The 276,388-nt window shown below is 48.6% G+C and overlaps 19 protein-coding genes and 5 long non-coding RNA genes across 39 annotated transcripts in view; 18 read left to right on the forward strand and 6 right to left on the reverse strand.

The window, feature by feature from the left end:
• Positions 1 to 14,076: 14,076 nt before the first annotated feature.
• LOC130519457 (uncharacterized) lies at positions 14,077 to 64,749 on the forward strand. Of its 2 annotated transcripts, none has more exons than XR_008948323.1 (3): positions 14,077 to 14,333; positions 64,274 to 64,446; positions 64,612 to 64,749. It is a non-coding gene; the product is annotated as an uncharacterized LOC130519457 (long non-coding RNA). The 2 variants fall into 2 exon arrangements; XR_008948322.1 differs by lacking the exon at positions 14,077 to 14,333 and adding an exon at positions 62,733 to 62,759.
• A 7,231-nt stretch (positions 64,750 to 71,980) lies between these two features.
• On the forward strand, positions 71,981 to 81,496 carry gpr37b (G protein-coupled receptor 37b). The gene is made up of 2 exons (XM_057022556.1): positions 71,981 to 73,848; positions 78,640 to 81,496. The coding sequence occupies exons 1-2, from the start codon at positions 72,844 to 72,846 to the stop codon at positions 79,459 to 79,461; spliced, it is 1,827 nt and encodes a 608-aa protein (XP_056878536.1). The 5' UTR covers positions 71,981 to 72,843; the 3' UTR covers positions 79,462 to 81,496.
• LOC130519287 (uncharacterized) lies at positions 74,503 to 78,540 on the reverse strand. The gene is made up of 2 exons (XR_008948277.1): positions 77,487 to 78,540; positions 74,503 to 76,066 (listed from the first exon to the last, which is right to left on the reverse strand). It is a non-coding gene; the product is annotated as an uncharacterized LOC130519287 (long non-coding RNA).
• Positions 81,497 to 82,221: 725 nt separating the features above from the next.
• tmem229a (transmembrane protein 229A) lies at positions 82,222 to 108,718 on the forward strand. Of its 2 annotated transcripts, XM_057022565.1 has the most exons (3): positions 82,222 to 82,937; positions 83,078 to 83,197; positions 107,176 to 108,718. In XM_057022565.1, exons 2-3 carry the CDS (start codon positions 83,195 to 83,197, stop codon positions 108,022 to 108,024), a joined length of 852 nt encoding a protein of 283 aa, XP_056878545.1. In that variant the 5' UTR covers positions 82,222 to 82,937; positions 83,078 to 83,194; the 3' UTR covers positions 108,025 to 108,718. The 2 variants fall into 2 exon arrangements, with proteins under 2 accessions (XP_056878545.1, XP_056878544.1); XM_057022564.1 differs by lacking the exons at positions 82,222 to 82,937; positions 83,078 to 83,197 and having other exon boundaries at positions 105,018 to 108,718.
• Positions 84,093 to 84,765, reverse strand: LOC130519286 (uncharacterized). Its single transcript, XR_008948276.1, has 2 exons — positions 84,648 to 84,765; positions 84,093 to 84,362 (listed from the first exon to the last, which is right to left on the reverse strand). It is a non-coding gene; the product is annotated as an uncharacterized LOC130519286 (long non-coding RNA).
• A 3,874-nt stretch (positions 108,719 to 112,592) lies between the features above and the next one.
• Positions 112,593 to 121,239, forward strand: LOC130519281 (actin nucleation-promoting factor WASL-like). 2 transcript variants are annotated; one of them, XM_057022561.1, is made up of 11 exons: positions 112,595 to 113,031; positions 115,936 to 116,070; positions 116,179 to 116,265; positions 116,407 to 116,503; positions 117,445 to 117,468; positions 118,843 to 119,023; positions 119,274 to 119,316; positions 119,804 to 119,957; positions 120,037 to 120,584; positions 120,846 to 120,954; positions 121,035 to 121,239. In XM_057022561.1, exons 1-11 carry the CDS (start codon positions 112,927 to 112,929, stop codon positions 121,094 to 121,096), a joined length of 1,545 nt encoding a protein of 514 aa, XP_056878541.1. In that variant the 5' UTR covers positions 112,595 to 112,926; the 3' UTR covers positions 121,097 to 121,239. The 2 variants fall into 2 exon arrangements, with proteins under 2 accessions (XP_056878542.1, XP_056878541.1); XM_057022562.1 differs by lacking the exon at positions 117,445 to 117,468 and having other exon boundaries at positions 112,593 to 113,031.
• An 81-nt stretch (positions 121,240 to 121,320) lies between these two features.
• Positions 121,321 to 124,017, forward strand: LOC130519560 (actin nucleation-promoting factor WASL-like). Its single transcript, XM_057023101.1, has 3 exons — positions 121,321 to 121,899; positions 122,163 to 122,271; positions 122,352 to 124,017. The coding sequence occupies exons 1-3, from the start codon at positions 121,321 to 121,323 to the stop codon at positions 122,411 to 122,413; spliced, it is 750 nt and encodes a 249-aa protein (XP_056879081.1). The 3' UTR covers positions 122,414 to 124,017.
• A 326-nt stretch (positions 124,018 to 124,343) lies between these two features.
• LOC130519284 (uncharacterized) lies at positions 124,344 to 137,824 on the forward strand. Of its 4 annotated transcripts, none has more exons than XM_057022568.1 (7): positions 124,344 to 124,900; positions 134,553 to 134,660; positions 134,748 to 134,804; positions 134,881 to 135,039; positions 135,153 to 135,312; positions 135,670 to 135,770; positions 136,397 to 137,824. In XM_057022568.1, exons 2-7 carry the CDS (start codon positions 134,619 to 134,621, stop codon positions 136,559 to 136,561), a joined length of 684 nt encoding a protein of 227 aa, XP_056878548.1. In that variant the 5' UTR covers positions 124,344 to 124,900; positions 134,553 to 134,618; the 3' UTR covers positions 136,562 to 137,824. The 4 variants fall into 4 exon arrangements, with proteins under 4 accessions (XP_056878548.1, XP_056878550.1, XP_056878546.1 ...); XM_057022570.1 differs by lacking the exon at positions 124,344 to 124,900 and adding an exon at positions 132,331 to 132,453; XM_057022566.1 differs by lacking the exon at positions 124,344 to 124,900 and adding an exon at positions 133,802 to 134,090.
• Positions 124,841 to 129,181, reverse strand: lmod2b (leiomodin 2 (cardiac) b). Its single transcript, XM_057022557.1, has 6 exons — positions 128,053 to 129,181; positions 127,185 to 127,631; positions 126,831 to 127,091; positions 126,554 to 126,757; positions 125,971 to 126,420; positions 124,841 to 125,054 (listed from the first exon to the last, which is right to left on the reverse strand). Exons 1-6 carry the CDS (start codon positions 128,326 to 128,328, stop codon positions 125,028 to 125,030), a joined length of 1,665 nt encoding a protein of 554 aa, XP_056878537.1. The 5' UTR covers positions 128,329 to 129,181; the 3' UTR covers positions 124,841 to 125,027.
• On the reverse strand, positions 129,402 to 133,642 carry asb15b (ankyrin repeat and SOCS box containing 15b). The gene is made up of 14 exons (XM_057022558.1): positions 133,472 to 133,642; positions 133,251 to 133,396; positions 132,776 to 132,828; positions 132,579 to 132,710; positions 132,343 to 132,507; positions 131,766 to 131,872; positions 131,554 to 131,692; positions 131,303 to 131,474; positions 130,840 to 131,000; positions 130,463 to 130,607; positions 130,245 to 130,400; positions 130,057 to 130,159; positions 129,844 to 129,997; positions 129,402 to 129,760 (listed from the first exon to the last, which is right to left on the reverse strand). The coding sequence occupies exons 2-14, from the start codon at positions 133,346 to 133,348 to the stop codon at positions 129,594 to 129,596; spliced, it is 1,752 nt and encodes a 583-aa protein (XP_056878538.1). The 5' UTR covers positions 133,349 to 133,396; positions 133,472 to 133,642; the 3' UTR covers positions 129,402 to 129,593.
• On the forward strand, positions 136,598 to 142,342 carry si:dkey-14d8.1 (endothelial zinc finger protein induced by tumor necrosis factor alpha). Its single transcript, XM_057022551.1, has 8 exons — positions 136,598 to 137,337; positions 137,479 to 138,491; positions 139,005 to 139,204; positions 139,280 to 139,369; positions 139,448 to 139,540; positions 139,658 to 139,768; positions 139,902 to 140,025; positions 140,112 to 142,342. The coding sequence occupies exons 2-8, from the start codon at positions 138,467 to 138,469 to the stop codon at positions 141,776 to 141,778; spliced, it is 2,310 nt and encodes a 769-aa protein (XP_056878531.1). The 5' UTR covers positions 136,598 to 137,337; positions 137,479 to 138,466; the 3' UTR covers positions 141,779 to 142,342.
• A 1,924-nt stretch (positions 142,343 to 144,266) lies between these two features.
• On the reverse strand, positions 144,267 to 149,986 carry ints13 (integrator complex subunit 13). 3 transcript variants are annotated; one of them, XM_057022553.1, is made up of 18 exons: positions 149,839 to 149,986; positions 148,404 to 148,654; positions 148,248 to 148,322; positions 147,965 to 148,167; positions 147,814 to 147,894; positions 147,625 to 147,715; positions 147,406 to 147,534; positions 147,132 to 147,155; positions 146,431 to 146,515; positions 146,265 to 146,357; positions 146,096 to 146,185; positions 145,844 to 146,022; positions 145,619 to 145,783; positions 145,301 to 145,455; positions 144,988 to 145,218; positions 144,781 to 144,911; positions 144,572 to 144,707; positions 144,267 to 144,503 (listed from the first exon to the last, which is right to left on the reverse strand). In XM_057022553.1, exons 1-18 carry the CDS (start codon positions 149,864 to 149,866, stop codon positions 144,467 to 144,469), a joined length of 2,184 nt encoding a protein of 727 aa, XP_056878533.1. In that variant the 5' UTR covers positions 149,867 to 149,986; the 3' UTR covers positions 144,267 to 144,466. The 3 variants fall into 3 exon arrangements, with proteins under 3 accessions (XP_056878533.1, XP_056878535.1, XP_056878534.1); XM_057022555.1 differs by lacking the exon at positions 149,839 to 149,986 and adding an exon at positions 148,972 to 149,144; XM_057022554.1 differs by lacking the exon at positions 147,132 to 147,155.
• A 67-nt stretch (positions 149,987 to 150,053) lies between these two features.
• ano6 (anoctamin 6) lies at positions 150,054 to 160,695 on the forward strand. Its single transcript, XM_057022550.1, has 20 exons — positions 150,054 to 150,330; positions 151,800 to 151,870; positions 152,521 to 152,649; positions 153,664 to 153,729; positions 153,804 to 154,091; positions 154,157 to 154,270; positions 154,351 to 154,466; positions 154,552 to 154,686; positions 155,016 to 155,121; positions 155,771 to 155,831; positions 155,971 to 156,116; positions 156,269 to 156,346; positions 156,725 to 156,953; positions 157,026 to 157,195; positions 157,263 to 157,360; positions 157,439 to 157,566; positions 158,284 to 158,489; positions 158,564 to 158,760; positions 158,827 to 158,932; positions 159,011 to 160,695. The coding sequence occupies exons 1-20, from the start codon at positions 150,195 to 150,197 to the stop codon at positions 159,230 to 159,232; spliced, it is 2,802 nt and encodes a 933-aa protein (XP_056878530.1). The 5' UTR covers positions 150,054 to 150,194; the 3' UTR covers positions 159,233 to 160,695.
• Positions 160,696 to 160,849: 154 nt separating this feature from the next.
• Positions 160,850 to 166,244, forward strand: LOC130519280 (high affinity choline transporter 1-like). Its single transcript, XM_057022559.1, has 9 exons — positions 160,850 to 161,128; positions 162,031 to 162,111; positions 163,063 to 163,362; positions 163,568 to 163,723; positions 164,300 to 164,448; positions 164,661 to 164,804; positions 164,896 to 165,049; positions 165,132 to 165,349; positions 165,437 to 166,244. Exons 3-9 carry the CDS (start codon positions 163,065 to 163,067, stop codon positions 165,932 to 165,934), a joined length of 1,617 nt encoding a protein of 538 aa, XP_056878539.1. The 5' UTR covers positions 160,850 to 161,128; positions 162,031 to 162,111; positions 163,063 to 163,064; the 3' UTR covers positions 165,935 to 166,244.
• A 542-nt stretch (positions 166,245 to 166,786) lies between these two features.
• On the forward strand, positions 166,787 to 171,754 carry pwp1 (PWP1 homolog, endonuclein). The gene is made up of 15 exons (XM_057022563.1): positions 166,787 to 166,984; positions 167,164 to 167,222; positions 167,330 to 167,514; positions 167,630 to 167,715; positions 167,845 to 167,941; positions 168,045 to 168,155; positions 168,246 to 168,376; positions 169,914 to 169,987; positions 170,134 to 170,230; positions 170,304 to 170,365; positions 170,436 to 170,547; positions 170,737 to 170,827; positions 170,969 to 171,090; positions 171,176 to 171,281; positions 171,371 to 171,754. The coding sequence occupies exons 1-15, from the start codon at positions 166,919 to 166,921 to the stop codon at positions 171,466 to 171,468; spliced, it is 1,497 nt and encodes a 498-aa protein (XP_056878543.1). The 5' UTR covers positions 166,787 to 166,918; the 3' UTR covers positions 171,469 to 171,754.
• A 442-nt stretch (positions 171,755 to 172,196) lies between these two features.
• On the forward strand, positions 172,197 to 173,349 carry mrpl42 (mitochondrial ribosomal protein L42). Its single transcript, XM_057022571.1, has 5 exons — positions 172,197 to 172,354; positions 172,580 to 172,643; positions 172,737 to 172,821; positions 172,972 to 173,135; positions 173,228 to 173,349. The coding sequence occupies exons 1-5, from the start codon at positions 172,276 to 172,278 to the stop codon at positions 173,271 to 173,273; spliced, it is 438 nt and encodes a 145-aa protein (XP_056878551.1). The 5' UTR covers positions 172,197 to 172,275; the 3' UTR covers positions 173,274 to 173,349.
• Positions 173,350 to 174,393: 1,044 nt separating this feature from the next.
• Positions 174,394 to 178,435, forward strand: ube2nb (ubiquitin-conjugating enzyme E2Nb). Its single transcript, XM_057022114.1, has 4 exons — positions 174,394 to 174,550; positions 176,113 to 176,359; positions 176,431 to 176,571; positions 177,091 to 178,435. Exons 1-4 carry the CDS (start codon positions 174,521 to 174,523, stop codon positions 177,132 to 177,134), a joined length of 462 nt encoding a protein of 153 aa, XP_056878094.1. The 5' UTR covers positions 174,394 to 174,520; the 3' UTR covers positions 177,135 to 178,435.
• A 6,663-nt stretch (positions 178,436 to 185,098) lies between these two features.
• nudt4b (nudix (nucleoside diphosphate linked moiety X)-type motif 4b) lies at positions 185,099 to 192,782 on the forward strand. The gene is made up of 5 exons (XM_057022113.1): positions 185,099 to 185,580; positions 189,481 to 189,591; positions 190,282 to 190,326; positions 190,487 to 190,574; positions 190,857 to 192,782. Exons 1-5 carry the CDS (start codon positions 185,464 to 185,466, stop codon positions 191,075 to 191,077), a joined length of 582 nt encoding a protein of 193 aa, XP_056878093.1. The 5' UTR covers positions 185,099 to 185,463; the 3' UTR covers positions 191,078 to 192,782.
• Positions 192,783 to 193,306: 524 nt separating this feature from the next.
• On the forward strand, positions 193,307 to 198,428 carry pkp2 (plakophilin 2). Its single transcript, XM_057022112.1, has 13 exons — positions 193,307 to 193,573; positions 193,835 to 193,905; positions 194,425 to 194,990; positions 195,069 to 195,207; positions 195,436 to 195,643; positions 195,710 to 195,887; positions 196,290 to 196,407; positions 196,502 to 196,663; positions 196,821 to 196,997; positions 197,077 to 197,230; positions 197,306 to 197,489; positions 197,559 to 197,646; positions 197,905 to 198,428. Exons 1-13 carry the CDS (start codon positions 193,405 to 193,407, stop codon positions 197,962 to 197,964), a joined length of 2,274 nt encoding a protein of 757 aa, XP_056878092.1. The 5' UTR covers positions 193,307 to 193,404; the 3' UTR covers positions 197,965 to 198,428.
• A 3,510-nt stretch (positions 198,429 to 201,938) lies between these two features.
• rassf8b (Ras association domain family member 8b) lies at positions 201,939 to 211,828 on the forward strand. The gene is given in 10 exon segments (XM_057022791.1): positions 201,939 to 202,313; positions 206,141 to 206,326; positions 207,332 to 207,682; positions 207,766 to 207,971; positions 208,073 to 208,175; positions 208,178 to 208,275; positions 208,358 to 208,432; positions 208,521 to 208,643; positions 209,225 to 209,348; positions 209,699 to 211,828. Coding segments are annotated over 9 exon segments (1,293 nt in total). The 5' UTR covers positions 201,939 to 202,313; positions 206,141 to 206,214; the 3' UTR covers positions 209,800 to 211,828.
• A 313-nt stretch (positions 211,829 to 212,141) lies between these two features.
• Positions 212,142 to 248,742, forward strand: LOC130519439 (uncharacterized). Its single transcript, XR_008948316.1, has 6 exons — positions 212,142 to 212,295; positions 215,499 to 215,683; positions 215,931 to 215,996; positions 224,232 to 224,297; positions 224,949 to 224,998; positions 248,572 to 248,742. It is a non-coding gene; the product is annotated as an uncharacterized LOC130519439 (long non-coding RNA).
• An 8,825-nt stretch (positions 248,743 to 257,567) lies between these two features.
• zgc:113263 (uncharacterized protein LOC503753 homolog) lies at positions 257,568 to 266,869 on the forward strand. 7 transcript variants are annotated; one of them, XM_057022498.1, is made up of 24 exons: positions 257,571 to 258,612; positions 259,455 to 259,657; positions 259,771 to 259,875; positions 260,084 to 260,179; positions 260,303 to 260,413; positions 260,794 to 260,917; positions 260,998 to 261,436; positions 261,702 to 261,769; positions 261,955 to 262,201; positions 262,284 to 262,462; positions 262,558 to 262,780; positions 262,861 to 263,006; positions 263,075 to 263,187; positions 263,257 to 263,414; positions 263,488 to 263,636; positions 263,964 to 264,216; positions 264,290 to 264,405; positions 264,476 to 264,710; positions 264,773 to 264,909; positions 264,982 to 265,228; positions 265,305 to 265,435; positions 265,519 to 265,771; positions 265,901 to 266,007; positions 266,161 to 266,869. In XM_057022498.1, the coding sequence occupies exons 1-24, from the start codon at positions 258,573 to 258,575 to the stop codon at positions 266,178 to 266,180; spliced, it is 3,900 nt and encodes a 1,299-aa protein (XP_056878478.1). In that variant the 5' UTR covers positions 257,571 to 258,572; the 3' UTR covers positions 266,181 to 266,869. The 7 variants fall into 7 exon arrangements, with proteins under 7 accessions (XP_056878480.1, XP_056878474.1, XP_056878477.1 ...); XM_057022499.1 differs by having other exon boundaries at positions 257,572 to 258,612; positions 263,099 to 263,187; XM_057022494.1 differs by having other exon boundaries at positions 257,570 to 258,612; positions 263,075 to 263,414.
• An 832-nt stretch (positions 266,870 to 267,701) lies between these two features.
• LOC130518984 (protein PHTF2-like) overlaps positions 267,702 to 276,388 on the reverse strand; it is a 17,254-nt gene continuing 8,567 nt past the window's right edge. The window contains exons 4-21 of one of the 2 annotated variants that reach the window (XM_057021990.1): positions 275,495 to 275,551; positions 272,953 to 273,022; positions 272,722 to 272,880; positions 272,473 to 272,638; positions 271,840 to 272,001; positions 271,179 to 271,395; positions 270,969 to 271,112; positions 270,731 to 270,887; positions 270,588 to 270,658; positions 270,389 to 270,517; positions 270,217 to 270,302; positions 269,950 to 270,142; positions 269,719 to 269,850; positions 269,446 to 269,532; positions 269,217 to 269,372; positions 269,054 to 269,149; positions 268,855 to 268,980; positions 267,702 to 268,782 (exon numbers count right to left, since the gene is read on the reverse strand). In XM_057021990.1, the coding sequence (XP_056877970.1) occupies positions 268,762 to 268,782; positions 268,855 to 268,980; positions 269,054 to 269,149; positions 269,217 to 269,372; positions 269,446 to 269,532; positions 269,719 to 269,850; positions 269,950 to 270,142; positions 270,217 to 270,302; positions 270,389 to 270,517; positions 270,588 to 270,658; positions 270,731 to 270,887; positions 270,969 to 271,112; positions 271,179 to 271,395; positions 271,840 to 272,001; positions 272,473 to 272,638; positions 272,722 to 272,880; positions 272,953 to 273,022; positions 275,495 to 275,551 (2,229 nt within the window). In that variant the 3' untranslated portion in view covers positions 267,702 to 268,761. The remainder of the gene's footprint in view (positions 268,783 to 268,854; positions 268,981 to 269,053; positions 269,150 to 269,216; positions 269,373 to 269,445; positions 269,533 to 269,718; positions 269,851 to 269,949; positions 270,143 to 270,216; positions 270,303 to 270,388; positions 270,518 to 270,587; positions 270,659 to 270,730; positions 270,888 to 270,968; positions 271,113 to 271,178; positions 271,396 to 271,839; positions 272,002 to 272,472; positions 272,639 to 272,721; positions 272,881 to 272,952; positions 273,023 to 275,494; positions 275,552 to 276,388) is intronic. The other variant, XM_057021991.1, reaches the window with a different exon arrangement.
• The window catches only part of LOC130518986 (uncharacterized), a 1,281-nt gene continuing 869 nt past the window's right edge, over positions 275,977 to 276,388 (forward strand). The window contains exons 1-2 of the long non-coding RNA XR_008948192.1: positions 275,977 to 276,083; positions 276,118 to 276,388. The exon at positions 276,118 to 276,388 is cut by the window's right edge and continues 869 nt beyond it. This is a non-coding gene — a long non-coding RNA (uncharacterized LOC130518986). The remainder of the gene's footprint in view (positions 276,084 to 276,117) is intronic.

Below are 276,388 nucleotides of genomic sequence, written 5' to 3' on the forward strand. Positions count from 1 at the left end.
AAATTCCGATTTCCCTCCAGTTTCCGAGCTTTTTCCTGTCTTTTGTCTCACAAACGGAGGCTGAAGAAGTGTGGCGGTACTCCCACCGAGGGGGCTCTTCGTTCTGCTGAGTCATTAAACCCCCTCAAATCGATGCGGCTCGGAATACCACCGACCGCGAGCAGCGGGGCCCCCGTTCCTAGCTGGGGAGCGCCGGAGGACTTTTTCTCTCCTTTGAAAATTTTTAAAAAGCCAAATCTAATCTCGTCCCCTGCTATCAAATTTGCAATTAAAATTCCAAACAATGGCGCAGCTGATTTCACTGTTGTCTGGGGGCCCCCGGGGCCGCCGGGCCCTCGCCTCTGCAAAGATGTTTAAATGTCACAGTCATATATGTTGAAAAGGACTATTACCAGTGACATTTTAGTGTGTGTGTGTGTGTGGTGTGTGTGTGTGTGTGTGTGTGTGTGTGTGTGTGTGTGTGCGCGCCATTAGGACAACAAAAGATGCATTTAGGAATTTTCATGAGGCTAAAATCACAAAGCATCGATTAAAGCGTGCGTTAGCTTTAGCGTAAGTGGCTAGGCTCCGAAAATTAGTTAATTATCCTGTTCAGTTTTAATCCGTGTTGTAGCTCATCGAAGAAGGTTTTAGACAAGAAAACCAACAAAGTAAAGTAAGGAAAATAAACTGAGGAACTGTGGCTAGCTAGTCCGGCTGCATATGTTATGCTCAACAATCAAATGACAAACATTGTCCGATTTCCACGTGCTAACCGCGCTATCAGTGTCTCCCCATGTGTGAGTCTGTACTGGTTACCAGGAAGTGCTTGTGGGAATTAAAATATCAAGAAACCATCCTTGTTGATGCGTGTCACGATGATTAGCATTACTTTTCACTCAATGGTTCCTCCTACAACCCATCCTCCTCTGCATGAATATGCTAGCAGCTGCAACGGCTAATGAAAGGCACTTGAAACAAATGACACCGTTACCGCTAACATATGTAATAAACTGGCCTGATAATCCCCGACGGTAGCTGCTAGCCATAGCGCCTGTGGCTGAAACATACCATGCTGTTGCTTGTGCTAAACTGTGTGAATAATATCGGCAGCAGGGTTTTTTCCTGCCATTTTGTCCTTTCTCCCCCTTCTCCCACCACCATAAAGTTGAAGTTTGATTAGAGGGAGCGATACTGTCCCACAGGCGCTGCGAGGAATTATAGGGACCCTTCACACGATGTGACTCCAGACACATTAAACAACTCTATCAATCTCCGACTTTATGGGCCCCCCCCTCCGGCGCTCAAGGCTGCATCACTCATTACCGCTACTCACTGCACTTTCTTTATGTGTTGCCTTCAACCAACTAGAGCCCATTAGCTAGCATATTGCTGGGGCTGAGCTGTTGTCATTGGCGTATTGCGGTACCGGGCGATTAGATTCAGACATTTTTGACGAATCGATGCTACGATTCGCCGATAGTGCCGAAGATTTTTAGCGGGATATTCAGGGAGAGATCCTGACTTATCCTCTCGTTAGTTCTGTGTCTTTGAAAAAGCTAGCATGTCCTCGCGCCAACCACATTAAGGGGCTTTGAAAGTGCCGCTTCAGTCTTCGCTAAAATGGCGCTACGGCTGCCGAAAGTGCTCGATGTTCAGCGGAAGCAAAAGTGCTAGCATGACTCGTCTAAAATGCTGTAACTCCAGCTGAATGAATATTTAGCTCTTTAGCCACAGAAAAGCAACATTTAGCCAAATGTCTTCCAAATCTTGTTTGGTTTAACAGCTGCAGCTCCAGGCTGAAGGTGAGGAATGAAACCTTGATTTGAGCCGCGTCCCCGAGGCTAAAGCGAGAGTTTCCTGGCTGATCTTAACCGGGTCCTTGGCTACTCAATCTGAAGCATCGCTCTCCGTGATTACCGCACATCTTGTGCTTTGACCTCCCCGATTCCTTTGATGTGGTTCTTCTCTCATGGTTCTGAAATACAGAATAATTTCAGCTCTTCAAATGCACCATTGTGGAAAAATAAAATAGGTAAAACACTGGTAGCGTTAGCATATAAAGCTAAACGAGTGCTGTAGAGAAAAGCACCAGGTTCGGATTATAGTACACGGAGCTCCTACCAGGGCCGTATGCTACATTTAGCATCGTCTTATAGACACACTCCTGGAGGTACTCGTGCTAAAGGGAGTTAGCGATTAGCGTGTTTTGGGTTTTTTTGCCAGATATAAGAGGAATCGTTCAAACCACATGGTTTTTCCTCTCTTTGATTGACAGCTGCAGCCTGTGAACGGGCCTCTGTAGCCTGTGTAAACTCTGCTGAAGGCTCCTCTCATGTCAATCATCCTGAGGATTTATGCTACCGCTGCTAATAAGCCCCCTGACCCACAGGAAATATGTCAGCGCCCGGTAATAAACCTGGAAGCCACCAATCACGAGCCCAGAATAACAGCAACGCTCAGCTGTAAATCAGCGTAGCAACTCGGACCGGACCAAGATCCACGACGGGGGTGTAAATTTTGCTAATGACCGAGTGTTTCGGGGGGGTCTTGGTGCTCCTGGGGGGTGGGGTCACATGACCGGTCTCACCATAGAGGGTTTAAACAATCCATTCCATGGGAATTGTACCATGTCATCAGTATAAGGCAAATTTGGGGCGTTTCAACGAAGAATCGCACGGTTTAACTCACCAACCCCATGACCTTTGACCTTCCAGCTTTGTGCCCTCACGTTCTGTGTCTGCAGCCCGCGGTCACATGTTATGGTTGAAATAATTAGACGAACCTTTAACCCATAAAGGTCGTCGGCAAATGCTGAGGACCGTCGATCCCTCAGGACCCCAAATGATTCCAGATAATTGAGCTGACGAGACGTTAGCAACCGGTGGTCAGAAGGAAACGTGAAGCAAAGCGCAACAATTGGCTCATTAGAAGTCACATTTGATTCGTTAGCTTCCCTTTCCCAAAGAAATGGACTCCAGATAGCAACATTAGCGGCCTATCGGGAGGTTTGCTGCTAAAGATGCTAAAAACTGTCGCCATGAATCACCTTTACTTCGATCATAATGTAGCATCAGCGACACCCCTGCTGCCTTAAGATGGTCCAGGTTTAGCCGTCGAGCGCTAGCACTGTGGGGAGGGAGGGGGGCTCAAGTTGATGCTGCCGCTAATCCTCCTCCTACAATCACTCAGCGCTTTAGAGCCCGGGGAGTCCCCTCACGGGGGCAATAATGTCACCCGGAGGCTTCACGTTGGGCCTCCGGGCTGATGTCAGAGCCAGGAACCTAAACGGTACCGTGTTAGCATCAAACAGTGGTCTGCACAGCTCCCCAGCTAACAAAACATTAGCCACATCACATAAATCAGGCTAGCCTGCTGCCATCCTAGCTCGTCTGTTGATCGATATGATCGATAAAAATATGGATTTGGTTTCGATTTGATGGCGTCTCTGGACGCTTCCTCGGTTTAATCTAAGCAGGTGTCTTCAGAAAAACACGGAACTGTGGCTTTATCGCACCGGTTTAGCATCTGAGCCATGCTAATCCTGAAGAAGCTAAATTGGTAACAAGTTAGTTGGACTAAGCTAACCCTGATGCTAACTTCACCTTCCCGCAGTACGAAGGTGAAGGTAAACGAAACTATTCAGGAGATTTTAATGGCGAAAACTCGTCACGCTTCGCTGAACCTTAACGGCTAACCGTGCTAATATCCGCCAAAATCCCGGAAACAGGAGACAGGACAGGAGACCTGCGAGGCCTTCAGGTTCCGACAGCCTGCTCCCAAACAGACGCTGAAACCGCAGCATCTGAAGCTCTCGTCTGTGTCCGAACAGGGGCGGCGATGTTTTTCCTCCCGCCGCCGGTTGCTAAGTGGAGTGGTCTTCAGAAGCTAACTCTCTGTAATTAACTGTCACAGCGCTTCAAAACTAACAAATGGACTTGGTGTCAAAGAGCGCCCATTAATTTACCAACCTCCAGTCGTGGATCCAGAGCCTATTATCTCCATTACGGAGAGCTTTTATTCCCGCGCGTTCCCTCCCTCCCGCCTGGGTTGCTCAGTTAGCGCACATTAGCATGCGGCTATCGAGAAGCCCTTTTAGCTCTGCAGCACGTCGGGTGGCCCCGCCCACAGATAACAGCGGCCACTGGACACGAGGACGCTCGTCTCTCACAACCAGGCCAGAGAGCCGGGGCGAAGAGCGTGCACGTAGGCCTCACACGTGCGCACACAGACCGCTGCAGTCAAATATATTTAGACTCTCCAACCGCTTTCATATCGCCGTGACAACCTGAGGGGAGAATCTTCCATATGTGACACTAATAAGTGCCGCTCCGGAGGAACGCGCGGCTGTTTTTTCTGTCCTCCACGAGGCGTAAATAAGGAAATAACGAGGAGACGGAGCTGTGGCGGCCGCCGGAGCTGTGGCGGCCGCTCGCTCGCCCGCGTTTATCGTCTCACAAAAGGGGAAATATTGGCAGCGTTGCAGCTCCGGAACGTCGTTCCTGTCCGTGTGAGGTTTGGTGACCTCTGGTGGTGAGAACCGAGTATTGTCCTCCACCCTCTGGTCCAGGAGCACCTGGGATTGATTTGGCGGACCAGTGTGGTCCAGCACCAAGGTCTTGGGCTTGAATCCCTCTTTGCTGTGTGAGGTTTTCCTGTTCTGCCCATGTCTGGGTGGGTTCTCCAGGTACTCCAGGTTCTCCAGGTTCTCCAACCAAAAGACTTGTGGATGTTCTTGGGTACGATGGTGGGGTTTTGTTGTGTGTTAGCCCTGCAGGTGGCCTTCATCTGACCAGGGTGACCCCCCCCCCCACAGCAAAAAGGCAGCTGGGAGAGGCTGCAGCCCCACCTCGAACCCACGAAGGAATAAAGGAAGGATGGAGGAAGGAGGGATGAAGGACGGATGATGGAGGGATGATGGACGGATGAGGTCTTGTATCCAAACCCAAACAAACTCGGCTCTGTTTGATCAGTTGAAAACAAACACTTTCAGTGGCTGATTGACTTTGGACCACTTCTCCCCGGCATGCTGATGAGGTTCCGGAGAGTTCCCTCACATCCCTGCTGATGAGGTTCCGGAGAGTTCCCTCACATCCCTGCTGATGAGGTTCCGGAGAGTTCCCTCACATCCCTGCTGATGAGGTTCCGGAGAGTTCCCTCACATCCCTGCTGATGAGGTTCCGGAGAGTTCCCGCACATCCCTGCTGATGAGGTTCCGGAGAGTTCCCTCACATCCCTGCTGATGAGGTTCCGGAGAGTTCCCTCACATCCCTGCTGATGAGGTTCCGGAGAGTTCCCTCACATTCCTGCTGATGAGGTTCCGGAGAGTTCCCTCACATCCCTGCTGATGAGGTTCCGGAGAGTTCCCTCACATCCCTGCTGATGAGGTTCCGGAGAGTTCCCTCACATCCCTGCTGATGAGGTTCCGGAGAGTTCCCTCACATCCCTGCTGATGAGGTTCCGGACAGTTCCCTCACATCCCTGCTGATGAGGTTCCGGAGAGTTCCCTCACATCCCTGCTGATGAGGTTCCGGAGAGTTCCCTCACATCCCTGCTGATGAGGTTCCGGAGAGTTCCCTCACATCCCTGCTGATGAGGTTCCGGAGAGTTCCCGCACATCCCTGCTGATGAGGTTCCGGAGAGTTCCCTCACATCCCTGCTGATGAGGTTCCGGAGAGTTCCCTCACATACAGATACTTTGGCAACTTCCAGGGAAGTTTGAGGACTTGGGAAGTGCACAGTTTTCCTGCCTCTGTTTCAGCTCCGAGCTTGTTTGGATGTTGGTGTGTTTGCCGTGACAACACTTCCATGATGGGTTCTGGGTGGGTGGATCAGGGCATTATACTGAAGCATCCGCGCTGGTGCACGATGCCGTGCGAGCTCCTGCACACGTTCCACACTCGTGAATATGCATGAGCGCTCGTGCGCTCGCTCAGAGTGTGTCTGGGTCGGAACAGGATGCAGATCACTCACGCTCGCCTCAGAACGCTCTCAGAACGCTCCCCCTCAGGCCAGGAAGCTGCAAGCTGCTTAGTGGTTGTTTACCTGAGCTCCAGGCACACACACACACACACACACACACACACACCGAGGGGTTTTGTTCTTTTCCAACAGCTAAAGCAGGAACAAACCTTCTCACTCTCAACCAGATAAAGATGCTCCGGTGCCGCCTCGGGGATCCCAAAGTGGATCCTTCCAACCAGGTTGGGGGGGGGGGGGGGGGGGGGGTTTAATTGGACATCCCATCACACGCGTGTCGGCTTGGGTCGCCGTTACATTCTTGTTGGAAGTTCTTCCCGCTCTTGGGACCGGGGCTTTCAGGAAGCAGCACGCCAGCCTCTGGCGCTGGGGAAGCAGAGCGGTTTTCCGTGGGAAGCGGAGCGGTTTTCCGTGCTCCCGCTTCAATCCCGCGGCTGCCAGTTTTACGGGTGAAATTGCATTTCCAGAAGAACAAAAGTGCAGAAGAGGTGACGGGATGGAGCGAATCCCACCCTGGAATTTGAGCCTGTGCTTATTGGCGTGTGGCGGCTGCGGAGGATCCCAGATGATCCCAGATGCTTCCTGCTTTCCAAACGCCACCAGATTGATCCCGACTGCCGAGTTGCCGCCACTTGCTTGTAAAAATTGAGCTTGAGCGCATCAGCGCCGAACACCCGGGATGTGCTACGAGTTAGCGTGTCAATGATTTGAAAAGGCTGGAACGCCGATACGAGAGGTGTCAAGAATCGGGAGGAGGGAGCAGAAGCGACTGGAAGAGCAGGAAAACCAGAACCTTTCAAAATAAAAGCTAAAGATAAGAGTGATAAACGGAGGCTAACCCAGCTGCTAGCCTCGACGTTATAGCCATATTGTTGTCGGTTTTTAACGCAACCGGATCGATGAGGGAAGCAGCAAACATCCTCAGTGCCAACGACGGCACGGATTTATCCCATTTTCCCTTTCCACTTGTCGGCATTTATCAGTTTCAGTTGTGATTTTCAGGTCGGCGTCTGGCAGCAGCCTCGCGATGAGCGTTAAATGCAGCTATTGCGCCACTCTGTCGCCTGCACGCGCTTCCGTGACGGCGTCCCACGGCTTCGGCTTCTTCCCAACGCGTTGGCAACGTGGAAAACAGCGCCTCCTTTGTTGTAGCTGTCAGGTTCGCAGGGAATTCTGTCCAAATGCAAATCGGTTTTCCGAGGTTCTCCCGTGCTCACACACCAGATCCTGGAGGCGAAGGACGGATGGAAGAGGAGCTGGAAGATCCAGGTGGATCCCAGGAACACACAACGCGCTGCGGCAGTTCAGGCTGGGATTGTCTGGATCAGATACGGAAGGCGGGAAAAAAGATAATCTGATGAACTCAACATCAAAGCAGGCTGAACCGCCTGGTTTCCTTTGTTTTAGCTCTTTGTGGAGCAACAAACGGGCTGATCTCACGCTTGATAGCGGAGATTTGAACTCGGAACCACGTTAATGAGTCTCCGGGTTGTTGTTGTGCTTCCTGATGACACGTTTGAAGCTCCGGGCTGGTGGCTCGTCTGCCCGCCTGTCTCACAGCCCGACGACCCGCCGGACACCTTTCCCACCCGAAGAAGCAGGAAACGAGCGCCGGTTCCCTACGTGTCGGACTCGTCTCGTCCGCCTCCGTCTGGCTCCATCCAGGCGTTCCGGGTCTGTTGGAACACCAGAACACCTGAACCCCGTTGTTACCCAGGACCCCGTCACACAGCGGGGCGGGGGCAGCCCAGGCGAGTGCACGCAGGGCCTGCAGAAAACACCCTTGTGCACGTGGGCCCGTGCACGTGGGCCCGTGCTCTGCTGCTCCGGCTCCTATTATCCCTCATCCATTTGCACTTGAGAAGGTCCCATATTCCCCGACGGTGCTCCTTTTTCCTTTTATGCTTCCAAGACATCGGTGGCCGCAGGCTTTGTGTCCATGGCTGTCTGTCCATCTCCCGAGACGCCCCCCCCCTTCAGTCGGCTCTCCCCAGCACATGAAAGCGACCTCAACGGCCCGCCTTGAGAAAATTCCTCAAAGTCCCAGCGGGATCAACGACGACCTTTTGACCCTGCGTGGATGATGGAGCTCTGGCTTCTGCACCACGACGAAGGTTCTCGCTAAATAGCGACGTAAGCTAGGCGGGAGTGTATTCTTCCACCGGGTGTGTAGCTCCGCCCACATCGCACCACCGAGGACACGGTTCCATACGGTCCGGTTGTTTGGGAACGGCACCTGCAGAGCCGAACATCTGGCTGCAAATCCTTAGCATTATTGTTCATTCCATCTTCCTCTTCATGCAGCCACGAAGCTCTCGAGGCCGTCGTCTCACACGAGCCTCTATTTTCTTAGGATTTAAGTGAAGATTGTCCGTAATAACATCCCATCAGCGCATGAAGGAAAACTCAATAACCTCTCTTCTCCGGAGCGGCACAGGCAGCCGAGCAATTCCAACCTGGAGGCAGAGGAAGGGAGGACGATGGGCACCAGATGACAAATACTGATATAATAATTCCACAAAAGTTGGCGGAAAATAACGTGCAGGAGATAGAATCCCAATAAAAATCCCTGGGATCTGCTCAGCTGCTATATTAGCATGAATCGGAATAACACGGACTTCAACTTTAAAGCCTCGGCAGCAGTCAGTCACCTCGGGCTGTTTGGTCAGTGAGCCAACACACGGTCTTTATATTAAACAGGTTATTCTCATCATGTTGCTTCCATATAGAGATGATCTGTCGGAAAATTCTCTTTTTTCCTCAAACCGTTGGCTGCGATGAAGGAAAAGCATCAAATCCGGCCATAAACAGAGGAAGCAGCAAACTTCGCTAACCCGCAGGTGGGAAAACCTCATAACAGAAGCTGTAGTAAGAAATTCCGTTGAGATCCTCACGGCTGACGACCATCAAGCCGACAGAACCACGTTTTAAGGACACTGGCTTCGGAATGGCGGCCCGCGCGAGAGGGTCGACGCTAGCTGAGCGCTAATGATGCTGCTCAGGTTAAGTAGGGTCGTCAAAAGCCAAACCGTACTTATCGGGAATTACTGCCTTAAAACGTTACAATCCGCTTTCCTCCGCTGGGTCAAACTCAGCAGGTCGAACCATTGTCGAGTTCTTTGATCCGTAATTGCATTCCTGCGTCGACGTTCACGTTCCGCACGCTTCTCGGAGCAGCGCGGCCGCTAAAAACATCCGCCGTCACAACGGATCGCCGTCTCCCAGGACCGTTATCAAGGCTAAAGAGAACGGACGGGGCGGGGAAGCGCACGCCCGGTTCTATCCGCTGTCTCGGCGCCTGGAAGCAAAGTCGACGGCGTCTCGGCAGCAGGTCCGGTCCTCACCCCTCCTCTGGTTGCTGCGTTGCTATGCTAAAGTTTTAGCGTCAGCCTTTTCCATGGGTCACATGTGACACAGTCAGAACCATTTAGCAGCGAGGGTGGGAACGCCGGGCCTCCGTTATTGAGGGTCGTCTTTTCCAGATGCATCCGGCTAACGAACACGTCAGTGCTAAAAGAAACGATTTTTACAGCCCATTAACAGCAGCCGCGACGGCGAATTAACTTCAGAGGAATTCATTTGGGGGGGGGCTGGGACCGACCCGTTAGTTTCTCCTGAACTCAAGCCACTGCTTCCTGCGGCCGTCGTCACGGTTGCGTCGGCGCCGCCTCATTACAAACAAACGCGGGTAAACACGGTCTGACGGGCGCTGACAGGCGCTGCGTCGTCAGCGCTCCGGCGGCGGCGGATTTAATGAACATTATTAGTCCGGACCGCGGCTGCATCCCATGTGTCATAAATACTGTGGACACGCAGATAAAAGAGTAAACAAACGGGTTCTTCCTGCGTCCCGCTTCCCTTTCGGCTCCAAAGGGCCGTTTTTTTTTTAGCGCTGCTGGGTAATAAATCTGCCCCCTGAAAGGTTAGCGTCGGTGTCGGCTCCTGTGGTTCTTCTCCTCCACTTCCTCCGCCTGAGAAATCCGCGGCACAACATCCTTTTTTTACATCCCTCCCGACGCTCCGGGGCTCCATTAGCATTCTGTGAGGTGCCTGAATTAAATGTCACCTAACTGGAGAAAAAGAGGAAAAGCTGTCAGTTCATCTCAGTTCGCCGGGCCGATGCGGCGCCTTATTGACATCAACCCCACGGCCAAACGCCCACGTGCGCGTATTTGGCCTCCGTGCAAATATTGAAGCATCGTCATCAGACGGATTGTTGTTGAAACCCACAGTTGAGAGCGAAGATTATAGGTCCTGACAGCCGCAGCGATGCTAACGGAGGGAAAGCGACCTTTCAGCTAACGGAGGTACAAACTGTACTTTGACCTCGTGCACTGTTGTCGCGCACGTTTCCGATCATGTCGTCTGTGGCCAGTGTGGAGTTTGAAGCCCGGAATCGTTTGAATGCAAAAAAAAAATCCCGACTTTTTGCCGATGACGATGTGTTTTACGTTAAGTATTGTGTACGTCCACGCTGCTTCTTCAGTGGGAGTCAGACTTTGGGAAGCAAAATAGTCCAAAGATCTTTTTATTTTCGTAGACGCTGGAGGTGGGAAACGATGCTTAGCTGCGTTTATCGTTGGGAAAACACCCGAATCACAAATGGCATCTGTCTCCACCACATTATTCATTCAAAAATCAATCAGCGAAAACCCCAGTTATCGTAAATTGAACTGGGATGCGCCGATAATGGAATTTGTTCCTTCGGTGATTTTCCCGGTTGTGTTTGGGCCGTGCGAGCGCACGCCAATAACCTCAAGGCGCGCTAGCGTTCGACACCGCGAGGCTACGGCGGCAGCCATTATAGAAATGTCAGCGCTTCAATCACGGACGTTTTTTATTACTCGCAACCTTCATTTGTCAACACATGCAGTTCTCCATTTTCTCTCTTTCTCTGACGCTACTTTGTCTTTTTATCATCTCCAACATTTTTTACTCATTCCAGAAATATTATATATGTGTGTGTGTGTGTGTGTGTGTGTGTGTGTGTGTGTGTGTGTCCTTCCTCACATTTGTTCCTGAATACATTCCAAAGATTCCTATTCTTACAGCACAGTAGGGCCATTTTCCTGGGACCCATAAAGGACTGTTCGAGTGTTCAGGTTTGGTTAAGGTTGAGGTCAGAATTGGGTTTAGTTCAGTTTAGAGTCTGGTAATGTGTTGTGTCCCGCAGAGGCAGGAAGACAAGGACGTGTGTGTGTGTGTGTGTGTGTCAGTAAAAGTGTCGCATCATCAACATTCCTTTGAGTTACATTCCTTTGAGCTCCTCGCTGCTCTGCTCCTCGCTGCTCTGCTGCTCGCTGCTCTGCTCCTCGCTGCTCTGCTCCTCGCTGCTCTGCTCCTCGATGTTCTGCTCCTCGCTGCTCTGCTCTTCGCTGCTCTGCTCTTCGCTGCTCTGCTCCTCGATGCTCTGCTCTTCGCTGCTCTGCTCTTCGCTGCTCTGCTCCGTCTACCGCTCAGCTCTTGCTAAGAGGAGGCAGATTTCCCGCTCCCGAGGACGCTTCACCCCATCACAGACGCACCTTATAATATGGAGGCGCCAGCGTCTCGGCAGCAGGTCCTGGAAGACCATAAAGATAGAGGAACCTCGACGTCACGAAAGCCTTTAACTTGTGGCGTAATTGGAAAACATTCCCCATCCAACCCTCTGTGAGCCTGTCCTTCCTCTCCCGTCTGTGCCTGCTTGAATAGATTCCGGCTGTTTGCCGATGGGATGCTGTAAAATATGGTCGGGCAGCAGCTCTTCATCATCCAGCAGTGAGACTCCAGTCAGGGAAGTGATGAATGAGGCGACGCGGCGCTGAAATGTCAGAGTGTTGCTTTAGTCATTGTCTGCTCTTCCTTCTTTTTATAAATGCTCGGCTGTTGTCTGTTTCTATACTTAGCAGCAGCGGATTAAAATAGTGGCGCGCCTCTTTCATTCAGCTGTTGTCATGGTGAATCGTGTGTGCGAGGTGATCTACTCAGTGTGGATCCTGCCAGATTCTTCCTCAGAGGATGGAAACAAGGTTGGATCGGGTCCATTGGTGGTGCGGAGAGCCTTTGACTCAGCGACGGCGAGCTAGCGAGGCTACAGAAATAGCCTCCACCCCAGATGTAGCTCCGCCCTAATGAAACCTGGTGATTTAGTGTGTGTGTGTGTGTGTGTGAGCGAGAACACACCTGTGTCTGCACCAGGAGGCCCACCTGGTGGCACAGGAAGCCCTCCTGGGGTGCGTGCTGCATTCAATTGCAAATGTTTCCGCATCATTGGGAGAAAACGTGAAGGAGTCCAGCGGAAGACGTCCCCTCGCGGGGATTACCCCAGCCGGCTCTGCCCCCGTTGCCGTGGCAACGGCAACCCCCGTCGGGCGGCAACGAGCGCAGGAAGTGGCAGGTGTGCTGCGTGGAGCAGGGGAAGGCCGAGCGAGTGGTGAGGACGGAGGGGGTGAGGACGGAGGGGGAGAGGACAGAGGAGGTGAGGACAGAGGGGGAGAGGACGGAGGGGGAGAGGACGGAGGAGGTGAGGACAGGGGGTGAGGACGGAGGGGGAGAGGACGGAGGGGGTGAGGACAGAGGGGGAGAGGACAGAGGGGGAGAGGACAGAGGGGGTGAGGACAGAGGGGGTGAGGACGGAGGGGGAGAGGAGGAGGGTGGACGGAGGACAGACCATAAACACAGAATCTGACAAAATTCCACAAATGTTTTATTCACTTTTTTTACAGCACCTTCATTTTTGGTGCTGGTTCCAGTCCCATAAACCTCTTTTAGCCCATAAACACCCGTCAATGTCCAGCTCCTGCCTGCAGGGGGCGCTGCAGCAGCTCAGCACCGGCCAGAACTTCTGTCATCGTCTCGTCCCGCTCCCGTCCCGCTTCCTGTCCTCTGTAAACACGGCTCACCGCGAGAGGTGGGAAGGACGTGATGATGGACGGGAAGATTGGGGGAGGAGGCGCGAGGTGAACGGGAATGACGCCGTGGCCAAAGGAGGAAGCGCGGCGGAACGGCGCCGAGGCGACAGCCGCCCTCTCAGCGCGAGCGTGGACGTCCAGATGAGCCGCCTCGCTCTCGGAACCAATTTACATGCATCTGTGCCACCTACGAGTGGGGGGGGGGAGAAGGGGGGGGGGTGACAGGGATAATCACAGGTGTTGGGAAAATCGGCGAAAATCGGACACTGAAATGGCGCCACCAAGGCCAATCTGCCCCCTGGTGGTCAGCTGCAGGAACCTGCCCCCGGACAGCTCATTTCTGCCCCCGTCTGGGATCACAGCGCTATCGGGGGGGGGGGTCAGGTGGAGCCCTCTGCCCCCCCCTCGCTGTCCTTATCATAATGGGGGGATTAAATATCGTATTACGCTGAGCTGCTGGTGTCAGACGGGCTCAGACGTGGCGTGCTGCACCTGAGGATTTGATCCTGGAGCTGAGGGAGGAGGTGGAGGGGGGGCATCTGTTTAGAGGGTTCAGAACCAGAACCAGAACCAGAACCCAGGTGACCCACAGAGTTCTGGAGACTCTGAGCTTTCAGGAGAATTTCACCATCTTAGATGGTCGATGGGGGACAGTGTGTCCCCCATCAGGGGCGGAAGAGGGGACGGAGGGACAGGAGGGAGGGAGAGGACGGGGGGGGGACAGAGGGGGGGAGAGGACAGAGGGGGGACAGAGGGGGGGTGGAGGGACAGAGGGAGGGAGAGGACAGGGGGGGACGGGGGGGGAGAGGACGGGGGGACAGAGGGGGGGGCGGAGGGAGAGGACAGAGGGGGGACAGAAGGGGGGGCAGAGGGAGGGAGAGGACAGAGGGGGGACAGAAGGGGGGCCGAGGGAGAGGACAGAGGGGGGACAGGGGGGGGCAGAGGGAGGAGAGGACAGGGGGGGACAGAGGGGGGACAGGGGGGGGCAGAGGGGGGGAGAGGACAGGGGGGGCGGAGGGACAGGAGGGAGGGAGAGGTCAAGAAAGATCAGTCATGTGACCCTCTGAGATCGTCCTGGACTTGATTGAGTGTTTTAATTATGGATTTTATGGGAATTAACTTGTTTCCTGTCGGGATCCGATCAGATGAAATAATTGTCCTCTTAACGCAATTTTAATTGTCGTAAGTGCGGGAATAAATCAGGAGACGTGTGCGAACACACACTGTTCGTCTGATGAGCTACTTTATGCTAATTTGGCCGCATTAAATCCCTGCGGTGGCGCTCCAGGTGCTGTAGCAGCTGATCAACCAATCAGCCAATCAGAGCGCACCGTTGCCTTCATAGCAGGTGTTTGGACCAGGAAGTTCTGGGTCTGTCAGGTCCTGTTCCAGGGTTCTCCCTGTTCAACAAAATGGGGTAAAACCTTTTGTTAGCATCAGCCTGTTTATGCTACCGCCGTCAACTCGCCGAGCAAGAACGTCCCGGTGAGTCACGAATCCGACCGCGGCGTCGGTGACTCCTCCAACCGGGGTTCGGAATGTGGTGCTAAATTGGCGTTTTTAGCCGCGGCGCGAGCGTCTCGCGGGGGCCCGACGTTAATATTTGATATGCTAATATTTGTTTTGCTGTCAGCGGATGAATAATGCAGCGGAGGACCGCTGCACTGTTGTTTTCATCGCTGTAATGATTGTCCCCCCAGGAATTTTGTTGCCCTTTGATTTTATTTATTTCTTTATTTTGTCCTGGGGGGGGGTTAGCCTAGGCCATGGTTAGCCACGGTTAGCTAGCCACACATCCAGAAACCAGATGATGGTCACTTTCATGCACGTCTGCTCTCTAAAGTGCTTCAGTCATTATCGTAGCCGGTGTAATACTGGTAGCTACGGCTAGCGCTAACCATTAGCCATCGCCTCAGATGGATCTTTGTTCAAATTAGTGAGTTTCACTAATTTGTCAAAACTTTGGAGCAGGAATTAAGCCGGAGCCCAACTTTTATGAGCCACTTGGTTGCCTCGCAGATTAATACGCAGCAGCAAACGGTTTAATTATAAATCGGCAATTTCCATTAATTATAGATCGGTGATAATTTCCATAATTGCTGCTAAACCAACATGTTGCTAATTCTGTATGTTTTGGCCTCAATGCTGGAAATCATGATTAGCGTAATCACGTTTGGACTCTTTTCTTTCAGAGGGTCCGGTCTTGGACTGTTGGGTCCCTCTATTGGCGTCCTGCGGACCGACAGAGGTCAGAGGTCAACCGTGCACGTCGTGCGCACACCCTGTAAGAATCAGCACGTCTGGCTGAACGTGCGCTGATAAAGAGTCGCTGCATGTTTGAGCCGCGTTAGCTGATGCGCTGTTTTCTAAATATGGCAACATTTCCTGTGGGCCTCGTTACGTGGAGCCGTGCACGCCTGACGTGCACGCGTGACGTGCCCCCCCGATGCTGCCATACATTAACGGTCATGAAACTTTAATGGGACGTTTTATGAATTAATAATGGGGCCGATAAACGAGATTAAACCGAACACGTCTAGCTCACACACACTAGCTGGAGCCGATCCGAAGTTTCACTCATTAATGTTGACGTTGTTCTAGAAGAGTCTGGATTTGTGGTGTTTCTATGTCGTCATCACATGACGACGCACACAGAAACGAATGCTAACATGCTACTCGACCACTAGGTGTCGCTGCATCACACAAACCTAATGAAAATGCTGCTAATTTGTTCGCTAATGTTGCCGCGCAGAGGAAAATGACTACAAAGTCTAAAATAAACGCACAGATTTAAGATTTCCTTAATTCCAGTTGTTCCAGGCTGAATGTGAGGAAGTTCGAGTGGATATTAATAAAAACACAATTATGTGTTTTACACCACAAGCTTGGCGGTACTTTCCCCCAAATTGAATCTTACGTTACGACGCCCCGGATCGATTCACGAGACGTATCGATAAATACGAAACGGCAGCTTTGTGGTGACACCTGAGTGTGTGAGTCAATTTCAGATTAATTTGAACTAATGAGTCTATTTTTGACCCCGGAACGCTGCAGTCGAACGCCGTAAATAACATTTGCTAGCACGCTTGCTTTTAATTAACCGACTCGAAGCGATAATTAGCATAGCGTGTATATTAGCATGGAAATGGGACAGGGGCTGCCTCTTTGCTGTTTGATTCTGGTCCACAGAAATAAAACGGTGAACAAACCATAGAAATCTACTCTTTTGTTAGCATTCCATTGTGTAGAAGCTACGTTGTAACTGCGGCTACGTTGTAACTGCGGCCTGTTTCTTACCAATTTACTAAAGATCAACAGAATTCCGCTGGATAATTTATGGAACAACATCTGTGGGTCAGCGATCCAACAGAATAAATCAAACAAACCTAAAAGTCTTTGTGCTAGCATCGATCAGGCTAACTTCTAGGCTAACAGTCTAAACTAGAAACATGGATGGCATAGAAGCTAGCTAATGTGTGGAGGATTTTCCCTTTCCACACCCACAGGCCGGTGTGCATGCCGTCGACCAATCAGCAGGCTGTATTTAGTCTAGCCCCGCCCCCTCTGTCTTATAGCACCAGTCATGACTCAGCACAATTATCCAGATTTTCTTGCGTATTTATCATTCAGTTCTCTCTATTTCCTTTTGGTGTGTTCAAAGTCTGAATTTCAGTAAAATATGAGCATAAATAGCTTAATTTTTCCCGCAGGAACTTTAAATTTCACCTTTTTTTGAGGTTTTTGGGGAAACCTCAGCCTGTTTCCACGGCAGTTATCCAGGAAAAATACTTCCTTTTCTATATTATAAAAGATTTTATACCTCATAAGTCAGAGATCCGCCTAAAGAAATAAAGAAATTCCCGGTAATAAACATTCCAGACGATGCTGATACAGTTAATTCATGTTTTGTAATTAAGAAAAACAATAAAAATAAAGAGCAGGAGGAGAAAAGGAGCCGGACTTATTGTGTCTGTTTGTGTAACTGAATAATGTGATTGTGGTCCAACAGCCTCATATTAAAGCCGCCTGAACACCTCTGGAATATCATCACCTCCGGCTCCACTTCCTGACATTTAATTAGCAACCATGAAACTGAGAATCGGTTGGAAAAAAAGGGAAAAATAAAAAAAATTGGGAACGTGTGCACGCACGTCGGCGCCGAGGTCGAGGGGCCATTATGGAAAACCGACACTCGGACAGCCTCCACTCGACACGTGCACTAAAGGTCTCGGCGAGCGCGCTTTCATTAGCGGATCGTCATTCATTTGAGCTCTTCAGCCGCTGAGTGCTTTTGACCCGCCTGTTGTTTTTTTATTATTATTATTTAATTTTTTTGTCCTGTTTTGTTCATTTTCCTGTTTGAGGTTTGGACGCCGACTCTGACACGAGCGCGGCCAAATGACAATAAATGACCTCGTTATTATAAACGCAGTTTGAGATAAATCTGCCGCAACCATCAGAATAAAACGTCCCGTGTTTTCCTGCTGTGCTAACACCTAAGATTAGCAATTAGCGCCTGCTCCAGCCATGGAACCGTAAGGTGCTAGCGTTTGGCGGCTAGCTTGTTGCACTTGCAGCCCTTTAATTGTGTGATTGTGGCCCCGACTCTCGGGCTGTGGAACGCCAGGGTCTGGACGCCACGTTAGCGCCCACGGAAGCAGATCACTGAGCATATTTTCCTCCGTGCGATATTTATCCAGCACAACGAAGCGCGCGCACGTGGCGTTTTTAAAGACTTGTGGTGATGAAAACGCCGCCGACTGAGGGTCGCGCCACGGTTCTGTCACTCATACAGTAACAAAGCTCTTGATGGCTCTCTTTCACCGTTGCCATGGAGATTCTGAATAATCCATTTAGATTGATCCTCCGTTTGCATGCGCGCGTCGGCGCGGCGCCGTAGCGGCGCCCACATTGCGTGGGCGGTCTGGCGCCGTCAGCTTTTTTAATTTCCCGCTAATACGCGGCTGGGGAGCATGCGCAAGGTGCCCGAATCCCCGTATTAGCACATGCACGCAAGTGTCTGTGCTCCCCAGATAAGAGGACGGAATAAAAGCCTCCGTGGGGGAAAGTGGACACAGCGAAGAGACCCGACAAGGTTTCGGCGTTTGGTTATTATATTTAATAAAAGAAGCCCTGAACAACATTATCTGCCTCGTTTCATCCCCCTTTTTTTTTTTCCTCGTCCAATTCCATTAGCGGCATTTGAAGCCGTCGTCGTGAACAATGTTTGAATTTACTGGGATGCTTGTATGCTAAGCACATTAGCACCCACTGATATTTTGGGGGTGTGGTTGTGGGGGTGGGGGGGGTGCAGTAGTAACATTCTCCCCTTTATGGAATGTTTAAGGTGGCGCTGTTGGGATCCGCGAGCTAACAATGCTACTGCGGCTGTAAGACAAAGAGAGCACCGCTAAATCGCGGCTACTTGTCAGTAGGAAATGGGAAATGGAGCCATTTTGGGGTGGTGACAGCGTCACGTGCGCACCCGTTATTGTTGCTCACGCTGATATTTTGGCCTCCACACGTATTAAGGAAGTGGGGCGTGGACAAGAAAGAAGCTAACAAACGCGCTAGTTTAACCGCTGATGAACATCCTTCTGCCGTCGAGGAGGAAGTAGCGGTCGTTCCGAGTTTGTTAGCTTCGGGAAACGTAGTTATGAGTTGTTTGGTTTTCATTCTTCTTCTTTTATGAGAAATCGGTGTGAATAAATCTGCCTGGCCTGGAGTCGGCGGGATGAGCGATGAAAACGGCGTCCCGTCGCTAAGCAGTCACGACGACCGCAGCGATTCCTCACCGGAGCCCCTGGCGGCGGCGCCGGTCCGGAGGTTCGGGCAGTTTGTGCTTGTAGAACAGGAGCGTGGCTGAAGGGTTCACTTTGGATGCTAAAATGACTGTTGGGGGGGGGGTGGGGGGACGCGCTGAGCGCCGCGTCCTGGCTCTGACGCTAAAGGGCTGTTTGTGTTTAGCCTAAACGCCCTTTTCCCGGCGACATTCCGGTTGGTTGGTCGGTAAACATGAGTCTTAGCAGCAGGATTACAGGTTTGTTTCGGCCTGTTTCTGTGGGACCGTGATGACGGTGACCGACGCGAAGCTACGGCGGCTAAACTGAGCAAAATAAATTGGCTTTCAGGTGAATATGTGCTAATTCAACATAGCAGCAGCAGATTCTTCTCCTCTTTAAAGCATAATGTGCTCAAATCCCTCAAAACTGCCTGGAGCATCTGAATTACCGTGATATTAAATATGCTATCTGGAATCTACCATTCCCAGTAAAGCCGGGGGGGGCTTTATGTTCCCGAGTCGCTGGGTTTCCTTTGCACAGTCCTGGCAGCAGGAACACTTATCACCTCCTGCAGCCCTGATAACAGATCTGGGGATGTTCCACTTTTCCACCCACATCCTCACAAGTATGAGCCAGGTCCCGTCTATTAGCATGTGTTAGCTGGAAGTATCCACGACTGGTGTGAATTTGTCGCAAGTCTACGATTTCTTCAATCGCTGTTGACGTGAAATCATTGATCACGGCTCCATCTGCGCGTCGGATTAAACCTCGAGGTTAGCATCGCTAGTAAAATTCACCTTTTAGCATCTCGGGTTAAGCAAAGGTGCGAAGATTAGCATCACCGTGGCCTCGTTTCACTCCGATTCTGTGTGAGATTGGAAGAAACGTACGACCGTTAGCCCAAGCAGAGCTAACGGGCTGTTGGGTCGTGATCTTACGTCAATTGTTAAATCATTTCCTTTTTTTCCCCCTATTTTCTTTTTCTTGATCCATTTTTTTTCTTGATCCCCCCCCCCACCACTTCCTCCCAATTCCAGTCCCAGTTTCTTCCCCCGGGGGAACAAACACAACAACAATGTGGACGTGTAACAACCCCGAGCCTCTGAGATACGGTGGAAAATATGCGGCTAATTACTGGAGGACAAAGGCAGGTAATGGGGGAGGGGGGGGGGCTGAGATGGCGCCCTCCAGTGGTTCACGTCAGGAGGTTATTGGCTCCAATGTTCTTGCATCCGTTTCCGATTAAAATTCCTGTCATTCATCGTAACCACTCCCTTCCTCTCCCCTCCCCCCATTCTCCTGTCGGGGTGTCACTCTTTCCAATAAAGACGGGCGCCCTAAACGGCGAATAAATCACATCCTTCGCTCGCCGCTCCTCTCCGAGCGACTCGCTCGCCGCGGCGCGGTGACAGATTCCTCGGCAGAGTCAATTAGACCCGCGAGGCGGCCGAGGTTGCTTGAATCTGTCAGCCGCCCGCCGATCTCGCCATCGCGCTGTTGACGGGAGGTGTCACAATTGTCAGGCAGAACAGGAAGTGAAGCCACGGTGGGTGTGGTCACGGCCCAACCAGAGTCACGATGGTACCCCCCCCCCCCCCCCCCCCCGCGCGTTGAACAAGCGTTGAACAAGCCGTTCCAGAGCTAGCATTAGCCTTCAGACGGGGGTGAAGGCTAATACTAGCTCTGGAACGGCTTGTTCAACGCTTGAGGGCCTAAAACGTAACGTAAAGGGATTTGGTTGGTGAGGGAGGGGAGAAGAAGCTCAAATGATGTCACGGTGGAGGGATGGTAGCTAACGGCGGAAGGTGGGGGGGGGACCAGGGAGTCTCTTGGTGGGGGGGGGGGGGGGGGGTGCATTTCTGGCCCGGTTTCACTCAGAAGCGCGTTTTCGTCTCGTTTGCTAGCCTGCAGCAACCTCAAAGAGACGGGGCAGGAGTTAAACGACGGATCCCTGCTAACGCCACTTTCGGTTCCCTTTTCCCAGCGAAATCTCTCGCGCACGTGACAACCTGTCTTGCTAGGCGAGCACCTGCGTTGTGCGAAATCCTGCACGCAACAAGCTAAAGTTAAAGAGGAGTGAGCGGACTGGTCATGTTAGCAAACCCAAACCCCAAATAAGGCCCCTTTCAGCTAGTTTAGCTGTGCCTTGTACGCTAAACACGTACAAATCTGCGTGTGCACGTGTAGCGAGCGTCTCTTTGATCAGACAGATGGTCCCGGATCCATCAGCGGGCAGATGGCGTGTAAATGTTCATCACTGGAGCGATCGAAACCGCCCGTGGACACAAAAAGTCCATCTGGGTTCACGTCGGCCATTTTCCATTGACTGTCGACCCTTGAATGCTGCGTTCAGGAACAGGACGAACATCCGGTAGAGTGACGTCTGAACCCAGTCCAAAAAAAAGCGGCTCATCTTGATGTTTACGGCCAAGTTCTGTAGCGAGTCGCCGCGTGGAGGCTGCTGGAAGTGGGGAACATCCAGTCGTACGCTGCTAAATTCCCATGAATAAACACCGAAGCCCCTCACTGTTCCGGAAGCTTCCGGCTCCGGGCTGCTCTGCTCCATCAGGTGGCAAATTCAGCTCCTGAACACACAAACATGGCAACTTACAGCCAAAACGGTCCTATTTTCATGCTGTTTTGGCTACATTTGCTAAGCTAGGTCCCCTTGGGAGCTGTTTGAAGACCCTCCTGCCTTGATGGATGTTTGTTTGAGTTGGACAATCAGCGCCGGTCCAACATGAGTCCTGATCCTTAGGTTTGGGCTGTTTGGCCAGAATTAGAGCAGCGATCCCCTCTTCTGGAGAGTGTTAGCTTAGCACAGACGTACAGGTTGATGTGAGAACTTATAGCAAAGTGTCGTCTGTAAAGAGAGCCAAGTAACGCAGCAGATCTCTGTGGGGAGCGCTTGAACGCACCACTTGTGGTGTTAGCTGTTGGCGGTAGCATCAGACGCTCCACAGGCCTGGCTAACAACCTCAGTGTCTTTTTTCCTCACTCTGGATCAGGATTTAGAAAAAAACCACCTGTTGTTTTTTTGTTGTTTTTTTTATTTTTAGCTCCATCTGGGTATCGTCTGCGTCCAGGCTTCATGCTACGCTAACGGCAGATGCGGACTGATTTGGGAATGGCGCTGATCTCCTCACTGAGGAGCTGGAAAGTTGCGAATAAACAGCGAGACCCCGAGGACGGAAAAAAAGTTGTTCTTCCAAGGAAAAAAACATATGGCTGCTGCAGTCTGACTTTGGCTTCACGCCATCAGCGCACGTTTAAATTTGATCTGACACAGTCCTCGGTGTCCAGGTCCGATGCTAACACGCCAATTACCGACGCTAAATTGAATTCCAACAGCAAACGGTCCCCAGTGTGCTGGTTGTTATGAGCGTTCATTCCTAAAAATAATATTTTAATGAAAAAACCAGATTACCGAGACACCGCTGGCATCTCGTCACCTGGGGGGCCGTTATTTCAAACTCTTGTCTTAAGTTATTCTCTCACTCATTTTCTACCGCTTGTTCCTCCACTGAGGGTCGCGGGGGGGCTGGAGCCTATCCCAGCTCAATGGGCGGAGGCAGGGTACACCCTGGATTGGTCGCCAGTCAATCGCAGGGCTAACACATACAGACACACAACCATTCACTCTCACACTCACACCTACGGGCAATTTAGAGTTTCCAATTAGCCTAATCCCCAATCATGCATGTCTTTGGACTGTGGGAGGAAGCCGGAGTACCCGGAGAGAACCCACGCAGGCACAGGGAGAACATGCAAACTCCACACAGAAAGTCCCCAATCAGTCCCAACCGGGGATCGAACCCGGGGCCTTCTTGCTGTGAGGCAACAGTGCTAACCACCACACCACCGTGCCGCCTTGTCTTAAGTTATTCATTTTTTTTATTATTTTAGATTTGCCCGACAACTCGTGTTCCTCTTAAACTTCGCTTCAACCTCCATCGTAACAGGAAGAGAACCTGGAAGGTCGGGTTAGCGGCTGATACCCAGGCAGGGCCGGGACCGTGCCCGACAGTCGTGTTATTAAACTCCAGGGGGCGCCGTCACGATTTATCTTTGTAATCAGGAACAAGAGTCGAGACGAAACACTCGTGATCACAGAGCGAGAGAAAAGAGGCTGGAGCCGGTGTAAAACCCCCCGGGTACCTCATCACGGCGACGCCATGACACTCGCTCGCATCCCATAATAAGTCCTCGTGATGAGAGTCGGCGTCTCCTCCCGGATGAGGAGCGAAGTGCCTCTCCTGGGATGGAACCCAGGCCAGCAAACACTAAATCAGTGCCGAGCTCCTCGATGACTGCCAACGCTCATAATTACGACCGTGCTTAAACGCAACACTCAGGACTCGCTCAGCCGGGATCGTTGGGATCTGTGCGCACGCTTCCGCTCACCACGCGCACGTGAACGCGCGGCGATGTGATTCAAAAGCGCGTGTGTGGCCGTTTAACTTCCGCGAGCTCTCGACAGTTCATGTTTAATACATGTGACGGATGCAGGATGTCGTTCTGTTGCTGTTCATTTAGCCCGTCCGGGGGGGGGGGGGGGGGGGGGGTAAACATGACGGGGTAAACACATCACGTGTAACCAGGTGTGACGGAACCAAACACGGAATAAATCCCTCCCCCCAGGCCGACTGCTGTGGAGGAAAAGCCCTTAATGGAGCCCTCAAACAAACAGGAATTAAAGGCCTTATTTGTTTTTTCCTGGAGCCGGAACAATATTCCAACATGAATAGTTTGTTCCTTTCCCGCTCTGAAATGGGAGGATGTGTAATTACAGTGTAATTGCAGCTTGATTTGATCACAGCTCGATTCTGCCGACATGATGATGCATTGTGGGATACCTAGCCATCCAGGTCCACACATACTGATGCCAACTCGATAAAATGGGCGGAGCTTCAGGGCACTTGGAGCCTATTCGGAAGTTTGTGTACCTGAATCGGAACTACGCCGGTCCAACACGCCTGTTGAGGATCGGCTCGACTGTCTCAGATTTACGCCACTTTTTTCCCTCTACGCTTTCAAACGCTGGTTATTTGGTCAAAAGACGGGTTTTGATTAAGCATTGTGGTTAGCGCGCGGCTAATTAGCTGGTCGTAGGGAAGTAATGTAAACAAAACTGTTCTTTCGTCTTAGCTTTGATGCTGAAGAGCTTGTTTATGATTTATTTGACCAAGTGAGCTGAGGCCAACATGGCGTTTTCCTAAAGGGGAAACACGGCGTGAGTGCCACCACAGACGGGCGCCGGCGTGGACCGGGTTCAGATTCCAGCAGATCCAATCGGGTCTTTAAATTCATGAAAGAATATATTAGCCAACAATACATTATGCATTCGCCGCCGCCTGAAGGTTAGTTGTACAATAAGGAGCGGATCACTTCGCCAAGACTCATTTTCTCTCCTTTTTTGTTTCTATTAGCGGGGAAAGGAGAAAAAAGCCAGAGTTCGTCTCCATTCAAGGTCAAGCAAATACAAATTACACACAGAAGAGAGAACAATTTCAGCTCGGCCCGGAGGAGGTGCCCTCGGTCTCGGGCTGCAGATGTGCAAACCACAATCTTAAAGATTAAAATCGACACTCGAGGGCAAAGCAGGCGGACGCTAAAGCTAAACACAACGGCTAACGTCCGGTGCGCGCTCGTCGTTTGACCCAAGTCGATACTCCCAATCCAGTGATCCGAACCGGGTTTTAGCGGTGACTCGGCCCTTTGACCCGCGTTTTATTATCCTCCTGCTGGATATTTAGCGCTAACGTTTAGCCATCGACCGGCGCCTCCATCTTGGCAACGGCGGACGAGCGGAACGTCGGCACGCAGCCGATCATCTAATAGGCTAATTAACACTCCTGAACGAGGGTCTCCGACGCAGCGGCGGCCGACCCGCCCCCCCCGCCGACCGTGAAATGCCACATTACTGCCACATCAAAAGGACGGCTCAAGTCTGCGACGCTGGAGTTTCCTCCTCTGAATGTCAGCGGAAGACTTTAATCTGCGGCCTCCTCAGATTGAACATCAGTCCGGCTCCGTGTTCCCGACATCACAGCGGCGGAACGTCCCCACGGGCCGCGTTCCGCCGCGCACCCTTTGTTCCCGTGGATTTACGCTGATGTGAGATCAGTGGAAGGTCGGCGCCGCCGGCTCTTCCCATCGTCCTCGTTTGCTTTTGCGCGTTCCTGCTGTTTCCAGATCAGTTTCAGCTCAGGTTAGCCGTGAATGTTCCGGCCGAAATGGGCTCCGTCTCGGGATTTCCGGAAAAGAAAGCGAATAAATGTTTACAACCTCTTTTATTTCAAGCATAAAACGTATAGATGTAAACATAATAGTGCTGCATCTTAATGGATAATCGTGCAAATTAACGCATCCTGGTCAAGTTTTATCGACTCTCTGGGACGGCGGCGCGGTTCGAGTCCGTAAATTTCGATTTTTCTGACTCAAAACTGTTGGTGAATAAATAAGGAGGGGAAATAAATATGAAAAATATAAAGGTGCCTCAGTAAAAGGGAAGGTTTCAAATAAACACTTCAACCTCCTTTCTGTAAAACGCTCTTTGTTTGTGGCGTAAAAGCGCTATGCTAGGTCAAACGCTGCGATGAGGTCCCTCCTGGCCTTGTTTTCCAGCACCCTGAGGGCAATCAGACGTTGAGGGCTTGATGAAGTGCAGCCTGTTGTGAGGAACAATGGCCTATTCCATCTTGGTCTCCTGCATCTTGACATCTGGGCTCCTCGGGGACTTCCACGTCCGTGGCGATTGTTCGCTGCTCGCCGGTGTGCTGCTCTGGGGAAGGCTTCGGCGCTGCAATTAGAGCCCCAGGCGGTAAATGATCAAATAGGTGGCTCGTTATTATCAAACGGAAAACACCATAGTGGAATATGAGAGCCAATCAAGTGTATTCATGAAAAATGCCACTTTTCCAGCTGTAAATGTGTCTTTTTTTTCTGGTTAAAACACTGAAATCCTTCACTAGAGCCCAGAAACTAGAACACACCGAAGATAAACGTCGGGGTAAAGCGACTCCCGTTAACCCCAGACAGCTAAATCATCACTTTAAATCATTAAATCTTCTATATGTTGCTCCTAGAACTGATTAACTTAATTATGTTTACAGTAAAGGTACCTGCAATGATGAAGCAGAGCGACATGCAGCCAATCGCTAACAGGCTAACGGACGGGCGTCGCCGTCGTCATCGCCATCAGCTCAGGGAGGCTTTGGCGTCCCTCAGAACGCCTGACTGGCCTCGTTAGGAGGCGCTCCTCATTTGAAACATCGATGGGAGGGTCTGTTAATACCAGAGACGCCACGCTTCATAAAGATTTTTATCTCCGTGTTGTTAATTCTGGCTCCCGGGAGATTGTGCCTTTTTTTTAAACTTAAAAAAGCCATTACAATCCCCCTTATCTTTGATTTATTGGCTCACTGAGTCCTGCCCGCCGTTGTGATCGCCGCCGTTGCCGCGGGCAGCCGTAGGTGTCCCGCGGCCTTTGACGGAGACGCTTAAATCCTTGCTGGGCCTAATAGACGGCGCCGCTGCGGCTGAAACCCGCCTGGCTCAGGTGCATTAGCGGCGATTCGTGGACGTCTGCTTCTGTCGGAGGTAACAAATGGCGGCGGGGAGACGGGGATAATTCCTGAGGTACGCCTCCAGGACCTCCTGCTTCACAAAGTGGCTGATTGAGTCCATTTTAACAGAGCTATGCCAGGGCACTATTAGCAACTCCATATGGGTCCGGGGCTGAAACTCCTGAGTCAGGACTTAACAGGGAACAAGGTTTCCCCCCCCCCCCCCTTCCCAGCTGCTTTGCTGACAAGAATCTGCTTCATCGTTCAACAGCCAATCAGAAATCTGCTCCCATTAGCTCAAAAGGAACATGTGCAGCTGCTGGGCGTTAGCAGAAATGAGCCACCGCCGCTACCTGCAGCATCAGCACCACCAAGGTCTCATTTTGAAGAGCTGATCACCCAATTCTGCGTCAGAAAATGAACATATGGATCTAATTTTAGGTTGTTTTTTTTTGTTTTTTTTTTCTTAAACTGTCAGAACTTCTATTAAGTGATGAATATATCATGTGTAACAACTGTACAATTAGAGCCTTTTCTACATTAGCGCCCCTAGTGGCTACAGTTGGGACCACTGCGGCTAGCTCCCAGCCCCAGCTTCTCATTACCTCTTCCATCCTAGATGGGGCCTGATCTCAAAGCGTTGTTTCCTGGACTCACACTCGCAACCTCAGTCTGTCCTGACAAGAAACGACCTTCGTCTGCGTTTGGCAGGGCGTCGCTGCCGCTGCAGCCAAACCTGCCAGCTGTGCAGAAACGGCCACAAGCTGCATAAATTGGTGATTTTCTGCTCTATGGCGTCATTATTCTTGTCAGTTTAACTCGGGGTTTCAGACCCACCTCATGATATCACGCACTTCCTGCCCTTCCTACCTCGGTCGCCCTTAAAGGGGCTCCTGCAGGAGTAGCTCATCCCTGAGGACGTCCCTCCGCGTGACCTAAATTAGCTGTGGCGGAAAACTCAAAAGCCTGAAAGTTTTAATAGTAGGTAGTTTAAATGTTAACCAAATTCAGAACATGAATCGCAGCTTCCTGGATAAAACGTCTGCATATTCATTGAGGAGAATTCCCCACAGAGGTTCCTGTAGCTCAGTAAATCCAGATTTCCTCCACCTTCCTTTTCCAGGCTGTTGGGAGAGTTTAGAATTCAAGCTAACAAGCTTTCCTGCAGAAGCGCAGCAGAAAATAAACGTGATGTCGTCGGACTTTGCGCATTTAATTGGGATAATTGCAGTGCGGCGGATCCTGGACACATCTGGGCAGAGACGGAACCTCTGTCCACCGTAATCGGGCCGCGGGAGCCGCTCCACCGGGGCTCCCGCTGCTCTCTAAAGGGCCGGTGATCCCGAGTGGACGCCGTTTACTTCCTGCGCTGGACGGGGGGGCAGGAGTAATCGGAGTAATTCTGCACGCCGGGTGGGGGGTGGGGGGGGGGGGGGGGGGGGGGGGGTACGCACATGCATTTATGTAAGACCCCATGAAGACGAGCAGGCATGTAACACCTGTGCCTGTGGCTGTGGTTAGGCTTGTTTTCCTTATTTCCAAAATCCAATCTCGGCTCATCAGCTCGGAGTCATGAGGTGAATCTAAATGCTTCTTCACCCACCGGCCCAGAGGAGGCCTTTTTTTCCCACTTAAACTGCGGAAAAAGACACAACAACTTTGCCGACTCGCCCTCCAGAGCTGCGGCGGGACCACGCTAATCCTGGTTTAGCATGTTTTTAGCATAGCCAGTGTCGACGTCCTCTCCAGATAGGCACTAAAGAGCTCATAATTAGCTACAGGACCAACTTTCATGCTAACTGTTCCGAGCGTTACCTGGTGAAAAGGTTTCAGCGAGGCTTTCCCCACACGCTGCTAATCTGTGGGATTCTCTACAGATTTGAGACTTCTATCAAATTGTGGTGATTCTGGCTGTGATGAACCAAGTGTGCACGGTTATTAATCGCCGCCCGCCCGTGTGGTTGAATTAGGCTGATATTCATGTCTCAAAGCTGCTATCAAATTAACCCCCTTTTTTATCCTTTCTTTGACTCAAAACAATGATTAAATACCAAATATTAATGAGATACATTGTCATAAATTTTTTTGGAAGATTAATAACAGTAATAACAGCGGTTTCAGTGTGATTTGTAATCTGTCAGTCAGAGAACGCCTCAGGAGCCGCAGGAAGGTCTGAGCAGATGCACAGCAAAGTGGAATCTAGGCTAAACAGCAGTGAAAGTGAGATAGGAGTTAATCTGAGGATGCTAATTTAATAAACTATCTGCAGGGCCTGATAGTGACGGCACAGCGACTGGGGGCGATTCGCCTCCTGATGCCTGAGAACCAACACAATTCTGCACCAATGAAGACAACCTGGTCACAGTTGCAGAAATGCTGCTCAAATTTAATTTATGCTGCATCGGAGGCAGAAATTACAGCTTTTGAGGCCGTTATTTGGCCAAGAAATAATGTTTGCAGTTTGTGACAGCAGAGTGGGATTTAGTACCGCTGGGGTGGTCGGGAGTAGCTGAACTAGCTTAAGTTAGCACCAGGTAAACAACATGGAAGCCTTTGCATCATCGAATGAGAGTATTGTCCAACCTTTGTGGCTATTTGAGCGCGTCAGTAAACACGACTCTGACATGTCATCAGCTCTAAGGGGATAACGGTGGCTAATGTGTTAGCAAACACCGGACTGTTTACACACCGGAAACAAATCCTTCAAGATAGTAACTTTGTCCACCACTGAGAGGACTCGGTCCACACCGAATACACCGACGGTGTCGAGATGAAAAGATAATTCTGATGAGAGAAGCCGTGAATCCCACGTGACAAAAGCCTTTCCTTCAAAGCAATTGCTTCCCTCGTCTCCTTATTTTTATTCCTCACTTCTCCGTTGTCGACTGGCGCTGGCGCTAATATTCAGGTGTTCGGGATGACGGATGAGAGGAAGGCCCGGGCTGTCAGAAGCCTTTCTCCGCACACATCTGTCAGCTAAGCGGTCTTCAAAGGCAGAGAGTCGGAGAAAGATAAAACCGGCCAGAAATGAAATGCTTTTACCTCTCGGATGGAGCAAAATGTGAAATCTGAAGACGGCCAACAGGAGAGAACCGAATTGTTCTAACCTGGAAAGCATTTAGAACAGGATTTAATGGAGTTTCACCAAACATCTGGCCCAGGCGTTTCACCCAGAACCAGTTTGTGGTCTTGAAACAGGAAGTCCAACTGAAAACCTTCCATTTTAAAAGTTCCATCTTGAATCCAAGACAGTCTTGTGAGACTGTTGCTGCATCTAGAACCACTGAAACGTTTGAGAGTTGGATCTAGAATCCACCAGTGGGTCCTTTAAAAGAGAACCTTCCCATGGAGATCTGTCAGAACCCTCTCAAACCAGAACCTTCCCATGGAGATCTGTCAGAACCCTCTCAAACCAGAAGTCCCAATCGGAAAACTGTCCTGGACGCTTCCCCTCGGCAAATTTTAATCCCAAACCCAATGAAGTGGTTCTTGCTAAATCAGGAACCACTTGATCCATAGAAATGCACAACGGATGCTGAGTGGAACCTTCATGGAGACCCGAGTCTCCAAGAGCAACACCGACATCTTCACAAGAGCGTGATGGGAGCCGTTTGGTTTCCACGGCAGATATGAAGTTTGTTGACGTTTTTCAGCCGGAGCTGTTCCTTATAACGATGTCTGTTATACGGAACGTCGCTGAGAACAACGGAACAGTGCGATAACAAGATGCCGGAATAATAAAGCAGGGCGATGATGGCCTATTCCCAGGACGTGGAGCGTGATCTTCCAGTGGCGGATGATCGGCTCTTATCACCTGTCACATTCCTTTAGTCTTTCTGCTAGCTGCTCCGTCACACGCACGCCTCAGCCTGGAAACACGGATTGATTCCATTTTTCATCACAGCTCGGAGTTGGACGTGTAAAAAAAATAAATAAAATAGCAGTCTGTTCACGCTAATATTGGCTGGCTAACATGGAGGTATTAAACGTAGCCGCGCCACCGCCGTTGTCGAAAATTGAGTCAAAGTAGGATGATGAACGGGCCGGAGGATTTGGAATGGAGACAAATGGCAATCGACAGGTGAGCAGCCTGCGATGAAGAGGCGTTTGACATTTGGGGAATGGATTTTCTTCGCTTCCTCCCAGGTGCGATGAGCTGGTCAATAACTGCCGAGCGACAACACAGAAAAGAGCAGTGGAGAAACGGAGAAGTTGGCTGGATCAACAGCTCAGGACAGATGAGCGTGGAAACAATGGACAGGACCTCGGCGCTGCCCAGGATAATTTCATGCTGATGTCACCCAGAAGGATAATGAGGTTTCCTCTTCTGTACGTACTGTCGAACTTGTGCCGTTATTCCCCCAAGTGGAGGAGTCGAGGAATCGCAGGGTCTTGTGGGGTGAAAAGCACAGCTCCCAAATTACCCGTCCATCTACATTCCTTCCCCCACCTATGGTCTCGACCTGTGGGGGCTGACCTCAAGAAAGACATTCCTCCCCGAGGGTGCTGGACTCTTTAGAGATGGCGTAAGAAGGAAAGATACTGGCAGATACAGAGGCTCAGGGATCTGGTCCGGGTCTAACCCTAACCCTCCTGTAACATTTTCCAAGGACATCCCTTCAAAAGGAGGCCACAGAGAAGATCCAAGACATGATGGAGGGGCTCTCAAGTGGCTTTAGGATCCCCCTGGAAGAGATGGATGGAGTGGACAAGGAGAGGGAAGTCTGGGCCTCTCCGCGACCCGGCTCCAGATAAGGGGGGATGGATGGATGGGTGGATGGATGGATGGGTGGATGGATGGGTGGATGGCATCTGAGGGATATGAAATGAGTAGAGGCCCTGATGTGGGCGGAGAAGGTGCCAGGGTAAAATGAGTTAAACTCAAGAGGAATGGCTAAAGACAAATCCAGCGACGTCTGGCCTCGATTAAGTCATTTTCACAACGTTCCTGTCCCACATCGTTTCACCTGGTGGACTCGTGCCGTAATATTGAGGCGGTAAGCAGGTTTCAGCGACGGGAGGTGAGGAGATCAGCAGAATTGCATCTTACCCGTGGCCTTGTGCCGCCAGGCGAGCTCCACGGAGACCAAACGCACCACCCTGTAATAAATTTAAAAAGAAGCCAAACCCCCTCAACATCTCTGTCGGCCTTATGAATCGATTTCCCTCGGCGACACGTTGGCTTGGAATCAGATAACTGCCACAAAGTGTGGAAAATCTAATGCATATCCAGCAAAGAGACTCCCCAGCGACGGGAACAGCCTATGTGGTGAACACGGGAGCGTGACGGACACACAGGGAATCAAGCTTGCAACAAAAAATCTGACAACTGGAGCTGCTTATTTCTTGGCTTACCGGGGAAAACCGGATATCGGGCACTGTTGCCATTCATAAAGTGTTGACGTGTTCCAATAATGGGATGAACCATTTCCTGGCGATCCTGAAAGGCCTTTTTATGGGACTGTTGTAGCTCGTTCTTCAGGGTGCTTAAACGGCCACACGAGGCAGTATTATTGAGGCTATGAGCAGCTAGAAAGGAAATCATCATATATCGTATTTAAAACGCGTCCCGAGCTCTCGACCGCTGCCGTCGAGTCCAACTGGTTCAAATGCAACTGGTCCTCTGGGGATGGCAGCTGAGGTGGCCTTCATCCGCCATCCCACGATCTCCAGAGGAACCATGAATAATACATTAATATATAGCTTGTGTTAATGTGGTTGGTGGTCTGGGGTCGCGGGGGTCATCTGGCGTTCATACCCAGAACCTCCAGTGTGATGAGAACAGTTCTTCAGCCTTCATGGTCTCAATGTTCTCCTCAGTGGGATGTATCAACACCAGCACTAATGCCTCCGGGGGTTCATTTATTCCAGTGGGTCAGATGCCCCCCCCCCTCCCTCCCGCCCCATTCTAAGCTTCCGAAAAGTCCCAATGAATAAATGAAGGAAGTTAATCACTTGTAACTCCTCTTCTTCTAATAAACGCGGCGTGTGTTGTCTGTGGCTTTTACACCACCTAGCCTTAATCCTTATTACCGTGGAAAAAAGAGAATTTAATTAAACTGTGTCAACCTTTGCTAAGCTGAATTTGAACCCATTAAAGAACTTTTTAAACAGGCGGCGTGACATTTATTGTCGGGCGTTCCCGAGGTCTGAGCACAAACGATGATAGCGACACAAAGGTCCCGCTGGCGGAATTAGGGGGAGTTTGTGAGCTGCTCCGGCCTGAAAGTGACGCACGTCGAAAAGAAATAAACGGGAAATACTGAAGGAAAAATCGGCATGACGGAGGGAGGGCGCGAAAGAGAGCAGGAGGCTAGCTATTACTTGTAATCCTAATTGTTGCTGCTTATAAATGGGTGTGTGTGTGTGTGCGGCCTTCTGCTTATCACAACCAGACACACACCGTTATTAACCTGCCACACGTTTCAGACATTTTCCCACTTATTTGTGCAGGTTCCTGTTTTCCTAAAACACTCTGCATTTTTAGAGAAGAGAAGCTTTTATTTGTTTTTGCTTCCAGCGAAGTTCAGAAACTCACAACTTCCTATTCTAACTGTTATAAACCCCTAAAAAGCAGTAAACTCAATGTTGATTCTAGTATGAGGAGGAAATTTTAACATGTTATTGCGACTGGACCTCGGAGGGGCTCAGAGCTCTTCTTACATTGTAAACTGGTTATTTTTGTCATTTCATGACAGACAAATCAATCATTAATTAAAGATAAGCTAGCAGAGCTAGGTTCTGTTTCATGTTCTAGTGTTCTGTAGGCGCTCCGGTCAGATAACGCTGTCACACAGCCATCGGCCTTTTCTGAAGTTGCATCAGTCACAACCCAAATTCCCACCGTGCCCGAATCGATACAGATTTACCTTCACGTTAAGGATAGCGCCATATTACTCGTTGCTAACAAATATATGGTTTTCCATTAAAGAATTGCATTTCTCTTAATAAACCCCCTCAAAAAAAAATCAATGTTTCCCTCCAGAATGTCAGCCGACATTGATTTCCTTCTAATTTCTCTTGACTGCCAACTGTTCCTGGTGGAATGTGCACGAACTCACTTTTAGCGAAATGTCAGCGTGTGACGCTAACCCTCCAGAGGGTGCAAGAAACACCGATTCCACACAAATACTGACAGCAGAGCTGCTTATTCCAGCGAAGAAAGAATCCGGTTCAACACTTGATGTTGGAGATCTCATCAGTTTTGACAGAAACCCGGTGACACGTAATGTTAAAGGAAAAAACGACTCCGCTTCTCACCTGTTCCGAGTCCCCCGAACGTTTATTCCTCTGCATAAATTGTCTTTCTGGCATTGGCTCGTGTCACCGGGTTGGAAGGTGAACTGTTAACACTATCGGTAGTTTTCATCTGTGTGTTTCCGAGCGAGGGAATGAGAGTGAAACTCCCTTCGCCCTCGAGGTTGATCTGGCATTAAATCCGGACAGGTGGACCTCTCCGGCTTTGAGAGCGAGCGGCCCGATTCGCTGACATTTGCATGATAGTGCGTGAAATCCATTTGACCTCCCAGCACGGCAGCGTGCACTGTTCCCTGGTGAGAGCCGTCAGTAGGATGAGTGGATGTGCACAAGCAGCTAGTTATCCCCCTCCTGCCCGCGTCAACATGTAGCTTCTCCCACTTCCTGTTAGCATAAATGCTTTCACAGACGTTAATGTAGCCCTGGACGCTCACAGCTTGTCCTCGGCGCTTCATCTGGACAGAATTCGCTTCTCGTCTCGTGTCCCGAGAGCTGTTGTGGAATAAGCGTGGCTAATGCAGAACAACGGGGATGTTGTCTGTTCCGCTAGCGTGATAATTGAAAAGTAACGACAAAGAGCTGCCCACGGCAGTAAAACCCTCAGGAATTTGCCCACCGTATTGTATAAGACAGATAAAGGGGCCGAGCGTTGGAATTCTGCTTTTAGAGCACCTGACCAACGATCCTGCTTCGGTCGCCATTAGCATGCTAATGGTCCACAGCAGCGATGTCTTTAAGCTCTAAATGCAGCCATTTCAGAATTCAAGAGACGAAACGGCTTCAGGACCCTTAACCGAGTCCAGTTGCTCGCTGAGATCAAGCTTTGGAGAACCATGACCAGGCTGCATATAGATGTCCTGAAGACGTGTGTCTTGCGTACCGTCTCATAGCTCATCCAAATTATTATTTTAGAAATCTGGGAACTTTCAGGACTTTTCAGGTCCAGGAGGTGCAGTTGAGGTGATTCCATGAAGCTTGGCGAGGTTCGGACAAGGAGAACACGCCTGGATACAAGCAAAAGAAGTGTCTGTCCAACAGACCAACCAAGTCCGATTTAACCAACCGAGTTAAAGGAGGCGGCGTTCCCTCCACATCCGCCTCCGTTTTAGCCCGTCCTTTCTGATTTTAATTTCAGGAACCTGTGATTGTCCACCGTCCCTCCCATCTCTGATCGTCCATCAGAGTGTCCTCCTGATTCTGGCAAACTCTTTTTCCTTCAAAAATTCCGATAAGGACGTGACATTGAGCTTTTTTTGCAAATTCGAAGGTAATACGAGACTAAAATCTAATATCCAGCTCCATGATAACCTTTACAGTTCTGCTGCTGAGGGCATCAGTTTTACTTTTAAACTGGGAATTGACTTCTTTTTTTTTTTGTTTTACTTTTATACACTTTTACACTCTCCTGATTAAAAATTAGCTCTTTGCCTCATAAATCCGGATGAATCGGCAACTTTGACAGTTAACTTTCCAGATACAAAGCTGCGTCGTCCCTCCCGACGACGAAGATGATGGTGAGGATAGTGAGGAAGATCAGGAGAGGAGTCAGGCGTGACCGGCTTCAGCCTGGTTGGGATGGAAACTCTGGGGAGAGCTCAGGCCGGATTAGACTTTCAAAAGGGCCTTTTTTTTTTTTTTTTTTTTGAAAGTTGGAATGTCTCTCGCCGCCTCATGCTGCGTTCGCTGCCATTTATAAGATCACAGGCGGGAGATAAATCAAGGAAAAGGGCAATTATAGATGCGTGAAAGGGGTATTTAGTCATTTTTGAGCGTGTACGGCCCCTCCAGGTACGACAGCAGCAGCAGTCCACAGGTTGGGGGAGCCCACTGGTTCCAAAGCAGCTTTATAATAAAGTTGTTACCAACAAATGTTGCTGATCAAATCTTCTGCTACGTCGTTTCACCTTCAAATGATCCGATCCATCATGAAAGTTGTTACAGGCACCACAAGAACAGAGAAAACTGTTGATTTTCTCTCATTTTCAACGGCAAGTTGTTCCTCAAAAACCACCCACTGTTGTTCAATAATGGCCCCAACAAAAATGACATGTCTGCATTAGCCCCGCCCACTCCAGCCACTGTGCATGTTTAAGTTTGCCCTTTTAGGGCTACCGTAGAAACACGGTGGGGCGATATCCTACAGCTCATGAAAGGGGATCTACGTCGATAGTTTAGATTATCTGGAAAACCGATGCTAATTACCCATCATTCACTTCTGCTAGCGCGGATAAATGGGAGGGAAAGAACAATGGAGGGAAAGAATCCGCCATCGACATCTGAAACTCTCTGAGTGCCTCTAACTTGACGTCTGGCCTCAGCGCGCCGTATCCTTCCGCAGTTGCTTATTGGGCTTTATCGAAGACTTGTTTGCCTTTACGAGTAGAATTCGATGACAATTTCAACGGGGTTGCTCATCGGCGGCCGGCGCTGAAGGGAATCTGAGTGGCTCGGGGGAAACCCTCCCACACACACACACACACACACACACACACACACACACACACACACACACACACACACACACACACACCCTAAAGTGATTCCTCACTAATCTTAATCCTTTTCTGGTGGTTTTGCATGCAAACGCGCCGCTCGACAACACAAATGCTTATTTTTAGGATACGAATACTGTAGATTGATATTGTAAACACGAGTTGAATATTTTGCCGGCACGGGTGATAATAATAGCCGCCGCCGCGCTCCACATTCTATGTTAAATCCAGAGACATTAAAATGCAATGTGCATATATTTACACGGCGCCACTTTCACGTAGATGTTTTATCGCTCTTTGCTGTCGATCGCATACGATCGTATATGATAGACGGCTAACCAAAGAGCGCTAACCAAAGAGCTATCCTCACCCACATCAGGGGAAGGTTAAGATTTCCCAGTTTCATTTAGGGGAACATCAATGAAGATTGCAAAGCTACACTTTCTCCTACATATGCTACGCACGTATAGGTCCGCGTCTCATGTGACAGCTTGATGGTATATATTCATGATGGAAAAGCAATAACGTTTACAGTTGCGTCTGTTGAGCTGTTGCTAGCAGGAGGATAGCGTGAATCCCATCATGGTGACCACGGGGGAAATAAGATTTGACACATTTTTAGAAAAATCTGTAGGTAATAGTGTGGAACAGCTCACGACTGTTCCTGTGGGGGGGTGACATGGGAGCGGGTTCGGGTGTAAGGCTGAGAGGCAGCGGCGCGATCCAGCTACAAGAGTTAGCACAGTAGTCGCTAAGTTATATGATGGCGGATGCCCTTTTTGTGGTGATACGCCGGTGCTGATTTTGGCCGTCTGTTTAGAAGGAAGCGGCTCTTTTTTGGCCTGTTTGTCTTGAGACCAAAGCAGAACTTAAGTCCTCCCTCAGTTCTGGTGACAACTCTTGTTCCAATCAAAGGAATTCACACTAATAGACCTCTTAGCTTGTTATTAAAGGACAATTTGCAATTGCACTATTTTCTTTAAACAACCTGTTTTGTACGACCAATGAAAATATTAAAACAGAATTTCTGAGCAACAGAGCATAACGAATATGACTGTTGCTTCCAGATCTTCTGAAAATCCCCCTTTAATGTCAGCGCCGTACTCACTCCTTATCACAACACGACAAATAACACAATCTTTGTGGAAAGGGAACAAAGTCTTCACACCGCTGTGATGTATTAAAGTCCCTCCGGTTTTTATTCTTTCCAAAGTCTCCTATAGAACCTTTGGGGACGAGTCTTCCTGCTAAAACAATCAACAGGTCGTCCATGTCTGATCAAAGAAAGGGGCATTATTAAGTGCTTTTAAGGCCTTTATTACACATTTCTTGACCTTTAATAAGCAGCTAACAGCTGAGATACGTGTGCTACCTCTTAAATTCCGACTAAAATGCCTTTTCTGGCATATTATTCTTCCCTTTCTGGCGTCTTCCCCTCCCAGAGTCTTGTATTCTCTTCTCCCCCTCCTGCTCCCTCTCTTCACACTCCATTAATGCCAGATTCCCTCACTGGTGCTGTCGCTGGGCCCGAGGACCGACGCATTCGCGGTCCTGGCAGGACCTCTGACAGTCCGTCACTGCCAGGAAGGCCAGCGTGACTGGCAGCACGCGGGGTGGCCGGCTCCGGTTCCATCACTGGGGGGAGGATGCGCTGTGGGGGAGGGGGGGGGGGCAGCCGGATCCACCACATGACTGAAAAACTCACTTGGGTGTGAAGCAAATGTCATCCTCGTTCTTTTTATTCCACCGTTCTTCGCTGTTTGTTCCAGATGACTTGTGCTGTAGTTCTGGGCTTCCTGCAGGAGGCCAATTTTAGTATTTCTCAGCTACGTATCGACCCCCCCCCCCCCCCCCCCCGCTCGCTTAGAATGTTAATAATAGGAACAGCTCTGCTTTTTCTTGGAACTGCATGTCTACTTAATTTTATTTTTTTTAAACATTTGAAGTTTTAGTTAGAAGTTTTTTAAATTCACACCATAATATAGGGCGTACCGCTCCCAGCACAGCTGATGGGCAGAGGTGGTGGGATTAATGTAGCCATTTTAGCTAATTTCCCTATAGATTGTAATTATTTAAGGACACTACCTGCTTTTAAAATGTGTTTAAAACTCAATATTTTGTCCAGCTCGACGCAGCTCCAGAGCAATAGTGCAGGAACCTTAATACATAATTCACCACCATCTGTCCCGAGCACATGTCGCGTAATAAAAGCCGCCTTCTACCCTCGTCTCCACTCGTTTGTCTGTCTCTCCCACTCTTTTATTGCTGTGTACTGTTTTCTGGAGGAGTCTGTGATGCCAGAGTCCTCACATGCTGGTTCACAGTGTTTTGCCATATTCTCTTCATCTTGGCTTCCATTGCGAGCTCTCTCTCTCTCTCTGTCTCTCTCTCTCTCTCTGTGTCTCTGTGTCTCTCTCTCTCTCCCTCTCCTACGCACAATGTGATTTCTCTTTCCTCCTCGTCTGTCTGTGCTGCTCTTTCTTCCCATTGTTCTCTGTTCCCCCTCCAGATCACTCTTTGTAATAGTGTTGTCAGCGCGGCTCCATTTCAGAACAAATGCGAGTAAGAGATCCGATGTACCGAGATGTCAATTTGCATTATTCACAACTCATCCGGGACACACGGAGGGCTGTGTTTAATGTCTTTCCTTAGGCTTGTGCTAGCATGTTTGCGCTACAGTCAGATAGCCGCGTCAGGAACCGAGCCATAATCAGCACAGCTTGTTTGATGGGTCTCGGTGTCTTTAACCACGTGGCTCAAGAAATTGCTGGTCGCGATCCTTGAGGCACGTAGCCTTTAGCTACTCCCAGTTGTCACTACTTTACTCGACGCAAAGCGCCAACGTGATTAATATGCAAAGTCTGTAATTTATTTATTTATTTTTTAGCGCATCTGCCCAGGAGATCCGTTTGAATATCACAGGGATGATGAGTTCCACAGTGCACGTAATAGCGCGCCACGGCTACATGTCACACGCTTTAACAACGCTTTGGAGAAGCCCTCCATGAGGGGGTGTGTGAGGTCGGCGTTTCATCAGGTCTATTGTGCAGGTTGACAATGTGGTGGCCTTTTGAATCAGTTTCTTTTGTAGTCCTCATTGTAGAATGTGGGTGGATTACTGTGTGTGTGTGTGTGTGTGTGTGGTGTGTGTGTGTGTGGTTCCCACTATGTTTACTGTAAAGACTCTTTAAGGTAGCTCAGCCTCCTGGGGGTGCACAAAGGCAGAGGTGGAAAAGAGGCAGATTGAAGCGGATTTGGAGGTCAGCACTCGTATAAATTCGATGTTACTCTGCGATGTTACTGCTGGGTCACTATGGAGCCACCGAGGCCACTAATTCACTCAAAATCAAATAAATAAATGGAAAATGGAGGCGGTCAGCTGGAGCTGATGGCACCAGTGGCCCAACGATGGGCCTGATCCCATCCTGGTGCTTGAGAGCAGTGAGGGTACCTCCGGCAACCATGCGAAGGTCCCTGCTACCCTCCAAGGGTATACTGGGAGGGATAGTAGATTCTCCTCAGCGTCTCCGGGATCCCTCACGTCTGTCACATGTACTCAGGATGAATCTTTTCCCAGGTCGCCGGTGGCAAATCTGCCAATACCGATCAGAAGACACAAGGCCGGGCTTGGAACACGGAATGCCCTGGCAGACGTCGCACCCTCGTGCTGACCTTATGTTTCTGACAGTTTGGGCGGAACTCTGGAAGAGTGTCCTGCTGGAGGTCATGTTGCAGGGCCGGAATGGCAGCACTCATCCTGTTCCTCCTATAAAAGCGTAGGGGGTCCTGCTGCTGGGTTGGTACCCTCCTGTGCCCTTCACGTCCCTGGGGGTCCTGACCTGTCTCACAGTATCTCTGGCCACGGATGCTGCCCTACCTGAGCATCCAAATACAATCGCTAGCCGTGATGCAAGCGCTAACGACAAATGCTAAACTAGCCAAGGATCATCCAGACCCAAATGCTCATGGGGTTTTCTTGTGAATTGCTTCTGTTTTCCAACTCTGCTGTAGGGCAGCAACAGAAACTGATTCACAAGTGTTGTTGATTCCCACCTGGCCTGGCTGAGAGCTGTTCCAGGGACCTTGAGAGGTTTTCATTTGTGCCTGGCGAAAAACTTACAGGAGAAAAAGTAAAGTATGAAAGGAGGTGGGGAACAGGATGAACAGAAATGTTGGATGTCTTCCCCCCCACAAGCGGGGGCAATGGTGTGCTTAATTTCTTTTCATTTTCCTTCTGAGCTGTTGGAGATCAAAAAGCAATTGCATTTATTCTCCTTCTGCCATATCCTATGATTCCTTCGGTTTCCTCTGGAAGTCGGAATCACAAAAAGTCACCCCAGAAAGCAAGCGTGTTTTTTAGCTCAACTGTGCACAACTGTGATTCACACCAGCAGAGATTTTATAAGCTAGCCTGAGTAGATGGCCCTGTTGAGATAATCCCACTGCTCCGGATGAATTTAGCCTTGATTAGGCCTTTCAAAAATCCCGCCTGGTGGTCTGAGGTGGGCACATTTCAACAATCCTTTGGTGGGTGGTAAGTAAAAGAGCAACAGGGTTGCCAGCTGAAGACTGAAAAAGGTTAATTATAATTAATCAGTAAGAGTTTCATGAGTAGTATTGAATATATATTCTTATTTCAGGCATCAAGCAGAGAGGAAAATGGGATTTGGCAATGAACGCCTTAATTGTCGTCACCATTCACTCACTAAACTTCTCAAATTCCAGAGTAACAACATAATGCAGGATGGATATATTTGCTAAATCTCTAACATGTTAGTGAAGAGGCCAAGAAGCTGAGATCAGAGGGGATCTTTGACCTCCTGGGGTCAGCGACGGGGGGGAGGTCTCACAGAACTAGAGCAGCAGGGTTTCCTGCATCGGCGGCTAAACCGAGGTCATTAAAAGAGCGGTTTCAGCCACGCGCTCTGAAACTTGGCAGAAATGCCGACTCCTCTCTTCAACGCCCTGGGCGAAAACGGTCATTCAGAGATGAGCCTGACGTTGGGAAGTCGGTTTTCTTTTTCGCAACCGTAGCCTGTCGGGAGAGACAGCGTTAGCAGTGAACGCACCATAAAGGTGGCGAGAGAGCGGCGAGTTTGAGTTCCAGGAGTTGTCGATAGGTTGATGGGTTACTGGCACATGGTGGCGCTTTAAGGAGCTCGATAGGAACGGTCTAACTGAGCCACAGGTACAGCTGGAACAACAGCCAAGAGGGTGACTGTTGGGAACTGAATATCTGCCCAGAGCGAGGCCTCTTTTAAAAACTGCAATCAACTCGCTATATTTGGCAAATTCTTCCCTGCCTTGCACCATTTTCCAGCTCTGAATAGCACCGTTCCAGTTTCATTTACTCTCCCTAATTCCTTTAGCCCGTCTGCTCTTCCAGCCACTATTTTTAAGCAGCTCAGCGTCTCTGGCTGCCTTTGTCACAGTCCAGGGCCCCCGTAGTTTGTTTAAGCCTCCGCCTCTGATTCTGGACATCTAATATCCGTTCTGTTCCCCGTTGAAACATGAACGGCCGAGGCTGTTTTTAAAATTTAATCACCCTCGCGCAAGCTTCATTGAGCCCTGGTGACAGACTATCAGTTTAAGATGCACGGGTGTGTTCTGGTGAAAGAATCCTGAAGCTGAGAGACAAGATGATGTCGAAAATGCATTTATAACACACACACATCCATGTAATTCTATCTTTGTGAGGACTTTGACGGAGCGCATGTCGCGGCTCCTCACCTAACAATGGCAACTAAGCTCAACCCATTTCTAACTTCAACCTTAAAAACACGTCTTGGCCCTCAAACGGTCCTTGGAACTTATGAGAACCGGCCCAAACTTCCTCATTTCTCGAAAAAATGGCCCCAATATGTGTTGTGCCATGTATTCAGTGGTGCTCAAAATGTAACAAATATAACTGTGATTTTTCTTATCTGCATAGCTTGAGGCTGTGGTTATTCTTATCAGCTCAAGTGTCCGATGCACAGTGGCGGCCGGAATGATTAGAACGGCTGGCGGAGGTTTTTCACATCTAAATGTGGTTTCTTGTCAGCGGTTGTACCGGTGACAATGCTGGAAATTGGGCATTTTGTTGGTACCGTGGAGGCTGAGAGCCATGGGCAACCCTTTAATTTTACACCAAATGCCCAGAAACTTGCTCGACGCGACGCTGCTGATGGGGTTTTGCTCCAACTCGATATTTTTGACTTTTAAGTTGCAACAGAGGCCGAAACACCTGCTGAAAATTCCTGCGTGGAAGCCATTTAATATGCACTGATCCAGCGGGAAGTGCTGGGAATCTCCTCTTAAATCTGTATGAATTATGGAGGTTGGAGGCAGAAGCTGCCCTCAGACGCTTCTCCCTGTCCCCAGAACTGTTCTTTGATGTGCCTTTCATTGTCACTTGTCTGTCATTATTGTCGGCGTTCCATTAAGGCGGCCACATCAAAGGGCGCAGGAGCACAATGAGTACCGTAATTTCCGGACTATAAGCCGCTACTTTTTCCCTACACTTTAAACGCTGCGGCTTATTTATGTTTTTTTTCGTGGCGCACTATCACAACTATTGTGAATCAGTCATTTTTACTCACCCTCATCAACGTGGAAAATACTAGAAAAAAAGCATATGATGCGGCTTTTAAGTTAAAAGCGATCACTCTGGCGGTTGAAGAAGATAATCGAGCTGCGTAATCTTGGCATTACGGTAATCAATGGCGAGAAGGTGGAGACGCCCGCATAAAGAACTGATCCAAAGCAAAACGACGACAAAAGCTTTTAGACGTAAACATCGCAGGTCGCCCGAGCTTGAAAAACGTTCTGGAAGACTGGGTCAACACACAGAGAGCAGGCGGCCGCTGTACAAATCAGACTGAAGGCAAAGCAATCGCCACCGCCATGAAAATAGAAGATTTTAGAGGTGGCCATCGGGGAGGTTTAGATTGTTCATTGTTTGAGTAAAAAAAGCATAAACAACGTAATTTGTGTGTAGCAAACATATATTTCAAGGTAGCTGCATTACAGACACCGTAAGAAAAAAAAGCATTTACCAGTCCAATATATTTATGTTACAAAGCGGATTGAATTAAAAGAAAAGTTAAAAAATCCTGACGTGATAAAAATTGGATTTAAGGTCTCTGTATAAACGTGAAAAGAGTGAAGAAGTGAAAAGAGTGGCTGTTGTTTCTTACCTGTCTGTCACTCATCAGTGACTCGTCTCTTACGGTAATAAAAACATATACCGGTACTGAATGTTTCTTATCTAAATTTTCATATTACTACGTGCGATACCTGCGGTTTATAATCTGGTGCGGCTTGTATAAGTACAAAATTGATTTTCTTTCTAAAATTAGATTGTGCGGCTTATAATCAGGTGCGCTCTATAGTCCGGAAATTACGGTAATCCGGCCATTAAAAGTGACATTTAAAGAAACTTGTTGCACATGGATTCAGTCAAACTGCCGGGCTGAACTTTAAAATTCCTGCCTGTTTTATTCTCAGCTCATTTATCCTTCTGTTAGTTTTCACGTCTTTGTTTTCCCTTCTCCTCACCCTTCCAGCTCCCTGTTTTAACAGCGGGATTAAGACCTTTAAAGGAGGGTGGCCGAGGATGCGGAGCGCCGGAGCAACACTGAAAAGCACTTCAGGGACTCGCGCCGCCATCGGATCGGTCACGACATCAAACAAACCGCGCGCCGCCTCGCCGTGTTTGCGGTGCTTCAAACTTTGTCGGCCCGCATAAACGTTATATGAACCTGCAGCAGGTGGGAAGGATCACGCTCACTGTGTTCTGTTGTTTAAAGAGCCTCTCGTCTCCAAGTGCGTTTCCAGCCGGGGACTGAAAACTCTGTAGGGTCGGACTCTTTTTTTCCGCCAAGTCATCACCAGAGGGGGGGTCCTTTATGTGAAAGGTCAAAGGTCTAGAGTCACAGGGCTTTTTCAGGACACGGAGGGGTAAATCAGGTTTCCAGGAAGCGTCGAACACAAACTGCTGTTAGCTGTTTGGGCTTTGAGGATCTGGAAACGCTTGTGTGTTTTGGCGTGAGATCCGGCGGTGATGGCAGGTGAAGTTAACGACAGGATGGCGCTCAATTAGCCGTGATTGGCTGGTGATTAGGAGGCGAGAGAGAGATAAAGATCCAGGCATTGATCCGCGAACAACAGCCATGTGGCTACACTCTCAATTAAAGGTACAGTTTTGCTCCCAGACCCGAAGACGGAGGCTGGAGGTCGAGGAGGCAGGAAGCTGGGTTATTTATGCCGCCGCCTGCGTCTTTGTTCACTCATCTACATCCGCTAATCGACGCCGCCGCTTCCTAATGAGCCGCGCGTACATTAGCGCCCAAGGATTAACCTCAGAAAAGTTTCAGGTCCCTCTGGAGCCCAGAGATGGCGTAGGAGGGGAAGGTGACATTGGCTGAGGGAGGACCCTGAATGCACATTAGAGGATGACTCAGTGCGGCGTGACGCACTGAGGAGGAAGGCCGCTCCAACACATCCTGAATTCTCCTCAGATTGTGATCAGATAGCGCAGCGGGGACAGAGAAATAGTAATCTTCTTTAAAAGTTTCCATCTTGATTCTGTCGGAAGGAGCGGCGCTCTGGCCGTCACCTTTCTTCCTATTGTTGCGACTTCTCTGTTCTCCTCTCTGCTGGGTTTGGTGTTGTGACGATCCGGCAGGTCCAAACTGAACACAGGCTGCCGTGTTGCTGCTCGAGCCTCCATCAAGGTTCATGAGCAAGCACCGCCAATGCCAAATATCTGGTTGTGCTTTTGGTTTTTTACTGGTTTGGATGATGCCGTGAGTGCCTGAATGTAAGAGATTGAATCACAACAAACGCACAACAACAGTTTAAATCTGCAACAAAATGGTAGATTAAAGCTATAAATCAGTAGCTCTGCGATTTCCCTGCGATTGGAGTTAATTGTGTCTCATTTTCCAGGTTAATGTTTCTGAAGTGGTTTGTTGGTTTGAGCCGTTGGCTAATTGCCTCTTTCAGTGTGTATAATCACACTTTCTGTTGTATCACAGCTCCGGATGCAGCTCCACTATTGTTGTTGTCTCAGAACAGATGCTGCTAACAGTAGTGTTGGTATTGGGTCTCTTGCTGTTGATCTACAACATGACAGACCACAGCAATGGTCAAAAGCTAGCTGGCTAGCTAGCAAGTTAGCAACCGAGATGGCTGGAAGAAGTAGCTGGGGAGAGGGAAGTCTGGGCCTCTCTGCTTAGGCTTCTGCCCCCGTGACCCGACCCCGGATAAGTGGTAGAGATGGATGGATGGATGGATGGCCAAACTCCAGTTTTCGTAGTTTTTAGCAGTTTTCTTCCGTGAAAGTAGAGCGTCCGGGTGCGTTAGCTCGACATTTGAACCTTCGACTTCAGTCGACGTTTGCAAATGCAGATAAAACAGATGTTTATCAAATATTTCCAGGTCAGTAGCCGCTCTGAGCTAACGTCCCGGAGCAATCACGCGATGGCCACTTCTGACCGCAGACGCCCGGCCCCCGGCCCCCCTCACGCGTGCCTCTCGCTAATGTGCCGCATTTCACCGCGTGGTGCCCGAATTTTGTTTGTTTCCACTCGGGTCATTTCTTCCAATCGCAGAAGCGTTGAAAATTGTACCTGCGACAAATTTGGGAATCTGCAGAGTAATGACGCCTGAAATGGGTGACGGGGCGCTTTCACCGTGTCCGCCGGCGTGCCGGCGCCTCCCGGAGAGCGTCTGACTGATACTCTCTGACAAATAGAAAATGCATTCGAGAAGGCAGTTTGGCTCCTCTGGGTGACCTAAAGATAATTCCTTTTTCTTCCGGGCTTTCACTTTAATTCCTCGCTGCTCTTTTCCTCCCTCTTCTTTCCAAATAATGTCATCGCAATGGAGTTTTCTCGGCTTGTGCGAGCGTGACGCAGAATAAAACTGCGATTTTTGTACCGTTTCAAGATCTTAACGCGAACATCCCGTTAACGCCTCGATGTGCTCATGAAACGAGGTCATCGGCAGCAGATTCATTACATTTATTACAGCTTTATCACCGTCGTGATCGTAAACCACGCGCATCATTCTGCGCCTTTCCATTAGCTGCCACAGGTTGAAGAATGGTTAAATACAGATGGCAGACTTTAGGAAATTGGTTCAATCAATCTTACATTTCAGCATGCGGGGGATGAGAAGCAGGCGTCCTGGTGCTGAGTGCTGTGCGCGACGATGGCTCTCGCCACGCTGACAGACTTTGTGAAAAACACGTTAAATCAAACGCCTAATTGTCCTCGCCCAACCTGCCGGCATGAATTCCCCTGTTCAGTTCAGTCGATTCATAGTTTGGTGACGACTCCCGCAGTCGCTCCTTCGCTCCGACTTGTGTCTGAATGCGCTATCCGACAAATTCTTTGTCTTTTAAGGGATTGTGGCACTGCCCCCTGGTGGCCTAAAGGAAGGAGCAACAGTGTTGGTATCTGGGGGGAATTCTTACATCCAAGGCAGCAAAGTCATGGTAGAGCCACCATTGGATCTATGGAATGTGTGATTCCGTGCCACGGTCAACCTCTTCCTCGCAGGTCTTTCACACTCCTGCAGGGGAAGAATTAACGTTTTATTCTGAACTTGAAGTCACTTTGGAGCTTTCGGTGGCGTTTCCGGTCGGGTTCTTCATGAAGGGCAAAAAAAAAAAAGCGCTACATCATTTTTGGGTTATTTTGAGTGGAATGATGTAGGTTTAATAAAACGAGTTGGAGTCGGAACAAAACAAAGGAATGTAAAGGAAATGAAAGGGAGAGACGAGTTCTGGCGGCCACAGAACGGACCGACGAACAACTGACACAAAATTATTACAGCTGAATAAAACAATAAAAGCGTGACGACAACAGTAAAAAAGGGATACGGGAAGGGGAGGTGTAGAGGAGGACAGCTAATAGGAAGCGAGTAATCCCCGAACACCAACGCCGCCTCATCAGTTCGCAACTTCCTGCACCACGAAAAGCACTTTCAGGAGCCTCGTAAGCGGGGGGGGGGGGGGGGGACAGCCACCAGGCTGGGCGTCACATGGCGTCTGTCAGCCTATTAAAAATCCCAAGCATCTGGAGACGTGAAGGTAAGATGGGGGTGGAGGGTACGCGGGGAGGGGGGGGGGGGGGGGGGGGGCTACAGGTGAGAGACGGCGGGGGGCGGGGGAGGATAATGGAGGACGAAGGTGGGAAAAAGAGGGCGAGAAAAGAGCAGAGCCGTGACAGGGATACAGTGTGTTGAATTATAAATGTGCTGGAAGCAAGGCGAGGTTTCGTACTCAGAGCTCACTCTGCCTGCAGTGTGGGCGGCTCATTGATGCGATCTGGCATGCAGGACAAACACACACACACACACACACACACACACACACACACACACACACACACACCGCTGTAAAAAAAACTGCTAGCAAGCAGTGAAATGGCTCCAGTCCTGTAAACGGTGATTATCAGACCAGGATGGGGGTATGTTTGTGGAAGCTTATTCACATGGCAGGAACAGCAGGAGGCCAGAGCACAGCTTTTTTTGTTGTTTTTCTGGTGAGAGCCCAGGAACGCCGGATATTCCTGTCCTGTACCTGAATTGATTCTTGTGAGGAATTCAAAGTTACGGGCTTGTTTTTCTCCGTCCTCGTGATCTTCCTGGGCGTCGAAATCGGACGACACTTCTCGCCTCTTGCTCGACATAACTGATGCAGCTGTACCTCATAGCTGGATTCTGGGTGGAGCCTCCCACCTCGACCCCCCCCCCCCCCACACACACACCCCACACCCCACACACACACACACACACACACACGCCTACTTCATTGTTGTTGGGCCACACCGGTTGACCTTTTTTTACGTCACATCACAATGATCCCTAAAGCGTCCACGGCTAATTTAACAGCAGCGATGGGCGAGCTCATGCCTCAATACTCTTTGTACGTTCCGCTTTACCTACGCGCCACCGTGAGCACTGTGCTAATGTGCACACACGAGCACGTGTTGCAACGGGCCCGCGGAGGATGCAGCCAGCCGCTCTGCAGCTTTTTAACATAAATCCCCCGTCCGGGAACGTGCCAACGCCATGCTAGGTTACTACTGGCTCTTCTTCCAGGTCAGTGAAATATGAGCCAAATGTAGCGCATGTGTAGCTCATGTAGGCCAGCTCACGTGCACACGCTCCCGTAAGGCGACTCACAACCGATGGACGTAAACCTGGAAAAAAAGGGCATCGATTCAGGCGGAGAGGTGGGCAAATCCAGTCCTCGAGGAATGGATTTGACCTCCTCTGATGGGCCAGTCCAATCCACCAAGGCTGGAATACAGCCAGGTTTTGCATCGTACCAGGGAGGAACTGCTTTCACCAAGGTAAATGGAACCCCAGGTGTTGGACAGAAAGTCTGGCTTGAATCTGGCCCTCGAGGACTGGATTTGCCCACCCCTGATTCAGGGGATAAGTTTGTTTTGGTATTTTCGCTGACCGTTGCTCCTGTCAGTGAAATTTTGACAAACTGAACGTCCAGCATCTGAAAGACTCGGGGACTTTCACATGCACGGCCAGATTAGGCGGCAGGCTAGCTTCTGTGGAGTCTCTAATGGGAGCACAGCAGCGACTGCACTGTAATTAGGTCTTGCTTGGTCAGGGGTTTTATTGGAGGCAGGGGACGTGTCTGGCGCCAAACCGTAACTTTTCACAGAATTCCATTAGACGAGGACGGGAAGTATCACGGACCGCATGGCCCGTGAAAAGAGCAGGCGTACGACGACAGGGACTGCCTGCGACACAACTTCCGAAGTGGAGCGTAAAATAGATATAATTGCTAGTGCGATTTAAGACTTGGGGAGTTCAGGGAAGCGGCGGCATGTAAATGTTTGTCCAAATTACAGCGGAAGGGAAGCGCTGGCCTCCCTGACCACATCCAAGCGCCGCTCACCAGGATTTAAATGAAGGGGGAGGGAAAAAAAACGAGCTGCTACAAGGATGTAATTACTGCATCATTTAAATTTGGACACAGACATTGTTGCTCAAGAGCCACTATTTAACCCACACACATTTTTCGCCATCATTTTCTCTCATTTATTTTTTGCAGTTGAACAATTCATTTTTGTTGTAAATTACCCCAGTTTGACCCCTTGGCCATAAAAAAAGTTGTTTCAGACGAACCTTCAACTTTAGAAACTGTGTCCGCTCGAAGTGGTCATGTGATCAGGCTATTCTTGGATTTTGCCCCAGTGGCTGCTTGGTGGAACTGCAACCAAAATATCCACCAGCTGAAAATCATTGAAATGGTGCATTTTTTTTAATCGTCTCTTGTGCAGAATGTTACTTAAAACTAAGATGTTCATCTAAATATTATGTGGGTGCGAGAATGATTCTCCAGTAGCCCAGAATAAACCAACTCCAGTTATTCCTCATGACCTGTGATTAATAGATCAAAAGGTGAAAATACAATTCAGCTTCCTACTTTCTCACTAAGCATATATTTAATATATCGGCATGTTTATTAAATATCAAAATACGAAGTGAAAAACCCGTTCTGATGGTCAACCCTGACAAGGTTGAGGTCGGGCGTTTAATTTGCAAGATTTGGGCAAAACCGCCACGAACAAATAATGAATCTGTTATTTGCTATAAAAAGAAATTAATCTGAATCAATTTTTTATCTTCAAATGGTCTGTGGCTCTAAAGGAGGTTGTTGATGATACTGAAAGCAGGACAGGAAATAATTGTTCCGTTCCGAGGTTTGAGGGACTTTTGGCGCCGGTGGGGGTGAGCGATGACATGAATGACGAGAAGAAAGCGGAGAAAAAGTGAACTTTTTTTTTTTGGAGGAGTTGCAAAGACGAGTCAATTAAACTCGACATTTGGCCTCGGAGCAGCAACGGCGCCACATTTACCAGACTTGACTCTGAAGGTTCAACACGGTGCAGGTTGAGGTCAGGAGGACAGCGCCTCGCTCATAGGCAGTGCTGGAGTTAGTTACTGTTGTTTCCTCCATACCATAATAAGCCTGAATGCTCTCACAAAGGCCAGCTATAACTAGCTTAGAATCATTTACAGCGTTGCTTAATGGACGCATAATTTATAACACATACATTCTTTATCTTTTGCACTTCCTGCTGCATATTTTATGTGTCTTAAGAAACTCGTCCTCTCAACTTTTGAACCGCCAAACTTTCGCTTGTGTTCCTGGAAAGTAAAGCTTCACTTTCCCTGACACGCTAGCGCCGTAGCGCTCATCTTTTATTAGCAAAGCTGCGCCCGAAGTCTGCAGTCATCGTTCAGAAGAGCTCATTAGCGCTGCGATTGCATCTGATGCGTGGGCGGTCTAAATTCCATGTTCCTCTTCCACTCAGTCGCTCTTTATGTATAATCTCAACAACCGCATCCATTCTTCTGAAACTTGCGTGTTCCATAAATCCGTGTTATTAACGCCGTCGCCTCGCGACGCCCCCATCCGGGGATCTTCCCCATGTTGTTGTGATCAGCTCTGATTCGCCTCCAGCGAGCAGCGCTCGTGGCAGACAGATGCACTGTCACCATACAGTAAATGACCCAATGAGTTCTCATCATTTTTGGGTTTATTCCACAAGAGCGCTTTCATGTTTTCGCACCATAGCGTCTCATCTATCGCGCTACCTCTGCCTGCCGCAATAACGAGGCTTGACACCGAAAACTCCTCTCTGTTCTTGTTGTTTCCCCTCACACTTCTTTTTCTGAAGCTAGCTTGTGTAAATCGACTCCAGACAAACACTGACGAAAGCCTTGAGCTTCAGTGTTTGTGAGATCAGTTCGGTTTTCTTTGTCCACACTTCAGTCGTCATAAGGTGGGGGTGGTCCATCCCTGACCCTGAGACCAGCTGGTAATCCTGTCCTGCTTTCTTCTCCACCACAGAGCTCTACCATGGCTCATCATGAAGGGCTTTTTATTGAGGAGGTTCCGTTCTAAGATTTAATCCCCAAAATAGTTCCCGGAACAGCCTCGCAGAGCTCGGTTTCATGGAGACATTGAACATTTCTGTTCGCCCGTGTTTGCTATGTGAGAGCAGCCATGCCGACCCGATTTTTGGGCAAATTCCACGTTGCGTCTGATAATTGGTGCAACTTTGTGGCCGCGTGAAGGTTTCTTGGACTGAGTCGGGAGCGGCGTCGCAAATGGTCGTCGGCCGTTTTTGTTTTATTCTTCTGAAATCACGAACCTCTCAGACAACCAGTCAGTAAGCCGGTAGAGTCCAAACTGGCCTCCACACAACAGGCTTTAGTGACCAGTCTGGTCCCAGTCGGCACAGATGTGGTGTTTTGTGGCTCTCCACAGACACTCACACTCCTCATCCCTCCATCGATCACCCCCCCACCACCTCCCTCATTCCTCATGCCTTCCTTCACTCCTTCAGCCCTCTCTGACACGCAGACTGACAGATTTCCTCCTTTCATCCCCTCGTGTTCATGGGCGAGTGTCTGTCTTCCTCCGAGGAAGATTCCAGGCCGTAATGGGATTGGGCAGATTATTCTCCTGCTGTTGTTGTAATGTCCATGTTCTACAAATCTCTGCCTCTCCTCAGAAGCTCTAATGCCAGCTGCCTCACAGAGGAGATGCAGCCATTATCCAGCCTTTCCTCTGAGTCAGCTGTCACTGTTCCCTCCTCCTGACTCCAGGCTTCAGATCACACCAGTGCACAGCTGGCTAAAAGCACACATTTGCAAATATGAGCAGCTGGATTTAGAGGTACCTAACAAACCACAAAGGCATGAAGGGACCAGCAGATATTTCACCCACCCAGGAGCTTCCTGGTCATGGACCAGGGACCCCACCCTCAAAAATGGATCAGTTTTCCCCAAAGCTATGAAACATTGAGATGTGACTTTAGGACACAGATTAGCTCCTGTTAGAGTAAATGTAAGAGGCGGGTTGATTCATTTATGTGTGGACTTCCTTCAAACTTTTTAATGTACATGTCGGTGTTATTGTTGCTTTTGTGCGAGGTCGTGCACCACTGGCTGGAGCAAATTAGCGTAATGTGTAAATATTCAATTTCACTGATGCCTTTTCTCTTTAACAACACATAATTCAATGCTAAGACATTAATTTCTCCCACACACTTAATCTATTAACTTCCCATTATCAGACTTTTTCTGGCTGTTTAATGATGTTTGAATAATGGAAAAATGGAGTTATGAACTCATGACGGACTCTCCAAACTTCTCCGCGCTTGCATATAGGGTTGAGTCAGTGGTGCTGAAGGCCGACCTTTTCAGAGCGCTGAACAATTTGCATTTAGGCATGAAATGATCTGTTGTGGATGACCAGAACCAGCGTTTGTGTTTTTACAATTTGAATTTTAGATTTTCTATTTATTTAAATTTTTTTAAACTGACTGCGACTATAAGTGGTGCATTCTAAACTGCCATATTTGTGCTTTATACTTTTGTTTTAAATTACTTGGTTATTTGTTTTTAGCTGTGTCCTTGGATACAAAGTTCTTGAACTCTTTTGACCTGGTAAAATAAAGGTTAATAGGTAAAAACAAGTACCGGCAACCAGAACTGAGACTCCTGACGTCCCCCATTCCAACATGGGGACTGACGGTTTGGCAGATTATTTTATGTTCTCCATGCTTCAAAGGTTCCGCTAATCAGACCGTTGCTTAACAAACCTTCACTCGATAGGTGGAAGGAGATTCGGAGGAGGCGGGGGCGACTCAATTACCCGACTTCCTGTGGAGGAACGGTCTGTTTGAAATATCAGGATTCAGAGCTCATTACAGCACAAAAACAGCACTTGATAGAGTTACTAATGATCGTCTCCTCGCTGCAGACCCGTTCTGGTGGACCTCAGCGCCGCCTTTGATACAGCCGATCATAGCAGCCTGTTATGGAGACTGGAGCGAGCCACTGGGATCGCAGGGACTCCATGTAGTAGTTTAGCCTTGGAGTTCTCCAGGGTTCTGTACTTGGACCAAACTCGTTCACGTTGTGCACGCTTCCCGCACTACTTGTTTGCATGTATAGCCTTTATTTTTGATAGCTATGGTTCTTATGGGTGTAGGCATCTGTCATGCCAAGGGAAACAACATCCATTTATCCATTTTCCAACCCAGAACCTTCTTACTATGAAGCAGCGGCGCTAACTGCTGCACCACCTTGTCAGCCCAGAAACACAAGAAATAATCAAAAATGCGGCTTGTCCTCAAGACAAAGTCTTGAATTTTCTTCTTAATTTAGACAAACACCCCAGGAACAGACCAGCTAACCACTTTCTGTCAGGACCAGTTAGCCAGGACTCCGAGGCGGAACACGGGGCAGACAGATCGCAAAGTTTAAACGGTTATTAAGCAAGTTTGTTGCAGTGATCAGTGTAGACAGGCGAACAAGCCCACGTTGTCAGACAGAATCAGGTCAGCAACCCAGGCAGGAAAAATTCAACACTTTAAAATCCAGGCAAGACACGGGGAAAATGTTGGACACTCCCACAAATGACAGTTTAAAAAAAAATGAGCAAAAACAAACACAGCATACGGAATAGAACGCATTCTTACTGGTATTTCTTTGGCCTCCAGTTACACAACATCCCCAAGATTAGGTGCAACTTATAGCAGAATGATGCCAAAAAATAAATTTACTTCTTGGCACCAAGGCTCGGCTAGGTTTCTAGGCTAGGCTATTGTAATTAAGTATCAGGAAAGTCTGAATGTTTCTTTGGGCAGGTCTCTCTTCATTGCTTGCCAAAAAAAATTCATAACCTCGAATTACTTCATGTGTGGAGAAGCTGTCGACACCTTTTCATCCCGGTAGACCCCTAAACTCCGGTTTGATGGTGGTTCCGGAGTCTTTAAAAGTAGAGCCGAGCCTTATCAGGCCCCCTGCTCTGAACCCACCTCCCCGTCTGACCTTTCGCCGTCATCTTAGCGATGCTAGGCCACGAGCAAGATGATCCTCCCAACAGTGTCCTTCTCACCTTGTTTTATTAAAAGAAAACCACATTTTGTCTTTGATGTAACTGTTCGTTTCCTTTTAAATTTCTTCCCGACTTCTGTGTCCAGTAATATTCCTGGGAAAGGTTTCCTAAGCATCTCCGGCTTCACTATTGGGAAACATGACATGCGTGAAGCCTCCCGGCTCCATATTTGTTTGTATTCCAACATGTTGTGATTCCTGATCCGTAATGCAGCGATGGTGTCTTCTAATTGTCTCCACAAGGAGCTTTTGGCAGCTGCCGCACCTGTCGGCCACACTGGAAAACAGGTGTAATTAATGAAAGGAATGACAATAATTGTGTTCCTGAAATACCTGCGCGCACCTGCTCCTGTCATCCCGCAGAGCGCCGCTTAACCTTTAACCTCACAGCTATTTGTTGCATCCAGGAGTGCCGGGAAGGCCACACGCTATGTAACAGCTGATGGGGACAAAGTTCTGGAGGATTCTCTCCGTTCCCACTCGTAGTTGCTGAAATGGAGGGATTGTGTTTGTGTAGTTGGAAGAATAAAACGCCACGGAAAAGCTTCAGTGATCGTCCAGCAAGTTACCCGTTCACATGTGGAGAATCGCAACAAATCCGCCCCAATTATCCCAGGGTCTCATTATGGTCCAATCAAGACCTTATACAGGATGTACGGAAACACATTTCTATCTTTATGGGGACTTTAAAAAATATTATATAAAACCCAGCCCAACCCTAACCATCCCAATAACCCCCTAACCCTGAATCAAATTAACCTTAAGCCCACGTCTTCACCCTCAAACAGACCTTTGAAGTTGTGGGGGGGTGGCAGTCAAAATGCTCCCACTTTGCATAAAAGTCGCCACTTTGCTATGAGAATGAGGTTTTGTCCCTCAATATGTGGCAAATACAGGAACACTCTTTATTTCTGCCCTTAGTCACTTCCAGTGTTCACGTCAATGGCTCTACAATCCCCCCCACCCCCCACCCCCTTACTGACACAATCTATTCAATCAGTCATAATTGCGTTATCATGGTGGACGCGTTCGGAGGCGGGTAGGCGCGTTAACTGCTTTCGCCAATTTGTTTGCGCCCGCTGAGATAATGTTTTCTGAAAGCATGACGAGAGCACTGCAAAGTTAACACATCCGGTGAGGCAGAAGGGATCTAACAGGATGAAGCAACACACACACACACACACACACGTGCACAGAAGTTAAAACCTCGCCGTGTCCAGGCCCGACTGTCCGTTCCTCTCACCCTTGGACACAAAAGTAGGCGTGATCCTGCAACAACGAGATAATAGCATCAACATCGGCACTTTATCTCCGGCTCCACGTGCGCTACACATATCTAGCTGAGAGAATTTTAACAAGGGAGTTGCGAGATAACGCTCCGCCGTCCCACGTTTCCATGGAAATAGCAGATATGCTCTGCTCGTTAAGTATAATGCTAATGCTAATAAAGTCCCAAGCCACATGAACAGCAACGCAGCCAAGTACTGAATATTTAAAAACACTCATGGAGGCTTCCAGGAGACATTCAGAAGGCCTTATATTGCACACAGAGAGTAATTAGGTCCTTTCACACCAGAGGAACTCCACAGTTCTCAGAACAAAAAGAAGTGACATTAGCTTGGCACGCCTGCACAGGAACAAGAAGGGGTGCTTGTAGTTTGGGTTCTGCAGTAGGAACTAATTTAACTCTTCTGCTTCCAGTCAAAACCACCAGAAAAGTGCTGATAAAAAAGGGCATCTGTCATTTTTGTGCTCTGAAAACACAGTTTAGACTCCCAAACATGGACGATGCAACGTTTCGGTGACTCTTGGATGGGATGCTAAGATGTTGGCTCCCTGTTCTTCTGGTGGAATCAACCGTACACGCGTCTGGCGCTGGTCCCCTGCAGCGTGCACGGCGGCAGGCTGATGCTTGTTTTACACTCCATCGTCAGCACGGTGCAACGTGATTAGCATCCGTCCAAAAACGGGTAGAATCTGTTCCCCTACCTGGAAAGGAGTTGTGGGCCTTCAGAAATTCAGTCCCAACATGCTAATCATGCTGCAAGAACGTTACCATGGCTTCCTCTCCTCTTCTCATAAGCCAGTGTTCTTCTTCTGTAGTTCTGAGCATCAGTCCTACCCAAGGTTTCCACCTGTTCAGAGGCAGTTTTTTCTGCCACTGCTCTGAGTTTCTGTCTCTGTTGTATAAAGTTGAATTGAATCTCAATTTGACCCGTTCCGGACCATCTGGTTGAGGTTCTGTACGTCAGGTTTGGATATTTCCTGCTGCGATCGATTGTTTCATCGTATCACCGCTCCACCATTTTCCGGCTCTACATTTCTGCCCCTCCCTCACCTGTTTGTGCTCCACGGCTGATCCAACGGCGGCTGAAGCTCCATTCTGATGCCAGCTGCTCGTCCTCAGTGACGCTTCCTGTCTGGGTTGGACGTCCTTGACGCCGCTGATAGGCGGCTCCGTTATATTGGATCCCGAAACAAATAAGATGTTTCTCCTGCTCTGGTTTACCGAGCTGAGCTACTTCAGTTAGTTTTATTTTGCTCGCAGAGGAGAAGAGGGGTGAAACGAGAAGAGGAACAGACAGGAACATCATACACGTAAAGAATCGTGCCAAAAATAACTGTGCCGACCCCAGTGTCCCCTCCTGGACACTAGGGGTCTCTGTGACGTTGCCTCTCGGTGTCTTGCAGGTCCTGGTTGGAGTCACGGGCTGCACCTGGGCGCTGCCTATTAAATGGCACAGACCCAGTTGTTAGTTGTTCTAGAACTCGGCTTTCTTTTTTCTCTCCACCTGTCTGGTCTCGACCGGTCTAGGAGCCGAATTTGTGACATCACAAACAAAAACCGAGTGGGTCAGTGTGAGAGGAGAGGAAGTCGTGCCAGAACGAGCCAGTAAGGTGAAAGAAAACGTGTTGCTAGCGGTGGCTAACAAAAGGGAGCAACAGCTGCACTAAGCCAACAGTTGTTGAGGTAATGTCTCATAATCTGAGCACATTTGAAGCGCACACCTGTCGGCTCGGCCTCGACGCGCCCCTGTGATGTATCTCACAAACGCATCGTGCTGAACTGAGCCGGTCGCAGACGACTGAAGACATGAGGCGCTAGCGCTGTTTGAAACTTAGCTGCTCCGCTGGAGCATGCAGTCATTGCTTCACGGTTCCCTTCAGACAGACGATGATCATCGCCTTCGCTGACAACGTCGCTGTTTGGCATTCGGGAGTAATATCCGTTGCTTTTGTGCCGTTTCCGAAGCCTTTTCTCTCGCCGCTCCGGCAGTTTGCTTCTGACAAGGTAGAGATGCAACAATGAGCGCACGTAGGACCTGCACCGGCGGCTGGAGGACAATCGGAATCATTTTCTGCAGATAGAAAGAGGAAAACGAGAATAGATCGGCGTAGATGGCTGTCAGCATCTGTGTGGATGCACACCGGGAGGAAGACAAATGTCCACACAATGGGGCTTAATGCTGTTTTCTGTTAACAAAAGCTTTTAAATTTGACAACATTATCCCCATGTTTGTGCAGAAGAGCGTCACAGGTGCCGTAAGAGAATACGCCGCAGTGATGGTTGTGACCCGGGCTTTGGCCTCACACGTCATCAGAACCCGAAAACGAAGCTCAAATCCGCTCTTGCGAAAACCTAGCCGAGCGTCGCATTTTGTCAGTTATCCTATTGTAACCCTCGAGCGCGGACACCTCTGTATAAGGATTATTAAAGTAAAGAAGCTGAAAAAGAAACGCTTGAACGCTCAGTTTATTGTTAATAAATGTGGAAGCGGCCTCGGCTTCAGTGCAAATGCAGCTGACCTTCACTCGAGCACAGAGCCAAAACTCTTGTGTCTCCGCCTGTTTTATCCTTAAACGGGCTGTTAGTTCGTCCCGTTCTTTTTTTTTCTAGCAGGCGAGCCTTTGGACACCTCTTCTGTCCTGCTGAGCTGGCTCCGCCTCCTCTCTCCTGCAACAGGGATTATTTCTTCTTTTACTCATTTGGGTGAACGCTCCGAAGTTGTGCGTCAGCGAACATCAAGCACGAATTAAGCTAATTGTTTCAAGTGGCGTCCCAAGAGCGTCGTCGGGCTCGTCAGCGTCACGATGTTTAATGCTTTATCGCCCTCCCACACATGACAGACGCTTCCAGCATCCCAAAATAGACCCGCTGTCAACTCGCTCGCAGCGGCGGACCAAAATACACACGCGGACGGGTCCAATCGGGCACCTGTGTGCAGCGACTTTAAAGCGCTACGAGCTGAGGGCCCCTCGCCGCGCCTTTCCCCGAGTGACCGTGTGACACGTATAAAAATAAAAAAATCGCCTCCGTGTTCAATATTCACGGATGGTTGTGGATTCTGTCACCGGCTGACCTTTCTGAATTGACCTTTAGCGGCGTCGAGAGCGTCCCAGGAGCGCGCTGGAAATGATGACATGCATCACAGCGGCCTCCCCTCGCCGCAGAAATTAGCCTCTTTTATCATCGCTGCGGCTCACGGTCAGACTGTTGGTAAACTGGACCATTACGGGTCATAAGGAGCTGCGGTCGGGCCCGACGGGCTCGTTACTGTGATGCGTGTGTTCAGTAGCGCTCATATCTGGTCTTCAAAGACTTGAAACGCACCTTTGTTGGCGCATTTGTTTGAAATGCTAACGTTAGCATCCAGGCTAATCTCGTCTTTGTTGTTTTAGTTCCAAAAGTTCAATGTGAGCAGGGGAAAAAAGGGAATATTTACTCATTTTATTTGGATTTGTGCGCTTCAATAAACCCAGCAGGGAATCGTAGATGCTCTTTGTCAGCATAATGATGAATGCAGCCGTTCGTGCCTGGTTAAAATTAAGTTTTGACAAAGCAACGACTTTTTATTTCATGTATTTGTTGCACAACTGGGTGCGTTGGGGGTGTAAAATGGGGAACCTCCATCAGTTCTGAGTCTGTTAACAAGTTCTGATCATTGTCTCAGGGCTGAGCCCCAAAGGTGACCAGTTCATTGACCAGGAAGACACCCTGGACAGGCCCGTTTAACCTGTAGGAAACACAAACACTGGAAATTTAACTGCGGAACTTGAACCCAGATCCTCCAGAAAAGTAGTTGAAATCATGACCACATAAAAGCTAATTAGCAAGTTGTTTCGTATGCTGAGAAACACAACTGGAGCGCTACAGTGTGGCTGTGTTTATATGCTAACTTAATTAGCATCAAACGCTGTTTTAAACAGACCCGGTTTGGAGAAACAGCGTTGAGCCAGTATGGTGCAACAAATTAGTTAAATGTGATTTAAATGACCATTAGCGATGCAACAGGATCTCTCGTAGCGACATCGATCCGCTTCACTCCAGTCGTCCGTTTTGACTGGTGGAATCGAGGAAAGAGGCTTCGATTTAGGGCAGAATTCGCAGCGTAGGATGACGCGGCGCTGCAAAATCACTAAAGATTCTCTCAACAAAGGCCTAAAGAGCAGTGACGCACGCTTCAGTCAGGATTTTACGTCTCTGAAAGAACGTTTGTTGTCCTAAGGTCGCTTCCATTCAAGCTTTTGCAGCTCAAAAAGGATTTTACCTGATTTTGCACTGAACACTTTACGACATTGGCCGACACGTTAGCATTATTAGCTGCCCTGTTGCCTGAGTGCTACTGCTGCCGGCCACTAGAGGTGTGGGGACACACTCCATTCAATCCAACGGGAGCCTGATAGAATTAAGCAAAGATGGTTCTCAGAGACCTCATGAAGGTTGTCTGGGTCAGTCTGGTCATCTTAGGATCATCGGGTCATCTGGTGCTGACAAAGGAGAGCCCGGTTAGGAATTTGATTTAGGATGAGAGGAAAATGTATTCAAACGCTCGTCTCCAGCCCGGGAGATGGTTCCTCCTCCTCCGGAGAGTTGGGCTGATTTAGGGAACGGGCAGAGCTGGTGCCCCATGAACCGGACCCGGGTAAGCGGATGAAAACGAAATGAAACTGAAGATTTGCAAAGCTGTCAGCAAGAGGGAGAGGAAAGAGAGGAAGAGGAGGGAGAGGGGGAGAGGGGGAGGAAAGAGAGGAAGAGGAGGGAGAGGAGGAGGAAAGAGAGGAGAGGAGGAGGAAGAGAGGGAGAGGAGGAGGAGGAAAGAGGAAGTGGAGGGAGAGGGGGAAAGAGAGGGAGAGGAGGAAAGAGAGGGGGAGGAAGAGGAGGGAGAGGGGGAAAGAGGGAGAGGAGGAAAGAGGGGAAGAGGAGGAGGAAAGAGAGGAAGAGGAGGGAGAGGAGGAGGAGGAAAGAGGGAGAGGAGGAGGAGGAAAGAGGGAGAGGAGGAGGAGGAAAGAGAGGAGAGGAGGAGGAAAGAGAGGGAGAGGGGGAGAGGGGGAGGAAAGAGAGGGGGAGGAAAGAGAGGAAGAGGAGGGAGAGGAGGAGGAAAGAGAGGAAGAGGAGGAAAGAGAGGGAGAGGAGGAAAGAGGAAGTGGAGGGAGAGGGGGAAAGAGGGAGAGGAGGAAAGAGAGGGAGAGGAGGAAAGAGGGAGAGGAGGAAAGAGGGAGAGGAGGAAAGAGGGGAAGGAGAGGAGGAGGAAAGAGAGGGAGAGGAGGAGGAAAGAGAGGGAGAGGAGCAAAGAGAGGGAGAGGAGGAGGAAAGAGAGGGAGAGGAGCAAAGAGAGGGAGAGGAGGAGGAAAGAGAGGGAGAGGAGCAAAGAGAGGGAGAGGAGGAGGAAAGAGAGGGAGAGGGGGAAAGAGAGGGAGGGGGGAAAGAGGAGGAGGAAAGAGAGGAAGAGAAGGAATCAGACTTTTCTCTCAAACAGCAGAAAGAGTGCTGATGTGGAGGTCCAAATTTCAATTTAAAAGCACAGCTGCTGTAGCTGGAACTGATACCAGACTCTCTCGGTATCTCTCACACACACACACACACACACACACACACACACACACACACACACACAGATCTTAGCGTAGCAACAAAGGGCAGACAGACAGCGCCGCGGTTGCGTAATCCAGCATTTCGGTGGCAAACACAACGGTTTCACATGTAAGTGGGCTTTTGTCTGCGAACTCCATCATCTGACGCCGCCAACGACACGTCGGGCAGCTAAAGTACCAGAGCGCCCCCCGTTGGTGGCAACGGCTTCCTGCAGCAGGAGCCCAGACGAGCGGCGAGTAAAGACAAAAACGAGCAGGAGTAGCACGAAACTCCCCGTGGCCTCCCTGACGGGCATCATCACGTTGGTTTAAATGTCACCGAACGGGCGCTCGGCGTCTTTTCTGGCTAGAAAAAAAAAAAACAAATGTCGGTTTATTTTAGCTAACGACGTGATCCGGACGTTTTAACGCCGTGTCGTCTTTATAGAAAACGATCGTAGGGGTGCGTCTGGAATTACCGTCCCTCTCTGTCCCCCCCCCCCATGTTGCATTCACATCTCCTGATCTTCACAGGAAGCTACGCTCCCCCGACAGCTCCCGCCTGGAAAGACCGAACCCTCATTTCCTGTTAGCCTCTCGTGCCATCTCTGCCGTTTTAATCTCCACCATCTTGTCGTTTGTATCTTGTTCGCTGCTCCCACCGGGGCGTGACGGTGTGACAGATTCCCAGGGCGACCGAACAGGCTGAAGATGTGCACGTACTGTAAAACCGTCCCCGGTTGATAGCGACATGCAGGTAGCAAGATCGTATCGTTCAAAAGGTAGCTGTCGCGCCAGAATTCTCGCTAATTAGTGGCGTTTTCTCATTATATTGTTTAAAAGTGAGTCAAAGCAGGATCAGTCCCCTTCATTTTGGTGTGATATGCTAGCAGGCTAGCTTGGCTCACAGCTTGAAAGCAGGTTTTGAACGTCACGTTTTGCTCCGACTGTTGTGTTTTGCAGCTGACGGGTTCAGCCAGAGGAAGGAGCGCAACCGTGAGCGCAGCCACTGTTGAAACTACTGTACCAGTGACAATTAATCCCAAACACTAGCGGGGGGGGGTGCTCTCCCCACAAAAGCCTCATCAACCTGCCACCATCAGTGATTGGACACATCAGTGGTGAACTAAAGTTGATGACATGCCAATTAAAAAGCTAATTTAGCCAAATCAAGAAAAAGCTCTGGTCCTGCAGAGACACAACTTTAATATCTTGTCCATCTTTGACACATATGCGCACGCACACACACACACACACACACACACACACACACACACACACACACTGATAGCATAGATTCATGTAATAAGCATGAATATAAAGAGGAACCTGACAGAGTTGCTACAGCTGAAACAAAATGGCAATTTTACCCGCAGGACCACAAGTCGCTCGGCCCAACGTGTTTTTTTCCCGAATCTTCTCTCCTGCTCCGCTTCGCCCCAAACGTGCTCCATTTTTCTCTGTTATGGAACCAACAAAGAGGCAGAAAAATGCCGAGGTTGTGATTTAATGAGGGTGAATGTCAGGACATCCCAGTGGCACCAGAACAGGAGTTTCTCAAATCCCACCCGCAGTGAACGTATCTGCCAGTAGGCGGCGCTATAAGACGAAAGCTTTTTCCTCACTTAATTTGGCATCTTTCGTCTTTCAGGTGTTTTTGTTTGCCTGAATTTTGGAAGCTAAATTTAAATTGAAGGCGCCGCCTCTAAACATTTCCTCCAGATAAAAATGAATCACTCGTCGACTCAATCGTCTCGCTCTGCCCCCCCCCCCAATTTTCAATCCTGCCGCCTGTTCCCTCATCACTGCGTTTTCTGTGTTATGCTAATCTCGTGCGCCAGACGACGTTATCTCCCAAATAGGACTTCGCAGTTTCTCTTATTATTTCTCAGGGAACCACGTCCCTCCGACTTTCCTTTAAACCTGGAGAATGAGGAACGTGAGGGGCGAAGGTGGCGCTCACCCCCTCCTACAGAGCTGAACCTGTCTGCACGTGCACGACCTCAGATGGACGCGTGCTGAAGGGTAAGCTATTAGAAATACTGGAAGCGGTGACGGGGGGGGGCAGTTTTTGTTTTCTGGGGAAAGTCAGTCTCCTGTTTTTGGAGTTTGCATCGTTAGCTCATATTGGCTAACCTGACACGCCATTTGGCTAGTGTTTCTACCCATTTACATGTGGGGGATCTCCAAGATGATACACAGCAGTTGAATTACCACTTAGAGCCAACCACTCTTCGGCGGACGCGCTGAAAATGGAGAAAACGCAGCCCCGTATGGGTGAATTGGTGCAAATGATATCGATTTCCAAGCTGCAATTAGAACACCTGCTGCGCTGTTTGTTTAAATCCTAACGAGACGGTAACAGAAACGTCGCAGGTGGATCCATACGCACGAGCCGAGCGAGGACGCGTGATGTTACAGTTTAGCCGTGACACTTTCTGGGATGTTTTCCAACGTCGCCTCTCCGCCGAGAGGAGAGACGAACTCATTAGCGAAATCGGAGCGGAGCGAAGATTGATAACGGGTGCCAGATCGTGCGTTCAGATCAATTCCTTTAGTTCGAACTGACATTAACTCGGCAGGATGCAAAAAGAGCAAAAAGCTTCTTCTCTCTCTCTTTTTAAAAACCTCCCCCTTGTGGCTGCACGCAGAATGACACCCTGGAGGACAGGGGAGCGAGGAGGCGTCCGCGGCATCTTTCAGGGCCCTCGGAGCCTCTTCTATGTTCTCCATCTTCTCTGCATAAATGTGGGGTCACAAATGGCTCTAATGGGCCCAAAGACACCTGAAACGTCCTATTTTGGAATATGACCAAAACAACCCTTTTCGCAGCTGCTCTCGCATTTTCTTGCCTCTGTCATCTCCCCCCCATCCCCCCCCCCCCCCGCCCCCACCACCACCACCACCATTATCATCATCTGTCCGTGTCGCGCTTCTTTTCTGCTTTGCCTCCATTTGCTCCTCCGTTCCCAACACCTGTCCCATTTTTCTCGCTTTTTACTTCCTGACCCCGCTGACTACTAATTGACAAATGAGGACTTGCACAAAGTGGACCGATTGAACGGGGTGTTCTGAGGAGGAAACTGCCGAACTTTTGTCCCGACTCCTGCACAAAACACCAGCTCAGTCTGTCACCTTTTTAGCCTGGAATGAGGCACATTACCCTGCAATTTCACTCCTCTGCATTGAGATTCCGGCCGAGTTCGCAGGTTCGCCATCGCAACTTTTCTTCACCTGTTAAAGCAAAATCCTCCGGGGGAAGATCTGAGCATGAGTTAACAGCGCTCAACGATACCAAAAACTCAAGTAGAGGGGGAAGATTTCATGTCCGAAGTCAAATATCGGCAGCATTTCTGAATATAGTGTTTAAATCATTAAGAATGTAAAGTTTCACTTTGAAGTTCTTCTTCAAACCATCGGAAGTTCTTTAAATTCCAGAACATTTCCAGGCAAAACTGGACTTTCACCACTTTAATTGGTGGCATTGATGCATTGGGGATTAAAAAAAATCCACCTTTCTTTCTTTCATCTTCCTGAAGGTAAATAACCGGGATGCAATATCAGAAGTTCCACTTCTGCTCAGCGAGCTGTCACCGTCTGGAGGAGGCGATCGCCGTCAGCCGACGGCGCCGCTCGCGTGTTTGACAGTCGTGGATGAATCTCACACGGGGTTTTACTTACGAAGGGAAGCTTCAGCGGCTTCAAAAACAAGGTAAATGTTCGCTATCTTTCACTGTCAGTGCTGAAAAATGGAGGGCGCCACAACGGCTGGGCTAGCACAGACGCTGCCTCGCGTTTCTTCTCGTGGCCTTGTTTTTGTTTGTAACTGCCCTGTTTCAGTTGCTCCCACATGACCTCTGACCTCATTTCTTCCCAGAGGACCTCCTCGCTCTTCCCTCACCTCTGACCTCGCCTCCAGTTTCCAATCTCCCGACAGGCCACCTTGAACCCTGCCACACACCGACTTCACAGTAATGTCAACTTCCTGACCCGCTGCCATCTTCTCAGGCTAGGATGTGTTTATGCTGCAGGTACATTAAAGCAGGCATAAAAATAGAAAGACGCACGTATACACCAAACAGGCACAGCTACATTAAAGCTCGCCTGCGTGTCCCCTAAACCTTTGATGCACAGACGAGCCGGCGGCTGACGCTTCAGTAACGACGGCTGGCTAACGCAGCTGCTACAGACTTCATGATCATCAGAGCCAGAACGCAGGAAACCAGCAGCAACGTGAACCTTTCAGCGTGTTCACCTGACCCACCTGACCAGAGGGGGCGCAGTAGAGCAGGACCTGAGTGTCTGGAGTCACAGGTAAGCTAGCCGGCCTTTCAGAACTTCCTCCGTAAAAAAAAAAAAAAGGAAGTAACATTGCAGTTATATTTTGTGTTTATGGGGTGAAGAATTCTATGATATTATAAAAATTATACATACACATTTTCACCTCGGCTCCTGTTCCACTCAACTATTATTGATCCACACACACACACGCGCGCTTCCAGCTGGTGAATAAATTCATATCAATATGGTTGGAAATGTGATGTAGAAAATGGCGTCTGTGTTTTTGGAAAGGATCAACACGCTCGGAGAGAAATCAGACTAATTCAGATGTCTTCGGGATAGAGAGCAAGAGATAAGGGAGAGAAAGGGCGTGCGAGGATGGGAGATAATGAGGAGAGAGCCCGTCGATGCTGGGATCAAGATGAAAAGCAGTGAGGAGAGAGCAAAGCACAGATAACAACAAGAGAGCCGAATCAAAGAGCGAGAACAAACAAACGGAGGAGGGGGGGGGGGGGGCAGGAAGATGGGCAGCTGATCCGACTGTTCCAGAGAGTCCAGGCAAACTCAGGCTTTGGTCCTCTATCATGTATGTTTCATCATCATGTCAGACGTGCCGATGCCTATAAACATACAGGCACCTCTGAAGGCAGCACAGGAGGGTTCAAACGCCTCGATTTAGAAGGTATTCAAACCGATCCAGGTGAAAACCAGCCTCAGGCTACCTGTGCACATGAGAGAACAATGATCTGATTTAAAATATTCATATCCAGGGAGAAAAATCCCTGGAAGGCCGGAAGCTGATGAAGGAAACAACTGCAGGATTGTGGGTAGGCAGCTCTCTACTGACACCTACTGGACAGGTGGTGGACATTCACCTGTCCAAGAGGTAAAACGTTGCTGACAACCCCCCCCCCCCCCACACACACACACACACCACACACACACACACACTTTGATGGAGCTAAAGATTCTCTATCGGTCTGATTTTCCCGCAGTAGCACTTTATCCCTGCTGCCAAATAAGCAGCAAAGGATGTAACAAAGACAGCTGTCAGATCTCAGCAGACTGTGTGAGGTGACGGGAATAAAGCGAGCTCAGCAGCGCCGAGATCTGTTTGGATACGGTTCCAAAAAAAATCTCTGCTAGTCAACCCCCCCCCCCCCCCCCCCCCATGTGGGAAAACACCTCCCCCGTCTCTGGAAACTGCCGAAAGAGCATTAAATCAGCAGAGGCTGACAGGTCAGAGTGTGTGTGTGTGTGTGTGTGTGTGTCTGTGTGTTTGTATTTGTTACATTTTGAGGACCAACTTGCTTCAACCAGCAAAGCGAGGACATTTTAATAAAGTGGGAACATTTTGCCCGGTCCTCACAAATTCAAAGGACTGTTTCAGGATTATTTTGGAATTATGCTCAGGTTGAGGGGAGGGGGTTGGTTGGTTGGGGTTGGGTATGTATTTTGTCTGTGAAAGATATAAACATGAAAACATAAACCTTTTCTGTTTTTTTTCCTTCTTTTCCATGTTGTTCAAAGACTTTTAACTAATTCCATCCATCACTTCCAGATGTGCCTGTCAACAAAATGGCTTTCTAAAGTGCTGACAGAACTATGACAGGCTGATGAAACAGGTGACGGCTGAATGACTGGTTACCTTTCTCAGCTGCAGACAGCCTTTATCTTGCTGTCTTTATGTGTGGAGCCCTTTACCAAAGGTCTCTGGAGGAGAAGAATCTTCCAAAATAATCTCAACAATTTGCATAAATGTGTTTTTCTTCCCTCCTCCAGATGTTTAACAGCTGCATTAAGTTATTAATCATTTGTGCTTTGTTAAGAACATACAAAAGTAGCTCTAAAACTACTTTACAGTGAGTTACACACAGAATAATTTATTGTTTTGGCCACACGATGTCGGTGTCAATCCTGAATGAATCTATAAAGTTGCATATAAATAGATTTTGGTGGCATGCTAAACAGAGAAATTAGATATGGCAATAAAGAAAAAAGACATGTATGTGGGGCGTCCCTTGAGAATGTTGCCCTGTCAGCTTTCTGCAATTTTGACTTTCAATCCTCGCATAAGCTAATTCACTGCCACTCAGTTGCCCTTGGAAGCCAAATAAAAAGCAGGAGAGTTGCTTATTTGAGTTTTATTAGTGTCCAGATTACAAATGCTTACAGATCGCAGCAAGAGAAGCAAGCTAAAATTAGAGAAATTATGAGTAAAAGTACCTCTCATTCATCACCTAATCATTAGGTTAGAATCGGCATTAAATCAATGTTAGGACAACATCTGCTGGGAGTGATTCGTGTCGTCCCGGGTCAGAGCGACACATTTATTTAGGCTAATGAGAGATAAATCGGATTCATCATCGTCTCTCACCCCTGAAGGGCGTCAAGGTGGAATCGCATCTCTTTAATCCTCCTCATCTGCTGTCGTATCTCTTCTGCCCAGTGTTTACGATCCATGTCTTATTTATTCCTCTCAGTCCTCTTTCAATCCAGTCTAGTTTGTGTCCTTCACGACCGCGTCGTCTTCTTCCACACAATGGCCCCAGTTTTTTTTCTGTTTCATACCAAAACCAGAGAACAAATGACGCTAAGAATCAGCATGAAAAGGAGATTTTTTCCTCCAGGATTATGGAGAACGAGCCATGTAGCGGTTTTCTTATTTGTTGACGGCTCCCTGCGGATGCCTTTGAACATTGTAGGGAATATCTTCAATTTGGTGCTAGGCCTAAAATTAAATTTATTTTAGTTAAATTAATAAAAGAAACAGAAAACAGCCATATTCCTCACATAGACTGGTCCTTGATCTACCTGGTGATTTTTACTATCGGTGCCATCAATTTAGCAGTGGCGTACCGATCACGGCACGCGCTCCTCAGGTTGGGGACCCCCATTTTGACTTTCTTTGACTTGCACCGGCGCCAGACCTGGCACAGGTTAATCCCTGTTAAAAAGAAACTCATCACCGTCCAGGTGAACTTTACTGTAGAGCGTGTTTTCCTTTTTTTATTGATTAAATCACATTTTCGCCTGTTCGAAGTAAATGTCACACACACACGCACACACATGCACACACACACGTTTCACCTCTTCACAGATGAGTGTAAACAAGGCCGTTTAGGTGTAAGTGTGCCACTTCATCATGTTTCCGCGATAATTAATGGTCTCATATTTTTCCGCCCGTTTCCGCTGGACTGGCTGCCTGCGTGAATTATGCATGTTTGTTTTCCGGGGTTCATTACAGAAGCAGATGTCTCCGCTGGAATAATGGAGGATTGTCGAATGTTATTATGGGGTGGATTCTCTCTCTGGTTAAGGAGATGATGAGCACTTTGGGGTCTTTCTGCTCAGCATGAGTAACATCTTCAGACGCCTCCTGCCTGGATTTGATTATTATTGGATTATTATGATTTGCCTGCCCTTTGGCTGTGTTGGGATTGTTGACTTGTTGCGCTGCCAATAACAATTAGAATTATATTTTGTCTGATTCGGTCCTCTTCAGGCGTCATTGGGTTGGATGGCGTGCCTGTCTGAATCACAAGGCCAGCTTGTGCCACTTTATTGAGACTTATTCGCCCTTGATTTTACTGCTTGAAATGATGCGAGACCTATGCTCGTCAACACTGTTCCTTCAGATCAGACGATTCAGGTTGATGTTCACAAAAGTTGGTCACCTGACCTTTTAAATGGGTTTCGTGAAACCTGAATTTTTTGCATGATAATCACCTGACGTTATACAAACTTGCTCCACCTGTCATATTAGCATTAGTCGGGTGTTATTGTGTTTATTACAGTCAAATCTGCTTCTTTAACTGTAACCTGGAATAGGATAGTTGTCCAATTCATTAGCTACTCAGTAAGCTAAAGCTAATCTATATACAACATATGTAGCGAACAATTGCCCAGCCCAAAACCTGGACCTAAAGAGGCACCTACAGTATGTCCTAAATTGTTCCAAATGGTTCAGATGCTCAGTTTCAGGTTGTAAATATGCTAAATTGGTTTGTATGTGTCTCATATTGTATATTTGTGGTAATTATCCAAGCTACCTCTTGGCGGACTCTGAGCAGAAACGTGGAGACATTTTGAAAAGCTATCGCGTGTGGACCTGATAGCCGCCACTAATGACAGTCTGGGTGCTCAACGTTGTTAGGAAGCACATCGCGTGCCCTGTGGGAACACGACTTGTCCGATTATGTCATGGCCACAGACTTCTCGCTCAATGAGACGGGCAAATCTGTCGTAGCACTTAGTGTAGCAGATTGTCCGCTTCAAAAAAATAGGCTAAAGAAAAATCTAGATTGGACACGATGTGATAGACTTGCTGCATGCAAAACTTAATGGAAACATTGGACATGTTCGATGACAACGTGACAAATTGGTTACAGAACAGTTCAGATACCAATGATTGTGAAACCCTTCATAACAAAACAGTAACAGCAACTGGAACTACAGTTAAAGGCCTTAAAAACTCGACAGGATTCAGAAAACATCTTCCTTCCTCCTATCACGATGTGTTTTAACAACAGTGTGGGTTCTTATCCCACTGGCAGTAATGAACATGGAGGAGGCATAAATAAAAGTGCGTATAATTAGAGTCCAAGGATTAACACTGACACAGACCCAGAGAATTTAGATGACCTACTGGGGGCGGGGGTGTCAGTCAAAAGCACGAGTCAGCATGTAAATCCTGAGTCCCTGCACTTAACAAAGTGAAGCAGGAAGCAGGTGACCGAGCTGTTAAGGTTCGGCGCTGTGCTGGATGTTTCAACCCAAACTTCTCCCCTCAGGCTGCTGGTTTACCTCGGTGACACAGTGACCCCTGCTGGCCAGATTGGTAAGTGCAATTTCATCGAGCTTCCATAAACAGAGAGAGAGAAGGAAAGAAATTAGGTTTTCATTTATAAAAGATGCAGGTGCTTGAGACTGTTTGTTTGCAGCTGGAGCAGGAAACTGCATCTGCTCTGGTTTTAGAATGAGCAAATTGTTCAGCCTCCAGCACCTCCTCCACAGTCTGAGCTGATGAAGCATCACAGAAGCAAATAGTGGAGCGAGGTTGATGCACAAATGAGGGCATGGACATCAGGTGGGAGGCAGCGGTGCGTTCACTGCACTGGTGACCTGAGGTCTTTGAACGTCACCTGCGTAAAACAGAACAAATCCCTTAATGTGATATATACTGTTGAAAGGGAATCTAGAAAACCCGTGTGAGGGCATCAGAAGCCCTATACGTCAAGATTATTCACACATACAAACGTGTTGTGAAGTTTCTGAAATTCAAATGGGCTCCCTCTCTTTTTCTTTTGAATGGTGGCTTTGCCCTCAACATGGTCTCACTATCTTCTTGTCAATGCCCAGTAAATATGAAAATCCTGAATTCCTTTGCTGCAAACTCCTGCCACACGCCATCCGACCGCTAGATGGCAGCACAGACCTGAAATGCGACCAGCGTGCTGGTTGGGTTTCACGCCCACATCCAACAGCAGAACCACCCTGAGCTTCCAGGAGATGTGCTGACACTCTTCTACTGCAACATCGCTCTTCCTCACAGGGAAAAAACTCTAACTTGGGTAGAAAATTCTACTCGTCAGTTCTGTAGCAAAAGGGCATCAACGCTGCCTATAAAGCTGGATGTTCCATGCATGTGGTAGACCTGAAATGATCCTCTTTGTATTTGATTTCGTTCAAAAATAGGACAACTTTATTGACACAGCCGGTCAACAGCTTTGTGAGTCAATGAATCCACTTTTTTCATAATTTACGCATGTGCGTAATTTATTTATGGCAGAGAAACAAAGTCCCTGCAGTGCTCTTGGCCAGAGCGTCCTCTCGTCACACACGCCCTACTAACCTCACGTCTCGTGATCGCGTCCCGCGGCGCATGTGCGCGCTCACATCTGCGCGCCCCGCTGTGTCTCAACTGTGGAGCGTTTCCACGCATGAGGGCATCAGCGAGGGACCCACTCTGCTTTATCTCCCACCCACACACGCCAACCGGCAGCCTCCGCAGTCCCCGCACGCGCGCGCGTGCACAATAGCTGTGGTAATTACATGTGGAGTGTTGCCACGCCGCCTTTCTGATGATTAAACTTTCATTGTTAGAAGCTGCCGAGGTATGTTCAAGGTCACCGTTTGGGGGGGGTTTCAAAGATTTAACCCGACAATTTCGGAACTAATCAGCTTGTACATGATTTTAAAAAATTAATGAGCGTGTAAACACGCGTGAATGATCGTGCGCTCTGGGAGGAAAGGTGGGGGAGGAGACGCGCAGCTTTTCTCTTTACAAAACTTTTAAGTCTTAAATCAAACGTGGGACGGACGGAGATAATTGGCTGGATTAACTACGTCCAGCGTTTCCTGCCTCCTGCTGAAACTGGGCCCTGACCTCTGCCTGCGCGCTGGAATTGGCTCTGATCACCTGTTTGAAGTAGAAGGTCACCGAGTGTGTCCGCCAGATTCCCCGGCGCGCCTCTCGGTGCCAGCACACCTGGATTGATGCAGAAACCCCAGAATATTTCACGCATTTCTTCCTCTCCCCGCAGGCCGACTGTCTGAGACATCATGAAAAGTCCATTACAGTCGTTAGAGCCCAGTGCTCGTTTCATTTAATGCTCTCTGGAGATCGTGCTTGTATCTGCATATTTAGCCACAATTCCATCATATGTTTCACCTGTTTACTCTGTTTTGGGTGCAGGTTTGGGTGCTGCCGTTTCAGCCGCCTCTCAGTGAGGTCTAAAATGATTAGATTGTCCTCAGATGTCGGTGTATTGGCCAATTAAATGATCCCTTTATGTAACAGAGAACATTTCGTGGCGCAGTCATTGATGGAAGCGCGCTGTACAACAAGCCGCAATCAATATCCACATCCCCGACAGATAAACGGAATCAATCAGAGAAGCGGTTGATCTGTGTCAGGTGTATCACAGTGTGGCCGCGAATTTCACATCTGCTCCGGTTCCATTTTCTGCTAAACTGAAGATAAATGCTCGTCTCTTTAATCGGGATTTAACGGCTGGGATGCTTCCGAAGTGCCCCGCTGCTGCCTCTCCAGTGCGCGGAAATGAAAAGGCTCGCGTTGAATTTATTGGCACGTCTGCCGGGCGTGGCCGGCCGTGCATGCCGGGGGCGGGCTGTAGTCGGCAGCCTAACTCTGGGGCTGCTGGATGGTCCGTGATGGATGAGGAGTGACAGATCGGGGTTAGCCGCCAGGGGAGAGCGTTTTCTTCCGGCGCGCAGTCTTCTCAAGGAGGTGGGACGCAGCACTGAGCGCCAAACCCTCCTCCGCCGTCTTCCCCTTCTCCTCACTCTGTCACTGTGCGTCGTAACCGAGCGCGCTTCGCCCGGACAGCGCCGCATTGACGCTGTCGCCAGTGCGCGCCGGCCAAACCCAGTAACTAACGCACCGGGGGAGAGAGAGAGAGATACGGGAGAGGGAGAGAGTTGCTCGTCTTAGATGCTTTCTCTCCAGCTGGAAGTGGACGCTGCTCGGATCGGTGCAACATTTCCGCCTCTCCTTCTCTTGGGATCCCTGTTCGATCATGTCCACCAGACTCCAGAAGCGACACTGACGCGCGGAGGGTCCGAGGAGCTGAGGCGGATTTTGTTGGGCTGTTGATGTTTTTTTTTCTTCTGCGGAGCGCAGGGAGGGGATCGGGGTGTAACTTGTAAGTTTGCAGAGCCCGCGTCATGAACGTGGCTCTCCGCCTGGAACCGTCAGCTGTGCGCCGCGCTGTCCCCATCGTGGGTGTTGACTGAACGGCAGAGTCTCCGGAGGATGCGCCTGTGAGGGTGGCCTTTCGAAGCTGCGTTAAAGAATCCCTGGACCATGCAGATTTTGCCACTCGGGACGTTCTTTGTGTTATTATTCCGTGCGTGCGTGTTATTGGCTTTGAATAATGACGGAAACCGCAGCGTCAGTGCCAGGAGCTCCCGCGGGTCCCACCGAGAGAGTCATCCAAATAAAGCCCGGGATGGTGCGCTCCCGTCGGTGTACGCCACAGGTGCGTCCCCAGCGGAGCCGCAGTCTCAGCGGGCAGTTATCAGCGACCCCCTCAATGCCACCCACCTCTGGAAAAAGGGGACTGCGGAGGAAACTTGGCGAAATGGACACAAGACGAGTAGGACTGTGACGCCCGTGGGGGACCCCAGTGCCGGCTCACACTGGGGGCCAGCGCGCCACCATAATAGGAGGATAAAGTTGAATAGCACGAGGACGCCAGCAGGTGGACGCTACAATGCTGCTAAGCCCCTTTCAATGAATCGGGGAGACCCGGGAGGGGCTCCCGAGGAGGGGGACAGGCACAAGAGGGGCACAAAAGAAGAGCAGAAGAAAGCGCCAAAGAGGGGGAGAGGCCGGCCCAACAAAAGTATGGCCCAGCCCTACGCGTCCCCCTGGGAGCCCATCCCCAAGCCGGTGGCCCTCACCTCCACCGACCTGCCCTTCGACCTCTTCACAAGGAGGCCCGAGTTCTTCACCTTCAGAGAGGAGAACCCCTGGGACGCCACTCCCATCACCCCGCCCAGCCTGCCGGATTTCGGGAACGAGATCAAGAACCCCTTCTACCCGGTGACGAGCGAGACCTACGGCGCGTACGCCATCACCTGCGTGTCGGGGGTCATTTTCCTGGTGGGGATCGCGGGCAACATCGCCATCCTGTGCATCGTGTGCCAGAACTACTACATGAAGAGCATCTCCAACTCCTTGCTGGCTAATCTGGCCGTCTGGGATTTCGCTCTCATCCTCTTCTGCCTGCCCATGGTGGTTTTCCATGAGCTGACCAAGTCCTGGCTGCTGGGCGAGTTCACCTGCAAGGTGGTCCCCTATGTGGAGGTAAGCCAGTCTGGAAGTGAGTGTGTGTTACAGGCGGTACATGGAGCTCATGGTGTGTAGTGTCTGATTGTGATTACACCTCTGGAGAAACCGGCAATTTTGGGGGTGAAAACAAAGTCTTACACCCTCTACTCCAGTAAATTAGACACACACACAATACAGCCCCCCCCTCCCAATCCCAGAGGTGCACAGACACACCAGGATGTAAGAGTATCTCCCTTTCATCCAACAAGTTACAGGTTATTCCTGTCCCCCACAAGCACCCCCCCCCCCCCCCCCCCTTCCCGCTGTTATTGTTTGTCTTCCACTCTCAAACGTTCCCGGACGTCAGCGTGTCTATGCACCCCCCCCCACACACACACACACACACACACACACACCCATCCCGCCTTTCCTCCAGTGTCAGATTCACCCCTGGAAGTGGAGGTGCTTCCAGCCTGTAAATGGCTTATTTTCACCAGCTTTTGTCCCGAGGAGCGAAGTCTTGACCCAAATACATCCAGATGAAGGGAAAGAAGTGAACTTATAGGTGGCGCCTGAGGTGCCAGAGTGAGAGGGAGTCATCTGAAACATAAAAAAGAGCCGTTCCCAGATCTGCCAGAACCGGGTGAGTAGAGATCCAGAGAGGGCGGAGGCTGACCTTGCACGCACAAATCAAATAGAACATCAGTTTTATTTAGCTGATTAGAGGCTGATGCCACAGCCTGTCTGCAGAGCTGCATCTCGGTGAGGAAGAGTCCCAAACCTGCTGCAGTTCAGATGACAAGGGAGGAAAAATGGAGCTGCCCAGACGCCTCTAGATCACATGAAGCTCAGACTGAAGAGCAACAGCTCCAGGAGGCGATCAAAGAGGGACCATTAATTAGAATCCCAACATTATATTACTTTCTGCAGTGTGTGTGTGTGTGTGTGTGTGTGTGTGTGTGTGTGTGTGTGTGTGTGTGTGTGTTGGGGGCGTATTGAGGACAAAACATTGACATAACAAGGACATGTTTAAAGTGAGGACATTTGCCTGGTTCTTGGCCCTTTTAGGCTTGCTTTTGAGGGTAAGGTTACAGTTGGTGTGTGTGTGGGTGTGTGTGTGTGTGTGTGTGTGTGTGAGAATGATTCTATGATTGCATGTGAAGTGTGTGTTTGATGTTTTTCATTATGGCGACATGTGCATCGGGCCTTTCAGGATACACTAGGGTCAGAAGTATGTGTGTGTGGATAATTTAGCCAGGGGTGCACAAACACACACACACACACACACACCGTACAGTGACATCATTATTTAGTTATCCCGAATTAACTCACAGGTGACATCAGGCTCCGCGATGTGTGCAGACGTGAACTCCATAACCAGGGAACCAAAAAGTATCCAAAACCTCTGAATTCACGAGCTAAACCCCCCAAACAGAAATTGTAGCAGCATGTCAAGAAAACTGTAGCTATTCTAATTAGCGTCCGCTTATGCTAACAAAGATGTAGGTCCTGTTTAAAGCTGTAACCCCTCTGGGTTATGATGCCCTGAGCAGGGCGTTCGAGCATGACTAATGGGCAATAATTGGGTTTTATTGCACCTGGAAGTGGCTAAAACGCAAAAGCAGTGTCAGAAAGCACTTCATTATTTTCATCGCTTTGATGGGCTTTAAATTTGCGCCTGGCTGTCGGCTAAAGTTGTTGTTTGGCTGCCCGAGTCCTGAGAGCTGCCTTCTGTCTTGATGAATAATGTCTACAATTATACAGATGCAACCGAGGAGTGAGCGTGGATTCAAAGTCTGCTACCTGCATGGTGGCGCTGCGCCGTAGGTGACGCCTCTAGCACCTGCTAGCATCATGCTATTGCACATTTAGGAGACCTGAATGCACCCGAAGCTTTTCTGGAATTAATATTGGCGGCATTCTTCCGCACCGTAGCGCGCGGTCGTTGCTATGCTATAGATGGCCGAGGGGAGGGAGAGGTGGCCTTATGTACTGTGCAGGATTTGCAGGTAATTGTAGGACATATATCAGCGTGACACACGCGCGCACACTTTGCTTCCGCAGAAATACTCCGTGGCATCGTTTTCTGTCGACGGGTTCCATCCGCTTTTCTGTCCAGCTGCCATCGCCTCGCTCCGTCCTCCAGATGGGCGGGACGGCCTCCTCCCGGCTGATCGCTGCCGTCTCTGCCCGCGGCTCCTCTCCCCCTCTTTCCACCTCTCTCTGCATCAGCTAGCTGTGATTAGGAACAAGCCTCCAGGGGGGAGACGCACACACACACACACACACACACACACACACACACGTGTGCTCACTTACAGATGGAAAGCATTTGGCCACACATGAATCTAGATCAGACAATGTCCTGTAAGTGCTGGCTAATGGGGAAATATGTAAATGACTAGGCTATATGATGAGCGGCTCTACATAATGCACGTCGGCTCGCTGTCCACGGATGAGTAGAGGATGTCTTTTGTGTAATGAGACGAGGCCACGCAGCCGCATCTACTCGCGGTCGGGCCCCGCTGAGGGGCGCAATTAACCAAATTGATAATGACCCAGATGATGTCTTTGTTGGATGGCGAACATTTTGAACGCCGTCGAAGTCTAACCGGAGTGCGGCCGTCGCAGAGGATGCCGCGGCGTCTCCAGAGCAGTCTTAGATGGGGGTGGGGGGGGCACATCAGCGATGTGGAAAGTGGAAGTTTGCAGCAGCTGCTGATGCAGTTTGAGTGGGGGAAAAAATAACTTTAAACATCCAGGGAAAAGTGTGGCAGAATAGGCTGGGAAGAGAGGACGGGAAGCAATGCAGCAGACGGTGTGCAGCAGAGATCAGGCATCAGTTGGACTTCCTGTAATTACACACAGGTGTGGCTGCTGTCCCACTCCCTTTAAACAGCAAGCATGCTAGCGTTTAGCTGGAGGGACTGTGCAACGGTTGCAAACAGCCAGGTCACGCCCCAAAACGAGCCTCATTTCTGCGCTCGTGCTGAGCCGACACCGAGTCTCTTGTGTGTTTTGTAGGTGGAGTTTGTTGCTTTTATTTTTGAGCTAATTAGCTCTCTCACACACACACACTCATCCTCATATTTCTATCTTCGGGGTACCCAGCTCCCTACCGTAACAGTCCCAACCAACCCACTTACCTTAACCTTAATCTAACCCCAATTCTAACCTCAACCTTAAAACCACATCTTAACCCTCAACCAGTCCTTTGGGAAGAGGGGCCATTTAGCTGACATTTTAATGTCCTCACTTTGCTAGCAGAATGCAGATTGTGGTCCTCAATAAGTGACCGATACACACACTCACACACACTCTCGCACACAGGCCATCCTCCAGACACGCAGCCCATCTGTCAGGCGGATGGTGGCTGTCGCCGTCAGAGCCTCCCTGGTTAGAGTTATGGTCCGCTGCCGCCTGTGTCGGGTCACGCTCTCAGCCCAGATAAAGCGCCGCTGGATTAACCCTTTACTTCCCGGCGTCGCTACTGTAAGGCGACTCACGTCGACACCGTTGACCACTCGGTAGCACCAATTATCAGAACGACGGCCGCAGTGTGACTCCTCGTTAATACTCCCTTAATAACACCAGGCCTTTGTGGCAGCAGCTCCAGGACCTTTAATCAGGAAGTTAATGGGCTGTTATAAAAGGGAAAAAAACGTCTTTTTCACCTGCCGCATGTAGAATTTGCCCATTTTTATTCTATTCACGCTTGTGAAGCCTTGATAATCAGAGTAAAAAGAAAATACGTGGCAGAAAAACAGATGAGCTACGGCTTTATCGGCTTCTCACAGGGGAATTTCGAATATCACGTCGGACTTTTGAAGAATGCGCCGCGTTGAATTCTCCCAGCTAACCATAAAAAAGTGAAGAGGTTTATTAGAGCCTTGTGTGAATGGCTCAAATGCGCGGGGAGGTTTTAATGTTATTTCAGAAACGCCGCGTCTAGCCGAAGGCCTGACATTTTACCAGCAGCTAAAACACGACGAGGTAGCGCCGCTCATTCGGAACAAATGCCTTCGCGTCCCTTCGCTATTGTCTTCTGTCAAATCTCCCTCTTTCAGCCCCTGATTTGCATAAGCCCCTTCTACAAACAATCGCACGCGGCTCCGTCGCCCCGCCGGGCCTGACTCGTGGACTCGCTCCCTCTTTCATCACCCTGGAGTACAAAGGCGCGCTTGTTCGTCCCGCCCCGGGTTCTCCGCCCCGACGCGCCGCTCAAAGCTTTACGCGATCCTCTGTGACAGCCTTAAGACTCGTCCCAGCCCTGTTGTCGAAGACGTGAAACATTTACCCTCTGTGGGCAGCGGTTGTTTTTTGCTGCATGTGCGCGCTAACTTAAAGCTAATGAAGGTGTGCATGTTTGGGGAGCTCTATGAATTCCCTTTGCACCTAAAAGATAAAAATCTTGCCCAGAATCGTCCTCCAGAGGCTCCAGAACCCTGTTGGTGGTTTGCCTTCCTCATGGCCTCCCTGGCTCTTGAAGGGTGTCCCTCATTAACTTTGCCTATCTGAGGTCTGTGTGTGTTTTTGGAGCCCTTGACAGTGTGTGTGAGGCCGTGTGGGAAGCTGAGAAGATCAGATTTGCAGCAGGGATGATTCAGAGGAACCGAGTCTGAGTCAGAGCGGCAGGTGAGTCGGGGCTGTTTTGGCAGATTTGGCGCCAGAGGCGAAACCACTGAGACTAAGTGGTTCACGCGAGGACATGTGGAGACACGCGTTCAGTGTCTGTTCCTGGGAAACGGCTGCTTATCCAGCAGATCGGAGCGACGCTCCTTAAAGGAAATGTTTGCCTTGCTGATCCCTCTCTCTCCGCCCCCTCAGGTGGCCTCCCTCGGCGTGACCACCTTCACCTTGTGCGCTCTGTGCATCGATCGCTTCCGAGCGGCCACCAACGTCCAGATGTACTACGAGATGATCGAGAACTGCACCTCCACCACCGCTAAGCTAGCCGTCATCTGGATCGGCGCCCTCCTCCTGGCCCTCCCAGAGCTGCTCATCAGGCAGCTGGTGGCGGAGGACACGGGCGTCCCCGACGAGCCTCCCGTGGAGCGCTGCATCATCAGGATATCCACCTCCCTCCCCGACATGCTCTACGTGCTGGGCCTGACCTACGAGGGCGCCCGCCTGTGGTGGTGCTTCGGCTGCTACTTTTGCCTCCCCACCCTCTTCACCATCGGCTGCTCGTTAGTGACGGCACGTAAGATCCGCCACGCGGAGCAAGCTAGCGTGCGCAGCAACAAGAAGCAAATCCGCCTGGAGAGCCAGATGAACTGCACAGTAGTGGCACTGGCAATCGTGTACGGCGCGTGCGTGGTGCCAGAGAACATCTGCAACATTGTCTCTGCGTACATGGCGGCCGGCGTCCCCGAGCACACCATGTCCATCCTGCACCTCCTGTCCCAGCTGCTGCTGTTCTGCCGGGCTGCCGTGACACCGGCGCTGCTGCTGCTCCTGTGCCGCCCGCTGGGCCGGGCCTTCATAGACTGCTGCTGCTGCTGTTGCTGCTGCTGTAACCACGCACCCTCGTCGGCCACGGCCAGCGACGACAACGAGCACGAGTGCACCACCGAGCTGGAGCTGTCACCCTTCAGCACCATCCGTAGGGAGCTGAGCAACTACACCCCTGCCGGGTCCAACTGCTAATCTGAGGTTGCCCCTTGAGACTTTAGCCTTTGGCTAATGTTCTCACACATGGCACAGGGACAGATTTGCCTTACCTCGCCATTTTTAAACACACCAATCACGTTAGCTACGGTTCCTCGTCCATCGGAAGGTCTGACTCACTTAACCTTGGGTGCTTTAAAACAGGGTCACTCCATATTTTTAGCAACCTTTTAAATGTTTTCTGTCATAGGAAGTAACTTTATGACCCACAGGGGGTGATTTAAACTATCCCAGGAAGTGGCGATAAATGTTTTTTCATTCTTAATATTTATGTTGGCGAGTCATTGAACCGTTTAGACAAAAGCCAGTTGCCAAATGTTTCACTTCAGCTATGGTGCGTCCAGTTCAATGCAGAAGTACAGACGTATCAAACAGGCGCATACTGATGACACCAAACTGGGCTGGTCTCAGACATGCTAACTGGAGCCTGAGAGGCATTCAATGGAAACAATCTAATTAGCATGTATATGGTGATAAAATGACCACAGATTCTGTAACTTAAGTGTAAAGTGATGAACTGGGATTGGTCCAGTCTGGACTGGAAGTAAAGATGCTCTACTGCGTCATGTTGCGCCTTAAACGTCAGCCTGTAAATACACTGTACACTTTCTCTGGTGCTCCTACGATGAACGCGCTGTAAACGACGGATTCGGAGTCGTGAGAAACGGAGGTGCGCATCAGCTTTTTGGTCAAGAAGACAGTTTACACGAAGCCCCTCTGAGAACTTTATGTATAAGCTAATTGCTGTTAGCACGACAGAGATGTCAATATGTGCGTTGCTTCTTTTCTAGAATGCGTTTAGTGCAGTTTTCTCTTTTATATCTAAGTACAGGCATGCCTATCACAAGTTTCACCTTTGTGCTAACATGCTAGCATCTCCTCACAATGCTTTGTTTAAACGTAATTTTACACACACCTTTACACCTTCAGTGATGTTAAGCGCTACCAGTCCAGTCCAACAATCCAGGTGCCATTAAAATCAGGACAAGGGGTCACAGTCAGGACACAATCTGGACACTTATAATTGTAAATGATCTAATCAGTGATGCTAACAGCTCAGGTTAGCACAGTCACCTCATAGAAAGAAGGTAACTGTCACTGTATATACAAAACTGTATCATGTTGTATCATTTTTAACAGAGTATAAAGAATATGAAGGACATTCAGACAAATGTGATCAAAATATGGGGGAAAAAATTGACGGTCTTCTTGGCTACTAATACTTTTGCGACTTAGTTACTTGGGGTTTAAATCAGTAAAACACTCCCCCCCCCCCCCCCCCCCGCCCCAGTGTGTAGATTTACAAGTGTGTTGTACAGTAAATCCTTAATCCCACCAGTCAAACCTGGGTCAAAACAGGTGGAATAGCTTTTTAGCTACGTTAAAGATGGACGGAGAAGATTTCTCGGGATGACCCATGTGTGATGCTGTATATTGCTCAGATTCTGCACTGCCAACCACCTTCTCTCTCTTGTCTGTCTGTTGTGGTAGTGAACGCACCGTGTCTGGGTGCGTCCGTTAGCGCGGAGGTCAGTTTGTGCTCCAGCTGCATCAGCCCAAGGACGGTCATACTTCACAAAACTCAATAAACGCAGGTAGCACCGGCGACAATGACTTTTCTTACAATCAGCCCGTTTTTCTACTTTCACCGACGTGTCTCTTGCGCGATGCGCGCTGGTATAAACTGTCCTCCTGAAACAGGTTCTCTTTCTCTGCGTATTTCTGGGAATATAGGTCCTGAGTTGCTCAGTGTGTAGTACCGTGGTCCAAGCTATCAATGAAGTGATCCTTGTTAATCAGTGGGTGAGACGCTTATCCTGAGTTTTGTGAGTTCCACTCTGAGTGAGACGTGTCTGTATCCGATACCCGAAAATGTAAGCACACCAACACTGTTGTCTCCAGCTCTAGTCACTGGTTTCTAAATAGCTTTTTATATAGCCAAAAATTGTCCCTTTGTTTATCAAATGAATTTATCTTGAAACCTGTCTATTAAAATTCTAAATGTGTTATTACAGTCTGCTTGATTTGTTGTGTTCACGGCTCTGTTGATGAAGCATCAAGCAGCGATTAGCATATTTTAATACAACAGGCAGAAGAGTTAGCAACACGTAGTTACAGTGACAAGTTAATTACATCTGAGTTGTAGCTTATAGGTGTAACTCTCTTTTATACCAAAATTTCCAGGAACTTTTATTACTCGGAATTTATTTCTTCCAGTAAAAAAAAATTCCTGGTAATCTGAGTGGGTTGCATTTCCACTGCACCTCAAAGATCCAGAAAATCTATTGAAAATAAGCCAATGATGTATGTGGGAGTGGGAAAAATCCCCACAAAAAAAGCCAAAAGTTCCTGCTGTGGAAAAGAGGCTACTTTTCTCAGAATTTTGACAACTGATTTCGCAATCAGAAAAAAAGAGCAATTCCATATTTTGCTGTAACAGTTGTTCATGATGACATAAAGAAGAGAAGAAAACCAAACATCTCACGTTAGCTGGTCACATTCTGACAAGAGTTACGTGACCACATGAAGGGTCTCTCTGGACCCATTTCCAGTCCTGGGAACGAGTCTCCTTCATCCGTCTTCGTGTTTCTAATTCTTCTCACAGAACAGAGGAACCGTTAAAATATTCATCGGTGACGTATCGCAGCTCTGTTCTCCTCACACATCCCACTCCTCCTTCATTTCTGTCCTCCACAATGTTACACAACGGTGATGCTAGCAGACCCATTTTTAGATCCTGTAACAGAATTACGGTGATGAGAACACTCAGACAGAAATGATCTGAAATGTAGGCACTTTTCAGTCCAGAAGGGTGTTTAAATCTTATTTGATTGTCTCCTCTTGTTCTCCCGGATCGTCTATCCGTCACTTATCTCTCGAGGGGAAAATGAGAAAACGTCTAATCAGAGTAAAAACTGTGGAGTGAAACACAATTCAGGCTTTCATCTGTTCTCACCGTTATCTCCTCCAGCCTGACAGAGGAAAAAAAGAGAAGAAGAAGCCAACAGGCGATGTCACAGTCACCTCAGGGACACCCGACCTCCTGCTGGTACACTCACACACTCGCACACACTCAGTCAATCACAATCAACAACTAACATGTGTGAAAGTGTCTCTCTGTCTGTTCACCTTTGTGATCTTTTCTTCTCTCCTGTTTTCATCTTTTTTCCCTGCATCTGTTTTGGGGCCTCGTGGTTCATTCGCGCAGTCGGTGCAAATAATGCCAAGGTCACAGGTTCTAGCCCCGTATTGGCCATGTGTATATGCATGGGACCAGGCTGGAAGTTCTTCAGAAAAGATTTTGTTTCTAGTTTTAATCCAGGTTCCTGACAAAAAAGATCAGTTCAGGAGCACTGCCCTTGAGCAAGGTACTGGAACCCGCCCCCATCCTGAATGCCGAGAGCGCCTGTCCAGGTCTGCTTACTCACTCCACCTCTGCCTCAGTGGCACATACGGTAATCCATCTGTAATAATTTGTGTAGGTAATTGTAAATATCATGTATTATCATGAATAATCAACAGATTTAGATTTAGATTTGATTTGATTTAGATCATGTTGAGGTGAATTAAATTAACTTTATTTCCTTGATGCCAGACTGTGGTCGCAGTGCTAATTTGGATAATCTAATTCTGGAGTTGGAGACAACCCAGTGGGAGCATAAAGAGATAGAAAAGGACTGGGCCGAGGACTGACCCCATTGGGACACCAACCATGGTAAGTAGAATGTGATGTAGATATTATCTTACATGTTAAATTTCCTGTATGTTGGTGTCTGTGTTACTTCACATATTAATAGATTTTTGGTGAATAGATAAGGTTTTATATTTAAAAATATTTGAATCCCAAATCCGAAGAAAATAAGTACTTAATCTGATAACCTTCCAAATGAAGCACAGCAATCTGAAACACCAAAATACACATGAAGGGAAGGAGCGAATGAGCACAGGTGAAGCAGGACAAGCAACAGGTATGAAACACTCAGGTATGGAGGAGGGCGATACAATGATAACATTCACAGACACCAATGACATAACAGAAGATGCACACTTGAAAAGGAGAACTTTCAGGCCATGGCTGTCCCACCTGATTTTAATCAGTAATTGAATTTCTGTTAAGAGAATATTGGGCCCGATTCACCAATATGTTCTTACGAATCTTCTTAGATTCTTTCTTAAGTTGTCCTTAAGAAGTTTTTTAAGAAAACCCTACGTCGGATTCATCAACGCGTTCGTAAGCCCCAGAATTGTTCGCAGCTGTGTTCTTAGATTGATGAATGCCATCTGTTCGTAAGTTGAAAGCGCGTGCCAGGTGAGTCTAATTAACATACGATTAGCATAAGTCACCGCCCACTAATGCCCATAAAAGGAACTGCAGCAGGACCCTGTAGACAGAGCAAAAAGCAGCAAAATGCCCAAAGCGAAATGCCCAAAGCTTGCCTCTCCACGCCTGATTTCTGACGCCGTGTTGAACAATCAAGAAAGGATGGCTAACACGCTTGATAAAATTGCCTCAACCCTGATGACTATAGCCAACACGCTTAAATAAATCAACGAGAATGTAAAAAAAGAAGAATGTAAAAAAAAATAAACGTGTAAAAGCTGTGCTCGGATTGTGACAATAATGCATTTTATTCACAAACGGGCAATTAATCGCGCTCGAACGTGAACCGCGTGCCTGCAGTCTGGCCCCATCATTGCGTCAGGACGCACATCCTCACGGGGTTGTGGCTCTGTGTCCAAACACATCCAGCGCCCCTTTAACATGTCGATGGTGCGTTCAATGGTGGAGCGACTGCGCGCATGCATCTGATTGAATAAAACTCCTGTGGAGTCTGAGGGTTGGTCAGTGGTGTCAACAACCAGGGCATATCCTCGATCCCCTAATAAAATAAATCAAGATAAAATCAAATAAAAAGACAGTTTTGGCATGGTTTCCAATTTGGTTGATTAATGTTAAGTCATTGGCACATTTACGTAATTTTAAAATTCTCCGTAAATCACCAAAAATAGGAAATAAACAAATAAACAAATAAATATGACAGAATTATCATTGTAATATTGAATTTTATTGAACTGCACAAGAGAAGAAAACACAACCATGCCAACATGTCGGCACTGAAATGTGCGTAAGAGTACTCCTGAGTGTTCGTAGGATTTGTTCTTACCTACGAATAAATCCAGGATAAGAAGAAATTGGTGAATGCCACAATCTTCGTCAACTGTTCGTAAGTGGGACTTAAGAACAAATTTGTTCGTAAGAACGCTTCGTGAATCTGGCCCATTGTTCTTTCCAGCGGGCCATTGATCGTGTTGTAGTGTGCCAGTTTTGGGCCACGCGCCTGAGGTTTCCTACCCTTGTTTTGAACACTGCTGCAAATATAGTTCAATAATCAAAGAAAATCAGTCAAACCATCTCAGAACTCGATCCAATGTCAGAGATGAAGCAGGAATAGTTTATTAAACCGAATTGACTGACATATCAGCAACAGTCCAACCAGGAAGAAGCAGGCAGTTTAGCAGACATTTACTGAAATGTCAGTCCAGACACAAACTCCACAAAGCCCTGGCAGGCAACCACGCATGTAATGACAAGCAGATAGAAAACACGCCATTATGTTGACAGAGTGAACCATCCTACGCACACACACACGCACGCACGCACGCACACACACCACATATTAAATTGCAGACACACTCCTCATTTTGAAGATTCTCTCATATTGCAGCTACATCGGGACCTCCTGGGAAACGCTCAATTCCCTTCCTCTATCAAGCCTCCCCTGTGTTTCCATACCTTTGCAGTCCTCCCTTTGCTCCGTCCTTCATGTGTGAATGGCGGTTTGCGTCTGATCCCATTGAATAAATACATAATTTAGCAATATAAGTCCGCTGTTCGCTGTTGTGGAAGGAAACAAGACAAATGTTTCACATTCGCTGGAGTGTTTCCAATTGGATTTAGTGGAAACGAGTTGCTGAGTTTGTGATTGGATGCTGCGAGGGGCTGTTTTCAAAGAGACTCGCAGGCTTGACTCACTGGGTCAGAACCTCATCACTTGCTTATTTCCACCGTGAGTTGATGTGTCAGTTTTATCTAAGCGAACGTGGAAGACAGAGGTGGCGGGGGAGTAAAGGGTCCCCGTTTTGAAAAGAACTTCCTGATCTTTCCTCATGGTCTCAAAGTCCGACCACCCTCCTATTTGGTGTTACTTTAAAGGGATGAAAATTTGGCATGCAAAGATAATGCTACCTAGCGTAGCAAAAAAGCTAATTATTTTTCAAAGCTCACCTTATGCATATCATCTGATTTGTTAAAAAAATGTTTACTTGCAAAATTCCCATACAAAGTGTTAGAAAGATGACTTTGATTAAGGCATTTTCAGCTAAGCTAGTAACCAGTGTACAAACATTTTATTCGCTAAGTTTAAATAAGCTAAAGCTGAAAGAAGGCTATCCTGTTCAGGCTGGTTCTCATTTCCAGTTGTTCATAATGACATCACTGATATAATAAGAGACTATTTTTAGTCTGATGGTGGATAAATAAAGCAGGAAACACAAAAATAATTGATCCACTAAAATTCGCCTGTTAGCCGCCTGTTTTGATCGGAACATCGGTGGGAAAGACTATGAAGAAAGATACCTTTCTAGACATTATTCTGAAGACTCTTATAAGCGCAATGTTTACATGAGCAAAGCTCCCATCTTTCCCTGATTGCTGCTGTTGCCATGGATACCTGCAGTTTTTCAGCACTACAACTCGCCAAAGTAGAGATTTTCTTCGACTTACAGAATTCCTCATCTCCAGTATTTCACAGGCTCTCCAGCCCAGCCCTCCCCAGGCACCCCCCCCCCCCCCCCCAGTTAAAGGTCTGCAGACCACAGTCCCCCCTTGTCCTGGTGGCCATTGATTATGTCAGATTGGGGGTGATGTTTCCTCCTGCACCCACCTGAAATCAACGAGAAACTTTTGCGTGTTGCCGTCAGTCATAGTGATGGAGGCCTTTAAACCATAAAGGGGTGGTGGATGTCAGAGAGCGGGGAGCTGAGTTTGCTAGCTCTTGCTAGCTTTGACACTCATTTCTAGGTCACTGGGCTTGAGACGTGCTCACCGAAGGATGGCCACATCAGCCTTGCCGTGCTTCGCGCGCACGTACGTGCATGCACGCATGTGCGGCGGGGCGAATCTAAGAGGCGCACTCAGACAGTCGATTCCTCAGCTTTCATCTCCGTCTCTCACGTTCCCACACGCAGGGGAATCAGTCTGTTTCAGGTCCTGGGCCGTCCTGTCGGGGGGGTCAGCTCATCAGGGCTGGACCGTTTGAAAAGGAGAGCAGAGGGCATGACCGAGAAAGTCAAAGTGAAATTGCTTTTACAGCCCCCGAGACGTCTGTGTTTATACCGAAAACATCCAGGTTCTTCTGCGTGACTGGCAGGAGGTCTGCATCACCGACGTTATGTCACGTGACCGTCAGGTGACGTGTTTCTACACAAAGACAAATACTATAAAAACTCAAGCATCAATGGTTGATGGTAAACATGTAGAATTATATGCGAATATGTCTTCAGCCAAGATTCGGTTGATATAAATTCAAATCGAAGAGCCTCCTCAGACCGGGGGAGCAAAAACAGACCACCTGCGGAGCATCGTAAATAATTAAACAGCAGCTAGCATGTTTACGTTGAACCAAAACGATCAAGGCCGTGGCCTCCCAAACCCGGGCTCAGAGAGGAGACGGGAGCCGTTAAAACTGGTTTTGGTCTTCTATCTGTCTGCGTTGTGTCATTTTAGTTTTTAGAGACGGGCAAATTTATGCAATCTGAACTCAAAGGAATGTCTTTTCCAGAGAGGAGCTGTGAGAGCTCCGCCTGGTCGAGCTCGAATGAAGTTGTATTTCAGACCGCAAAGGAACACGCAAATGCAAGCACGCCGCATTTTTAGTCAGGATTCGTTTCTGTTGAATTGAGGCGACTCGTCGACGTACGTTGAAGCAGAGCTGCGAAAAAGGCTCTTCTGGCTCTACTTAATGAGACGGCGACACACCACCTGCCAATGTTTGATCATGAAATTACACATGAGCTGGTGCCTGCGACGCCTCAAACACAGAAACAGACACAGGTCTGGACGCTTCGAGGGCGGGGAGCCATCCCTTGCGTCTGTCTCACGCGTGATCTTTAGCACACTGCTGCTGGATTAGCGCAGCTAAATTATTATTTTTTTGGATTGAAAAACATCAATTTCGACAAAACACGTCCACATCAGGACTGTTTGGGACAATCCTTCAATCTGGGAGTGCTAGCTTTTAGCAATAAAGCCAACTAAAAAACCCTAATCTCAAACCTGTGGAAAATCTTCGCGAAGCAAAAGTGGTAAAAGTCAGAAATCCTGGAGACCCCACCAAGTTCAGGTGAGGATTATAACAAAGTGGAGAAAGTGTAGCTAAATGTTAGCCTGTAGATAGTTATACCCTCACCAGCTCATAAAAGTATCCTTATTTCTCGGATCCTGTTGTTCTAGCAGGAATAAATCTAATTCCGAAGGGTCCAGCAGTGGAGAAAATCGTTTAAACGGTGAGCAACCCTCACCACGCCTTATCAATCACCCAACACGGGCTCATATAGACACCAGAAACATTACAAGCCCTTATAGATCCATACGGTGCTTTGATAATAACCTTAGGAGTCTCCAGAGTGTGTCTGATCAGATTTATTTAGTCCCACTCAGGCCCCAGAGGGGGGCCCTGTTCCAGGACTCTGCAGCCCAACAAACGCGCTCTGTAAATTAGCCTTTATCTTTAGCTGGGATTTAGCCATTTTACAGGAAACTGCCTCGGTAGCGCTGCTCATGGATTACAGGCTGCAGACGGACACCTGCTGCTGACTCCTTGATGGACCCTCTCTAGCAAGCGGCACCCGTTACCGTAGCAACCAGCCCCCGGCCCTCCCGCTCAGGCCCACAGACCGACCATTAGAGCCCACTTATCTTTGTCCTCTGTGTCCTCTCCTACCCCCACACCCCCGTCCCCCTGCCTCTCCTTTGAGATCCAAATAAATTGCGCCCCTCCCTCTTTCCCACCCCTCACTTCCTGCACCCCCCTCCCTCCCGTCCATCCCATCATCAACCCTCAGCTGATTTACTGTAATGGTTGCCCTGTCTGTCACCTCCCCTCCCTCCATATATCCGTCCCTTTATGTGCCTCTTTCCATCTCTCCGTCTCCTGGAGTAATTACCGGTTCTGGTTTTTAATTAAGGGGAGAGGGAAGGGGAAGGTGGGGGGCAGCCTGGTGCGGCAGAACCCTAATTGAAACCCCAATTAGGCTTCTCTGGTCGACAGCGTCTGGCGTGATCGCCGCTCTGTCGACAACCCGATCTCCATCAGGAGGGAAATTTCCCTGACTGATTACTTTGAATATTAATTCAAGGTATCAGGGCCCATTCACTAACGTACGGCTGCAGCAGACAAACTCGCGTCACTTGTCGCCGTGGCGATGGCCAGCCAGTCAAAGCAACTGTTTCAGTTTGTGGGTTCATCACAGTTTGGCATGCAATTAGCAATCTTGGCTAAAAGCTTGAGAGGAAGAGAGATGCCCAACAGGTCCTTTCAGGACTGGCGGGATGAGGACTTCCTTTCTGTCCTCTCTGTTTTTGTCTTTGCTCACAGCAAAAGGAGCAAAAATTACGAGAAGTGCTCTTTTCAGCATCTCTGCCGAGGAAGACGTGAGGCAGTGGAAACACAAATTGCACAGAATTTTCCAGGCAGGCGAATAAATCTCTGGAAATAAAAGTTCCTGGGATGATTTTATCAACTGCTAATGATTTTGAGGTGATCTGACATCTTCCATCATCTCACCTGAATGCAGGACCTGGAATCAAAGGGGGGTTCTGACCTCTACCTCTACCCTCTCAGGGTTCTACTAATATTGATGATAAGCTCTTTTAAACAGGGAAATTTGCTTATTTACTTCCGACTGTGCTGTTTGTTAAAGTGTGTTTCTTCCAGGCAGCCAAGCCTCACAAATCTCACTGCAGTTCAGATCAGACGCTTCACACGTTCGTCTGATTGACAGAGAGACAAACAACCGTCCCTCCATCACTGACATCCTGCCAGATCGCTTGAATGCTTCACACACACACGCACGCACGCACACACACGCACACACACACACGCACACTGCTGATTCCAGCCCAGACAGACACGCCTCAGTCCCATCAGCCTCTGGATGCAGCTGTGGAGCTGCGGAGAACATCCCGATAAGCTCCCATTGATTGGCTGAAAGGATCCATGGTCGCCTCCGTCCCTCACACACACACAAACACATATACACACACACACACAGAACCACAGACAGAGATGGAGCAGCCCCCCCCCCCCCCCCCCCCCCCCCGCTCCCCTTCTCCTGAGAAGTAAAACTCAGGAAGACAGAAGTGTTCTAGAATAGGAGGCTGAGTTCCAAAGATGAGACGATAAGCAAACGGACGTCTAATCAGGCCGTCCAAAATAGATCGTCTATATTTAACACTGACAGGATTCAACAGAAGTAAACCTCTCCTGTCACCTAAAACTCAGCACTGAAATAAATTACTGGAGGAGGGACACGAAGAGCAAAGAACAGCCGCCTGCTGAGCCTTGAGGAACACCTCCAGATGAAAGGAGGGCTCAGTAACATGTGTGAGCAGCCTCGTCTGCTCCCGAGGTGTGACTGACTGATTGTTGCTCTCACACTGTTTCAGACTGGGAGGGGGGGGCTGATGGATGATGGGGGGGGCTGGTGCGGCTGGGGAGGGAAAATGGCAGGTAATCTCTGCTCTGATGCATTCAGCAGAATTGTTGCAGAAAAATGCTGTTTTTAAAGCTGCTATTTCTCAGTGGCAACAGCGACATATGTGGTCGTAATCGGTACTGCACCCCTGAAATCCACAACAGGCCGGTCAATTGTTTACGTCCACCCCTCTGTGGACGAAGGACTAGCCTGCAGACAGAAGCCAGCCGACTCGCTGAGACGGTGTTTCCTTCATGTTCTTCTGCACCCCTCCCTGCCTTCACGGCTCCCCTGGACGGTTTCTCTAACGTCTCCTGATGGATTAGCCAAGGAAAACAGCAACGGCTGCTTTTCCTGCGACTAAGCTCCAGCAGACAGAAGCACCCGCTGACTTGTTTCACGACACGCCTGAAGGGCTGCGTCGAAATGATGAAGGTCCCCAGAGAGGGAAGTGAGAGTAGAGTCAGCATACATTTTTCCAGATTAAAATCAACTCTGCTCAGATAGTTTAGTCTCAGTAATAATGCAGGTTTAGACATGTTCACCGTGATGTGGGAAACACAAAAATCCTTGCACATTTTGGCTTACACACTACAGAATGCAGGTTTTTATCTCTTCAGCATCAAAACCCGGCATGTTAGCGCGCTGGTGTGCATTAACGGTCGATAACCTAGCATGTAGGTGCCCCTTATCTCCTTTGCGAACTGCAAAAACAGCAGGATCTGTCAGCATTTCCTTCCCTGCGGACTTCTCTTCTCTGCCTCCCTCTTTATTCTGGATCCACACGTATGAAAAAAAAACCTGAGAAATGCTAAATCTGTGGCTATAGCTAGTCCAGGACCCTCATTGTGCTCCTGGGCGGGGGCTGTCCTTGGCTGTCCACGTCAGTGCCTGCCATGGTTTTTACTTTTGTGGAAGCTGGACAGTCTGGAACAACATCTCCAGGCATTTGCAGGGCGAGGGCAAAAAGAAAATCCCCAGAATGCCTTGCGGCACCCCTTCAGCGCTGTCCTGTGCTACAGTGTCATGGATCAGAGGACATTAGGATCAACTTCAGTATGGAGAAGAGGTTTATTAATCCAACAAAACCTGATATGTTGAGCCGCGACACCTTCGTTTGTCTGAGAGAGTGACATGTTTCGCCCTTTCTTTCCTAGATTTGTGGGAACCATTTATCCCAGTCGATGTTAAAACCTGTGATACAGATGTGAGCGAACAATAGCAGTGATGATGCTGGGTTTAATCGGCCCAGGCATCGATATTACAGTCCAAATACTAGATTTTTCTGTTTTTAATTGGCTTTAGATTCGATCAAAAAGGGATTAGAAGTAGAATCTGAGCAGTTATTGTCTTGTGTTCTCTGAGCGCTGCCATTGAAATGTGTCATTTTATAGAAGAAAGTTGGAAATAACCTGATTGCTCGGATGCATGGAGGGTTTCTCACAGCTCCACAACTGTGAAGAAGAATAGAAGATTTTAGTCGCATTTTCCTGCAAATCGCAGTTTGTTTCGCAGGCTTCTAAATATGAGAGACGGTCTCAACCCTTCAGCTTTGCCACAGAATAATCAAAGGCTAGCTGCTGTGTCAGAATCTTTTTGGGATAAAAGCTGAGCTCAGTAAACCAACACCACCGTTTTAAAACTTCTACTGCAGTTCTGTTAGAGTCTGAAAAGTTCTTTTTAAAGATTTCGTTGAAAAATGTCAGTCAAGTTCAATGTTTTGTACAAATGTGGCGTTTAGCATCAACGGTAGCAACACTGGATGATTGGCAGTTGAAAAAGTAGGAACTAAAAGTTGAACATTTTACATATTAATAACATTTTAAGGTAATATCTGAGAGGTATTTGACAGTTGCATTAAGAGCTACACACCGAAGACAATGGTATTAAACATTAGCACTGAAAAACAGCTTGGACTGTTAGCTCAGTTAATAGCTCAGATATTGGTTTCCACCAATCAGAGGACTGCTACGTTGACAAGTCTGCTCTGAAATTGTCCGGAACCAGCGGAACTATAACTTCATGTGTTGGACAGCAGGATATTTACATTAAAGTCGGTAAAACTTCTAAGTCACACAACTGTCTCCCAACGAACAAAACTACGAGGACGCGCTAGCGCGCTAACACAGAGCCGAGCTCAAATCTCACCCGATGGTTCACTTGCCGCCCTCTAAAATGTCAACGCCTCAGACGAAGCACGACTTCCTGTTCTGTTTGCTGTCAGACCGTCGGTGTCCCGTTGTCACCGGCTGACATTTCACACGCTCGGGGTCGCAGATGATGAACGCACGGCGTCAGAAGAAGAGGCGGGAAGACAGATGCGTCAAGAGGGTGAATACCTGATCCTAAAATTAATAACATCCTTTATATTCACCTGCAACTTCTGCTTTTCTACCAAAGGAACTATTTAAAGAAGGTTTTGTTGCTGTCCATCAAAAAGCTACGCGATTAGCCACGGGCCCTGGAGTTAGCTTGTTTTTCTGACACGTTATCAATGTAAGAATTAACAAACGTTGCACAAACTCGTTTCAATTAAAGGGATGATTGGATCTTTTTTTTGTAGACAAATTAAAAAATTAATTGATTTTTGTGTGGAAAGACAGAGTCCGTAATGAGATTATTTGGATAATCACATTGAAAGACTGTGCCTCTCCCGCTGAGCACCATGAAATGAAAGACTTTTTTAGAACCAAAACAGTTTGAGCTAATGTCATTAGCCTGCTTTGTAGATTCCCGTCGTTTTCCGACTGAACCAGGCCGTCAACATTTTTAAAAAACAACCCTGTAAACGACGCAGCAGAAGCTCAGCAATTCACCCTCACATCGCACCAAAGAGGAGCATCAATACACTCCAGGAAAACAGACATCCGGCACCTGCTGGTTGCTTCCACCGCCCGATAAAAAGCTTAGTTTAATCCAAACACGTCCCAAAAAAGAAACACTTCACCCACTCAGGTGTCTATTTTTAATGACACGCATCCGCACCTGTGTAGCGTACAAAGCGGAGCTAATGTGACTCAACTTCGGGGGGTGTTTTTGCCCTAATGGGGTTATTAAAATTAGCTTTCCTGGACTGCCCACTCAGACAGAGGTGAATTTCCAGATTCCTCCACCTCGGTAGACCCCCATCGACCCAGTTAGCACCTGTACCCATCTGCAGTGTGTCCACAGAGGTCACAACACTGTCATCATTAAGCATTCATGTATGCACACACACACACACTTCTGTTTCCATGGCCGCTGCCTGACCTCACACACACACACACACACACACGAAGTTCGAGATCAAGATATCCGATTGCGTAAAGTTCACGTCTGGTTTGTGGCCCTGCAGCAGAAGCACCTGTGGGTCGTCACTCCTGTAAAAAGCTGCAAACTAGCTAAAGATTTATTAACACTTTCTGACAGATGCTCGAACTTCTACGGCTATTCACCTCCGAACACAGAGTGGGCTTCTGGTGTTGATCTGCCTGAGAATCACCTGATTTAGAGTCTCCCCTGCTGCTCCCGGTGTGAGCAGACAGACCAGAGAAGGACTCAGACGTAAAGCAAATGTAGCACAAACCAAAGCAGACACTGTGAGGGACAACAAAACACAGGTGAACCACACGAAGGGGTATTTTAATTAGCCAATACTCGGGACAACCATGTTGGGAAGTAAGCCAGGTAACAGACACAGGTGAACCTTGTTAGGAGACAGTTTAGGTTTCTAACTCAAAGCTTAACTAATTAGGATGGAATTTAGATGACAAGCACTCAGGTGAATGTTAGAAGGCAGTTAAAAACTAAACTAACTAAAACCAAACCGAATTATTTTAATAGCCAACACACAGGTGAACTAAATTAGGAAGCTAAAAATTAGTTAATGAGTTAGTATAAGGCTGTTTCAGTAACAAGCACACAGGTGGGTCACATCAGGAAGTGGTAAAGGTTCCACTCACACAGGTGAGCCACATTAGGAGGTTGTCTTTGGTAACAAGCACACAGCTGAGCTATAGTAGGAGGTGGTTTATGTGGCTTATGCACAGGTGAACCCCATCAGGAAGTAATTTAGGGAACTAGCACACAGGTGAAGCATTTAGACGTAAGCAGGACAGAAGAGAGAAAAACCTGAGCTCAAACCCAATGATATGTATTTGTGAGGCGTCTGTGGACCAGGCCATTGGTGTGTGGTGGTCGTTGACATTGGTGCAACCTTGTGCCACAGATCAGGGTCCACTGCTGCCCTGTGTGTGTGTGTGTGTGTGTGTGTGTGTGTGTGTGTGTGTGTGTGTGTGTGTGTGTGTGTGTGTGTGTGTGTCCTCTGGAAAAATGACTCATCATTGTCATGGTGAGCAGCTCAGGGAGGCTGGGGGGATTTACTGAACCCTGTAAAACACACCGTCAGAAACAGGAGTGTGTGTGATCACACAGCTCACCTGAGTCCTCCCATTAATTAAACCCCGTTAACCCTTCAGTCTCCAGCAGGGAGGGTTTACGCTACCCTGCCTAAATCCTGATTCTCACCTCAACTGGAAAACCAAAGAGTCCTTTTGAGTTGTGAGAAACAGCCAAATTGTCCTCAGTTCCCCAAAAGGTCCTTACGTTGCTAGTAAAGTGAGTATTTTGGTTTGGTTCATTTGTAGCAAGTACATGAAGGTGAACAATGATGTCCGTGATGCGTTCAGGTGCTCCACTGATGTGATCTTGTCACTCATCGCCCCCCCCCCCTCCCTTGATGATCAAAGGTCAGAGACACAACGGTATCTTCTGAGCTGTTCCTCTCCTCCCACCGCTACATCTGATAACGCTCTGTCCAACAATCAGCTCTTTCTGGACGTCTGTCGCACGTCTTCTCCAGCCAGTCACGTGGCGCCACGCGCCCTTCATCCCCCTCCGTCCATCTGCCCCCTCCATGGCTTCGCCTGACAGCACGTGCAAAGATTACGCTCATTTACAAACGTGGAAATCTTTTTTAGAAGCGAAAAAGTGTCAAAATGCGGAGAATTTAAGACATAAAGACGACCTCAGCGTGGAAATTCTGGCAGTTTCTCTCCGGTTTAATGAGGAATGTTGCTTCTTTTCCACAAAACAGCAGTTTGCACTTTAATAAGGGATTTTTGGGAGTTGCAGTGTTTCAGAAGTGTGTGTGTGTGTGTGTGTGTGTGTGTGTGTGTGAGAGAGTATTATGACAAAATTAAGCAAGTGAATGAGTAAATACAGCAGATTGAATTCCTTTTTGTAGCATTTAGCGCTTTTTTTCGCAAAGAAATTTGTGTAAATGGCACCGCTAATGATGCTAACTGACACCAAAACTGACTGTTTTCAATCCAGAGTGCAGACAACAACATAAAGTGAAACGCCTGTGTGATTTGGGTGAACCAGAGCGTCTGACCAGTTCAGCTGATGAACGGGAGTTTGCCACAAAAAAGGGTTTTTTTGGCAACACAATGGTGGAGACAGAAAAGGGGTCTGGTTGTCTTAGCAACAACAAGAACTAATAATAACATCTTTCAAACACACAAAGGAGGGGTTTTTTTTGTTCCATTTGGACTTTTTTCAGCATTCCGTCTGCCCCAAATGTGACATTAATAACCACCCTCGTGCCTTTAAAATGCGTATTTGCAGAAAGAAACGTGATTTTTCTGATTAAATTATTAAATAATAGTGATAATAGCTGCCATTGTGCGGCCTGTTATCTCCTCTTTTGTCACTTTGACTAAAAGAAACACGCTAACAGAATTAGCTTCATAGCTCTAACAGCTAACCTGTGGGGAACCTCGACCAGTTCGACCAGCAAGGATAGGGTCCGAAAGCGTCCTTATGCTGCGTCTCGGCTTAAATTTGATATTTACTGGCGCCGCAGTGGGTCCAGCGGCGAACTCTGGGAGCAGACGGGCAGATGGCGAGAAGAGCTGGATCAGATTAGCAGACAAATATCACAGATTTGTCCCCGATTCTATGCTAATTATACAGAACGGCGCCGAATCAAAACCAGTTTAGATATTTGCGATTTCTATCGTAGCCACCTGAGATGAGAACGCTGAAAGTGTCGTCTGTGGTGAGTTTATGCTGCAAAAAGGCACTTATTTCCAGTCACGTGGCCAAGTAGGAACAATAGTTCTATAGTGTGCAGTGGCGTGATGATGTGTAGGAGTGATGCGAACGGACCGGCCGGCGCCGTGTCACGCCGTCCGCAGACGTCCGTCCAGCAGAACTGCCCGCCCACGCCGAAACATGAGCAGGAACGGTGATCGGAGCCAGCGAGGGTGTGTGGAGGGACACAAAAGACAAAAATAAGTCTCTTGTTTGCTCCCAAAACAGGAAGGAAGTGACGGAACCGACAGCATTCAAGTCAGGGTTGGCCACCGGACAACACTTTCTTTAGTGGCCCTCAATAGTGTGTGTGTGTGTGGGGATGGGGTGTATGTGTGTGTGTGTGTGTGTGTGTGTGTGTGTGTGTGTGTTCTCGCATTTACAACAGGTTGAGTACCAAAATCGTCATTCTAGCAAAGTGAGGCCATGTTTGCAAAGTGGGTCCATTCGACTATTGCGCAACTTCGAGGGATTGTTTCAGGGTTCAGACCTGGTTTTAGGGTTGAGGTTAGAATTGGGTTTAGGTTCGGATTTCAGGGGCGGGGCGAGGGTTGGGATGGTTAGGGTTTGGGTTGGGACCTGCTTACCAAAGTCCCAAGATATAAATGTGAGTGTGTGTGTGTGTGTTGTGTGTGTGTGTGTTGTATGTTTGAATGAAGGAGGCGCCTCCGAGCTCAAGGTGGGCGTTGTGTGACACTCTGCTCTCTCCTTCTTTATCCGTCACAATGCTCCCTGTTGCTCTTTAACTCTCGGCTTCAAATCTTTCCTCTTTCTTTCGTTTCGTTCTTTCTCAGCGATCTCGGTGGCACCGCTGTCTCCCCACAGCACCGTTGCCATGGTTATAGTGATTATTTGATATGTAAAATATACAGCTTAGTAGTGTTTGAGGCTGGTTCGCTCCCCGGCTGTTGGCAAAGACCGCCGCAGGAAGTCATTCCTGCCCGCTGCAATAAAAGCGTGCAGTCAGTCAGCCAGGGAGGGAGCAGTTTTGGACCCTGAACATCGAAGCAGCGTCTACAGCTGTGCATTAACCTCATATGTGTTTCCATCTTTACGATCGTAGTAAATTCCCAGCAGGGCTTGAAAGACCACAGATTTTAATTTGGGTCATTCCGCCAGAGCGGCTGTGGCTTCCTCTGTCTGGCTCCATATGTGTTCCGCTCCGCTCGGAGACGTGTCGCGGCGCAGGCTAAGTGCCACCGAAGATGAATTATTTCTTTGCGGCGGCACTGAGGCGGGCGACATGGCGTGCTGATTATATATTCCCAATTCCAGAGATTTGCTTTTGTCGTACGATGAAATCGAGCGCCATTTCCAATTCGAACTTTGTGACCTGACAGGGACACTCCGAGCTTCCTGGAGGTGTGTCACATAGGCATCGGGCGTGACTTGTGTGGACAGCTAGGTATCCCATAATGCATTTCACTTGGGGCAGCGAGATGATGTCTGACGCTACTTCGGAGTTGTTGGCTTTCACGGAAAATAACGTTGTTTTTATATATTTGCGTATCTCTGATTTCGTCCTGGTGAGAAGAGCTCTTAACCCGGGTGGAATTATTTGGAGATGTGCTCAATCTGACTGCATTTACGTAGTAAACCTGCGTTCTCGCCGCATCGCAGCCGTCGCCATGGTAACCGCGCCAAAAAAAAGGCTCTCTTTCTGAAGATCGTGGCTCTGAAGCTAAATCTGGCCTCATCAGATCTGCCGCGAGAGCGACGAGCTCATGTGAGCATGTGCCAGCATACCTGTGTGTGTGTGTGTGTGGTGTGTGTGTGTGTGTGTGTGTGTGTGTGCGTGCGTGCGTGCGTGTGTGTGTGGAAGTATTCCCAGTCACAGCAGGGGGGCAGTGGAGGCTGTTGCTGGGTGGAGCAGGTCGGGAGGGAGAGCAATGTACTGCAAAATGTAGGACTATACGTAGAGCGCGCTGGAACCCATGCACGGTACAGGGGGGCGGGGCTTATGGGGGAGGGGCGGGGCTTAGGAGGAGAAGGGTTGTGCCTTTGCTCGACCATTTGAGGCCGGAATGAAACCGAGATGCTTCAGTCCAAAGCTGACAGAGTCCTGACAAAGATCCGCTGCCCGTGCAAAAGTTTCAAACAAGGTTTTTAGAGACTTATGAGCCAAAAAACCAGCCCAGAGGTCGGCGGCATCTTCACACAGACGGGCGGGGATGAAGTTTCGGACCAGATCTGAAAGCGGGCAAAAACACACCCAAAGTCTTGTCATGTCTTTTTCTCCTAATTTAGGTCCCAGAATTATCTCGCTGAGCCGATTCTCAGCTAAAACCACCAACTTCCTCCTTTTTTGTTAGCGTGAGCATACGAGTCGTCGCTACAGCAACCGTCCTCTTTTTTTCGCCTCTGCAGAGGGAAAATAAATCTGAGAAAAGGACAGAAAAACAGCCTGACTGGAGGATGAAAAGAGTCTTCCTCTTCCTCCCACCTCCTCTGACTCATCGTCGCTCCGTCTCCAACGGCGGACTGCAGAGGACACGCGCGTCCTCCTGCGGCGCTGGCTGGCGAGTGTGTCAAACTTGTGCGGGGATGGAAGAACACGAGATGCACGAGAGGGCCCACGTCCACCTATGCACTGGCTGCAGCCGAGGAGAGTTCACCATGGCAACAGGAGAGTCGGGCGGAGGGATGCGAGCGCTGGTCGACACAGGTGCGCGAGCAGATAACGCCGCACGCGCTCACACACGACAAAGGGAGGTTTGAGCTCAGACAGCATCGGCGAGCCACAGAACTGGAATAGACTTAGATGATGTCAGCATGTTAGCATGGAGCTAGTTTTGATTGGGGGGAAGCGCATTTGGCCACGCGGAGCCACCGTCCCGCCTCAGCGCCGCCGCCTCTGACCTCAATACCGTGAAAGCTTTGATGACTAAAACTAATATAAAATCCTGGACATTTAATAAGAACTCGGCACCAATTTCAGCACGTTAACCAGCTCTAATCTACAAACCAGGAAATGTCTTTACACCGTTTCCAGGAGGTTTTATTGCCTCAGCAGAGGGGGCGGGGCCGAGTGTTGACCAATCAGCATTCTTCAGGAGATAGCCCCGCCCCCTAAAGTCCTCCAAAGAGTAAGTCCAAAGTTTGGGGTCAGGGAGAGTGTTTCTCCCATGTAATTTCGACATTCCAAGTAAATCGCTCCTTTTCCGACACGATGGAGCTTCAGAAACTGGACTCGGAGTTCTTCTGTCATCAAACCTGAGTTACACGGACGTCCACAAGGTGGCGTTCCGGTTACACACTCCCACTTTCTTCACTTTCTGTCGCCACGGTGACATTTGCGGGTGAATTCCGATGTTGATTCCTTCATCTGTCATCACATTATGTCACGCAAAAGGTCAGAGTCAAGGTCGTCCTCCAAGGTCGTCCTCCATACCGCCCAGCGGTGGCGAATAATCAGGTCAGTTCAGTGTTTTTAAGGGGGGGGGGGGCAGATATTGATTGAACTCTCCTTGGAAGGAGTGTGTGCGAGGTTTTCCAACGCAGACGAGGAGATGGAATATGATGATACAGTAAATCCATGACAGCCGAAAAATGACACAGAGAGAGAACTGGGTCAGCGGCTAATTGCACAGACATCAGCCCCACACACACACACAAACACACACACACACACATTTACACTGCATAGTGTACAGACACGCTGGCGCACATGTGCATGAATACACACACGCGTATTAGCTCACACATACGAGATTAGCATAAAATAAACATCAAATCAATTCCCGCTAATCTCTTGGTGCCTGACCAGGACAGACAAACACCTGCGCAGGCGGTTCCATCACTCGTATTGATTATGACCTTGTGTACAGTCACACACACACACACGCGCACACACACACACACAGTACAGTACAGTAAGCGCAGGGGGCTCTAAATGGGGTTCAGCGTCATCATTATTCAGAATAAAATCAGGAGGATTGAGAGCCCCCCCATCCTGAGCTCCTCTGTTGCAGGGCAGAACAGAGTGGTGCAGCGGTGGGAAGGGGGGGGGGTGGACCGGAGAAGATGTGGAATTCTGGAACGTCGATCAGAGACCAGGAGAGGTGAAAGGTAATCACGGAGCGTTTTGTGCTGCTTCACAAGAAAAGGGGGAGGAAAAAGAGGGAGGGGGGGGAGGCGACTGGAAGAGCATCAAGCTGATCCCTCAGCTCTTCGGAGGAGTGTGAGATTATACCCGTTTGTGTCTCCTCCTCTTCCTCCCTCTTCCTCCCTCTTCCTGCCTCTTCCTCCTCTTCCTGCCTCTTCCTCCCTCTTCCTCCCTCTTCCTGCCTCTTCCTTCCTCTTCCTGCCTCTTCCTCCCTCTTCCTCCTCTTCCTCCTCTTCCTCCCTCTTCCTCCTCTTCCTCTTCCTCCCTCTTCCTGCCTCTTCCTCCCTCTTCCTCCCTCTTCCTCCCTCTTCCTCCTCTTCCTCCCTCTTCTGCACCATTTCCGAAGCGATCTCACCTGTCATTTTAATGTGATTTAATTGTTCTCTTTTCCTCCTAACGTCCCTCCCTCCTCCTTCCCAGAGGCTTCAGTGATGTATCTTTAAAAAGCTGGGAGGCAACTTTCCAGAGCGGTTTAGATGTCTCCCTGTCTCCTTTATGCATGAGGGAGGGAGGAGGATTAAAAGAAGGAGCGGGGTTGTTTCCTTCCAGGTTGTTTCGTTGAAATTAGCAGCGGGCGTCGACGCCGCCGCACGCCAGCGCGGGCCGGGCTCAATTATTCACATACGAGCGCCGCGAGCATCAAGCCGACGCAGAGTGGGGCCTGGAACAGGAAGTGTGTCACTGGGTCAGACTCAGGCGGAGGCGGCCATTTTGCTAGCGCTAAAAAAAAGTGAAATAAATGCGGAGCTTTGAAGCTTTGATGCAGCATTTAGCATTCAGGTGGAACGTTTGGTCATGTTTGCCATTTTATTTATGTCCGCATGCGAGGATCTCAGCGTTAGCTCCCGGGAGATTGACAGACTCGCAGACGTTGGCGTTCCCCCTCCGCGGCGAGGCTGCTCCGACCCCCCCGTCACCTGTGGAGATGCGCTGGATGGATGCGCCCCGTGGAAATTAGCGGCGGGATTATGCAAATCCAAATTGAACTGTGAAGTTAAGAGGCTCGGCCTGGTGACCCCGTCATCTCATGCCGGCAGGGTACCGATCAACACACCGCCTGCGTGCGTGTGTGTGTGTGTGTGTGTGTGTGTGTGTGTGTGTGTGTGTGTGTGTGTGTGTGTGTGTGTGAGCTGAATTCTAATTTGGTCATTAGTTCTCTGTCCCGAAACACACTCGACTCCTCCAGCTGTGTGTGTTTTGCAGCAGGTTTCGGACCTGTTTCTCCCGTCCTGAGCGGCGAGGCGGGACTCCATGGCGTGCACCTTCACTCGTGCGCGTACCTGAGCACGTTTACACAAACGTTTACCCCATCCGCCACGTCGGCCTTTTGTGCTCAGACGATCATACGGGCCCTCGTTTTGCCTGGATAGTTCAGTTAGTAGAGCATGAAATCCTCCAGTGCTCCATCAAACCAAGTCGTCTTCATTTATTGTGCGTAACAATTATTCTCGTTTCTCTTTGCCCCCCCGTGGTGCCGCGCACGGCCTTGGCGTGCGTGCGCCGATCGTCAGAACTTGATATGTCCCTCAGGTGGACCTTCTCCCGCTGCTGCTGTTGGTGTCGGTGCCAGTTTGTGAGCTGCTTGTTAAGAATGGGCTCTCCTGCACGCATCACTGGGCCTCGGAACCATCTGCTGCCTGAGACTTGATCCTCGCCGTTGGGTGGTTGTAGTTCCAGGCGCCAGCCACCAGGGGGGGGCTCTTCGGACAACTGATGATAAAACACGTGAGTATCTTAATTATGCTTAATGATGCTAACAACTGTGGCTCAGGGTTTCAAACTGGGGGGGTAAGTCCCACGGGAGCTGGTGTTGCTCTCCAGAAGCCTCACAGCTAAATCTGAGTGGTGCTTCGGCATTGGTCCAGAATTCCTGTCAGTTTCTAGATGTAGCCCTTGTGTCACTGGGTTGTTTCATCAGAGGCTGATGAAACACAGATTTTGGAGCAGAATGTGTCTAAATTGCAGAATATTAAAGGTTCTTTCTGCTTTATTTCCCTCAACCAGAGCGTTATAGCTTTTATATGCCGTATTAAAGCGCAACTTCCAAATCTGAAGTGCTGGGAGAATCAAATGGTTAGCATTAGCTCTGACTAGCATTAGCATGGCCCCAGCAGTAGGACGGGCTTTCCTGGAGTTCCCTCCCTCCACTTGGCGCCCCAGGCAGGGCACCTTACTCGTCTTTATTCATCTCTCCCACCTTCTCAGACCAGTTTGAACTGGGAAAACATTTATTTTGATTCCACTTTCGTATGAAACTCAGACATTTTAACATTCCCGGCACGTCCACCGACCTTCCCTCTGGCCCCCGTGACGGATTTAATAATGCGCTGACACTCGCTCTGCCTCTCTGTTGACCCTCCCATGTTGTCATCCCCCCCCCACCCCCCACCCTTCATTTTTCAATGACACAGAGATCGTTTCCTCTCCGGGGGATTAGAACGTAACTCGATGCGGGTCGGTTGTACGCGTTAACCCAGTTAGTCGCTTTCAGTGAGTCTGGGGCTAGAAACGGGGGGGTTGTTTTGTTGTAGGTACCCTGTATGGATGCTATGCATGATGCCAGCGTTAGTCACTCAGCGGAAGCGGCGCTAAAAGGCCCCGACGACCTTTGTAACACTTCGTTAAAGCCTCAGAATTTGACGCTAATGGTGCTAATGTCATTTTTCAGCCTCATTATGTCAACAAAAACCTCATCCTCAACCTTCAGAGGGGGAGCGACCTGGCAGAAGGGGGTGTGCTGCACGATGGTGGATTACCGGTACCGGATCCTTCACGGTGACCTTTATTGGACACGAACAGCATCGATGTTGCGTGTCGATCGAGCAGCTTTCAGCACGCTAAGTATCGGTCCCCCGATGGAGATAAACACAGCCGGCTTTCAATACTCCGTCTGTCTGGATTCTGCTTTTAAGTCTTTATCCAGGTCCTTGAAGGTTATGGAAACATTTAGCGGATGTGGAAAAATCAAGCAAATTTGTGTCGCTGCATCGATTTTAAGCATCTGAGCTGCAGGGTTCACGTGGATTTGATAAAGGTGTTAGCTTCAGCTAAATTTCGTCGTTAGCAGGGAAAGAGTGGGATGAGAAACCCCGGATGCAGGATCCAAATGCCTGGAAAGTCTTGGAGATCCAAAGCTGTGATTACACACATAAAATGTGTGTGTGTGTGTGTGTGTGCCTGTGTGTGCCTGTGTGAATACAGCACCTCTCGTCTTCAGCTAACCTAGCTAATAAATCACTGCTGCTGGTGTATAGATGCTAACGATGATTAGCAGCAGTGACTGCTGAGATCCAGGAGATGAATTGTGTTAATAACGGAGAAACGTGTCCTCTCACTAACCCGCCTCTGAGCTTTTCCTGCAAATAAAGTGAAAAACAAAGGAAAACATCCATGTTTCAGGGTGGAAACGGGAAGAAGATCTGGGGGCTTTGGGTAACCTGGCCGCCGGGGGACCTCATTAGGAGGAGGGCTCTGTTTTGTTTTCCCTGTCTCTTCTTTTTTCCATCAACCCCGCAAAAACCGAAACTTTGCTGTGACATCAGGTTGAGCGCGGGGCCGTATTTCCATATTCAGTCATCAGAGAAGGAAGCGTCCTCTGTAAAACCACGGATGTGAGGTATCGACGGGGATCCACATCCATATCTCCACAGGTCTAACGCTGGTCCTGCTCCAGCCACCGGCTGCATGGGCCAATCACAGACTGACACACGCACGTGAGGAGTCAGTATCCCATAGCTACAATCTCCCAGAAAGCGCCCCCCTGGGGCGTTTGGCAAATAAACAGAAGGGATGGAAGCACATGAGACGGGCCGGCAGAACCCGACCGGCTTCACTGCAGCAGCAGGAGAGGAAAAGATGGCGACGCTGCAGCTAATGTAGCAGCTAATGTAGCAGCTAATGTAGCAGCCAAGGTAGCAGCTAATGTAGCTACGGAAGCCAGACAGGAAGGTAAATATCCCAGACTGGGCCCTGTCTCACTGACACCTGATGGAGGAGGAGAGGAGAGGAGAGGAGAGGAGAGGAGAGGAGAGGAGAGGAGAGGAGAGGAGAGGAGAGGAGAGGAGAGGAGAGGAGAGGAGAGGAGAGGAGAGAGGGTGGAGAGGATGGAAGGGTAGGAGAGGAGGAGAGGAGAGGAGAGGAGAGGAGAGGAGGAGAGGAGAGGAGAGGAGAGGAGAGGATGGAAGGGTAGGAGAGGAGGAGAGGAGAGGAGAGGAGAGGGGAGGGGAGGGGAGGGGAGGGGAGGGGAGGGGAGAGGAGAGGAGAGGGGAGGGGAGGGGAGAGGAGAGGAGAGAGGAGAGGAGAGGAGGAGAGGAGAGGAGGAGAGGAGAGGAGAGAGAGAGGAGAGGAGAGGAGAGGAGAGGAGAGGAGAGGAGAGGAGAGGAGGAGGAGAGGAGAGGATGGAAGGGTGGGCGAGGAGGAGAGGGGAGGAAGTTTATGTGATGGAGTCAGTGTCAGGTTGCACTCCTGGGTGAATCCCATTGAGGGTGGGGTGTGTGTGTGTGGGGGGGGGGGGGGGGGGGGGGGGGGTTCTCCCTCTGGTAAACACACACTCTGCAGACAGACAACAGGTACATTGTCATTGGAAAAACACATACACACACACACACACACACACACACACATACACACACACACACACACATCCTGACCACACTGAGATTCCAGCATTAAACAACGGCCCAAATTGAGGGAAATATCTTTTGAAATGACATTTTCCGAAGATCTCGTCTGAATTGGGCGCCGCCACCTCACTTCCTGTGAGTCCTCACACGTCCCTGATGAGACCACGCTAGCACGTCGGAGACAGGCGGACGCTCGAAATGGCCTTTTGGAGAATGGCGAGAGAGCCCGCTAGCTACAACCTTTCCGGAAATACGACGGTTTTAAATGACATTTGGGAATGATGCTCCGGTCCGGCCAACGTGGGACGATCAGACTGGATCAGTGTTTTCCGGGAGTGATCCTCAGCTCTCGTGCATTTCACGGCAATATTTAGCTTCTGTGAATGAACTCGAGGGCCCGCCCAGCCCGTCTGTGACCGCAGCGCTCTGCTGCCCTCTAGTGGCCACTGAAGCTTCCCCTCACGGTCCCTGATGGTGTGACAAAAGCACCTGGATCCAATTTTTTTAACTCCTTTGAGCTCCATTAAAATGCACAGACTGTATCCAGGCAGACAAAGACCAGACCGTCCGTTTATGAATGAATCAAAGCGGCAAAATGCTCCAAATTAAGGACACTTGAAGGTCGCGGCTCTGGTACTTCTGAACCAGAGCAGAAATAAAACCTGCAAAGCTTTATGGCGGATAAAGGCATTCTTTTTGTATTTCTGATCCCATTTAGTGCCAATTAAAGACTAGAAGATGAGCCACAGTTTTATCTCGGACATCAGGGCTTGTAGGCGGGTTGTTTTCAAGAATAAAGGCTGCATGAAGAGCAGCACTTAGTGGCTTCTGAGGACAGGGACTCCAACACAAATGTGTCCCCCAGGACCCTGTCAGGAGGATCAAATGAAATCCAGAATTCAAAGAAAAGTACAAATAAACAGCATTTTCATCTGTATGGCCATTTTATATGGATAGTAGTGCCATCGCGTGGGCAGTCGGGTGTACTGCAGTCGATTTCACACGGGCAAAAAAGACATCTTAAAAAGTAAAAGTATACATCAGAAATAATATAAGAATTAATGTTCAGGGCGCCATCTAGTAGGCCGCAGAGGCAGCGGCACTTGTGAAATGATTGTGCTTTTCATTGGTATTCTATGGCTGGACTTTTCATACTAATTTGGTGGTTAACCTGTTTATTTTTCCTGCTCACGTCCGTTGTCAATTTAAAATACAAGTGGCGTGTTACAGCAAATTCCCATGCTGCAAATCCACGTGTGAACGCACGGTTGATTCGAAAAGGTGATTAATTTTGCAATATCTTGTTGTTACACGTGGATGTATGAAAGGCGGATGTGTTTATCGTGGCGGCTGAGTGATGGGCTGTAATTAATATTAATGACTCGTAATTAAACCAGCACCAGGACGTCGCATGGGGACGTGAGATCAATTAATAACCGCGCCGGAGACCGACTGTCGCGCCGCCACCGCAGGAGCGACGCGGCAACGCCGCTTCCATCCATGGTGCCTTCACGAAAATCGGATATTTGGATCCGCTTAGCACCCCACTGGTATTACGGTCTATCACCCGTCTATTTATCCCTTCATTTCAGTGTTAACTGTAATATTCTACAAATCCAAAGGTATCGGTACAGGTTCCACGTACACACACCCGCGGGACCGCGCTCATAAACTCACAGACAAAGGATGCTCGAAAAAGGGAAGAGGATTCTTTTAGAAGGGCGGTTACAATAGCCGATGTGGATTTTTGTGGGGGGGTTTTGTGAGAAACATGTGAACGGTGCTATCTGGAAAACACGCCGCTGCTGACGAGCCCCCACAGGGGGACAAAAGTTTGGTGGGCCGGAATCATCCGTACACAAGCGCGTGTTTTTTTTCCAGAGAGGACGTGAATGCAGCAGCCGCTCCGTATGTAAAGTGCAGGAGACGCTTCCAGCCGCAGCACAACGCGGAATAATGTGTCGGATGATGCCCGGCGAAGACTGACTGATCATGGGCAGAGATCCACGTCAGACGAGCCGGCGAACAGGGGGCGAGGACGCGGAGGAGTCGCTGCGGGAGCTGCCGCCATGGATGCGGCTCTACTTCTACGGGATGCACGGCGTGACTCTGGATGTCCTGCTCTCCTCTTTCCAGGGGCTGCTGGAGCACCGGGACCCGAAACTGGTGGGCCTCTCCTCCCTGTACCTTTGCATCCTGCACTCGGTGACCCACTTTGCACTGGAGAAGATCTACTCCCAGAAGAGGTGCTTCGCCGGGCGGCCTGCGGTCTTTCACCTCGTCTTCTACCCGTCCGTCTACATCGGGTTACAGATCCTCATCGGCAACATCGACACTCTGACCGAGCAGGTGAGGCTGGTGTCGTGCACGCAGCTGGCCGTGCACTACGCCCTGGCGCTATACTTCAGCCAGGTGTTCCACAGAGGGCTCTCCAAGCTGCGGTACCACCCTGAGGCGGAGGAGGGGAGCCACGCTGGGGGGGCCCTGGCCCTGCCGGCCTTCGCGCGCTTCCTCTTCTTTGGGATGCACGGCTTCCTGGACGAGGTGCTGTTCACATCAGTGTTCAGCCTGGTGGAGACGTCCGACTGGAGCCTGCGCGGACACACGTCCCTCTGGTCCTTCCTGATGTACGGCAGCTGCAGCCTGGTGGTGGAGAGGCTCTACCTGCACCTGCACTTCAGCCGAGGCTGGGGCACCTGCCGGCGCCTCCCCGTCTACATCTGCTTCATCTACACCTGGGAGTTCTGCGGGGGGCTGCTGCTCCGGCAGTTTGACGCCTGCTCCTGGGACTACTCCCACTACCCCCACAATGTGATGGGGCTGATCACCCTGCTGTACCTGCCAGGCTGGCTGTGCCTCAGTCTGTACCAGGACGTGCTCTCCAACGTCCTGCTGAGGATCCGGTGCGCCGAGGAGGGGGCCGGCCGGAGGGAGGACTCTGGGGGGGTCAACGGGGAACTGGAGGCGAAGCGAAAAACACTTTAATTAAAGAGGAGCTTCATCGGGACCAAACCAAAACTCTTTTTAGGATTTAAAGCCAGTTTGGCTTTACGTTGTAAACCATTTTGACGTTGGACGAACGGAATTATCCGGATAAATCGGTTAACATGCTGCTGCTGTTCGCCCAATGTGGATTTCTCTCAATATATGAGAGATATTTGGCTATTTATTGATTAATTGGATGGCAGAAATAGGGCTGGATTGTTGTAAAAGCTGCACCAAATGATTTAAAACTGCTGTTTTGTACGTCTGTAGAGGAACTTTAAGACATTTCCTCTCACATCAGACTTCCCGAGGTCTCTTTTTACTGGTCGGGCATGAGATCAATTTATTTATTTATTTGTTGGTTTGGGGATCCATCTTATGCCTCCTGTGGTTACGTCCCGGTCACCGTCTGCCCCCCCCCATCCCCCACCTCCTGCACGACTCTGCTCAGTTGTTATTGAATAAAAAGCTATAATTGAGGATTTCAACCACTTAAAAAGCTATTTCAAGCGCCAGAAATCCCCACTTTAAATCTAATATTTGATGTTTTTGACTTTTTGTGTGCGTGAATATTTATTCTTTTCAAACTTTGACAGTGTGAATGGAGGCGTCCGGCCTCTCTGACTGTATTAGCATGCTAACTTATTAATAAAAAGGTCGGATGGTTTCTTTATTCCGAGACAGGACTTCCAAACGCTTCTCTTCTTTAATATTTATCAGTGTCTTGCAGCTCATTATCGCCTCAGACTCGTTCAACGGTCAGAAACGGAGCTGAAATCCAGCTGCTGAAGAGCCCTGTGGGGTTTCGCGGTGAATTTTTAATGCCGTTGGAGTGCCTTCCTGCACAAGCTCGCTGATATTGGAGCCCTGGAGCTTTTTAAAATGAGGTTTAAAGGCAAATATAAGAGACGTGTACCCGGGTTGCTAACAGGAAGTGGCGCTTCAGACGACTTCTTGTCATTGAAAATGCTTTTTTGTACGGGACAGTTTTGATTTTAGGCTGTAGGTCAGATAAAATAAGGATGTTTCCCAGTCACCTTACTCCAGGGCTCAAACACCTTCTAGCATTTGTCTGTAAAGCTGCTCATCCGTCCTCATAGAGCCGCGCCTGTTTCACAACCGTCATGGTGATCATGCAAACACAGGACTAATGGGCCATCATTTCAGCTCTAATGGGAATAAGATAACTGCTGGAGACTGACTCATTAGTTCTCTCAAACACACACAGAAAGTTAGCTTTAGCATTAACGATCTTGTGGCTTAAAACACATTCAGCGAAGCCGCTTTCTTTTACACTTGAGGTTATTTTAAGTCAACATCTCTCAGTTGGATAGATGATTTTGACACAAATGGAGTGGAAATGTGGTTAAAAGATGGATTTTGAACCCTTTGTAATTATCCTGAAGCAGAAACCAAAGCTCCTGCTGCTCTTTATGGTATGAAAATAAATCATTGCACCTCTGGCGACGACCAGAGGAGAGGTGGAGGTCACGGGCTTTCATTAGGAAAATACAACATCACACCGTGGCCCTGGAGGTCCACGGTGTGATGTTACCTGGTCACCGTGTTCAGCGACCCCCCAGGACTGGGTCAGCGGTAGCGAGCTTAGAAACAAACGAGGCGTTCATTATTGATGCGCCGGAACGAGCGGCGTGTCCTTGTGCTGTCCACATGTCCCAAAAACGACACCCGCAGCAGGAGGGTCACCACCTGCGGGCAGCACAGGAGAAACCAAACCCCTCCTCAAAGACGGCCTCAGGTGCCTCGGCCTGTCGTGGCGGCGAGGTAACCTTAGATGTGCGAGTGCACGACCCCCCGGGGTGCTTTAATTTAGAATATAACCTGAATTCTGAAGGGTTTGTTTCTGTTTTTAGTGGTGATGCGAAACCCACTCCTGCTCTTTGCGCCACCACACACAGAGAGCTTCAGGCAAATCAACATTTAAATGAGGCATCAGTTCCGGTCACCGAAGCCGGGTCACATGTAAACAAAGAAGGCCTTGGAGCGGGCCGCAGCTCATCGCCGTGGCAACTCCAGCGAATCACCCTGCACCCTCTCTGTGTGAGAACGCTTCTGCAATTAATATCCAATCATTGCATGCTGTAGTTAAGGAATAGGTATTCATTATATCACAAAATTAACTGCAGTGTGCACTGCATATGTTTTTTGCACTGCAAATTTAATTGTACATTTTTCTGAAAAATTTAAATTTTGTGGTCAATTTCTAATGGAAAATTGGGCAAAACACATGAGAGAATTTTCTTCCAAAACTATTAAACATTAGGTTGTTCTACTGTAAACCTTTGCTATCAGTGGCAACAAAGTGGTGATAAGGTAATTTTAATTTTCTATGAAATGTTGAGGACTGGCATGACATTTAGAATACATAGTGGCAAACATAGCACGACATAGTATTTGACCCTAACTTTAAAAAAAAAGCCACGATTGATTATCTCAATTGATTGATTCTTTCTCTTTTTTTGTCTTTCTCGTTTTATTTGATGCAGCAAAGGTCCATAATTGTGTCCTGTTGAGATACAGTGAAATGTCTCCATCTTGTGGTCAAAGGGCAGAATCGCAGTCTCTTGACGGTCTGTGATTGGGTTCGATCCCAGCTGTGGGATCTGTTCAATCGTGCTGGTTTGATCCGCCTGACACAAAAAAAGGTCCAAAGAACTTAGCACTGATGTGAAATAGACTAGAACCCAGATGAACACGTCTGCAGTAATTTATAGCGCCATAAAAAGCACTTGAAAACTGCACACGCTGTACATACCGTAAAGCTGCATACAAGAACAATTATGGCAGGTAAATTCTTAAATAATCTAAAGACTCTAAAGCTAAGAAATGCTAAATGTTTCATGATACATCTCATGCCCCATTGGCATCGAAATGTATGTATTATTAAAACCTTCATCTGTAATAAATCTCGCAAAACAACCGCAGACATAAACAGGCCAGTGGCTCATGAAACATTCAGGCAGCGCCCTCTAAACCCTCCACCGGAGTTCAAAAATATAAAATTCATGCCGCCTCGGCCCCACGTTCTCCCAAACCTCCCTTCTCTCTTGTTGCGAAAAGTGGGTCAAGGGAATATTTCATGAAGCTGACCTCGGGCGCTGCGTTGTACAAATAAGCCTGGAATATGCATTTACACACACTCACGCCTCACGTTCTCACTAGCGTTTCTCAGAAATGCAGCAATAACATCCGCTGTGTGAGTAGGAATTCCAAGCAGCATAAGTATCTGTGGAAAAGGGAGTAATTGCTGATTTACCTGCTAATTTTCTTTTAAGGGTAGCTGCACTGAACAAGAGCGTGATAACAGAAAGAGGTGACCTTTGCCCCCTCCCTCCCTTCTCTCCTTCCATGAATTTTAAGCATGTTTTTGTTCACTTCTCTGACTTGCCGTGTCCAACATGACATCTTCTGGGAGACTTCCTGACTGTTCAGCTACAGCCAGGTGACGCTGTAACCGCTCGTCGGTCCAGTTTTTCAGGTCTGACAGAAGTGCAGCAGAACATGGTGGAGGTCAAATAGACACAGCAACATAAGCCAGAACTCTTAACTCTGAACCTGACCTAATGTTGACAGAAATGGTAGTTAAAGGAAGGATGTGTTGGGTTTTTATCGAGAAAGTGGTAAAAGGGATGTTGCTGTAGCTCCTCAGCACCGTTTATTTGGCTGGCGCTGACATCTGCGATGCTAAAAATCGAAGCAAACATGAATATGGAAATTATTAAGTGATTAAATTTACATAATGTTTTGGGAATTCCGGTTCTATTTTGGGTCAGGGTGATACAGGGCACTGAAAACTCCCCTCATTTATTGATCGCATGTCTCAATTCTATACTTTAAAGGTGGAATGTACAACATGTCAGATGTCAGAACTGTTTAAATACTTGCAGTTTCACCAACACAGTGGCAGATTGGGAGTTTTATTCCCTCCACTTGAGAAACCTAAATGTGCGTTTTCAGACATATGTCCTGGCCCCAAGGCTTTGTGGAGAAACTGGAGCAAGCATAATTATGCTTCACACTACTTAAGTGACATTAATAGATTATTCCAATCTGGGATCTTCCCATTTGAGGAAATAAAATCCCAGATCAGAGCTCTGGGGGCCTGACCCCTGACCTGATCCCTACAGCGACGCCTTATCATCAATGGAAATATGTGGAGATCTTAAAATGCGCGCTCACAAAAGTGCGTGTTAATCCTTTCTCTTTTTTATTTAAATTTCTCGGTCCAATAAATCCTCCCACAATGAGCGTTGTGTGCCCTTATCTTGGCAACTTCCACTTTATTTCTTATCTCCTCCCTCTCTGCGCTCGCACACACATTCCTGTCAGAAAAGCCACGGGCTGACGGGACCAAACCACCGGTTCAGAGGAGGGGGGGTTCGGGAATTTACATTTGAAGGGTTTAAATTATATCAAGCGCGGTGGGATGTAGTGAACTCTAATATAAATAGCGGGGCAAATATAAAATGTCGCACTTGCGTTTTATTGGGAAGAAACGTGATTTGTGACTAGCTGAGACGGAGTCGTGAGAGGCGTGGACCCCGTTCCCAGATAATGGACTCGCCCCAGCACTGCCATGTTGGATGTAACTGGCTCTGCGCTCTCTGGCGGGTTTGACTTCCCAGGAAAAAGTTTATGCAGTTTTTCGTCTTTGTTCACTCACTGAATTTTTGACCGTGTTTGAAAGAGGAGCCGGCTTCCCGACGCAGCGTAGCTTTTTTATTTTTGCGGCAGCTTGGTCGTCCGGACGCCTGGGATCAAAGACGCCGGTGTGACGGGGTCGACGGAAGGCCACGGATGACCGAAGGATTGTTTATGTATCTTTTTGGATCTCGTACAGCGATTTACAGTCGGCGCATCCTTCAAAAGTGATCGGCGATCATGAGTGGACCCCCGCCGCAGCGGCGGCAAGCAAACGTCGGCTCGATTGTCTTGATGCCCCAGGAAAACGAATGCCTTTTCAACTGTCTGGGCAGGAAATGCATCGTAAGTTTTTCCATCAAATTCTGTCACAGCAAGCTAAGTCCAAAATGCTAATGCGGCTAACTCGCGCTGCTTCCGGTCGCGAGACGGGAAGCTAGCGCAGATGTGGAGTTTGTTTGTGGCCTGTGCGGCTTCGGGGGCCGTTTTAAAGTTTAACCGGAGCCTTTGGGGTGTCGTGACTTCACGGGGACCGAAGGGGGGCTGGGGGGTTGAGCGCCAGGGTCCCGTCCGAGGACGGTGACAGTCGGGCCTGGGCCACTGGCGTCTCCAGCCCGCAGGTTGACACACCTGAATTCACCCAGGAAACGCAGGCGTTCCGCAGCCGGGTTGGAGCCACTATCCATAACAGCCCTGGCTCGTTTTCAGGATGCAGGGTTGGGAAGAATGTGCCAGGCTGCCGCGGCTGGTTGGGTTTAAAGACGCCAGAACCGAAGAGAAGCTGACGAAAACGCGCCGCCGAGATGAGCAGCGTCACGATTCAATGTTATGAGCTGGTCCGACATTACGTAAGGCCTGTCAGCTTTTTGCTGACTCACCATTCCATGTTCCCCTCGTCCCAAACGGAGCATATGTGTTCCACCTCTGCGGTTCAATGCGGTGACAATAAAGGCCTCATCTTTCGGCCCCATTTTCATGGAGAAGATTGCACAACACGTCTTGCAAGACAGGTTTCCCCCAGGTGATTAGGCAATCTGGCCCCGACTATTCATTAGCCAGGTAATTCACCAGCTCAGGGGCCTGTGAGGAACATCAGCAGTGCAAAAACGGTGTCAAACCACACATGAATACAGCTGAGCAGAGTCCGAGTAAAGGAATGCTGCCTTTATCGTCCAGGTGAAGCAATAATGTACCACCTTTAGCATATCACAGCCAGGTAGCTTCCCTATTCTGCTCACAGTTGTGTAAAATGTGGATCTGACGCCACTCTCTCGACACCACACCTGGACCTGCCCCCATTTATATGTTCTCTTCTCTTGTTTACCTTCACAAGGCTCCATTTGCCGTCCTGTGACAGCGCGTCAGGGCCACGTGCAGTCACACACGCCGTCTTAACACGCCTACGTAACCCCTTAAAAATCCGGCGGCGGCGTTCCCCCGTCGCCTTCTCACCAGCGTGGCGTGGACGCAGAATTCCTGACGGTCCCGCTCTGCTGTGCGTCCGTACACGTCTTTGCACGCTGAAACTATCCAGCAGATTCGGGGACGGAGAGGAAGGGCCATTGTTTACCTTGCTGACCAGTTTGATTCGATTTAGAGGCTAATTTGCTGCTGCTGTGGTGCAGAAAATGTAGCGCATGTTGCGCAGGTACACATGCACAGTGTTCTTGGGGCCGTCTCATTGGTATTCCTCAGGAACACTGACTTGGCAAACTGGAGAAGATCCAAGTGTGTGTGTGTGTGTGTGTGTGTGTGTGTGTGTGACTGCAGGATCAGCAGTCCTGTCCAGGAAGTCCGACATTCAGCCCCGACTGCTGGTGCAACTCGATTCCCACCTTCCTCCACTTTCTTTTAGAATCTCCTCTCCTCCCTTCTCCTCTTTCAAACCCGTCTCTTTCACCGTCTTTCACAGGTCTGGCGTCCTTCAGTCGTCCGTCCGGCGTCCCTTTTCCGTCCGTCTCCCTTTCACGGCCCGTTTCAGCGTTCTGTCTTCCCACCCTTTCCTCCTGTTTCTGGTGAGGAGGTGTAATAATCCCCACCATGTGCCAGTGTGTTGCAGCGCCGCCCAACTGGAGCCGGTTTCCACAGAAAACCCCCCGAATGTGACGGACCTGTATTTTTAACCTTCCACCTTTAGCAAAGGCTTCCCTTTTTATCATCGCTGATAACGTCTGTGTGGCTGCAGCTGCCGCTCCTTCGGCACAGAGTTAATCATTGATTGGACGGTCGTCTTATTCAAATGAGCGTGTTTCCATCTCGCGTCAACATTATTCTTCTGTTGTGTCTTTGTGTTCGTGTTGTTATCGATGGAAATACCTTGATTCTGACATTCGGTGGGAAAATGTGACCTTTTTACACCCAAACTTCAAGTGCGTCATGAATAAAATGACCTAAATGTAGTTGCGGCTGTTGTTTTGTCAGGATTTTTTCAATGATGTGGGGGGGGGGGGGCTTCACTTCCTGCAGCCTGTGTCAGGAACAATCAGTCCTCGGTGGGTCCAAGAGACCTCAGGGTCTGAGAAGAAGCCACATTAGGAGGTTTCTTATTGTCTTTAGGTCGGAAACAACCTGATTCTGCCAAAGGTTTAAATATTTGTTCGATGTTTGGTTGTTTCAGCAAACGGGTCAAGCTGTTTTAAGGCCGGTTCCTTTAAGTTGAAATGTATTCGGCACTTTCCTGAACCGTGTGGCTGTAATTGTAGCATCCAACCTCATTCGGTCCTATTTAACCTTCCAAAACAGTCAGTTTGAGGCTCTTCACAGGAAAAAGGATTCCATTTGTTTAAACATCCACCTTCAGCCAGCGCCGACATAAAGCGTCTGTATGTTGTAAAGCGTGCAGTCATTCCTGGAACCGTTCAGTCAAAAAGCACCAAAGACCCCCCCCCCCCCCCACCCCCCCTTCATGCTTTCATGTGCGCTAACGGCTGCAGAGGTGAAGCTCGCTGCAGGAGGAAATGCCAGTGGTGCCCTGTAAAACCTGCGGGAGGCTCGTCTGGTCTTATGATCCCCAACGCGCCCCCGCTTCTGCGCTACAGGTGCTCCCAGCGTGGGGTGGGGGGGGTCACGTCATCAGGAGGCTGGCGTCGCCTGTTTGTCTTGGCTTTGAAGCCAACAGGAACGGCATCGGCTCCTCAAACAGGCGGCAAACGTCCTTAAATCTGTCTCTTGAGAGAATCCTTTTTTAAGCACCTCCACACACACATGTGACCCCCCTCCTCCCCCCCCCCCTCCTCCGTGTCTCCGCAGACGTTGTCCTCGGCAGTGGTCCAGGTGTTCACGGCGGACCGGAACAGCAGCTGGAACAAGAGATGCTGCGGCGTGGCCTGTCTGGTCAAGGACAACCCGCAGAGGTCCTACTTCATCAGAGTGTTTGACATTAAGGTCAGTGTGCCGCTCCGCTGCTGCTGCTGCTGCTGCTGCTGCAGTGGGTGAGCAGCATTACCCGTCTGGAGCCCGTCACCTTTGACCTTTCTCTCTCTCCCCCCACAGGAGAAGAAAGTGACATTTGAGCAGGAGCTGTACAACAACTTCAGCATCTACCTCTCCAAACCTTACTTCATGACGTTCGCCGGGGATGTAAGTCGCCGCTCTTGCTCATGTGATTGTGTCTCTGTTCCTGTGCTGAACGTGGCGGGAGAAGCGTCCACGAGGAGCGTGGAGTTTAGGAAGGCCGGCCCCTCTCACCGATCCTCCTTCTTTTCCCTTGTTCATTCACAGACGTGTCAAGTGGGTCTGAACTTCGCCAGCGAGGAGGAGACCAAGCGTTTCCGCAGTCAAGTGACGGAGCTGCTGGACAGGAGACAGAGGAAAAGCGGTACCTGCTGAGCCGCTGCCGTCCTGAGGGGAATGACACGCTTCCTTTTAATTTGGTTTTGAATATGAGCCTCCGCTTGTCCCACGTTTGTTTTCAGACGGGTGCTTTTTGCACCAACGGAGCCTCCATCACAAGATTAAATTAACCTGGAACGTGTCACTTTTCACAGCGATCGGACAGAACCAGACAAAAAAAAGGCTAATTCCTTCAATCAGTCCCAGACTGATGCTAATATGACCACATATTGGAACATATTAAGCTTTTCTTTGCCTGGTTTTGTTTATTATCAACTCTTCTCATGTCAGCCTTCGATGACTCCTCAACATTTTCAGTCTTCATCAAGAAAAATGTTCTTTATCTGTTATTGAAACAAATACCCTGACTGCCCTGAGGGGGGCGCTAGCATTTTGGCTACAATCAGCAAAGGAAACCGTCAATCGCCTCATCCCTCCTGAGGAGAAGGCACCGGGACGTTCTTTTTTCTCTCCAAAATAGCAAACAGATCGGGTTTGGTTTGAAGAAATCGGTTAAGTCATTGTTTAAATGAACTTCAGGATAATAATCGAGGGAGGAGTCAGGTTTTTTACGCTTCAACTCCCCACTTTTCATCTCTTGATGAAGACCGTCCGTCTCTCTACTTCCCCTTCTGTGGATCGATCGCCCTGTCATCCTTTTCTGCTTCGGGTTCTAATCTTTTATCAAGGCTTCCTTTTAACCGCCAGTCTGAGCCGACGGCCTCCTGAAGCATGTGCGCACCCGTTCGTGTACCTGTAGTAGAGAAATCTCGTCGCTTCCTCCACTGAAACACACTTTTATCCGTCTGGTCTCCTCTTCACGCCACGCTCTCCTGCTGCTCTGACACACTCGCACACGTTCTGACTAACCCACGCCTGACCGCTCCCAGCAGATAGTAATCATCTCATTTGTCTGTTCGTTCACAGAGAAGAAACGCGACCCTCTGAATGGTATGTTCCCCACTCTCCTGTCATTGAAATTAACAGAAAAAAAAGTGTTAAAAGGGGCAAATCTGTGGGTGGAAGACGGTCAGATCGGAGCCTGAGGTGGATCAAACCTTCTCCGTCATTGGACGACAGGAGGTGTCGCCTGTTCCTGGTGTCAGATGGACTTTTTAACCCCTCTTTGGTCCAACTCCGTCGCCACTGAGGAGGAAATTCTCTCCCCGAGTCTGTTCCGTTAGCAGCGAGCACGCAGGACCAGCTCTGCGAGCTCTGAGTCACTGCGCTCGCGTTTACCTTCTGGGCGCGGAGTCTTCACAAACAAAGACGTCCTTGTTTGCAGGATTCGTGAGTGTCAAATATGCGTCTGCGCTGTCCGGAGGTACCTGCTGCGTCCCATTTCCCTGCTTCCTCTTCTTTGAGTTCTGAAGCGCACATTGGTGCGTTCTGGAACTGTCGGAGGCCCGCCTCCATCTGCCTCTGCCACCGCCGTCCTCGTCCTCCCCCTTCATTTTTCTTTCTGTTGATCAGCGTCCCATGTTTGCCCCCGCCACGCAGATTCATCATCTTTTTCCCCAAAACCACTCAGATTAATTTAGGATTACGCCGGATGGTTACATAAAGTCCAGCGGTAAATCCAGACGGCTGGTGGGGAGGAGTCGGTGGGGCTGGTGGGCGGGGACATGGTCCGGATCGACCAATGGGGGAGGGGCAATGCCCCGGCGATCATGACCAGCAATACAAAAACATGCAGAACTCAGATGAAGAGACAAGAAAACCAGGAGAAGAATGAATCCAGGAAGAGGGAAGTGATTTTTGTTGGACAGGAAGTGAATTCCAGATGCCACCATGATGTTCTGCACCACCTTCCTCTCGGCCCCCTCTGAGGAAATTCACTGCGAGGTCAACAGAAACCGAGGCGGAGGTATGGGCCCAGGAAGCTGCCTCTCCCTGCACTGCGTGGTTCTCCCCCGGGATGAGCCGAACACATCCGCTCGCGTCTCCGTCTGCCCCTCGGGATGCCCCCCCAAGCCGGCCAGAGGGCCTCTCCTCGGAGGCAGAGGTGACGGGGGTGTTGGGACAGGGTGAGGAGGCGGCGCGGCTGCTCGGCATCGCCCTCGCCCAGCAAAACTCAGAAAAATTCCCGCCGGGAGGGCGCTAAAGGTATGTCGGGGAGGAGACCCTGGAGAGGTTGCCGCGGTAACGGCCTTGCTTTGGATCTGAAGTCCCTCCAATGACACTAACGCAGAATGTCACCAGTAAATAAGAAGCAGCTGTGTCAGTTTTCATGTTTTTGCGGCGTTCCAGCTGCAAATCAAGTCTTTACCTGTGGCGCCTCCGCTGGAGCGGGTGGAAAACCAACCTTTTCTTGTGGTTTTTCAGGGCCGTCGCTCCCCATGGCCACGGTCGACATCAAAAACCCCGAGATCAGCAACGTTCACCGCTACAACAACTCTCAGATGAACAACATCGTGCACTCGTCCTTCCCCAAGAGGGAGAAGAAGAACAAGGGGAAGAAGAAGAGGCTGACCAAGGCAGACATCGGCACGCCAAGCAACTTCCAGTGAGTCCCGTTAATACCTGTGGCGTGAGCGTGTGACACATTGGCCCAGAGCCCCACATCGGCCGTGCACGTGCTTCATCTGGGTGACGTTTTTAATCCACGTTTAACTCCTATACGTGAGTCACGTGCTGCTGCACTACCACAGATGGCGCCGCGTTAAACATGAGGGGGATCCGGATTAAAATCGGACCATCGATCAAATCCAGATCTCCGTGTGCCGGTTTTGACTCCGCTGTCGTTTCCTCCGCAGGCACATCGGCCACGTCGGATGGGATCCAAACACGGGCTTTGACGTAGGTGCAACGCGAACATTGGTGAAACAAGTGTCTTGAAACCACAACCCTCAGTTCCTGAGTTTCTGTATTAAGCTGCGTCATCAGGAGGGTTACGCAAGCAGATTAAAGGGCTCGCCCCCCCACCACCCCCCCCCAAATAAAAAAGGCCTTATCAGTAATTATACTGGAGGATGAGGCAGGTCAGAGGATCGGCTGTCTGAAAATGAAAAAGATGTTTTTTTATGTTTCGTAAGTTTAAATCTTTCAACGGTGGATTTGAACAGGTGACGTCAGCCGCTCGCCTCTCAAATCCCCGGAGTTAAACCCCCGAACGGGCCGGCGGGGGGGAGCACACGTGACTGTTATTACAGCGCCTAATTCATGCTGTTATAACAGCGGTGTGGCTGAGGGCAGCGAGGGAACGTGGTCAGAGCTGTCTTTGGCCTCCACCACCAGCAGGTGGCAGCACAACGCTGAGATAATATCGCATCATGTCGCTCCGCAGCTAAACAACCTGGACCCGGAGCTGAAGAACCTCTTTGATGTTTGCGGCATCAACGAGGCTCAGCTGAAGGACAAGGAGACCTCCAAGGTCATCTACGACTTCATCGAGAAGAACGGAGGAGTGGAAGCTGTCAAAAACGAGTTCCGGAGGCAGGGTGAGACCCCCCGCGGTGACCTCCCCGCTGGGGTTAAAGGTGTCTATGGACCAGAGATTTTAACTGTGATTCTCCCCAGGTCCTGCTCCTCCTCCCCCCCCTCCCCCTCCATCCAGAGGTGGACCTCCTCCACCACCACCCCATCACAGCTCCATCCCGCCCCCTCCTCCTCCTGCCCGCGGCCGCAACGCCCCGCCACCTCCACCCCCCTCCAGGGCACCCATCTCCGCACCTCCTCCCCCGCCCCCGTCCCGTCCCGGCATATCCGCTCCGCCACCGCCCCCCCCACCCAGCCGGGGCTCCCTCCCGCCCCCCCCTCTACCAGGCCATGCCTCGATTCCCTTCACGCCTCCGCCTCCCCCTCCCCCTTCAATTCCATCCGGTGGCGGCGCGCCTCCTCCTCCCCCACCGCCTCCTCCACCTCCACCCGGCCCTCCTCCCCCCGCGCCTCCACCCACCTCGGACGCTAACGGGGGGGACGCCGGCCCGCCCCCGAAATCGGCGCTGCTGAGCCAGATCAGGGAGGGAACCCAGCTGAAAAAGGTGGAGCAGAGTGAGCGGCCCGTGTCCAGCACCGGCAGAGATGCTCTTCTGGACCAAATCAGACGAGGAATCCAGCTCAAAACGGTCAGTCACACACACACACACACACACACACACACACACACACACACACACACGCGCGCGCGACGCTTGTACTTCTATGATTGTAAGGACTTTCGTAGGAATGATATATTGTCCAACCCAAACCATCCTCCTATCTTTGTGAGGACTTTTCAGTTGTAAGGACCAGAACACACACACACCTCGTAGTGTGTGTGTGTGTGTGTTAGAACGCAGTGTGTGTGTTAGAACGCAGCGTGTGTTCAGCCCGTTGTCTTTCCATAGCGAGATGACGCCATGGATTCGGCATCTCCCACCGCGGCGCCCTCCTCTGGCATCGTCGGGGCCCTGATGGAGGTGATGCAGAAACGGAGCAAAGCGATCCACTCGTCAGGTACCGACTCGTTCGCCGACCTTCTTTTCCGATCTGAAACTTCCGCCGGAGACTTGAGAAACTCTTCTTACCTTCCACAGATGAGGATGACGACGACGACGAAGACGAAGACTTTGAGGACGAAGACGAATGGGAGGATTAGCCTTTTTTTTTTTTTCTTTTTTTTTTAATTCCCTCTTCCCCCTCCTCCTCCCAACCCAGGAATGATTCTGACACTACATCTTTCGGAAAAAAGGAAAACTCTAATTTCAAAAATATAAGTGTAAATGTTCCGTCATCTCTGTATATTTTTGTTGCCTTTGTGCTTTTTATCAATCTGTGCAATACCTCATTTAATCCTTCAGCGTTCCGTCGAGGTCGTCCGTCATGTCCGCCGTCTGTCTGTGTCTCGCTCTCATCCATTTTCGCTCACCCCCCCCCCCCCCCTCCATCCAGAGGTGGACCTCCTCCACCACCACCCCATCACAGCTCCATCCCGCCCCCTCCTCCTCCTGCCCGCGGCCGCAACGCCCCGCCACCTCCACCCCCCTCCAGGGCACCCATCTCCGCACCTCCTCCCCCGCCCCCGTCCCGTCCCGCATATCCGCTCCGCCACCGCCCCCCCCACCCAGCCGGGGCTCCCTCCCGCCCCCCCCTCTACCAGGCCATGCCTCGATTCCCTTCACGCCTCCGCCTCCCCCTCCCCCTTCAATTCCATCCGGTGGCGGCGCGCCTCCTCCTCCCCCACCGCCTCCTCCACCTCCACCCGGCCCTCCTCCCCCCGCGCCTCCACCCACCTCGGACGCTAACGGGGGGGACGCCGGCCCGCCCCCGAAATCGGCGCTGCTGAGCCAGATCAGGGAGGGAACCCAGCTGAAAAAGGTGGAGCAGAGTGAGCGGCCCGTGTCCAGCACCGGCAGAGATGCTCTTCTGGACCAAATCAGACGAGGAATCCAGCTCAAAACGGTCAGTCACACACACACACACACACACACACACACACACACACACACACACACACACACACGTGACGCTTGTACTTCTATGATTGTAAGGACTTTCGTAGGAATGATATATTGTCCAACCCAAACAATCCTCCTATCTTTGTGAGGACTTTTCAGTTATAAGGACCAGAACACACACACACCTCGTAGTGTGTGTGTGTGTGTGTTAGAACGCAGTGTGTGTGTTAGAACGCAGCGTGTGTTCAGCCCGTTGTCTTTCCATAGCGAGATGACGCCATGGATTCGGCATCTCCCACCGCGGCGCCCTCCTCTGGCATCGTCGGGGCCCTGATGGAGGTGATGCAGAAACGGAGCAAAGCGATCCACTCGTCAGGTACCGACTCGTTCGCCGACCTTCTTTTCCGATCTGAAACTTCCGCCGGAGACTTGAGAAACTCTTCTTACCTTCCACAGATGAGGATGACGACGACGACGAAGACGAAGACTTTGAGGACGAAGACGAATGGGAGGATTAGCCTTTCTTTTTTTTTAATTCCCTCTTCCCCCTCCTCCCAACCCAGGAATGATTCTGACACTACATCTTTCGGAAAAAAGGAAAACTCTAATTTCAAAAATATAAGTGTAAATGTTCCGTCATCTCTGTATATTTTTGTTGCCTTTGTGCTTTTTATCAATCTGTGCAATACCTCATTTAATCCTTCAGCGTTCCGTCGAGGTCGTCCGTCATGTCCGCCGTCTGTCTGTGTCTCGCTCTCATCCATTTTCGCTCACCCCCCCCCCCCCCAGACTGACAGGTGCAGGTTGTGTCTCAAAGAGCTTTATTTTTGTGTGAGTGATTGACAGGGGGAGGTCGTTCGTCAGTGATGTCATCGTTGTTGGTCACGAGAGGAAAAAGAAATAACTATTTTCATAGCCTATCGCGAGTATCGAGTTTATATTGACTTATTCAGATGATCCTAGTTTATCGCTCATATTTTCTTAAGGCAACAAAAGGAAAATCGCCCCTTTTTTTTTTTTCTCGGACTAGCTAGCCTAATTTCATGTTGACTGTAAAAAGTTTGTTATATTTTTGCACAGATTGAAAAGAGACTCGCTGCATGGATATGCAACATTTGTCTGGTCTGGTTACGCATATACTTTAAGTAATCAAGTGAAACACTCGGATATTAAACATTTTAACCACGCTACGTACACACAGTTCGCGCGGTTAGCCTCCAGCGTCTTGGCTGACTCTGAATTTTAGGTTTGTTTTTCTTTTTTTTGTTTTGTCATTGTCACACTACTTCTTTTTTAAAAAACTTGTTTCCCTTTTTACAGTAGCAAGAAGAGTATTAATAAACCACTGTTTGAAATCAGGACGTTTGTCGAGCTTGTGGTTAAACGCGCCGGTTCTTTGACTTGTCATTGTGTCTCAGCTGTTGCAAACATATGTCGGTCAATTCTGGGCAATATTCAAATGTCTTTGTGCAGTTTGATTAGTTTTGCCAAAGAAAAGGTAGCGTAAATTTTAAGGACTGATAATATTAAAATATACATTGCGCTAACGGAAGCAAACCGATATAACGCTAGTCTCAATGGAACACTATGATAAGCTACTCAAGCTAATCACTCCGAGTAAAGGAAAAAGCTGCCAACTCCTTGAACTACCGAATTAATAAGAGTTATATTTAAAGCTTTTTGACAATGTTATGGGAAATGCTGAGTAATATCGCTCTGAGCTATAGTGTCTCGGTGTACCGCTAGCAGCTCATCCTGAAGTCCTTTACATGATTATTAATAAAGTTTGGCTGTCGCTGCCAACATTGGCAGCCATGTTGGAACAGGAGTTTCTGCTGCATCATTGTTGGTTCTGCATAGTTTAGCTGAATAAGAAAGTTTTGAACATTTTGATCATTTCTTCTCAGACAAGATGGCACCAAATCATTTCCAGCAGCATTCCATGATGACAAATGTGTTAAAAATTCATCTGTTTGCTTGATCGCAAAAGCGTGACTCTGATCATTAACTTTGATGCTAACTTCCTTAGCTACCAAAGTTAATAACGTGTCCTAATGAGAATTGAAAGACAGCAAAAGTTTAATTTACACATGTTTTGTCGTATTAAAGATCCTCTAACCAAGCAAGCCTGTTGGAATGAATAAAACGGAAGTAACACTTATTCCACTTAGCTTGACACAACTTTATGTGCACACTGAAAGAAACGAACTTGAATATAAAGATTGAATCTTTCTTATAAGGCGCCATAGCGGTGGGATTAAATGTGACCTGCACAGACCATATTCTCTAGTTTTATTTTTAGTTAATATGAACACTGGCTGCGACCCCATATCAGCTCGTTGGGGATTAGAGCAGGTATGAAACTTTCCACTGAGTAGCAACCCGTTATATTTAACCATTCTTTTCGCATTCGTTATATTAATGAAGAAGAAAAAAAGTTTGAAGCACTGCCGCGTTTACGTTTCACCGTTTTTATTATTCAATTGGACCTATTTGATCGAACACGTGTGCTGCGTTCAAGCGCATGAAGATTTATTTTAGTACAGCCGCAGAAATGTATTGTTGCGTAAACGCAGCTGCTGGGGGGGCTCGTGTGCGCGCCCTGGTAGGATTATTTTACACTCTTTTGTCATTTATCAAACCGTATCGAGCACACAAAGTGATAATTGATGTTGGGAGCAACACATTTTGTACTCGTCGCAAATGCATCGCAGGTGTGATGTAAAATCACTCCGCCAGCCGTTTCACCACCTTGTTGATTGCATTGCGCGTTCCCCGGTGTGATGCAGCGCAATTAGAACAACAAAAAGTACTCCTGGCCAGAGTGGGGGTGTCAGTGTGGGAATGTGGATCAGTGGTGCTTGACTCGCACTCACAAAGTGATCGACATAATCTGAAGAGAGTCCCGAAAATGGCAAATGCTTGTATTAGAAATCACACAGTAATCCCAGCAACAACAGATCATATTTACAATTTTACAGGAAGAAAACGTCACCAATCAATAGGTAAGTCAAATCAGCTTTTTAAAAAAAAAAAAAAAAAAAAAGCGGTTTGCACAAAAACGCTCTACTGCTGCAGTGCAAATCTTCACCTTGGTCGTTGCTCAGTTCCTCCCCTGGTTTGAGATTTTTTTTATCGTAGATGTCGTGGGATTTCCACCTGAAACACGACAAGTCTGGTCAGGAGGATGTAAGACATGTTTAAAGACAAAAATCCGTTTAACGTGGCTGATTTTAATGTTTATCAGCCAATGGCGGGAAACGTAGTCTCGAAGGCCCCCTGGTGGCTGTATGCGATAAATCCCTTCTTGATCGTGGGCAAACTTTTGGACAGTATGCTGTGTTTTATGTTGTGTTTATTTACTAAAGCTGTTTAATAATTGCTATTAAATTCAGGCGTGTTTGCGACGTCACCATTTTAAGTGTTAGCGGACTGTTTTGCCAACGGTGCTCCGTGGCAACGTGTCACGTCTGACTTTATCAAAGTTCAACCTGACAGTTGCTATAAATATCATCACTAAGCAGCAGGAATGTCACAGCGAGGACCCCCAGGCATCTCGGGGCACGGCCGATTTTCCACTCTAACGATGCTAATGAGCTGTGCTAAATCTGCCCTGGAGCTAATAATAATAAAAAACAATAATAAAGGAAAGGAAAAAAGTTAAGATGCACTGATTTCCCTGTGAAAAGAGATTGTTTTCGGTATTAAATATTTGTCTCTGGCTGCAAAAAGGCTGTTATGGTACGACGGCGCTGGCTGGAGGTGAGCAGCGTTTTGCCTGCCCACCCCTCTGCAGAGACAGAACATTGCATGTGAGCCACAGAGATGACTCAGGCAGCTCTGACTCTGTCACCCTCGTCTAAATTTACCCAGATCGTTATGCCTGAAGAGCGACGTTTGAATTAAATACGATGCTCGAGTGCTTGTGGAGGAGGAATAGCTCAGACCTGCATTATGTGCTCCACCATATAGGCGACGGCGCTCCGCAAATCAAAAAAAAAAAGTTTGCTAAAAGATGAAGCTAACGGCAACGTAGTTCTTGTGCGAGCGGTGGTGGTTTTATCCCGTTTCTCACCCGTTTCAAGCTGCGGATGCTGCTGTTGCGGATGGACTCCATCAGTTGATCGTGGGCCGATCTCATCGGCGTTGATGGCCTGCTGCCCTCCTCCCCTCTTCTGTCCACCATCACGGGTCTCAGCGCGTTCTTGAGCTCCTTCAGGATGCTACCCGTCTCCTCCCCGCTTGCCCCCTTCGACTTCGCCTTCTTGCTTTTCTTACCCTTCGTCTTTGTGGTGGTCTTCTTGCCGCTGGCTTCGTGCGCCTTGATGACCTCCGCGATCATCCTTGTGGGCTTCTTCTCGCGCTGCGGGAGGGGGGGCGGGGGAGGAGGTGGGGGAGGCGGTGGTGGAGGAGGCGGCGGTGGTGGGGGAGCGGGAGGAGTCTGTTTCTTGGTGGTGTCACTTCGGGCGACTTTGGGCGAGGACCAAGGAGACGTGCAAGGTGATGACCGAGGAGGAGCCCCTTTCTGGAGATAGAGTGGGAGGGGGGGACTCAAGTAATTGCATCAACACGAAAAATTAGGACCTTTTCTGAAACCCCCCAATAGAGGACATGTGAACTACCTGTCACACAAATGTCCTGTAAAGATGCCTAATTACCAGCAGAGTGGTTCTCGGGTTCACCGCTCCCTCTGGCGCCGCTTGCTGCTGCCTCTGCTCCTGCAGCCGCCTCTGTCTCTGGCGATCCTGGTTCCTGGTCAGGATCCCCGTCATGCTCATCCTGGGACCAGGTAGGTTGAACTGGTAGCCCAGCTTGATCAGGGTGTGGTTTTCCCTCAGTATCTTCACCATTTCCATCTCTACCTGTGAGAAGGTTTGGATAAAGGTCACACTCGATGAAAGACCACGTATTTATCAGTCGTGATCGTGCACCAACCTGTCCCCCGCACATGTGTCTCTGGTTGTGAAAGCGTAGTTCCGTAAGGGTGTTGTTTCCTGGAAGTGCCTGGACCAGCGCCATCACACCCTTCCCCGTCACATAGTTGGACTCTATATTCAGGCTGGTGATTGATGCATTCTCTTTTAGCATCTTAGCAATGGCCAGAGCCACCGGGTCATCGGCTCGAGTGTTGGCCAGGCTAAAGACCCTCACGTGTGTGTTGGTCCTCAGGGCTTCGGCAAATCGAACAAGGGTCTCCTATAATGACAGCCGGAGTTGTACAACTTGGGAATCACCAAATAAGTAACATTTTAGATACTTGAGTAAAGAGACAGACGAACTGATTTGTACCTGTGATATATCGTCGATGTTGTTGAGGTTAACCTCTCTCAACTCACAGTCATTTCTCAGAACACGCTGGAGGGCTTCATCCACAACGGTCGGGTTTCCGTTCGCATTTGGGTCAGCAGGTGGAGGGGGAGGAGACAGTCTAATAGGCTCCACCCTCTGTGGCTTCAGTAGCACCTGTGGCTCAGGCTGTGGCATCAAAGTCCCAGAATCCTTCGAGGTTTCAGGTTTGAGTTCATTGTCTTCTATTACCTCTTCCTCCTCTTCTTCCTCTTCCTCCTCTTCTGTCTCAGCTTCCTCTTCTTCATCTTCTTCCTCCTCGTCTTCCTCCTCCTTTTCTTCTCCCTTCTTTTGTTTTTCATACCCTTTCAACTCCTTTTCATTTTCAGCATCTTTTTCATCCTCTTCTCCAATTTTCTCTTCTGTCCCACACTCCTTACTATTTTCATCCTGTTTTTTGGACATGCAAGGAAGAATAAATCCAAAAATCAACCAATTTTTATGTTTTTGTTAACATTTCAACTATTTACCGTGGAGGAACCAATCAAGAAAGGCTACATAAACAGGGAATATTGATCAGCTCGTCTGTGAATACTTCTGAAGACATGAAAAGGTTGCTTCATCTCTTTGTGTTCTCTGTCTTTTCCTTATGTGTTTGATTGGCTTAGCGGGAATCGACACACGGTCTCCCTGAGGATTTGACTTTAATGTTGCTAATTTGCTGGTCTGAGTTTCGTACCTGGGTTGTCAATGCTAACCCACACCTCGTCTGATTGGTGGTATGTGGTACAGCAGGTTAGTAAGTACTTCAGAAGACTTTATTCAACCTTTGAACATCTTTAGTTTTTGTCATCTAAGTGTCCTCACTGACCACTTTAGAGCTGGATCCACTTATCTCGTCCTCCAGCAGTTTGCGGGTCTCTGTCTCCCAGTACTTCATGAGAGCCTCTCTGCTGAAGGTACCCGTCGGAGTCTTGTCCGTCTGGTCCCGCTGTCTGAGTCCGATGGGGATGTTGTCATCAGGGTCGATGTCCGTCAGCTCTTTCTCCAGCTCCGCCAGCTCTTCGGGGCTGAGGGAAGCCAAAAGCTCGTCCTCGTCCACATCTTCGTACTTGCTCAGCTCGCGTCTGTACCCAAAACAGCTCATGGCCGATCAGTTCTTGGACTGTTTAAGATTAAAACAATTCCCAAGGGGTATACTCCAACAACAGTCGAGGGTCCACAAAGAGGCTGCCGGGGATCCACGGACATCAGGCGTCATAAGACGTTAGGAGTCCACAAGAGGCGATCCTTGTTGGGTCGAACCACTCCAGTCTGAACCAGATTCGTCCTCCCCTGTTGTTATGCCCTCGAGTGTCTTCGAGCCTGTAATCTCTTCAGCTGCTGCTGGGGCCTTAAGAGAGGGATCAGAGGGGAACGTACCAAAGTGCGGGCCCCATGATGCAGCATCTTTTTTTGGGAGGCCCTCCTCTGAGAGACAGAGCCACAAAAAGCCCGTGAGCTCAGAGCGTGTCGCCTGTCAGCGCAGCAGTTTGTCCGCATAGCCTGAGCGGCTTCGTAAGTGGTCATGAAATACCAACGGGACAAAACAAAACCGATAAACAGAAACAATGTATCTGCGAACAACGGTGAAACCGATCGGGGTGTTTTTAAAATACACGTGAACGCACAGATAAGCCAGCTTGGAGCTCATTGTTTGGGAGTCGCACAGTGTTAGCTAAATCTGACACGGGACAACAAATCCTTGAGTCACAACCACAGGAAAGTTTCTACGTGAAAATGGCCCAAAAAGGTTTGGTGGCTTCAGACTTTCAAGTGTAGCTCATCCAGGAAGTTGTTTGCTGAAAGACAACTGTTGCTCTTGCCAACATGTTGCTCGTTCTCTTTATCTCATCTGCTGTCAAGTGTCGAGTGACGGATTGTGGATATTTTAGAAACGGCTTGACCTGCTGCAGTTGTTGTGCTATGTTAAAGAATAAAAATACTCCAATTACTGCGTTTTGTAGATTATATTATTTTAGATTAGATTTTAGCTTCCACTAGATAACGTTAGCAGGTGTTTTCAGTTACACTCTGAGTAAACCTGAAACACCTGTGTTAGCCTACAGAGCCTTCAAGACTTGAGAGACATATTTTTCAGCTGCATCGACAGTTTGTGTTTTCTTATGGCACCTCTACTGACATGAAATCACAGGTAAATGCTTTTAAAACCAATAAGAATTCCAGGATTTCGTTTTATTTTATTTTGCTTTCTTTGTTAGCGAGCAGTGATACAGCAATTAAAAAAAGTCAGTCTGCTAGTTTCTAATGTGTCACGTAGTCATGGTCACCCCATTAAATCGTCTAATAACTCGAAATATTTGGCGTATTCCTCCTATTTGGACTTTGGGATAAACTGTAAAGAAAATAGTTTCATTTTGTAAGGTCAGTGTGCTGAGAGAAACTCCTGAAGGTCACATAGTTCTGCAACGTAGGAGGAAGTGGGACTGCAGCCATGGCTCGAGGGTCATTCAGCGTCGTCAGGCTCATGTTGCCCCTGATGGCCAAGCGGCACAAGTGCTGCAGGGTGCGAGGTTTACCTGGAAGAACGCACACATATAGCGTCTCATAACGCCCGCGACACTGTGGATATTTTTAATTGAAGCACGAGGCCACGTTTTACTCAGTATGTCAGAAATCTCCTCCCACTCCGGCCCCATTTTCAGGATCCGTCTGAGCTTTGGACAGATGCTGACGTAGCTCACGTAGTCCAGGAGCGTCCTCACCGTCCCGCCGACTAGGTGTGTCAGCCACGACACCGACACAAACTCGCAGAACTGAAAAGCGGGCGTTCGTTACCGTGGCTCCTTCGGTGCATGTGAATGTACAAACTCACCGTGATGACGTCTGGTTGACTGTAAATCTGGTACACTCGATTACGGAGGTCAATCCACCTGCTGTCCATTCCTCTATCATCACCATGGAAACACTGGAAGCATCTATGATGCACAATTGCACAATTATCTGAATATTTTCCAAGAGAAATGTCATGGAATCTGTAGCAAAATTGAGCCACAGGCGCACTTGTAAGCTTGGTATCCACTGTTGAGCAACAGTCTCATCATGATGTGGTCACTCAGGCAGTACTGCAGCGCCGTGGGGAAGAGCGTGTTGCTGATCACTCTGAAGTAACAGTTCACGTCTGCGCCGTAGGACAACAGCAGCTGCACAAGGTCATGCCTGCGAACCGGAACGAGTCGTCACAAGCGCCAAAATATGAAACGGGCGCTTCCAATGTGTACCTTTCCGCTCGGACGGCAACCAGGATGCATCGCAGGGGGTCCAGCTCGGTCCTCGCTCCAGCCGCCAGCAGCAACTTAGCGCAGGTTACGTCACCATTGGAAATAGCGAAGAACAAAGGAGTTTTCCTGAGGTCGCCATAGTTCTCTTTCAAGAGATTCACAACCAAATTATTGCAGGATTTTCTCTTTGATCATGTAGAAATGCATATCTTTGCGAGCTAATGGCTCACGCTCTAAATTTTTTATGCTAGCTTCACAAAAAGAAAAGGGAAAATACCCTTATTGCTGTAGCATACATTCAGACATGTGCTGATGACTTTGTCCTATTTAAATATTAATTACATTTTTAAACGCACATGTGAGGGAGTTTAACACACCCGAGATGTGAGTGCCCAACAAGGCATTGACATCACGTCCTTCCTGAATCAGTAGCCGCAGGCACTCAACTTGACCACCATCAGTGGCAGAGTGGATGGGGTCCTGGCCCGACAGATGGATGGCTCTCTCACTGGTGATGGGGATGAGAGTCCTCAAGACTCTAAGAATTGGAGGTGGGAGGTTGGGGTGGGGGGCAGAGAAAAAACAAATGCTAAGAAGGGAAAAGGGGACTCTGAGAAACACGCTCATTAGCTTGCGGTCAGAGCTACAGTGGAAAACAGCGAGAAACAGAAGCTCCTTTGTTGCAATGACAGTGAAAACACCGCGGGATAAGAGGAATGGAATGTTAATTTGTCTCCACTCTTTACTTCTGCAACTCCAAATTTTCTTCGACGACTCGGATATTCACACACTTTTTGAGTTACGTTTTTAAAAATAGGCTACAAGAAGGTTCAGGCTCACAGAATGTGTCCCTCATATGAGGCTCTGTGGATGGGTAGCTGGAAAGCGAAGCTAGCCACATTCGGGTCGGCCCCATGCTGAAGCAGCAGCTCCACGGTGTCCAGGTTCCCCGACCCGGCCGCGTCATACAGGACGGAGTCTCCATTGGTGGCCTGGGCATTCACGTCCCCACCTTGTCGGACACAGCGAGAACACTTGGAGGTGTCACACTGGATGCTTGTGAGAAGAAACAAAGGTGGTTTGGTGCTGACCGTGCTGTATGAGGACGTCCAGGGCCTCGGTGTTGCCGTGTTCAGCAGCGATCGCCAGAGGTGTCACCCCATGGCCGTCTCTGGAATTGACTTTAGCTCCATGTCGGAGAAGCTGCGTCAGAACATCTGCGCAGCCCACCTGGTGCATGGATGGAACAGAAGTACGGGGCAACAAAAGGGAGCACTGATCTCATGACCTCTGGTTGAGTTACCTTCGCGGCCTCGTGCGTCGCCGTCCATTTGGTCCAGCACACCTGCTCCACAAAAGCCCCGCCCATGAGGAGGGTCAGAACCATGTCATACGACCTCTGCCTCACTGCTACAGAGGGTTAAAAAAACAAACAAATTTGATGTCTCCAGGATGCGACACAAGTGTACCTGTAAAGAGATCCTCAGAGATCTGGGGGGCGGGGCTTATTGTTTTACTGCCGCTAATGCCAGATGACATTTTTAGTGGCTTTTAGGGGCTATGAGCTTGGAAGCGGAAGGTTGCTGGTTCTAATCCCTGAGCCAGAAGGAGATTTGAGTGGCAAAGGTTAAAGCCCCCACCTGTTCCACCCTTATCATCACTGCTGGGGCCCTTGAGCCAGGCACTTAACTCCTGAGTACAGCCTGAGTGCACAAGATTCCACAATTCAAATCCCAGTAAGCATGATCCTCGGTAAGCATGATTTTAGCTCTAATCACATTAATTTGGTATTTGGTCACTTGTCCGGTGCCTTTTTGAGGGTGGGGCATCGTTATAATACAGGGGATTTTCACCTCAGTAATTTAACACTGTGTTTGTACCGATTAGCAGAGGGGACTCGTTCCTGCTGTTGGTGTTGTGCGGCGAGGCTCCGTGGCCCAGCAGAATCTTGACGTTGTCCACCAGGCCGGCCGCCACAGCCAGAGTCAGAGGTGTGTCCCCCTCCCCTGTCTGCACCTCCAGGGTCAGGTGTGCAGACGCCGTCCCTGTCGCGGGGACACCAGGTTAAAACTGGACCAAACGCGAAGCCCTCTTCCCTCCCTGGGCCCGTCCTCACCCTGCAGCACTGCACGCAGCACGTCTGGCTGCGGTCTCGGCGCCGCTACGTGTAGAGGGAGGCGGCCTCTGCTGTCGCGCTCTCTGTAGGCAGACGGACGAGCTGCCTGCTGCTGTAGAGCACAGCTGTCGCCTGCAAACAGGCCCGTGGTTTTCTGATTCTATAGATATTTACCTGATGGTCGGGCTCATCCTCACCTCTGCGAATAGCTGCCATTATCTTCGTAAACGCTTCGCTGTGTGGTTCAGTACTAATGCAGCGGGAGGACAAATAGTTTGTTTATTCGGGCAAATGCACGTTATAATTGAGCTTAACGTGAAAGAATAGGTCAATCTTTTGCCCATCCAATAAGATCTGCGTTTACTATCATATTTATAAACATGTTAGCCAAGTGTTAGCACACTAATCAGTGTGTTTTGTTCACTTAGATGACACATTAATGTAAATGGTAACCCGGGTCCCCCTCCATGGGTGCTAGCATGTTGCTATGCTATATTTCTACTGCATGAGCAAATAAACATATGATCGGACAGGACACTTTCAAAAACAGTGGAGGTTGAGGGTCTGCGTTCACGCCACTGGATGGCGCCAAATTTCACTCCCTAAATTTAATTCCAGATTTTCCTAAATTCCAAACAATAGTGCTGAAAATGGAAATCCCCCCGGTCAAACCTGCTTGTTTTAGCTGATTTGTTGAGATCTTGAATGCTCTCTTGAAGAGCAAACTCAATAAGTTCCTGGTTTATGCTGTCCTGCTCCAGGTCGTCCATGTCTGACTTTAAAGTGCCCAACAAGGCTGAGTTCTTTGTTTAAACAGCCTGTAAATGTGACAAAAACAGACAGCATGGTTGTGTTTCAACCCCTCTGATCTGGAACGTTCACGCACGTCTCACCTGTTGATCTGATCCCAAGGCCTTGAACGCTCTGCAGGCTCCCCCTGTATTTTTGTTTTGAAGGGTTGTTGTTGCTGCCTGGGTTATATTTGTCCCGCTTCAGCCCGGTGTCACATTTTCACTTCCTGTGTCCGATTGCTGCATCGCCACATCAATCACTGAGTCTGATAAAAAAGCACATTCGAGGCCTCCCACACGACAAAGATCGGTATTGATGTGGAACCAGCGACCAGTGCAGCGGCGGAGGATGCCCCCGCCCCCCTTTCCTCCCCTTTTTAAACAGCTGGGGTAATAACCCCGGCCCGCCATCGACGCCGTGTCACAGAACAAGCGCCCACAAACAAATTGATACGTGGGAGTTTATGGAATCAAGTCCGAGACGGCGTCAGTGTGTGACACAGTGATTCAGCCTGTAGGCGGCCTCTCCACCACGTCAAAAAAGCCTCAGCAGCCTGGAGCGAGCGCATGCTGCCAGCCCATCCTCAGATTTCACTCGGACACGGCGCGCACACACACACACAGACACAATGTGCTCTGTCTCTGACCTGAAGCCGCTCAGCCGCTTTTTCATGCACGCCGTTTGAGTAACCACGGATTTTTGCTCCATATGAGGAAGAATGTGAGTATCAGAATTTGTTTTGTGTGTGTTTAGTTGCGCCTTTTAATTCTTTACATGCATCCTTTGTACGTTTTGTGTTGATCTTGTTTCATGTGGACAACCTCTGAGTAACGCCAACCTTTACCTGGACCTTTTAAAGTTAGACATTGAATTGATTTAAACCTGAAAAAGGCTCAGTGGTATTTTTATTTCATCTTTATTCAGTCCTGTTTGGCTCCTCAGACCCATCAGCACACTCATTCACGCCTACAGGAGATGTAGAGCCCTCTAATTAGGCGAAGGCGTGTGTTTTGGGGACACCCTGGGACATGCAAACTACTCCTGGCGGGAATTGAACCAATAATCTTTCAATAACCGTGTCGAGGTTAAACCACAGTTCAATATAAGTCCTGCTGCAACTCTGAGGAGCACATCCCATCTTCTAAAAGTGTTTTAGGATGTGTTCCATATCTGTTCTTTCAGATCTTGGAAGCAACTTGTCTCCTCTTGGGTCTGTTCGCGAGTTTGCGCCTCTGCTCTGGAAAACTGATGACACCCATAACTGATGATGTGAGCAAGCTGTCCTCACTGGTGAGACGCCTCACAAGCCCGACGTGTGACTCTTTCGCTCATCGCCAGCAAATCTGGGATGCAAACCTGTCTCGAACTGTGTTGCAGAAGCAGAACGTTCCCTCCGATTATGAGATTCCCGTCAGCTCCATCCCCAAAGACGTGGTACGTAAGAACACAGCAGTGACGTTTGGGTCAACCTAAATGGATGGTTTTGAAGACGGGGTGTTGATTCTCGCAGGCCGGCACGTGCTGGGTGGTCTTAAACATATACCCTTTGGAGCAGAGTCTTCGGAACCTGGCCGGCATGTTTGGCGCCGTCTCCTCCAACAGAGAGCAGATCAGCGTCTTCATATCCATGCTGAAGAGCCTCCGCTTCACCTTCAACCACGAGGAGCTGGTGAGTTCCCGGGTCTGGTGGGGCAAGTGTCTGGAGGCGCGGGGCCGGGGGCCCGGTTTTCAGGATTTAATAATTCAGCTCTCGAGATTGCTTGTGGTTGTGTGATCCCTCAGGAAGCGGCGATGCAACTCTTTCAGTGTCATTATCGAGAGAGGGGCCTGATGTCCGGTCTTTACTTTGACTACATCAAAGACATCCTCCACGCCGCCTCTCAAGGAACATCCGGCCTCCCGTGCAAGCCCCCGCCGTGCCTTAACCAGCATCCCTCTCCAGGTGATTGCTCATTTGCATTCCTTTTTTAAATTTTTAATGGACATTTGAAAGGCGGAATAGAAGCCTGTTAGAGGGTATTGATTTTTGAAGACGGACACCAGGGAGGGGAATCAGATATTAGACGCACGGGCAATGAAATGCACAGGCGAGACGAAAGAGGCATTAACATGGATCCCTCGACATCTTAGAATAGAACTGTAGTTTAATTGTAGATGAGGTCATCCAGGAATTACACGGTGGTGAGTCCTGCTTGGTTTCAACGATTCATCGCTTAATTTAAAAGCATCCCAAGGAATATCTACAGATTCGGCCTCCTGCTATCAGATTTCTGTCGCCAATAACATTTGCATCTTCCAGGGGGTCAGGAGGAGGGTCGAGGCTCCAGCTGGTCGATCAGAGCGCCCTGGATTCTGGTACTCATCCCTTTTACAGCTTGTGCCGTTATCCTCCTGTGGCTGGTAAGGAAGTGAGCATTCCGGATAGCATAGCCGCTATAAGAGCAACTGACGTAGCCGCTATAAGAGCAAGTTGAAACTGAGGTTTCAAGCAGTACGTCGAGATGTTTGCGCAGACATACATGTGATCATTGGGTGTTACTGTAGTAATTATTCTATAGACATCTAGTAATTATAATGAAATTATGTCATATCAGCGCGCTAATGTGTAATAGACGTTTTACAGTAAATGAGATTGTAGTCTAATGTGAACTATTTAACATTGCCAACTGTGAACGTGTAGCAATCGTGCTAACAGCTGCTAGCTATTTAGGCAACTTTCCATGATCAAATTATTTGCGGTTGTATTCAAACATATTCTTTTATCCCTCGGTTTATTCTGTCATTTCAACCAAACACCGTTGTGTTAAACCATGAAAATCCCCAATAGTAATGTTCTTTTCTGAATTAATAAGGCTACGGCGTAATGCGCTTCCATTTCCAGGAAGTCGGTCCTCGCAGAACTAACAACCGTTCATCAAATATTAACTAGCACATTTAGGCCGTCATTACCGAGCACGATGACGTTTGCCATAAACACCAGAGCCGCTTGGCTTGAGTGTGATTTTATTATTTTATTCCATTCTCAGGGGAAGTCTGGGCGGCTCTCTCCCAGCTGCAACGTTGAGGACCTTCGACTGCGGCCTTTTGACATGATCCCGACCGTTTCCATCTCCGTCCCGCTCCAAACGCTCCCCAATCCTGCCGACAGCGAGCCGGTGCAGGATTCCGTCCGTGAACACGAGAGCAGCTGAAGCGCGACGGATCTATAGGACCAGAAGAACGACCTCTGAGAACGTGAAGCCTGGCCAGATACCTGCACCTGGAGGATGTCTGATCTGGGATCGGTCCTTGCATTTAATTTCTGGTTGCATCATTAATTTTTCCCCCATTTTTGGGGCGTAACGTAGCCGAGCCGCTGTCGACGACATCAGAAACGGCCACCGAAGACGCTGCATTTGATCTCTCACAACTTGTTGACGTCCTCTGAGCTGCGATCTCCCACAAATCACCGTCCCGGTCGAGAACAACACGCCGAGCATGTCGAACAAGCGTCCCACTTTTGTGTATCAAAGATGAGACCAGATGGCAGATAGCCGTCGCCAGAGGCGCTTTGAATCCGCCCATTGTGTCCCAAAGCTGTTGCCCAGCGATCTATAGCCGCCGCTTGGCCTCCGCGGGAGTGTTTGGACTTTTTAATGCCTCATTCACTGAGTCAATCACGTTCAGTCATAAGAGCATGACTCCCCGGGCGCGTGCGCGCACGCTCATGCGTCAGCGGGAGACGGGACTGGCGGGGACGAGGGAGAGCGAGGCTGACGGGGACGGATGGAGGAACGGGCGGATGAGCTCAGTGAGGAGCATAAGGAGGGCTTGTTCTCGCCACAAAAGAACTGGCCGTAGGCTGGAGGAAATACCAGTTCCAAACACCACTGATGTCGGCAGATCCCGATGAATCAGCAGGGGAGGAATCTTTCCAGACCGCAGACGGACAGTGATGCTTTACCTCCGGTGGTATCAGGAGGGATCGGTTTGTCTACAGATGCTTTGTGGCTTCAGAGCTGTGTATTTTTTAGGGCGATCTGTGTTTGTCGCCCATGGTTGGGTTATTTGTTACTCGTGAGACAATTTGCAACTAACGTCTCGATGTCTTTTTGTACAATTGTTGCAGCTGAGCAACTTTTGCGTATCGTGGATGGAGGAAAAAACTGTGAAAACATAGTGTGAAGTGATTCATCGCCACCCGTGACGGCCGTGCTGTGACTGGAGCTGAACTAATGTTTTTATCCATTACGCAACAGTGCTGACTGTCGCAAATATTTGATGTCTTACTGTCCTCCAGACTTACTGTGGTTTGGCCGATGTGAATTAACCCGTTCATCTACTGGAAACATGTTGTGAATGTGGGCCGACTGTGTACTCAAAGACGGTTGTGTCAGACTTAATATACTGTATATTGTCAACTTAATTTGGTGTGAAAAATACTTTTACTCAAGTAAAAACTAGAAATGCGACAATGACAACGACTCTTTTATGAGGTATGGTTGAAGTCCATTTATTACCATTTTATTAAAACTTTCACTCCAATTACCTCACTGATATTTAATTATTGCATATTAATTATATATAACATATCAATACAAAAGTTTGGCAGTGTGCAGCACACATTAGAGTTACATCAATGCTTTGTGAAGTCACAAAAGATGAAATAAAAATACATTAAAACAGATGATAACGCCACTACAAATGCCTCTTAAGTACTTTTGCACAAATACTTTTGTACATTGGTTTCATTATTAGGGCACGGACAAGTACTGAATAACAAATTCAATAGTAGGAAGAATGTGACCCTATTAAACGATTAAATCTTGATTACGTTTTTTAAGCTTAAGTTCATTTCTAAAGTTGAGCCGATTTTCTTTGTTTTCCTCCACTTTAATTACGTGCTTTTATTCCGTAAACACACTTCCGCCGGAAACACCCAGACTTTTGTTTTGGAAAGCCGCTGCCCAGCGGCCGCCATTATTCTTCCTGGCTTGACGGTCCATTAAAAGACGGATAAATACTTTTAAGCAACACTTGAACGTAAAGTCTAACGCTGCCGGCCTGGTGTAGCTGTTTATCCAACCAATGAAGTGGTGAAAAAGGCGGAGCGAAAAATGGAAAAACGTGTAAATACTGCAGGTAAGTTGCTAAGCTAACTTTAGCGCGCTAACAGTAGCTGCCGTGCCAGGAGCAGAGTAGCAACGCAAACCATCTGTTGCGATATATTGAGTGTATGTTTTTGATTCAACGCCATCGTGTGCGTGTTGGAGCATCTTTTGCAACACATCTGCCCACATTCTGCAAAAATTCTCCGTGAGTGCTGGTTTGTGCCGCTGCTCGATGTTCCAATGAACACATCTTTTACACCGGATGTCTCGAACCGCCGTGTTGTGCTGGCTAACCCCACACGACACCCCTGTTGCTGCACAATGCCCATATTGGCTTCCCTAAACTTTGAATCCCACACTGCATTCGTTTGGCGCTCATTCTCCCCAAGAGCGTTCATGCAATCGTCCATAATTTTCCTTCTGCAGTTGTCAATGGGTTAGATAGCTGCAGCGCCCCCAGCGGCGGTTTAACTGATGCCTTCGCGCCCTCGACTTGTCCTGTTGTGTGTTTGTGGTGTAACTACAGCTGTACTGTGTTGCACAGGTGTCCTCCCGCTGGCCTCCCTTCGCTTGATGGCGTCCCCGCTGCAGCTGACGTACTCGTTCATGTGGCAGGTGATAAGGCAGAGAAATGTGAAGCTGTACAGCAAAGTGGAGGAGTTTATCACCATGGTAACGCAAGCCGTTCCCGAGCTCATGACTTTCAAGCAGACGGCGCAGCTCCTGTTGGGGTTGAGAGCGAGGGTGAGAAGACTTCACTTGTGTGTGGACCTGATTTATGCCCGCTTCGTCTACATCCTGTATTCTTTTGCATCCCAGATCATTTTGGATTTGCTGAACAAAGAGGGGCCACCAGATTCCAGAGCTATTCAGATTCTCATAAATAAGCTAAAGGTCTCGTCTAACGTGGTAAGGTTTTAAGTTCATTGTAACTTTTTATTTCCTGCAAAAGCAGGCAGAGTTGACGTCTCTCGTCTTGTGTTGCAGAAGGACGCGGAGGTGGAGAAATCACAAACAAACTTCATGGTGCTGGTCCAGAATCTGCAGAAGAATCCTGCTGAGAGGAAGCTCTTTTTCCAGGTACCTAAATCTACGATCTGCTTTTTTCTAATCCGAGTAAAGTAAATGAGACCAATGGCACATTCCTCCCTCCCCTCCCCCAGAAATAAACGCTCCTTCCTTTTGTGGTCTCTGCAGGAAGTGTTTCCTGTTCAGTATGGAACAAAGTTTGACACGGCATTGCAGGCTCTGATCGCAGGCCTGGTGTGCAAGCTGGAACAACTCTTTCCTGTTCCCAACCTGTCCCAGGTGTGTGCTTGTGCTCATGTTCACTCTGGGTTTCTCTTTGTTTCAAGTGAAAGCGTGTCCATGTTGGCGCCTCCCAACAAAATGAAACAAATCCAGTGGGGTTTTGATGGCGAATTCTTGTGATTTCCTGCAGCTTGGGACCATGATCTCGATGGAGGCCTCGGTACTGGAGGCATGTGGGGGCCTGATACCAGACCCCAGGGACCTGAGGACTCTCCTCGTACACCAGAAGGCCAAAGGACTCCTGGGTGTCAAAGGTACGACTGCCTAAGCATCGGTTGAATAAAAAATATTCAGTTCAATCCAAAGTAAAGTGGTGACAGAGCTTTCCCGTTACGTGCAGCGGCCGTCTCCTCCTCGGTAGGCGACTGCGTGCTCGATTCCCTCGCGTATCGCTCCAAACCCGCAGAACCCCCGGCGCCACCGAAATCGCCAAAGCCAGCAGAGGTCGCCGTGAGCGAGAGGAGCCCTGCCTCCCTCAGCGACACCGAGGACGTGGACGGGATATCGGATGAATCCGACAACCCGGCGTTCCTGGCCGCCGAAGCACAGCAAGAGAAATACGGCAGCAAAACAGCCGAGGGCGGCGCCGCGGACGCCGGGGATCAGACCGTGGCGAAGCCGGGGCAGGAGTGCGGCGTGCCGGACGAGCCTGCCGCCGCCCCACCGGGTGCAGAGGAAGCGGCAGCAGGGGAGAAACCCGGAGCGCAGCAGGAGGTCCCGTTAAAATCCATCCCCTTCCGAGTCGTTCAGATGCCGAGCAAAGCGGCGGCCGCCTTCCAGAGTCTGGGAGGCGGCGACGCCAAAGGCGGCCAGAAGCCCCAGACCCAACGGGTCACGCTGCACCAGTGGGTGTCGCAGAAAATCGCCACGAATTCCCTCTCGCTCCCCACCCTGCCCCCGCTGCCTCCGCCCAGGTTCGGCTACGGAGACGACATGCAGCCCAGCATCCGCAAGAAGAAGCAGATCCGGCCGCCGTCCGACCGGTTCGCCTGCAGCGTGTGCGACAAGAGCTTCCCCTACCAGTCCAAACTGACCGACCACGAGCGCATCCACACGGGAGAGAAGCCGTTCGCCTGCACCGCCTGCAACAAGAGCTTCAGGACGCAGGCGTTCCTCAAGAACCACCTGAAGACCCACAGCACCGTGCGGCCCTACGCCTGCGGCCAGTGCGGCAAGTGCTTCGCCAAGCTGCAGACGCTAACGAAGCACATGCTGGCGCACAGCGGCCAGAAGCCCTTCTACTGCGACATCTGCAACAAGGGCTTCACCCAGTCCACCTACTTCAAGAGGCACATGGAGTGTCACACCAGCCAGATGACGTACCCCTGCAAGCACTGCAACAAGTGCTTCCCCACGGCCTTCAAGCTGACCAACCACGAGCGCTGGCACACCAGGGACCGCCCTCACATGTGCGAGCGCTGCGGGAAGAGGTTCCTGGTCCCCAGCCTGCTGAAGAGGCACATGGGGTACCACATCGGCGACCGCCAGTACCTGTGCTCCCAGTGCGGGAAGACCTTCGTCTATCTGTCCGACCTGAAGAGACACCAGCAAGACCACGTGCCCAAAGCCAAGATCCCGTGCCCCGTCTGCCAGAAGAAGTTCTCCAGCAAGTACTGCCTGAGGGTCCACCTGAGGATCCACACCATGGAGCGGCCCTACCGCTGCTCCATATGCGACAAGACCTTCACCCAAGTGGGGAACCTGAAGGTCCACATCAGGCTGCACACCAACGAGCGCCCGTTCAGCTGCGACGTGTGCGGGAAGACCTACAAGCTGGCGTCCCACCTCAACGTCCACAAGCGGACTCACACGTGCAAGAAGCCCTGGACGTGCGACACGTGCGGGAAGGGCTTCTCCGTGCCGGGGCTCCTCAAGAAGCACGAGCAGCTGCACACCCGGGACGCCAACTCCGACTTCGCCGGCAAACGGAGACACCGGGGCAAGCACAAGAAGCACTCGCTCAAGAGTAAGTACGACGAGGAAGACGAGGGCAGTGACGATTATTAAGGCGTCTTCCCAAACCCCCGCGACGCGTTCAATCATGCCGTTCGATTTTTTTAAAATTTTCGTTTCGTAGCACTGATGTTATATAATCACTCTAACTTTGGTATAATTGTCAGCATTAGGTCAAATAATCTGGATTTAGCGGAGCTGTCAGACTGTTTTTATGTTGGGAAAAAGGGTCATCCAGTGTTGGATTCCTGCTCTTGGAATTATGGAAAAGACACACACACACATTGTAAAGGAAGTATTCCTCCTCATGTGCTGTAGATAGCTGGTTGCGTAATAATGTTGTGGCGTCAACATACGTGGAACCTGAGCGGTTAGAACGGATCTCACGCGTTTCCCGTAAACTTTCCTCCATTCTTAGGATTTGTGTTTATTAGAATCTTCTCTCCTTTTTTTCCCCCCGTGATGTTAAAGTAGGAAAAAACGTGTTGTGTGCCGCAGGCATCCCGAAGGAAAATCCACGGCAATAAATCTGCTGTCGAACAGTGTGGATGGTTAGAAGTCGTCAGCTGTTCAATGGTTATTTTGATGCTTTACAATAAAATCATTATACGCTCCCAACGTGTGATTCCGGGCTCATGTTGTGCTTGTTAATTACATCGTTATTACATTGTGTGCAGTTTGTGGCAGAGATATGAAGGAGGAGGTTACGACCAAGAGAGGTTAAATTTAGGGACACATTAGGGCAGCGAAGAGGCTTTTTCCAACCCCCCCTCCCCCCTTTCTGGGGGTAAACGAAGGCAGGACTCCTTTTCATGGTTTGACCCGACATTTTCGTGACGACGCAGCAGAAAACGTGGCGAGTCACCGATGTGCTTCTTTAAATTGGCTTGAGCTCTTGTTATCGATTAGCTTCGGTGGGGACGAAACTAAACTTTCTTTCATCATATCTGCTGAATTATGGTTAGCTTGCGTTGCTAATGGAGACACAGTGGGATTAATGCATGTTTAGCCATGAAGCTCCTTCTGTCTAACACCACCAGAGGTGGAAATAATCCCCCCTTTCTTCCTGCGTGGTTATATCTCACGCTCTTTTACCCCTCCCTGCTAATGACCGCTCATCTGACCTTCTGATCCCATCCAAAGGGACCCCCCCACCGCGCCCCCCCGTGCCCCGGTCCCTATTCTTCCACCTCCACCTCCTTCCATTGGACCGGCCCCGCTCTCTGACTCAGGATGTGAGCTCACTGGCTCCGTCTGCCGCCGTTCACCCCCGTATCACTGCGGCCGATTGTTGCGGCCGCCGAGTCACCCGAGTCACATTGAAGCGACTCGACCACGTCTGGCCGGGCAGACGGGCGGACGCACGGGGCCGAGGCTGCGATGGACGTGCAGCAGCCTGAGTCAGAGGGGCCTCTTCTCTTTATCTACAGCATATAGAACAACACCGTCGTGTCACCAGGCAACACCCCTGCGGTCAGCCGACGGACTCTCAGCCCTGCTTGTGATCCCCACCAGACATTTCAAACAGATAAAAGCATTTCTGATAATTGTAGGTTCTTTTTGAATGTGAGTGGGACTGTGAGGAAGCCGTCTTACTCCCAAAGTGGGTTATTTTACATGTAACCTCCCGGGATTTTTATCGAGGACTATTTTTCACAGCTCCCTTTTTTGGCCCTCTTTTTGACAATGCAAATAACTTATCACTGAAGGGGGAGGGGGGAGTTCTGGCCCAGGTCAGAGACAAAACCGATGATACCGGATCGGTTCTAGTTCAGCAACAGTCAGAGGAAAAGTTTGAGAGCCTCCTTTTTAAAACCAGTTTATGGCTTCTCAGATGAGGATTTATTGACTGTTGTTAATGATTCCCATCAGGTGGGGGGCTCCTGACTGCTGCTTACGTGTGTGTGTGTGTGTGTGTGTGTGTGTCTAGTTGATGTTGGGGTTTTACTTTCTTGGGTTTTATCTGCTGGTTCTAAATTTCCTTCCCATAAAAAAGTCTGAGTGATTGATGCAGTTACATGTTCATTACTAGTGTTTTAATTGTGGCCGAAGCCCTTGATGGTGGAAATGCACCTCCTTAAATGTTTCACGTGCACCTAAACACCCGCGATCAGAGGCCACTTCAGGTACTTTGTCCCCAGATGTGTCCCGAACAGCCAAGCGCCAAGTTATGGATACCCCGACAGGAACCACAGCTGGCCGAAGGACCCCGAGCAGCTGGAAACAGGACTAGTAATTGTCCGGCAGCCATCAGGTATTTGGAATTCTCACAGCTTGTACGGTTTAAAAAAAACAGTACATTTTTATCCATTTATTCTAATTATTTCAAATATATGTCTAAAACCTGGTACAGTATTTTGGTACGATACTGCCACCAACAGGGCATAAGTGGAATTGCATCAAACCTGGTGGAACAAGACTCCTCATCAGTAATCTATTATTTTAGGATATCCTGAATCCTGTTATGTTTGAAACATCCTGACGTTTCCCTTCCAATGACAACAGGTCATAAAGGTAACGCGTCAAATAAACAACCACAGAACTCCGTCACCAGCTTTTATTACCTTTCACAATGTGCCAAGAGCATAATTATAAAATCCTGGATTTAAAAAAAATTAGAAAGTACAGTTTTCGCCGTCCGTTTCATCACATGTCTTGTGGAATACAAGTCGAGACATAATTCTGTGAAGCATTCCAGTCCCAAAATCTCATCCTGGGCAGGGCTCAACCTCGGTGGCGCCATCATCTGGAGGCCTTGCCATTTTCATGAACGTCCATCCTGTAAAGAGGAAAAGGTTGTTTAAATCGGCTCGTACGTGACAGTGAATCCCGGCGTGTGTCGCGCACCCGTTCTCGTCCTTCAGCTGCTGGTACAGCTCAAACTTGTTGTTGACCGAGTTCGCCCGTCCCGCAAACTCCTGGTGCTTCCTGGAATTGGCGGCGGTGATGCGGTTGGTCCACATGGTGAGGAGCGAGACGGGCCCTGGGGAGGATTTAGCCATGGGTGAGGGTGTGGAATTTTGCACGAGCGGTGAAATGTTGTGGCGTTCCGGTACCTTTGGCTCTCTCTGGAGGGTGATCTTCCTCCGCAGACACGCGTGGCTTCTTATTGAGCGGCTCTGGAGAGTCTGGAGAATCTTTGATCACCTCTGATTCCTGATCCTCTTTGTCCAGTAAACCTTTTAGCCTGGGGGTTAAAACCACAACAGACCGGTTGGTAAAGGTTTTCAGCTCTAAATCGAGCACGTCGGGACGCGTCCCACCTCTCAGAGTCCTGCCAGCTCTTCTCCTCTGCCTCTTTGCTGCCGTTTTTCTCTGCTCGCTCTTCCCTGTCCTCCCTCTTCCTCCCCCTCTTCTTGCGCTCTTCCTCCTCGGGGGGTTTGCTCCTGCAGGCGACGATGCAGTCCAGCACCCGCTGGTGCCTGTCCGTGCTGCCGGCGTGCGTCTTCACCAGCGTCTCCAGCTCGTTCCACATGATGCGGTACTGTTCATCCCTGACAACATGACGGGAAGTTATGAAGTTATAAACGACGTCACCATTTTCCTGCTTATTTTTAGGAGATGGCGATAAAAAACCTCTTTGGGCCTTTGCCTCTGGACCCCACGGTGGAGATCGGGAGAGGGTCATTCTTCCTCTCCATGTCTACAAGATTGTAAACGGTCTTCTGGCAGGTCAGAACGTCTTCTTCTGATAAAGTCTCCTTCACTATCAGGTTGGCCAGTGGCACCACCTAGTGGCGAGAAACGAGAAGGCAGGTAAAAGGAAAGTTTAGGGAAATCTTTTAAAGATCATTTAAAGCTGGGAAATTCTGTGACAGTGTTACAGCTGGATCTGAAGAGTGTTTGGCTTGGTCGGGGTGTGCACGTGAAGCTCCAAACCACAGTGCTGCTCACCGCCTGCATGTTGAAGATGGTGGTCTGGGAGATGATCATTGGCCAGTATCGGGTGTAGCGCTCCAACTGGGCTTTGGCCCTCTCCGCTGGAAGCTTCCCAGACGGGTCGTAGCGGGACTCTGGGACGGGCATGAGCCGGTTCTCCCTCATGAACTCGCCGAAATCCTAGAAATGATTTCGGTTGAATGAGGACGGAAGCAGAAAGGACCGAGGCGTTGGGCGTACCGTGATGCGGTAGTCTGTCACTCGGCCTCCGCAGCCCTCGCTGATGGAGGGCGGGTCCTCCAGGGTGGAGCGGTTGCTGTTGAGCACGTGCAGGAAGATCTCGCCCCCGTGGCTGCTGAGCATGTGGCTGATGACCTTTGACCCCGACTTCCTGGGCTGCTCCAGCAGCACCGACCGACCTACAGGACGAGTTCGTCAACTTCAAACAAGTTCAGCGCCCAAATCATAGCTTGGATAAATTATCGATTTTACCATTGAGAAGAAAGTTGGTCAGGCACGACGACGGGCGACTGTTGACGTCTGTTGGGGAGATGCGATACGCTCCGGTGCAGTAATGCAGCTCTGAAACAGCGGAACAGAGACGTTCCTCTCACGTCTTTGCTGTGTATTTCTGCCTTGAACCCACAAACCCTCAGCCCACCTATGTTGTTGCTCCGTGGCGTGCACCACTTCAGCGTCACCGTCTCTTTCAGTCCGTTTTCCCGGGTGCTGGTGCCGGCCATGTGCAAGTCTCCTGCTCGGGACAGAAATTCATCCATCAACCGGGACACCACGAGAAGGGAGATTTTTACGCTCGTTCCACCGACCGTTTTTAAAGAACTCCAGGTGAGCGTCTCGGTGGTGGAGGAGCTCGACGTCGTAATTGGCCGACGTGTTGGCGTGCTGCTCTTCCTGCTCGTCCCCAGAGACGACAACAAGGTCAGTGTGGAGGTTCGTTCACAGAATATTTACACATGCATCAACGCAGGCATAGAACACCTCAACACTGCTGATTTCATGTTTTTACAGTGGAGAAGAAAAACTGGTATTTTCCTTTACATCTGTCAACACTGATGTCATGTTTATTTGTTTATATTATTACCGAACCAGCCGAGCAATGTGCCCAGACAGGTTCCTATCAACACAAGAATCTGAATAATTCAAACAGCAGATGACACCAAACACGAATGAGGGGAAGAGCAGGAATGGAGGAGGAAATGGGTGGGAGGTTTGGAGTGTTTTTGAGGAATAAATAAACAGGTTTGATCATTTACTATCTCGGGAGGGGCAACACTGGTCACAGATATGTGGACTTTGAATCCAGCAGCCCCTAACGTTTGTCTTTAAATTAGTTTTCTTCTTTAATTTGAATACCCATGAATGGAAAGGGTCCAACGTGAGACCAGAGCTGCCCATCCCTCGCCACCTAAACTGGCCGCTGAGAATAAACAACTGCGAGTCAACGGCATCGGCTGAACTCTGACCCTTCCTCCTGCTTGATGTGTGTGTGTGAGATAAGAGTACTAACCTGGTCGCAAAAATTTAATGTGGGCTAGCAAAACAGAAAATACAGCATGAAACCAGCAGCAGATTCATGGGCATATCGACGTGCAGATGAGAACAGAAAAAAGGTGAGAGTAATTACAGATGAAGGATGAGCTGCGCAAGGCAGAAAACGGCAGAGAGAGAAACCAGGTAAATAAAAACAACTGTTGTCTTACGAAATGAGAAAAGGTCAATGCGGATTGTAAATTTTACTGAAGGCATGTGCACAGGCAGGCAGACGGCTGGAGCTACTTTACCTTCATGGGGATGTTGGTGATGGTGGTGGAGGTCAAGTCAAAGTGCTGCTGGACCAGAATGTTGAGTTTGGCGGCCAGGTGGCGTCCCGCACGAACGCTGTGGACCTCGCTGGTGAGCAGGGGCGAGATCTGAGACACCGGGGGACAGAAGAAGATGCGGGTCAGAAGTGACCGGTGTCCGATTCCTTCGACGTGCGTGACGGGGAGGCAGAGATTCACCTCCTTTTTCGCCCGGTCGGTCACCAGCGTGTCCTCGCCCTGTGGGTAGATGTGAATCAGAACCAGCTCGCACTGCTGGATGGCCATCAAGCTGAAACACGGAGGTAAGAAAGCAGAAAATACTGTTACATTGTGCAACAATAACACAGTTTCTCTTTCATTATTCTTCATATTTCAGCTGACACTGACCAGTCTGAACCTGCTGCCAGCTTGTTCTGCTCTAAAATGGTCTCCTGGATGTAGTCTTCCAACATGCGGACGTGAGTATCACTGAGGAATGAAGAGTCTTAATCAAGAGCTCTAAAAGTGAAGAGGTAGAAGAGAGAAGGTTTATTTTTACCTTTTCGCGTCAGTGAGGCAGATGATCCGCCCCCTGTTGGCCACTCTGTCGGCTGTGTCCATCAGAGCCATCCGCTTCTCGTGCTGCAGCTCTGTGATTTTGCAGAGCGACTCCACGGCAGCGACCAGGCCGTGCAGGATGCTGCAACACTCGGGATCTTCCCGAGGGTTCGGTGGCCCGATGGCTGCCAGAGCTGACATGAGCTGAAAGAGGAATATTCACCTGTGTGAGCTGAAACAGGGGGGGTCGCATTCGGATCCGCGGCTTTGCGGGCAGAGATTACCTCATGCACACTTTGGTCTTCTCGCCTCCAGCCGTTTAAGATGTGGAACTCTGAATCACTTACAATGTAATTTATCTGTGAAACAAAAAAAAAAAAAGAGTATTAGGAAAACACTTTCTTTTCCTGTCTTTTTTTCCTTCTTCTTTTCAAGCTGACCAGTTTGTCCCTTGGATAAATATCATACAGTATCCGGCAGTACTCCATGGAGCATTCCACTGCACAGGTCCAGAGGGACTTGGACACAGGGGCCAAAGGAATGAGCCCCTGAGCTCGACTCTTTGTCACCACGTCACATTCCACCTGCTGCCGACTGGACTCTGCCATGTAGGGACAGTGGTCCACCACAAACACAGTCTTGTGAGACACTGCAAACATCTTCGATTTGAAACCCTGCAAGGTGAATTGATCTGAAACGGGAAGAAAAAAATATTAGATATGTAGTGCTAAATGTCCGACACAGGCGTTTGCACTTGAGCAGGAAATGTAAGCATCCATTGTTCAAGTTCTGATTCATAGATAGGCGACTAAACTGTCCAGAAAGCCAACCACACCCCCACAACAATAGTCTTTCGGTTACCGTAATTACGACTATCTAGACATCAGTATGAAGATAACGCAACAATTTGCTCAATGAACATGATACTGCCCACAGCTTTGGCCTGTCGGCTAACATTAGCCAGCCCCATGTTTGCTGATTTACCTTCACAACCATCGAAACACTCACCCATTGTGGCGTATTAGCGATGCAAAGTTTAAAATTTTCTCTTGAATCTCCTCCTAAGCGTCCATTACTTCTATTATCAAACTTGGTGAGACTAGCACAAACAATACCCTGGCCCGTTACAGGCTAGCATGTTTGTTATTGGCGGAAATACGGCGTTCCGTCCCTGTTATCCGTCCCCTTGTTTCTGAGTTGGAAAATGGTTCCTGGAGTGGTTTTTCTCTGTCAAAGTACAGGATTGTTAACTTTTCCCCCCTTACAAACTAGTTATATCCTATGTCTTTATAGTATGTGAGTATGCAGGGAATTCCAACACAGTAAAAGTATATGCTAAAAGTAATTTTGGCCATAAGAATTTAAACATATGTTAGTGAATTCGAAAACGGCTTAAACATTCTGCGAATGAAAACCTTTAATACCAAAACCGCGTTTTTCAGCCATCGCCACCATTTAATGCTGCCATATCATAAGAAATCAGTGTCATCCATATTAATTCAACCACAATTCAACATTTACCACTCGAAGCACAAACCTTGAATAAAATATGTATGTACATTTCATTTACAATCTTTAATGGAAACTACTAAACTTTAAGTTTGCGGAGCTGGCGCGCGTGTTTTGCGGTTTGCGGGGCACAAGTTGTATCTCCTCTGTCCATTTGTGCACTTGTTTTGGCCTTTTTGCCAGTTGTCGATCAGTTGTAGTCCATGATAACGGTCCGTTATCTCCTGCGCCCGTAAGGACGACATTCTGGATCTTTTGCGCGTGTGAGACAATTGCGGTGTTCTGGAGCGGCTGGTTTGCCGCCCCCTCACAGTGTGACGTGACCAAGTCTCACTGGAGCTTCAACACTTTCCCGATCAAACCCACCATTCTCGTTGATTTGACCCAGCGCCATATTGATGCAATCGGCACCCCCAGCCGAACTTGGGTGCACCGCAACCAGCACCCGGCGGTGACAGCGGCGGGGCCGGAGCAGAAACGCTGATTTTAGCCGCAGAACGAGCTGCAAACTTCCGAGGAATGTTCTGTGGGCGTGTCGGTTCGTCAAATATGAGCGAACAACAATTTTACGCGCTGTTCCCCCGCCTCTGACCCCACCCGATCCACTTCCATTCTTTCAAGTCTCAGCACGATCTGGCGGATAAACTTTGGTTTCCGTGCGTCCGTGTCTGGAGTAAAGAAACTGCGCGACTGAGGAGACCGCGCAGCAAAGTTTTAATCCGATGCGCAGACGGCCGGAAACGGACTTGATTCGCCTTTTTGACGCTCCGGCACCAGGGAAGATGAACGGCGGCGACCTCACGGAGACGGAGGAGATGGAGGGTGATGTCGAACTGGCCATTATACACGAGGACGTCGGTGAGAAGGCAGCTTAAGTGTGTTGCAAGAGACGTGCGTGGGTGTGCGGGTCCCAATTGAACTAAATACCGGTCAACGCAATTATCAGATTAGCCCTGTCGGTCTCTTGGGGCAGCTCAATTCAAACCTTTGCCAAAGTTGCTCAGAAGTGCTGGATCAGCCTATAAAGTGTATGTCTCGCGCGCAGCACCCGGTTCTGTTGGACCTTTTCATATAAATCTACTGAACATGATTGTTTCTGCTCGGCCCATCCCAAAGTTGTGGATCCATCTGAAGGTGGAATTTTGGAGATAAACTTTTCATCAGTGCTGTGACGCAGAAGGCAGAGCAGCTGGTGTGTGTGCGTGTGCGGGGGGGGGGGGGGGGGGTCCACACTCAATCTCCACATTCCTGAATTATTGTCTGATGCTAACAACAGATCAGTTTTCTCCCCTTTGTTTCCTGCGTGTTTTACATCCACGTGCTCGCAAACTGTATCTGGAGACCTATTTTGGGATGTCAATCTCCATGACACCGTGACGCCCAGACACGTGGTCCAACGTGCAGCTCAGTGCACAGATTGTGCTGCATCTACAGGTGTCAGGGTGATACAAAGTGTTGGGTTTGCTCTTGAGAAATGTCTTAAACATGTAATTATTGGCACCGCGGTCGAGATCTCTGTGTGTGTGTGTTGTGTGTGTGTGTGTGTGTGTGTGTGTGTGTGTGTGTGTGTGTGTGTGTGTGTGTGTGTGTGTGTGTCATGGAGGATATCCTCCTGGGAGGAAGCAAGCTGTGGGTGGGAGGGCCTGGCACAATCACTGACTGGTTCATGACTCAGTAAGAATTTCAAAAATTGCAACCTTGAAAGCCTTTAAAATAAATAAATAATAAACAAAAATAAACATGCAGCGAGGACGATTGGTCCTGGGTCGCTCACTTTTGTTGAGATCTGTCCTGCTTTCATCCGGATGAGTTATTAACATGTTTTAAGCCACATCTCACTTTAATAGCTGCAGCTGGAACTTTCCTTTGAATGTGTTGTTGCCATGGATACTAACATCTGGTACCAATTAGTTGCCTTCTGTACTGGAACACTGGAGATTGTTCCCTACTTCCCGAGTCCCGGGATGATGCCTGAATCTGGATTATTGGTTTATTATATGGGTTTAATGTAGCCGTGGCTGCTGAATCGAGCTGCTAATGCTACAACCGCAGCACAGCTAACAAAGCTGTCCAATATTTACATTTTTAGACTCTTGTGTTGTCTCAACATCAGCACAATGTCGTTTTATATAAGGATATTTCTCCAGTTGGTTAGTTTCATCCACATTTACGGACCGAGGGCACGATAAATCTTTGCAGTGGAGCTAATTACGAAAAAGAAATGATGATATTACCTCTGGTGCATCATCATGACTCCAGTAAATGTTCAAAGTTGTGAGCTTCTTCCTGTTTTCTCTTATTGCTGATTTTCTTTGATGTGTTTGCAGTTTACCCGGAAGAGTTTCTGCCAACGTATCAGACCATCAACCAAGACGCAGCATTATCAAGGCCAAGACTGGTGAGTCTGAACACGTGTAGCTGCTGCGTTCTTTCCTGGATTCCTGGTGAGATTCAAACGTTTGAACCCTTGTGGGACGTCAGTTTCTGTTTGCAGTCGTGCTGCTGTCAAAATAATGTCCAGGGCGACATCGCTTATGCATTTTCTTACTTAGAACTACAAGAATTAGGGACGTTCAGCTCGCTAAATGCTAGTATTGTACATTTTGGGGGGGATTTTAAGGAGCCCGTGCGATATTTTACTCCAAGTTATTGATGCTTTTTAAGCAGGAAACCATAAAAACAAGAGTTTGATTGATGGCTAAATAAACCAGTCAAGAAGCTCCTGGAGCCAGATCTTAATTACATCAGCAAATCTGATGTTCCGTTGGTTCCGACGGATGGTTGGGAAGATCTGCGAGCTTCACGTGAAACTAGCGAGCTCCTCATTAGCTGGCACGAGTCTGGCTGTGTGGACACAGTCGGGGCGGGCGAGATCACGTCTGTTGACTCATCCCGCGTCCCAGTCTGGATAAATACCGTGGCGAGGGTCAGCCCCGCAGTCGGCGCTCGGCTTCCCTGCCTCTGAGCATCATGTACGACATCATGGAGGAGGAGGTGTTGGAGTTCCAGGCGGCGGAGCTCCCTGACGAGCCTCGTTTCTGCTCCCAGGCCGAGTTCAACGACAAGCCCGACTCGCTGTTCTTCAACGACGGCGTGAGGAAGATCGACTTCATCCTGGTGTACGAAGACGAGGACAAGAAGGAGTTCGAGAAGAGGCACGCGTACCAGCGGCGCAAGGTAGCGTTCCCCTAAACTATTTATTACACGCAGCCCGTCGAAGGTCACGTCTTTATCGCCACGGCGACGCCAACTTTTAATACAATTTGTGACCTGAACAGTTGTTTTTTTTTGTTTCCTTTACTTCGAGTTTCCGCCTTTCCCGTTTGTGAAGGGAGTTTTTATTTGCAGCGGGATCACGTCTGAGGTTTTGATTGGCACCGACGTGCACGCTCACCACGCCGCAGGTCCGTTTAACCCCTTCAGGGTTCCAGCTGTCTTATCAAAACCCGCTCGTCCAGCGTTTGTTCCAGCAATCAAGAACTTATTTACCTCGGGGCGAGGGAAGCTGTCGCTATGGAGACCAGTTGTGTTTCCTCCTTGTTGTTGCCACAATAGTTGGACGTGAGTCACATTAAACATGTGACAATTTGTCGCACATAATCAGGAGCTTTTATTTCGAAGGCGATCCGAGTTAAGACCAAATCCATCACGGCAGCCTTTCGCAAAGGATTTGCCGTGCGCGCCGTTTCCCGTCAACGCTGGTGTCAGACAGTCAGCTGTGATGTCGCAATCACAGCCGCCACACGATTGCACAACGAAGCCCCGTAGATTGTTGCTACAGCAGCGGGGAAGGTTTAGCTGGTCGGGTGCAGACCAAAGATTTGATAAACCTGGCTGCAGGAGGGCGTGGCGATGTTTGCTAACGTGCTGGAAATGCTCCCAGGGTTTCTCCTGAACATCAGAGAGGCAGCTCAGACCCTGCTGCTCTGAGGAGGCTGCTCAGCGACTGCCCAGGGATCCTTTAGCTGACCGCGTGTCTGCTAACCGCTAGCCAGCTGGTTCCTGCGCCACCAAGCAGGCGGAGCAAGTTCTCCGCACAAAATCCAATTAAAGAGATATAATAAACATGTAATAGGGTCCAAAGAGGGACAGAACTCAATTATGTTGCCATCCCCGACCAGAATCTGGTTAGGCTACGGCTCCAGATTGAGATTAGCTTTAGCCCAGAGCTGTTCTCCTGCTTCTCTGCAGAGACGGAGAGAGTATTTTGAGGCCAGTCTGATGAAGATGGGCCTGGAGCTGGAGGCCACACAGTCCGTACGTATGCTGCAGTTCTCCCACCGCGGCCTGTTACTGTCACATCACACCCCCCCTCACCCACGGTCCCGCAGGTCATCGACGACAAGCTGATGTTCGTGAAGGTGCACATGCCGTGGGACATGCTGTGCACCTACGCCGAGGTCCTGCACATCAAGCTGCCCATCCAGCCCAACGACCTGTCCTCCCGCCCCTCGCCGTGGCGCTTCTTCGACTTCATCACCAAGCACTTCTACCCCAACGAGGACCTGATCAAGAAGGAGGCGGACTACTTCACGGCGCCCTTCGAGAAAGACCGGCTGGAGTTCTTCCACATCACCGACAAGGACAGCTTCTTCACGCCGTCCATGAGGAGCAGAATGGTTGGGACGTGGCGTCCGCGTCAGGGTCCGCGTACGAATCCCCGCTGATTTCTCCTTCTTTTCAGGCGTATTACCTTCTGAGCCGCGCTCCCTACGAGATACGGGGCAGCGTGAAGAAGTTCGGCATCAACAAATTGCTGGACAGCGGCGTGTACAAGGCAGCCTACCCCCTCCACGATGTAAGGTCACGTGACCCGCTAACACCCACCTGTTCCGGGGTCGAGCAGGAGGTTGAAGCTTCTCTGTCGGCTTCTTTTAGTGCCAGTTTAACGTCAGGACGGAGGATCCCGACTGCCCCAACGAGAGGTTCCTGCTCTACCAGGAATGGGCTCATCCCAAAAGCTTCTACAAGATGCAGCCGCTGGACCTCATCAGGTGACCACAGAGCGGGAGCTGCTGTGATTAGCTGGAGGTTGGCGCTAAACGAGTTACGTTGTTTCTTCCGCGCGACGTCCCACAGGAAGTACTACGGGGAGAAGGTCGGCATCTACTTCGCCTGGTTGGGGTTCTACACGATAATGCTCACGCTGGCCGCCATCGTGGGCCTGGCCTGCTTCATCTTTGGATACAAGAATCAGGAGACCAGCACGTGGAGGTCAGGCTCAGGCTCCCCCCCTCTAGCTGCCCCTGCTTTAGCCCCCTGCCCGACCACCTTTATCAAGCTGCCCCTACTTTAGCCCCCTGCCCGACCACCTTTATCAAGCTGCCCCTACTTTAGCCCCCTGCCCGACCACCTTTATCTAGCTGCCCCTACTTTAGCCCCCTGCCCGACCACCTTTATCTAGCTGCCCCTACTTTAGCCCCCTGCCCGACCACCTTTATCAAGCTGCCCCTACTTTAGCCCCCTGCCCGACCACCTTTATCTAGCTGCCCCTACTTTAGCCCCCTGCTCGACCACCTTTATCTGCTTCTGTGACCCTGCAGCAAAGAGGTGTGTGACCCCGAGATCGGAGGGAAGATCGTCATGTGTCCCCAGTGTGACAGGGAGTGTAATTACTGGAGGTTAAACAGCACCTGCGAGGCCTCCAAGGTGAGTGAAGCTGTCTGTCTGCCTGCCTGTCTGTCTGTCTGTCTATCTGTCTGTCTGTCTATCTATCTATCTATCTCTATCTATCTATCTATCTATCATCTATCTATCTATCTATCTATCTCTATCTATCTATCTATCTATCTATCTATCTATCTATCTATCTATCTATCTATCTCTATCTATCTATCTATCTATCTATCTATCTATCTATCTATCTATCTATCTATCCATCTATCTATCTAGATGTATAAAAATCACCTCGCATTTTTAAATAAAGAATATTCTTGTGTGTGTGTTTTCTCACCAGTGCATCCACGTGCTCGTCTGGACGCTACGACGGCGCCCGTGTTTAAATAACTGCTAATCATTAACTGGACGGTGGCATAAATAGCTCAGCTTTGTTTTTGTAGCAGAGTCGTTACACGTTTAAATGCAAACCGGCTGGAAAAAGCTTGAAATGACTCTCCCAGGACGGCTGTTCTGTCCCAGCTGAAGCGTATTAGTGCACAATTATTACTGTGGTTAATTATCTCTGCAGGAATTGGTTTATTCATTTCAAAAGGAGTTATTTTTCTCCTTCATTTGATGACAAAGCTTCATATTTAGACAATTCTGACCTGAGTTTTATCTTTTTCTTCCGCCTTTGCAGAAACTCTGTATATTTGACAACTTCGGGACGCTGGTTTTTGCTGTTTTCATGTCAATCTGGGGTCAGTCTGATCTTCCTATTTCAAAAATGGGCCCTTTTTTTTAATCCTCTGTTTTAATCCACAATGAACTTGATGATTAATGGAAATGTTTTAAGCTGTTCACAATGCCATGTTATTTCCTGTCGCCTTCCTGCTGCAGTGACGCTGTTCCTGGAGTTCTGGAAGCGCTACCAGGCGCAGCTCGAGTACGAGTGGGATACTGTGGAGTTTCTGGAGCAGGAAGAGCCGTCTCGTCCGGAATATGAAGCCAAGTGCATCTACGAGAGGAAAAACCCCATCACAGGGGTAAATCAGGCCTCACACAGTTCACCCTCCAATCACACAACGAGACATTCATCCCATAATACTCTCACTAAATATGGAAGTGGCCTTCAGCGGTGGTTTTTGTGAGATTAAGCTCGACTTCTCATTTTTGTTCCCTGTTTGTTTTTATTCAGGTCAAAGAGAAAGTGCCTTACACAGGCTGCGGACGGTGCGTTCGGGTGTCTCTGGGGATCGGGACCGTCATATTCTGGGTAATTTAGATGATTTTAATCAGAACGATTCACTGAAAGATGAAACTTTGTGATGTCGGCAGTTATAACTGTATCAAAATAATCATTTCAGTGAATCTGTGGTCATCTTTATTGTTTAGTATTTAAAATGGTTTGAAGTCATCAAACATAGTGGTTCTTCTTGAGGTTATCGAGATGATTAAAAATAGGACTTTTCCGGGTTTTCCGTCCTACCAGGGAGATCCAGGTGAAAGTTTCTACCTGGTAGGATGTAAAACCTGGATTACAGCCCTTGAGGACCGGGTCTGGACATCTCTATATATCCGATGTCAATTAATGTACTTAATATAATGTAATTATTCATCTTTCTATAAGAAGGAATACGTGTTCATGCCGTAGATCCTGTTGATCCTGGCGTCCATCGTGGCCATTACCGTCTACCGCCTGGCTGCGTTTTTTGCCTTCTCGGCCCGACTCCGGGCTCAGGACCTGAAGGAGCTGGAGCCCCTGAAGGAGTACGTCACCCCCCAGATGGCCACGTCCGTCACCGCCTCCCTCATCAGCTTCGTGGTGATCATGATCCTCAACATCCTCTACGAGCGCGTGGCCATCTGGATCACCAACTTCGGTGACTCCCAAAGATTTCCGCGTCCTCCGGTCTTCGGTTTCTGTCTGTTTTTAACCCCTCACTGTCTGACAGAGCTCCCGCGGACAAGGACGGACTACGAGAACAGTTTGACCCTGAAGATGTTCCTGTTTCAGTTCGTCAACTATTACTCCTCCTGCTTCTACATCGCCTTTTTCAAAGGGAAAGCCGTCGGCATTCCTGGGGACCCCGTTTATATTATGGGAAAGTACCGTAACGAAGAGGTACGCCTGCTTTTTTAATCTCCTTTGTCGCCCCAACTGGTGTTGAGGGTTTCATTTTCGCCTCTAGTGCGATCCCGGCGGGTGTCTGATCGAGCTGACGACGCAGCTCTCCATCATCATGGGTGGAAAAGCCATTTGGAACAACATCCAAGAGGTCTTGCTCCCGTAAGGACCCGACTTTTCGGAGCAGATTTCCGCCTTTCCTTATGAGACCGCTTGTCATGAGGCCGCTGTTTGACGCAGGTGGGTGAAAAATCTGATCTTCCGCTACTGCACCAGCGCAACGGAGAAAATCATCCCTCGCTGGGAACAGGACTACCGGCTCCAGCCTTATGCCAAACTGGGGCTCTTCTATGAATATCTGGAGATGGGTAAGAGGCCAACTGTTCTACATGTGCAGCTGCTCACGCAGCTTTTAGAAGCGCCCTTGTCAGGGGTCACGTTCAACAACTATTTGACATCAACGTGTTTAAGATTAAGATTAAGATTAAGATTAAGATGAACTTTATTCATCCCCGTGGGGAAATTGAATTATAGTAGCAGCGTATGCAGAGTAAAGAGACAGAAAAAAATAAATACAGATAAGATTAGAATGTTATAAGCATATATACAGCATATATTATAAGCATATATATAATATATACATAATATAATATATACATATTATAAGCATATATACATAAATATAGAATAAATTAGAAATAAAATTACAACATGAACATTACACAGTTGTTGTTATTGGCTGGGTTTGGATGAGTTATATAGTCTGATGGCGGACGGCAGGAATGACTTCCTGTACCGTTCCTTGGAGCAGCGAGGCTGCAGGAGTGTTGCTGAAGCTGCTCCTCAGTTTAAGGTGTGGCTGTAATTCCACCGGTGGCCATTGGGTGGCGCGCGCCCCCTGCTTTAGCGGGAGCGAAAACGTGAAAAGGCGTTTAAATTGTTTGAAGTGTTGAAGCGTTAATTTCAGTGATATGACAGGGGTGTGTGTGTGTGTGCGTTGTTGTAAATGCCTCTCAAGAAGGATGAATGCCGCCCTTCTTTATTCTGAGTTCATCTCAGCAGCGTGTGTAATTACATTCCGGCAGTGATCCAGTTCGGGTTTGTCACCTTGTTCGTCGCCTCCTTCCCCTTGGCTCCCGTCCTGGCTCTCGTCAACAACCTGTTCGAGATCCGGGTCGACGCCTGGAAGATCACGACCCAGTTCCGCCGAGTGGTCCCAGAGAAGGCTCAGGATATCGGCGCGTGGCAGCCCATTCTCCAAGGCGTGGCCATACTGGCCGTGGCAACAAATGTACAGATGTTTTAAAAATCAAACCGCGGGCGCGTTTTCACCGGACTGAGCCGATCAAAATGTTGTGCTAACAGGCCATGATCATCGCCTTCACGTCAGACATGATCCCTCGCCTCGTCTACTACTGGTCCTTCTCCGTCTTCCCGTACGGAGAGCACGCCCAGCACACCATGGAGGGCTACATCAACAGCTCGCTGTCCGTATTCAACACCAGCGACTTCCTCGAAGACAGCCGGCCCTTGGGGAACTTCACCAACATCCCCAGCTGCAGGTGCGATTCTTTATTCGCCATCATTTAGGGGGGGGGAAATGAAATAAACCTGCTTTTGCTTCCCAGATATCGTGATTTCCGCTTTCCTCCGGGCCACCCCCGGAAGTACGAGTTCGACATGCGTTACTGGCACGTGATCGCCGCCAAAATGGCGTTTATAATCGTCGTAGAGGTGGGAACGCATTCACACACGCACGCAGAATGATGGCAGCCAAAAACCCAACGCCTGCGTCCCGTCTTCTCCACGCAGCACATCGTCTACCTGACCAAGTTCGTCCTGTCCTACGTCATCCCGGACGTGCCGTACGCCGTCAGGGAGCAGATGAAGCGGGAGAAGTACCTGACGCAGGTCATCCTGCACGAGACCAACCTCAAGCTGGTCACCAAGCGCTTGCGGCCGGTCGCCAACGACGATGAGATCAAAGAGACGCAGGCAGGCTTGTCAATGGAGGAGTTGGACCCGGATTTGTGAGATTATCGGGGATGATTCTGACCACGACTACTCGTGGGAGTTGAGACGAAGACGCTGCTGGACAGGGACAGGAGCCGCACGAACAGTTTAGCCTGCTGCAGGGGGCGGAGTTACGCCCCAGGAAGACGCCATTCTGTGAAAAAGAACTAATCAGATTAGGAATGATGTCCTTCCTACGGAGTCTTTGTCCTTGTTGCTGCACCTCCGGCAACATCAATCTAACTTGAAAATCTACATTTCTTTTTTGAGCGAAAAACAGGTGGAACCACTCAAATATAAATCGCCGTGGGCTCTCGCGTCGGTGACATAAAAGGTCAACTGGACCGTTGAAAGAAGCCGGAAGACCTTTGGCCTCTCATCCTGAGAGACTTTTTCCCAGTTTGGCTCGTTGAAACGGTCGCCCGCCCTCAGCCGAGTCTTCGCGGTCACATGTCCCGGCTGTTTCCACCCAGGAGTGAACAGCTGTTTACCTATTTGGGGAGAGGAGTCAGCACTGTGATATAGGTGGAAGAGAAAAAGCTCTGCCTAAGCCCCCTCCCTGTTTAGGCATGAGCGACCTCTGACCTTGAGGCGCAGCCCAACAGCTGATTCCTTTTGGGAGCAGGGAAACCGAAGAACCGCTGCTTTCAACAGTCCAGTTGACGCTTCGCTACACCTTTATGTAAGACTTGAAGATCAGCGTTTATAAAATGTCCTCATGCATTCAATCAATACTTGGTAACAGCACAGGTGTGTCAGAAGTGGAAAAATACAATCAGTTTGTGTTATGGCTCTTGGGCACACCCATCGCCTGGAGGTTCCAAACATGTCACATAGATAGAATTCATCAGCATTACTGACCCAGACTCCCCCCTTTTTTATTTTTTAAACGTCTTGTCTCTGAACAGTGGCGAGACCCCTGGAGCCAAAGGAACGGACCCAGTTCAATTTCGTTTGGAATAATTGGAAAGTGTTTGAAGTGTCTATATTTTACATCGCATTTGTTCTTTCCTTCCATTTTTCCTTACACTTGTGGTAATTTGAGACATTCCCGACATGTTTTGACAGTATAGGTATGTTTCCATCACTTGAGAGTAACCCATCGATCTCTTCTGGAGTCCCCCCCCCCCAAAGTTGCGCAATCGTTCACGCCCGATGTTACACAACGCCCGCCCCGTTTTTATACACGCAAATCACCCACAAAAGACACCGTTCAGTCAACCACAGGACCCTCTTCTAAAACTTAAAGAACGTTCTTTTCCGCCCCATAACGAACGGGACGCATGGTGGAAACGCAGCGTTGAAGCTGTCAAGCAACCCCCCCCCCCCCCCCCGCCCCAGTGTTGTATCACAGTCGTGGCTGTTTTCCAGATGTTTGTCATCGAATGCATCACGCATCATGTAACTCGGCAACATACCAGCCGTGTTTTATATACATATAAAAATGTTTTTCCATTTTTACAGATTAAAAATGTACATAATTACGCTCCTTTATTCAACTGTGTTACATCATGAGGATCGTTTTGCTGCTCCGGATCGGGGGGAGGTAGTCCGATCCGTAATCTGATGTGGAATCGGACTGCCTCCTCGCAGGTACCCGCGGCAGCCAATGAGAGCGAGCCGATTTTGGACGCGTCACAACCGGATGTTGCGCACTGGCGAGTATAAATCGTGCTGGCATCGTCCTCGCGGTGGAGTTTTCCATCATCTTCTCGTTTATTTTTTTTACTCCCCTCCCCCTCATACCCCACCATCCCCAGTTCGTGTCCTCCCTGAGAATTTTGCGTGCGCCGGGACCGACCAGCTGCCGACGTCCATCATCCTCCGTTTGGTTATCTTCCGAAATCACGTGGAATTGCGCGAGTTTTCCCTGAGATCTCGTGGTCCAATCGCCGCTGCGTGGAATCGTTACCAAAGGTGTGTCTGCCGCCGCGTTCCGACCGCTCCGTTTATTTTCCATTTCTAGCGGAGTAACGATGCAAAAAAAATTGGTTCAAACCCCTCAGGCAAGGGGTTTAATCTGAAATCTCTTTTGTCTTAATTTTGTCGCCCTCACGTGTTTAATGACACATAACGGATCAAACAGAATTGTGTGCCTTGTCGTCCCAGTCACGGAAGAGGTGAATAATCACGATTTTATGACCACACGGGACCTCTGCGCATCATTTTTAGTCCGTCCTTGATTTTCTCCCGATGCCACAATGTCTTGGTCCTCGTGGGGCCACATCAAAGGGTTTTGAAGGGGATTCCTTTGTTGCGCTGCATGGCTGACATCCTGACTGCCATTTTTTTTTTTTTTTTTTTCAACATTTAATCACTCGGAACAAATCCTACTATAACTTAAGGGAGGGACAAATGCCTCGTTTTATACTCTCAACGTCCCAAATGTGAAGTATATGGGCGCTGGTGTCACATGACCTCTATATGCCTGAATTGGTGGAGGACAAGTCCGCCAAAGTAGGTAGCAAGAGTTTGGAGGGACAAAAATGGTGGAATTACGGGTATTGGGTGTCAGGGGCCACTCCGGGTGTCTGCTGTGGACAATAAAAGCCTTCTGCTCTGAAACCTCTGGCCTCCTGGTGCTTTTTGGAGTCATTGGAGTTTGACAGCTTTGAAACTTGGCGTCTTTGTGATATACACTATTTATGGCTGGCAGTTGCACAAGATTGAGACTCCAAAATTCCATCTGCATGATTCCTTGCCTTGAGTTGAACAACAAAATAATTTCTGCCAGTGCACGTATACACAAGTCCTCCCAGGGGGGGAGACATAAAGCAGGCGTGGCCTTGTTTTAAGCAGCTCTGGGGTCTCTCGTGCAGGAGGAAAAGACATCAAACGGCTGGACCCTCATTCCTGCGTGGGCTGTTCCCAAGGACCTCTGCTCCCCAGCACCACCCCAGGTAATAAAACCTTAATATGCAAGAAAACTGGCTTCCCACTATTGTGATTGTTAATGCTAAATGTCACAGGTTCTTTAATCTTACAGTGGTCCCGGGACAAGAAAACTTGTGTAGCTGGTTTGCCAAAAAAGTCTAGCTGCTATCACTGATCCAATGTCCAAAAGCCGATGTCCCAGCAGTTGGAAGTATTAAAACAAGCAGAGTCGGGCTTGATTTCACAGTGTTGCTTAAAGAAAACACCGGAGCCGCATCCATAAATGGGGGGGTGAGACCCTGGGAAAATCCACGCCGGCATCTTCCCACCTTGGGACGCGACTGGGAATAACATTTCTAACCTTGAAAGAATGGTGCCCTGCAGAGGAAGCTGTTTGTTCGCCGATCCTCAGCTGTCGCAGGCATTTTCATAACAGAGCAGGTTTCACAGGCGGATTGTATGGAATGGCGCCAAGACTTGTTAAAGGTTCTCATATGTAATGAGGGCGTGGGCACAAAGGGGCTCGGAAACAAGGGAGGTGTTTGCGTTGTTACATATCCAATAACAGTCTGCAAATAGCCTGAAAGATCTTCCACACTCATATGAGAACCTTTAACAAGTCTTGGCGCCATTCCAGTCACTGTTATATGGCATATTTGCTTAGGAGAGAGATCTTCTGGCAGCTCCAAGAGGGTGAAAATTCCCCTGGTTACCAGCACCCATGCTCACGGAGGGGGGCATCTGAGTCGCACCCAGGAGGTTGGTGCAGGAGGGAAATAATCCACAGGAATGTAATCCTGTTTAAGTGATTTGAGCGTGGAATATAACAGTTTCAGGGAACTATCTACTGCTCATTTTCGCCCCCTTGTGGCGGATGGGTTTCTACCTTTCATCCAACCTTCGTCTCATAGGATGGGGGCACTGTTTCTTCTGATGTCCACATCCTGTTGTGTCTCATCCCTGTCCTGCGTCCCCAGAGATGGAGTTGAACTGGCCGGTCCTCCTCTCCATGGCCGTGTTTTACTTGGCGGTCCTTGGTATCGGCCTGTGGGCCTCCAAGAAGGCCAGCATCGAGGAGAAGAAGTGCACGGGGAACATCAGCGAAGTGACCATGGTCGGGGGGCGGAACCTCAGCCTCTCCGTCAGCATCTTCACCATGACGGCCACCTGGGTGGGAGGTGGATACATCGTGGGATGCGCCGAAGTGGTTTACAATCCCAAAAAAGGGCTGGTTTGGGCGTTGGGACCCATTGCCTTTGCAGCTAACCTCATTTTAGGTGTGTGGGGTCAAACACAAACACGCAGTCGATATTCATATATTCAAATTAAGATTTATACACCAAAGGAAGCCTTTCTTTGTGTAGTATAATTAGTTTCAAATAAAATATTTATTGTGCTGTTGCACTTGAGGTTGAATGACCTTACTTGGGTAACCGTGCAAATGTTCTTCACCACCACAAATCTTTGTTTTTGTGACTTCAGGCGCGCTCTTCTTTGTGAAACCCATCCGGGCAAAGCAATACGTGACCCTCATGGACCCGTTTCAGCAGAAATATGGAAACGTGGTAGCCGCTGTGCTCTTCATTCCCAGCATCATGGCCGACATCTTGTGGGCAGCCTGCATTCTGGGTATTCTGGGTAAGTCAGGAACGACACTCTCGCAAAGTCGGCCTAATGACGAGTAGAAGTAGTTTGACGGGGAATAAACCAATAAGAGTTGGTTTGCAGGTCACATGTTTCGACAGAGGGACTTTCGGTTCCTCCCCATAGAGGCCAAAGGTTGTACAACTTCTCAAAAAAAAGATCTGCTTTCAAATGTGAAATTTGACCAATCGGAACAGTGCGCAAATTTATTTTTGGTGCCCTCAAAGTGTCGTAAAAAAAAAAAAAAAACCCTAACGAGGGAGTTTAAATGTCGCCTGTTGCCAATTCGGTCCTCAAAACATCTGGTTGCTGCAACCCAGGGGCCCAAAAAAATTTGGTCGTAAAAGGGGGGGTCACTTGCAGCTCACTAAAAAAGCCTGCGGCACGTCAGACAAAAGTAGAGCCATGTGCGCTGTGCAGCATGTCCGGGTAAAGTTGTTCATATGGATTTGATTTGACAGGAATGTCGTGGGGTTTTAGCTGAGTAACAAAAGCCGTTTCATTCTATTGCTGATGAGTTCTGAGCCTTGACGAAGTAACTGAGTTGTGCGCTTCACTGTGTGTTGATAGGAGGGACATTAAGTGTGGTGATGAACACCTCCTCTTATCTGTCTGTTGGCATCTCGGCTGCCGTGGCGATCTTCTACACTCTGATGGGCGGATTGTACTCTGTTGCCTATACTGATGTCATCCAGCTTATCTTTATGTTCTTTGGCTTGGTACAAACACTACAGTTCTATTGAATTGCAAAGTCCTTTTTGTGCATCAACGTGCTAACGTGATAAAACTGGGGAAGTAAAGTGTTAAAAGAAAAGAGGGGGGAAAAAAGTCATTTTGACAAACACGGGATTCGACCGATTGTCTGTTTGTCAGTGTAATATTTGTAGCTGTGTGGGGCCTTTTAATGTTCTGTGTTTCTTCTCATTTCCAGTGGTTTTGCGTGCCTTTTGTCCTGACAAGCCCCTCCTCTGCTAACATCACCGTTGCCGCGGTAACCAAGCTGTATCAGGAACCGTGGATCGGCAAGCTGGAGGTGGAAGACGTGGGGTGCTGGATAGATGAACTCCTGCTGCTGGTAACGGTTTTAAACGGCGTCAGCTGTTCAGGGATTTAGCATTTTTATTTATTCGGGCATTTTAAGCTCTGACGCAACACCGTCTGTGCAGAGCATCGGAGGGATGTGCTACCAAGCTTTCTACCAGAGAGTCCTCTCCTCAGCCAGCGATGTCCAGGCTAAAATCACCTGCTATGTCGGGGCAGCTTTGTGCCCAATTCTGGGCCTCCCGTCGCTCATCATCGGAGCCGCGGCAGCATCCACCAGTACCTACGCTCACCTGCTCCCAAGATCCCACGACAATCTTCACATCCGATGTTTTAATCGCGTCTCCTTTGTTTCTTTCAGACTGGAACGAGACCAGCTACGGCACCCCCACGCCCTTCGAAATGGGCCAGTCGGGTAACATCTTACCGATTGTCTTCCAGCACCTTTGTCCGTTCTATGTGTCCCTGATCGGCATCGGCGCCCTCGCCGCCGCGGTGATGTCTTCGGTGGACTCCATACTTCTGTCTGCCGCTTCCCAACTGGGGCGGAACATCTTCAAAAACATCGTCTATAAGCAGGTAAACCTCCACATTTGGGCAAATGTTAGTGAAGATGGTGGATAAAAACAGTTAATCCTTGAATCCAAACCCGGTTTCCTGTTTCAGGCATCGGAAAAATGTACCCTAGTGGCGATAAAGGTGTCGATCTTATTGTCTGGACTGCTGGCGACCGGCCTGGCCATGACCACAGACGCCGCTCACCTGCTGTGGATCTTCAGCGGCGATGTCTTGTATTCAATGATGACGCCTCAGGTGATTTGCATCTTTTACCTGCCCCGGAGCGTGAACGCATTCGGAGCTACCTGCGGTTTCGTCTTGGCGTTGCTGCTTCGAACTCTGGTCGGCGACCCGCTGATCCGACTTCCCGAGCTGCTGCCGCTGCCGTGGGACAGATTTCGAGAGGACGGTTCCCGGCAGCGCCTGTTCCCGTTTCGCACCGCCATCATGTTCATCACGATCGCGACGATCATACTGGCGTCACGCTTCGCTGTTTGGCTGTCCGGGAAGAGGCTGCAGAGAAGAGCGCCCGCTAATGTACCGGACAAAAACATTCATTACATGAGGGCACTTACCACAGAGGAGGAGAAAGTCCAGACTGAATGATGCCATACATCAAGCATATGGGTCAATACAGAAAAGGATCATTAAAGTCGCTGCCGTGGTTACCTCAGGTCACTGCTTTAATCTTTTCCTCTTTTCGTGTTCTCTTTCTCTGCCATTTATTGTAGTTGATACGATTTAAGTTGTATTCATCAGTCCGTACTGTAAATTTGGGAAAGGTATTATGACCAAAGTATTGATCCTCCTGAGACGGTTTACTCTTGTCACATTTATTATTCATTCTGTGGGTTCTTTTTGTACTAAACTTATTATTTTAATGAACACTGAATTAAAAACAAAACAAAACAAAAAACACTTGAATTGCAATTTGTTCTTTTTAAAATGTATTTATTTATAACTTTAAACATGTTTAGGTCAAGCCTGATGTCTGATTACATAAATAATCTACAGTTACACTCACGTTATTTAAATTTAGTTTCATCAAATAAAAAAAAAGTGGGAAATAAAGAGTGCAAGCAAAAAAGGATTTAAAACGTTCAGACACTGACTCCATTCCCACCCAGTGCTTGCTGTTCTACTTGGTATATTAACAATTATGAACTATAATCTTATGGAATTTAATACAGCATTTACCAATATATATGAAGACTAAAAAATATATATAAAGACTATATATGAAGCAGTAAATGTGTGTAGATTCTCAATCATCCAGGTCATAGTTAGCCAAAGTAGTTTTCTGTGTCAACTGGACTGTTTTTTTTCGCCTTCAAAAGAGAAGAAAAACAGTCCAGTTGACACAGAAAACGACCTTGGATGAAGCAGTAGGATTTATTTATTTTTTTGGTCGGGCAAAGTTTTAAACGTTTGATTGACGTCATCATCTTGCGACAAGGGGACCTATTGGCTCACATGCGAGCTGTGGTGGTCAATGCAGTAGAATTCGAATTTGAATTGCATTCAGTAATTACAACAAGGTTGAGTGTTTTATAATACTTTGGTGGATGAACAAAGCATAAGATCTCTAAAATGAGCTCACAGATTACTTGTGTCGCGTGGGTGAGCCGAGGCGTTGCCAAGGAAACTCCGGACAAAGTAAGTACACGTCAAGCTACCTAGCAAACAAGTATGTAACTTTGTCAACACAGCATAAAATAAGGAAATTACGCCTTGTTTTTGATCTAAAAAGCACAGTCCGATGTTTATGATACTGTTTTTAATGTGTTTGCTCAGAGTTAGCGATCATTTTAACCCCTTTTGTTGTTATATTACAGGTTCAGTTAAACCAAGACGAGCTGCAACGAATCATTACAGAAGCAAAGGAGGAGCTGGGGTGTGTTAAAATCACCTATTTTCTTGCCTTTTCCACAGTGCTGAAATGTCACATTAGTGAGCATTAGTGTTGGTTATTGGATTCTGACATCTCCTCCGTTGAATCAGAGAACTGGAAGCCGGGGATGAAGAGGAGGACGACGAGGGAATTGAATCTGAACATAATTCTAACAGAAACTTGGGAGACGTTCTTCAAGCCTCTGCAGATGGCAGCAAACAAAAAAAGGGTGATGATGACGACGATGACGACCTGGCAGAATATGAACTGGATAAATATGACGAGGAGGATACAGGTAGAAATGAATTCAGACTACTTTTGTAGTTCTTGACTTTCCATCCTTTGCTGTCTCTGTTTAACATTGCCGCTTTGTAATATCTCCCAATGTGTTCTACTTGTGACCCCTTTAGTGACAGCTAATCTCGGCGACAGTCTAGCCGGTCTTACAGTCTTCTGTTCCAATGAGGAGGATCCTTACATCACCCTTAAAGACACAGTGAGTACCTCCTTAGCTTCTCCTGGACACATTTAGTGGAATACGTGTTTAAGTGTGAATATACAAATTGTATACACTCAAATTTTTAACAGTCTTGTTCAGTTTTAGTGTATTATTTCTTCCTACTAGGACCAATATGAACGAGAAGACTTCCAAATCAAGCCCAGTGACAACCTCATCCTGACTGGCCGGGCAGAAAAAGACTGCTGCAATTTAGAAATCTATGGTAGCTATCTTCTTGTTTGACAGCAACTTGTTTTAGAATAGAAAGTGAATCGTAAATATATATATCCAAGAAGTTATAAATGTCTTCATATTTCTCTTCACAGTTTACAACTCTGAAGAGGGGTCTATGTATGTTCATCACGATATTCTGCTGCCAGCTTACCCACTGTGTGTGGAATGGCTAAACTTTGATCCAAACCCCGGAGAAGGCCCCGGTATGAATGTTTTGCTAATCCCATTTGTTATCTTGTTCTTTCTCTGGTTGTCTTTGCCTGACAGAATTCCGCTCTGGGCTTTTATTACAGCCAACTATGCTGCTGTAGGCAACATGACTCCTCAGATAGACGTGTGGGACCTGGATGTGGTCGACTGTTTAGAGCCAGTTTTCACGCTGGGGAGCAAAAAGGCCTCCAAAAAGAAAAAGAAGAGCAAGAAGGTACACCAGTCGAGTTATTATTCATTCCACGGTTGCAACAGGGCTATTGCTGTTGACCACAGTGGTTCAATTTCTGGCCTTGCTTTTTAATTATTTTGCATTGGACAAATAGGAAGTTTGTGCACATACCTGTTTCGAAAGTGTACTTCCACCTTCCTTCATCAGAGAAGTACAACAAGCTGGTTAAGATAAGATCAGATTTACTTTATTCATTCACGTAGGGAAATTGAATTGTAGTGGCAACATGGACATAAAGAATATAAATATAATATATGGACACAAATAGCGGCAGGTAGAGTTACACGAGCATATAAACAGAATAAAAATAAAGTACAAATAAGATTAGAATTTAAGCATAGAAATAAAAATAAGATTAGATTATTAAACATATTTACATAAGCATGCAATAAAATAGAAATAAGATGAGAAGATAAACATAAAAATAAGATTATTAAACAGTTGATGTAACTGAATGGGTTGAAAGGCGCCTGAGCTGCTGCATTGATCCAGTCAAGAGAGCTCAGCTCTGGCAGGAAAGGATGAATTATAGAGTCTAATGGCAGACGGCAGGAACGACTTCCTGTACCGTTCCTGAGAGCAGGAGTCTGCTGCTGAAGCTGCTTCCCAGTTTGTCCACTGTTATGGAGGGGGTGGGGGGGATTGTCCATGATTGTCTGCACTTTTGACAACATCCTGTCCCTCACCACCTCGTCCAAGTTTGCTAGTCTACAGCCAACAACAGACCCTGCCTTTTTAGTGAGTTAAGTCTGTTGGCATCCTTTGCTTTAATGCCTGCTCCCCAGCACACCGCAGCAAAGAAGATGGTGCTAGCCATGACAGACTGGTAGAACATGTGGAGCATCCTGCTGCACACACTGAAGGACCTGAGTCTCCTGAGGACGTAGAGTCTGCTCAGGGCCTTCTTGTGAACAGCATCGGTGTTTGTGGACCACTCCACTTTATTGTAAATTCCTATTTGAATAAGATTTTCTCTAAACTAACGTACAACGTAATTAATGCTTGTGCAGAAAAATGACTACTTCTCTCCAATTTCTAGTTTTAACCTCTCATTTAGTGTCCTAAAGGAGCGTCTGAGCTCTCGGCGACCTTATCTCGTTTTCCATTCTTCCCAGAGACAAAGCAATGCTGGAGAGACAAACAGGATAGATGATTGTGATGGGTCCAAGGTTAGCATCTTCTGTTTGGGATAGCTAAAAACAGACTGGCTGGTACCATATATGGGTAAAGCTAGCCAGTGACCTTCCATTTGCCTTATATGCCTTTTGGTACGAATGTCTCATCAGAATCGGTGCTGGTACTGTATGAATGAACTGCTGCTGCTGCATTGGTGTCACTTCTCCTGTTATCAGTAAAACTGATATCAACACAAGTCATCTGAGTTTCCTGTGTGTCACTTTAACAGTCTGCAAAATGTCCACAATGCGTACCTGTGAGCAGCGCCATCTACTGGTCCGGTATTGTAATAGCGCCCTTTAACATTTTCAATAAACGATGTCATTGTTGTCTTTGTGGCCAGGGAGCCGCAGCAGCAGAGCCTGTTGAGGGACATACTGATGCCGTTCTGGATTTATCCTGGAACAGACTTCTCCGGTCAGTGTGTCTCCATTTATAGCTCCATTCATAATTACGCTTTGCCAAATCGTGCCAGTGTTTTAGTAAATGCAGTCCTCTTTGTGATCGGGTTTTTTTCCTCAGCCGATTTTTATTTTCACCACATGTGACCTTGTACTCCCCAGGAATGTGTTGGCCAGTGGATCAGCAGATGAAACTGTCATCTTGTGGGATCTTTCTCAAGGCAAACCAGCCACGACTCTACGGAACCACACCGATAAAGTATGACACAGACATAATATTAATCCTCACGGATTTCAGTTTGTAAAAACTGTTTGTTTGTTCTTTCTTTTAGGTTCAGACTTTAACTTTCCACCCCTTTGAGGCACAGACTTTGATATCAGGATCATATGACAAGTAAGTGAAGAGCCACTTTGACATTAATTTGCTGAAAAAGGGTTTTTAATGCAAAGTCTTATTTGTTCAGGACAGCAGTCCTGTATGACTGCCGGAGTCCAGACAGCAGAAATCGGACCTGGAGGTTCAGTGGACAGGTGGAACGTCTGGTCTGGAACCATTTCTCACCCTGCAACTTCTTGGTAGGAGCTCAGATCCAGAGCAGTGATCAAGGGTTCTGATTTTTTTTCATTACAATTCTGCATATTTAGTCAGTCCAGTCAGTTTCCACAGCGGGTTTAACTCTCTAATCTATCAGATAAACTAGTCTGTTTTAATTCAATGATGGACTCTGAGCTAACAACGCTCATTCACTTGTTCCTGTGTTTCAGGCCAGCACAGAGGACGGCTTTGTCTACTGTCTAGACGCTCGCACTGATAAACCCGTTTTCACGCTGAGGGCTCACGATGAAGAAGTTTCAGGTCAGCAGAGGTGTATTTTATTTTATCTAGAGAGCTACGCAGCAAAAACAGCCTTCTATCTCAAAACAAATATTTTTGTGGTTCATTGTTTTGTTTCCCAGCAAGACTATTAGTGGTGATAATAAAATAATGTTTTTCCAGGTCTGCAACTCAGTAGTCAGATTAAAGGGTGTCTTGTCACCGCATCAGCTGATAAACATGTCAAGATATGGGACATCCTGAGCAACAAACCCAACCTGGTTCATTCCCGGGACATGAAAATGGTGAAAAGAAGCACATGAATGACACCTGAGCAGTGTCCATGTCAGATTCTGGACTTGATGGTTGTATCTCCCCGTCTGTCAACAGGGCGTTTTGTTCTGTGCTTCCTGTAGCCCTGACCTGCCCTTCGTTTATGCTTTTGGAGGGCAAAAAGAAGGCCTGAGGGTTTGGGACATAAGTGATGTTGCAGCAGGTACGGGTCTCTCTCAGCGGATCGTTTTGCGCAATTGTTAATCGACGGGGTTGTGTTTCATTCTGACTGTTCTGGTTCTTTCTTCACAGTGTCTCAGGTGTTTGGTAATCGGGAGCGTTTTGTGGCGACCTTAGAATCACAGGGGTCCAGCACTGCAGCAGCAGCAGCAGAGATGGACGTCTTATAGGGCCACTGTGGCTTCATCTCTGAACTGAGCATCCCTGCCTAACTGCTCTGATGATTGGGAATCTTCTTTTCATGGATGAATGACTGTAAAGCTGCAGTCATCAAGAATTTCAGCTTTTGCAGAGGTCAAAGAGGTTCTAACATCCCTGAAGAACTGCTTTGGTGTATTCATGTTAATATGTGTCATTTTAATCACTGAAGACATGTTAAAGGACTGGTTAACCTGCGTTCATTTAGATGAATATAGCCATTAAATACTTATTTTCTCCATACATTTACAAACCTAATATTCTTCTATGTGGTTTTTCGTCTGAAACTGGTTTTTGGACCATAACAGTGAGTCCACTGTACTCCGATGATCTCCACAGTCACCAGATTCCAGTCTAGTAGAGAACCTTTGGGATGGGGGTGAACTGGACAAATCTGCAGCAACAGTTTGATGCTACCATGTCCATATGGGCCAAAATCTCTGATGAATGTTTCCAATACCAGAAATTAGGCAGTTATAAAGGCAAAAGAGCCTCCATCAATAACGAGTCAATATCAAGGCTCGCCATTAGATGTCAGGTTTAACACAGATATGACAGCTATCTTTACATTAGAACTTTTAACTTCTGTTTAAATAAAATTAAGAAATTCTATCTTAAAACTTGATCACAGGTGTTAAGTCAGTTTATTGATATTAATTGCAAGAATAAGTTCCTAAAGGAAGCGGGTTTTACGTTTGCTTTAGCAGTGGAACCCCAGTGCGTGTGCTGCTTTCACACACGGAACTGTTAAAGTGACGCACATACCGGAAGAAACGAGCATGGCGTCGGGTCGTTTGTGCATCTTGAGCCGAGTATTAACACGGCTTACTAATGTCACCGCATTACACCCTGCACAAAGTAAATCCAATAGTTTATGAACATATTTTAAAAAAAATTGTATTCATCTCGAGCAGAGTTAGTTGACTAACAGACATCTTGACGACGAGCGTTAAAGCTAACTGGCTAACCTTGACGTTTCCATCCTGTTTATTGTGCTCTGCAGTTGGTCGAAATGGGACGTTGTAACTTCACAGTTATTAGTAGTTTTTTCAGCTAATATATGTATTTGGTTGTCTGTTGCAGCATGTTTAGTTCCACTGAGGCAGCAGTCCAGTACCAGAAGTCCTTCAATGGATGATCCCCACTGGTAGGTTCACAGAGTCCTTTGATGAAGTATTGGTCAGCTTGACTTGGTTATGATTTTAGTTTTTGCACTAACCCTTGATTTTCCCGGTTGCAGTAACGTGGAAATCGGCGTCACATCAGATGGGAGCACAGTCGTGTGTTACCATCCCGCTGCTGACATACCTTATGAGTTCACACAGGTGAGAGTGTTTGCTCCAATACACCCCCACCACCACCACCATTTAGTGACAAAAACATAAAACAATATGTCATTTGGATGTTAAAGGAAGGTGTTTTTTTTCCAAATGGTCTGTTAACTATCATTAAGCTGGATCTACGCTATTTTGCAGCCTATAGAGCGGCCCGACCCTCTAACGAACCCACCTGAGTCCCACGATCAGGTACTGAAGGCCCACCTCAGCAAAGAGGTGCTGAGCAGCAATAAGGGGCCATCGATAGAGGAGCTGAGCAAGATGTTTTTTACCACAAAGCACCGGTGGTATCCGGTCGGACAGTGAGTACACAATATGTCTGCTTTTCAAAGGTATTTAGGGTTGAATATTTTCCAAAGTCTGTCTTTTTCACCTTTTTTCCGCTCGTTTGCAGATACCACCAGAGGCGCAGAAAGAAGGATCCCCCAAAGGACAGATAGTTTAAGGTTGTTCCAGTGGTGAAAACCATGAGTTTTGACCCTAATGATGTGTAATAAATCAATATCAAGTTGGTTATGTTTTGACCCAGTGCTGCTTGTCTGAAACAATTTAAATCATACCTTTATTTGGAGTATATTTTAAGGAAATCAACGTTCCTCTGACATGTTTTAATGCACACACGTCTCCAGATGATCCATTTTACTAATTACTGACTATTTCTGAATAACGGTTCATGTAACAAACGACCAAAGCGTTTCATTTGTATTAGTCTGTTTCATGGGGTTTTTTCTTCTATTGACTGTGCGTTTATTTATTTATTTTTTTAAATGTGTGAAGTTTAATGACACCTGAATTAAGTTGGAACAGCAAAACAAGGTCAGTTAAGATTTAAAGAGATTAAGCTGAACTGAAAAATATCTCAGCAGATAGGCCTCATTCTATGCCTTTTGTAGTATTAACTAAGATAATGTTAAAATCTACCAAAACAAAACTCCAGTGTAAGTGCTTAAAATACATTTATGTGATTGATGTTTACGCGCTAAGAGCTGGAACGCATTTACGGTAAGTAAAAATAAACACATTTTCATCATAAAACAAGCTGAGTTTAAAAATAGAATTAAGCCAGTGATGAAGAGGAAATGGCAAAAGCTTTGGACAGAGTCAAGACCAACAGATTTACAGCACATAACAGAATGTAGGAGAAACGAGGTCCTGCCACTGGAGCAAGAAGATACATCGCAAATGAGTTTGAGGCATACGTGCTTAAATAACACGGTTTTTATGGTACAAAAACATGAAAGGGGAGATTGTGAACACAAACGGTGGAACAAGTCCTCTTCCGTGTCCAAGGTATCAGACACAGAGATCCACACTAAAATAAACCCTTAAAAGTAATAAGATACCGTTTATTTTAACAGTTATTGAGGAGAAATATAGAGAATGTTGCATTTAGGGCGATAAATAGATTTTTAGAAGTAACGTGACTCAGTAGTCGGACCTTAGGGTGTTCTACTCTACATTCCAGTCCAGGAGGTGGCGGTAATCCCCATAACAAGCTGTTTTCCAACCGACATATAAAACAGTAGAAGAAGAAGTAGTAGCCGATGAAAAAAACTAGCGTCATAGTTTGTGACGTCATCTGAAGCCACCGGAAAAGCGAGTTATCGGACTCCGCCCCGCCCTCAGTCAATCCAACAGTCTAAAGAGAAGGCGAGTCCAAGGCTAAAAATATAATAGCTAACACAAGATGGCTGGTTTGCCTCGTAGGATTATTAAGGTACACTTTATACCACGTAGCGTTTATATATATACCATTTACCTTAATTTGAATTGTTACAAAGTTATTATGTGGGGATTCTGGTCTGAAAACCGATGCTATCTAACGCGGAGCGTGACGTTAGCGCGGTTAGCAAAATTAGCATTTATCTAGCTAGTCATCAAGATAGCTCGTTGGTCCGTTTGTGCTAGTGATTGGTTTGGCACTTCCTTGTGTGCGAGTTGTTCTTGTTGCAATAGTTTTTTTCAGTTTTTGCATTGATATTCGCATCATAAGTCGGGAAATAATAACGGCGTCTCCCAGTCTTCCTATGAATGGATTTGCTAAGTAAGCTAGGCTAGCAGCTGTAGCTTTACTCGGTGACTAGCAACACATGTCGATCGCTGGACCTTTGATTTCGCTGCTTTAGATGCACGCAGTGAAACCCATACAGTAAAATCGGGTTGCTTCTGAACGACTCCCATAGAATAATGTGAAATCCATGGCCTAGACTGGGGTCTCCTCCCTCCACCGCCCCGCAGCCTGGCCGGGCCGGGCCGGGCCCAGCGGTGGGCGCGATCAGCCGTTTCCGCCACATCAAGCAGTGATTTTTTTGGGTTTAAGATCGTTTATTTTTCCAACGGCATCAACGTTGACGAGGCGGGGGTGGGGAAAAAAATGACTCGACTTCCTTTATTGCAATGCACCTTTGAACGGCCGCAAAATGACGTTTTTACCAACAAACTTCCTGTTAAATGCAGCTGTTTTAGTGCACCTGCGTGATGGAACAGCTACATGTTAGACATGTTTAGACAGTAGTCTCACTGGTATGTCATTATATTGACCCGAAACTAGAGGTCCTGTTATGTTAAACAAATTATTTTGAAATCCTTTCATGTAAATGGTGAGTCTGATGGGGCCGACACACCTTCACCTGCCTGTCGACACCTGGGGGGTTTTTACACTGCAAAGCCTTCATCTTCCGTCCACTTTTAAATTTTGCATCTTGGATTCTTTAAGTGAGAGACGAGAGGTGTCTAGAAGCTGTCTTGTGGTTGGTGTTGCTTTCCACACATTTGCGAACAAATGAAATAACTTCAACACAACCCACCTGTCCGGATTCTTGCCGCCCCCCCTCACCTAAATTAAACCAACGCTGTTATTTGCAGCTTCATCTTTCTCTCTCCTTATTAGCAAGGCCTGGAAATCGATTGGCCACCAATCATTTTGCAGTTGAGATCATCTCTTCTGCTTCCATTTCTCTCACCGCTCTTTTTTTGTTGTTTCCTGTCACTATTTATGTTGTCGACCTGCTTTGAGTTGCGTAGTTGCTTCTGCAGAGCAGGTTCGCCGCGATGGGACGCCGGTCGTCCCTGGAGCTGAAGTTCAGATCCCCAACCTGTGGTGTTGGAAGTTTCACTGAACCATCGTAACTCGTCACCTTTGCAAAGAAGACAACTTTATTTTCTTGCTCACCTCAGAATCACGTCCTCCTCCTCTCCAGAGTTTGAGGGTTTGGGGGGGGGCATCGATCTCCTTTCCAGGTCTCAACCACGACTTCCTCTCTTTCTGTCCGCGCTCAGGAGACACAGCGGTTGATGGCGGAGCCCGTCCCAGGGATCACGGCCACGCCCGACGAGAGAAACGCACGCTACTTCCACGTGGTCATCGCAGGCCCTCAAGACTCCCCTTTTGAAGGAGGGACATTTAAACTTGAACTGTTTCTTCCAGAAGAGTATCCCATGGCAGCTCCCAAAGTGCGATTCATGACCAAAATCTACCACCCCAACGTCGACAAACTGGGAAGAATATGTTTAGACATTTTGAAAGGTAGGAACGCCCTCGCAGGTCTGTATGCATCCGCCCGCCTTCCTGCTGTTGCTGACCCTCCCTTCTTCCAGATAAGTGGTCTCCAGCCCTGCAGATCCGCACAGTGTTGCTATCTATCCAGGCATTATTAAGCGCTCCCAATCCAGACGACCCCCTGGCAAACGACGTCGCAGAGCAGTGGAAGAAGAACGAAAGCGCTGCCATCGAGACAGGTGAGCGGCTGGTTGTAGCCCCCCCCCCCCCCCCCTCCAAAAACACCCGTGACCCTGAAAGGGCGAGAGGCATCCGATCGTTGTGAGAACCACCAACGCTCATGGATGAATCGGACACTGGGGAGACAGAATATGGTGATCAGAGGAAGCACTCGATCACTTCTATGATCTGATCGATCAAAAACGCCCCAGTGCTCCTCCAGTACCGCCCCCCCCCCCCCCCCCCCCCCTCGTGGACCAGCCCGACTGTGGACCAGGAGCCACAAAGACGTGTAGACGCCCTTTTATTCTCTGGTTTTAGCTCGCTGGCTGCTGATCCCACCTGACTTTTGGTGTTTAAACGGTTTTCTCACCTTTTTTCAAGCAATAAAAAGTTGTTGTTTTCTTTAAAGAGCTAGAAAGTGTTGTGTTTCATGCTGTGCAGGGTTGTTGAAGCAGGCGAGCCTCTGCTCCAGCCTGGGCCTCTGGGCGCCTGCTTCCTCCTGCCCGGTGTTTAAATCTCTCCGTCTCTCCCCGCAGCCCGAGCATGGACCCGGCTCTACGCTGGAAATACCGAAGTATAGAAGAGGAGACGAGGCGCCTGAATGTGATCCACACAAATGTACTCCTATTCTGTCAACATTTAAATTTAACAGACACAAAAAAGTAAAAAAAGTAAAAAAAACAACAAAACAAACCAAGATAAGATTATGAGTCCACATCTAAGAAAGTGAGTTTTCCTGCTGCAGACCTCTGGGTGACTTATTTTCCTCTCTAAGGTGCATTAATGTGTGTCAGACTTTACGTTTTTCCCCTCCCTCCCTGTGTTGCTGTTGAAATGCATGGACAGAACGCCCCCCCCCCCATCACAGTCTTAAACACACATGCAGATATGTATCTGAATGAGGACATGGTCAGCACATTAAAGCTGTTCTTTTAACACGGCTGTCGACACATCTGTTTCTGTCAGTGCTGATCCGGGACCAGTGCCGCCGCAGTTGCCATTTTATCAACACGAGTCCAATTTTTTTTTTTTTTAGTCGCCCGGAGACGACGACATGCTCTGATCTCATTTTTTAGATTGACCTTTGCTTCATCCACCACTTTCCTCCGTCTCTGGGGAGGGTGAGCAGGCTCCTTCCTCACTTCTTTCTTTTTCTTTCTTTCTTTTTTTTTAAAGGGTTGCGGGTTATTTAGCTGTTTTAATTCCTTGTTTTAACCACGTCTGTCCGTTTTAGTTTCTGTTGGGAACCGTAACCAGGCTGACGGGAGAGACGAGGCTCTCGCTCACCTTTAAAGGCCCGCGTTTGGGATTTTTCTCCCTCGGTGTCACCAGTTACCTGGTAACTGGTTTTACCTGCTCTGGCTCTTACTGTGATGGTGACGCGATGTTCCAACGACCAGTCACTTGGTTGAATCTGTAGATCTACATAAAAATCCTTAAATGCTCCTTTAAAGGTGACATCAGTGGGATCATACCTGACTTCCATGTTGCTTCTGTATGCTTGTCTGAGGGAGGACTGTCACTCTGTTGTAGTAAAGTTTTTTTTCTTTGTTTGTTTGGGTTGAACTGTTATCTCTGCGAGTTTGCCGTTGCTTAGATTCGTGTCCTGTCTTTACTCAGAATCACTGTTTCTCTCTGCATTTACTCAAGTCTGGAAGACGGAGCCTAAAACCCGGTTAATTTATTGTCCCCCCCCCCCCCCAGAAAACTGTCACTCACTGGAATTTAGAAGCATCTAGATCAAAACATCGAGAGATCAAACTGATGAAACTACTCCCCGTGTGTAAAGGAAAAATTAAAAGGAAAAAAGAAGCATTCTGTTAAGTTTTGCAAACATGGCTCTTCAAATACTCTGTAAATAAAGTTAAGTTCAGTAAGTAAGTTGAGGCTCCTCTGGTTTGTGTTGTGCTTTAGGAGATGGTCGCATGGAAGTTATTTAAATACGAACCTTATATTAAATGTATTTATAAAATCGAGTTTATTGTCAACACCACCGAGTTGTTCCCCGTCTGTCCAGCAGGGGGCGTCCTCGCCACGCTTAAGTGGCGTCTGATAAATGCAGGCTGAGCACTAATTTATAAAAACCTGTCACGATACACGAAAGAAAGGCTTCGTTCCCCCTTTGTTGCTCACCTGAAACCAAGAGTTTTGCATTTTATAGCCGTGGCTCCGTTCTTATGGCAACGGTGAGTCATTGGAGCTGGTTTGTCGACCGGCTGAGAGGAATTGCAGGAAATTATCTCCCCATCTGAGATGTATCTGGCCAAACATTAGCTAACTCGCAGGCAGTTATGTGTTTTGGAACCCTCCATCACAAGCAAAGCGATGTCTTCAAAGGTTCACATGTGAGTTTCTTGCAATTTCTAGTTGATTTTAGGACACAAGAAAGTCTTGAACTTATAAATGAAGAGGTAAATGAGCAACCCGATGTCATAATTCCTCAGTATTTTATGGCCTTTTATAAAGGAAGTACTTTGAAGCACTCACCGTGAGAACAAAACGAACGTCTCCACATAGTATAGCTAGATAAATAATAAAACGGTGTAAATGTTCGAGGTTAAACAAATGGCTAATCAAAAATCAATCATAAACTAACGAGATGAGTTTTAGCTAAGCTAAATATCACCGTCGCCGAGGTTGTCAAAACATCCCAGTTCAACAAGTGTAATGAGAATTAATATGTTCTGGTATAGATGAAGACATTTTTTAAATATATTTTTTGAGTATTAGAAGGGAATAAGTTGATCGATTTATTTGCTCTCTGAGCACGCTTTATTATGCTAATCATGTTAGCCTAGCGGAAGCCTGACACTTTCAAAACATGTAAAATAGTGAGCTTTTTACTATTCTTCAGGATATTTTATCCACTTCTAAGTCATAACTCAAACTAAAACATTCATATATTTTTTTTGTTATTTTTATCTGTAGATGAGGGAAATATACTAATCAGCGCGACAGCGCGTGAAATTGTCTTCGCACGTGGTGGGAAAACTTCCTGTTTTGGTCGTCGCGTGCCCCGGCGTCAGCAGCATCGAGAGGTCTGACATCATGGCCAGGAACGGTCCAACTCGCTGCTTTTTAGGTTTCCATCAGCTGTAGCTTCTGGTCCCGCGGTGCCTGGTCTCCCGTCCGTGCTTCCCCGCCTCCCCGGTCCGTGCTTCCCCGCCTCCCCGTCCGTGCTTCCCCGCCTCCCCGTCCGTGCTTCCCCGCCTCCCCCGCGGCCGTTTCAGTTTAATCTGCGCCAGTTCTGGTTTCATAACCCGCCTGTCCCACACTGCAGAGGCTGCTGCTGCACCTGGACCACCCTGCTGTTACATAACCACCCTCCAAACCCTCCCAGCCGTGAACTGAAGGTCAGTCGGCGTAAAGGGAGCCACAGCTGGTGTCCACACATATTTGGGGTATTTCTGATCACAGGACCGACTTAAGTGCTCCTCTGTGTGTCAATAATGATTTTATCAGGGTGACAGTTTGGCGATTCCAAGTGAAATACAATGAGTAGCTCCACACTCTTTGAATCAGCGGGGTTTCATTTTTTATTATTATATTTTAAACCCAATATTTGCTATTTTCCATTCATGGAGTACCATTTTACCTCTCCGGGCTGTACTTATCCCAAGTGTGGGCAGGAGAAAATGTTTGGTAGTCCTGTGTTTTTGTGCTGTAATATGCCATCATGCTAAATTGACATTGTTCATGTGTTGCCTGCTTTGTCATTTCATTAGCATGTTTACATATTTGTGGCTCTGGAATATAGTCTTGATCTATATATATATTGCTATATTGTCACTGACGTTGCCTACCTGGAACCCACTTCTGTGGTTATTAGGGGTGTTTGCAGGCAGCAAAGGAACAAGGTGTCCCGGGACATCCTTTCACCCACCCACTGTAACAGCTAGACCGGACAGACGGGTGTGTTTATTCTACAAATGCGCAGCTCGATGTCCTCGCGGTGGCACAAAAATGGCGCTTGTTCTGGCGGCGCCCACCCAGTCGCAAACACAGAGTGACTGATTTGAGTCAATCAATCAGACCTGGAATCAGTCGCTGTGCCTGGAAAGAGATCTCAACTGTCTAAAAAACACACACACCCATCTATGCTATGTTTGCGTAATCAGGGGAATCCACCGCCGCCCCGCCAGGTAAACAAGGCTGGGACGCCGTTCTGGGATTGCCGCAGGAGGAATTCGTGCTTGGGTCGCGCTGCTGCGACAATGGTGATCAATGATGTGTCAAACGCCGTGATAACATCTGTATTTGGCTGAGTGTTGCTTGAATGGGACGAAGATAAGATTAACACAGGTGATTGTCGGCACCTGGCCTTTGAAATAAGTCTCAGCTTCTTGCAATGGCAACAGAAAGTCTCTGGAACTCTTGATTACGAGCATTTAGAGTTCATCCTGTCAGCATGTACCTACAGGAGCTGTGTTACGTGATGTGTAGCCGTCCTAGTTCGCTCTGTCACGGGTGGCTTCTGTGGTAAAGTTGCAACTCTGGTCTAAGGTTTCTCATGAATCTGTTGCTCGTATGACATTTAAGTTGAGTTGTCATTTAGTTTTGAGCTCAAATACCATCTTAACTTCTAGCCTGCATTGCTAGCCTCATTAGCTTGATTCTGCTAGGTTGCTAAACAGATAAAAGGGTTCTTAATTAATGTTTAAAGTTAAAATAATGGGAATATATCCATCAGGCTGCTGGAAGCTGTGTAGTCCCTTATGTTATTTATTGTTCCCTGTCTAAATACTTTGTAAAATCCATCACACACTCGCCCTGTGGGAGCGTAAAGTCTCGGCCATGAGCCGCGAGATTACGTGGAATTACTTTGCCAAACAATGCGAACTTTAAGTGCTGCCATCGAGGCGGTAAATGATTTTCCCATGTCACTTAACACACTTCCCTCTGCCTTTTGCCGCATCCTCAGGGTGGCGAGGTGGCCGAGCAGAACCTATGGTCACCATGGCAACCTCCACAAACACCCGTGAACGCGCCTCTAACGGGACGTAATCCAGATTATATTACAGTGGCGATCCCAACAAAAATGACGATACGGGCCATTTAGTTATGACGTCAAAGCCCTACAGTTGGTGCAACCCCCCCCCCCCCCCCCCTCCTCCCTCTGTCTGTATTCAGGTCACTTTTTCTTGCATAAGAGCTCATTTATAAAACAGCACCACGCCTCAGGGATGAGGAAAAGCCTCATCGTATAGAAAATATCTGCACTGGGAGGGTTCTGCTGCAGTAACAGCTGCTGTCGCTCCACGCTGCCTGTGTTTACCGTCATGTCTCGGTTCAGGTCCGGTTCGGCACATCGGTGCCGAAAATTCTGAATGTGTGACAGAACAGACGAGACGCTAGCAAGGGTCGGGGGTCACCGTGGAGCCTGATGATGCAATTGCTTCTTGATAGTCAGCAGAAAAACGGACGTGCTCTCTGTCACGACTGACAGGAAACCTCCTAATGTTTCAAAGCTTATTCTGGGTGGTGTGTGTGTGGGGGTGGTGTGTGTGTGTGGGTGTGGGTGTGTGTGTGGGTGTGGGTGGGTGGGGGGGGGGGTTGAAGGTCAGCGTGGACAGAAAAGGAGCAAGCGAAGAATTGACATCTATTTCTCCGATGCGTGCCATCGGCTCTCTGGGTTTTTCCCTGAAAGATTTTCCCACGTCGCGTTAAAAACGTCGCTGTCTGGCTTTGTTTATGCGCCCCCCGCCCTAATCTCCGCATGATTACAGAGCGTCTGCGTTTTTTTTGTCCGACTCGAACCGCACAGAAACATCATTGTGAAGTGGGGGGTGGCGTTCGCTCGCAGGTAGCCTCTGCTGTCCCAGCCAAAGTCCGGGCAGACCTTAGCTGGGACATACTTGAGCCTTTTTTACCGACTGTTATAAAAATAAGAGCCTGTTTATTCCCATCTCCCTGCGTCTGTGGGTAATTCCTCGCTAAGTGCTGTTTATGCATGTTGACTCTGGAATGGTCTCATAATGACATTTGCTCTCATGAAGGCCAACAACTCTCCGTTGTGCCCTTCAGATATTCTGCCTGCAGCCTTAAGACCTGAAATTTATTTATTTGTGTCCTGTTCCTGTAAACTGTGAAGAGAAATCGCGACGCCAGTCTTCTAAACTGCGAGTCGTTCCTGTTAGCACATTCGCCAGGAAGCTAAATCTTAACTAAATCTTGATTTAATAGATCAGGCCCAGGTATAACTCTTTTTCTTAAAGATTTATAACCTTTCAACACATAACTGGCTGATTCAAAGCTAATTAGCTTTATTTGAGTGATATGGTGCCATTTCTTGCCTGATTAAATCCACCCACTAATGTGTTAAATCAAGCTCTGGTGGCTCACAGCGATGGTGAGGAAATGCCTGCATGGCGGACATGGATCAATTTGCAGTCAGGGGCTCTATATTCAACTGTGACAGCAGCTCACATCCATCTTTGGGACCTCGAGTGGCCGTCAGAGGCCCACTTCATCATTGAAGCTCATCATTCATGAGCTCTATCACCTTAATTCTCCCGGGCAACATCAATGTTTGTCACACGGCGTGCGTAACGGCGGGTTTCATCAAATCTTATTTTTAAACCGGTGTCTAATATTGGAGACATTATGAGAAAACAGATGGCCTGGGCTAAAATTAGCCCCGCAGATACTGCGTGATGATCCATTCACTAAATTTAGGGCAGCGTAATTCCTCATTGTCCAGAACGGGTTCAGAAATTTGGTTTTAGAAGCATTTCTGCTCGGCTGCTTTTGGAGAAAGCCCCTCACTCACATGTCTGGAGGCTCAGGTCACAGAAAAGACTTATGAGTGAGGTAATTAGCTCAGGATTTATGAGGGGTAATTGGCCACAAGCACCTCAGAGCAGATCACAGGAAAAATAAAGGGGCGGATTAATCTCCGTGAGCATTTCCGTCTGTATATTTATCGTAACTTGAGACCGCTGTGTCATCTGGAAGCAGATGTTCTTCGACTTTCCCAGTAAAGCCGGGACACTGGCCGTCAGTTCTGGCTCCTTCGCGCCTCCATCCATCTCAATGCCAGGCAGAAGAAACTAGATCCTCGCACCGCAGCTAAAACAGGACCTCCTAATTGCCTCCTTCGCTATGTGGGAGGATCATAAACCACTTTATGCAGCACAATGACAGAAACAAATGCTATCAGGAGCAAGAGTCTAATTTTGATCCAATATAAATAATTACCGGCATCATCTATCAATCAGAAATGACTTTATAATTCTATATATATTTATATATCTCCTAATTTTGTAAGCGATGCCATCAGTTTGACTCAAATAAACACATCGACATGAATTATCAGCGAGGCTTCAGCATAACATAACTGTCAAAACAAGATTAGTGACATGCTACAAGTTGACCCGCAGCTGTTTTTTGGTCACATTCCACTCATATCTGCTATTGTTTAAACGATAACGCCGCTCGCTGTGGTCGTTTTTAACGATTTCACGGGTTATCTGAAGGGTCATTTACGCAAGATAGTGCGCAACACCGAGCCACAGCAGCTCTGAATGACACGTTCACACTGATTGATCCAGTTCCACTGTCCAAACTTATGCCTTGGTTTTGCTCTAACGCGTTTACGTGCACAAATTTGATGTCCGTGCACTCAACACAGCGTCCTCGGTGTCAAAGGCAGCAGGAGAATCACAGACCTTGGATAATAATGACAGACCATCCATTGATCAGAGGAGAACTATTGATACACAAAGATAATCAGTTAATTGTCATTGTTCAAAAATCTCCTGCTTATTCATCACAGTTTTGTTTGTTCAGCACCAGCCTGCAGGTCAAAGGTCACTCTTTCAGCTTGATACACATCTGGATCCTCCTCACAGCCATTGCAAGGCAAATTGGTGATTTGAAACCCATTGATTACATTGTTGAAAATAGATCAGCTGAGAGCGAAGCGGTTTCATTGTGTGAGTCAGTAAATAATGAAATATGAGTGGAAGAGACAGAAAGATAAAGATTTAAAAAAAATGGAGCTGAAGAAAAAAAACAGCTGTAGGAAATGACAGAGCTAAAGAAACAGTCGGAGCTGTCGATAAAGGGGCTAATTATTAAAGGGAGTATTCCTTCGCCCGAAACTGCAAGTTTATCATGTCGTGAAAACATGGGAGTGCCATCAGATATGGGTTTCTTTTCCAAGAAAGGCACCTTTTCATAGAGAACCACCTCTTAATCTTATTCACAATGTAAAATTTCTCAACTAATTGAGAAATTAGTCGACTAACTTCTCAACACACTGGACCCTCACATGATCATTAGTTCCTTTAGCCACATTTCAGTTTACACTTCCATTATATTTCCTCAAAACAAGACACTTTGTCCTTACGGGAAAGGCTGTGAAACATTTAAATGCTTGTTTTGAGGATATAAAGTGTTCCCTGGCGACAGAACGCTGGAACATGATGTTTGATACTATACTTGTAACAGGACCATCCTCGCCGGTGACACTGCTGTTCCTTGTTTTCACCAGCAGACGAAGCCCCGCCCCTTGAGGCCGAACCAACCAATCAGCGGAGGGCTGTCTCACAGGACTCCGGTCCGTGTGAGTCAGCGGCCATGCGCATATGGTTCCAGAGGAGGGCTGTGCTTTGTCGGCTACATAGGTTGCCCGTCTGCGGACTTTTACACATTTTCCCGACTGGAAATCACTGGCAGCAGCTGGACGGAGGGCTTGTAATTTTTCCCCTAAAGACGCCGCGTTGATGAGGAGGACATAAGGCCGCTTTCGCCCGACGGCTCCCCCGGGACCGCTTCAACGATCTCATCCCCCTCGTTAACGACCGGACCGCGGATGCAGAGAGCGCCAGCGATGCGGCGGCTGTGCTGTTAACTGTTTTTGGACCACCACCGCTCCCGCTCTCCATCTTTGGCTGTTTACAAAGTGAATGACGCAGAATAAATATAAAATGAAGCTGAAGCCGAACCAGACCAGGACATATGATGGAGAGGGCTTCAAGAAACGAGCCGCTTGTCTGTGTTTTAAGAACGAACGCGAAGAAGAGGTGAGATTCCGTGTCTCTCGGGGTCATATGAACCGTATTTAGCTGTTTGGTGTTAGTTTAGGCCTAGTCGTAAGCAATTTCTACACACTCATTCAAACAAAACCTGGTTAATCGTGGCTGTATTTGTTCGGTAATGCGTGTTTTAATCCATGGCACCTGCTTCTAAGTGTAGCTGCAGTTTAGTATTTTCACACGTCGGTCGGGGTATCCCTGTTTTTTATTTTTATTTTTAATGCATTTCCTTGTTGTGACTTCTGCCTTGGGATGCGCCGTGGGCTATCCAGTTCTGGCTAGTTTTGAAGCGCACGTAGAAAAAAAGGGAGAGGGAGCCTTTATAAAGTTCACAAGCATAGAACAAGCTTGCGCAAGCCGGTGTCTTTCACAATAAAAGCACCAACTACTGAACACCCATTAGAAACAATGCCGCGTTTGGAGTCACTCTCTTATTCTGAAGGCGCATCTTCTCGAGTTCCTGTTTGCTTCCTGCCAACTTGAGTAACGCAAGGGGGCGAGGCAGTTCTTCGCATGCTTACCCCCCCACCCCCCTTTCCACGGCATCTGCAATGGCTTTTTTTGGGGGGGGGGGGGGTTGAATATATAGGTCAATGGTTCATAATTAGACACATTATAAGTGTTCACCTAGACATATTCATCCCCGCCGGCCATACAGCGGCCATTCATGAACATGCTGAACCCTGCCGGCCTTGAGCTGCGTAGCCGTTGTGTGCATAAATGTTTAAAGGGGCCGTCACCTTTCATAAATATTGACACTGGAGTGACATACTTTCTTGTCATATCTTGGAGACTTTTGCTGGTGATGCATTATGCAGTCGGTCAAGTACTGGCATAAACACCTACCTGTGTTGTTTCTTACACCCAACCTCATGACATTGTGATATAGGAGGCATTAAGAATAAGTGCATGTGAATAACTGGTAGAAAAGTGAGTATCGGTAGAAATAATATTTAAAAAAACTAAAACTGAAACAGTAAAGCGCCAACAACAGGTGTATTTGTGTCACTGTTGAGTTCAGGAGGCCAAAGATCACACTGTGAGGGTTTGTAAGTTTTATTCATGTATGAATCTCAGTTTTATGGCGTATCCTGTGTGGTCTAAAGATGCCCCAGTCTGTGCACATGGTATAAACACAAGGTTACACAATATGCTTTTAACGCGGACCAGTGTGGCGTGGCTGGATCCCTGTCCGAGCCCTCGAGTGTTTGGCTGGACAGCAGATACGATCACCTCGGTTATGTCATCAGCAGCTCTGAATGCAGCTTCAGAAAACGATTTCACCTGCGTTTACCTGCGTCGCGACCACATTTTGACGCCTGCACGCTGCCGTTGTTTGCTTTGCGCTCGATATTGTGACAACAGGAGTGTGTAGGTTTGACCCTCGCACTCAGGAGTTTCAGGCTTTGACGGGCATGCCTGGTCACGCACTTACAGCCGGTCGGGGGGTCCCATTACACCCGTGCGCTCGATGTCGTTTGTTTATAGCCTAAACGCACCCCTGGACGCACAATTACTCCCGACACACCGCGGTGTAATGAGAGCCATACGTGCCGCTTTGTGGTTGTTGTGGTTTGGAGAGGAAAAAGCCGAGGCCCCGGGGAGACGGACACCGCCACGGCAATTAACCAGCGAAGAGAGGAGACGGGCTACCTGGTAGAGGATGGCGATGGTACTCAGTCTGTGCGGAGTGTTGTATCATCACAGCTGTTTCCGTTGTTGCGAGCTAAAGCCAAGCAGCCAGTCAGAGCGCCGTCTCTCTCGTGGTCGCCGACTGTGATTTAATGTGCGGAAAACACACAAAGGACTACTGGTCCAGGCTGTTTAGGATCCATTAATTCAATATTTCTAATAATGTTGCAGGCGGTTGTTCCTGTACGCTTGTTTTTCGATGTACATTTTCCTCGTCAACGGAAGCAAAAACCTGACTTGAGTTTCCAGCCGTTAATGCTACGGTCTGAGCCCTGCGCGATATCAAGGCAAACGGGCCCGGATGGAGTCATTTTCTGCGATAAAGACGTAATAATCAAGAGCATTAATGCGGCAGCTCTCGATCTAATCAGCCACCGTGGGTGGATCCAGAGTATGGAGGTGTCATTGATTAGTTAGCATCTCATTTATGATCCCAATGTTACGGTGTAAGATTAGTACCGGCTCAGCCGTGTTGCTTCCATCCTTCTGCCATGTACCCAAGGTTCTTACCCCCCCCCCCATTGTATTTTCCCAGAATGGTGTGGCATTTGAAGCCCTCTTTATGTGACAGTTATAGGTCTTCCCCCCGTAAAGGCAGGAGGTGTTTATGTCCTCCACCGCGTCGAAGGAAGCGGTGCCCGCGTGTTCTGAGTAATGACACCTCAGCATTTCAGGCTGGTTCTTAAAAACGGGAGCCGATGCTCGAGCATCGTCTGGTTCTGGGCTGATGCCACAGCTGTCTGGGAGCTATTTATACTGTTGTTCATTTCAGTGGAGATTTACAGTATAACGCCGCTTTCAGGGTTTGTCTGTCTATTTTTTGCAGGCCTTGTCACATCCCAGAACCAAACCAGTAAAATGTCACTGGGTCACACACACACACACACACTCCGAGGTTTCTCCTTCACCCTGGCAGAAGTCATTTGCATTCATGATTGCTGTTGTGCTGTTTTAAAAGCAGGTGATCTGGGGAAACGGGTTAAATGTGTCTCTTTTTTTTTCCTTTTTTGAACTTATTTGACATCAAGTTGATCTCTCTTTGTGAGGAGGCAGCAGAGCGTGACCTAGGGGAGCCTCGGCTCGCTTCGCGTGCTTCTTCCGTGCGCTTCAGATGCTCCCACGTCGGTGCATCGAGTGTTGTCACGCTGTCTTCTGGAGAGATGAATCAGTGGTTGCAGGCTTGTTGTGAACACAAGGGCCCCATTTTTCAGAAGAGGCCGAACTGATGCAGTTTTTTTTAAGATTTCTCATTGTTGCTAATGGCTAGCAGCGCGTGGGCACCCACGGTGTTGTTGGCAACTGCTGGATGGTTATGTTGAATGTGCATTCCTTGGCGAGTAAATCAAGCAAGGCTTCTTAATCTACTAAGCACATATGCGCACACGCGCAGCTCCTGAGTTTTATTATACGGTTATTTAAAGGGCAAAAGTTCACCCTCGGTTTGTTTTAGCTCTTTGGCAAAAGCCAGCCTGCTCATTAGAGAGCTCATTCCAACAACTTCCAAGGGTAAGCTTTGCCCGTTTCTTCCTTGTGGTGGGAAGACGGCAGCGGACCTTTAGCAGCTGTGACTGCACCCGCCATCAGGAAACAGTCTGACCGGCCCCGGACAGGCAGCCCCGCTCTGGTCCTGACCCGGGCCGCCTGGGAGCAGACAGGTGGCTGAGGATCCAAGTGAGAGTCGCCCAACGAGCCTGACCCCGGGGCTGTAGGATGTCCTCGGAAGGCTTCAGATGTCTGCACCCGCAATCTCATTAGGGGACGTAAAGGAAGATGTAGGAAGGCTGGATTAGGTGACAGCCTGACTCCTGGATTACTGGATGCAGACAGATGACGAGGCAGGTGTCACCACAAGCTGCGCAGGTCGTCAGCGCGTTGGGTTGAGCTACAATTATCTGTTTAACGACTGCATCCTACACCGACCCTGCCAGGAAATCGAACAAACGCTCACCAGCGGTCGCTATGGCAACGCGCGGCGCGTCACGGGCCGACCGACTCGCGCTCTGAGCGCTCCGCCGGCAGTTTGTGGCGCTGCTGTCAGAAACCGCAGATGCAGGCGTATGTGATCTGTGCGTATCAGTGCACGCTGCAGCGTTGGTGTAATTCAAGCCTCTTGAGGGTGGGGGGGGCAGCAGGGGCAGGTTAGAATCCATTGTTGCTGCGCTGCCCTCGTCCTGACGATGTGCTGTGTGTTTACAGGTGTTGCTGGTGAGCAGCAGTCGGCACCCAGACCAGTGGATTGTCCCCGGGGGTGGGATGGAGCCAGAAGAAGACCCCTGTGGCGCCGCAGTGCGAGAGGTGTTCGAAGAGGTGAGGAGAAGCTTGCTCCGGTTGTGGGGGGGGGGTCACGGGTCACGGACCTAACGTGTAGACATTAATGTATCAGTGCCTGGTAGATATCCAGTGCTGTACTGGGACCAGTCTTCAGCCTTGTCTTTCCATAAATACAAGAAGCAGGAGCAGATTCCTGCGGGGTCGGGGTGTCAGTCGCCAGGGTCTGTAGCGTCCGTGCTAAAGTTGGCTCCTGGCTGGATTCTTATGCGTTCACAGCTCCAGGCCGGCCCACAGGGACATGTCAGTGGGGCAGTATGACACTCGTCAGGTGCGCCACGCGGGGGTCTCCAGGAGGGCAGAAATGCCAAATGTCTTAAATATCAGCGGTTATAAAAAGGTCGGCCTGTTTTCTGCTCCTCGGAAAGGCATCGTCACGCAGCCGATCTTTGGAAATAAGGAATGAAAGACGCGCGGTCTCGGAGGGCCGAACGGTCTGAACGCAGGCGTTCGTTCTGCGTTCTGTTCTGGGAAGGTTGTTTTCCAGGCGTTTGTCTTCCACCCCAGCGCGTGGGCGCTCCGGCGCGGTGGGATGGACCTGTTCTCCAGAACACTGATCCACACAGCAATACGTGTTGTTTTGATAACGGCTTTAGGTTAAACCTGCTCGCGTTTGCAGCTAATTAGTGGGAAAACTAAAGCTTCTCCTGTGTTGTTTTCTCCACCCAGGCTGGTGTGAAGGGCAAGCTAGGACGTCTTCTCGGTGTGTTCGAGGTAAGTTCATGTGCCTCGCAGAGGACACTTGGCACCTATATAATTGGCACAGACAACCAGTACACGATGCAAACTGCCAGCACTGAGAGAAAAGGATGATATTCGCAGCGTTATTGTATATGTTACGTCATGATTTATGGCGTGTTTGTTATCCCCAAAGCAAAACCAAGATCGGAAGCACCGGACCTATGTTTACGTGTTGACTGTGACTGAAACGCTGGAGGCCTGGGAGGATTCTGTCAACATAGGTACAGGCTAACTTCATCCTCACCACACACTCTTACTTAGGCAGGCGGAGGCCCTATAGACGCAGGTCCTAAAGGCGTGTTGGCCACCGTAAATCTGACCTGTCGTTTTACAGCTGTCAGCAAATGCAGCTCCGTTTACTGTGCACTCTGGAGTAGATATCACAAGGGTGGGCATTCTAATGTATGATGGGAGCTGTACACCAAAGAGTCTCAGGTTTAGTCTTGAAATTTATCACATCATTGACGTACCCGTCTCCTAAACTGCTCTGTCGCCCCCTACAGGCCGCAAGCGGGAGTGGTTCACTGTGGACGAGGCCATCAAAGTGCTGCAGAGCCACAAACCCGTCCACGCCGAGTACTTACGGAGGCTCCAGCTCAGCTGCTCCCCGACAAACGGCAACTCCATCCTCCCGAGCCCGCCGGCCAACGAGAACTACGCCCACTACAGTGCCACGGCCACCGCCCCCTCGACGGGCAGCGTGCTGGGAACCTCCTGTAGATAGGACTGCTCGAAACGCGACACCTGTCCGACCCGGACAGCTCAACGTCTGTACAGTCCTGCATGAATCTTCAGACTCTTTGGAGACCCAGCGTCTCTCCCGTGTGTATAGTTTCTCAACGTCGAGGACGGGACGCACCAAAGCCGCCGCCAGAAACGGAACGGAGAGGCTTCTGGCGGCGAAACCGTGGATACTGCTGTCACCCAGAGGAAGGAATGCCTTACAGCAACTCTGAATGTCAGATTCGGGTCTTCTTATTTCACATCCACTGTCATTTATTTTCATTTCTTTAGCTGAACTGATGCAGTTGCTAGTTAATAAAAGAGTTGTAATCTTATTTTTGACCCCCCCCCCCCACAGTCCAAAGCACCACCACATGGGGAATGTTTCAACATCTTTAACACAGCCTAACAGATTAACTCCTTTACTTGATTAATCGTGCTGTTAAGAAGGGAGATTTTAGTGGTGAGTGACGCCTCCTGTCGTCGAGTGTCTGAAGAGAACGAGTTTATTTACCTCCACTGGGTCAAGCTGACTGGCCTGAGGACCTTGCTCCCAGTCTCGACTGTTTTCCCATGATGTCACAGTGAAAGTATTTAAGGTGTAAGGTTCATCTCTGCCTTCCAGGCTTCAGCGGCCGCTGTTACACCCGTAGAACATTTACAGCGTCGCGAGAGGGAAAGCGACGGCGGTGAAATCCAATTTCAGGGCTGCAGTTTCCGATTAAATGTAAATTACACAGAAGTGATGGGGAATGAGGTGCCCGTTCTTCAGTTTTGAGCTCCAGCCTGAATCTGTTCCTCTTTCCCCGTCTAACCCTCAGAATCGGTAACCACAGATTTGTAAATAGCGTTAAAGAAACACAGAGCGCGTGTTTTTAACCGGACTGGACCTGTAAAGAAAACTTTAAACCTTTTATATGCATATATTTTTTAACGATGTACGGGAAGCGAGGTGGAAGCGGAAAACAAACTTGATAACGGCGTGTTCTTGATGACGACGTGGTTCGTAGTGGCTGGTTTTGTGCCTCAAAATGACTCTAACGATGCTTTTTTTTTTTCTTTTTAATATAAAAAGGATGGAAAACTGGATGAACAGTCCCAAATGTGATATCAATTTGGATCGTACCAACTCCTGGAATGCTTCGGAACCCTCTGGTGGATTCCGAACATTCCTCCCAGGATAGATCAGTCTCGGCCTCTTATCGGTGACGCCGCCAGCTGTTGCCGTGGCAACCTGGAACGTGTGTGTCTTAGGTTGATGAATGTCGAAATGTGATGTGCCAAAATTTGAAGAAGCGTCAACGTTTGGGTGGGAAATGAGTTCTCTGACCTTCAGAGTGACCTTGTGTGTTGTTTATTGTTTTTTTTTTTTATTGATTGACAGGATGACACTTTATCCGTGCTGATGTCATCCCTTTACCAACCTAAATAACTTAATTTGGACAGCTAAAGTTCCCTTAAATACAACCCGGATCCCCATAAATGGGCTTTTTTCAGGGATCTTTGGTTTTTAAGGGCTTAAAAATCACAGGAGTGATGATAATCCCACCATTTCCAACAGTCTGGATTAAACTTTATTATAACTGGATTTTGCTCGGCCTGGTTGTGTGGTAAACAAGATTTGGAGCCATTTTTGTCATGACTATTATGTAAACAGTGTTATGAATGTGAGCCGGACTGGAGAGATTAAATGGGGGTAATCTTAATTTGCCTGCTGTTGAATTCTTCTACAAGCAAATAAAGGCGTGCCCGTGCCTCCAGCATCAGATCATATCAGAACATTTGAGTAATTTTGCAGCTTTGACGAGATCAACCTGCTCTGGAGCCCTCAACTAAAAGTGTTTAATAGAGAGATTATTCAGCAGTAATTCTGATTTATGTGACTGGAAGTTCTTCTGTCTCCCTGCGAAGGTTTCAATGACAAACACGAATGAAATCGTCAATGACCATAAAATCTAGACACATCAGGGAGGCCAAACGCTAACTACTTAATCTTTAATGCTCAATCTGGATGTTGCGAAAAAATAAATAAACATATAGAGAGTATAAAAGCCAGTTTAGCTTAGCTTAGCTACCTTGGAGTTCCCACAAACGGACAATGTTGTTAATTATAACAGGGTAAAACCTTTTTGTGTGTTATGATCCTGGAGATGGATCGTAAAACCTGACAGTTGGTGATCAGAAGAGGAAGTGACTGCAGACACCTGACACCTCACCTGTAGCCACGCCCCCTCCCACCCACCTGAGCGGGACAAAGGCAGCTGGACGCACCTCCGCGCTGCAGCCGCCTGCAGTAATAACTTTTTCCTCTTCTCGGAGTTTCTGACGATGGAGGAGCTGTTCCTCAGCTCGGCCCAGGGCGACTCCAGCCTGGCTCTGCCGGCCGAACCCGCCCGCAGATCCGCCACCAAAGTCGGTCCGAAGGAGCGGAGCGTCCGCGTCCAGCAACAGGTCCAGCTGACGATGGCGCGGAGGGCTCGAAAAAGTTCTGCCAACGGTAAAAGTTGTGTTTTTAAACTCAAGAACCGCTTCGATAACAAAACTCGAGCTGATCATTTAGCTGTCACCCGGACCAAACGCGCAGTCCTGGAGGAATTTGTGCCTCAAAGTCGTGCTGGTTTAACTGGTTCCTTCAGTTTCATTCATTGTAGAAGGTTCTGCCGGAGACGGATGAGTCTGTATCAGTCGCGCCACGTTTCCTGATTAGAGCAGCAGCTGTAACTTTACACTCCAACAAAACCTCCTGGACTCGTTTCAGGTGGTTTCCACTTTCAGAAGAGCCGAGCCAAAAGCTTCGATGATACAGAAACACTTTTACAAACCGCAAAGGTATAAAACACAAACACACACACACACACAAACACACTTTCTCTGCAGTAGCTCGATTCTCTCTTTCATGATCCGATTTCTGGCGTTATCCGATTATCCAAGTGTAAACGTCATGTAAAATACAGCATTTATCCTAATGGGAAATCGGACGAACGTGCACGTGCAGAGACTCTCAGACTTAGACTAGACTTTATTGATCCCTTGGCATGACTCCCTCAGGGAAATTTGTAATACCAGCAGCAAATTATAAGAACAAAAGAGCAGAAACATGAATGACAACATGAATTAAATAATGTAAAAAAAAAAAAAGATAAAGCACAAACAATGAGAGGACAACAATGAAGCATGACACTAGCATATAGCCTATTAGCAGCTTTATTAGCTCCTACATTGGCACAGCTAGCGCTAGGAGACGTCGGCACGAAGGTTTTGGAAATAACAGGAGGTTTTCTGCTGTTCCTGATTGAAATGGACTAAATCATTTCTGAATCCCTTTTATTTGGTCCTCGTGATTCACAGGGGAGCGATTTGGGCATCGTCAACCTCTCGTTCTCCAGCAGCCAAGTTCGAAAACCATCCAGACGGGTGGAAGTTTCTCCGCCAGTGACCCCGGGATTCGCCTGTTTCAGCGCTACCCCCCTTCAGGGGACCTACACCCACCCGGGGCTCCATTGGTCCCACAGGTCGGCCGCTCTGTCGCACGACTCCTTTCATTCGGACTCATTTCGGCGCTGCGCCTTCCCCGAGGCAACCGTGAGGTCACCCGTGTCCGCGCGACCTTCCGAGAGCTTCCACGGAAGGTCGCCGCAGTTTTCGAACTCTGTCCAGCAGAGCGCGAAGTCTGGATCCCAGAGGAGTTTCAGGCAGGAGAGAATTGCTGCACAGGGACAAACCGGTGAGGTCAGACTCGGCGCCGTCTGTCCCGACAGAAGCCCGGCCTGGTCGGCTCAGGTCCGGAGGGAGCGCCGCGACCTCCGCACGACGGCGCTGCGCCAAGCTTCGTTCCCTGGCGTGGAGACGGATGGGTGGACCCCGCTGGAGGAACCAAGCGTGCACCAGCTCCACACCCAGGAGGTCCCCCCAAGGTAAGATGGAGCTTTTACCCTTTTATTGGCCTCGTTTTGGGCCGTCTGGAGTCATTTCATCGCCGTTTCCTCACACAGGAAGTCGGAGAACAAGCTGCCGGAGATGACGGTGGAGAGAGCCGTGAGCCTGCTGAGCAACGGCGATGAAGACACGCTCCTGCGCGCTGCCGGCCACATCCAAACATGCTGTTTTAGGAGTGCAGACACTAAAAAGACCGTACGTTAAGGTTCTTTTTTTTTTGTCTAAAACATCCATTTCACCTCAAAGTCTGGTGAACTAGCAGGCGAAGTGTTCCGAACCAGCCGAATCACTGATATCAGTCGGAAGCTAGCAAACGTAGCCACAGTAAAGTGACTTTATTGGCTGCGGTTTGGGGATGGTCAATGATTACAGAGCAGCCCAAAGGCCATCATCTGTCAATCAGTAATCCGCTCTGCGCTGCAGGTTTATTTCCTCCGGGGGATTGAGAAGCTGGTGCGCCTCCTCCGCAGCGACAGCGAGAGCGTCCAGCGCGTCGCCGCCGGGGCCCTCCGCAATGTCGTTTACCAAAGCGGCGAGAACAAGATGGAGGTGAAGGAGAAAGGTGGCCTGGGCGCCATTTTGCAGGTGCTGAGGAGCAGCCGCGACGTGGAGACCCGGCGGGAACTGACCGGTCGGTTTTCTTTGCTGCTTGACTGTCCTCTCGGGACGCCGTGGTGAGCTCTCCCCCTTTCTCCAGGGCTTTTGTGGAACCTGTCATCACATGACCTTCTGAAGGAGCCTCTCTCTGCAGAGGTGGTGTCTGTCCTCACCAAGTCGGTGCTGGTGCCCACGTCGGGCATTTCCGAGGGGGAGAACCCGAAAGACGACCTACTGGCCGACGACGTGGCTTTTCACAACGCCACCGGCTGCCTACGGTAGGTTCTACCGGATTCTTGGCGTTAATTGATGTTTTTGTTCGTTTAGGATGATTCCACAAATGTAATGACGCCGGAGTTGCTGCAGATCAGGGCCCGAAGCCTCTCGGCTCAAACCTTCCGTTCAAAGCTCGGCAGCATATTTTCTCGCTTGGATGTGAAGACGCATCCTCGCTGTTTCTAAAGCAGCAGATGTCGGAGGCGCCGCTTCCCCGGCAACTGCAGCCAGATCAAATGAGTCAAATGCTGAATTATTCATCAAGCGCTCTCCTCCCGCCGCTTGGATGAACTGAATTCACCCGGCCGCCAAGAACCCGGCCTTAAAAGTCAATAACGTGGAGAGGTTGAGCCGAAAATACGGTTTCCTTTCAACGGTAACCGATGACGCGTGGTTGGTTCCAGGAACCTGAGTTCTGCCGGCCCAGATAGCAGGAAAGCGATGAAGGAGTGCGAGGACCTCATCGACTCGCTGGTGTACTACGTCCGAGGAGCCATAGCCGACTACAAGACGGACGACGGGGTGAGATGACAACGACCCGCGCCCGAGGATTTCTCTGTGGATATTCGAGTTCTAAAAACGTGGGGGGTTTAACGCGCTGGCGTCTGCTCTGAAGTCCACAGAGAACTGCGTCTGCATCCTGCACAACCTGTCCTATCGGCTGGAGGACGAGCTCCCGGAGACGAACGTGCGAGTCCTCCGGCAGTCTCGACAGAACTTGGCTAACAGGCCGAGGGCCGTCGGCTGCTTCGCTCACCGCGGCACCAAGATCACAGAGGTAATCTGGCCATGCGATAATCCCCACCGACAGTACAAAGGACGCCCTCGTGCTGCGTTTAAGCGCAGTCTTCTCTGAAATCTTCCCTTTTAAACCTCGTGAACTCATCAAGAAAATTGTATAAACACTCGCAGAATCAATACTTTTCATTCCCCAGCATATGGAGGAACAGTGCCCCCTGCTGGAGGAAAAGTCCAACCCTCAGGGCACCGAGTGGCTGTGGAGCACCATCACTGTCCGGATGTACCTGTCTCTGCTAGCTCGCAGCGTGCGTCACCGCACGCAGGAGGCCGCCCTGGGAGCTCTGCAGAACATCACGGCCGGGAACGGACCGGTAAGATGGGTCGGGAGGGTTTCTATGATGCGGTTCTGCTGTGGCCGATCGATGTGAGACTCTCCCTGTGGCCCGGCAGCTGAGCGAAGCCCTCGCCTTCAGTGTTGTCCAGCGGGAAAATGGTCTCCAGCAAGTCAGGAAGATGCTGGAAGACGGGGACGGCAATGTGAAGAGAACAGCCGTGGCGCTGGTCAAGAACGCCTGTCGTTTTCAAGAGCTGCACCCCGTCATCGGTACAGGTCGCCTTCCTCAGAGCGGAATTCAGCCACCGTCCAGATGTTGAATGTGTGACGTCTGCCGCCCTCAAGTTAAACAGGTGCTGCCAGAGCTGGTGTGGATGCTGCCTGGCGACGACGGCCCCGCGGACGCCACCGCGGCTTCAGTGTGTCTCATCCTGAACCACCTGAGCCTGAGCGACCGGCAGCACGTTGGGGCCATCGTGAAGGAGGGGGCCCTCCCAAGGATCGTGGGCATCAGCAGGCGTGACGGCAGGTCAGTGGGGGCCACGCACGACTCCGCTAGTTTATCAGCACAGTTTTTATACTATTTTAATTTCCTTAGAAACGGACCAAGCCGAGCGGGTCAGGCAGCACGTGTCCTCTTGCACACTATGTGGAAGTACAGTGACCTCCATGGAACCTACAGGAAGGTGAGTCCAGATGAAGCTTTACTGAAGGTCCAGCTTGTTTGTCGCCATCTAGTGGTTGGAATAGCAACTATCTGTTCATTTCAATAAGGAACTAATATAGTTGTAACTAAGTTCTTCAGTCTGACAGCTATGAACCATCCAGGTGGAGGTTTTCCGGTTTGCCACTCTGTTTTTATAGACAGCGCCGCTAGAGGGCACCAAAGGGACAGACGTAATTAACCATAATTATTATTATTCATCCGTTTCTTGTGTCTGCAGTTTGGCTTCAGGAAGGCTGATTTCATCCACACCAGGAACACAAAGATTGTTTGCACTTGATGGCACTGACACTGCCTTTTTGAGTTTTTTTACTGACTTTACTGCCTATTTTTATTGCACAATTTGTAATTTCTAAACCGCAGTTAAACATAATGTGACTTGATGGCCAAGTTATTCGGCCAAACCGCTTGTTTTTGAGTAAGAATTTAGTTGACTTCTTTCTTTTTAAAAATGTATTTATTCAATGTTTACTTTCATCTATATACAGGCAATAATGGCACTGGAAAATGGCTGTAAATGACTGCCGCATTACAAAAATGACCATTTTTCTCCTTCGTGGCACCATTTGAAGCACTTCTGTGTTTAAATCTGCTGATAACCAAATGTAGGTTTTCCTAAAGTCTTTTTTTAGAGATGTTCTGTTTATAGAATTTAAATAAAGAACCACAACATTTAATAACTTTTTTTAAAAAAAGGAGTGACCTGTACATAAACGTGTTTATTAATAAACCCCTAAACTCAAACATCTGCACCGACCTTTGCCTTCAGCAGATTATTAATGATTTTGGAAGCTAAATGGACCCGAGATACTTTAAATGTTTCTTTGTGAAAGAGGTCGACTCGTTCACCAAGAGGTCATCCTCACCGCTGACCTCCATCTGAAGCCTGACCTGCAGGGCGGCGTGTCACGGGGATTAAAATCTAATTAGCTCACGTGAGATCTCAGCTGAAAAGTGTTGGGCTCCTTCCAGGCTGTTCTGGAGTGGCTGGACAGGGTTAACGTTCCAGGAGGGGGTGGATTTAAGGTCAGGACAAAGTTGGAGGGGAAGTGAGCTTTAATACACTTTATTAAAGAAACCGGCTACACAAACGAAGCGATGCAGCAGGTGTTCCAGTCCCGGCTCACGGTCGCCAACAAAGGCTTGTTTAAAAAGACGAATCCCCTCCGAGACGGCTGGTGCCAACTGGGAAATCTGCAAGCGCTCCGCCTGATTACAGGCTGCTTAAAAGATTCTTAATCAAATCAAATGAGGCCCCAGAGTAATGGAGGCTGTGCGTCAGCCGTCATGGTGACGGGGACTCTTTCTGAGTAGAACCCTTTTTTTTAAATTTATGTTCTTCTGTTGACCCCATTCCCACTTTTTAGCCTTTCTTCTGATCAACTTTTTTTTAATTATTATTATTTTTAATTTTAGGACTGCGTGTGGAAGGATATAACGCTCTTTCTGGAAAAATGTCTTTCGCCAGCAGGGGGCAGTGTTGTAACACAAACACACCCGCGATGATCCTCAGGATTTTAAGGACTGTTTTTTTTCTGTTCCCAACAGACACATTTATCCCCAAATAACATTAAAAATGGCCATATTTATAAGCCCTCGTGTGTTAATGTGGCCCAGCCCTCAGATTAAACCCTCAGGCTTCCTATATGAGGGACAAAAGTCCGCCCTTTCCTCCTTTTTTGTGACTAATCTCCAATTTACCCACTCAGTGTGGCTATTTTTGGTGACAAAATCTGTGATTTTCAGACGTTACAGCTCTGGCGCAAAGGGGGACAAAAGCTCTGAAGAAACCAAATCCTTTTACAAAAGCCTGCTTGTCCTTCTGTGGCTCACTTCGCTTTGAGAATTGTCCGTTTTCTTATTTCGCCAGCAGAGTGCCTCATCCTCTGGAGATAAAGGCGTTGACCCGGCCGATGAACCATCCCGGGATTAATTGATGAGAATGATTTAATATAGATCCTGAATATGTTTGGCACAACCCTGAGGCCATTGTCGGGTGTCGGGTCACCCGAAAGAAGGTCGAAACGGATGAGAAGCCCAGCAGATGAGAAGCCACCATGTTTTATACAGAGAAAGGATTCTTTCATGGGCCTCATAACAGTGGAAAAAGTCAAAATGGACCTCCTCCTTCACACTGATGTCATTGTCACGGTGTTGGCTCTCAAGGTCGAGTCGCTAACCGTTGACGCGATCACACGGGATGTTCTGAAACTAAGTTGCCGGAGCAGTTTTTAATGGTTTCTTTTGACTCGGCAGCCCTTCGGAGCATTGGAGAATGTCTGGAATGTAGGGTCACGGACACGTTTACATCAGCGCCAGACGCTTTAGGAGAACGGAGATTAGTGCAATTCAGACGTATCCGCCGCCCCAAAGCGAAAGGAGGAGAAACTAACTGGAGTTTCATTTTAGGTTGGCAGAACCGGGCCGAGTTCAGTCACAACCTGATCTCCACCAGCTGATCTCTGATTGGTCACCTGCTTCTCTCTTGAACCCGCCTGACCTCTGACCCTTTAGGTTTTCTGTGTCGCTAATCAGGGGAACAAAATGCCAACTTCAATAGAGGCTGAAAATAAGACAACAGATTGGACATAAAAGGGAAGCAGAACTTTGATGTCTTTGTTTTGTTCCAGCCAAGTGACCTAAAACCATTTTTGCAGTTGACTGACAAAAAGAGTTTACGCCAACGGGTTTCGACGGAAAAACCAAACAGGTGTTTCGGGTTGAAATCCAGATTACCTCGGTTAGAACCGGCCTCCGCTAACGAGCTCAGGCCTCGGGCTCCACGCCGGCTCCAGCCAAGTGTCTGAAACTCCTCTGTCTTCTCTGTATCGCTTCTTGTAAACTGAGAAATCTTTGAGATCGAGGAGAAAGGACGGATGTAGCATCCGTTAGCTGTTACTTTTGGTGAAAAACCAGGGAAACTCTTGAAATTGGACAGCCACAAATCAAGGTCAAGGATTCGTAACACGAGTGACTTCAGAGAGGTGTCAACGGCAGGAAAAGAGGGTTGCAGATGTTTCCTTTGGAAGGGGACTTTTAGCTTTGTGCTGAAGAGCAGTGATTAATGGAACAGACTTTGTTTGTGTGAAGGAGACTTTGAGTCTGGATGGCTAAAGGAGCGGCTTGAATTTGTGATTCACTGCGCCCCCTGGTGGCCAACAGTCATGTAGATATTCACTGAAGTGTTTTCTGAAGGTTCCTGCATGACCTTTGCAGTTGTTGGCTGATCACAGCTCGGCGCTCAAACACGCCAAACTGCTCTTAAATCAAGCGACTGAGCCTCTGAGAGGCGGCGTGATTGTGGCGTGCGTTGAGTTTACAGATGGCCTTTAAATCCCAAAAGCAGCTGTCAAACCTCGCCGCCCGCAGGAGGACATTAATCACGCGTGACGTGATTGTCATAATAGCGTAACCATATGTTGAATTAACTGTGGAGTTTATTGACTTCTAACACCAGCGTGAGTGAAGCTAAAACCGCCGAGGTGAAAAATCTGTCGAGCAGAAGTCGTGATTTCTCAGCTCTGAACCCACTCAGAGTATCAGAACTGTAACCATGGCGCTGAAGGTCGGCGGCAAATCTGCCACTTCAGCACAAAAGAGGGCATGTTGGGAGGCATGGAGACCCCAGTGTTTACACACACAGATCGTTCAGCATTAATCTCACAGGAGTGTGTTTAAACTCAAGTCTGATTCCAAAATAAAGGGCCGATAAGCTCATCAACAGTGTTTATCCCAAACCGCCACATTATATTATCAGAAATTACAGGATGATTCTTTTAAACCCATCCATTTTAATTAAATGTACCAATTTATTGCTGTTTTTACTCACTGTAAAGTGGTATTTTGTGTTAGAATCTTTATTTTCCTCACTTTAATTGTTGTTTTGTGATACACACAAACTGCAGCAGCTGATACAAACAATTTACTAAAGATATAGTAACTAATATCTTAAATGTGTTGCTAAAGAACTATCATATGCAGAAGTCTAAACTGACTAAACAAATTTATAGCTATAAAAAAAATCAACTCTCAGCTGTTTATATACATTATTATGTTTTATTTTGACGATTTGGTTTTTCTGTTGCTCTTGTAACGTTAATTTATAAAATCGAACCAAGCGAATTTTGTTATTTTAAAACGCTACGAACGGTCCGTCAACCAAACAAATGTTGGGATTCAAATATTTAAAAATATATCTCGTCCATTTCTGGATTTGCGGTCGAATCTGCGCCGCAGGGCGCCACCTGTCGGCCGCTGCCGGGTTCGACCACCTCCCAGTGGGTCCTACACGACCACGCGCCCGCTGATCGATTATCGATCACCCAACTCTGCGCCACAGCTGACGGCATCTCGCGCTCCTTTTTTTGACGTCGCTCGCGCACCGCAGCCGGTCCATCATGCCTTGCGGCGTCCCGGAGCAGCCGCGGTCCGGACCTCAGAGGCGAGCAGGCGGAGCCGCGTGAGGAGCTCCGCGTCGGATGTCCAGCGAGCGGACGGTCGCGTGTTTACACCCAGAGGCGCGCGCGCCGTCGCGAGAAGCAGGCAGGAAAGACGGATCTTCCGCGTGGGACGGCGCGTGGAGTTAAAGGGCTGTTTTTTACCGCTACGGAGTAAAAAAAAAAAAAAAAGGTACGTTGTTTTTGTGATGTGCTGTTGAACGCTTCCGTTTGCTGGTGCGCTGTCAGCGTCTCACAACTTTTATTCTTCCATCCTCCACTATTTGTATCCCTGCTTTAAAGCGCAAAAGTACACACTTTTATCATTTCACAAACAAGTGCACAGACTGTCATGGGGAGAATGTGGGGATCCATAATCCTGCAGGGAGTGGAGGGGGGGGGGGATCTGCTGATCCCTGCAGTGATGAATGATCCTAATAGAGTTTGGAAATAAACGCCAACTCAGCAGCGGGTTTTAATCAGACTTCCTCCAACCGGAATACAGTGGAGGAGTCCTTGAAGCGCCCATGTGATGAAGGTGAGGGTGAGACTCCCTCAGTGGGACAGAAACGGCAGCACTGTTGGAGAATTAGAGCAGTTAGGAGCGTTTTAGGAGTTGGGGGTTAACATTTGAAAAATAAATCAGCTCAGGATGAGACACTCACGTGAAAAGACCTTTCTTAATAAGTCCTGTGTTTATCTTTGGGCAGACCCCCCCCCCCCCCAGCGACATCTCCACCTCTTTGCGGTCTAATAAGCTCCAGGTCTTACAGGGTTAAAGGCTTATTGTTTCCACCAAGCTGATTAGTTAACTTTTGAGACTGCGAGGTGCCCGTCTGGTCAGCTGCTGTTGTGAACATTTGGGACAAAATGGTGGATTTGGTGTCGAAGCGCTGATACTTTTCTCTCTCTCGTGTTGGCGACCCGTCGAATGAGGTTAAAGGGTTTGGCTTGGGTGTTAATATCAATTTTGCTGTCATTTACTAGCATTATGGTGCTAGTATCCTGACCAGCATTTGGCCTTAGTATAGCCAAACGAGATTAGAGATGGAGTTAGTTTTATTTACCAAGATTTTTGCCTTAAAACGACGATGAAATGTTGCGTTCGACAGCCAGATTCTGTTGGCTAGGCTAGCTGCCAATACCGATAATGTTGCCTACTCACTTTTCTGGCTGCTGTTTTCAAGCTGGGGCCGTAAATAATGTTAACAGTTTGAGAAGGCAACACTCAAACCCCAGATATTTCCTTATGTACAATGCCGACTCTGCCAGTAGGAGAGTGTTGCGGGAACCTGCCGCTGCGAGCGCCTCCGTGTTTTCTGGCAAACCACATTGAGTGGAAACAAAGAGGAAGTGACAGGAAAGTACGGGCTGCCTCCTTAATTGTCAGTGATTGTTTGGTTTACTTTCCCAGACCGTGCCCTCCAATCAGTCCAGTCATCTATGCGAGGCTCGGACAAAGCCGGAGCTGCGTTGCCATGGCGAGGGATTGTTTGCATCCAGTCATGCTGTATAGCCATGTGGGCACACACTCACTGCAGCGGGCTCTTTTGTTTGTGTACCACTTGTTTCGGCGGACCCCCTCCCGTCGCCCCACCCCCCCCCGTCGCTGTAAAACCGGCCCCTGGTTGCGTCATCGCCCCCGGCTGAAACGCTCTGTTGCCGCCTGTTTTACACCCTCACATCTATTCAAACGTGTGTATTATTTTAATAGCGTGGCCGTTAATCTCCGGAGCATTGAAGACGCGATCTTTAAGACTAGAACTGATATTTTAGGAAATGCCAGTGAGAAACAAGCAGTTGCCCCAGCGTGACACCTCCCCATCTTGGCCTTCATGTGGCATCCTGAGAATGACACTTAAGGAGAGAGAGACTGATGTCACCACTAAGTTTAGCGCTGTGGTTCACGGCCCTCACCGGGCGATTCCTCACATCCGAAACTGAATAGCCGCAGCAACATTCAAGAGCGGTGCTTCATCATGCCAACGGCGGCGTCCCGAACATGTTTACAGCAACCTGAAATAAAATAAGTAAACAAATGAAGAGATAAATAAACCAATGGCCCATCTGAAAAAGATTAGAATCTTTCATGGATTTAGATTCCTGTCCTCGATGAGGCCTCAATTCAACCAGGATTTCTGTCCTACCAGGTAGACAATGCTTTCACCAAGATCCTACTTTTGTGGTGAAGGATGTTTTATGCCTGGTAGGAAAGAAAACCTGGCTGGATTGAGGCCCTCGAGGACTCGGTCTTCATGCCTCTAGTTGGGAGGGCTGAGGACCGGTGCCACTAGATGTTGCTAAAGCCTTCACATGTCAACGTGGACATGCAAGCTGTCTAAAAGAAGGGTGCCCGATCCAGTCACCGAAGGCCACAGACCAGCCGGGCTTTCTGTCCTACCAGGTAGACGTCCCTGGAAGTGGTTTCTGCCTGGTAAGACAGAAAACCTGGCTCGTCTTTGGCCCCTGGAGGACCAGATTTCTGCATCCCTGGTCTGACATGTGTACAAGTTGATGTTAAAGGTACCGAAGGTCAAAACAATCAAAGCATGTGCATGAGAAAGCGAATTCAATGCAGCGCCTGAGTAGATTTCCTTCTTGCGGCCATGTCTCTGCTCGCTGTCCTGGATTCCCAATGTCTGCGCTGCTCAGTCTAAATGTATATTTATTTCCAGGATCCAAAATAGAAACACAGCATAATAATCTGTTTGCTCGCTTCGCCGCTGGAATTATTAATTAATTCATACTCCGGGGTTTTTAAAAAGGAGCTATAATTGAGATCAAAGACATGAAAGGAAGCGGAATGATGAAAATTCCCAGCAATCACAGCAACAGCACGGCGGAGATGTTGGCAAGATGGGGGGAAGAGACACAAAGCCACGGAGGGAAACATCGGCCCGGCGTGAGTTCAACAGCGCTCGGCGCCCAATAAACACTCTGCTACAACATTTCACAAGGTGCCACCAGGAAATTCTTACCCCCCCAACAAGTTTCAGAAACTAATCGGAGCTTCTTTTCTTCTCTGTTACGGCTGGTTCATGTATCTACCCTTTTATTCCCGCGTTTCAGTGAGCTGTATTTATGGGCGTGCTCTGGTAATACAGGCCCGTAACAGGCGTCTGGCCGTATCTGTCTATGGTTGCAAATCATCCAGCACCAAAGGCAGGGCCCCGCCTCCAGCGGTCGCTCTAATGCGGCCTCGCTGGGACATAAGCCTCCTTGGGGGCGGGGACGGGGGTGGAATTGCTGGGGAAGATTGGGAGCATCGTTCCAGCTGCGAGGAAGATGGAAGGCATCTATATTGCCAAGTAATATGGGAGTCAAGGATCAGAGCATAACTGATGGCCTAAAGAGGAGCAAAGATGGCCGCCGCCCAGCGGGGCTGCTCTTCTGCTGCTCCGCTGCACCCGCCTGCTGTGGTGGCTTTGCCAGGTTCATAATGGCTCCCTCTGCCTCTGCCTGTGTCAGCAGAAATGGCTCTTACGGGCAGGCTGTAAGCTTTACTGCGCTGACACGATTAAATGTATTGAACGCGGCCTCAAGGTGGCAACCACATGTGACAGTTCATTGCAACTGCACTTTTAACCACTTTTGCCGTGACCTCCAGTCCAGCAGGGGGCAGTGCAACATGCTGAAAAACCTGTCAAAGAGCGCAACCTAGAGGTTTTTTGATAAGTTTCCGGGCAGAGTTGCGTCTTCATACACCCAGAAGAGGTTGAGATGGTGTTTGGGCAACCTAGGAGGAGAAGATCGCTGTAATGTCAAGGTCAAAATCTGTTTTGAAGCTGCTAAATGTGCAATTTCGTGCCTGCTGTGCACTGCCTGGAGGGATATGTATATATTTCAAGTTTATTAAACTTATAACAGTTGCCTGCTGTTGCTGATGAGAGCGGTGAAGGTGAACCAAATCTGTGTGGGATTCTTCCCCGAAGGTCGTTGCTAATGTCGCCTCGTTAGCTCTGACTGTTTAACTGTTTGTTTTACGGCTGTGAAACTGTGTTTTTTCTGAACTGCAAACAGCCTCCCTGTTTCCCTCAAGGATGGACGGAACTTGCTAGCTCCCCCTTGTGGCGCGGAAGAATGAGGTCCTCTCCATGAAGGCCATGGAGCTCAAAGTTTGGGTGGACGGAGTGCAGCGCATCGTGTGCGGGGTCACGGAGTTCACCACGTGCCAGGAAGTGGTCATCGCCTTGGCACAGGCTATCGGTAAGATAGCGACAGCAAATGTTGTCTTTTACTTTATTTATCTTGTTTTGATGAAGCAAACTCAAACTAAAAAGTCCAAAACCAAGAAGAGCTCTGAAAATCTGTGTCTTTGAGTTAAAGCTTCAGCTAAAGTGGCGTAAAGGGGGGGGGGTGTCGGGGGGGTTCTCTTCGGCAGGAGGAGATAAATCGCAGTGAAATGAAAAGCGACTCCAGGGCACAGATTGATTTACGTAAAAATTGCCGCAGTTTTAATTTAACGCGCTCCATCACCAACGCTCAGGCATTTTATGGAACTGCACACACATCTCTGCCAATCAAAGACAACTTAAATATCCACATATAACATTTGTTGCGGTGAAAGGTGTTGGCAGGAGTTACGGCCTCCATTGTCCTTTGTGTCCGGGCTTTGATGTGAATGGCTGACGAATGTGTAAAAGTCGTGGGTGAGAGAAGGACGGGAGCCTCTTTATCTACACACACTCATGAACCGCGGCCCCGGAGTTGAGCTTAGTTTTCCCACCGTAAAGTTCTCTCTTTAAACATGTTGAAACAGCACAAGCGTGGGAGACCTGTGTAACAACTTGATGACAACACGTGACAGCGTTAATGAGGCGGCACGCTTTATACGCCAGGAATCGGGATCCTGTGTGGATGTGGCCAAGGGGCCAATTATAGAGCCTCGCGAAGTGCCACAGATCAATCGAACCCCCTTGAGGATGTTGAAACAATGGCAACAACAATAATAATGAATCCAATGCTCTGATGAGGCCAAAGCCTGCCGCTCGTTCCCCCCCTAGTGGCGGGTTGGTGTAATGTAATAAGTCCCACCTCAACTTTATCTTAGAAAAGGATCGTGTCTGAACATAAACCATCAAAAATTGCTCAAAAACATATTCTGTAGAGACATTATGCAGATGTATGATCAAAGTGGATGAGTTTGTTCTTGATCAGATGCAACGTTTGACTGGTGTTGTGGGAAAACCTAAAAATAAAATCTTGGCCCAGGGCGCACTGGCAGGTACACATTAATCGAGAAATGGCGTGAGACAGAACGCCACCTGGCTCCCCATGAGAACCCCGTGTTATCGCTCAACAAGTGGGGTCAGTACGCCAGCGATGTCCAGCTCATCCTCCAGCGAACCGGGCCGTCTGCTAGCGAGCGAGCGACCTCGGACGGTCGGGCTCGCGTCCCGGAGCGCGGCCTCTACAGACAGAGCCTGCCGCCTCTGGCCAAGCTCCGACCTTCAGGGATGGACCGCTCGCTCAAAAGGAGGGAGCCGAAACGCAAATCTCTTACCTTCACCGGAGGCGCCAGAGGACTGCGGGACATATTCGGGAAAAGCAGAGATGGCGAAGGTATGAAAGTGCGTTTGGGGCTTGAAGCTTGCTGTTGTGATGTACCTGGAAGTTTGGTCCAATCTCCGCCCCTTTCATCACAGCCAAACAGCCCCAGCAGCGCAGCGGGAGCTTAAACCTGTGCAGGGTTGGAGGTGTTGGAGGAGCATCTGTGCCTGGGAGTCCAGCCAGGGAGCTGAGTCGGCTGGTGCAACTGCAGCGAGACAAGCTCCAGGCCCTGGAGAGCCGTCTGCTGGGCTGTGAAGCAGAGATGCAAGACTGGGACGACTCTACCGGGAAGGTCGACCAAGTGAGTGAAGCCGACCGGCGGCCAACTCCGCTTCCAAGTTTTCATGAGGAGGGGGTATTTTTTTTCTTAAAGTTTCAGTCGCGCCGTTTATCATTCATCAGGGAGGAAACCTGGAGGACGAGGTGCTGCTTTTGGAGCAGCTGGTGAGGAGGAATGACAAGGAGATGGAGGAAGAGGAGTTCTGGCACAACGAGCTGCTGATCGAGCGGAGAGCGAGCAGCAGCTCCGGGTAAAACTGGCCGAGCTGCAGGGCTGCGTGCGCGACTGTGAGGCCAAGCTCGAGCAGTACTTAGCGCGCATCGAGGTGGGCGTGGCCCCGGGCGATCACCTGATTCTGTTCACGAGTTTCAGTTCGTCGTTGTAAAGAAAACTTGTTTGTGGTGCAGAGAATGGAGGCAGGTGTGGAGCAGGAGCAGCTGCAGCAGGAGGCCGAGCTCAACCAGGAAGTCAACGAGGAGGAGGTACGAACGTACAGACGAACAAAATAGGTTATAGCTACGAGAATTAGCTCCTTTGGTGGATATCTGCTTCACCTTCCTCCACTTCCAGGTGGAATCGCAGATGGAGAAAGTGAAGGCAGAGCTGGAGGTTCAGAGCCAACACACGGCGCGGCTGGAGAGCAGCTGCAGGGCGTTGGAACGCTCCCTCGGCCAGTCTGGGAAGAGACTCCAGGTCAGCCGCCATTTTTGTTGCTTTGATCCAAAAGGACGTTGAAAAAAAACCCGGTGTAAGGAATGTTACTTTTGAGGAATGCTCAGCGAAACCTGCAACGGCGCTCAAGAATCTCTACACACGGGCAGACTCACAGGAAATCGAAAGTCATTATGCGGCGGGCAGTGAGGCAAAGTTTAATCTGTGGCTCACAGGGATGCACATCGGCTACATACATCCTTGTCTGAAGTCGAGCATTATGTGCACAGATGAGGTCCAGCAGGGTGTGGAAAGCATGAGGTAATGTGAAGGGGAAAGGAGGATATTACAGCATTCTTCTGCTGATTAAAGAGGGGCCTGAATAACATACTCAATCCTTCGCTTGGGGGTTGCGTAACCACGGGGGAGCTAACTCGGCTATTTAGCTTTCTTATCTTGACTTCTACGAAATAAGATCCACATTTGGTTCAGCTGTTAAAATCCCGCACGCTGCGAACGCTCCAGCACCGGCAAACTCCCCCCAAGACAAAATCCCATTTTTAACCAAGTGAAGCGTTACATTTTATTTTTTTTTTTTTTTTTTTAAAACTTTTCTGGGGCAGGAGAAGGAACAGGAACTGGAGCAGCTGACGAAAGAGCTACGACAGGTTAACCTGCAGCAGTTCATTCAGCAGACCGGTACCAAGGTCACAGTGCTACCCGCTCAGCCCGCAACAGAAATTTACGGTGTGGACACACACACACACACACACACACACACACACACACTGAACCAACCAAAGAGTTATTGGCAATATCTGTCCACATATTGACAATCCAGGAGTGCGCTCACATTTATGCGCACACGCTGACCCCTGGTGGTCATTTTGTGAATTACACGTTTAGACTGCTGGTCAGGAACTCGAATACTTGAACCACTATAAAGTCAGTAAATGCCACAAGAACCCCGCAGGAAAGGGAACACACAGGTGAAAAGTGTGAATATATTTTCTGGGTCAACCGCTACGTGCAGGAGAGACACACGACAGAAACTAACAATGAACCCTGCGTGGCTGTTTTTGTTTCCATCTACGCAGCAGATACGGAGTCCCTGAAACGACTCGGCTCTTCTCGTCTCTTACCCAGCAACCCACGCAGTCTCCAAGGCAGCCTCAACCCCGAGGGCATCTACGTTTGACGCCCCGACCTTTGCCCAGAAGACAATACCAGCAGTGTTGATTCGACACATGATCCAGAACGTGAGGAGTGACCATCACGTACGGAAGAGATAAAAAGACGTTCAGCGCCTTCCTGCTTGTTCCTTTACTAGAACTGACTGAACCTGGTGTCAATATTTTGCAAAATAATGTAGTAGAAGGAGGTTTTAGCCCAACAGTGCAAAGTTTTAGAGTAAGTTCATTCCAGTGTTGTAAATAAGAACATTTCAGCGTGGACACTAATCACACTCGAGCGACTACACCCGTGCTGTGTCCATAGCCATAAATGATTGCCTTAATTTGGTGTTTTAGAACTAGATGTCAACAAACTTTGTTGGGAATCACAACTTAAGCTAGCTGAGGGACTGTGCGCCGTATATCCACTCTGACTAACAAAGGTGATGTCAACTTAACACTTAAATCTCATGGTCTATTTCAAGTTCAGTGTTGGTTTTTAACAGAGAACTTTGGATTTCTTGAAGGGAAATCTCTTTTGGCCTCTGTCTAAACACGACTCCATCCCCAGCGCAACCACAAGATGGCGACAAAACACATATTTTAGCCAGGTGGAACTGAATTTGAGGCGTCTTCGTTCATTCTTCCGGGTTTTTTTCCCACTGTTGAAAAGCTGACAATTAAAAGAATGTTGTGCTCATCGTGCAGGGACAAATGCTACATTTAAAATATTTTAATGACCTAAAGATGTCTTATATAAACCAAAGCTAGCGTGTCAAACATGTATAGTTAGATGAATGTACCGTTATTTTGGAATTATGCAACTTGTCAGATGTACAAACCTGGCTTAAATAAGAAGATAATTAATCTTTCCCCTTTATGTTTTGTCGTTAATATTGAAGCCCTACAGCTGCAGAAGGAAAGGAAAGACAAACTGCATGAAACTATGAATGCAAATAAGGGTCAATAAACCACAGTAGAAAAAATGTTGGAGGAAAAAAATATATTTTCACTTATATGTTAAATATAGATATTATACCACATTCGCAAGTTGTATTTTTTTAAAGCGAACACATCATTTTAAATGTTGCTGATGTATTTTTAATGTATTTAATCTTCTATGTCATCAGCCACTCGCCCACAGGCAGCTTCGGTGTGGATGTCCACACTCGCGCATCTGAATTCCTCCTTTAATTTGATTTAATTCTTGTATTTTTCCCCCCTTCATTTCACACATGTGATGCTTTACTGACCCTCATTTGAGCCCATCAGGCGCTGTGTGTTTGCGCCGAGATAACAGGAACGGACTCCATCTCACTGTTTGCTCTGCGGCGGAAGCGATGATGTCCGGGAGGAATTCACCTCGCAACTTGGCAAACGGCTCACATAAATTGTTCTGAGACTAAAGTTGGTAGTTTTTTTTAAATTTCTCCTATTTTTTCCCAACCCCCATCACCATCTCTTTTTTTTTTCTCCTCCTCTTCCTCCCACCCACGGTTTGCAGCGCGTTGTCATGGCAACAGCTTCCGCGGTGACACGGAGACTGATAAAGGAATCCCTGAACTCCAAGTTTTTCAGCGGCGGCGTGCCTCAGGGCCAACTTTCCCGCCTCCTGTCAAACAAATATTCTCCTTGTTTCTCTGAGTTGTGAGTTTTTCCACATTGGTGGTTAAAAATGTCTCCGTCCCGATTATGGGATCGGCCGTCAACGCTCGGATATCTTTCAGAATTCCGAATAAAAGAGGGAACATGGGCATCAGACAGTCACCCATAAACGCTCTACAGCCACTTTGACCTGCTGTGTGTTGAAGTGTCACATTTCCAGTTAACACCGCTGGGTTTTGTGTTGTAACCCACGACTGACTTGCACTAACTCATATTTACAGAAATTACTATCGCCAATGGTGCAACAATTACGATTTTTGTATGATTTTAGTGTTCCGTTTCCGGACTGACTCCTGCAGTTCACCACCTTTTTGCCCGTGTGGAAGATCCCAAACTGCTGTAAATTATTTTAAATCATGCCAGAAATTAATAAATATGTTCTTCAGTGCTGCTATTTGTATTATTTATGAATGCCATGGATGTTTTCCTCACTGCATTAGGACTAAAGACATAAAGACAGCGTTAGCATAAGCTGGCTAACAGATTAAGAACACCCATATGTTAATAATCATTTTAAAAGGCGCGACATTTTTCTGTTTTGTCGACTAAAATGCTGCTAACACGCTTTTACCGTATTGATATGTGTGATTCTGACAGGAGTGTGATGTAGCATCGGAGTTAGCCTGAGCTAGCTTGTGTAAAAACCTGCAGAGACAGCTGGTTTAGGTTTGTACAGACTCGCGAGTTTTCTTCAGTCCTGTTTCACGTCTCCGTCTGCGTGTGTGCGTGCGCGCTCACCTAATTATCGCAGGTGTCCCCCACCTGTGGTTGATTAGCCCCGCCCACTTCATCACGACGAACCAGCTTGTCCTCTCTCGTCACACTTCCAGCCCGTTTCCTCGCTTATCGGCCAAATTGTGAGTAATCAGTCTTTATGATTTTTGTAATATGGCTGAAATTACATTGATTTTACGAACTGATTTCTGACCTGGACACATACATTCCCCCCTCCCCGCGCGCGCCAAAAAAAAAAACCCAAAACACGTTAAACTGTTCCCATTTGGAATTGTTTTGATGCTGTCAACAGTAAACAAAACGGTGGATTCACGGCAAGTTTGTGAGTTTTTAATTTCAGAGTTACATGTGCGTGATCAAACAAGGTGAACAGAGAAAATTAATGGTATGAATTAAATTAAATTTGTCTTTGTTTTGACGGCAGTTGGCCCAGAACTGCTCAGCACGCGCGCACGCACACACACACGTGCGCTTTAGTATTGATCTGGGACACCGTTTTAATTATTTTCCAGCAGCGGGCGACTTCTGACACCTTGCTGAGTTTGAGAACCTTGAGTTATCACATCAGGCGTGTTTAGATGGAGGGTGGCTCGGCGTCTCCCCCATGAATTCCTGCTTCAAATAGGGCTCAACCGCTGGGTCACAGGGGCTCGTGTTCCATCTCTGAATCCCCTCTTCATCTTTCTTTTTTGTTTGCGGCTGCATCAATGCAGCCTAACTGATCTTTTACTGCTCCGTGTATTTTTGTCCTGTGTGTAAAAATTCATAATGATTGCCACATTTCCCAGCTTGTGGGGACAACTTTGACCAGAAAAATGTGCGTTAAAGTGAGAAATCCGCCTCTTTCCTGGTGGAAATCTCGGCTAGATTGGCTCCTTTCTCCGTCCTGATCAGATTGCGCAGCCATTCCGCAGCTTGCAGCGACATCAAAGCAAAGTAGGAGCTTTATCAAAGGCAAAATCCTTAAGAGGGAAGCGGTGCGACGGCTCTTTGTGTGGGGAAACCGGATGTAGATCAGAGATGAGATGTGAGTCATCTGAAAGTCCTCCAGCTGACTGATGCCTGCCGACTTCCCTATTCTGGAGGACTTAAATCTCAATTTCTCCTTTTTTGATGCAAATTTTGCACCTTAGATTGATCAAATAATCTCTGTCGACTGGTAAATTGTGTGCGTATGAGTGTGTGTGTGGAAGCCATGGCGGATGCTGTCATTAAATAGCCCCTCGGCCCCGCTCTTGAATTTGTTTATTCCGCACTGGGCACCGGAGTAGGTGGCAAACAGATGGGCATCCATGAATTATGGAAATTTCGGGCTTTGATTCACCACCACACACTCCGCTGGATAAAAGCAACTCCGAGGTTGCCAAGTTCTGCGTCGCGCGGGGCTGTTCCACCAGTCAGTCGGCAGTGGGATGGAACCGAGGCCTGATTGATGTTGTTTACAATGCCATCTCGCGTCATGTTTTTTCATGTGTTTCCTGTTAAGTTTGCTGAACGCTGTGAATTCCCGCTCTCTGTCTGGGTGCAGTTTTTGGAAAAGATGCCGATTTGTTGCTCGGCCAGAAGTTAAATGTGATTGATGGAACTCTTCTAAATGTGCGTGGAGTCAGCCTTTGGCTTGGCGCCGAAACTCAAGACTCGAGTGTATCTGAAGACAACCCCCCCCCCCCCCCCCCACACACACACACACACACACACACACACACACACACACACACACACACACCTTCGCTCTCCTGCCTGTGTTTGGAATGCAGGTACTTTTAGCAAATGGATATATCAAAAATTCGCTCAACCCAGTTAGCCTCACAGAGTGTCTGCTAGCCTCGGACTACCAAACCAAAGCCCATCGATTGCACCGGGTTACAAAATGGCCGACGTTCTCAGGGCCGTACTTGCTGAATTTCTCTTTGTATAATTCGGAAATTGCTTCTGTCAAATGAATCGGCCTCCCGTCTCTCGCTGCCCTGCACCCCCTCCCTTAAGAGTGAGCAGGGCGGCGCTACAGGGTAATTAATCATGTATATCGCTTCATTCTTGAGTTATATCTGAAACGCTGTAATCAAAGCCCCTTTAAACTTGTTTGAAACAAGCACCAATTATGAGCATCGGCCTTGCAACTCGCCTGCAACGCCGCTGCCCTCCTGCGTCCACCAGCTCACCCCCCCCCCCCCATCCCCCCAACACCCCACTGTTGCCATCTCTCCATTTTTTATAAATGAAGAGGGACAGCCTTATCCCGGAACCAACGCGGAAAAGCAATTAAAAAGGAATTAAGGGTGTGCAGGGAGAAATTGGATATGATATCCGACACCTATTGTAAATGTCAGTGTTATTACGGTGTTGTTGTTTCTCGCTCCTCCGGCCGCCCTGCCTGTTTTCAGGAGTGACAGCCTGCAGTCCGCCGGACTTAATGAAGCCGTCGCAGCAGCCAGGGCCTCGGCGCGGTGATGAGTGCTGCTTATCCTCTTTTACATGCAGCTCTCATTAAGATCAGTTTTACCGGTGAATAACAACAGCCCCCCTCCCCCCCCGAAAGTCTCCGTCCTTCAACAAATATCTCACGCTTATTTAACCCCGCCGCCCCCAGCGCAGGGTGGGTGGTGTTCTAATTGTGTTTTCAGCTCACTTTAAGGTGGCCCTTGAGACCATGAACTGTTTATAGATGGCATTGCTGCGTCAAACATCAGCTACAGGACGAGCATGGTGATATTTTAGCATTACGGCACACCTAACCTATGAAAATGGCGATGTAATTAAATGCTTAAACGCAGCAAAAAGCACAAAAATACTTTACCTGCTGGGACAAAATGTCATTTAGCTACTTCTTGCTAGTTGGCCCAGTGACTATTCCGCTTGCTAATAGGCGCGCGTTTGTTGTTATGGCAACAAAAGCGTGCATAAAAGATTGCATATACCGGATCCTCATAATGCTAAATGCTAATTACTACACTGCCGGTAGCTTTTATTATGACTTCTGCGTCCAACATGTGGGAAGTGAGACCAATCCCCCCAAATATTCCGTTAAATCTACCTGGAAATGAAAGTTCGGACACTCCGAAAAGCAATTTCAAGTTCCCGTCACCGTCAGTGTCTGATCTGTCACCCAAAACACGCGCGCCGCCTCCGATAGCGACGTGCAGAAGAGATTACGGTGGGAGCCGAAGTATCCGGGGTAATTTTGTGTAATACGCCTCCGTCCTGTTTTATCAAACTTTAATTTCCCCAAGGGACTTTTATTTTACATCCTGTCATTTTGGCGGGCCTGAATATTCCCACAAGTGCTATTAAAATATATATTTAAGAGTCTTCTTTTTTTCCATAGGAAGGTTTCATTCACGCAGACGGCCACTTGACTGATGCCGTCAGCCACCAAGGAGCTTCGCTGGAGCGAGCCGGGGTTCGAGTGGCTCCTTCAGGGGCGCGACGGTGATGTTTGTCCAGGAAGCCATGGACAAGCTCCACATCCTCCACATCTGAGATCATCCCTTCAGAAATCTCACACCCCAAGTAAGAAGTATAATCCGGAACCCTGGGATAGTGTGTGCGTTCAGGTATGTGCTGCATACTGAGGACTGATTGAGGATTAAGACAAGATATTTAGGGTGATGGTGGTTGTGATGGTTGGGGTCGGCAGCTGGATAATGTATTATGTCTGTTAAAGTCCTCACAAAGATAGACATAGGAGGGTGTGTATGTCCCCAGCTTTCTCTGCCTCCTTTGTTCACACTTGTCTGTCTTGTGTGTCCCACTTCAGCTGCTGCGTAATGGACGCGGCTGACAGCCGCATCTGAAGTCAAGAGATGAAAGACATAATTTACAAGTAGGTGTCAGCGTTCCCGTCTGTCTCTGCCTCTCTCACACACACACACACACACACACACACACACACACACACACACTTCCCAATACGTCTTCGCTGGACTTGTGCCATGACTGTTAATTTCCAGCTCCAGCTATTTGATTAAAGCCTTAATTAAAATGTAATTTCTGAGCAAGAAAAAAAGACTTCCTGATGGGGGGGTGACATCACCACCTTAAAGCATCCTTTTTAGGGCCCGTCCCCTTCCCTCCACCTGGAGCTTTGCCTCCATTGTCAGGATCTCAAAGTGTAAATCAGATAAAAAACAGGATTTTAGACGGATGTCAATAACCTTAGTATAATTTAATGTCACCAACCCTCCTGATAGATGCTGGGTTAATGTGCACTCGCACACTACTCGGTGCTAGCTTTAGGCATGCAGAACACCATGTCCCGAGACATGGCTACATTTATATTGGTTACTGAGGGCGATAATTTAAGTTTGGGTTTAACATTTTAGGTCACCGAGGGGGGAAAAAAAGTACATTCAAGGCTGATCTCATCATTTTTTTCCTTTTCCAACCCTTGTTGTTTCAACCTGACTCTTTCTGATTTGCAGTCTTGTAAAATGTGTAAAATATCCTCATATTTAAATGTCTCATTAATTTATATTGTCTCATATATAATGAATATATACTTAAAATGAGTGACATTTCGGAGAGTAAGTGAAAATCCTGCAGTTCCACAAATGACCACTTGAGGCATACCGATTTTTTCCTATATTATGTATAAGATGCAGCAGAAATGGAAAGACACTGTTTGCCTTTTGCATCCCAGATTCCCTGACTTTTGAACGGACACAAGTATCAAGAGAACCTGTTAGGTTCGTTTTCAGACCTGATCTTTGGTTAATGGTTAATGGGGAGGACGAGAGAACCTGTAAGGTATCGCTTTATGGGCTGTGCCGTGTGTTTTCCCTGGCCGTCTAAGGTGTCGCTAATGAGGCTACGGTTCACTTATGCACGCCAAAATTGCCGCGGCGTCGCAGGGGGAAGCCGCCGTGGGCAGGAGGCCCCGCTCAGCAGGGGAGGCGGCAGCAGAGGAGGCTGCGTTTCAGCAGGTGGGGGGCAGAGGGAGTAGCAGTCTGAGGGGAGGTGGCGTCGGACTTTTCGCAACAGGAAGAGGCGTTTAACACTTTTTTATAAACTGGGATATTCAAACGTCCTTTCAAAGTGAAAGGTCAGAGTTGGAACACTAGTTTGTCACCCACTTCCTGTCTGTCTCCTCTGGTTCTAACGTCGGGCTTCCAATTATTCGAAATTCAGCCGTCCTGATCTGATTGTGCGCCTGTAATCTCTGCCGTTACCCCCCCCCCCCCCATCCACACTACACCCTCCGGCGAGCACACGTGGGGTTAGAGTACAACCTGCGCCGGAGTTGACCCTTGAGCAGTAATTGGTTGAATGCCGGCAGAATCCAAGTGGAGGGCAGGGGTATCCACCGTTCTCCAATCAGCCAGCTGTCAATCACACGGCCGACAAAAACTAAAGCCACGGAGGGCTAACAGGCTGAGATTGGAATTTAGAGTCGGAGAGGCGTAAATCTTTCCGGCAGGTTTGCGCTCGGCCAGGTAGCGCCATCACCAAATTGGGCGAAGGGGATGTTGCCACTGTACTAGTCAGGAGAGACTGACATCAGCTCCGCTCCAGAGAGATGAGGTCCCATTTTATCACGGAGTCTGAGTTATATGTGTTCAAATGTAAGGAAAATGTGGTTTTAGACACAATTTTTAGACTGTTTCTGCTGTGCATAAGGATAACTGCTGTCAGTTTATGACATACGAAGATGTAGAAATTCCATTAAAATGCTAAAAAAACAACAATATATCAAAGTAGAACGTCCGTACAACGTCCGTATAAAATGAGGAATAACACGGACATATAATCAGTAAACGACCCTGCTGCTGCCCTGCGCTACGCGCCACAGGTCATGGCTACCTAAAGATCGCATCGGAATATATAAGCTGAACACGTTCACAGGTTTCTGACAACTGTAATTGGTGCAACTAATTAATTCAGCTTAATTCTATAATTCAGCCATTGAAAAAGAAGAATAATGGGATGATGAAATGAATAAAAGCTCTACAGACGTGTTCCATATTAAAGTGCAAGTCGAGTTATCATTCTGAAGCGAGACAAAAAAATTCTTTTGATCAAAAGTAAAGAATTTATGTAATTTTCTGAAGACGACAGCTCGCTCGGCGTCTCTCAGCTCAGGAGCTGTTTGTCTCCTCTCGATCCGCGTCTCCCCAACAGCTTCCTCCCTGCAGCATTGTCCTTTTAATCTCCGTTCCGAGGGCAGCCGACCTCTTCCACCTGACCTTCCCGCCGGGGAGAGTTGAGCCGCGACGCGACAGCTTGGCGATCGAAGGCGAATCAGAAAGTTCAGGAGCCACAAGCTGCTGTGTGTTGACGTCGGGACTGTTGGAGCCGAGCGGCCTGATTGTGTCGCCGATCGTCGGGAAAGTCGTGTTTTTTGGGGCAGTGTTGGAATTGTTCGCCATTTGCAAGATGACGCTTCCCTGGAAATTCAAATCAAGAGTTTGGAAGCTGCAATGAAATTCCTATCGGAGGTGAATGTAGTGGTTTTAGTCGTAGATTTAGCAGCTTCCTCCAAATCAGCGCAACTTCTTGAAAAATCTCGCTTGTCTGTTGTTTAAAATAATCTCGTCTCGGCCGTTCCTCTGATGATCCCGCTCCCTCTACAGCCGCCAACCCCCACCCGCAACCCGTTCACTTGATTACACTGAGCCTGAGTCGGGAAAGTGTCACTATGGAAACAGGGGCAGAGGCAGCAGAGGGCGCTCAATTGGGGGTGGAGGAGGAGGAGGAGGGTGTTTCCAGAGAAGAGACGTGAAAGATAGAAAATGAGTGTAAAGTGGGCAATGCCGACGCAAGAAAGATTTAAAGAAGGAAAAAAAAAGGCAGGTAGCAAAGAAATTTGGCTCAGCAGGCAGTCGGGGTTTCTCTCTTTCTGCTGCTTTCATCAGTTTAAGCTTTTAACTCTAAAATCTGTAAAATTCTGATCCAAATCTTCTTTCCGAGGACTGTTCGAATGTTCCTGCTTCCAACCGTGCTGCAAATAGGTGCTAACGTCCACAGACGTTGCTTCGAGATGGTCTGATTTGGGTGTGGGGTCAATAATGGCTTATATATCAAATATCAGTATTTTCTGAGCCACACAGCTGGTAAACGCATGTTAGCATTAGATCCTTTTTCTGATCACTGATAAACACATGAATTGTGCTCATTTCTGCACACGTGACGGCGTTGAATATTGGATAGGTTTGGACATTTCATCCAGACTTCAACACCTTTGTTTTTTCTTCTAATTCTAACAACTTGGCTCCTTTTGTCGCCCTGGCGTTGGAGCGGTAGGTGGAAGGAGGGAGCCGGAGAAAGGGGAGGAGTGAAAGATAGGAGGGGAAATGAGTGTGGGTGGGTCGGGGGGGGGGGCATGGGAGGAGGTATGATAGCGCGAAGGGCTGAGACGACTCCAGAGCGAGGCAGAGGCAGCCAGAGGGAGCTGCTCCACCTCCTCCGTCCTGGGGAAGAAGACGAGCAGAAGTCGACGCCGAAGTTCTAAGAGACGCCGGCTGTGAAGGTAGGTTATAACTCTGGCTCCTGGGTGCCCCCCCACCTTTCATCTGATCTTTGTGTAGAGCAATTCGCAAAGGTCCTGACAAGTATGAAGGTTTACATCTGTGAGTGTGTGTGTGCACCAAAATAGGGTCTTATTTATCCGAGTCACGTGCTGTTTCTATGACATTTAGAGACGGATAACGTTCCTTTTGACGTAACTGTGTAATCTGATGGTCCTTTTGGCGATGGAAAAACTTTCTATTCTTCATCATTTAAATCAGTTGCACTGTTGCCACGGCAATCGAGCTCTGACACAGAGTCGTGCGTTTGAAAGTGGCAAGAAATCGCTGATTCCTCTCGTTTCAAACATCTGGAATGATGCAGTGGGGCAACGCTGCTTTCCCACACCAGACTGGCTCTGCGGCTAACCTTTAACGATCTGTCAGCCTCTTCATTAGTGCCGTTAAGGACGGTCTAATGTTATCAGGCAGGTCGGCCGTATCGATCCGCTAACCTGTTCCCAGAGGAGCAGGAGTCCCAGACGTGCTTCTTAATTTCGAACTCTGCTCCCAACACGCGGCAGAAGCAGCGATCATTGAGAGGCGATTGTCTTTGTGCCCGTGTCATGATGTCATAGGAGCTGGATCGATTCTGACGCCCGGAGACGAACGCAGCGCCCCGTTGTAACGCGCTGTCACAAATGTGACCTTTCATGCAGGGATTTGGGCTGATTTCAAGAAGTTCGCAGAGCCATTTATTCCTTCGGAGTTATGTTACGCTTACAGTATTTATAATGTAATGATTTTTCTGTTACTGCGGATAAATCCATGAGAAGAATTAGCCTTGTTTGAGATTATGCTATAATTAGTGGTTTAGCAGCCAGAGATTTAAAACTGTGTTATTTGCATGCTCTGGGCTCGGTGGTCGTGGTTGTGGTGGGTGGGGGGGGGGGGGGTGTCATCATTTGCATGTTACCTGTTGATAAACCTCTGTGCATCTTAAATCAGATGGAAAAAACTCAGTTTTACTTGTAAATGCACAGATTTGATTCATTATGCTGCAACTGATGATTACATAATTGCAGAGTTGCAGCTCGACCCTTTCAGACAAATGAACGTAAATTTGCCGTTTATCACCTGGCCATAAGATTTATATCCCTTTTAAACATCTAGTAAAATTGTCTAAAGTCCCCCAGTGCACATATTTCCATTAATAACCTCCTCAAATCTCAGTTATTCTGCTGAACATGCTCATGGAAGCTGGAATCGCTGCACTCCTGCATGAAAATCTCATTCAGAATGGCTCCACGTCACGCTCAACTTTTATGAATCCATGTATAAAAGATGCTCCTCTGCACTGATGTCAGACTGCTATGTGCTCGATGCATGTATTCATGCGCCCGTGGGCAGCATCTGTGTATGTATGGACGCCTGCGTGGATGGCGATGAAAGTGTATGGAGATCAATGCGAGCAGCTGTTCTCTCTGCACTTCAAACGCCGCTCTGTTGTTGGCTCGTCGGTGCTCCGACAGGCTTCGCGCAAGGGGATCAAAGGCTAATGAGACAGCCATCGTGCAAACGCACCCGGCAGACCCATGAATATTGATACGACTCGGGAGAGGGATGGAGGCCGGGCGTCTCCACCCGCCTCAATGGTGGTAATGGCAGAAAGAGAGGAGGGGGTGGGCAGGGTCTCTGGGAGGGCTTTGTGGTTCGAAACGTGGACAAAAGGACGGCAGGATCACAAGGTCAAACTCCAGATGACCTTTATTTGCAGTTGAACTCTGCCCACTATCAGTCCAGCCCAGTTCTGAATAATTCTGGTGCGGAGGAAAACACTGCAGATATGATGTAAATGTAACTCGGCGTCCATCGTCGTCGTCGAGGTCACATTTCATCAGGAGACGAGCGGCAGTTTGGTCGTCTCGCGTGATGGGATGGCTCCTGATGCCAGGGCGCCCAACATCATGGACAAAGAGGCTGAGCGTTGCTGAGATTCGCGTGGGTTCGCCTCTAATAATAATAATATTCTGAGAACACGTGCCTGAGAAGACGTGCTCGCTTCAGCTCCTCCAGCCGCTGGGGTGGTGGGGGAAAAAAAAAAAATCTTCCTGACAACCTGCTCTTCCCCTCCTGAATTGAACCAATTTGCTGCCATCTCAATGAACCTGATTCAATATTTGTCTCCCCCTCCTCCTAATGCGTGCGACAGATGCTTCCAGGCGTACAAGCATCCCGCTCTCCTCACCTCGCTGCGTTTCTAGGTACCGCCAGCACACACCCCCCCCCCCCCCCCCCCCCCCCCCCCGCCCGCCCGGCTATGTCAGAATTAACTGCGTCCCTCGCGCTATCCATCTAAACAAGAAGACGTGTCGACGTTCCCTCGGGGTGAGTTGATGATGCTGACTTTTAGGGTTTTGGGTAGATGAAGGTATGTCGTTCCTGCTGTCAACAGGGGCCAGATAAACTGGAGAATGTGTTCAGTGACAGGAAGGCGGGGGAGAGACTGATGTGGCAGGAAGGCCTCCGACGGCGCTCGGGCGACTTCACCTCCGTCTCGACTCGGGCTCGTACATCAAAGCTCCCCTCCGGGGGCCCTATCTTCCGTTCTCGGTCTGTGTTCCAGCCTGTGACGACGGCCGCCGTCGTCACAGCAGCTATCGATCGTGCGGGATGAGTTTGTCAGAGCGGCGAATTCGCCCATCTGAGCGCGGGCAGCGAAATGTCTCGTCTCGTCCCTCGGGCTGTCTGAGGGTGATGAGAACTGTCTGATGCCACCTCGCGATGCTCCCCATTAAAATGTCTGGGGGACCAACGTAAAACGGCACCTTTTAAAATCGACTGACCTTTAGAAAGTGGAGTTTGCTCTTAACAAGTGCATGCTGGGATTTTTCTCCAGCCATAAATTAGAGAAACTATTGTGCGAATATGGATCAGAACTTCTTCCTGACAGCCACTGTTGAGCGTAGCGTCGAATGGTAAAGTTTAGGAACTGGCTACATCTTGTTGAGCCAGGAATTGTTGCAGTTTCACCCATTTTCAGCCAAAGGCAGAATTCATTGTCATTTCTGACATCTCACCTGGTTATCTACAAAAAATGTTCAACATTTGGTAGAAAACTTGCTTTTTATCAATATGATTTAGTTTGAGTGCTATCCTAATTAATTGAAAGGTGTGGCCTATTAAGACCAACACCACATACCACTAGAGGGCGCCTGTAATTTCTTAAAAAGCTCGTGTCTCAACATATAAAGTCTATATTGGTCAATTACAGGTGATTTTACCTTCACAAAGGTTCTGTGGGAATTTCTGAGATCTACAATTTTTAACAATAAACAAAAAGTGTTTCAAAAGTGTCCCCTGATATGCACTTTCATGCTATTTAAAAACAAATGCCCTGTTTCAAAAGATGAAGAGTTACTGTATGTTCTTTTGCTTCCATGCTGTTTCTTTTGGTTGATTTATGCATGACTACACTAACAGTGTGTTTTAATCAGTTCCTGAATGAAAAACTACATTTAAATAAAATGCTAATTTAATTTCTGCACAGCGGCTTTAACGCTGCGCCGTAATGGATTTCCAATAGTTTTTGTGCCAAAGTCAAACTAGTTTTAAAACTAAGTAGTTAAATTATTCATCAGCACTCACTCCATCTTTTAAAGGCTTATTAGGTGAACATTTTGTGGAAATCAGGGACAGTATTTGATCTCCTGGAGTCATTTTGAATTCAAGAGGAAATAAATTACACAAATCTGACAGCTTCAAAATCAAGGCCCCCATCCATCTGACAAACCTGTCGGGGGAATATATTAACACGCTAAGATTGACAATGATGGGCTTTCACAGGTTTCTGTGTGTCGACGTTGGATTTTCAACTAATGCACGACGGGCCCAAACTGGTTCCCTTGGAGCCAATTTATGCTAAAGTTTAACTTGAACTCGAACCATACTCCTCAGGCTTTCACCCCGAAATTTCATTACAATGTTTGGTGCCCCACAACGATTTTGGGACCCCGCCATGCAATCGGGACCCCACTCGTGCATGAAAACAAGCAAGCAAACACACACAAAATCAGAGGCAATTAATCACACGAAAACATGACATTTTTATTAAAAATTCTACTTTATAAATTACCGCAGCTTTAAAGTGGAGCAAAACAAGAGTTAAAAGTAAACTCCTTTCATCACAGTGCATTAACGTTCTCAGACCCAACATGTAAATGAAAACGTATTGAAAATGATAATTTCCTTAAAATTGCCCCACTGTGTCACCAGTGCCCTGCCATCCTTCATCCCGTTTCTTCATCCCGTCGCCCCCCCCCACCCCCACCCCCACCCCCACCCCCACCCCTGAAGAATACTTTTTGAAACCCCACCAGCACGGTGCACCAACAGCACTCCCACTCAACCTCCCTGCCTGCTGAGAGCACTTGAAAGCAATTTTCTTTTAATCAAGTTCACCATAAAAGGCCCTCTGATGCCAACCTCAGCAGCAACACAGTTGTTTTTTTTTATTTTTCTTCTGCTCCGTCTCTCTATAATATATTGATTTTTCATGAGCGGGACAAACTCGTGTTTACTGACTTGAATTTTTTTGGAATTGATTGCTCTTTCAGGACAAGTATGGGTAGGTTTGCCCAAGAGGGACCCATTTTTCAAGGCCACAAATGGACAAGCCGCAGGTCTCTGCAAGTTTATTCTTCAAAACGGTGCAGTAAATAAATGATTTGTATGATCTTTGCCCAAAACTGACATCTAATTAAGCATCTCAAGCAATATCGCTTGACAGTTGCTCACCATCTCCCACCTCTAATTGTCATTTTCAAGGATTTGGCCCTCATTTTCAATGACTTGTTTAGGCTGGGCATCCACCCCTCCATCTTTCTGCTGCATTATATTAGCAGAGGACGTGTTTTATAAGTCACTGACCTTGGGAACGATGCTCAAAAGAGGATGTGGGCGTTATCGCTGCTGCATGGCTAATTGGAGGAGTGTCCAAACAAGAGCACCTTGTTCGATTCGGTAGAAGTGCCAGAGCAGACGCGGCTGCGGTGGCCCGAATGTGTTGATTTTTGTGATGAAGAATGAAGATTCACCGATGCGCGACGAATTGAAATAAGTCATTCTGACTTTAAAAATGATCATCTTTAAAAACCAGGCTGCCATATGCCATGTTTTAAACTAAATCTAATTAAATTGGTCATAAGCAGTTCAACAGTGATGTTTGATAATCCCATAACTGTTAACGTATTGCTAATTGTGGAACATTTTAGCATAAAATCTGTTGTTAACTGTTCTTGTGGCGCTGATTTGTTTGTATTTATTTTGTCCAGCTCTCGGTCAAGACGACACGACACGCCGTGACGACCGTATCGGACCAAAGGTGAGTTTCAATCTTCTTGCTGTCACGAGATCCTTGAAATGATGGACGGTAATCCCGAGTGTAGAACAGACGGCGCGGGGATGAACCCTGACAAAAAAAAGTCTGTTTTTGATATTTTATTACCGATGGTCTCGGCTCAGAACTGTGCGATTGATGGACTTCAGAAAAGTGTAATGAAATGTCAGAAAGCTGTAATCCTGCCAGGGTCGAGTCCGGGCTCCACAGCAAAGCGAGAGGCATACAAATGAAAGGCCTCGTCCACCCAGATGTGGGAGGTTTTTCCAATCTGCATGCACGTGAAAAACGGCTAAAACTCATTTTCAAAGAAGCCTGGTCAATGAAAACGAACATTTTTCTGGACTGATGAGGTGGAATTATTGCTGAATGTTGCACCAGAATTTAAAGTTGCTCAAACCGGAGTCTGAAACCCACCAAGTGTAAAGCTAACTGCTAGCTGAGCAGAGCTATCATGTAACAATAAGGCTGAACAATGTCACAAACGTAAAATGCAACATAAAAATATTCTTGTATGTGCAGAATTTTTGATCAAACTTCCTATAATTAAATTGAACTTGTCCATTTGCAAACTGGGAAAATGTCATTTGAGCCATTTTAGGCTCAAAAATACGATCCAGATACCCCTCATGCAATACAGAAACAACCCGACACCCTTAAAAGCACAGATTTAAACTCTGATATTCATAGTCTCTGCTATGACAGCATGAAAACAGCTGCAATCTGAATTCAGGGCCCAGATATCAGCTCCCTCTATGAATTTTAACCAGACGAGACAAATATTCCGCTTCCTTCTCTCGGTCCCCTGCTGCTTCATGGACTCCCCACTCCAAAAGTGAAGAACCCTGTAGTGTCTAGGCTGGTTTGAAGCTGGGTTTTTTTTGGGATTTTGGGAGTGATTTTTGGTAAACAAAAGAAGGATTTCTCTGAGGCAGAGGAAAACATTTCGTTTCTTGTAAACCCTGACAGGTCCAAACTGCAGCAATCCTGTAGAAATGAATATCTATAATGGAAGCTAGGCTTCAAAAGAGACTAATAACGTAGCTAATGCGTACACTTCTCTCGGGCCACCGTGGCTAAAACCCAGGATGATTACATTCCCCATCTGTGTAGAACATCCTGTTGTAATGTTGATATCCTCAGCTCAAAGCGTCTGCGTTAATGAGGTGACTCCTGCGTGCAGCGGCCGCGATGGCTACGTGCAGCTAATGTGTGCTATGCGTGCTACGTCTGCAGCTGTGAGGCACGATCCAGAGGTCTGCAGAGAGTTCTGCACAGTGAAGAGACGCCAGCCGTGCCATAATTATCAAGCAGATCTGCCTCGCAGAACGTGAGACGAGATCTGGCGTTCTGTCGCAGGTTTAATGACGGCGCCCTCACTCCGCTCGGGTTGCGCGGTATCGGCGCTGACCCTCATGGGCTGAGCTCCGGCGGCTCCTTCCGTGTCTGTGTTAATGAGATGACTCCGGTCTGTCGGCAGGTCATGGTGATATTTACGGAGTCCGTCGTAGCCGCACAGCTCCACGCCTCCCTGTGGCGCTCCCTCACCTCATTTGCATAACTTTCACACTTCCTTCACAGCTCTTCCTCTTTAAGCGCTCTCGCCGTGCTCCTACATGATCGACAGGCTCCTTCACACTTCTCTTCAGTTTGCGTCGCACATGTTAATTAAAGCCTCTAATTAGGTTCCCCCGCTAAAAGGCCACATTAAATCAGGGTTGGAATGGCAAATGATTCCTGGCATTAGCATAATTGTGTTTTTGAAGTGTAAAGATTCGGGCATCAGGGAGGCAAGCGCACGGTTTTATTTCACTCATTTGTTGTATTTGGCGCTCTGGCCCAAGGGGCCACTGAGGGTTGGCTGTGTGGGCTGAAATGCCCCAGGACCCTCCAGGGTCTGCACACTAATGAGCCCTGCTCTCCTCTGATGGAGCAGATACAGGAAAAACAAACCTGTGTTAGGATCCCCTCAGGTGGTCCCGCGAGCTGGCAGAGTGGAACAGGACACTGCTAGAGTGAGATTTTGTGTGTGTATAGTTAAAACTCGTTTTAAAATATTACCATTAGAAGCCGATGTGATGACCTGGAGAACCATTAGCACAAATAAGACTCTGATAAAGTTAATAAAAGTGATTAAAAAGAAGAAAGGTGAAGGGAAAAATCAGCCACAGTCCCGTCATTACACCCCGAACACCGGACCCTTCTGATCCCTCTTGCAGGAGGTGAAACCCTTCCATAGACACGGGAACACTGACTCTGACCGGGTGACATGGCTCCTTGGATGACTGGGACTGGTTGCTTGACCCTCTGACAGTTACAGGCTTGAATCCCCCCTCCCCCAGTTTTAAAGCGAAGTTTCGAGCCACCTTGCTGAAGGGTTGCGTATTTTCAGGTGCTCAGGACAGATCCAAACAGTCCTTAATTTCAACCTTTTCCACCTCCGTTAGGCTCCTTCTTCAGATTCAGTCTGTCGCGCTACACTTGCTCTTCTTGTTTTACTGGACTTGGATCTATTTTCTTTCTCTGAACCACACCAGGCTTCACTTAAATGCTTTTCCCCAACGCAGCACACTATCCATACCAACATACCAGGATACCAACTGTGGTCAAGTCTGGGAACTGGACTTTGAGGTATACATGGCGGAGTCTCTTCTCTAGTCTAAACTACAATTCCAAGTTTAATGCATTTAAATCAGCCCGATTACCCCACCCCCACCCCCGTCTCTCAGGTAAAAACATTATTTTTCTGCATCAACTCTCTTGTTAGCGTTGGTGCACACGGCGACGGCGTCCTCCATTACCATCTGTGAACCTGGCTTTATTGGTGATTAGCGATGTGCACATCTGCTCGTGTCGGACGTGTCGGAACGGCACCCCAGGGTAGACATGATGTACCTTTGCCAGACTTACCCCTGGGTAAACGCGCTCGCCCGCCACTGTAGCTAAATTATTCAGGGTCAGCCAAAGGCGCCACGGCGCGATGCCGACGGTTTGAGGCCCATGTGACAGCCGAGAATGTTGCCGTGTGAGTTATTATTGAAGTGGCCTGATATACCACAGTGCAGCATATTCCTTTTCCCAGCTTCCGGCTTGCTCCAGGCAGCAAAACCCATTAAAATGCGCTGGAAAGAGGCAGCAGAGTGGGGAGGAAGAGGACAGCGGAATTATCACCTCTTCTTCAGCACGACTTTTAATTCCATTAATTCCAATTAAATCACTTTTGTGTCAGAAGCCGAATCATTTCCGCTTTTAAAGGAACGCCGTCTGTTACATAAGGCGTTCCAGGAGCACTGACTGCCCCCCCGCCGCCGCCGGGGCTGTCCGACGTGCAGGATCATTCCGAATAGGAAATGTGGAGCCGGAATTATAAATGGCAGCAAATTCAAACCACAATTTCGGCACAATAAAAGAGCGCGCATCAGTCAGCAGGTGGTCGGATGCGACTGGTACCAGTACTACAGAATATTCCAACAATATTCCGAACTGAGCGACAACCCCCCCCCCCCCCTCTAATTCTGCAGTTTCCTCCGTAATTATGCAAATCCGGGACTGTCAGGCAGGTTGTGCAGCACTTATTAATTTAGCCTGAACATCAACAACCACGCGTGTGATAATCAGAACTAAAATACGTCCTTAGATTTCCACTAGCGGATGTTTTCATTTTCATCACTCACTCACGGTCGTTAATTCGTGTGACACAATGCATCTTGAATAACGATGGCGCGTTGGCATCGCTGTGAGGACGGAGTTGAGCTTCGGTTAACGTGATGCTCTGCTTTAGCGCAGTAACATGAGGGAACCCCAATGGCGAGGCCAAAGCCTCTCTGTTGCCCCCTAGTGACAGGCTGTGGTAAATGAGTGGTGTGGTCATCATTTATTTCCTGTCTGACACTCAAATGATTGTTGTTAAATAACTGACTAAAACATTCACTACCTTCACTAACATGCTAACATCAGATTACCAGAATGTATACCTGACTGGACAGACTGTTTAAGCCACCGTTAAGATCAAAACGATCGAGTCTGACCTGCTGATGAAGCTGAACATTAGAACATAGACCTGCTGGCGCTGCGTTCTGATGTGCACAGAAGGACAACTAGCAATTAATGCAGGGCGATAAACCCGTCACATCACGTGCATTCCTGCATTACAACACTGAATTTTAAATGAGGCTCAGTGTGTGTGTGTGTGTGTGTGTGCCTGTAATTGTTATGTAGTGCGGACCGGGATGCTCTTTTCACTTGCACAGTGAGGACATATTGAAGTGAGGACATGTGGACTGGTCACAACTTCAAAGGACTGCGATTAAGACTTGGTTCTGACGTGTTTAGACCAAACCATTGAAACCGTTAGAATGTGACTCCGTCGTCTACCCAAAACTGAAGATAGGCTGGTCCAAAACAAGCAGGAACACTCAAAACCCGTATCTGAATCCACCAAGGTTCAAAGAATTATTCCACAAGCAAAGCATTTAGGTTCACTTATTTTTACAAGACAACACATAAACTAGTATTTCCAGGGAAAACGTTGAAAGATCGGAGGGGCTGAATATGACAGGTAAACGCGCACTCACACACACAGAGGCAGAGATGTCCGTGTACTCGTGCCCTCCTGAACAGATGACTTTCTCTCAGTGATAACGTGAAGCCTCTATCTGAAGCGGGCGCGTTGACGTCTATTAGGTCTATAAATCATGTTAGGTGAGGGGAGGGTTGGCTGGCAGTGGGGAAGTGGGGTGCAGCGAGAACTCAGGGTCGTAAATCTCATTACCTGAGACTGCTGCCGACCCCCCCCCCCCCCCCCCCCCCACCTAAACCCCGCTGCCGCCTCACCCCACCCTCAATCTCTCCCATTATCAGCTGACCTTGACCGCCAACGTCGACACTTTTACTCCATCATGGCTCGTGTGTGTGTGTGTGGTGTGTGTGTGTGTGTGTGTGTGTGGTGTGTGTGTGTGTGTGTGTGTGTGTGTGTGTGTGTGTGTGTATCAGAGCAGCTTTCATATATAGAATGTTTCCAATTAACTATTTTGCTTGGGTTTTAGTTGTGCTATTTAATATGTATCTTAGCCATCAGTGAATCAATCGAGCGTTATCTCCTATGATAGCTACCAGCAGTAAAGAATAGGTTTGAATAAATGAACAAAGAGCACCTTTAGCATGTTGTTGTTTTGTGCAGCTTTCAAATTAAGCAGCTGCGCAGCCGCAGTTAGCAACAAACTCCATATTATGGGAGTCTGTACAATTTTGTCCGCTGCCCCCTTAAAGATCACAAAAATAAAAATATAAAACTACAGAAGCATTGATTCTTGATTGTTCGCGTTTATGCTAGCATCTGTGCTGTTTTAAACCTCTTATACCCCAGTTTTCCTCATACTGATATTGATATCTAGATTAAATCGTACACAAAACTGTCTTAAATGATTGCGTTGCTTAGCAGTTAGCAGGAACGAGGAGGAATAAAACGCTGAAGAAGCAGTGGGATTTCTCCCACGTGCCTCCCTCCGTGCTAACGCTCCAAACAAAATGGCATCCAGCTCTCGCACGATGCCCGAACGACGCTGCCGTTCCAGTGAGGACTGAAGCCATAGAACCTCCTGCTCGCTACCAGTCCAGCCAACGGGGGCAGGAACGTTGGGGGCGATATTTGTGTCTGTTTACTGATGCTCGTGTGAAAAAAACAAACAAAAACAACAAGATGATGACAGACAGATGGCCTCCCAATAGATGCAGCACCAATATTTGCACTGGTCCTGCTGTACGTGTGGAAAAGATGGCTGAGTGGATTTTATTTCCGGACATAAACACGCAAACATGCTGTCAGTTGTTTACACCTGTCTGGGTGAATTCTGAGAATTCGCCCAATGAGCTCCGGTGCTAAGCACGGCCGAGCGGATATCGACAGGCTGTGGTTTTTTTTTTGTATGCTCAAGTTTATTCCGGTCTCGCTTGCTGCTTTTTTTAATGCAAAGACAGTCGGGTTAAACAGGATACACAAACATCAGTGGAATATGTCTCCAAACACTCGCCAGGAAACGCGTTCGTAGCGCGTATCCCGAGAATAAAAGTCGATTTTTGACAGCGACGCGACAGCGGCAGGAACATTAAATTGTATTTGTAAAGTAATTACAGCCAGGTTTCAAAATTAAATGCCTCATGCTGACAGCAAAAATAATAAACCTCGTCAAAATGTTTTGGTTTTTTTTCCTGGAAAATGATACCAGGCTTTGCCGAAACTGTGATATTACCCTACTAGCTGGTGTCATCTTTGCTTGTAGCGATGATTTCGCTCACAAGAGCCTTTCTCCATACTTGTAAACTTCTTCAGTTCATAGTGGAAACGTACCTTCATTTCACCTCTTCTGCTGCTGGCGGAGGTGAAATGCATTGTGGGATGTGTCCGATGAGCACTTACACTTCCAGGAAATGGCATCCCGGCATGTTTGCATATTAAGACTTTGGCAGCGATTAATCATGATTCATTTATAATGATTAATAATGATTCACCGTTGGGAGAGGACACGACTACCGGCAGGATTTAGCTTCTGAAATCATTTATCATCTCCATCTTGTTTAACCTCATCGATGGAAGTCATTGATAAACAGGCTAAGAAGCACTAAAACAAAGTTTAAAGAGAAATTAATCGGAATGTTGTTGAACTAAAGTCCAAACGGGGAGCGTGAACATGTGAATTTACTAGTAAGGAGAGCGCCTATAACTTTCATCTCAGTGGAGGAAACGCCGTTTTTTGTTGTTGTTGTTTTGCCCACCCGTGGCATTATTATTGGTGGGGAAAAAAACCTCATTGTACTTCGCTTGACAAAAGAAAAATAACGTTCTCCTGAGCTCGGTGCAGCGTACAAATGTCTGGAGGTTAGAAAAGTAATCAACATTCAGCCAAAAAGGGGGGAACAAAAGCAACACTTAAAGGCGACGCCGAGGCCGACGTTGAGGCCGCCGCCTCGCCCCAGCTTGTTTATCCTTCCTGCCTCTCACATCTGCGCTGATCTTAAAATACATATTTTAATGCTGCATCTTTCGGCAGCGGGAAAAAAAAAAAGTACAACGGCGTCTCTTAAAACATACGGAAGCTTCGTTTGGGTCCCTCTGTTGCCAGCGAGAGCTCAAAATGGCTGCCGAAAGACGGCAAACTGGAGCTGAACCAAGCTCAGCAGACGGTGGACAGGCCCTCGGTTGGATGGCTGGTTTTGAAGGCAGCAGCTTGTTAGGGTGGAAATGGATTAGCGAACGGCACAATGGGAGTCTTAGGCGTGTCTGCGGCGCCCTGTTAAAGCCCTGCCTACTTTGCCCGGGCTCATTTATGCCCAGCGGTGCATGCGGCCGCCAGCTCCTGCACGCGGCTTTTCTAATTGCGGCGGCTTCTCCTGCGCTGGCGGCGACGGCTGCGGCGCGGCATCCATCAAAGGCGGGAATTAACCTGCAGCACGGCGCGGTTGTTCAGTTCTGTCACATGCAGCCGCTTGTGGAATTAATTCTCCGCGCCGTGAAACCGTCTCCCTCCGTGTTTGGCGGTGTGATGGAGGAGTTGGAAACGGCGAGCGGGGCGGCGTCTGGGCTGGACTGGAGGTCCTGCGGGGCAGGAGTGTTATTGCAGAAATTAATATGAAGCAATGCGACGTCTTCGGACGGTGCGAGTCAACAACGCAAGATTAATCCAATGCTGTTGTAAACATAACTAGCTTACAAGCGCACGGCACATAACGGTTTTATTAGCCTACAAGACAAAGTTGTGGGGTTTTCCAGTAAAGACCACTGCCTCCGTCCCAGTTTTCCCACTTTATTGGTTCTTTGGAGAGACATCGGGCTCCGCCTCGCCGGTTCACCATCCCTCAGACGCACGTTAGCCTTTTATAGGCTACATCTATTTATCTGCAGAATCTCATTTTCTGGGGATGGAGCGGAAGCACATGTGGCGTTGATTCTCAGGAAGTTGTTTTTATGTCGTTTTCTGAGGCGCCGATGGGAAAACATTAGGGCTGCCCAAGCCAGCTCGCCAGCGCCGGCGAGTTGCTCATGGTTAATCGGCTACTTCACATTCCTGGACAGTGTCACAGCACTGACATTTAGAGGCAAATGTGAATTATAATAGAATCCATCCATCATTAGCTATCGACCCGACTTGTAACTGATGTGTTGATCGGATCTAAAATAATTGAAATTCCTCCAGTTAACCGGACATCCTTGGTCTTGCTGGTGTGTAGTTCGAGTACAACAAGAAAACATTGTAATTTTCAGCCCCTGCAGGAGGAAGTTTGTAGAGAAAATATGAATTAATATGGCACATTGTTGAATTCCGATTGAATTCCAAGAGTCGCGAAACTCGCCTTGCTTCAGAAATACATAGAATAAAACCCATCTTACCCTTAAATCACCGGGTTTTGTGCGCTAAAATCGGCAAACGTTAAATTTGCGTGGTGGTCACGGCTTTTAGTTCGACACAAATGAGGATTGACGGGACCGTAATGCCCTCTGCGGCGAATAAATGGATAATCGAGAAGCCTGTTGTGACACCCCCTCCCCCACCGCCGCCACCCCCTCGCGTCGCCATCTGAGCGCGCCGCTGTCAGAGCCAGAGATTGATTTTGTTTTTGCGTGTGCGAGTGACGGAAAGATGAATTTCTCCTCTGACATTCAGTCACGCTATTTGCATATTCATTCTGTTCCTTCGCGACAGCGCCGGCGGTCTACGGGCGGCCGTAGAGGGGAGGGCCGCTACACGTTGTAGAGGGGAGGGGCTTTGGGAGGCGCGGCTAACGATGTATTTCTTTGTTGTTTTAATATGCGAATTCTTTAAAGCAGGAGAAACACAACGTTTTCGACAACCGTGCAGCATAATCTCATCTTCAGGAGGATTCCACTAAAAAAAAAATAAAACGGCGTCCGGGTCCCTCGGCAACAGATCGACTCCTGAAAATACCCTTAGCGGAAGGTTTCTTGGCTCCAGGAGCAATAATGTCAAATCACTCCTCCCTCGACAGGCCAGAGCGGGATAAAATAAGTAGCATCTGTCGGAGTTCGGCACCAGAAATAAGACGCAACAAGGTCATGATTCATCCATCCACCAGTGTGCTCCCACTAATCCCAGTCATTACATGGTCTCAGTATCCATGAGGACCCCCCCCCCCCCCGCCTTCCTCCTCACACCTTTAAAGATGAAGAGCTTTGACCTTCAGAGGGGCAGAGATGATACTTGTTAGCATGCGCCGCTATCGATTCCACAAAGGTCCTTTATTAGTTATTCACAGATTGAATATGGATTTTTTTCCGTGCAGTCAAATACGCCAAGAAGCGGCCGCGGCGTCGTATCGTTAGCGGTGGGTTAAAACCAGAAGCGGCCAGTCGAGCGGCGGCTTTACTTCTCTGTAGTGGAGAACGATGGAGAAGCGTAATGAAATAAAAGGTGGAGGGGTGGTGTGTCTGGGGTGGGGGGGAGGGAGGAAGGGGGGTTCACGTCTGTCTGCGACGCACTTATCAGGTGGGGATTTTCTGGACATGTCAGGAAGCCTTCAAGGCTCTGGCAGAGAAGGGGGGGGACGCTGCGGTGGTGACAGGGCTATCTGCCGCTGACAGCCTGGAGCCCTATAACCGGATGGCTGGTAGAGATATGGTGCCCCCCCCCCCCCTCCCCCCTACACACACACAAATACAATCAGACAGCCACACGACCAAACGCTGGCATTCACTCTGCATTTACAAAATTCCCTTTCGCCTGACCGCTGGGTCCGTACACACGCCACCTCCACCCTCCGCCCCCCCACCCCCCCACTTCGTCTGCCGGCGAGGCTTCCCATTAGCCGCTGTGCAGCGTGCTGGGTGAGGAGCGCCGGGGCGAGAGACATCAATTTGCTTCCTCTAATGCGCTCGCTGCCCCCACAAGACATATTGATTATTTCTTCCCCGCAAAGCGACAAATAGCAATTTTGGGGGCATAATGGAGATAGATGGTTGGTTTATAAGAAGCCCCCAAAGAAAAGTTGTAAGGGAATGGCGGCGGGGGGGCTCTCCCTCCTCCCACTGCCCATTTGTCCCCCTCCATCTCTGTCTCCTTTAAGTTTCTGTCACCTCCACCTTCTCCGTGTCAGACTCGAGGATGCAGTTAAAAACAAAATGAAGAACGAAAGCCCAGCAAATAGAGGAGTGACGAGCGAGGGCGTGCACGTGCGCGCGGTGGGGAGGCACGGCGAGGCTGCGGGCGCGCAGATGCGAAGGCGCACCGCTGATCCGCATTCATTACGCGCCTCCTCTTCGCCGCGTTACCTTAATGGCGGCGCTGCAGAGAGCAGCTGCTGCCGCAGTGGCGCTCGGCCTCGCCCTCCGTCTGTCACCGCCTCCTCCTGCGACCTGCTTGTTGGCATCTGCCCGACTGGTCCCAGCTGAACACGGCTGATCACACTTCCTTGGTATTGATACTCATTACTCTTTCCGTCAATTCCGATTGATGACAATCTCGAAGCTAACTTCTGTTAGCGACGTTTGCTTTCCTCGTATGTTGATCCCAAATCACGGTAGGACCAGCATCACCTAAGAGCACGGGGGGGGGGGTAAAGGGACCGCTAGCTTGTTCATGTCACCAGGAGCACATTAGCGAGCTTGCAGTTGCCACGACAGAGGCACTAAAGTTTGTGATAACGAGCGATACATTTATCACGTGATGCTACGTGTGACGCTGGTCGTTGCCAGCTACAGGAGCCGGCGTTGACTGTTGGAGGGGGGTAAACGAGGTGGAGCTCATTAACTGTTGCTCAGAAGAATCGGCTGCAGACAACTGTTGACTGGTCTGAGTTCGCCTGGGGGCACTCTAGAACCATGCTGGTCGACATAGCTGGAAAGTTAGCAAAGAAATGGTAGCGAGAGGTCATTTCCGACTCGTTATTGCTAATGCGGCGCTTCCTCAGTGTTTCTAGTTTTATTTTCCCACAACTTTGTTGTTATGATTTATCCTGACGGCGTTAATGTTTTCAGCGGAAAAAGCCCCCGAGCGCGACCTGTTTCACAGTCGACCTAAACAGCCCGAGATAATAGGCTGACAGACACGACGGGAGTGTTTGGAGTCAGATACTCAAAGGTGGTTTAAACCCGGAAAGAGTGTTTCTGTGAAGAGAAAGCCTATTTTGATGCTAACCAGCTGCAGAGAAAGGTAATCGATACCTGGGTTTGTTTTCGAGATATGCCTGGATAAACACAACATTTACTGTAGAAATTAGACTCTGAAGGAGAAACAAAATCCTTTTTTTGAGAATCGGCCTTTTAAAGCCGACACCAGGTCTTCAGGGTTGTTCATAATGAGCTTTTTTTTATTTTTTTAAAAACAAAATCAGCCTTCTTTCCTCAGCTTTATTTAGCTACTTTAAGTCAGAATAGGCAGTTTCCTTGGACACGTTAACATTGTCAGGAAGTCAGGAACTAGTTCCAAGAATGTGGAGTTGTTTGACAGGCAGATGCTTATTTTAAAAATGCTAAAAGCAACAGTGTTGCTGGAGAAGAAGAACAAAGGAAATGACATTATTGGCGTCCAAACCTCAATTATCGACATTATTTGCCAACATAAGCGTTCTGCGCTCTCTCAGCTGCAGCCTAAAATACTGCATCGGAGGTTTGATGCCAGAGTTTTCTGTTCTGCCTCCTTTTATTGCGGTCCAGTTGAATATTTCATGCTAACCGCTGTCGTCGTTCAGGCCGCCGAAAAGCCTCGTTGCTCGCAAATCAAGCAGAAGCTCAATTATTAACCACTGTTGACTGTCACAGCACAGTCAGATCTTTGCTTGCCTTCTGCATTTTTGCAGTTTGTAAGGAATTTGTGACACTGCAGTGCCTCATAAGCTCTGTTCGGAACTTTAGCGAGCACAGAAATGCAGCTTAAAAGTGTAACAGTCCTATCCTTTTTCAAATAAGGGAGCTCAGGTCTGTCCCCCCCACACACACACACACACACAAATGCGAACAGAGTGAGCATGACGTTTTGTTGTTCCGCCACTATAATGGATCGCAACTTTAATTGCACGCAACAAGCCTGCAGCGGCCCATTAGCCACGATAAATTATATCAGGAGCAAGTTTGGTAAATGGAGGGAAAAAGTGCGCGCGTCCACTAGCTGGAATCGCCAATTGCGCTTGCTAAGCGTACCGCCGCGCTAGCATGTAAACTGACACCTTTGATGAGATGGAAATTTCTAGAACCCTGAGAACGAAAATTCGGCATCCTAAAGACGTCTCCCCATAGAGCTGAATGACAGGAAGCAGCCCGGCGAGAGAAAAGTGACACCGGGACGCGCAAACGGGCTTATTATCTGCCGCGCTGTCGAGGCGGCGCTAGCCAAGCTGTCGGCAATCGCAACAGACACGTTCTGTACAACAGCGTTATTGCCGGATCGGCCCCTGATAAGAGTAACGATGCAACCAGACAGGTGAGATGGAAGGGGGAGGGAAGCCAGGCGCGGCGAGACAAATGGGTGGGAGGGGGGAGAGGGTATTGGAGGGGGGAGGCAGGGATGGAGTGATGAAGGGATGAGGGTGCTGCTATTATCCAGCATCGATTTACTCCAGTCAGGGATGGCTGGACGTGTAATGAAGTGTGGGATCTGGGGGTGTCCACGTGCGCTCGGCTGGGCCTTATAGTGCTTTGTGCGTGTGTGTGTTGCTCTGAAGTTAAATCCCCACAGTTGCATCACATTACACACCTTATATTTATGTATTCATAATAGGGAAAATGAAAGTATGAACTTCAAAGCTCTGTTTTAAATTCTGATCAAACGCCTCGCCATCATCAGGCTATTATCCCCCCCGAAATCCTCATTTTATAGTCTGAATAAATCATTATATCTGCCTGCTGAATTCTATTAGCATTTAGCGCTTCAAAGTCACGGAAGGAGTCGGCAAAGTTCAGATAGAAGTGAAGGATCGGTTCATTAGATGATGAACCATTAGGCAAAAAAGGCTAAATTAGCGTTTGCATTGGTGTCGGAGTCCGAAATTCATCTTCAGTCTTTGCGTTTCAGATTAAATTCAAGGCCCGATTAGCCAGAAGCTCAAGGTTCTTTAGAGATAAAAGCCGAGCTGAGGTTGGATGTAGGATGATCATGAGTGAGCCAGGTAAAGTCATTTTAAAGAAACGGAGCTGAAATGTTGCTCCCGATAAATTAACAAATTAACAAATTTTGAGGCAAATGGTTTCATCAAATCTTTCCGACAAAACTCTCGATTAAACCTGCCCCCCCCCAATCCTCGCTTTGTTTTAGTTTTTCTTCTTCCTTTGCTCAATGTCGTCCACCCCCTCGTGCATTGAGGAAAGGATGGAAAAGAAGAAAATAAAACGCTTCCCAGGCGAGGTGCTGTTTGTGAGTGTTCAGACTTTTGGGGGGAAAAACAAAATCCACTAGAGGAGCAGAGCTGTTTTTTTCCCCTCCTTCGTTCCGCCCCCCCCCCCCCCCCCCCCCTTCCAACCTCCTGTGCTTCCTCTCCCGGTCTAATCCGCCGCTCGACACGCTCCCTCTTTGTTCCGCGACCCTGACGAGCCGTCTCGTCCCCCTGCTTCCAGGACGGCCCCGGCGTGCTCCAGATAATGGAATGAATGTCGCAATGCTAAAGCCCCCCCGAGGTTGCTGGGAGAAAACACAGGAGTGAGTTGGGTGGGGCGATAACGCTCTATTCTCCCGCGGATCCGTCGGAGGAGCGGGGATTATGGGTTTAGGGGCCGATTTGCAGCCCCTTCCTGCATGCGGGGCTGTTTACACTGGAGGGGGGGCCACCGGAGGGATGTTCGCACATCTGTCTGGAACAAAGGTCTTCATTAGTTTTTTAGCATCATGCCGCAGCATCTCAGCGGACGGCTAATTTAAAGTAGCGCTAACTACGCTACGATGATTAGATTCGGTGCCGCAGCTGTAATTTTCTTTGTTCAGCCACTCGAAAAAGGCTTCAAAAGGATGAGACTCGGATTGTTCGGTCATTTTCATCGCTTTTATGACTGAAAACAACCAAAATCCCAGGCGCTGCTTCCACGAAAATGGTTTCAGGTTAAAAACAGTGAAGTTCAAAGTCAATCTGGTTCCAGACTGTTGTGGAAACTGTTGCTCTTCTTTTTGCGTGTGTAGCATGCAGAACACCGCCAACTAGTGGCCTGGCTTGGGAACTACATCATGTGTTGTTCATAGCCTGTAAATGGCGCTGTTTTTTAGAATGTTTGTCTGAACACATTCTGATTTTAACGGTGAAACTCACCATTTCCACAACGTCCTTGTGTCAAATATGCATCAATATACATCCGAAAACTGTGGTGACATGAGTAAAACTTTGCTAAATACCACGATTCTACTATCGTATCTATAATGGAGGATTCAACCTGATTGCATTATTTTTGGATGTTAGAGCTGTAAATGGAATCTTTATGAAGTTAACTATTAGGTGAGTCTCTGCAACTCAAAGCCTTTGTTGCCTCCACAATTTTGATAAAAGATTCCAACGCCGTTCCCTCCAATTACCTCGACACTCCTTCATCCTGATGGACACCTGGTGCTTTTATGCCGTCCCCACGGTGACGTTATGCCTAAAGGAAGGAGATTTTTTGAGGATATCTGTCCTGGGAACAGGGAGTACAGAGAGTTTGGCAATAATTACACATTTTTCTGATATTTAAGCAGGTTCAGACATGGGATCTCTCCGCCAGGACCGTTTTCGATGGGTTTTCTATATGGGTGGGTCCGATCGCATCAGACTTGTGAGAGGTTCCGATTCCAGGTGAGGGTGTCGTTCAAGATGAAACCTTCGAGCATTCATCTCTTAAACCTGCCAGATATCCTCACTGCCTCTGATGACTGAACAATCTCCACGCTGACCTTGACCGAAGAAAAAAGATCGAAGAAAACCTCCCGGTCTAAAAATAGAGAAGGTGGCAATTAGGTGCCAATCCAATCATCCCTCTGGTAAACGAGCCCTGAAGATTCCGCCCTCATATCGCTGTTTTTCTCTCTCTCTTCGCCACTTCCTCACCGCGGCTGGCTATCGGCTTAATTACGCCCCCGCCGTCCCCAGATAAGAGAGCGATAGCCTTATCGCCACGGCTCATTTCCAAATCCATGAAATTAATAAAGTCTGTCTCTCCGTCTCAGTTCTGGAACCTAACTTGTACGAGGTGGCGCGCCCAAGAATTCCGCCGGGTGTCTTTTATTGCGTCTCTGAGGCCCGGCGCCGAGCTGTTGGGCTTAAACCGCCAAATTAAAACTAATCATTCACCGCGCACGTGAGGAATGCGCGGCCATAGACGAGGTGAAAAGGAGGTGTTTTGGGGGGGCTCTTGCAGGCTAGAGTCAATCAAATATGATTCCACATTGGATTCTGTCATTTACTGCAACCTGTCACCAGAGGGTGACAGAGGTGCTTGTGTATAGTTCTTTTTTACCTGCGAGGGTAAAAGTTTTAGCTCGTTTCAGGTAAATTATTCACCTTGATGAGAATTCTGTCTCCAGCCTCATCCGTCATCGCTTCCTGCAGCCAGATTGTTGCAGTTAGCTGCTTAATTTTTCTTAAACGGCCCCCTGGGAAACGACGGCGATTAAATTAAATCGCGCGGTTTTGTTTCCTGCTGAGCTGGGCGATACACGCATTCATTAACGTCTGCGTGTATTGGATCGATTAGCAGCAACACACCGGAATATTAGCGCTTATATAGCGCGGAAAAGTCCAGTGATGGCTTTTCAGATGGGGGAGCTGGATCTGGTTTCCACTTCAGTCGCTCCAGTTTGGCCGCTGTAATCAGCGGGGAGACAGCTGGTTCCACCTGCTCGGCCCCCTGAGGATCGGGCCGCGCTTCACCGCCCAAATTCGCTCTCCACGCCGCAGTCCAGCGTGACTGGCAGAGGTCTTACACACGGATTTCAGGAGGAGAAGGAAGGTTTGGTGGAGGAGTGGGGTGGGGGCGGGGTGGGGGGTGTCACAGCGTCGACGTTGGCAGCGGAACGAGACGAGCTCCCACCAGGTTTGGGCCTGTCATTTATTTCTAAACGCCGGCAGATGGTGGGCTTGGCGCTCGCGCAGTCCCCTCAGTCTCCCAAGGTGTGCTTCCGTGATGGATGCGGCGAGCGGAGCGCTGCAGAGGAGGCCGAGGCACATCTGCGCGAGCCGATAACAGCGGCGGGGGGGGGGGTGCAGCAAGCACGTCTGGGCTGTTAGTCAGAGCCGACGTGCGGGCGAGCATATTACTCATTCCCTCGCACCTTTCGGTGCTTGTTTTCTTCTCACTTTCGCAGGTTTGCCGTTATCAGGCGGACACATTTCAAAGGGGGGGCAACATTTGAGGACACAGCTTCGCCTCTTTATTAAGAAAAGAATAGACGGCGGTTAATCCTGGCGGAGGTCTTCTGAGTGCAGAGCAGACACTCCAGAGCTGAGTACCGCTAGGATTGGCTACTTCTGTAGCAATGAGGTTTTGTTTTTTCGTGTTTGGTTTACAGGGCGTAGCATTAAAATGCTGGCGTGCTGATATTAAAATGCATTAGCGCATGTTGAAGTGCCAAATCGGCTGGCCGCAGCGGCGAGCAGCCCTCAGCGGCTCTGATGGCGTGAAAATGGGGCGCCCTTTGGCTTAATGGAACAGAAAATAATTTTTAAAAATCCTCCTTTTTCTGGAGGAAATGGATACAAGTACCGAGCGCACGAACAGAGTTTTGCAGGTTTTACACCGGTGGTTCGTGTAAATGCGCCTAACGCCCTTCCATCATTTCCCACACACACACACACACACGCGCCAAATGACAGTCGATCCAAACACACATTAGAGTGAGCAATTACCACCTAACACCCCTGCAAAGGTCACGTCAGCTTCATCGGTCTAATCGCCCAACGCCATCGCTTCCCGTGATTTAGGGTTGCAGTAAATGCGTCATAACCCACCCAACCGAATCCCCGGGCCATAAACGTAACCACGGCAACAGGGCCATCAGGCTGCCCTCCAAAGATGCGTCTCGGGGATCCTCCGCGGGGTGACGAGTCAGGCGTAAAGAGTCGATTTAGCCGCGGCGTCGGGGAGGAAATAAGAGGCAGCGGATGCTTGGCGGGTGATTGGCTCCACAATAACAGAACACCCCCTCTGGCAGCGGAAGAACGCTATTCTGATGCCATTACAAACAGAGGGCCATTAGGCATCAGGCACCGGGGCTTTGTGAGGCGCGTCCCTCAACCCTGGAGGCTGGTTTAAGATGCACCATCAACTTTTACCTCCCTCCAACACAGAAACACTGATGGCGTTTAGCCCGCCCTCCCTCCTCTGATGGTGGATGCAGAACCTTTGGATTCACCCTGGAACATTTCACTCACAAAATGGTTTACCGTAATTTCCGGACTATAGAGCGCACCTGATTATAAGCCGCACAATCTAATTTTAGAAAGAAAATCAATTTTGTACTTATACAAGCCGCGCCGGATTATAAACCGCAGGTATCCCACGTAGTAATATGAAAAATTAGATCGAAAACATTCAGTACCGGTAGATGTTTTTATATTACCGTAAGAGACGAGTCACTGACGAGTGACAAACACAGGTAAGAAACAACAGCCACTCTTTTCACTTGTATGTTTTTACAGAGACCGTATATCCAAATTTTATTACATCAGGATTTTTTAACTTCTTTTTAACTTCTTTAACTTCTCGCCATTGATTACCGTAATGCCAAGATTACGCAGCTTGATTTCCTTCTCCAACCGCCAGAGTGATCACTTTTAACTTAAAAGTCGCATCATATGCTTTTCTTCTAGTATTTTCCACGTTGATGAGGGTGAGTAAAAATGACTGATTCACAATAGTTGTGATAGCGCGCCACGAAAAAAAACATAAATAAGCCGCACCGTAGAATAAGCCGCAGTGTTTAAAGTGTAGGGAAAAAGTAGCGGCTTATAGTCCGGAAATTACGGTATATGCTTTAATGGTCCCAGCCAGAGTCCATATGGGGACAAACCAGTACACAGAGAGCATAGTTGATCTGAAATTATTAGCAAAAAAAGTTAAATTACAAGGTTTCTTTTGTTTATTGAAATTGTTCAACTCCCGGTTGAACATCTGGAACCCGGAACCTTCCCCGATGGGTCTAAATAAGTCGAAGGAAAAATGTTTATGTACCTTGATGGTCCCATCCATAAGTCAATTAAGGACAAACTGGGACACAGGGAGCATCAGTTGGATGGAAAACAATTTTTTTTCCAACATTAGAGAACATTAAAAAATCTTAAATGTCCGATGCGGTTATCAGAATTAAGAAAAAAAGAACAGCGAGAGAGAAGCCATTACGCCGTTCACACGCTGGTAACCACGAGCAAATCAATATATGTTTTCAACGTCTTCAACTTTCAGCTCCATTTGCTGCTCTCTGCTTTCAGCCACTTTCTGTCTTCTCAGGTCGCTCACGTCTACGTCCCCCCCCCGTCCCCCCCCCCAACCGTTAGCTAAAAAGCCACGCACCAGCGGTCAAGCACCTTGATTTGGATGAAAGCTTCCATCAAATAGTGCATGTTATGGAAAATTAGCTTCCCATCGCGGCGCGACTTCAGCCGCTCCCTCCGCCGTCCATGTGTTGGCGCGTGGAACCCTTGGAGAGCTTTCTTTTTTTTTAAAATAACAATGTTTGAATTTTTTTTTTTTTTCACTTTCACAGTCCCACTGCCACCCCCAGTGACTGGCATCTCATTAGGAGAGCAGGGCGCCGCTCTTGTGCGCTCGCCACCAGACAGGTCGCGCTGCGGGCTGCATGCTAATTGCAGAGGCGTCGCCGGCGCTAGACGACCTTGCGCGGCTAGAAAGGGAGGCAAAAGCGATTTTGTTTAGCGTCTGGTGGGCAGGGGGCTCCCTCGCCCACAACCCTGTCTGACCTCAGCAGAGCCGGGAAGCGAAAAAATCTCGTTAAAGAAGCAAGCCGGCGCGTAAAACACCGCGGGTCGTGAGCACTGATCACGCTGTGTTATACAACGGCGTGTAATGAATATAGCGCCTTGCTGAGTGACGTTAATTTGCCGCTTATCGTAACGTTAGCGCCATTTCAAAGCTTCCCCTCGCTCTCCCGCTTGACAACTCATTAGATCCGACGTGCCACGTAAAAAACAAAAAAAAAAAGCATCTTGACAGCAAGCTAGCACATCCAGGCAGTGCTACACACAATTTATAGTCCTGACATCAATTTGCCGCGAGTCTCGGCTGGGTTTGGAGGCGAGATCGCCCTCTTTTTCCCTCCTCGTACCTCCCTCGGACCGCGTGGTCTGTTTCAAAGGCCGATTTGTGATTTCATCGCAACCTCCGCAGCCCAACAACGTCTCCCTCATGGCGCCGCTCCCGCCTGACGGCTTTCCTCGAGCGGCTCAACAGAAAAGTCCTCAGATTAAATTCCGATCAATGAGAAAACAGGAAAGGGGAGACGGCGGTCAGCGGCGTGGAAAGGTCGAATAGAAGCTGAGAGATACGGCGGCCTGCAGGTGGGGGTGGGGGTGGGGTGCTCCGACTTAACTCTGCGAAAGGATATTAAAATAGGGACATGCTGAGGCAGAGACCCTGGCGGTCTGTCTGTTTTAGCGCCATTAGTTCCTCCCTGCCACTCATTGATAAAGAGGCGCCGCCATCAGCCGGCGCAGCCGTCTCCTTCAGCGCTCATTAAAACGTCGTCACATTGAAAGAGAGGAAGAAAAAAAAAACACCCGGCCTTTGCTGATGAGCGTTTTATTGCCTTCATGAAAGCGTTCTCACTTCAGGAGTCAACGGGAGAGAAAGCCCTCCACGCGTAATGAAAGCGTGGGGGGAGGTGTGTGTGTGTGTGTGTGGGGGGGTAGATAAGGGTGATTTGTTGCATTCCGGGACAGTTTCAATATTTAGACAATTACAGTTTCGTTTCTGGAGCCGCAGCTGTAGAAACGTCCCGTTTGTACGGGCGCCGACCGCGGCCCGGTTTCAAGGTCAGTTATTATAACGACATTAGCGGCGTTAGAAAGCTGACACCTTTAATTCAGTGGATTCTGAGGTTTTTCCAGATGGCTGGTGCTGAAATATGCAAATGAAGCTCGGAACATGCAGATTATAATCTGGGATGCGTTTAAATCGCAGCATAAGCGTCTGTAGTTTACGATAAAAATATTTCCATCTAAAGTGCCCGCCTGAAAATGATCTCGGCATTGTCGGCCTGCCCGCGGAGCTCCTGAATAAAAATACACAACACCTAAAGTCCCTGTACGGCAACAAAAGCAGCCGCTGAGTTGCCTGTCTGGGGCAGCTGGGCGTCGCGTCAGTGATGGAAGTGGGGAGTTAATCTGCCTCCATCTGAAATGCTTCCACCAGCACTTTTCATGGAGACGTGTAGAGAGGGGAAAAAGCAATCTGGTGGAACCGACAGCAGCAGCGGACGCTCCAGGAACTAAACAATAAGCTATTGAAATGTTCTATTAGCAGCCCTGGAACCTATAGGTTCAACATGTTCCATGTATGAAGCTCCGCTAATGAGGAGAACATCAAAGTTGGTATAAATGGACGCGATCTGGGCTGAATTCATCCTCCCGGACTTATTATCTGAGGCAGCACTTGCGCTCTGATTGTTTGGGCCCTTTTTCCTGTCGTCGCGCCGCTTTTCCATTCCACTGATTTGTAGCCCCGATAATGAAAAGGCGCGCGGTGGCGGAGACTGAGGAGAACGCCGGCAGATAGTGCAGGTGCTCCTGCAGCACAATCGCTCCCTGATGTAAATTTAATGCCACCGTTTGCTGGCGCTTTCAGGCTGCAGCTCTGATTTAATGATTCGCTGGTATCTGATAAAGAAAAGGAACCCTCACACAGCTAGCTGGAGCGACGTGCTATCGGGCTTCCTGATCATTTGGTTTCCATTCAAAACAGAGGGGAGAACTTGTATCTTTTCCCTGAGCTACGTGTTTTCCGATATATTCAAAGTGTAAATGGACCCAGCATCAAACTATTAATACAGGCAATTTGTTAATTATGAGAGGGCATTAAAATAGTTTTAGCGGAGAAGCTAGCAAACGGTGGATAGAAAGGCATTATAGTCCTAGCAGCCTAGATTGGCCTCGAGGGATGCAATATCTACGCTTTAATTTCAGATAGCAGGCGAGAATATCCTTTTACAAGCCATTACAAGAGTTTAATGCCAGACGCTGTTTGTTGTGCTCCCATTTTATATCTGCGCTTCTTAGCACTTAGCTCGGTTGGAGATCAGATAAAAAGATGCCTGCGATATGCAATTTTCTCCTCTCGCTGGCAAATAAAAATAACCCATTAAAAATAACCTTCTCTGTTGTGCTGGTAAACACAAAGTGGATCTAACTAATTGCTTTTCCCTTCAGGAAGTGGTGGACGACTCCTTATTGTGGACACGTCTGGCTAGCATGTCCGCGCCGCTGTTGGTGCTTGACAGAAACATTTGTTTCTGGCCGTGTCTCCGGGCTCATGTTCTACGCTCTCGCCAGTCGGAGAGTTGCTTGCGGTGCTGGGTTTTTTTTATGTTGTGTGTGTGTGTGTGGAGAGAGGGTTGGTAATATAGACAGAAGCTGCCAGAATGGCGCTAGCTCATTACTCATCCCGAAGTCTGCTGAGAAGATAAAGCAGGCTGCAAGAAGCCAACAGAGATGTGGAAGAAACAAAGTGGTTTTAGTGAACTAAAAAGTGCCTGTAACAAAGTAGACGTGCTAGTTAGTGCCTCTGGTAGGGGTCAAAGTCGTCATTACACTCGCCTTGTCCACGACTAGCATACAACAGTCACTCTGTATCTAAGAATTCCAATTTTCCCCACTTTTTCTTCGAGTAGTCTAGTCTTGTTGGAAAAACTATCACTCAGAAAACAAATTGCTCTTTGTGTCAAGGATAACATCCTCATGTTGCTACAACAATCAACTTTTTACAAACTTCTTTATCGATTTTTTTTCTTTTTTTACTTAATGGCCGCTTCTCGATGTTCCCCGCGCATTTTTCCTTAGCCATCCAGTAAATGTGATATTAAAAGCTAAACCTTGCTGCTACGACAAACTCGATAACATCATCGAGATAATGAGTTACACTGATATTAATTAGACCTTTTGGCTGTGGAGCAACACATGTAAAAAATAAAAAAGTTGGGTAAAACCAGTCGGCTAAAACATGTTCTTGAGCTTAATATGGGCTGATGAATACCGTGCTCTGGGGGATGATGTTCATTTGTGTCATTTTATATTCCGGCCGGTCGGGTTTTGAGGTGTAATATAGGCCTGCCAAATCAGCGGTAGCCCCCATTACTCATCCCCCTCCACGCTGTCTCCTGGCTGGTGCGCCGGCGCTAATGCAGATTACAGGGATATATGAGGGCTATTTTGTTCGCTGCGGGGTGGAAACCTTCCCAGGCAACCCCATCCCTCTCTGATGGACGACTCTACATCTGTTCTCCCCGTGCGATAGTCTATCGGGAGATCCGCTGGAGCCCCTTATCAGATCTGGGGCCGTTACATCGATTGCACATCAATTATAGATGCTAGCTTAAATTTTTTAAACAAATTGGTGGCTGTATTAGCAGCAGCTTAGAGTCCCGAGAGACTTTGTTTGCTTGAGCGATTAGTGGCTTTAACTTTGTAGACGTAAGCGTTAAATGAGCCATTTAATGGATCATAAATGAACCATTTATGATACATGAAAACTGCAGAAAAGGTGAATAATGGTGAACTAAGTATGGTTATTTCTTCCAAAAGCACAATGAAGTTTTTCATTAAACTTTGAATCCAGGTGTGATGCCCCCCCCCCACACACACACACACACACACACACACACAATCCCAAGAGAAAACCTGAGGTGATAAACGGGCTGGGTTGCGTTACCCTCACGTTAAAAATAAAATAAAAAAAAGCCGCTTGCAACTTAAATGAGTTTGGGAGTCATGCGTTTTATTGAAAATTCCCGAGCCGGGACGCACCCAAAATTCCACCCGTTTAATCTCCGATGCGCGTCTCTCCTCATCTGCTGGGTAAATAGACCGTTCCTCATATTATTGGGCTCTTTGCTGCCAGGCTGCCGGAGAGATCTGTCCCTCAAACGGCGCCTCTCGCCGGCGGCCAAATCAATCATCTATCAGCGAAGACGTCGAAGCTCATTGTGTGGTCCGTTGCCCAACACAATCCCAGGCCTTGGAGATGATAAATTCTAAATCCGGAGCGTTTATTTTATTTCTTCACTCGTTTGCTGCGCTCTGCTCCCGCGGGGCTGCACCAACGGCAGACGTATCGCGGCTCCTCAACATGGGATGTAATTGGGGTGCAGTTGATGGCTGCTTGATCCCGAGGTGCGGGAACGTGCGCTAAGACCTCAGGAATAATCCTGACGGAAGCAAACACACGTGCGAAACGTCTTCTGGGATTTATTTGGCGTTGAAGCTGTCCGGCAAACAGAAGATAATGACCCTTGTTTCAACAGTGGATCTGAAATATTGACTCCGAGTAAGCAAACGGCCACTTCCAGGCTTTGTCTCGGATTTTATTCCTCTTCTGATTTCTTTGTTCTTCCCAGCTGACTCACGTTTTCCTTTCATCTGTGTTTTTGTCGCAGGGTCTTCCAGGAGGCAACGGAGGCAACTGCGGCGAGGAGAGCCTGGCGAGCGCCGCCTGGGAGGATGCCCACTTGTGTTTGTGCAGTTTATACAGTAGCTTTTGCTAATGCTTAAGATCCTTATTCCTTACCAAAGCAGCTATCAATAAAACAAAACCCCTGCATTCCTCATCATGGTGGCAAACTGGGTGTTCACATAAAGTCGCAGACGCTCGATCTTTGTTCCGTCTTGTTTCATATTTGACAGTTTTATGAGTATTTCTATATTAATCTTGAGCAGCAGAAGCTACTTAACATGATGGATGGTTCCATTTGAAGCTATTTGATGCAGGACGTGCAGGAAGAATTCTGCATTCCTTCACACGTCTTTTACTCTAGTGGTTGCAATACCCTGGGGATCCGTAGGGGTCAGTGTCGTGCTCCGGAAACCGCAGTTCAAACAAATACAACAGAAGCTTGCAAACAAATCCTCATTAATTCTCTTCTTTTCCCCGCTTAATGACTAAAACCAGATGAAATCGGTTGCATCGCCTCTCACGCCTCCACTCCGGAGGCCTAACAGAGGATTTTTGAGGACGCGCAGGTCCAATCTTGGGCGTTTCATCCCGGCTACCTTCACACCCTCCACGCACCGCAGTCGCATGATTAAACTTGTATAAGATCATTAGCATACAAAGCACGAGAACCTACCGCGGTGGAGTCATGCATATTTATCTGGATGCGCCCGACTCGTGCGTGCATCCACTTATATACTGTAACCTCGCAGTGTGCGGGGCACCGCCGCCTCTCTTCTCCGAACGGAGAATATGAAGTGGATATTACTAGAAGCACGACTCGTGCTTCCTCTTTTCATATTTTTCTTGTAACATCTGAAGGGAGCCGGGCCGCGGCGCATTAAAAACGTGCCTGTGAGTCAGAGCAGATGGAGTTTGCGCGGGCCCATCAGAGCCATTAGCTCGGAGCGCATCAAATACGGTTTACTCACAGAGGAATTCTGGCAACGGCTGCGTTACATATTCATCCGCTGTACACAGAGGCACATAATCAAACAGAGGCAAAGACAAACACCGCCAGGGCTGGTAAATACTCCCATCACCTCTGGGTTACCTCTGCCTTTGGAACGACTGTGAAATGGCCTCCCCTGTTCCTGTTGCTTTTCCCTGCTTTTAATTTGGCGGTGTGGCGGCGGCGTCCTCCTGTTTCTTCCCCTTTTTCCCTTCCCACTGTGAGATTGCTGTTGTGTCTTATGGCTTTTTATTCCTACGTGATGGTAGATGGGTTCATGTAGGAGTAGAAGCCACTAAACACGCGGCGAGAGCTCGGCCAGCACACGGGAACGACAGCCGCCACGTTGGCACCGGCGGCCCCACAAATACCGCAGCACAGAGGGATAAAAGCGGTTTAAAGTTGCAAACAGACCTACTTTTCGCCAGTATTTCCCACCTCCACGCCGACTTTATGCGCTCTGCATTTCAAATTCACTCTCCGGCTCCCTCTGCCCCGAGGTCCTGGTGCAGAATTGGGAAGTTCTTTAAATAGAACTGGGGGAGCAGAGGGTTGCAGGACTGGAACCAAACACAGGTAGGTTGATTGTCAACACACAGGATGTGCAGAAGAAAGAGAAATGAGCTTTGTGAAGCCATTTGTGCAGATTCTGATGTTAGCCAGGATGCTAGTCTTTTTGTTTTTGGCTAAAACTGTAATCGTTAATAAATATGACGTGGTTTAATTGGGTCACTGCATATTATTTTCTCCCACTTGGGAGCAGCATAGAGAGGAAATACCATCAATTTATTCAGTCTGTTTTGGAGAGAAATGTTCCGCCAATGCAATATTCTGTAGCTGCTACTGTATATTTATGGCTACACTGTATTTTTATATGCTGCACTGTTTTTTTGTCTCATTTTATTGAATATTTTGCAAAAATACTTTCAAATTCTACTCTGCCTTTTTAAAAAAAAAGTTGTATTAACATGAAATTGACAATAAATCTGCTTTTCTATTGTATTTCTATATCGTTTCTAGAGCTCTTGCAAATCATGCTCGGTTACCTAAACTGATATTTATGGGTTTGTTTTTGTGTAACCCAGCTTTTTTCCTTTTAAAAAAAAACATGACTTGCTGATTTTGAGCTCCCAGACTGTCATTTGCACCTCAGTTCCAATTTAAAGACCTTCAAATTCTCCTCCCTCCACAAACGAGTCTCAGAAAAATTTAAATTTAACTAAATAACTGTCTCCCTCCACAACTCGGCGCCAACCAATTAAGCAAGAAACTCATCCGCTCCTCTGGCTGCCTGGACCAGCCGGCGCGCTGGGCTTTGGGTTTAAATGTCAGCCTTCTGTTTCTGTTTTCTCTGAAATAAACCACAGGCCGAAACCTGAATTATTGATTCTCGGTTATTAAAAAGAAAGGGGGGGGGGGGGGGGGGGGGGGGATCCGACACGCGCCTGCAATTGTGCGACATTACCCGCAGATCCGAGATGGGTAATTATTGGTGATGTGATTGCAACAGATATGGAGGGAGGTTAATGATTTATGCAGGGCTGTGCTTTTGTGATCTAATATTCAGTGGGAGGGGTGGGAAGTTTCTTTGCCTTGCATTATCAATTTAATTTATTTTTCAGGTTCCCACTCCTACGAGGTCTTTTTTCCCCCTCCCTGTCTCGGAGAAGAGAAAAACATTAGTGAGGCTCAGCAGTTCGATTGGGAACCAGCGGGGGGTCCGTGGGAATGCGAAGGTGGGAATCCAGATCTATGGGAAAGTGTTTGCATTATTTAAAGCAAAAGGGGAGGGTTTGAATTGATGGATGCCGGGGGCTGTGTTCCTGTCTCGGTTATGATCTGATGGTAAACCTCACATTTCCCAAATGTCAGGATATTCGTCGGAATAAGTTGAGTAGCGCGCGTTTATAAATTATGCAGCGACTTTTAGGAGTACTCCGGGTGCGCAGCTCGAACAAGGTCGCCGAAGCCTCCCATTCGGGTAAAAAACATGGAAATCGTTGCGTTTGGAGTAATAGCATTTGCACCTGACGGCAGCAGTAATGTATTGTTTGTGTACAGTAATGTACGGGTGCCGTGTTGTGCCGTATCCGCCCCCGCGGGCTGCGCTTTTCTCCGTGTAATAAATAATGCTCTTTTGTGTTTCCTGCTTCATTTGTTCCCTGTTGTAACATCCACGCAGCTCAATAAATTATGAATGCCGCCTGTTCAACCTGCCACATATCTGGTTTAATTTGGCTGTCAAACTCTCTGGATGTTGTTGCTTTTGTTTATCGAATGCCGCACGAGCGCTGGTTTACAATTTTACGGGAGGGACGTGAACGTCTCAGCGGATCTGAACACTTCAGGTGTCACATGCGTTAATATGGCGACCGACCGAGTGCTTCATTGGTGGATCAATAATCTGGCGGTTTAATTAACCCTGTCTGTGACACGTGTTGAATTCGCCACCGAGTTGCTACAGATGACGCCACGATTGCGTTGCGGCTCATTAAAGAATAAAGTTACTCGCTATTCCCACGCAAAAATGGCGTGACAGCAGGCAACCGGCCGATTGTTGAGGGCCAACTTTACAGGCGTGGTGTGATTCTTTGGTTTTCTTTTCTCAGAGATTTATGTTTTGGGGGGCAGACGAGCTCGCCCACACACACCAGCTGGCCCCTGTCTGGGGGAATCGCCTCAGCCATCTTTATTCTGATGAAATCAGAGGAAACCACACCACGCATCCTGAATAATTCTCAGTGATGGAGGCCCTCTTTGAGCTCTGGCACCGCTCTTCCTTCCAATTAACACAAGGCAAAGAGCCCCCCCACCCTCCCCTCTTGTTTGCCAGTGTGCAAGCGGTAATTGGATAATCCCCGAAATTTGAGCGTGCGCACAAAAAAGAATGTGTAATTAATCCCGAAAGATGGTCAAATATTGACACAGATGAATCCTGCAGAGCGGAGATACAGAATGAGTCAACAAAAACACAAAGAGGGAACTTTATGACAAGTCAGGCGCCAATTTTAAATCCCATAATAGAATAACTGAGAAAATCAACACATCAGGAGCATTCCTTCCCATCATCCCTTTGTTAATTAGGGTCACATCCAGCTCATCCTCTCTGGCAGGTGAGGAATCAACACTTGTGGCTCTTAACATCTGGGTTTTAGGCCAGGACGCTAACACCGATGAAGGCTACTTCTACGCTAGGTGTCGGATCTTTATCCAAAGGTTGTTAGTGTGCTAGCTGAAACAGCAGGTCACAGTGTAGCATCGCGCCCTGTCAGGCCTTAGTCCTGAGTCTCCGGACTGGTTATTAAGACCTTTCGCAAGCGCATCGCATTATCTCAAATGATGAAAACCGGAGAAGCGCAATGCTAAAATACGTCTTCACCTGAGTCACCAGTTTTTGCTACATCTGAATAATAGCGGGAGCCGACGTGGCATTTTGGAAACGATCTAATCCGGCGCTGTGACCCGTAGACGTCCCGTTGTGACACCGGAATGCTGAGCCTCCAAGATTTTTCTCAGCGTCTCGCTAAAACCCATCACCGGTCGACGTTCCCCCCTCTCGGAGTCCACTTAATGAGATTGTGGCGTCAGCGTTCTGGCTGCAGTTTACAGCGCTGAGGACTCTTTAATGATATGTTAATGGCTTGGCTGTATTACCTCTCAGCTGCCCAAACAACATTAAATACCCCGCGGCTGATTAATCTGGCTTCCACAAAAACACCCAATTAGCGCGAAAATGTTTGTATTGAGTTCTGTCAACAACTTGGAAAAAACAAAATGGACAAAAGGGAAAAAAGCCAATAGACAGTGACCAAAAGTGGCAGCTCGAATTATTCCGAGTTAATACCCAAATAGGTATTATTGTAGATAAAGCCTTCTTGTACACAAAACTTCAAATAACTTCTGGCTCTTGTTGCTCAAGGGCACGTTTCCAGCGTGGACAGCTGATGGTAAACAGCGGAGGTCGAACCCGTGACCTCTGGGTTGCGTAACGGTCTGTCCGAGCAGCAGGCCGCCCAGCCGGCATCAAAGTGAGATTATCACTAATTACCTCACTGGTCTTGTTCCACTTAGAACAATCAAACTGGTCTCAGCGCCGGTCAAATTAGCCTGGCTGCAAAACAACCAGAAAACAAGCTTTCTTTCAAGCTTCACAGCGGAGAGGAGGGGAGGACCCGGCCCGTCCAGACGACAATAAACCGGGGTTCCGAGATGGGCTCCGTGTCCGAGCGCGTGCAGATGGTGGCAGAAGGTAAAATTCAATTCCACTTGATGTCGCATCTGTTTCAGTCAGGATGTTCCAGAGAATCCAGAGCCTGGCTCCTGAACAAGTGGCAGGAAAAGCTGGCTATCAACAGGGAGAACCCTTGAGTAGGACCCTCCTGCTGAGGAGGGAGATGGAGCAGAATCACTCCAGCCATCAGCAGGAGCTGCCCTCTCTGTGTTGGCCTGGTTTTGCTCAAGGTTTCTTCCTCTTAAAAGCCAGTTTTTCCCTGGCCACTCTTGCCCTGGGTTTCTGTAAAGCCCCTAGAAGATGTGTCAGTGGGGTCAGAGGTCACCGATGCAGGTAAAAGTAGCTAATGTCATCAAAAACTGAATTATAAATAAGGATAAAACGATGGTTTTTTGGAGGATTGGTGGAGCTCACTGCCCCCTCTGGAACCACCCACTCCTTCCCGCCACACACCTTTGATGTTCCCCTTAGTCTCGGTCCACCAGGTTGCATTTTTGATACCCTGCCAGACCATCCTGCAGCTCCTGAGATCCATGACCCTCTACCCATCAGCCAGCTTGGTCCCTTTTGCTACCTGTCTCCCCCCCCCCACCCCCCCTTCCTGCCCCCATCTCCATTATCCCGGTCCGCAACCTTTCCACGGAGCGATTACAAGCCCTGATTGTATCAGTTTGTGGTCTTGTGCGGTTTATAAAGATCATGTGCACTACTGCTCTGTAACCAGGTAGAAACGATTTCACCAGCCGCAGTTTTGGGCCGAAGACACCGCCCTGTCCACACCTCAGGTCCCCGGTGGCGTGTGTTCCGGTCCTGCCTTAACTTCTGCTGATCGATATCAATATTCTCTTTCATCTATATGTGGCGAAGAGCTCAGCTCTAACCCCCGAGTGGCCATCTTTTTTTCTTCCTTTTTTTCCTCCCGGCTCAGTCAGTGAAAGTAGATTTGTGCCGCTGGAAACACACTCCCAGACTTTTGCGGTTTAAAGTCAAAACTCGGATTTGTGTGGAAAATCTGTCAGCGGAGGGGATCTGTGGCTCGCCTCCTCCGGCGTTGGTGCCCCTCACATCCGTCAGATTCTGCGGAATCGCGTCGCTTCCGAGCTCATCGTTAGATGCCGATGCCTCCCACGGCAGAGTAACTCGTTTCATGACATTCAAAATGGGAAAAATTCCACGAACAAATGTGCTCCGAGTTCATTTACCGAACTCCACCGAGGCCGACTAATCGCCGGGTTTTGGCGCTAATCATCAGATCGCGGGTAAAAGCGGACGGGAATGGCTCCTGAACGTGCTAAAGTACAAACATCACGCAGGTTTGTGCCTGTAGCTCCGTCTGTTATCACCTCATCAGCAGTGGGGGTGGAAGAACTTGAGGTGAGAGGAAGTGAGGCGAAGGGAGCGGGGGGGGGGTCGCTAAGCCGAAGAGGGGAGCCAACAGGAGGCAGCATCCTTATCAAAGGCCCAGGTTTCCGAGCGCGGGTTAAAAATAGCAACGGAGGGGAGATTGGCATCGATTTCTGCAGGCGTTGACGGCCCGATTGACAGCAGCACCGCGGCGTCGGGCCGTAGAGCCATCGAGGGAATCCGCCAGACTGCCTATGATGAGATGAGATGGGGAGATAACTTCTGACAAGCCCTCCACCCACCGCCCAACTCTAATCACCCCGTCTGCACACACAGAAAAAGTAATTACCACACACGGCCACACACACACACACACACACGCGTGCACACGCACGTTTGTCTGCCCCTGAGCAAATAATAGGACTTTGGCTGGCTGAGCACCCACCTGTCCGGTGTCTTCTGCCAGGCCAAAGCTCAGACACTCACGCACATACCAAGCACCTCTGGACGTCCCTCAGCAGTCGGCGGCCACCGTCCTTCAGGGTTATGGCATTAAATTATCCTCCACCGGTAAACAGAAACATAATATCCATGAGCTGTCCCGAGCGGGGGTGTCACTGACCTTTATTTTACTGCTTTAATGAACTCCATTAAGTGATTACTGTTGTTACACTCTCCGCTTTACTGCACTTCATCTATTTGATGAAAGAGCAGGCGGGTCGGCGGAGGCTCGCTCGTTTACACTACCTGGAGCTCGCACACGTCCTTCCAGAACATTCATTTCGCAGAAAAGATGTTTGTTTATGGAGCTGAAACAGGCCAACGGTGTTTGTTTTTTTTGTGAACTGGGCTCAGAGGCAGCTGAAGCTGAAGCTTGTCAGCAGCCCAGCGTGTGAGGATTTTAGCTGATAAAAGCTATTTGATGACACAGGCATCTTTTGTTTCTACATTGAATTCAATTCTTAGACTTTTGTTGCCATTCAGGCTAAGTTAAGCTAACAATTCTTCCCCTTTTGAATTCAATAAAAGTACACAGAGCCCTTATGTTCCAAGCTGAAAGTCAAAATATCAGATATTAGCAGCTTCAAGAAGAAAAAGCTGCTAACATCTGGGACATTTGTATGCATGAACCTCCCTCCATCTCTCTGTAGATCATTCAATTATCCCAAATAATTGCCGTTTAACACAAAAAGTTTGTCTTTAACTTATAATGAGACGATTTGGAGCAATCCGCCACCAGGACTCTGTCAATCTGTCAGTGTGATGCTGCTCTTGTTAGAACCGCCTCAGAGACAATCACTCTGGGCTCCTTCTAATTAGAAACTCATTGCAATTTATGAGCGCCCGTTATGAATTATTAAGCTCTGTTTCCTGTGGAGTGATGCCATTAGGGAACTTTAAGCAAGTGAGTGTCTTGCTGGAACCTTCATCATCGTCACCCGGGGTCCACGTGCCAGAGGCTCATGATCAGGTGTTTGCTGCCCCCTAGCGGCGGGGAGTGGAACCTGTACATTTGAACAATTGATATAACACAATTCAACGATAGTATATTTTATAAACATATGAATCCATTGTGGCCAAAGTTGAGTCACTCGGGTAGTTGAGATGAAAAAACATGAGGGGGGACAGTCTAGAATAAACGAATCAGATCCTTTTTGTAGGTTACTAGTTGTAATTATGCGTGAATGTGTGTTTTCTCTTTGACACTTCATCGTGAAAATTCTTCATAGTTTGACAAGTGACGAGGCTACAATTTGTGATGGTGGGTGGAGATATTAAATCAAATGTCTTTCACCTGGCTCAGGTTGTTGGGAGAGGTTCAGAGATGTGTTTTTGCCCTCTCTTCGAGGCTAAACAGCAGCTACAAGGTTTGGGCCACTGTAGTATGTGACTCTGCTGGGTTTTGTTTGTTTGGTTGGTTGGGTTTTTAAATATCTACAACCCTGATAGTCTTGATGTACCTTAACTGTCGTCTGACCTGGATTATTTGGTTAGAGCGTCATCTAGTGGACAGTGTGGGTTAGCTGCCCGATCATGGAAAAGATATTTGATGACAAATTCAAAATGTTCCCCATATTTGCAGTATATTCAATGTATGCACTTCGTTTGGACTTTTTAGGAATAAAAGTTTGCACAGTTGATCAAAAATTATTGAGATAGACATTTATTTCTTACAATGAATGTGATTAATACATCATCAAAACAAAAATGAATGTTGTAATACTATGCATGCTGAAATAATACGAATCGTTAGAAATCAATAGCTCATTCCAGACAAATAAAATACTCAACACCATTGAAACTATTTATTTAAGAACGAAATAAGAATTGCACCAGGATTTGGCTTGATATCCTTTCTACATACCAGAACTGTGATTTACTATATTTGACTTTTAAACTTTTCTCAGACATATTTAGTCCCCCAGCTGGATCTTATTGTTCCCCAGTGTGGGAGCGACCTTGTCCCGGCTGCTGATATCTGCGTCGCTGTTGCAGCAGCAGCGGTCAAACAGATGTTGACGTTCCTGCTCCGCCAGCTGGGAACATTCTTCTTCTCTGTTTACCAACATTGTCGATTTCCGCCCCATGCTGCCACCTGCTGGTCTGATCATATAAATACAAATAAAACGCAATCGCCAAACTTTTGAAAACAACTGTTTATGTGGTGATAATCCTATTTATTATTGTCTCAAAAGAAATTAAAATTGTTAAATTGATGACATTTAGCACATTAAGCACCTGTGTTGAAAATTCAAAGTGGACAATGCTGTATTATTTTACTTAATATATTAATCAGCTTTAACGCAGATTAAAACCCCCCAAAACCCAGAACTACGGTGAATAAAATATGCAACATAATGTAATGTACAAAAGCGACATCAGAGAAATATAGATAGAATTTTTTTTCTCTCTCATTTTTAAAAACGTAACGACAAAACATTATAGAATAAACAGACATCTATATTTGTTTTGTAAACATTATGTGGAGTGTTGTTTTAATATTTTACAGACCGATAAGTACAATAAATCTTAATTTGTGAACAAATTCGCAACTATTATTATGCTGCGTTCCACTTTCCTGGGAAGTCGGAACCTTTTCTTGCGGTTCGCTAGCGCCACCTAGCGGCGAGTCGCCGGGCTGATCCGGTCTTCGTCAACCAACCAGGAAAGAGGGCTTGCCGTGATCTGGACTGAAGCGGATGAGACCGACAGAAACCTTTGTTCTGCCGCTGCTCCGAGCCCGTGAATGCAGCCTTCCGATCCGCACTCGCGACTCACGCGCTGGCGATCGCTTATCGATGCTTTATCGACCGGAAAATTGACAGAATTTATTCGTTCCGCGTCGCCGACTTCCCCCCCACAACGAACGCGACACCCCGAGGTGGACATCTGCACGGGCTGTTTGTCGGTGAGCCGCTAAATGGAAATAAAACGAGGGGCTGAGAATGGAAGCAACCGAGGTGCGTGAACCTTAAAGATCAATTCTTTTTGATAGCGATTTAAAAAACAACACCAGTAAATCCGAACATGTTTTCTCCCGGAGCTTCTGGCGTCGGCAGCCTGTCGGGCTGCTCGGCTGTGCTGAGTTTGGGTCTGAGGGCTCCCGGAGCACCTGAACGCATCACGCTCCTATCATCCGTGCACTTGGCTGCTGTAAACAAAGTTCACTCGCGCGGCTTCTGGCGTCAGACGCCTCCCGTTCGCACTCTTTGGTCGATCTGGGGGCACAAAAGAAGCCACGAAAGGGTCAAATAAATGTCCCATCAGCCTCCGCAGCCTGGCCTTGTCCTTGGCAAGGCAGCGGCCGAGCAGATGGTGGGAGAGGACTGCCCCTGGTGGGTTGAAGCCCATCAGCTGCTGCAGGAAGTGCATCCTCTGTGGCACAGATGCGGGGGGGGGCGATGGTTGATGCCTCGCCAGAGTCCAGAGGACTTTTCTGGGTGTGCACGAAGCTACGGTGGCATATTTAAGACCTTTGAGAGGTGATCAGCAGCATTCAGGGAGGGAGGCTCTTCCTCCTGAAGGCTGGGGTTTGGAGGGGGGGGGCGACCTGGATGTGTGGTCGGAGATGGCCCCGGGCTCCCCTGGAGCTAGTGGAGCTGCTGGAAGGCGATGGGGGATGGTGGAGGCTTTCTGTGCCACGGTAACGGTCATGATGGTTCAGAGATTAGGTTTGTAGTTGCATCAGACGGGCTTTTCAGGCATTAAACCAGGCCGCCGACCAAACAGATCACATGTATTGAACTGGGTTTGATTATTAGAGGCCTCGCACTCAAAAACGGCCTCCTGGATTTGTTCGCAGGTAACGATCTTCCAGTCCAGTATCTGCGCCTCCTGGCCCCGCCTTTGCAGCTCCTGTCAGCTGCGGTGTGGCAAGTAGTGCAGCAGGGACTTGTGGACCACTACGGGATGCTGGAGGAGTTTGTTACCATGGTGACGGAGCTAGTCCCAGAGCTAATGAGCTACAGTCAGAAGGCTCAGCTCATCATGGGCCTTAGGGCCAGGGTGAGTAGAAGCAGCAGCACTCAGGGGCTCGGTTTAGGTTTTTCCTCTTCGAGTGACGGCAATAACAGCAGAAATTCAGCGTTGGTGATGGCGATGCTTCGCTTTGTCATCAGCTGGTTCTGGAAATGTGCCGCGGAGAGCACCCGGTGGACATGCAGGCCATCCAGCCCCATCTGGACAGAATTAAAGCCCCCGTCAGCACCGCCAAGGACCACCACGTGAGTCACCACAGGCCAGGCTGGCCCCCTCCGCGCTATTTTAGTGCTAACGCTGAAGCTAATGTTGCTTAAAAGGAAGAAGATCTGATGTTCTGTTGGTCGGGGATTTGCTGTTAAGGACAGTCTGACCTGTCGGGTTGTTCAAATCTGCTTAACCACATCAGCCCTGGTGAACTTGCACCCCCCCCCCCCCCTCCATGTGTGACAGGACACCATTAACCAGGTGGAGGAATCTGAGGTGAACTTTGTGGAGCTGGTGCACTCGTTGCTGGAGGATCCCGTGCAGAGAAAACACTTCTTCCAGGTGAGACACCGTGCACGCCGAAGCGAGTGAAACGAAGCCATATATTTCATGTCCTGTCAATCAAACTGAAGGCTGAAGGCTTTAAATGGCTCAGTGATCCAGAAGTATCTTCATCTGTTACAGGAAATCTTCCCCGCCTACTTTGGCTCAAAGTATGACGCGTCTCTGGAGATGCTGGTGTGGGAATTCATATCAAGGCTGGACGAACTGCTCCCAGTTCCAGATTTCACACAGGTGGCGTGGCTCTTTAAACTCTTTTTGTTTTCCTGATTATTCCTGTCAGGGCCAAACGACGCCAAGCAGGAATGGAATATTTTGGCTCTGGGTTGAGCCGCATTTTACCGCCAGTCTGTCAAAGGTGCCGTCAGAAGCCTGCGTTTCGTATCGCGCTAATAATAAAGCAGCGCTCAAAAGGGCCCCAGCTGTCTGATCCCAAGACGGATCCAGACGAGGGTTAACGAGGCTCAGGTGCAGCACAATAAATCCTCCCCCTCCTCTTTTTCTCTGACAAGCTGCCAAAAACGAAAGCTCGATCAACACGCCGTAAACAGAAATGAGCTCATTTGTGTCGGAAGTGTTTCATTCAAATCACGTGAATTTTGCTCCTCTCCCAGCTGACGGGGCTTCTGGGAGACGCTCCGACGCTCCTCAACGACTGTTTACGATCCTCTTTCCAGCCGGGGGACATGAAGGCCGTGCTGGAACACCACAGGAAGCTCGGCCATTTTAAAGAGAAAGGTGGGATTTTCCAAGCACAAACCCTCATTTATCCTTTCAGTCCTCCGCTTCCGTATTTGTGACCTGATGTTTATCCGTAGATCCTCGATTCTTACCGATGGACGACTGCATCCTGTCCTCATTGTCTCTGCCTCCCGGAGCTAAACCGGTCATCAACTCCGCTTCCTCGCCCCAACTCGGAGACGCCTCGGAGCTCAAAGGACACGCCGACGCGCCCATCAACGGTGGCGGCATCGAGAGGTCGAGCAGGAAGGGCCCTGGGGCGGCGAGGCAGAGACGGAAGGACACGGGCGACTCAGAGGACTGGCAGCTTGGAGACGGCGGGAGCATCTCCCGGGACAGGAAGCCACCGTGCGACGAGATGATCGACCTCACGACATCCGGGGAGACCACAGACACTGAATCAGTGGCTGACGACAGCGGCCAAAGCACGAGGATCGCGCGACTTCTCAGGAAGCGGAAATTGAGCGATGGTGTGGATATTCCCGCAAAACAACCCACGGAAGTGTCAGCGTTCCTGTAAGGATTGCGAATATTTCTATTCCTTAATTACTGGTGTGGGGAAATTTTGTCTGTGTTGAATGTTTCTGCTCTCAAGGATTTGGCTCAAAAGCAAATCCAGACGATAATTCTGCCTGGATTATTCTTTGGACCATGAACATTTAATCCCATATAAACCGTGCTGCGTTGCTGCCATCCATCGGTTAAACCCAATTGCAAAGAAATCTGGGTAATCTGCATCGATAGTCAAATAATCTGTCATTTATTTCCCCCTCCGGTGCAGAGATCCGTCCCTGGATGACGAGAATTCTGGCGAATCTCCTCTGATCTCCATATGGGGAGAGTATACAGGTTGGTAATCTGACACCCAGCCTGAATTTTATGATCAAGTCACACGCTTAAGTTGCGGAAAGACGTCAAAAACAATCCGAATGTGCCGCTGACCTGCTTTATTTGTAGGTATTTGTAGGTTAAATTGGCTGAAAAGCAGATTTTAATCTTTGTTTTTTATCTTCATCCCACTGTTCCTGTGTTAGATCCCCAGGAAGGATCTTTCTCCGTCATCAAGGACGCTAAAGTTCCCTGGTCTGATGAGGAGACGCTCCACCTGCTGGACATCTGGGGGAAGGACACGGTGCAGAGGGCTCTGAAGGGCTGCCTGAAGAATCGGCACATTTTCACGCAGATCGCGCAGAAGATGGCGGAGCGAGGCTACATGCGGAGCGTGGAGCAGTGCCAGACCAGGATCAAACGGCTGAAGAAGTACTTCCGTCAGAACCACAAGTGGGTGTCAAACGGACCGCACGTTCGCGTCGAGTCCCCCTCGATTCCCTAAAATGTTCTTTCCTCTTTCTGGGATCTAAAGAGCCAACTCCAAGATGGAGTACAGGTTTCACGAGCAGCTGGAACGGGTACTCGGCTCGTCGCGCACGTCAAACGCCAGCGAGATCACGTACGACGTGGAAGAGTTCAACGACGACGAGGAGTCCAGAGACGGCGACGAAGATCTGCAGGTTCTCGGCCAAACGATCCAAAGAGAAGTCGGTACGCCTGCCGCCTGAACGGCTCCTCTCGATTGGCGATTCTTCGCCCGCGTGGGTACGAAGCGCAGAAATGAAAATCCCGTTTGATCGTTTAAGGGACTCGGAGCGTTCCGTGGACGGACTCGGAGACGTTGCTCCTCATCAACACGTGGGGGGAAGACACGCTGCAGCAGGAGCTGAGGATGACGCACAGAACCGGACACATCTTCACCATCATATCCAACAAAATGGCTGCCCAGGGCTTCTCCAGGACGCCAGAGCAGTGCCAGACACGGCTGAAGAGGCTCAAGCTGAACTTCAGGCAGAGCTACCACAACAAGTGTGTGTGCTGGAGGCAGGAAACACCGAAGGAAGGATTCAGGATGCTGATGAATTACTGCTCTTTGTTCCTCTGTCCAGCCTGAAAGAACTGGAGCAAGTTCACTGCAAGTTTTACAACGAACTGGGGCAAATCTTGGTGAAGGACTTCGTTCCGGTGCAGCAGGCAGAGGAACTATCTGGAGAGCTGGACGAGGACCTTTCCTCCTTTACCCCTCAGGACGGGGGTAAATGCTCTCCGCCTGTTTAGACCGTCACCCATCAGGCTGCATCTTTCTCTTATTTTCCTGCTCAGAGCTCGAGTCTTTTGTCCCTTCAGAGTCCGTCGGTGCCGTTGAAGACAGGAAGAAGGTGCCCTGGTCTGATAAAGAGACAATCATCCTTCTGGAGATTTGGGGAGACACGCAGGTTGGTAAAGATTCTCAGGTAATTCGGACATGCGTCCGTGGGGAACTCTGGGATATCTCCTCCGTTCAGGTGCAGCGGAGCATACGCCGGTACCCTCACAACGGCCACGTTTTCACCGAAATTTCCGAGAAACTCCGGGCCAACGGCTACTCCCGAACACCGGAGCAGTGTCACTCCAGAATCAAACGCCTGAAAAGCAACTACCGGCAGTGCCGGGAGAGCATCAGGTAGGAGCCGCACGTCTCAGATGCTGTTGACGGGAGCCGGGTGTCTGAACCCCGCGGGCTTCGCTTTCTTCAGCGCAACCGGCTCCGACAGAATCGACTTCAAGTTCTACGACCTGCTGGAGCAGATCCTGGATAAGCAGCCGTCGACGTCGGCGTCCGCCGTGGAGACGGACGCCATCGAGATATCGGAAGACTCCGACGGCGACGGAGGAAACGACCCGGGTAGATTTGAAGTTTTATGGCGCTAATATCTTTTTTTTTATACAAACTTTCTTTATTGATGTTTTTTCACAGATAGGGAATCAAAAACATTGGTATAGCAGTATAACAAATTTCCAATAGTAAAAAAAAAAAAAATATATATATATATGTATATGTATACACACATACACAGACGCACATATACCCATATATAGAAAAATAAATAACAAAATGATAAAGGTGAAAATGAAGGAAAACCACATACGAGACTGTTCAAAAGTAAATGTGCTAATATCTTAAATGTGCCTGTAAAGTTGGAAAACCGGGACCTTTTTTTTTTCCCGCCAGAGGCAGTTGCCAGCGTGTCGGTGGAAAAGCCGCCACCGAGTTTGTGGTCAGACGGGGAGATCCTGGCGCTCATCGAGATCTGGGGCGAGGAGGACGTCCAGAGGGCGCTGAGGGGATCCGTCCACAACGGCTACGTTTACGCCGAGATCTCGGAGCGAATGCAAGACCTGGGCTTCTCCAAGACCTCGGAGCAGTGCCGCTGGAAAGTCAAATCCCTGAGGAACAACTTCCGACAGTGTTACGACAAGAAAAAGTGCGCTCGGACCGTCAGTCGCCGTCTGACCGTCCGTTCAATCCGCTAACGCGCATCGCGTCCTCACTTCTAGGTGCGGGAAGAAAGTGGATTACAGATTCTACACCCAGCTGGAGCAGATCCTGGGCCAGGAGGCGGTCTCTATGGACGAGTACGACAGGAGAGACGAGCAGGCAGATCAGGATGCGGGTACGCGTGTTTTCCGTCCACCTGCGATGGTGCCAAGGTCGTTTCCTTTTAACCGCTGCCTCCGCGCCAACAGCTGCAGATGGCGTGAACTCTTCCTGGACGGAGCCGGAGACGGTGGCCCTGGTGGAGGTGTGGGCGGCGGACGACGTGCAGCACAGCCTGAAAACCTGCGTGCACAACAGCCACATCTTCGCCGAGATAGCGGAGAAGATGAGCGGCGTGGGGTTCCCCAAGACGGCGGAGCAGTGCCAGTCCCGGATGAAGCGGCTGAAGAAGACGTACAGGCGCTACTGCAACAGCCGGAGGTAGAACCAACGAGCTTCGTTCCACCTGTGGGGCATCGCTAAGCTGCTCTTCCGTCCTCCAGAACCGGACGCCCCGTTTCCTTCCGGTACTTTAACCTCCTCGCCCCGGTTCTCGGCGACACCTCCGAGTACGTCGACGAGGACGGTTCCCCCGCCGACGCCGCGTCGCAGCCGCTCGTGGAAAAGGGTCCCGACGTGTGTAGGTTGAAGGACGGTCAATTGGACTCGGAGGTAAAGAACCCATGGGTGAACGTGTCGTTTCTCTACCCAGACGAGCAGGGCGGCCACTTCCTCCAGGCCGACCTGAGTAGAAAGACGCCCTGGTCGGAGCGGGAGACGCGTACCCTGCTGGAGATCTGGGGCGAGGACCCCGTCCAGCTCACGCTGAAAGGTTCCCAGAAGAACCGCCACGTGTTTGAGTACATTTCCGAGAAGATGAGCAACCGAGGGTACTCGCGGACCACGGACCAGTGCTACTCCCGCATCAAGCGGCTCAAATACGGCTTCCTCCATGAGAAGTGAGTGCTGTTTATTTTAATTCCCTAGCGTGTCGCTGGTGGAGGTTCGTTGTTTTAATCTTTTCGTTGGATGTAGGCAGGATTTTAAATTTTTCAGCGAGATGGATGGAATTTTCAGGAAGCAGCTGAAAGTGGACGACTCGGACTCGGACTTGTTGGTGCCAGAAGAGGCGGAGGAATACGGGGCCGAGGCCGAACTCGGCAGAGGTGAGATTTTAAATTGAAATAGAGGTGATTTTTGAGGGTCAAACCAAATAAGCTGTGGCTTCAACCCCATTTCATGGCTGTAGCGACAGCAAGTGCTCAGTGGATGCCGGAAAATTCCAAGCAGATCTGGACGGACAGCGAGACGGAGGCCCTTCTGAACATCTGGAGGAGCGGAGACATCCAGCAGATGTTGAAGGGCTCGGCGATGAACAAACAGATCTACTCGCAGGTGTCCGAGCTCATGGCCAGCCAGGGTTTCCTGCGCACTCCTGAGCAGTGTCAGAACAGGATCAAGAGGCTGAAGGCTAATTTCCGACAATTCCTGGAAGGGAGAAGGTAGGTTCCTCCGTCCTCTGTCAGGGGGACGTTCAGGCGGTCTTATCTGTGTTCAAGCGGCGTTGTCTTGCACGCGCGCCAGTTTTTAAAGCTCGTATCAAACCAGCGGCTTTTCCCTGTCGTTTCCAGAGGGGAGAGACAGGAATTCAAGTTCTTTGACCAGATGGTGCAGCTGTTTGGCAACAAATACGTCATCAACTCGGAGCCTGTGGCCGAAGACGCAGACGACGGCGCAGGTAAGAAGTCGCATCGCTTCAGCCCGGACGCCCAATTATCTGGAATTCCATCATTTTAAGTAATTATGTCAGTGACGCACACACTCATGGACGTGCAGCACTTTTAAAACCGTGTTCTCGGGAGACTTTTCTATTTTTTCTGCCCGTCTACAGACCCGACGCAGCCGTTATGAAGACAAATGGGCCGTGTCCTGACGGCTGGGGGAAGTGTTCCGGTTCACTGGGATTTGTACATATTTCAAAGCCATGACAACCAGGAAGCTCAGGGCTCGAGGAACAAAACTGAACTTCTGATCCTGACTCGGTGGGAGTCACACAAAACCTCCTGTTCTGTCTCTGTATTTTCTTTTCTTTTAAAAGGTCTCACCGGGCACCGCTCTGTCACAACGGTCAACATCTGGCCACACATCTGTATTTAACATCAGGTCATCAGCGTCCAAGAACTACAGAACCCACTTTTCTATTTAGCTCCGCCAATTTTTATAGGATTACTTTTACATTTGCCTTACAAAATATGGAACGATGACCTGGAGCGGACCACTCGATCCCAATGAACTTTTTAATTTCCTGCTTCACTTTTCTAGAACAGTGTAAAGCTCGAGTGAACGGAAAGTTTGTACAGAACTCTTGTAAACTCTTGTCTTTCCAAAGTATGGCGACCAGACTCTTTTTTTTTTTTTTACCAAAACACGCAGTACATTTGTTTTTCCGTAATCTACTCAGATCTTCTCTTTTATACAACTTGACTTTGTATAGAACTTTATTTATTTAAATTATTGACTTTGTTCCTTTAAACGTTAATGTGACATTTTCGACATGTTTTGTTTGACAAATAAATTAGTACTGTTAAAATCGGGGGAAATGTTCACTGACATTATTCCATTTCCTGTTCTGAGGGAGCTGCTTTAGTAGGGGAATTTGCCCCAGACGGGGTGGGAGGGTCCAAGGGTTCACCGGACTCGTTACCGGGATCTTCCAAGAACCAAAGGAGAGGAGGGAGCGGCCCGGCCCCCATTCAACCTCCACTTTAATCTCTTGACCTTGGACCTCAATTAACAAAAAGAAAATCCTTTGATTTATTCTGGAACACAATAGCCCAAACGTCTTAAATGTGAGCGCACTTATCGAAGAAGAAAGAAACAAAAACCTGGGGCCTGAGGGTGTAGCTCTACCCGGCGAGCGAAAAGCTGTATAAGCCCAGCCAGTCATATGCGCCATTCAATCTTTCGACGTCCCGCCTTAAATTAAACTGCGGTCTCAAACTTTGGAAAAGTCAATCGATCCTCGAGTTGATTTATTTGTGAACAAATACATTTATTTATTGATTTGCCCATCACAAGGTGCATAACACCACAGTTTAACCATGGACCCAGGACTTTGGGAGGGGACACGGCCCCCTCCCTCAACCCCCTCAGGCACAGACGGTACTCAAACCAGACGCGGCACCACTGGCGACTTACGGTTCACGTTCTTTCCCACCTAGGCCGTCGGAGATGAGGAACCGACGTCCTCATGGGACTTTTGACATTCAAGTTGGACACTCGTTACTCTAAAAGTAGGAAAGGGGATTTGAACCGGGAACCTTCAGAAGCGCAACCCTACGTTGAACCACCTGAGCTACACCCTCAGTTGTTTGTGTTCAAATCTGGTGTGTTATTGTGCATGAAGTGTTATATCAGAGACAAACACCAGGATGATGAAGCTACCACAACTTTTTTTTAATTTTTCTTATAAAAATGTAGCCGTATGGACAGACCTTACAGTTCTCTGTTTAACTTTTGTACAAATCAAGTTCTGGTGAAAGACCCAAAAACAAAATGGACGCGGCTCAACAAAGGTAAACAAATCTTAAAGCACAAACGCTGCAAATACATTCTTCCTCCATTAGAGACAAGTCATGTAAGCACTTTGGTCTTCCTCCTCGAACACACCAGACATGATGACGCCAGCGGGTTTTTCTTTCATGGATGTGAGCGCGACCCCTTCACGTACCGTGAGGTTGACTTCAGTTGATGCAGAGCTAACACGGAACAGCAGACGGTACAGTGAGGTACTAAAAAGCCTTAAAACAGGATGTGACTTCTGTATTTTTCTTTTTTAAAGTGCATATATTCGCTTGCTTTCAACACAGTCTAACTGCAGTGTTTAGAATTCACACCAATTTCCACGGCGACCAGACCGTCTTAGCTGCTCTAATGATATGCAAGTTAAAGCAAACGTCAAAGAAAGTTGATCAACTACGTCGCGACAATCAGAAAGAAGCTAGGAAAGCTACATTTCCACCGTTAAGCCAAAAGGTCCAGCTGAGAATCCTTCGTCGCCGTTTGCTCTACAGGAAGGTGACGTGGGGTCACTCGAGTCTATAAAATGTTGCAGGGGTACGAGAATACTGTAACAGTAGCTGCTTCTTCATGCAACAGTGAATATTAACTGTATTTTTTTTCTTTCAGCAGCTTGTGTCACCTACAGACTATAATTGAGCTCGTTAGCTTTAATTGTCCTGAAACTTGTTATGGTCTGAGGTGGTCACCTTCGCGTTTGCTTGAGAACCGGAATAACTTAATACTTGTGTGTGTTGCAGACGGTAAAATATGTTCGGAACACAAAAATGAGACTAACTACGATTCAAAAAAACTCAAACTTAAAAACACTGAGTGGGTAAAATAAATAGCTTGAGGATTGCACAAAGTCGGAACGTTGAAGGTCGGAGCGCTGCGATATGTCGAGGTGTGACGGTCGGGCGCCTCCTCGCTGTCATGATTTGATCTTCCACAGCTGCACACAGAAAAGAGTGTTTAAGGTCCCCCCCCCTCCTGGTGGGGTTTGAGCGGAGAGCGGCACCTTTACCTTCAGGTTGAACCCCAGCAGGTCCGAGATGACCCCCGACACAGCAGACAGGATGACCACCTGGGTGATGTTGTAGAGCAGAGGGTTCATGGTCAGCCCGTAGAGCCTGAAGGGAGTGTCTAGTTCCTGGAGACGGGCAGAGACGCACGTCAGCTGGGCTGTGATGAGGGTGAGACCTTGCTCGGAGAATGACGGGTACCTTGAGTAGTTTGGTAGCCAGTTTTAAGACATTGTTGACCAGCGTCAGCTCCTCTTTCTTGTTGGGCTTCTTCTCCATCTTCAGATACAGGTTAATCTGTCAAAAAGCAGAATCCAGGGTCACGTCTCCAGGGTCAGGGTAATCTGACCCCTGTTGTTCTCACCTGTTCCGTCAGCAGGATGGAGGTGTTGCTGTACTTCTTGCTGGTCTCGGAGCCCAGAGTGACGAACCTGAGCAGGAACAGGGACAGACTGGAGCACCAGATCACCAGCTCCCAGTTGTAGTGACACTCCAGGAAGGTCTCGTGGACGTGCAGCAGCTGGAGGAAGAGAGGCAGAACCGTGTGAGTGTTTAGGCGTTAAATGTGCGTGGGCTCCTCCCCCAACTGTTACCTGAGCACAGCAGATGAAGACCACAGACAGCGTGAGCAGGAAGGCGGAGGAAATGATGACGTCCACCGAGCGCTGGGGGCCCCTCCTCTGTGACATTGGAGGGGTTTAATTAGTGGAGCTCGACCATCACTTTAGAGCAGGCGTGTCCAAACCCAGTCCTCCAGGGCCACGATCCAGCCCGGTTTTCTATCCCACTGAATGCATTGTCAGCCTGGTAGGACAGAAAACCCGGCTGGATCGTGGCCATCTGGGCGGGGGGGGGGGGGGTCCTACCTTCAGGTAGGAGCGCAGCGACAGCCACATCTTGATGTTCTGCACCTTCTTCAGTCTAAAATGAGGGACTTCAGACTTGCGGGCTCTGCGGGCCGACGTCAGGTGGCCAAAGAGTTTGGCGAACAGCAGTCTCTGAAACAAACGTGCACAGGTTAACGTGCACAGGTTAACGTGCACAGGTTAACGTGCACAGGTCAACGCCTGGACCCAACACCTCCGAACGTCTCTCACCTGTTTGTAGGTCCTCTCTGCCACACTCAGCAGGAAAAAGAAGAGCCAGGTGAGGCAAATGCGCACCAGGAAGCTGAGCGTCACCATGGTGATGACCAGGATGTCCGAGTCTGGCCCGCCCCCCAGCGCCACGGACAGCAGCTCGTTGGCCGAGAGCGAGGGCAGCTGGTCCAGGTCTCTGTACTGAGCCAGCCTGCGGGAGGTAAAGCAGCCGTTTGATTTAAGCGTGACAGTCCGAAGCTGCTGCGAGGCTGCGAGCACCTGTACCTGTAGGCAAACGGGGTGAGACCGAGGGTGACGGAGACCAGGTTCCCAAAGACCTGGTAACCGATGCCTGGGGTGTACAGGTTCACCTGCGGGGGGCAGCAGAGAGCCACAGTTTAACCACATGTGTTGAATTAAGCCTTGAATGAAGCTCAAGGCGCATTTCTTTGCTCACTCTGTTCATGATCATGCCGCTGATCTCCAGAACGGACATGTCGGCCTTCTTGCACTCGTTTCCCTCCCAGACGATGGCGCTCACTCTCTCCAGCCCAGGATTGGAGCTGTGCAGCCACGGGACGTGCCCCTGCAGGTACAGGTGGGAACATTTAGGTGCGGGCCTCCAGAGGCGTGTCTGGTATTTGTGCCTTCCAGACCTGATGGAAAGGATCGTCTCTGTATTCTTTCTTCACAGGAGGACAGATGGGCGTCCCTCCACCTTCCCCTTCTGTAAGAACATCAGCGCGTCAACTTCCCGACTATTCCAGAGTCTGAGGAGAATTCCGGGCTCGAGTCTGACCTGTCTCGGAGGTGCAGGACGACCGGCACTCGGCGCAGTGCAGGAAGTCTTCCCACATCAGGTCCTCCGTCTCGGACTCGTGCCTGGTGCTCTCGGAGTCGTGCGTCCTCAGGCTGGAACATCTGGAGCTGCAGCTGGTGCCCGACTTCGGCACTTCCTGACGGCGAGAGCGGGATGATGCTCGTGAGATAAACGGGGCGTGTCCCTCTGACCTGCGTCAGCAGGTGTGTGTCCTCACCTCCACCGTGTAGTGTTTCTTGTAATGAGAGTTCTTGCGGTTTCTGAGCAGACAGTCGCTGTTGAGCCTCTCCGCCCCCCTGCGGAGGGTGCTGTAGCTCGCCTCCGGATCCTCCTCGCTCGATGCCTCGTCCGACGGCAGCTCCTGCGGGACACGGCTGTCAGATGCGTCGGTCCCGACCGCACTAGACTCGGCCGATCACGACGTTACCTTATTGCTGCTCGCCGGTGTCGCCGCCGCCGTGCGGGGGGGCTGGCACTGCGTGGCTTTGACCTGATGGTTCCAGCCCACCTCGTCGGGCCTGGGCTGCGTCTCGTGCAGCTGGAGCCCCTCCTCGCTGCTGCGGTTGGTCACCCGGCCGTCCAGGGACACGTAGCCGTTATCCGTCTCTGTGGACTTGTCAATGGACAGCTTGGACTTTTTGGATCTGGGGGGGGGGCGTCGAGACGGAGGAACGATGAAAGGCGAGATTAAAGCGAACCGCGACACAAATCAGCAGATGGGGGTTCAGAAGCGGTTCAAACAGCAGCAGTAGGCCAAGGAAGCGGTTTTAAAAACACCACATGCTGCTTCTGAACTGCGATCATCTAAATCAGCTGCAAACTCTGGCGGTGAATTAAAAGCAGTGACGCTTCTCTCAGCTGTGTGTTTACATCAAAGTGGAGCCGGAGCTCAAACTGAGAGCAATGTTTCAGTTTGAAGTTCACCCAGACGTTTGCAGCTGAAGCTCAGGTCAAAGCAAAGCTGGAATTCGGTCACCTGTCAGTGAAATATGCTCATTCTTTTGTAATCTACTTCAACCGAACTCCAGCTTTACTGTATATACACGATCTAATTTAAAATGGATGGGAAAGAAACTGAAAATACACACCCAGCTTTACAGATATCATGCCAGAAATCTTGGAAGAGAGTGCCCAGGCTGTATGTACTGCAGGCTGAATGGGAGTGTGGCGCCCCCTCCTGTGTGTTATCGGTAGTGCTAGACCCGTCGCCTTCCCTATGCACCTCCATCTGAGAGGCTTTCCTCAACTTCCTTCAGTTTGGAAAGAATAGAATAGGGGTGGGGAGAGACTTTAAACTGATCTGGAGACAGCAGTGAGTTGGACACGAACCTCAGTAATAATCAGGTGGCACAAGAAAAATAAAATGACAGTAACCCTAAAACCAATTATCCCCCCGCTGCCCTAACCCTTTCCAAAACTGTGGCATGGTCCAATTTTCTTCCTCGGAGTCTGAAAATTGTCTCAGGAAAAAGCAGCCAAACAGCAACAAAACCAGCAGATCCAGCAACACACACACACACACACACACACACACACAGCAAACGCCTCATCTTGACCCCGTTAACTTGGATTTATCATGGAGATGCCGAAGTGGCCAATTATCAGTCTGGACTGGCGCGATTGAGACCAGATCTCCATGATAAGACGTCACCCTTTGGTTTTCAGTGACAGAATTGGGCAAATGCAACCGAGCGCGGGGGCTCACTGGCCCCGCTCCTTACCTGCGTCTCTTCCCGCCCGTGCTGGAGGCGGATTTGGGGGTCCTGGTGGAGACGATCTGACAGTGGACGGTGCCCAGCAGCAGCATGAGCCAGATGGCCCCGAACACCTCGGTGGCCGGTATCCCATGAGGCCGCGGGATGGTCACGTAGAGTACCGCCGCCACCACTGCAGGAGAAGACCGGACTGTCAGTCCAACGGTTCCAGTCCACGCGTCACATTTGATTCCATTATCGTCACACCACCCCCACCTTGCAGCAGATAAAGAGCCAGCAGTAAGAGGAAAATGGCTCTGGAGGTGACCTGAATCCACCATCGATAAAAGAAGGGGAAGAAGACGGCTCTGACGATGCCCTTCCTCGTGAGAGACGTCCACGGGCTCTCTGGTTTGGCCTTGGCGAACGCCGAACCTGCAGGGAGCCAAACAATTAACGCCAAGGAGCCGCCGCGTCGCCGCGACTCGCCTCGCACTCACGTCTCACCTCGGACCAAGTCCACGTCGATCAGGTCAGGTTTGACGTGTCCCGTTTTCTTTGGCTTATTCCTCAAGCCCTGCAGGGGGAGACAGAGACGCGGCGTCAGCCTCGGAACTCCTCAAACGCGTCGCAGCTACGGAAGCTCGGCTACAAGAGGACTACGTGCGATTTCTGCCCTCAGCACACCAACACACGCACATCTGTGCAGGCACACCGTGCATCCGCGTGGCCGTGCAGCTGCGCAGGGCGATAAACGGCAGCTCGTCTGTGCGGTTTCCTCTTCGACGGTGCTGAGGAAAACCTCCCCTGCAGCGCGCTCGTTTCCTGTGGGCACCAGTTTCTCCGAAGCATTGAAATACGACATCTGCACCATTTGTTCCACTGACATCTCTTCTGTTTTAATAACACCCGTCATCGCGCACGCAAAACACCGCAGCACGCGCATCAGCAGACAGGCCGACTTTCCCACGACTTGTCAGTGGGGGAGTGAGCGAGTGTGTCAAGCCCAAATATTAGTTCTTCAAGCTGTAAAATGTCAGGAAGAAAATGGCTGCCACCCTGAAAATACTTCCTTATCAGTGACTGAAGCCTTAACTCGGGTGAAATATTGGACGTTTAAAGCGGAGTCACAACGCGTAACGAGAGGGGACGACAGGCTTGTGTTAATATTTACCTGGAGGCCACTCAGTCTTATCTGAGAGGCCTGATAAATGTTCTTATCTTTAAAAAGAACATGAATCAAACTAATACAATGACTTCCCAGTCGATATCCCCCCCCCCAAAATAAACCTCAGGGTTGTTATTCACTCATCCCTGAGCTATTCTGTTGTATTTCGTGCTTATAAATGGGAGCTGACCCCACTTGAGTTGACCTTGGTGTTTGATGAGTTCAGATCAATTCAGCTGTAGTTTCTGGGTTTAACCGGCAGGTGGCGACACCGCCCCCGAAAGACAAGGGTGCTTCTGCAGGATCAATAAACCGCTAAGAAATAAGTGTACATGATGCATCTCATCAACAATGATGATCTACAACAATGATGTTACAGCAATGGTACAGTTTAACACTAGATTTTAAAATAAAACCGCTCTTTCTAATAAACTAATGCAAAACCAATAAAATCCATGCTGCTGCTTTTCTGAATTTACACTTGTTAAAATATAAAAATGTCACAGCCGTGTGCATAAGAGCATGAAAAAACCCCAGAACTTCTCAAGATGGGAAAGTTGTTTTTTTTTTTGAGGTTGAACAAGCGCATTAACACTTCACAAGGCTGCAGAGATGGTCACACTTCTGTAAATGCAACACCAAAGAAAAAGAGAGAAGAACAGCCAAGTTCACACTCCCGTGTGGGTGGGTAGGTGTGTGTGTGTGTGTGTGCGTGCGTGTGTGTGTGTGGACTTTGAGCTCATGAAAATGTGCCACCTGTTTACAGGTAGAGACAGAGGTGGTGTCCTGGACACTGACAAAAATAAAATGTTCTGTTCAACATTAACAGCTGCTAAACACTGTAAATCTCATCGAATCTACAGAGGGAAAGGTCAAACAGTCACGTGCAACGTGCGCACACACACACACACACACACACAGTAATTGTGACTATGTGCCTCTGCCCTGGCCCTTCCTGCCCCAAACCTCTAATGCCTCTAATATACATTTAAGAGCGCTCCAACACCAAAAGCACCTCTTTCTGTGCTGTATTAGCTTCCATAGTTGCTGTCCAGTGTTGAAGTTAATCTATTCCAATAGTAGAAGTAGTAATACATTACATAGTCCCCTTAAATCAAAGCTCCTTTGATATTTAAGATTAAACTCCAAGGTATCGCCTACGTCTTTTTAAACTTATGCCTGATGCCCTTTCGCAGATAGAGGCTAATCAGACCTTCAGCTATGAATAAATATACACTTGTCAGCATGTTGGGGGGGGTTCATACTCATTCATACCCCCCACCGCGCTCCTAAATTTAGCCTCAGTCGCAGATGCGTAACGTCCAAATAACCCCCAACGCGTTGCAGACGCCCTCTAGTGGCACAAGAGAGTAAATAACCTTTAAAAAAAATAGAAGTCTGGAGGAAAATTTAAAAAGAAAGAATATTTCATGCTGCACGTGAGCTTCTCTTAATCGGGAAGCAGCGGTGCCATGGACTCAATGCAGAGTGGAGTTATTCAACATAGCAGGGTTCCACGTGGCCATCACACCAACCAATCACAGCCTACTGAGGCACGACTACACTGTGGGTGAGCTGACGTGCACTGTGGAGACACCGAGAGGAACGTCCTCCCTACTGAATACTCACCAGAGAAATAAACTGCAGAGGAGGAAAACAACGGATGAAGAAGGAGGGATGGAGATGAGAGGAGAGACGGGCACATGCCCCCCCCACCCCGATCAAAGAGGAAAGAGTTAAAAAGAAAAAAAAAACACACACTGATAACAGAAAAACTGAGTAACAGGATAAATGACAAGGAGAGAAATCTGAAATGAGCGAAACAAGGAAGGGAGAATGGAAAAGGACGCAAAACGAAGACAAGCAGGACAAAAAGGGCACCTTTATTTCCCGCTGCTCCACAGATTTCTCCCAGATCTGCTGGTCGTAGGCGCCGATCTGGAAGCAGAACAGGAGAAAAGAGGATTAGTGATGAGGATTGAAAGATCCTCCATGTCAGATAGACCGCCGGTCTTCAACATCATCCTCGTCATCGTCCAGCCAAAGTCCTGGTGTTGTTGCACAACTTCACAGCCTCACAATTTGTCTGGATGAACCAGAATCAATGGATGATGATACAGTTTAGGAGTCCTTATCAGTCCAGTTGGAGCTAAATCAGGTCCCAGAAGAAGCTGGATTGTTATTACGGAAATAAGGGCGAATACATCGCCCCCTGTTGGTCTCTTCTGGAAGGACAAGCTTATAAAACGCATTGCTACTTTCGCCTTTTACACACTGAAATAAAAAAAAACAACCTGCTGGGCCTTCAAATAAAGCAACATTAATAAGGCGTGAATATGGCTCATAAAAGGTCTGGTTTAACCACAGTCACCTATCTAATCTGGGCCTACAGCCAGTGTTTATCAGTCACTCACACACTGAGGGAGGAAGAACACGTGCAGAGATCTGTGTGTGTGTGTGTGTGTGTGGTGTGTGTGTGTGTGTGGTGTGTGTGTGTGTGTGAGTGTGAGAGAGAGAGAGAGCGAGAGAATGAGAGGCCATGGGAACCACAGCTGTCCAGATATTTCAAGGTCAAGCCAGACTGTCAGCTTTGCTCTCCACGTGCAGACGTGGACGGGTCTGACCTGTTTCAGCGGTTCACACTCAGCCGAGTGTGTCCGACCGCGCTGGTGATAACGCTGCATCTTTAATGAGGCTTCATTAAAGATGGATATGTTGATGAGAGGAAGAGAGGGGGAGAGACACACGAGACGGCCAGAGCAGGCGGGGAATCAT

The sequence above is a fragment of the Takifugu flavidus genome, chromosome 22 (assembly GCF_003711565.1).
Source record: "Takifugu flavidus isolate HTHZ2018 chromosome 22, ASM371156v2, whole genome shotgun sequence".
Classification (NCBI taxonomy): domain Eukaryota; kingdom Metazoa; phylum Chordata; class Actinopteri; order Tetraodontiformes; family Tetraodontidae; genus Takifugu; species Takifugu flavidus.

What these genes read in the sequence shown, in the direction of transcription:
- gpr37b (XM_057022556.1), top strand. Translation starts at nt 72,844, where the DNA reads ATGCAGATTTTGCCACTCGGGACGTTCTTTGTGTTATTATTCCGTGCG. An exon ending in AGGTGGTCCCCTATGTGGAG is followed by an intron (nt 73,849 to 78,639) that starts GTAAGCCAGTCT and finishes CCGCCCCCTCAG; the next exon opens with GTGGCCTCCCTCGGCGTGAC.
- tmem229a (XM_057022564.1), top strand. Translation starts at nt 107,032, where the DNA reads ATGGGCAGAGATCCACGTCAGACGAGCCGGCGAACAGGGGGCGAGGAC.
- LOC130519281 (XM_057022561.1), top strand. Translation starts at nt 112,927, where the DNA reads ATGAGTGGACCCCCGCCGCAGCGGCGGCAAGCAAACGTCGGCTCGATT. An exon ending in CAGGAGACAGAGGAAAAGCG is followed by an intron (nt 116,504 to 117,444) that starts GTACCTGCTGAG and finishes GTTCGTTCACAG; the next exon opens with AGAAGAAACGCGACCCTCTG. An exon ending in GGCACGCCAAGCAACTTCCA is followed by an intron (nt 119,024 to 119,273) that starts GTGAGTCCCGTT and finishes TTTCCTCCGCAG; the next exon opens with GCACATCGGCCACGTCGGAT.
- LOC130519560 (XM_057023101.1), top strand. Translation starts at nt 121,321, where the DNA reads ATGTCCGCCGTCTGTCTGTGTCTCGCTCTCATCCATTTTCGCTCACCC. An exon ending in GAGGAATCCAGCTCAAAACG is followed by an intron (nt 121,900 to 122,162) that starts GTCAGTCACACA and finishes GTCTTTCCATAG; the next exon opens with CGAGATGACGCCATGGATTC. An exon ending in CAAAGCGATCCACTCGTCAG is followed by an intron (nt 122,272 to 122,351) that starts GTACCGACTCGT and finishes TACCTTCCACAG; the next exon opens with ATGAGGATGACGACGACGAC.
- lmod2b (XM_057022557.1), bottom strand. Translation starts at nt 128,328, where the DNA reads ATGAGCTGTTTTGGGTACAGACGCGAGCTGAGCAAGTACGAAGATGTG. An exon ending in GTGGATCCAGCTCTAAAGTG is followed by an intron (nt 127,632 to 128,052) that starts GTCAGTGAGGAC and finishes TCCAAAAAACAG; the next exon opens with GATGAAAATAGTAAGGAGTG. An exon ending in ACCCGAGAACCACTCTGCTG is followed by an intron (nt 126,421 to 126,553) that starts GTAATTAGGCAT and finishes CTCTATCTCCAG; the next exon opens with AAAGGGGCTCCTCCTCGGTC.
- asb15b (XM_057022558.1), bottom strand. Translation starts at nt 133,348, where the DNA reads ATGGACGACCTGGAGCAGGACAGCATAAACCAGGAACTTATTGAGTTT. An exon ending in AAATCAGCTAAAACAAGCAG is followed by an intron (nt 132,829 to 133,250) that starts GTTTGACCGGGG and finishes CCGCTGCATTAG; the next exon opens with TACTGAACCACACAGCGAAG. An exon ending in TCATATGAGGGACACATTCT is followed by an intron (nt 131,001 to 131,302) that starts GTGAGCCTGAAC and finishes TCCAATTCTTAG; the next exon opens with AGTCTTGAGGACTCTCATCC.
- LOC130519284 (XM_057022566.1), top strand. An exon ending in CCTTCAACCACGAGGAGCTG is followed by an intron (nt 135,040 to 135,152) that starts GTGAGTTCCCGG and finishes GTGATCCCTCAG; the next exon opens with GAAGCGGCGATGCAACTCTT. An exon ending in TAACCAGCATCCCTCTCCAG is followed by an intron (nt 135,313 to 135,669) that starts GTGATTGCTCAT and finishes TGCATCTTCCAG; the next exon opens with GGGGTCAGGAGGAGGGTCGA.
- si:dkey-14d8.1 (XM_057022551.1), top strand. Translation starts at nt 138,467, where the DNA reads ATGGAAAAACGTGTAAATACTGCAG. An exon ending in TAAAGGTCTCGTCTAACGTG is followed by an intron (nt 139,370 to 139,447) that starts GTAAGGTTTTAA and finishes CTTGTGTTGCAG; the next exon opens with AAGGACGCGGAGGTGGAGAA. An exon ending in AGGACTCCTGGGTGTCAAAG is followed by an intron (nt 140,026 to 140,111) that starts GTACGACTGCCT and finishes CGTTACGTGCAG; the next exon opens with CGGCCGTCTCCTCCTCGGTA.
- ints13 (XM_057022553.1), bottom strand. Translation starts at nt 149,866, where the DNA reads ATGGCGCTGGGTCAAATCAACGAGAATG. An exon ending in GACCAACTTTCTTCTCAATG is followed by an intron (nt 146,023 to 146,095) that starts GTAAAATCGATA and finishes CTCGTCCTGTAG; the next exon opens with GTCGGTCGGTGCTGCTGGAG. An exon ending in CCATCTTCAACATGCAGGCG is followed by an intron (nt 145,456 to 145,618) that starts GTGAGCAGCACT and finishes TCTCGCCACTAG; the next exon opens with GTGGTGCCACTGGCCAACCT.
- ano6 (XM_057022550.1), top strand. Translation starts at nt 150,195, where the DNA reads ATGCGCAGACGGCCGGAAACGGACTTGATTCGCCTTTTTGACGCTCCG. An exon ending in CATTATACACGAGGACGTCG is followed by an intron (nt 150,331 to 151,799) that starts GTGAGAAGGCAG and finishes ATGTGTTTGCAG; the next exon opens with TTTACCCGGAAGAGTTTCTG. An exon ending in GCACCTGCGAGGCCTCCAAG is followed by an intron (nt 155,122 to 155,770) that starts GTGAGTGAAGCT and finishes CCGCCTTTGCAG; the next exon opens with AAACTCTGTATATTTGACAA.
- LOC130519280 (XM_057022559.1), top strand. Translation starts at nt 163,065, where the DNA reads ATGGAGTTGAACTGGCCGGTCCTCCTCTCCATGGCCGTGTTTTACTTG. An exon ending in CTGCATTCTGGGTATTCTGG is followed by an intron (nt 163,724 to 164,299) that starts GTAAGTCAGGAA and finishes GTGTGTTGATAG; the next exon opens with GAGGGACATTAAGTGTGGTG. An exon ending in AGCCGCGGCAGCATCCACCA is followed by an intron (nt 165,050 to 165,131) that starts GTACCTACGCTC and finishes TGTTTCTTTCAG; the next exon opens with ACTGGAACGAGACCAGCTAC.
- pwp1 (XM_057022563.1), top strand. Translation starts at nt 166,919, where the DNA reads ATGAGCTCACAGATTACTTGTGTCGCGTGGGTGAGCCGAGGCGTTGCC. An exon ending in ATATGACGAGGAGGATACAG is followed by an intron (nt 167,515 to 167,629) that starts GTAGAAATGAAT and finishes TGACCCCTTTAG; the next exon opens with TGACAGCTAATCTCGGCGAC. An exon ending in CTGCAATTTAGAAATCTATG is followed by an intron (nt 167,942 to 168,044) that starts GTAGCTATCTTC and finishes TTCTCTTCACAG; the next exon opens with TTTACAACTCTGAAGAGGGG.
- mrpl42 (XM_057022571.1), top strand. Translation starts at nt 172,276, where the DNA reads ATGGCGTCGGGTCGTTTGTGCATCTTGAGCCGAGTATTAACACGGCTT. An exon ending in TCAATGGATGATCCCCACTG is followed by an intron (nt 172,644 to 172,736) that starts GTAGGTTCACAG and finishes TCCCGGTTGCAG; the next exon opens with TAACGTGGAAATCGGCGTCA. An exon ending in CGGTGGTATCCGGTCGGACA is followed by an intron (nt 173,136 to 173,227) that starts GTGAGTACACAA and finishes GCTCGTTTGCAG; the next exon opens with ATACCACCAGAGGCGCAGAA.
- ube2nb (XM_057022114.1), top strand. Translation starts at nt 174,521, where the DNA reads ATGGCTGGTTTGCCTCGTAGGATTATTAAG. An exon ending in TGCCTCGTAGGATTATTAAG is followed by an intron (nt 174,551 to 176,112) that starts GTACACTTTATA and finishes GTCCGCGCTCAG; the next exon opens with GAGACACAGCGGTTGATGGC. An exon ending in ATGTTTAGACATTTTGAAAG is followed by an intron (nt 176,360 to 176,430) that starts GTAGGAACGCCC and finishes CCCTTCTTCCAG; the next exon opens with ATAAGTGGTCTCCAGCCCTG.
- nudt4b (XM_057022113.1), top strand. Translation starts at nt 185,464, where the DNA reads ATGACGCAGAATAAATATAAAATGAAGCTGAAGCCGAACCAGACCAGG. An exon ending in TGCGAGAGGTGTTCGAAGAG is followed by an intron (nt 189,592 to 190,281) that starts GTGAGGAGAAGC and finishes TTCTCCACCCAG; the next exon opens with GCTGGTGTGAAGGGCAAGCT. An exon ending in GGAGGATTCTGTCAACATAG is followed by an intron (nt 190,575 to 190,856) that starts GTACAGGCTAAC and finishes CGCCCCCTACAG; the next exon opens with GCCGCAAGCGGGAGTGGTTC.
- pkp2 (XM_057022112.1), top strand. Translation starts at nt 193,405, where the DNA reads ATGGAGGAGCTGTTCCTCAGCTCGGCCCAGGGCGACTCCAGCCTGGCT. An exon ending in TCGAAAAAGTTCTGCCAACG is followed by an intron (nt 193,574 to 193,834) that starts GTAAAAGTTGTG and finishes GACTCGTTTCAG; the next exon opens with GTGGTTTCCACTTTCAGAAG. An exon ending in GCGGCACCAAGATCACAGAG is followed by an intron (nt 196,664 to 196,820) that starts GTAATCTGGCCA and finishes TTCATTCCCCAG; the next exon opens with CATATGGAGGAACAGTGCCC.
- zgc:113263 (XM_057022494.1), top strand. Translation starts at nt 258,573, where the DNA reads ATGGAAATAAAACGAGGGGCTGAGAATGGAAGCAACCGAG. An exon ending in AACGATCCAAAGAGAAGTCG is followed by an intron (nt 262,463 to 262,557) that starts GTACGCCTGCCG and finishes TGATCGTTTAAG; the next exon opens with GGACTCGGAGCGTTCCGTGG. An exon ending in GCAGGCAGATCAGGATGCGG is followed by an intron (nt 264,406 to 264,475) that starts GTACGCGTGTTT and finishes CCTCCGCGCCAA; the next exon opens with CAGCTGCAGATGGCGTGAAC.